This window comes from Pollachius pollachius (genome assembly GCF_949987615.1).
Source record: "Pollachius pollachius genome assembly, chromosome: 1".
In the NCBI taxonomy this organism is placed as follows: Eukaryota; Metazoa; Chordata; class Actinopteri; order Gadiformes; family Gadidae; genus Pollachius; species Pollachius pollachius.
The window spans coordinates 9,076,820-9,365,177 of NC_136934.1; the positions used below are offsets into that span (position 1 = coordinate 9,076,820).

The window sequence follows — 288,358 nt, forward strand, 5'->3', positions numbered from 1 at the left end:
TGAGAAAATGTCCCCTCCTTGCTTCCTAATCATTTTCCCATCAGACTTTATTGTGAGTCATTGTGTTCCTCTACTCTAGAATGGTTCAGAATCTCTCTAAATATATATTCACTAGGAAATCCCTCTCTTCATTATTGTGAGTGCTCTCCCATCGGTGAGGACAGGATTAGCCAACTACAGTCACACACTGGTCAAAGTAAGACGGATTCCCCCGCTAGATCCGGTCCCCCGTCCTCACCTGGACGACCTTGTACCCACTCCTGGTGCACGCAGCTGGAGCCCACGTTGTCAGCACTCATTTATAAGCGGATGATTCATTCCAATAACGCCTCACCCCTGGGGTGTGGCTTAGCGGGGCGAGCCCTGGGTCAGAGCTGCTGTTAGCACAAGCAGAGCTGCGTAGCGATGCATTTTGACAGGTGTTTCAGACAAGCCTAATGAGGACGAGGGGCTAGCTAAGTCTTATTCGTGTCAAAGCATTGATTGGCCTGAAACAAAGATATGGGATTAGTGGCCAGCGCTAATTACTAATATTGGGTTGGCTGACAGTGTGTTTATTATTATTATTATTATAATTAAAGTCTTTAATCCATCTGGGTTTCAGAGAGAGAGGGAGCGTGAGAGAGAGAGAGAGAGAGAGAGAGAGAGAGAGAGAGAGAGAGAGAGAGAGACTCTACATCCTCAGTATAGTGAGGTAGTTGAGAGCACACCGCAGGCAGAGCCAGTCTGTAGCACATCCGTCTTCTAAGCAGGATTAATCGCGATGAAGTGGGAGTGAGTGGTAAGGACGATGCCGGTGGAAGCACAGCACTGCAGAGGGGAAGTCTGAAATAAATTGATATTTATGCGATTTTTCCTATTTGTGTGTTGGCCTGGTCTGAACGTCCTGCATTGTTGCTATCTGGAGTTATTCAAGATGATTTGGACAAATAGGCTGAGTCGTAATTGTTTTTATTTCACATCGATCCTACGTCCTCTAAGCCTTTGGCGCTTTCAGAGTCTTATTTTAGGACTCATAATATCTAAAGTCTTAGCAGGCGAGGAGAAGTTTTCGTCCGACTCCGTTGTTCTGTAAAGGGCCAAATAAGGGAAGGGCTTACTTGGTTTATAAATAATATTTACACATGAAAGGGGCTCAAATAAACATATTTCATGAATATATTTTCAAGAATTAAAATCCAGTGTACAGGAGAGTGTATTAAAACCTCTTTCCTGCAGCAGTTTTCATTATAAGCGAATAAGCGAAGCCACTTTCAGATAGTGACACATTATTCCACGTTATCTATCAATACTTGGAAGCAAACCTGTCCCTTCATTTTGTTTTCACAAGTTAAAACAAGTGACAGCCCAAAGAACACTCTTCTTTTCAACTTTTTGCTCTCAATTTGTAATTTGCACTCTATCTTTACCTATGTTTTGCATTTTAATTTCAGCTTCAGTTACTTACTTGTCAATCGATTTCAACAAAAATGAAAAACAGAGAGCAAACAAAATCAGTTTGTTTTGGACATGAGCCTTTGAGTAACTATGGTTCCTTCCTATAGTATCATGATATTGAAGCATGATTCTGTAATGTATACTGAACATCCTCGCTGTTCTACTGACAACAATGCACAGCTCTGAGCTCTTCTAGTAAATCCATCCTGGGGTATTTGTTTTGCGTTTAACACTGCTCTTTTTCATCTCACCGTCAACACGTTCTCATCAATGTCTCTATACACAATGATGTCGCTTTTCATTAGCTTTGATATCTGTTTATAGAGATTAGCTGGCATGTAGTCTGTACCTGATACACCGGCCGAAAATACTGATGACTGTGTTTTTTGCGGAAGAGAAAGTCTTGGCCCGGATATTTGTTATCCATTATCCAGCTACACCGGAACCCCGGAAATAGTGCCAGTTGTCCCAAGGGGTGAAGACGATAGCCGGTCATCAGACGATAGCCGATGGTTTCTGATATTGCTTCTACATTGGTTAACAATGGACTAGTGATGGCATACCATTAGAAAAACACATTAAAATTACATTCAAATACAAAAAAAAGACAAATGAAGGTTATAATGGATTGTTTCCATTTATGTCATATGTTTTTTACTGTTCATTGGCCTTACTCTTGGCAGCTGGTAGTGGCCCACTGTCTGCATTTATGTTTAAAACCATGTGTTGTTGTGAACTATCTATAGATGATTCAGCTCCCAGGCCTGGCAACCTTCCCAAAAACACGAAAAGTGACTTCTTATGATGCCTTGATGCTCATCTATTACACCAACTACATCCAGAGGAAACCATATGAAGACATATGCAATCTAATCTAGCCATCCATCATAAGAACCATTTCAAGACTAATGCCACTGTATCACAGCAATGCCTTCAAAAGTGGTGCAAGACTCTGCAGGGAATTCATATTCCAAGTGAAATACCTGAAATCCTCCAGCATGGTACTGTATTCATAAAACAGGCTATATGCAGGAATTAATTTTTCTCCTCGCCATAAATATGCCTTAAGCATTCAACCGAGCACTGGTTGGTCTCAAAGCCTTAAATGTGCTTCCGCATTGCCGGAGGCAGTGAATGCTCAGATGCCTCGCAAAGACGCTTGCACATGCACTCCAGCATGCACGCACATGTGCACACATCCATCGCTGTGGCGCACAGATGGCATCTCCCCTTTGCATGCGTACAGTGACACATATAATATCGTTGAAACAATTTGTCTGCTGAATTAAGGCTGCAGTGCGCTGTCCTCAGGAAAGCCCTCTTTTCACGACCGACAGATAAAATATTCCGAAGTCATAAAAGGAGCTTTAGTTATGTGTTATTCTCAGGGTCCCCCCCCCCCGCCCCCCACCCCGACTGAAGCCAGATCCAATTATCTGATAATTCCAGATGCACGAATAAGACGTGTCGTAACAAAATTCGATTATTCTGTGAAAATAGAATTACAACAAAAAAATAAAAATAATATCAGACAGGACGACTTAATCTTAAAGGGGCGCCGGGCGGTGTGATTCTTTGTTGATGGCGTGGATATCAGATGGTGGGAGAAGACCCCCTGGATCTCTCTGCAGATTGTGGGTGTGTTTGTGCAGCAAAGCCACACGGGGATGGAGATGCCGGGGATATTTGTCCTGGCTTAAGATATTCCAATGTGACCCCATCCTGTGGTCCTGTTTGTTGAAGGCAGTAGTAATATGTGCTCAGGCTGATTCGGAGCCTTTGGCAGCCTATAGCGCGACTTTGCAATGGATAAGCAGACAGCAGGACATCATATCTCAGAAGGCCATCCCCCTTCCTCCCCCCCCAACCCCACCCCTTAGCTCAACCAATCACCTCAGCCACACACAGCGCCCAGGGGTTAATAACTGGGACCCATGCTAACTCAGAGAACCCCCCCAGTACGGGAGGATGACTCATCGCTGAGCATGAAGTGAACCCATCCCTGACCCCGCCCTCCCCCTCCCCGTCCCCCACGCCGGAACGGGAGCGTGGATCTCAGCTGGTCAGAAGGGGAGATGAGTGAGCCATTACGGTCGTGTACAGATGCGCAGGATGGAAGCAGGCGGGAGAAGAAGAGGGGAGAGGCCGGGGGAGGGAGCATGATACGGACTCCGTCTGGTGAGGAAATGCCAGATGTAGTGCGCTGGCTTCCTGAGTGGTTGCTATGGTGCTAAATGAGGCATCCCAGAGGTGTAGCTAGCACTCTGTCGTTGCGACCAGGGTGGGAGGGAGGGAGGGAGGTGGCTGGATGCGGCCATGGCTGGATGCTCCGGGGGCGTCCGACGCTTGGATCTCAAGGACGAGCGGGTGGGAAGATGAATGGCAGACGTGTGCAGCCAGGGGTGTGGTAGAGCTGAAAGGGGGCTGCTCTCAAGGTCGGGGGACACGCAGGGGTGTGTGCATCTGGGAGGGGGAGGGAGGGGGCGTCGGCCTGGGTAGTGCCTCCTCCTCTGCGCTGCGTTGCCGGGTTTTGTCACCGACATAGTTGGCGTGCCTTCACACACATTATTCTGATTAAGATGAATATTCAGTATGAGGTTGTGTTCAGAAGAAAGGGTTCATTTGCTAATTGGGTTGACGTGGGCAGGTCGTAGGCTGAATATTCATTGGAAGTAGGGTCAGGTGAGGTGGGTATAATGTAGAATGAATACACAACGGGCTCACAAATGAACAAGTGCTTCATTTGTGCCCACATGTTTTTTTATACCCAAACAATATTCGAACAGCTGCGGTCTTCTTTCAAGTAAGATATCCTGAATAAGCTCGTACATGACAGTTGGAACCTTTGAAAGAAGGTTATTCTGAAGGGAATCACACACTTTATTCCTCTTATTCATACGAGGACAGTTATGCTGAATTGGGTGGGATGTGGGCTGGCTAGATTTCACCTCAACTGGGATGGGGAGGATATAGGACAAAACAGAAATACCTCTTTTACTCCTTGAACATCAAAAGAGAATGAAAAAAAGAATAATAACTAATAATTGTTTCCTGAATCTCTCCCTCTCTCTCATTTATATATATATATAAATGATATATATATATATATATAATATTCAATGTATTCATAACGTGAACATATTTTAAATAGCAATAACAAAAGTTATTTTCCTGCAAGTAGCCTATGGTTAAATGACAAGCAAAGTGCTCTTGCCAGCCACTCTAACGTTATTAAATGGAAATTCTGTCTAAGTACTGCTCGCTTCCCTCCTTTCTTTACTTACATCATCATCCCTTATAGGTCCATTTCCATCCATTACCACTTTCCATACTACCTCCTCCTCCTTCTCTTCACTCTCCACTTCAGTATGATAAGGAGACACAGGCAGAGAGCGGATAATTACGGTGTCGTGGAAGAATTCATCCTAATAATAATATCAAATTATTTTTTAAATGATATAACCTTGTATCCCTTGCAACTAGAAAATAAATGTGGCTCTCACATAGATAGTTTCCTTTCTTTCTAAAATGGAAAGGTGTCTAGTTAGCATACACATTGACACTGTTGCCAATAAATCTGTTACTGGCGCAATGCCAATCTCCTGACTTCTTTATTGTGTAGATTCCTTTAGTCGTGTTGCATCCTTGCTGACTTGTCCACTTTCCCCTATTTTGTATGGCAAATTAATGTGGACTCTCCTGCCTTGGCTGCCTTCAGCCATTATTCTTTACTCTCCATGGCAACTCCCCTCACCTTTGTTTCTTTTGTGGTTCCTACCCACCATGTGAAGGTTTCACTTTTAGGATCATGGACACCCATTGACTCATTGAAGTTCCTCCGATAATTCTCCCAGTGTGTCGTTACATGATCGTGCTCAATTTAAATCCGGTACATTGCTCTCCAGGAGGGTCCTACAAGAAATAATTTTTCATCAAAGAGTAAGTCAAAAACAGGCGAGATAGAGAAGAGGGGAGAGATAGAGATGGAGATGGAGGTACAGAACGGAAGCAAGGTTGCCATGGTGATCTTGTAAACTCCAAAATGTCATTTCCCATGTAGATTCAGAAATGTGAGGGCTTGTGTGAAGTCAGGATGGTGTCGCGGGCGCTAGGAGAGAACGAAACTTAAAAACTCCAAAGTACTCCCGCAAGAGGATCATTTATCATTTCATTTCGTCCGCCTCTCTTCCCGCTGAAATGGGAGAAAATCCACTCCACATCAGCCCATGCACTAGTTACACAAACCCTGCCGTTGTGGAGGAGGGTGTGAGCGGCCGTGGAGATGGTCTTAACGCCTGATGGATTAAGCAAACGGTGCAGACGGCGTCTGAACTCATGCTTGTCTTAACGCGCCCTGTCACCACGGCTCAATTCCTTCGCTCCCTCCTCCTCCTCCTCCTTCTCTCCCTCCTCCTCCTCTTCCTCCTTCTCTACCACCACCACCGACACCAGCAGCACCAAGCTGCAGCACAGTCGGGCTTAGAGGAGCGACACCTCGGGCCATAGCTCGAGGTGGAGCAGAACGGGGGAAGAACACGCCAGCTGAGAGGCCGAGCACTCGAGCGACAACCGACAAGCAGTGCAATCTGCTGCCCTGTTAGATGTGGGCTGAGAAGAAAGCGCGCCAGTCAATGCAGCCCTGGGAGCCACAGCCAGAGATGAAGGCCGCAGCAGGCTTATGGAGTCAGGCTCTGCGCAGACTGACTTCCAACCCTTCGCATTGGGGGAATATATATATATATTGCCCCTATATATTCCCCCTATATATGTATGTTTATATAGATCCCCCTATGCGAAAGGTTAAAAGTATGGATCCCGGCAGAGGATTTCACTTTATTTCATTAAATTCTCTTCTCGTTAGTTTCATACCTCTTATACCCCAGCAAGATACCTAACCCCTCCCCTCTCATTAATTACGTGCCCAAAATAAGGATTAACTCTATGAGTCGCTTTTGTCTAAACTCTGCCTAATGACTCCGATGGTGATTTCAAGTTCAGAAAGGTCCTCTCTGGAAGTTGGAAGTGTATTGCCTGGCTGTTGCTAATTAGCACAACCCAAAGGCACAACTGCATTCATTAGAGTAACATGAGTCGGTTCAGTGCTAGCATGGAACTAACGCAGCGAAGGTTCTTTGTTCGCAGCGCAAGGGCTTTGTTCTTCGCTCGCTGCGTCTGAGTGTCTTGTTCATCATGTCTAAGTTCAACCTTGACCTTTTCATTTCGTAAATGGCACTCTATATTTAATACGCTCTACAATCTATTATTCATCGTCCTGAAATACTCACCTACCTGGTAGGGTCAGCAACGCTACAGTGAAACAAAACAACTCTACGCAGATAGTTTATTATTAATGTGTCCAATGTGTCTAAATCACACATTCTCTTTCTGCTGAATATAGTCACATAGATGAGTACAACTGCTGCAGCAAAAGGGCAAAAGTGCCTCCACATCATATAAATAATATATCCTAATTTAACTAATTTATCAGACATTTTCATCCAGAATGACAGCAAAATTCTCATGTTATTGCGCTTGGGTATCTTGCTCTAGGGGACCCACAGATGAGCACTGATGGGCACTGAACCCAGCGTCTTTCGGCTGGGGTTTGAACCACATCAGCCGCCTTCAACAAGACATATTCGGCCCCTCCTTACCCTTGCCGTCCCCTCTGTATTTCCCGCAGGGCCGAACCCATCCTGACCAGGATGAAAGAGGACCACAGCCGCATCATCCTTCCCGCCATCGACAACATCAAGTACAACACATTTGAGGTGCAGCAGTACGCCAACGCCGCCCACGGCTACAACTGGGGCCTGTGGTGCATGTACATCATCCCCCCCCAGGATTGGCTGGATAAGGGCGATGAGACGGCCCCTATCAGGTGAGGACCAATGGCGTTCATAATGGATGAGGATGTTTGATGAAATATGGATAGGTCGCATCCCTTATTCATGTGTGCATGAGAGAGGGCGACGTTGTGTCCGCTGTTACCACCGCCACAACTCAAACAGAAGAGTGCAAGCCCCCCCCCCCCCGAGCCAGTGTTTTTAGTATGAATGTATAATGTGAGATGTGGTGCATTGCTTTAGACCATCTGTCCTGCAGGTAGGGACGCGTCACACCTGTGTCCCGCTGTCACTGAATCAGTGTAGGAGAAACAGTCAGGAGGTTGTAGAGTATGTGGCTGAGGCATTAACTATTATTGTATAGATAAAGAGAGAGAGAGCGATAGCATGAGAGAGAGAGAAAGAGAGAAAGAGGGAGAGAGAGAGAAAGAGAAAGAGAAAGCGAGCGAGAGAGAGTGAGGGAAAGAGAGAGCGAGCCTCTAGATCTTAAGTATAGTGAGGTAGGAGAGAGCACACCGCAGGCAGAGCCAGTCTGTATCTCATCTGTCTTCTAAGCAGGATTAATCGCGGTGAGGAGAGAGAGAGAGAGAGAGAGAGCAATCGAGAAAGACCGATGGAGGGAGAAAGGGATGGAAAAGGAGAGAGATAAAGGGATATAGTGATGGAGAGAGAAATTCGGGGAGAGAGAGGGAGAGAGTGAGCGAGCAAGAAAGAGAGAGATGGAGGGAGAGAGAGAGTTTTGGAGAGAGAGAGATCGAGGGACATATGGATGGAGAGAGAGAGAGAAGGAGGGAGCGAGAGATAGGGGGATAAAGGGATAGAGAGTTTTGGAGGAAGAGAGATTGAGGGACATAGGATGGAGGGATTGTGTGAGATAGGGGAAGGGGCGTGAGCTGCAGCGCTGGCTCTGGTTTCTCTATTGACATTCTGCTGTAACGGACGGGGCCCCTCCAGGGCCAGCTGAAGTGTGTCGGATTTGTGGACCCCTAACGGAAATCGTTCTGCCGCTTGTTTCCTCGACAACAGAGGCTCTGAGGTCATTTTAAACCTTGACGCCCAGGACTTCTCTGGCGGTTTGGACACTCCCAACACACAAAAAAAGTTGTAAATATGATTTATAAAAACATTGGTACGTATGATTTGGAGAGGCAGTATAAGAGAATGAATTGAATGTTGAGGCTTGGGTGAGCCAAGTTTTAAAAAACTGTAGGGTACTTGGCAATTATACACAGTCTTCTGAAGTTTTACTTGTAGACTCGGCAGGAACCATGATGCATTCAGCTGTGTTCAGTTGGAGGATTGGATGCCTTCATGGAAAGCAGCAGTCCATGTGGTTTAGTGGATGTAAGGTTCTCAACATATCACTTAAGGCACTGGTGCAATGGAGGAATCGTTTTTTTAAGCACTTTAAAGAAACATTAAGCAAATAAAAATGTTAATAAGGCTCTATGTTTAGTAAGTACTGATGTTTTTGCGCAAGTTTGTTGAAAAACTGATGGCAATTATTTACTTAAAGTTTTTTTTTTCAATTCACACACTATCAACAATTGAATCTAAAAATGTTGTCTCGAATTTAGAACATTAAACGGGACGGGTATTGTGTTTTTTCTTTCACGGCCATATTCCTGTGTTTTCGCCTCTCTTACCTGTTTTAATAAGCTATTTAGCTGACCAACCAGAAGATAAGCAAGTTGTCAATTAACCATGTTCATATTGGAAACATGTTTCCACAGGAATAATTCTCCATTATAATGACTGACATTGCACACACCATGTTTGAAGGGCATTTTGTGTTGCCGTGATGAATGCTCGATGTGAATCCATTTGAATGAGTTGTAGCACCTGAGAGCTTCTCCAAGATTTAAGAGTGCAGAGGATTCTATATATATATCTGTCATTTAATCAGAGTGATAATCACAGGTACTGGTGCCAAGCCGTCTCCCTTCATGTTGTTGTAATGCCAGAGTACAAAATGCAACTACCTTGTAATGGCTGTAAACCTCCACAGTTTTACCTCACAGTTCTGTTGAAATGAGCAGATCGATGGACTGTGTCACAACTGCTGGCGGGGCAGCAGGCACAAAAGGAATATGACCCAAATGTAGATGAGAACTTGCGGCGATGTAACAAAAATGCCTTTTAAATAGAGCCTCAGCTTCACAAACTGGCATAGAATAGCATCAACACAAGGGAAGGACAAAGGGTTGTGACAATAATAAAAAACAAACAAGGGGACTAATGGGGAAATGAGGTGCAGGGGGGAAGATTGACTGGGAAGCTCAGGTGAGGGGAATGAAGTGATTGCCGATGGGAGTGGCAGGATCTGTGAGGTTTGTGAGGGATTCAGTTAGTGGCCTAAAAGCTGAGATATCCAGCGGGGAACCTTAGGTGGATGACCAGGGCACTGGACAGGGACAGAGCAGGAGATCTCAGGTGGTTGGCCTGGATCTGGGACCGGGAAAGACAACCAGACAGCTCTGGAGGCAGCTCTGGAGGATCTCCTGGGGAGCAGAGAGGTGGACGGGACAGGTCTGGTCACCGGCGAGGTAGGCAGAGCCGTTGAGGATTCCCACGACCTATGGTGGAGCCATTCAGCAGCCTGACAATGTAGGCGGAACCTCTCAGGAATCTGTTGACATAGGCGGAACCGCTAAGGAGTCTGACAACGTAGGCGGAGCCATTTAGGAGGCCAGCGAAGTAGGCTGCACAGCTCAGAGGGCGGGCAACCTAGATAGACCCTCTCAGGAGGCCGGCGACAAAGGGTCTGGCAACGTAGAGGGACAGCTGTGGAGGGCGTCAGTAAGTGGGGACCGCTCTGAAGGGGGGCCAACATAAGGGGCACTCCTTCAGAGGCTGGCGATGAGCCTTGTTGACAGGGAGGACTACTCGACTGGTGACTGGCGGCTTGAGATTTGGTCTACGGAGATGGCCTTGGTCTGGCCTTGGATCGTTGGAGGATCGTCGGGTTTCTGGGAGCTGGGGGCAGAGGGTCGGCGGGGACGACAGACAGGGTTTCTGGGAGTTATGGCAGAGCGTCGGCAGGGGCGTCGAAGATTCAATAGTCTCTGTGTCAAGGAGACATAAGGTTGTGGGGGCTACATTTCAGCATCAAAGAACATTATGTTGCCTTTTGTGCAGTCATGGCTGCACATGGTGAAGCACATGGTGTTTTATGTATGCTGTTCCATTGTTAATGCATGTTGGTGTGTAACACATCGAGGACCTGTCAGGGCCCTGCAAGATAAAAGAGTGTGTCCTCAGCCCTCTCAAGGGCTCGGCACGAACATGAGGCCTTTCATTGACTTGTACATAATTGACATTGGCACTATGTGGGCCCTATAGCCAGAGTGAGGACCTCAATGGCAGCTTTACCCACGGAGGTACCGAACTACTGCGTAGAAATATTTAAAATGAAAGACATTATCTCCTCTGTGAATTAGCATAATGAGTGGGATGGCGTTGACGGCTCACTGTTTGCATAATAAACAGTTGGCCCGAGATCTATCCTTTTAAAAAATATTAAAACAGTACAGCGCAAACACCCCCCCCCACCACCCCCCAACCCATCCACCCCTCCGGTTTATACATTCTGCTGATGATCCATCCCCCGAATGAGTGACACGAACGCACCGCTGTGGGGAATATTAAACACGACGTCACCACTTCTTCGCAGGCACACGGCAGATGGAGAGGAATGTGTACGCTTCATTTGCTATGTAAACACTGTGACCAATGTTAAAGGCGTTTTACCTGAGGTGATCCTCCAGAACTGCCTAATTTGATACTGATCAAATAAACGGTGTTTCTGCCTTCAGTCTAACCGGCAGTATCAACCATCTTGCTGCGGAAGCCTAATTGGTTTCAGTGTCTGAACTGGGTTACTTCTTTTTTTTCTTTAAAGGGTAATGAACTGCATTCATTGTGGGCGTATAAAGACGAGCAGCTGGGGAATATTTTTTCGTATCTCTTTTTATTTCTCTTCTTCTCTTTTGCTTCCTCTCTCTCTCTCTCTCTCACACTAACTCTTCCTTGGTCTGCCTCTCTCTTTCAGAACACCAGCAATGATCGGGTGCTCCTTTGTGGTTGATCGGGAGTACTTTGGCGAGATCGGTCTGCTGGACCCTGGTATGGAGGTGTACGGGGGAGAAAACATTGAGCTGGGCATGCGGGTGAGTTTCCTAAGCCTCCATTACCCCATTCAATGTCATAAAAATGCATTACCACAGGGACATTGTTCTGCCAAAAGAAACATATGATGAAAAAAAGGAAAAGGAAACTCACACACAAAGAAAGACAAAGACGCTGCCATATTGGGGGGTTTAACTAGAAGACTTTCCCTATGGTGGCGGTGAAAAGGGTGGTAATGCTATGAAGGGATGGTTTGATAAAACACCCGAACACACACACACAAAAGTCGTAATTACATATCCGATTTTTTGGTTGAGGCTGATCATTTGATGAGCAATCCCGGTGGGAAAGATTTGCAGAATCTCACTTCAGACTTTGAGAAGCGCTCCTGATTTTCTCCTGTGCCCCTGCCTGAAGGCAGCGGATTAGGATACCAGACACCAGGGGCGTCAACACGAACCATGATTAAAATTTGCAGTAGAAGTTTAAAATGTCTTAGATGAGGGGCAAGAGTAGAGAAAGAAAGCTTAACGCCAATCTTCAGCCAACCCAGCGGCTCTAAAGCCCCTATACGGAGAATGTAAATCTCTTTCTGCAGCCGCTTTGAGTTGAATTTAACGCTCTGAGTGAGCGACGGGCTGGGCTAGTGTTTAAATTCAGAAAATGTTTCTCTCCAGCCGAGTGGAACCGGCGCTCGCCTGTATCTGAAATCGGTGGCGGGCTTATTGGAATGAGAAATGCATGACAGATCATGCTCTTTCATTTAACGTCTTCCTCACATCCATTTCAAATCTCGAGATGGCCTCCACCACGGCACCCAAGAAAGGCCGACCGCTCGGGTGGTGGCCAAATATACCTCGCACAAGAGATTTCCGACGGGCTTCATGGGTAACCAAGTGCCATTTATGGGCTGCTGATGATCATCTCCAACCCTCTCACATTCCCCCCCACACACACACACACATCCCCTACTCCCAGAATCCCCGGTTCCTCCGGTTATAACACCGCCATCCCTGAGCCGAGCTGTTATCTCCAGAAAAGCTACCGAATTAGCATGAAGCCATGAGTCACCACACCGGGCTACGTGTGGCAGAAAGGAACGGCTCCGTTCAACCGGCTCTCCCGGGTTATTCTTGTTATCCTTATGCAGTGAGCCCGCTAACATGTGAGCTAACAAATCATACGGCTCGGCCATAGGTGGATGGCAGAGCAGATTGCCTTTCTGAGACTCCCAGCTCTGCGGCTAAATGAATGCAGAGGGCGCCGCATTGAGCTGTAATGAGGCGTAACGGTTGCCGCGACGCACGCTCCTCTCGGCTCCGTCACGCTAGCATCTCACGTCGCGAGGCTTGTTTTTGTTTTTCGCAGCTGTATGGATTATTTACATTTTTATTCAGGAAAGCTGTGTAACATCCTTGTTTCCAGTCCCGTGTTGTTGTGTATTTTAACGCGACGTCCCGTTGCGAACGGCAATTACTCTGCCCGCCGTCGGGCGCACGCGCGTGTGGAAATTAAACATATGCCATAGAATAAAAGAAGACAGAGCAGAGTCCATTCAATCTATTCAGTGCGGGCGCCGCGACTCCCCTGGTGAGCCCGCAGTCGACAGCGGCTCTTAGCTTCTCATTCTGTACAGCTGCTAATGGAATTGAGATAGTCTTGAGGCTGGCGGAGGGCCTGCTGGGCCTCAGCTCATTGTAGCAGCGCCGGCTGAGCACTTGCCAGGCGGGATATGCTTGATTGACAGGAACATGTTTAACAATTAGCCCAGGTTGCGGCGTGCTAGCCACAGCCTGCCCACGACCATTTCAGTGTGTGGCGCTGATGAAAGCCACCGCTCGCTGGGAAAAGGTTACACTGCATCTATAATTTATTTGGAGTTGCCTTCGCAGTCGCATAAGCTGCGTGAAGGAAGAAAGAAAGGGAAAAAAGGAAGAAAAGCTTCCTGGCTGTATTCAAAGCCTTGGCCTCCTTTAGAGGAGGAAGGGAGGCGAGGAAATTCGCAGGTGTGGTTGTCTGCCTCCCTTTGTGTGAGTGTGTGGTTGTGTGTGTGTGTGTGTGTGTGTGTGTGTGTGTGTGTGTGTGTGTGTGTGTGTGTGTGTGATTTTAAATGACGTGTGGGTGGGGAAGAGCGATAACAGATGCAAGAGGAGGGTAAACCCCATTAGAGATGTCATCTGAGATAAATTTCTACTTCCTCAGGAATGTACTGCTATAACGCTTCTGGGTATTGTGTTTTTCCCCCGTCACTGTGGGGGGAATTGAGACTGATATTTACTATCTCTAACCATTCTGCACTTGAAGACCACCAGTTGAAAAATAAAACAGAATGAAAAATAAAAAAAGATGATGTATTGATTAATTTATTATCAGCACTCTGTCAAGTGTTTGACTATTTTCAAGGTTCTCAAAGCGCTTTGCATAGTGAGGGGTGGGTATCAGACCTCATCTACTACCAGTCTACATTCAAACGTGTTCAAAATACTACAGTAAAGTCTATTCTATCCTGCAAACAATGCCAGACAATGCTATCAGCGTTATCTATCCACAGTGATAGCGTGAATCCTTTGTGGCCTTCACACATTTTGAACAACCTTTATTCACAACCTTCAAGGAAATTCCACTTGCAGCTGAGTTTGTCAAAAAAGAGTGAAGGAGGGAAAGTGAAGATAAATTCTACCCGGAGTGTCAATACAGGTTGGATTCATAACACACCCAATCCTCCGCTGATCTGGCTTCTCAAGGGATAAGGTGGAGTGTGCGGGGAGGGATTGCCTTTCATTTGCAGTGTACTCCTGGCATTGGGGTGTTGTATCGGTGGAGTGCTGCACTTAAATCTCAGCCTGCATAAAATCAATGGAGCTCCAGCTCTCTCTTATGTGCCACAGTTAATAACAATTACAGGAACCACAGCTGTTTCTTCGTACCGCCGTCCCCTTTAAGCCAATTTCCTTGAGCCCTTGTAGACACTTGGCTGACACCAGAGTGCCGAAGTGAGGACATGTGAGTTCTCACCTGATGCGACCTGGAAACTGTTAGGTCCAAGTTGGGTTATGAGTTTTGGCATTTTGCAGACACTTTTATCCTAGGAAACCTACAGTGAATTTTAGATGGAAGTCATTATGGGGCAGGTAGGGGTTAGGATCTCTTGCTCAAGGATGCTTATAGTTAGGTGGTGGACATTGGGGTTCAAACCCGGTACCTTTATGCTGGTTCTAATGAATTCTTCACTCGTCAGACAGACTAGTGCAGAGCTTTAAGAGCTGTTAACTTGTTATAGAGACACAAAGAATTTGCGTTCATGCTTTGTGTTTTTTGTGTTTTTGTTTGTTTTATCATTTCCTAATCATTTCTCTTAAAGCCTTATCTCTATAGCCACCGGATCCATTGCTCCATCTGGCTCTCCTTTCTCCTTTGTGAGGGAAAAGCTTCTCATTAGAGTCCAACCACAGCAGAAGCTACCAGAGAGGAGGCAGCTAATTACACTTTACCCGGTCCCAACAGTAATAGATTCATTAGTCAAGGTTGTTGTTGTTTTTTTTTATAAATGTATATCCTTTTAATTAAGCTTGACATGGCTTAGTTTACAGTGTGTTAGTTCACTTTAGTTTGATTAATGTTTGGTATTATACTTTTTAGTTTTACTTAAGACTAGGTATTTTTCTCTACGATGTAGGCTCATTATTCAATCTTGACCTTAAGCAACCTTAATTCAGCTTCATATTAGCCTTGTGTTGTATTCCCATTTCATTATATTAAATGTCATTGTTTATTTTTTATAATGTATCAGTTTCATTGCTGGCCACTTATAGGTAGAAATATAAACTATTTACATTTATGAAAACCTACACACCTCATTATCCTTTCAGGCAAACTCAGAAACTTTTAGTGGGAGCTTGTGAAGTTGCTTATGTGTTGCTATTCTAGAACTATGAATTCTACAAGGGATTAGTTGTTAGACTGTGGGTATCTCTTCAGTAAACACAGAATTTCTGATAAAACATTCGACATGGGCAGATACAGAGCAAAAATCCCATGAGTTTTTCTTGAGGAATAGTACATCTCTTCTGGTATAGGTCCAATATAGCATATCGAGCTACTGCAATATGAAATATGAACCTTTCAACATTTGGATAAAACTGAATTTGAAGATTTTGGCTTTTGCCCAAAAGCTACATCCAATAAAACAAGTTAATTGTTGCATGATTAAGACCAAAGAGATAGGCTGGAGTTTTTTTACAGGACATGTTGACAGAAGACCAAAAATAAATAAAAATAAAGATCTTATGCCTAAAAGCTACATCCATTAATAAAACAGGTTAATTGAAATAATTCTCAGTTGTACGATTAGCACCAAAGAGCTAGGCTGGACCCAGCCGCTCCGAGGCCCAGAGCGGTCACCTTGTGAAGGGCAGCAGAGTCATTATTAAAGCGCCGGCCATCTGCGGTCAGCAGCCATGCTGGCACCAGAGAGAACTGCACTCTGCCGTGTCCGTTTACCAGCTCCTGATGGAAGGCCGCCATATGTCAGCCCTCGGCCGTTTTAATGGAGCCAATTCTTAAAGTTGGTACAACACTCAAACAATCTGCTTGAGTTCACAAATCTGTCCGTGATATAGATTAGCAATGCCGCAATGAGATGGATTAACACAGTCATTTTTATCCGAAGTGGGTTGTTGATTTTGGATGCATGACATTAAGGAGTGGGTAGGGGTGGGGTATAGGGCTAGGGGATTATAGCCGCACATGGAGGTTTGATTTCAGAGCCTTTAGGCTGAGTGGGAGACCTTTACCACTCGACTGTCTTGCCCCCAGATGTGTGCTGTGTATCAGAGATAGTGTTGATGCCAAAGCGCACGGTTTGTGATTCCCTGGGTTTCTGTTCCTTGCGCGAGGCTCAGGATGAGGACAACCACCAGGATTTTATGCATGCCCGCTGGGTTAAGTTAACAATGGAGGTCTGTCTATTGATCACTCATTTGTCTTTTCCATGGCCTGCATTATTTAGCAACTGGATCAATCCACTGGGGCTTAATGGACTCAGAGTTACTTACTCTGTTCTTCATTACTGTACGTTTCCACCCGCAACTGTCAACGATAATAGAGATGAGTCCAAAATAGATAGCGACAGTGTGAAGAACGTGAATGTTAACTGTAAACAACAGAGTATCGGATGTTGTTTTTCAATTGCGAATCTAATCAGCAATTACATGTTTTTTGGCAGCACGTAGCTTGTCAATGTGTCCACGACAAACAAGTTTGCCTAGTTTTATAATTGGTAATCAAACAGCACGAGCGTGTCTTCCAATTTGGTGACTAATAACCGTTTTTAAAGATCTGCATTTAGCTGTGACAGCGCACGTCAGTAACCCATCCTTACCACTCTAATAGCTGCAGTGATTTGAGAGAATCTTCTGCATCGTCCAATCCTTCTTGTGTTCGGTTTCATAGCCCAATTATGTGAGGTAAATGACGGATGATACTTTCCTAAAGTCAACCGAGCGTCTTCGTCCCTGTGCAGTGCCATCCAGCAGAGAGAGAGAGAGAGAGAGAGAGAGAGAAACTACTCACCTACTTCAACTGATAAGCGGAGAATTAAGATATGGTAGACTTTATGGAAAGCAGGGGAGATCTGACAAGGCCAACGTTTGAACAGCAGCGAGCCGAATGAGGGAGAACGTTGAGAGAGGAGTGTGAGGAAGGGGAGGCTAGTGTGAGCAGAATGAGGTTTTGACAGACGGACAGATTAGGAGGAGGACTCTGCATATACATCTTCCATCATCTTCCCCTCGTGCGCTCTGTGGGCAAAAAAGGAGACAGGAAAAGACGGAGCATGTGATGTGTGTGTGTGTGTTTGTACGCGTTTGTGTGCATGTGGGCATGATGAAGGATGGAGCCTTCATCCGTCGATGCTTTGATGCTTTCTTATTATATATTCCAGGAGACTAGAGAGAGCCTCAGAGTATCACACTCTGCTAATACAAAAGTTAATTCCAAAATGAGAACGCCACCGTCTCATTAGCATATTTAAGCATAACTCAAAAAAAATATGTGTGAGATTTGACAGAAACATAATTTTTTATGCTTAAAATAATTTGTGCAAGAATGATCGTTTGCGAAGTATGATTTTGAATTTTTTGACTGCTTTTGAAAAAGAAAAACTATCAGCACAACAGATTGTTCAAATTTAGTGGCTTACTTTCAGAACCCACAATGTCACCAGGCTCTTGAAGAAACTAAGTGGTTGGTTGTCTTTGCCACAATAGACAAATAGGACAATATAAAATGTCAAAGTCTGGGCTGTTTAATTACCATAATTAACTACATAATTCTTTGCACTTTCCTGTGATGTAGAGAGGGTAACCCTGCTAAGTGTACAGAGACTGGTCGTCAGAGAGACGAGTCGTGAGCATCTTCTGATAAGATGCTCACCTCCCTCTGATAGAAAATGGAGACAGCTGCAGTGAATAAGTTAACATTTCAAAGCAGAGGTTCTGGATTGATCCCTGGGGATCACTTTGCACGAGACATACCACAGGGCTTGAGTGAGCATATAGTATGAATAAAGGTTTTATGGTTTTGATCATAGTCACTTATTACTTACTATTACTATTGATCATTTTGTATTTAGTTCGTTCGACTTGCAGTGAAATATTTTCTTTAGATATAAGTCATCACGTAGAATGGTAGAATAGAATATAGCTTCATTTGCCCCAAGGTGGAATTTGTAGATCATTTCTGGCTCTGCTCTGCAGTGACATGCCGTGCATCAGGCTCAGGCAAATTGTTTGTTTATTTGTGTGTGCATAGGAGTCAAACATCCCAGACTATCCTGCCCCCTATTATATTACAGAGCCCTCGGATAAAAAAAAATAAATGCAGTAAAGCCGTTGTTGATTTATGTTGACATGGAAGGTATTCATTTTTTGTGGTTTTAAAATGTAAAATTATACTGTGAAGCGCACTCCAAAGGAACCAGGGAAGCACTCACAGCGCCTTACACTTCAGAAAAAATGCATGCGGATCAGTCCAGAGACGAGGCAGATAAATTCCTAAGAAATTGGGGCTGTACACTCACACCGGTACATCATCCACCAGCAGATAGGAACAGTATTTTGTAATCATGATATTTCCTTGGATATGGCAGCGAGACCACCTAGCCTGAGTTAGTGTGGAGAACAGTGAGTCACTCTAAAAGTGATTTACCAACTGTCTAATAAAAGCAGAAGGCGGGGGAGGGTCAATTACCATTACCGGCTTTGTCATAACCAAATATCTTCGGTGGGCATCAAAATGTCGAGGTGACACGCGCCGTCGAAGGATTGCAAGCCCCTTATACCGGCCGTGGCCCCCGTCACCTTCTGCGGGCAGCCAGTTTGCCCTCAGTAAGATGTTGGACTTGTGATTCCATTGGCTATCCCTCTCATCTCAGTTTACAGCCCACTGAACCAAGTTTACACTCTGTTTCCAGCTCTTTCATTGGTCTCCCTAATCGTCTTTCATTGGTCTCCCTAATCAATGCTATCTTTCTGCTCGCTGTGTGTGTTTGTGTGTGTGTGTGTGTGTGTGTGTGTGTGTGTGTGTGTGTGTGTGTAATGATTTGTTCATGAAACACCACAGTCCCACGGTCACCATGCCTTTCTTAGACAAGGCAGGATCACATCACCATGGCAACATCACATCACACTGGCAACCGTGACAGCCCTTGGGGGAGGGGCAAACAGTAAAGGTGTGTGACAGAGCACATGCCAAAAACTGTCAAAGGCATGACGACTCACTCGTATGGAGGCACGGTTTAGGAACTAACTGAACGGCCGCTGGACCTAATTGTGGAATTCTGCGTCGACAATCCCTTTTAGTCAAGTGTTCATTTTAATCATTTTTAAAGGGCAAATAAGATGCTTGACCAAACATGACCTTAGCCAAAACGAGGGGACTTGAATGGATTGCTAAGCATTCTCTATCATGTTTTGTATCACAAGTTTTTCCGAGTGCACCGCCATAACCAGATCTACACGATTTTTTTCTGCATGTGTGAAATGCTCGGCATTAGCACAGCCTTTGTTTCCCGTAGCCCCACGGCAAATATCAAGTGTGTGTGCGTGTGTGTGTGTCTGTGCATATGTGTGTGCGTCTGGGTTTGTCGGTGGCCAAACATGTTGACCTTTTAGAAGGAACAAGGTCAACATGATGAACAGGATGTGAGGGCAACTATCACAATGGCCATAACATCGATGTGCTAAAAGTAGACAGCAGACCAATGTTCTGTAAGCCTGTCTTGTCCTTACGGGGACCACATCACACTGAGGTCTGACAACACCTCTGACCCTCCATCGGTGGGCGGTGTCAGGGTCACAGATGGTACTGAAGTGTCCGGAAGGCTGCTGGCATGATCCCCCACGCAGGCGGTCAGCCTGGAAGGTGAAGGTTCTCTTCCTTAACCTCTACTCAGCATGGAAAGCTTAATCTCTTTTTTTGTGTGATTGCCTGTGTGTGTGTGTGTGTGTTTGTGTTCGTATGTGTCTTTGACCATGTGTGCCTGTGTGTGTGTGTGTGTGTGTGTGTGTGTGTGTGTGTGTGTGTGTGTGTGTGTGTGTGTGTTTGTGTTCGTATGTGTCTTTGACCATGTGTGCCTGTGTGTGTGTGTGTGCCTTTGTGCATGCGTGTGTGTGTGTGTGTGTGTGTGCCCGTGTGCCTGTGTGCGTGTGTGTGTTGGTGTATACCAGGTATTAAAGAGATATAACTTCCCCTTCTTGGTTAAAATCCCAATATCCATAGTCTATGGTTCTAACGAGGGTTCTTGCCAGCTCCTTATGATGCCCTTTGAACCTTGAATCCCTTTAAATCGTTGAAAGCGTCAATAGCAATAAATTACAATATTATATAATATATTATCAACTCTCTGCCTGAGTCATCCATAATGCATGACTGAGTGGCCAGATGAACTCAACCTGAACCGAATCAATCTGCTCAAAACGCTCCAGCCATTGCCTTGATATATTCAGAAGTCCGGTTGCTATATCTCTGCTACAGGATCATTTTCCTGCAGCCGTCAGTCAGATCAAGCGGGGCTTCCTCCTCCCCGCCGGATGAATGAGAATATAAAGAACGCTGTTGTGACCTCCACCCGCCCTCGTCGTCTCACTCTGGCGCCCAGACTGCTTGCGTCCGTCCTCACGCTCACACGTCTTATCGACAGCCCGGACCGTTGGGGGAACAGAGAAGGCTCACTAAGAGACAGTCATGTCTGCTTCAGCGCCGAGTGTGCAGAGTGGCACCCAGGACATGGGAGTGTTAATTGTGTCATTTTCGTTCCAAGATTGTCCTTTTTTGTGTTGGGTGGTTTCCATAAAACAGGGCTTGTATAGTGAGCATCCATATAAGATGGTGGAGAGGTGATACCGTGAATAGTTGTTGTTATCGTGAGATCCGCTTCTCTTTGCAAACATGTCATTTGCAAACGTGTCTTGACTGCAGGAAACAAAGAACGGAACGCTGTGTTGTGTTTCGGTTGAACGGGTTTGACTGCACACTTAATGTGTGCAGCGCACGTCTTTGCTGTAGAGGGAAATGCAATGAGGCACCGTGATTTCCCATAAATTACAGGTTGAAGAAAAAATAACAGCTATCTTCAAATTTTTTAATCCATCTTTCATCTCATCAGCAGAATGCCATCCCCGGTGAACCAAGCTCAGATCAGAAAAAACCCACGAGGTTGTGTCTCGCGTTGACAGTGGCAGCACTCAAGCATCAACCAGCACAGGAACACCCAAATAATTATCGATGATGAGATGATAATTGTATGATGAAGACGACTTCAGCTCAGGCTCATGTTAGGCTTGATGCGGAAGACGCAAGAGAAACCCATCCACCCAAGTATCCCATGTTCAGAAGCACTCCCATTCACAGCTCTTTCTCTGCCTGTATATTGATTATATTGTGTAATGGTGCTTATGAAATCATGTTTACCACTGCTGATGGCCTTTTATGCTTTTAATGGCTGATGTGCCCTGCAGCCCTGCAGTGCTTTCGGTCCAAATGGACCGGCACCAATTAACTAACACTATGTACAGTGGCGATTAAATTAAATTAGCGATTCCATTACCACTACATCAAAGTAAACGCTCTCCATTAAGTCATTGATGTTAATGAGGGGGCCGGCATTTTTTATTTTGTATTATTCAATGTAAATGTCAGACAGACTTTAATTATGTAGACTCTAGTGGGCAGCGTGTTGAAACAGAGTTCACCGAGGCCAGCTGAGTGCTATATGGTCTCCAGGCTTACTCCATAATATTTATTTTAATCTGTCATCTGTAAATACACAGAGTACTAAAGTCTTGTAATCTTGTACTACTTCAACATTATTACATTAGGTAAAAGATGTATCAAATGCGATATCATTCAACAACACCAAGGCTCATAAAAAGTAGGTGATAATCTTTTGGGAATTGGTGCTATGGGTCTATCAAGGTTCTATCAAGAACCTTGCTAAGGTTCTATCAAGAGGTAAGATTGTGCATCAAAGCCCCACAGATGCAGGCGGGGGAGTAGTGGTTCAATCCGAAGATATCCTTGAACACGACGCGCATGAATGTACCGGCAGCCTGCTGCTTCCAGCCACCTGTGTGCCTGCTGCTTCACTAGGAATGGGTCTCTCTCTCTCTCTCTCTCTCTCTCTCTCTCTCTCTCTCTCTCTCTCTCTGTCTCTGTCTCTGTCTCTCTTTCTCAATATCTGTCACGAGCTATCCCTCGCTCTCTCTCCATATCTCGCCTGTTCTCTCCGTCTTTTCCTATTTTTCTCTAGCTCTCGATCCATATCTATTTCTCTCCATCTCTCTCTCGCGCCTATGTATCGCTCTATCTCTCTCCCTCTCTTTCTCCTTTTCTTTCTCCATATCTTTCGTCCGCCCTCTCTCCAACTATCCATATCTCTTGCTCGTTCTCACCAGCTGTGTGTCTCTCTCTCTGTCTGTCTCTCTCTCTCTGTCGGGTCGTCTGTGTGTCTCTCTGACTCTCTTTTTATCCATATCTCTCTATCCATATATTCACTCTATGTCTCTCTCTCTCTCTCTCTTTCTCCATGTGCTGTGCTGCTGGACAGTTAGTTGTATCTAATATCCCTCCTAAATCCCCTCCTCCCAGTGAATCGCTGAGGGCCTGAGCAGTCTGTTGCATCTGTGGAAAGCTTGTTTGATGTAAACCCATGCAAGATGTTTTGTAAAATATCCATGAACCTATATACCGGAAAGCACTCGACCACATATATTGACACTCAATATTTTGAACGATACTGATACATATACATGTCCTATCATATAAATAGAAATAGCATAGTGGTTTATAGATAGTGTCACCGACTTTGCAGCGGTTCGCTGTGTGATCACGGTTTAATATGCGAGGTGCTTGAGCTCACATATCATTTTAATTAACCTCTGTATTCAAAGAGTGTGAACAGATCCACTTGCTGCTTATTCAAATTCAAAGTGTTTGTTGTAGGTTGTAATTTCTCTGGTTGTTGCACGGGTCGCCTGCGGTTAACTACCTTTCCAGAAAACAGATGATTTCTATTCATTTTAGCGCAAATGAGATCTGATTATTACATGTTTTCTCCCGATTTTCCTGAAGAATCCACATCATTAGAAATTTTACAGATGGAACACAAAATTTTGATTTGAATGAGCCAAATTACCTTGGGATAGGATTCTTATCAATCCATCCCCTACGTGTATAAATAGCGCCGGTGATAGAGTTGATTATAAAGGGGAGATTTTTCTGAGTTGAGCCTTGACAACTGCCATAGTAATTGCATTGCATTGTGGGAGATCAAGGCAAGAGCTCGATCCCAATCGCAGGTGGAATTTTTTGTTGAAAGAAAATGACTACAAGAGGAGGAAGGAAGAAAGGAAATCATATCAATCAGTTTATAATTGCTATGCTGATTTATTATTCAAAGTCTTCGGATCATGTATTGGCCACAACATGTGCAGACATATTTTATTAAATTGGTGGACAAGTGCTCACAGGGAATAGCATTTAAAATAAAAAGTATCACGACCAATTGACCTGAAACATTTCAAACCCTGATCTTCATCTAATTAAAACATGTCAAAATACTCTCCACTAATGTTATCTAGCAGACACAACTTTGGCCCACTAATGATTGCCTGGTACCAAGTGTTAAACATTAAAAAGCAACATAAAATACTGGGTTATAAAGCTATCTATTGCTATCTGCTAGCTACCCGATCGTAGGATATGGTGTACTGAAAATAATAATGTCCTTTAATTAGTTATTAATGCCGGTTGGAAGGCTCCTGAATTACAAATATCAACACATTTAATGAACAAAGTGTGTCCTCCAAATACCTGTGTGGTTGTGTGTGTGTGTGTGTGTTTACTTGTGTGTAAGCGTGTGTATATGTGTTATACATAATGCACGAAAGCACACAACACAGCTCAGGCTATTGATTTTGAACACCTGGCTAACAAACCCAGAGCAGCACACTGTTAAATTGAGCTCAGCACCATGGCCCACTACAATTAGCAAGCGCTTAGGCTTTAACATTAGGCTTGTACCTGCCAGTACAACACACACACACACACACACACACACACACACACACACACACACACACACACACACACACACACACACACACACACACACACATACGCACACACACACACACAAAGACGGACACACACACGCACACACACACACACAGACACACACACACACACACAGACACACACACACACACACACACACACGCACACACAAACACACACCTCTCTTATGGTTCTAATGGATCTTCTTCGGCTGCTGGTTCACAATGGATCAGCAGTACTGAGGGGGGTCTGGTCGGGCCTATCGATTTGGGCGATCAAGGTTAGGTGAGCACGGGAGAGCGGCTCCACACACACTTTAATTAGTCTCAAAACATGCACACACCCACCCACCCACCCACACACACACACACACACATACACACAAATCTTTACACACGCACATACCTAAGATGTACGTCCTTGATTCCAGATACACACAACAGACACAAACGCCTTTAATATAGAGAGATTTTAGGTGACACGGGAATTATGAAAATGGAAAGGACTTGGTAAATATTTGATGTTGTCTCATTTCCATAAGCACTGTGTGCTTGGCCATATGGTTCCAGGCTCCCTGATTGGATCGCGTGGCTCCATGCGGATTGCCTGTATGGGGCCTGTCAGTTTCCCTGTTGATTTGGTTCTGATTTGATGATGGTGATGCCATCTTGATTAGCTACAGTGTGTTGGGTAAATGGTGTGTACCCACACCAGATTGCTGATGATGTTGATGAACTAAATTCATAAGGCACTTCGTTGTACTTCTACCAGTGGTTAGGCTGTGAGTTAATTAATGCAATACATCATCAACCAGCCTTAATTCAAACATGCAGGTTATAAATGCCTGCATGAATATTGATTACATTTTAAATTACTTTATTGAAAATATATCCCAAGGATATAGAGCATATTGTCCAATCATCTGGTTATTACAAGGCCTAGTTTATCACCTGCATCAAGTTAACTTCTTACAGTGAGCTCCCATCCCCCTACCCACTGAGGTCCTCAAAGTCAACGGTTGCGATCCCTCCCTCGCTAGCAGGTAGAAAGCTGATAACTCAAAGAGCAGAGCAGAGCAGCAGCAGTGTCTTCCCCTTCCCCTACTGACTGTATTATCCCTGACTTAATTATGTATCTGGGGTTTTCACTCTTTATTCCTCCTTTATGCGCTCACTGTGGCGCCAGCTGAGGCTAGAGTCCTCTTCCAACACGGCGCGCGGGATCTGTTTCCAGGTTCAGGGACGTGTTAATAAGCCGGAACGTCTGTTGTAAACGATGCGATGATTGTCATTAAGAGACAGGGGGGCTCGGCGGCTGTAGTTCTGGAGGACTTTGGGCGCCGCCATATGCCACCCTATTATGAGACTGCTGTTCTCACCTCACACTCACATAAGGCTCAACTTCCTGCATCAACGACGTATGCCTCCATTTTCTGCTTGCGGTATTATTTTTCCGATGACCTCGATGTATTTCACGCAGACCTTTTCGTTTTTTTCCCCCTCCTTGCGTTCTGAGAACCACTGTACTACACACCATATGGCCCCCTGTCACTTCCTCTTCCTCCCTTCTTTCCCTTTCTCCTCCCCCTCGCAGTTATGCTTCCTCAGCATGTTTTCTCTTCTGTCGCTTTGCGGGCGACTGGTACGTCTATAGAGATGGTTAGGTGTTGTTCCAGGAGGGTGTAGGAGCTGCCTATTACACTTTGCTTTCACATGGCTGGTGTATGGTCATTGATCACATGCGATTTTTGTAGAGCAACATTGTATGGTAACTAATTCATTCATTTTGTTACCGTACCATAGTTAGTTACCATGTAATGATAATTGTTGTCTTTATATGGCAACCTATCAACTATCACAACTATCATTGTATGTAAGATAAGATAAGATAAGATATACTTTATTCATCTCAGCAGAGAAATTTAGGTAACGCCATGTATCATACTATTGTTGGTCAGGCGTTACGATGATTTTGTGAATTTTATATAGCTTGCATATTTTTTATATACTTGGTCGTTATGATGCAGGTATTGGTGTTCAGCAGTCCGGGTTTTGTGGTCGTTTTTCGCTCTTCAGTCGCGTTTATGGTGGCTGCCTCGTGGAGTCCATTACTTTTTCTACCTTTTCCCCTCTGTTCAGCAGAAAATAATGATGCATAGCATCTAATTGGTGAGACAGAAATGAACACGTACCCATGCAGAGATAAAACAGGGGGGCAGATCCTAAACAGTAAAATCTTGACAAGGCCAAATTTCTCCTGACAGTAAAGAAGCATGCCAGAAGTTTCTTTTCATTGACTGTCTCGGCGTTGCCCTGTAGACTCGACTCTCTCGCTGGAAGAATATTATCTATCCTTTGTTTCCAAAGTCACTATTAGTTTGACGATCCGAATCTTCACTATCGCTAGACAAAAAGTATTGAAGGACGCTAGACATTGAGGCTGATTATCCATGGCAATACTGCACATTAAGTGTACAGATACATTTTACTGTACAAAAACTGAAGTGACTACGTTTACCAAACTGAAAAATGGAATGTAGTTTAAAAACATGAATGATTGCATCTGCCATGAAAATGTCATCAAAAATATGTGGACCCTCTTGTTTTTTTGACAAAGCAGCAATCAAGAAACAACCAGAAAACAGCTGATTACATGAAATCCGTATTCACACTGCAACATTTTGCAGTGAATATGACCTCCTATTAAATAAAGCACCTCACCCAGCACTGCACAAATCAATGTTTAGCTAAAAATCTCAGGCATGCATAACCGAAACATATGGTTAAACTCCTGCAAAGGAGCTCTCTTTAATCACCCCATCTCATGGCACTGTTACATCTTGTTTGTTTAGGTGTGGCAGTGTGGCGGCAGCATGGAGGTGCTGCCTTGCTCAAGAGTGGCCCACATCGAACGCACCAAGAAGCCATACAACAACGACATTGATTACTATGCCAAGCGCAACGCCCTGCGCGCTGCCGAGGTCTGGATGGATGAGTACAAATCCCATGTGTACATGGCCTGGAACATTCCCATGAACGTGAGTTATATTTCTTTTTTTTTATTTTAAGCTGCATTCATTGTTGTCTCACCACTAGGGAGCAGACATTTATAGTTTTCCCCAAGCAACCTTAAGTAGCTGCTTCTCCTCAAACAAAACAAACTCCCACAGTGAATAACGGGGAACTCACTGGTTGTGCTCTTGAAAAGTTCAACACTTCTTCTTCTTCTTCTTCTTCTTCTTCTTCTTCTTCTTCTTCTTCTTCTTCTTCTTCTTCTTCTTCTTCTTCTTCCTCTTAATTTTCTTTATCTTCTTCTTATTAATATCATATATATACTGCAAAATAGGTTTCTAAAAACTTGGTTGAGCTCTTGTCAATAAACAGTCGAGAGGATACTGACTCGTAGAGCTTGTACACTGTAGTGGTTTGAAAACCAGAGCTTGTAAAAGTGTTTCTAAGACCATGGACTCTTGTTCTCCCAGCTCCCTTGGTTTTGTAGTACTTCACCCCCCTTCGAACTTGCTCATTCAGACGATCACTGCAGTCCTCCAGAGACAATAGTAGATCGAAATTCAGAATTCACATTTCAACCCCCTTAATCTACCGTCTCACTGCTGGGGGGCAGAGTGTGCAAGGCAGGCTTCATTCCCTTAGAGGTGGGGTCTCGCCCCCAACAGCCAGGGGAGTTACGGCGGCAGTCGATGTGAGACGCCCTACAGTTCATCATATTCAACTCTAACACCAGTCAAGTGCTCCTAATTGCATTCAAGTTCTTACGAGATGGAAAGGCTAAAGAATAAGATGCTACATTTCCTAATGAATGCCGGCTAACTTATTGCCTTGTAAACTATGCTAAATGGCGTGATTGGACACGCGTCTGATTGCAGTAGCACACAGGACGCAATGAGACTGTGTGCTAGGCGAACAAAGGCATCAAAACAGGATGCTTTAACCGTAGCAAAGCTAATAGCGTTGATGGCCTTGGGTGAGGCATGGTGGCCATTAAACCGCAAACAATAGGTCCATGTGGCAAAAATCATCTGAGAATACCTTAACTGTCTTAGTGTGCCGATCCATTTGTGAAAAATTTGCTAATCGGGTCACATCCTCTATCCGATGTAATTACCCACACAGTGCCACAGCGCACTGCCATTACCCAGGTCGTCCCATAGAGAGGACTGATGTGGTATACATGACGAACACCCGGCACTGCAGCTGTACAAAATCGAATGTACCTCCCTCACACACACACACACACACACACACACACACACACACACACACACACACACACAAAGAAACACACAGAAACACACACTCGAGGATGCAGGCACACACACACGAATACACACAGACATACACACGTGCACATACACACGCACACATACACACACACACACACACTCGAGGATGCAGGCACACACACACGAATACACACAGACATACACACGTGCACATACACACGCACACATACACACACACACGCACACACACACACACGCACACACACACACACACACACACACACACACACACACACACAAACACACAGATATACAGATACAGATAAACATGCACAAACACACAGCCACACAGAGACACACATGCAGGCTCACACCGACACACACTCACACACACACAAACACCCCAGCACTTACATACACACTTATCTTATTGGCCAAGGGTTCCTCTGAGAAAACAATTACTTGAGCCTTATGGGGGTTGGGGGCCTTTATGAGCCTCTGATACCGCAAATGTTAAACCCTGCAATCCCACCCCTTCTGTGTGAAGCAGCTCACGGAAGCGCAGGCTAGCGTTTACACCTTGCCAGATGTTGCAAAGGGAGCCAGCAGCTGGTTGCAAGAGACCAACAGAGCAAAGAACGTAATAGAAATAATCTGCTTTCAAATCAGCCCTGATTCTGTGTGTGTGTGTGTGTGTGTGTGTGTGTGTGTGTGTGTGTGTGTGTGTGTGTGTGTGTGTGTGTGTGTGTGTGTGTGTGTGTGTGTGTGCGTGTGTGTGTGTGTGTGTGTGTGTCTATGTGTTTCGTTAGTTCTTTAGCCTTGATGTTTAAATAATTAGGTTGCTGAGTGTACAATGTGTCCAATACTGCAGGTATAATCTGTTTTTTACAGATACTTTCCTCAGGTATAGGTGTAGACCAACGCACAAGCACTTGAAAAAATGAAAATTAGTAATTAATATCATGAATGTGAAGATGTACAATAGCCCTAGAACGTTTGCATTAGGTTTTATTCTGTTATATCTCGCAGGCTTGTATCATGCATTCATTTATTCAACCCTTCAGGCTCCTTCATTTTCCTAATCCAACAGCTCGGCAAAAACAGGTCACCGCGGTTACTTAAGTAAAGTCCCCGGTGGCCATTTTAGGAGTTTTTTCCCTCCCCGCTGTGCCTCCAGAACCCTGGGGTAGACTTCGGGGATGTGTCTGAGCGGGTGGACCTGAGGAAGCGGCTGCATTGTCGCAGCTTCCGTTGGTACCTGGAGCACGTCTACCCCGAGATGCGCATCTACAACAACACCATCACCTATGGCGAGGTGAGGGAATTATTCTGTCCTTCTTTCTTAGTTTCCCCTCTTACTTTCGTTTTGTTTTTTATGTTTGTTCATCCATTTATTCATTTCTTTTTGAGTATACTTTTTCTGTTATTTACTATCGCCCTTTATTTATTTTTCCTTCACTTGTCTTCACTTATTTTCTTTCTTTCTTTCTATTCCTTTTTTCGTCTTTCTTTCTGTGGTGACGGTATTCAAAAAATGCTCCAAGTTATGCAAATTCATGATTGCTTGCTGGCTGATTATGTTTTAAAGAAGCTATGCGTTGCGGGAGAAGGTAAACAGGGATAATTTGATTTCACGGATGATATAAAAAGGATGTCCTTATCGAGAAGAGCTTATTAATTCATGAGCACCATATTATCCAATTATTCTGCCACCATCTTTGCTCTCCTACAAGCAGGGAACCCTTCAATGTAATTCCAGAGGAAACGACAGTTTAGAATACACTTTATGAAAAGTTATTTTGACAGAAATTAGTTTCTGGACAATTTCAATATGCTGTGTCGAAATGTGGATAGTGGAGATGGTCTCTGTGGCAGCATTAGCCTTAGCATTTAGCAATAGCAATGAAAGGCTTTCCCATTGCCATTGCAATTGGGCCAAAGCACCACCCCACAAACACATTTGATGCGGTTTCCTTTGGTGATGAGTCTGAAACACTTAATCGCTTCATCGCGTGAATACGCCATTGTTAGGGCTCGTTTGTGCTTGCGTTGCGTCGGGGGAGAAGGGCGCGGGGGGGGGGGGGGGGGGGGGGGGGGCGGCTATGGGCACAGATTATGACAGGTTGGGGGAATTCAGCAAACACACAGCAGGGGCACATTTGGAGGTGCGCAGAAATGCACTGTCTCGCCCCAGATAACCCCCCCCCCCCCCCAACCCACTCCCCAGGGTATTGATTTACACAACAAAGAGGCTAGGAAGGGAATCGATACATTCTCCAAATGCATTGTGGGTATATATAAAAATTAACCTTTAGATTCATCAACACTGTAAGATTTCAAACCCTGCCCCCCCCACCTTCACTTGAAACACGGATACACATTCATCCAACAGTTCCTCCTCTCATTTCACACACAAAAAACACACAGACACACACACACACACATCTTCCACACAAACTCATGCATACTGAAAAACAACACCAACACACACACACACACACACACACACACAAATAATCCACATTTATCCCACACATCAGGTACACACATAAAAATACAAGACACAACAAACACACACACACACACACACACACACACACAAACGGGCACACACACATGCACACAAATGCCACACACCCACACACAAATATCCAACACAACAAAAACACAAAAACAACACCCACACACACACAAAATAATCCACATTTATCCCACACATCATACACACACACACACACACACACACACACACACACACACACACACACGCACACGCACACGCACGCACACATGCACACAAATGCAACACACCCACACACACATATCCCACACAAACATATGCATGCACAAAAACATCACACACACACAAAGTAATCCACATTTATCCCACACATCACACACACAGAAATACAACACACAACCCACAAACACACACGGCCGTGCATGAAAGCCACGTCCCTTCCTCCGGCAAAGGCTTCTCTAACGGATTCCCCGGGAGTGGGCGACACCTCCGTCTCCACTCTGCGCTGCAGGAATCACACGTTGCCATGGTCGCCGCCGCCGCCGCCGCCAACGCTGCCGCCGACGCGTGGCCAATCTGTCACCGCCTCTCTGAGCGGCCAATCGGAAACGTGTCTGCGCCAACCGCGACACGGCAGATTTGTCACAACCTGGAAGTGTGGAAGTCACACACACACACATCCCCACACACACACAAACACACAACTTCACATGTATCCGTGCACACACACACACAAACACGCTACCTCCCATGCATCTGCATGCACACACACACAAACACACGCACACACACACGCACACACACACACACACAAACACACGCACACAGGCCCATCATCTCCACCCTGGGCCGTCCCAGGCAATGAGGAGGTGAAGAGAGAGAGAGAGAGAGGGAGAGACAGGCAGGCGCTGCTCTGCCTGCTGATCTCAGTTTCTTTAGCGATTACGGGTTTAAGATGTGAGAGGTGCGATATGAGACAGTGGCGCGTGGCTTGTGAGACGCATCTCCCCGTGCGGCGACGGAGGCAGACAGCAGACATGAAGGGACTGAACGTTACTTTTTGCGTGTGTGTGTGTATTTGTGTTTGGGTGTGTGTGTGTGTGTTGGTTCAGCATAAGGGCACAGGCATAAGAAAACTGAGCAGCCCTGAGTAAACAAACACGGACAATTGATTTGCTTTCAGCTTCAATTCTGGGTTAGCCGATGTGACCAAAGGAAGAGTCAGCAGTGAGCTCAGCTACGGGAAATACCCTTTGTTCAAGTTGAGCATCTGCAAGGGGAAGAATGGGTTAGTAGTGGCTGGTCAGTCCAACGGTACCGGGTTCAACATCCGACCTGCCAGAAGCCTAACCTCTACCTGCGCGCAAATGAACTGTATTTGAATTCACGGTGCCCCACTTTTGATACAATTAAATTAAATAGTAAGAGTGGCCCTATTAGATGTCATGCACATCATTACGCTAAATTGCACAAATTTGCCACACTTTTGCACTATTACTCAAGACAAACCTTAAGCAGTGTTTCAACTGGTCGCTGATCACCTCAGAAGTCATGCTGTTCTGTTACCATCCTCTTACTGTTCAATGATTTAACCTGGGAAACGATAAACGATAGAGCGACTATTTCGACATGTTGTCCAAATGCACAGTGGGATTCGAACCCAAAAGCTTTTTGTCTCTGGGAGTCAAAGCACCTTGAGCCTTGACTATCCTTCCCCTCTATGGCTGGTGGCTGGTCCGGTGGTACAATCGGTGACCCGATACTGTACTCAGAAGTGCCGGGGCCGCTGACCTGGCTGTATGGATAAAGTATAAATGCTCATGGGTTTGTTGCAGGTGCGGAACAGCAAGGCCAGTGGGTACTGCCTGGACCAGGGCTCCGAGGACGACGACCGCGCCATCCTCTACCCCTGCCATGGCATGTCCTCCCAGGTGAGGCCCTCCTCTACACCTGATGATGTGCTACTCCCACAGAACAACGAGCAGCACTCGCTCAATTCACTCCACAGCCAGGCTTCCCCAACACTGCAAACAGGTCTCAGTGCAACACAAGTATAGAAAGTAAAGTCATGTAGTTAGAATATGGTAAAGATTGTGTGGTACACTTATCCACATATCCTAAGAGTGCAAAATGCTTTATTCATCGTATTAATTGGCTTTCTTACCGTCCTTAACCCTTTCTTTCTGCTTGTTGTTATTTTTACCTCAATTTTTGATTGGAGTCGAGGCTGTCAAAGTACAGCTTCGACTCTCTGGATGCACAAAGCCGCCATTGTGATCGGAGAGGGATCGATTATGTGTATTGATCAGGACTCAGCCTATTCCCTTACCTCTGGCAAAAAAGTCCTTCAGACTCCTAATCCTCAACACACAGAAGACCATCTGGGTACCTCTTCACCCTGATAGCTCCCAGCTTGAGCAACTGACAGTTATTTAGCCTGGGGTTAACAGCTGGCGGTGGGAATACTCAGTGTTAGTGTTAATAACGCTGTAATTATCTGGCACTCTCTCCAGCGAGTCCTTCTCTCTCCCTGAGTCCTTGAGATACTTAAAGTGTACTTTCACTGCTATATTTTCCTTTACATTGTTATGTATTCAAAATGATAGTTATTACCGGGACTAAGTAGTCTTGATCTATACAGTATTTAATGGTAAATATTGCACTAAACTAAGCGCCAGGATGAAAAAGATAGCATCGTTATAGAATTTATTTTGACTAGTGGTGGGCTGAATGTGAGAGCTGGTGGTCTCCCTCTATTTCTTTCCTGCAGTTTGGGGCAGCGACCTTACACACCGTAGCCATTAGCTTCCTGTTCCCCTTTGTGTCCCCTTGACCTTCCCAAGATGTTGGGGGGGTCTCAAATCTGACGTTAAGTTGGCAAACGATGAAGCGCTTGAGTTGTTATTCGTGTTAGATACTACAGACACGAGAAGTGTAGGAGTGCTGAAACCAAAGACTTCCCCATGGGTGGTGGGTGTCTGGAATGGGTTTCAAGACTGTGCGCACTCATCAGAAAATCTAGCAAAAACTGGACATTTAGCATTGTCCTAAAAAATAGAAAAACAACCAAAATCCAGGTGATGACCTTGACGTTGCTTTGACAGAGGCCATTGGTTTCTGTTGTGGATGATGGCCTCCTTCTTTGTGGCACTCATTTACTTTATGCAGGGAAAGCAAAACTAAATGCCAAATACACAAATGATGCAAATGTAACTTATGAAGAATTCTCTGTCTCCACCTTCTCAGTTCTCAGTTCCCCCCCTTCTGTTCTCTGCATCTCTTCTCACTCCTTTTATCTCTCCTTTTATCTATCCTTTTCTTCTCTCTCTCTCTCTCTCCCTCTCTCTGATCTGCCTTCCCCATTTTCTCTTATCTCTCTTTCCCATCTCCCTCTTTGTACCCTTACCCCTTATATTTCCTTCTCCACTCTCTCTCTGTATCCCCCTACGCCTGCCCGCCCTCTTCACACTTCACTCTCACCCCTCTCCCCCCTTCCCTTCCCCATCACCCCCTCTCTGAGTGACAGGTTCATTAGAAGTGGCATGGTAGAATATGAAGGGTTCCTGCTGCAGCTCTCTGGGGCTGTCTCTCTCTCTTTCTCTCTCCCTCTCTCGCTCGCTCGCTTTCTCTCTCTCTCTCTCTCTCTATCTCGCTCGCTCGCTCTCTTTTTCTCTCTCTCTCTCTCTCTCTCTCTCTCTCTCTCTCTCTCTATCTCTCTCTCTCTCTCTCTCTCTCTCTCTCTCTCTCTCGATGTAAAGCCATGCCAGCTCTTTTAATCACGCTGCCCTGGGGAAGTCAACAAATGTAAAGGGGGTCTTTGCGTTACGGCAGTGACTGCATAAGGGGAGAACGGGACGAATGTCATTTCCCTTTGTAGTCTATAACTACTGCTTTCTTCTTCTTCTTCTTCTTCTTCTTCTTCTTCTTCTTCTTCTTCTTCTTCTTCTTCTTCTTCTTCTTCTTCTTCTGTGATGAAAAATGCATACGTCCTCCTTAACAGAGCAAATAAAATAAAGAATTCTGGGAAGTTGGTGACTTCGTTTCCTCCCCTCCCCTTCCCTCGTGGAAATATTTAGCACATGCAATGTCACACAGACTCACACATGCACATGCAAGTGCATGCACACACACACACACACACACACACGCACACACACACACACACACGCACACACACACACACACACACACACAAACAGAATCAAAGAAACGTTTTAATTACCCACAGAAGCGACCACACATACACATGCTGGGTCTGGCTAGGTATTCTATCGAGGAGTTGAAGGGACTCCAAGATCAGTGATAAAGTGTTGCTTGACCTCACCTACCTCAGCTCCTTGATGGAGCCTCTTAAGTCCCCTTTATAAGGGACTTAGTAGTAGTACTTACATCACCATCCACCCCTCCCTCCCCAGGGAGAGGGCCTTCAGAGCCGCACAGCCAGCCAGGCTAACGCTAGACCTTTCAAATCACAAAGGCTAATCTCAGATATAGGCGCCGTCAGTCCGCGGAGGAGGGAGGGGCTAGAGACCACTCTTTGGGATTATGCACAGAAACACACACACACACATGCAAGCACACACGCTCACATACACAAGCATACACATGCACACACACACGCAAGCACGCAGGCGAGCACACACACACAGACGCACACAAGCGCATATACACACACACACACACGGCTGTAATGAAAAGCTCACACATACACATACACACACACACACATGCATGTTCTTACAATGACAGACGCACAAACACACACACAGATACACACACACATACACACATACATACCTACAGCTTTGAATTATAAATCGTAATTAGCTTCTCCTGCTAAACAAGTTCAACTGTGTTTACGGCAGCTAAGAAAATTAGATCTCGTAGTATAACATCCAGTGTCCCTGCATGAGAACAGCTTAATTTTTCATTACTATTTGCACTAGAATTGTTGTGGATGGTAGTGTGGTGAGCTCTAAAACCCTCCAAAATGTAGCCGTCAACAGGTTTTAGAGAGGATTATATTAGGCTTTGTATTTCTCTGTGCCCACTCGTAGTTTATGCTGCGTTTATAAACCCTTCAGAGCACTCAGACCTGGCAAGACCAAAGACTCACAGCTTATGTCGCCATGTGGATGAGAATGGAAATAAACCTAAAATATCAGAAATAGAAGCTGTAATAATCACAATAGTAATCTTTAAAGAAGCTCAGTGAGAATGAAATACATAGGCATTATGTGGCCATAAAGTTAGTATAATAGAAGGAAAATGAGTCACTTATTGTTTGATACAGCATTCCTCAGCATTTTTACTACTATTTTCCTTTATTGCCGATGCCAATTATAATGCAAAAATGAAGGCAATTCCCAGAAGCATTGGGAAGATTAAAGAGCTACTGTTTAAGCTTTTTTTCAGAGTGGACACTCCAAAGTCCCTTGAGACTTTAACTGTGATAAATTGCCGCATGATAAAGTTCATGTGAATATGATAGCAAATCCCCTTCTGTGCGCCTACCACTTAGCACGAATCTCCCTTAAACAAACACTGCTTCACGCACAGTAAAGGCAATGATTCGAATTTCAGGAAATTATAGACAAAAAAATGTCATATCGACGACAACAACAACAACAGCAACAACACCACCCCAACATCCATCCCCAAATGACCATGTATTCATTGTTCAGGGTAATTTACATTCATCAAAAACATACTCATATTTTACAGAACCAATCGCAAGAGCTTTGTTTACAGGAAATCATATCTTCTAAGTAGCAAGACCTCTGCTATTAAACAGCCTCTAAAGTGTTTCCACTCCTCTCAGGAATCTAATCAGCGTCCCCCGCAAACAAAATATTACGAGCAACCTGAGCCTGAGGCCGAGCAGAAATAATAATGGGCACGTGTAACTCAACAAATGCTAGCGGCGTCTATTCATTTAGCAGGGGCTCAATGCAGCGTCCTAGCTTATCAGCACAATGGGTTTAGCGGCATTCTATTACATTGATCTTTCCCCGCCCCGATGTAATATAGGTAACCTGGCCCGGTCGTACAGTGTGTGAGGGAAACAGTGTGTGTGTGTGTGTTTGTGGCTGTGTCTTCGTGTGCGCGTGTGTGTGTGTGTGTGTGTGTGTGTGTGTGTGTGTGTGTGTGTGTGTGTGTGTGTATGAATTAGCATAAATATCGGTGTGTGTGTGTGTGTCTGGTGTTTCCATAAGCTTATTCTCTCTCGGAGCAGAGCTGAATCAATGACCCTGTGACCCCAGCTCACACCTCAATGCCCCGGCCCTCTCTCTCCCCTACTCTCCCCCTCTCTCCCCCTCTCCCCCCTCCATTGCTGGCATCTCATTTCTCAGAGAGGATCAAGACCATGAATAATAGATGTTATCCCCACTGTAGCCTTACGTAATAGATACGCGCACACTGTCCCCAAGGGCCTCTGCGTGCTCAGATTAAACGTCCGGGGATCAAATTTTAGGGGGCTGGTTGAAAAACACTCATATTAATAAACTGAATCAGCGAGTTTTGTGCGCAAAGCCCAAACTACTACCACCGTGCTCCCAAGGGACTGTGATATCATTAAAGGTTTGAAGTGAAAATACTTGTCTTCTTCCAGTGAGCTTTCCATTGTTTTGGTCATTGAATTACGGCTGGATAACGCAATTTACCCCAGAGCTGCTCCACAGGTCTTGGAGAGCTGTACACTGCGAGGCACTCTCTACAAAGTACACAATCCCATTTCCCCGGGTGTGTGTGTGTGTTGGGGGGGGGGGGGGGGGGGGGGGGGGGATAGGGGGTGAGTGGGGGAGATCTTCAATTGTTAATAGCGTTCTCCCCGGGCAGACCCACATTGTTGTTTCTCTTCCTCCTGTCACAGCTGGCCCGCTACTCCACCGAAGGACTTCTTCAGCTAGGACCTCTGGGGTCAACCAGCTTCCTGCCCGACACAAAATGCCTGGTGGACGACGGTAGAGGTCGAACGCCGGCTCTGAAGAAGTGCGACGCTGTGTCTAGGGTTTCTCAAAGGTTGTGGGACTTCACGCAGGTAAGAGAAACACAAAGAACACGACGGTATTGTACTCCCTGCTCCCACAGAAACCTGTCTCGACTTGCCAGTGAATCCACACAGTCTTCAAGGGCCCCTATTTGGCATCCAAGTACGATGTCGATGAGCCATTACAATCCGTTTTTAAAATCTTCACACGTAGATGAATCAAACTTCCACCCTACCCAGTGGGCAGTACCAACTCTTGGCTGAGCTATCTATTATACATCTGGGTGGACACTTCCCCGTTTATTTCTCGATTTAGAAATGGCTTCTAAAGGCTAATCACATCCCACCTGGTAATATCAGGAACCTTATATAGCTCCCAACTAATGATCCAGGTGTTCATACAAGTTTGATTTGGTCGTTAATCATTTCGTGGTTCATGGTTACAGAACGGACCAATCATCAGCAGGGATACTGGCCGGTGCCTGGAGGTGGAGATGTCCAAGGAGGCCAACTTTGGCCTGCGTCTGGTGGTGCAGCGCTGCTCGGGACAGAAGTGGATGATACGCAACTGGATCAAGCACCCAAGGCACTAAAGCCATAGAAACACGGAGAAGCGCACAGACACACCCGGGCCATACAAGGACAATGGTACAATCACAGAGCTGTTCACCTGGGGGTGTGCGACTTATGGAGCTTCTGTGGGAGTGTGCACTTCACACACACACACACACACACACACACACACACACATTCACACAAACGATCCCTTGCTCACACGCACACGCACACGCAAACACACACACGCACACACACACACACACACACACCATGGACGGCCGTGTCCACCGAGCTCCCCTAAGGCGGGAACCTTTATAGAGCCAGGACTTAAAAGTTGAGTATGATGAAGTGATGTGCTCTGCCGGACTAAGACCTAACAGAGAGAGCTCTTGTGATGTCGTTTTTCCCTTCAAAAATGGGCCCTTCTTCAGCCGAGCCTACAGACCTACAGAATAACTAGACGCAGACAGGACCTGAGAGGAACCGCAGTGTCCCCAGAACGGGTTCAACATCACAATCTTCTGTTGGAACGCATTTTTCCAAATCCTTGATAAATGTTTGTTTTCAAATCAAAAGATTGCCATCACTATAAATAGCCATTTAACAAATTCAGATTTGGATAATTGCTTTTGGAAACATTCCCGGCCAACCTTGGTTGAGAGAGACGGAAAAGGGGAAGAAAGGCGTAGATATGTCGATACTTGGGACGTGGACCATGATGCATTTCTCAGAGGGCCGCCCCCCCCCCCCCCTTCCCCATTCCCCCTGTCGCCCCCCCCACCCACCCACCGTATTTCAACTTCCTCTGACCAGGGAATGTCAGAAAAAAGCATGTACAAAATAAATTGACCGTATTGCTTCATGTATAAATCAATGTATAAAAAAAAGGTTTAATAAAAGTAATATATTGTAAAAAAAATAAATAAGTAATAATAAAAGAGAAGAGAAGAAAATGCTATTGGTATCTGTCTGATAACAATTAAGGTAATAAAATCATTTTTATGATAATGTTGTCTACCTTTTAGAATTTTGAAAAGTAAATAATCTACCACTCGAAAAATGCATTTGAATTGTATTATTACCATTGTGGTCAATGTTATGTTGTGTGATCATATGTCAAAGCTAGGCCATTCTGTCACCATAAGAACCGCAGTCAAGCTGCTTCTTATGGTTCTGTCTCTGCCCACCCTCTCCCAGCCTCCCACGGATCCTTTGCTCCGATTGGGCCAAACCACCCACGGAAGAGGGTGCTTTGAGAAACAAAGAAACGCTGTGGTTCATCCATTATGTTCACCACGTTATCTTTTTTCTCATGTTTAAAAAAAGACTAATAGGTCAGGGCATATGGAAGGGGAATTAGACGTTGTTATATTTTACCACGTCTCAATTATAGCAAAAAAGAAACCAAAAAATCTATAAATATATTCCTTTGATATGACAATGTCTTCGATACTCTCAGTGGAGGCCCCTCCCCAGGTATGATCAGCTCCCTGTCCTTAGAACCACCGTGTCAGTGTGGAGGCGATGGGAGGTGGGAGGACCCACGATGGCCCAGCCAGGTCCTCTGCCCCTCCCCTCCACCCACGTGCTGTGGTTGGGGTTTTAAATGTGGTTTCCTGCGCCGGGTAAAGATTGTCCACGTCACGCTTCTCCGGCTCTAATCATCCCAAGTAAACGATGCATCAGCCTGCGTGTCCTCTACGGGAGCGGCTCAGGGTAATATCTCATTCTGCTGCCAGACAAGGTTTATACACACACACGCACGCACGCACGCACGCACACACACACACACACACACACACACACACACACACACACACACACACACACACACACACACACACACACACACACACACACACACACACACACACTAACACAAATACGGCCAGAACTGGCTAGCACATTAGCCCTAACTAGCACATTATTATTCTTTCAATATCAGTATTCCCAGACTCTCGCATGCACGGAATGAGGAAGCTCTTGCTCGATTGGTTAGGATGGACGTGCCTTGGGCTGACACATTTTGTGTAGATAGAGTTGATGCTATATTGGTCACGCTACCATCTATCTTTAAAGATTACGCTATTTAGATATATGTAGATGATGCTTGCATGTATCTACAATGATGATGGAAATAAAGGATAGGGCAGAACATGCCCAATGGTTTACTATGATGTGTTTAAGGCTTTGGCAAACCATCCAAAAACAAGCTAGAATAGGCTGCTCGAATAGAGAATCCTTCTATATTGTATGAAAGTCTTATTTATGTTTGGCCATGCCTGCTAGCTGTATATAGTAGATAGTTGACCCATGTGTGGAGAGGTTGCATCACAGCCTATCAGATAGACACAACACTAATTACCAACTGTCACAAATGCAATGCTCATGAGTGAGCTAGTTCCTTTGCCATTTTAAAATATATGAATAGATTTGAAAAAAATAAATATATATATATTAAAACAGGGAAATTTCCAGGTACAGTTCCAGACGTTGAAAGGGCAACATGAAATTGAGGTAACCCTACGCTAGCAGGAAGGTAAATATATTATGCTAGCATGTAGCTACAGCAATGTTGCTCCCTCCAAACGGGGGGGGGGGGGGGGATGGTGGTGGTGGAAAGGTCGGTCACCATCACAGGCTTCAGTGTAGGGCTGGTAACATTCCCCAGAAATTAAATTCGAATATTGGTCTTAAAAAATGGTCCGAATATCGAATATATTCGAATATTATTATTAATTAATTAATTGCTTTTTTCCCCGCGGAGAATAGGACTTGTTATTGTAACAGTACCCCATTATATCCAACAGAGGGCGTGCACACCGCTAAATGTCAAGAAAAACGACCAGTGGTAGTCAAACGCTGATTTATTTTCTGTCTTCAGACAAAATCCAAGCGTCATGTTCAACATGTTACATTTAGTGCAACTTCAGTGCAATTAGTGCAAAACTGTACACTCTTACTTAGCCATCTTTTAGAGTTGAACCACTGAACAGGAGGTTGAATTGGCCCACAGCTCACAGTTACAGAAATGAATATTAGCCTGTAGAACATAAACGAACATTAAGTAGGCCAGCAGCCAATTGTAAACAGTCAATGAAAGTATTTGACATACTGTTCATTTATGCAAATTGCAAAACAAACAATTGCAAAAACAGAACACCTTTCACAGTTATTAGGCTGGCGTGTAATAGGCTATGCCGACATAGTTGCCTACTAAATGAAATAATATTTTAGCCAATGTCATTTTTCACAAGTTAAATAAAATCAACCACAACTGAAAGAAACAAGCAGGCCACAAATTAACTCAAAACACGACTGGTGGACTAGGCGTACAGATTGTTCGCCAAAAAATACCAGACGGTCTACTTGTTCAGCGGCGAGTGCTGAGCGTTTTTTATTGACAATGTTGCCGGCTGAGGAAAAGACGCGCTCTGATCGTACAGATGTGCCGGGTACCGTGAGGTATTTTTTCGCAACCTGTGCGATGTGCGGGTACCTCGCACTGCCTGTAGTTTTCCACCACAGGAGAGGGTCTGCGTCGGGAGGCAGCTGTGGCTCTCTTTCGTAGATGACTAGCTCCCCATGCAGATCGTATTCAGCAGCTCTTGTCTGCTGCGGGTAGACTTGGGAAAATAGATCACCCATTGCAGAAAGGGAACTTTTGCAGGGGGCTTCTGGTGGGGCGGGCAATTCTGACCCTTCTCCTGACTTCTCTGCCGCTGCTATAGCTGTAATCTCGGCAAGCACTTTAGCATGGACTTCATGTTGCCTTCCATGATCTAAATGACCCAGGCAGTGGAAGCGAGGGTCAAGATAACTGGCTGTGTTCAGAAACATGAAGACGTCACCGTCTTCTGGGTAGCGCTTATTTAGATCAGCCGTTATCTTTGCCTTCATTTCTTTCAGAGCTGCAGTGTCGCCGTCTGTCTCCTGTCTCAGATGAGACAGAAGAACTTGCTTCATTGGGAGAACAGCTGACGCTGTCGGGTATTTATCGGTGGATAAAGCCACTGTAGAGACTTTGAATGGTCTGAGAATGTCCTTTACCTGCAGTAGGACAAATGAATAAAAAAAGAAAATCCATGAAGAGCTGTGCCTATTGCCTTTGCCATAAACTTCAACTTGGCACATATTTAGTAATTACATATAAATTAAATAAATGAATTAATATAGCTCACCTTTTCCAGCTGAATCCATTCACTCGTGGACAGCTCAAGGTTGGACAGCTTTTTGTCAAAGATGACAGCAGCCACTGGTGCTTGTTGCTCCAGAGCCCGACAAATCATGTCGTATGTACTGTTCCATCTTGTCGCGCAGTCGTTGATCAGTTTGTCCCTTTTCAGCATTTGCAACTGCTTCTGCTTTTCTTCCAGGAGGTAACTGGCGGTGGTTGAATGGTTGAAGTAGGCAGCAGTACGTTTCAATCTGGCAACACTGTTCTCTATAGATCTCACCCCTAGCCCCTTTCGGACAGCTAGGTTAATAGTATGTGCGAAACACGGCACGTTCATGGTCTTCATGTGCCTCTCAACTGCGTTCACATAGTTAGCTGCATTATCCGTTGTCAAGGCAACGACCGACTCCAGCTGCACGCCAAACTCCTGCAAACCATCCATAATAGACTTCGATACGTTCTCCGCTGTATGACTTTCTCTGAGCTCTCTCGTTTTAAGCACATAGTCCTTCATCTCCCAATTCTCTGTGATAACATGGGCAGTCACGGTGACAAATGCATCATTGGCAAGGGAAGTCCATCCGTCTGTGGTCAACGCTACGGCTTTGTCCTTGATTGTAATTTTCACTGTATTGGCGGTGGCATCATACAGTTTAACAATCCTATTATTAACAGTTCCACGGGAAGGGACTTGATAGCGTGGATTTATTTCGTGGATAAATTTCTGAAAACCTACTCCGTCAACTATACTGATTGGCCGCATGTCTTTGCAAATGAACTCCGTTAACTTTTTAGTGATGGCCTCTTGTTTTGCAGCGGGAAGAGAAGTGGTCGGGCTGTAAAACGCTGTTAGCTTGGGTTGTTTGGGAAGCGGGCCGTCTGCTTCGTCTTCACCAACTTTGTTCCATTCGGTCGGGTGAACAACTATTAAATGCATCCTCAAATTTGTGGTAGTCGAGTGATATGCCAGTTCCGCATCGCATAACTTGCAAACAGCCTTGGATTTGTCGACAACTTAACCTCCAACTGACCAGAATCCAAAAAAGCGCCAAACAGTACTTCTTAAATTATCTGGCTTAACAATCACTTTGTCCGTGGTGTAGTTCTTGACTTCACCGGATTCCATTTCCCCGGTTTGTTTTTCGGGCTCGCTGGTTTGTGTTTCTTACATTTTCATACATTTATCGGTGTCTACAGTGAGGTGGGGAGGTGGAGGTGGTGGAGCGCAGTCCATGCTACCTTGTTGTGACACGTGACTGCAGCTACACGCAGGCCAGTAAGCGACGCACCATGGGACACAACGGAGGAGAATCAATGCGCGCGCTGCCCTGAGCAATAAAATATATATTTTGTAAATTATTCGAATATTCATTTTCACGTTCGAATATACATATTTTTCCCATATTCGAGGAATATCCGAAATTCGAATATTAATTTACCAGCCCTACTTCAGTGTCACTCATGAGCAGATAACATGCTGACGATGACTGATGGCGGCGGCGACGGCGTTGGTGGTGGGGAGGGATTGTAGTGGTGGGGACAAGCGGAGGGGGGTCCTGGGTGGCCAAGGACAACACACTCTCTGATGGGCAGGAGGACCCTGAGTCCCCCTCATTTTCATGCCATCGATAGTCCTCCTCACACCTCGTCCATGGCCAGGAGCCAGCGGAGACTTTAATATTCACACTACCGCAGGGACTTCAGCGACATCATGGCAAACCCAGAGGGGAGGGAGATACCAGGGCCATCAGCACTTCTAATGAAACCAAATTTATTGAATGCAAAATTGTATGTCCACGAGAGTATCGTTGTAAAAGCAAATGCAAATTCCACCAACCGTCATATCAGTGTTTTCCTTTGCAAGTGTATCTTTGTATGTGTATACGTCTCTTTGCTATTTAGCTATTTCAGCCATTCAGCAGACATCTTTATCCAAAGTGACACAGTGAATTCAGATAAAGGTCATGATGGTAGAGGTTTTGGCATTTTTCTCAAGGCTTTGATCCCTTGTATCTGCAGGTTAAGCATCGGGGGGGGGGGGCAAAGCCAGTGCACCTGTAGGTTGGGAGGGGAGCACGCCAGTCACGACACACGTCTACACTATCCTGAGAGAGAGAGAGAGAGAGAGAGAGAGCATCGTTAATGAGTGGGAGTGTGATGAGGGCAAAGCACCACAGGCCATCACTCGGTGTCATGCACACAGCTCAGTAACGGGCAGTAAATGACACGTGTGTGTGCATACGATGACAACATTACCAGCTGTGACAGATTGTTTGAGTTTTCCCTGTAGAAACCCGAGCCTGTTTAAGTTTTACTGACCTAGAGTTTGCCGTAAAAACCTCGTGATGTACAGTCTTCTTGACAGGATAACAACAGAGCTTTATTGGATGTGTGAGTGGGTCTTTTCTTTATGTGTCAACATCAATGCTCTTTAGAAAACCTCCCACACACTGCCATACACAGGTGTACACACATACAAACACACACACACACACACACACACACACACACACACACACGTAGACACACGTGCAGGCACGCACGCGCACATGCATGCAGCCGCACACACGCACACGCACGCACGCACACACGAACGAACACACACACACACACACACACACACACACAAATGGATGGTCTGAAGACTGAAAGTTGCACTAATGTGTGGCTGACGAAGGTCTGAGGGTCGTGGGGACCTTTAACACGTTATCACACGCTGTTCCCCTTCATGTTGTTCAAACGGAGCCCACATTAGAGACACCTCTATAAAGGCCCCAGACTCCTCTTCTTCGTCCTTGCTCCAGGCCTGATACTCCCGATGCTTTCATGGAGCCCCCAGACCCTGGGGGCCACAGTGTCCATGTGCATGCCTCTCACGAGGGTTTTACTGACATGGACAGCCTGTGCATTGTCGTCAGCATCACCGCCATATATGGATCTTTATATGTCTATAAGATTGATTTCTATAGACACCCGGCCACCTGGCATCTGAATAACAAGGGAGCGTTTGGAGTGTAGCATTTTGAAGGCGTCAAGGGGATAAATGTTTTGATGGGTTTATTTGTTTTACTGAGGGATACATCATTTATTGATGTTTATAGATATACGTGTTGAATGTCACCATAACAGAACCCAACCAAGCTCACTTGCCTTCATGAAAAATGCATAGGCCAAGAATATAATAATAATAATAATAATAATAATAATAAGCTGTGCTGAACTGTCTTCAGGGAGATGTTGTTTGATGCAGTGATACGGTAGGCGCCACAGCGGGTTCGGGGGGGGGAACGGACCGGCGTCACAAAGCCTTACAGCTATATCCGTCAAACGGACAGACAACTTTCCTTAACACTTTGAAAACACACACTTCTCTGCTCCCCCCCCCCACCGGGAGGGCCAGACACACACCAATTAGACGTTGAGTATTGACAGCTTATGGCAAGATCAAAAAATAAAAATGCCGAATCTGCTTTATCTCTTTGTCTCCGCGCCGATGCGCCTGTCTTTAGAAGCGCCGTATAGTTTCCCTAATCAACCATAATGGCTTCCTTCCATCGATACCGCAGAGGGACAAGATTTCAGACACGAGAGAGAGAGAGAGAGAGAGAGGCTGAATGGGCAGCAGAATGAGAGAGCGAATGCAGGCGTCTACGTGCCTGAGAAGCCGGTGGATCTTCTAATGAGATCTCCAGAGATGAGCCGCCACGCTGTAGCTCCAAGACACAATTAGGGCCCCAGCATCGCTCTTACCTCCAAGACGGTTCTGTGCAGCAGGAGACTTGGAGGTGAGCTGTGTGGTGAAGTATGAATTTTGAGCATGGATGGATAAAATAATAGTCTATAGCTGGTGTGTCAAGCTGCAAACGATAGTCATATTAAATATAATTCATACTAAGCCTTGACAATCTTGTTTGTCACATAAGTCTGAAATCCATTAAATAATCGATTGGCTGTCATGTTAGTTGTGTAATATATTCACTTGCCTACTCAACAAGAACCTTATTCATGTCTGAGTTTTAAGTGAGCAATTCCCCTGAAAATGCATAATGTGCAACAGGAGCCTTTCTTATTAGTTTGTGACTACTGATTAACCACGTACTCAAATGATGTAGCTAAGTATTCCATTTCCCCAAAACTGTTTCCTTCAACTGAAGAACAGTTTGTTCCAAGGACCTTCACGGCTTTGACGGCTCTGTGGAACAGAATGCGTCTGTCTGAACGACGGGAAACTTCGGAACCCATGGCAACTGTGACAGATCCTGATGTAAGAGACATATTTCTATCGGAAAGTTGGGGCCAATAACACCAAAAAACCTTCAACAAAGAGCTTTTCATTCCTTATAGACTTCAAGAGAAATCACCCTGATGCACACGGAACATGAGAAACGGTACAACAACAACCACAACAACAACAACAAAAACATATTGATCGCAATCACCGTCTCTCCATTCATCTGCCTCAGACTTCTGAACCAGAACAATCCTCTGGCTTTTTGTACTGTCGTCACTTTGAAGTCTAAATAGCTGTCCGTCTAAAAGATAAAAAATAAATAACAATAACAAGGCCCCCCCCCTCCCCCCTTTCCCTCCCCCCCCCCCCTCCCCCCCCCCCCCCCCCCCCCAGCCTCAAGTCCTTTTAGCCAATCAATTGCAATCAGAAGTACTCAGTGTGAAAAGTAAAAGAAAAAAATAAAAAACAAGGCTGGGGGAGGCAAGCAATCACTTAAGGGTGACCGTCGGGGGGGCAGCCGTGCCCACCGACAAAGGTCATGTGTTTGGCGTTGCTGAGGCGGCGGCCAGCTAATTGAATTGTCACAGGAAGCTGCCTTCCCCACCCGGCGCCGTGCGAATCAACCGCCTGGCCGACGGGTGTCCTCGGAGGCTGCGATAAGAACTGGGCTGATCGCAGCCCGTCCCTGCCATGATGGATGCGGATACAGGTATATACATACCTGAATACATACACTGTGATGGGGGGGGGGGGGCACTTCACTGGCTGCTGAGCGGAGTGATGCCAGAGAGAATCAGCGAGGTCGGAACACAGTGATAATAGAAGGAGCTTTGTGTAGTCGGTGTGAATGGAGACCTTTACATTGTAAACTTTTTACGAGCCTGGTAACCTTGGTTAAGGAAAAAAAGAAAAGTCTGAGAAAGAAAATGTGTGTGTGTGTTTGTGTGTGTGTGTGAGAGAGAGAATCCATTGATTTGTGCATTGTGTGTGTGTGTGTGTGTATGCGTTTTTGTGTGAGAAACTAAAAGGAGAGTCTTCGGGTTTGTGTGCGTGTGAGTTTGTGTTTGTTACCCGTCAACTTGATGCCCTCCTATTTGGCACCAAGATGATCCAGGCACAACTTCACCCCTCTCCTACTCCACCCAACATAACCCCTCTCCTACTCCACCCAACATCACCTCTCTCCTACTCCACCCAACATAACCCCTCTCCTACTCCAAACAACATCACCCCGCTCCTACTCCACCCAACATCACCTCTCTCCTACTCTACACAACGTCCCCTCTCTCCTACTCTACAGAATGTCATCACACTCCTACTCTACACAACATCACCTATCTCCAACTCTACACAACGGCATTACTCTCCTACTCTACACAACATCACCTATCTCCTACTCTACACAACGGCATTACTCTCCTACTCTACACAACATCACCTATCTCCAACTCTATACAACGGCATTACTCTCCTGCTCTACACAACATCACCTATCTCCAACTCTACACAACGGCATTACTCTCCTACTCTACACAACATCACCTATCTCCAACTCTACACAACGGCATTACTCTCCTACTCTACACAACGGCATTACTCTCCTGCTCTACACAACATCACCTATCTCCAACTCTACACAACGGCATTACTCTCCTACTCTACACAACATCACCTATCTCCAACTCTACACAACGGCATTACTCTCCTACTCTACACAACATCACCTATCTCCAACTCTACACAGCGGCATTACTCTCCTGCTCTACACAACATCACCTATCTCCAACTCTACACAACGGCATTACTCTCCTGCTCTACACAACATCACCTATCTCCAACTCTACACAACGGCATTACTCTCCTGCTCTACACAACATCACCTATCTCCAACTCTACACAACGGCATTACTCTCCTACTCTACACAGCATCACCTATCTCCAACTCTACCCAACGGCATTAATCTCCTGCTCTACACAACGGCATTAATCTCCTGCTCTACACAACATCACCTATCTCCAACTCTACACAACGGCATTACTCTCCTACTCTACACAACATCACCTATCTCCAACTCTACACAACGGCATTACTCTCCTACTCTACACAACATCACCTATCTCCAACTCTACACAACGGCATTACTCTCCTACTCTACACAACATCACCTATCTCCAACTCTACACAACGGCATTACTCTCCTACTCTACACAACATCACCTATCTCCAACTCTACACAACGGCATTACTCTCCTGCTCTACACAACATCACCTATCTCCAACTCTACACAACGGCATTACTCTCCTACTCTACACAACATCACCTATCTCCAACTCTACACAACGGCATTACTCTCCTACTCTACACAACATCACCTATCTCCTACTCTACACAACGGCATTACTCTCCTACTCTCCAACTCTTTTTCGGTCAGTGCCCGTTGATAAGTTTCTTGGAAATCGAAAATGAACTGAGAGGTTCCAGACTATTACGCATTTGCGAATGCGTCTGGCGATGTCAGATGTTAGTAGTAGTAGTCGAAGTCAATAAAGTTATACTCGTTATAGTATTAAAACGACAGAATGGTGTGGGATAAGCAATTTTACCAAATATGAAAGGCATCAACCAAAAAATGTAGATTTGTATGATATACCAAACAAAACACTTATACAAAAGAAAAGTTATATTGCTCTCAAGTAGGAATACCTGCGTGTGCATCAGTGAATGAACAAAACAATGACATAACTGGGAACTGGAAGCAAGTTTCATTTGGAGTAGGGTCCTTCATCGTACCGTTGCAGGGATAAATGCTTTTAAGGACCAGAATGTTTTTGGTACGCCATTTTACAATATTATCTTTGACAGAATATTGATTTGACCTATGGGTTGTTTTCATTTGCAAGTATTGGATCCGCCAGACGTTGTTGCACTTACTTCTCTCTCTCTCTCTCTCTCTCTCTCTCTCTCTCTCTCTCTCTCTCTCTCTCTCTCTCTCTCTCTCTCTCTCTCTCTCTCTCTCTCTCTCTCTCTCTCTCTCTCTCTCTGCCCGCTCATCCCAGAATACAAATGAGCTGGGCTTTATCTATCAAAATAATCAGCACGACCTATTCAAATAGAGAGCCCCAGATGCCCTTGGTGTAGTCAACAGAGGCCACACTGGCAACACACGCAACTTATCCTTACCACTGTTGAAGAGGACACCACAGTTGATATCGTCTTGTGTGCCGTTGTGTGCTCAAGGTCTTTTAATGGCGTACCATTCAACTCTTCTCTGTTAGATAATACTCGTTGAATCAACATCCCGGTATTTTGAGTTGATAATAACTGGGTACATTTTTCCCTGCATTTTTCAATGGATGAATGCCTTTCTAGAGGAGGTTGGCTATTTAAGTTCAAGTCTTCTGAGAGTTACCTCGTTAGGGCAATAAGGCACACCTGAGGTTCACTATCCATTGGGTCTTGCTATTATTTTAACTTTAGGAAGCTTTTTGAGCTGAAGCTGAAGAAAAAACATTTTTAGTATTCTCTTTACAAAAGCTCAGTTATTCGTTTTTTATTTTCTCTTTTTTCAGTCTGTATATTATTTCTAGCATAAATAGAATTCCCCTAACCACTTTTTTCAAACTTATTTACCCAACGTCGTTTTATCTTTGGATTTATTTGCACCATTGTAGATGCACAGGTAACCCAGTGGGTCAACTGAGTGTAATGTTTTGAGGTTCTGTTTTGTGTTCGTCAGCGTTTATTTTTGCTAGGGCCTAGTGAGCAACAATGTTCCTTTGAGGCATGTGTTGGTTCTCAACGTTTGATGGAATGTCCAGGATTTAATATTTAGAGTTGTTTTTTTATCGCTATTGACTCCCAATACAGTATTTCTTTCACAGACCATTATACTTTATAATACAAAAAAATAATATTTAATGATCAACCTCACCACAACAGGTTTTAGCTATTCCATTATTACTATAATTGGATAGCCCTCTTCCTCTCTGAGGTTATATTATTAACGCAACCCCTTGGGGAATGATTGGCCCAAAAGACAAAATGCTGGGAGGGGGGCTCATATTGTGCAAATAAATATATTAGAATTCATTCACATGACCACCGGCAGGTTGCAATACTTCAATTTCTCACACAATGATCACTCATCTGGCATGTCATCCCATCTATGTAATCATGTTTATGTTAGTTTGTGTTTTCTTTGTTCCATTGTGTGTGTGTGTGTGTGTGTGTGTGTGTGTGTGTGTGTGTGTGTGTGTGTGTGTGTGTGTGTGTGTGTGTGTGTGTGTGTGTGCGTGCGTGCATGTGGGCGTGCATGCTTGCGTGCGTGTGTGTGTCTGTGTGAAAGATGGGTCGCTACAGCGACTGCTGTAGCGACCACACTGTCCAATATACACAGATTTATGACTGGTTTGTTTCATGATACCAGGCTGATGTGGAATCTCGCTAACAATGGTTGGCGCTGGGTGCCCTCACCCTCAATATGTTTTTATGTGTGTATGTGCTTGTTTTTTTATGACTTTACGTCATAAACTACCTTTGTAACTTAACTTCATGACTTAAAACATTTAAATCCATGTAAAAAATGTGTGTTCTCTTTAAGCTTGGAGTTTAATCTGTGTGACATGTTGAAAAGCACCCAATCATTCCAGTAAAATTAAAACCGCAAAAAAACGAATGTGTATTCCCCTCTTTCAATGTTATGTTTTAGTCATGGAACCTGTGAAATTGCTTTTACTTGTTACTGTCACTTCACAGCTACATCAATTTAAATATATGTCATGAATAATAAATCAAACATCTGGGAGTAATTACAAAAGTCAGGGCAGAATGGAGGCAATCCCATAGACCTTCTGTTATCCCTACCATGGATGGATGACCTCCTATTGTGGGGCTGGTTAGTCTAGAGGTATTTTACTCCTTACCAATAGGTTCTGGGATAATCCCCCAAGTCTGCAGCATACCTGTAGTCATCTTGAGCAGGATGCCTAAGCCCTCTACCTGTTCCTTGATTGTATTTATTTGATTTCAGCTTTAGATTAAAGGGTCTGTAGGTGGCTTATTGTACAAATTGTACCACCTGGCCTCAGGATAACGCCTCGTCTGAGAGAAGGGCATTTCTGTTTCACAGCATCCCCAGGACATTTTTTATTTCCCTTGTGGATCACAATGGATCCCCACTGGTGATCCATTGTGAACAAGTGTGTATGACATGGGTACAACAGCGGACCTTGAAAGAGAACCAGTGTCATATGTTGTTAGTGAGCTGAGAGGGGTGGCTGTCTGCTTGGTGTCTGAACGAGACTGAAAACATCCAGTCTCGTTTGAGCAGGAACCCAGTGGAGGAAGCAGTGACAGCAGGCCAGGGTTTACTCAGTCCTGCTGGTCCTCAGACTAAGAGTCCATTCATTCCGACGTAGTTGTTGAAAACCCACTCATATCTTTGTGGTCCATTTAAGTTTGATGGGTGTATCCTGCTGCTTGAGTTGCATTTATACCCAGCCTGAGTTTTATACCCGCAGTGAAGCCTCATTCTCTGGTAAACCCATGGAAGATGAGAACGGTTAAAGGCAGGACTTGCTATTGACCTGTCCTGTATAGTCCTGCTTGGCTCATGGCAGCAGAAACCGAAAATGGTTCGCTGTTTCAGTAGTTCAGACTGCAGATAGTTCTTCGCTTGATTGGGGGGATGATGAATGAATCCCTGTGACCCGGGTGGCTGTAACAGATAGATTGTGGGCGTGTATTCTACTGGCATCTCACTATACAGTATGTTCCTGCACCGTGCGCCTCTTGCTTTTCATCATATTTCTTCTCTTTATTGGACAATAAAATAAGAGTGTGTGACCTTGCCTTGCCTTGTGTGTTTGTGTGTACGTGTGTGTGTAAACTTAACAACCCCACCCCAATAACAATAATGGTTGGGTCATAACGATAATGTAACTGGGAGATATGAAAAAAAGTTCCTTTGGATAAATGTTATTCTTATTTTTATTTTACACACAATAAAAGACCAGAGCAAGAAATAAAGACGAATATTCTCAAAAGTGAAATTCACCCCAATAATGTGCCAGGGTTTATTACAAAAGTACACATATATCTTGATGTGATTGCATTTCTTTGGGCTTAACACACTTACGTATTATTCTGTATCTGGTTTGCACAATGGCGTCACAGTTGTACTGGGTGGCCTCACTTTACTGATTTCACTCAATTACAGAAATACACAGCATGAATTATGAGAGCAATGCCGAATGGCCAACAGGCAGCTAGTTCTGGACTGCAGTGGACTGCAGCTCGGAAGATGTCAGAACCACATCAAAAACAAGAAAACAGAGCTCGCTTTTACATCATCCCACACAACATTACCGCATTCTCCTCTCCCCAAACCATTACACAACAGAACATCATGGTCTTTTGAAACAGACAAATTGGTGTAAGTGTAGCTATAATGGGCCTATGACTGAATCTCCCCTGAATGTGCCCCTTCAGCTGGCAGAAAGCGGGGGTATGCTGGCCTGTGTCAGGCGTAAAGACAAGCCAGGTAAGATCCTAGCAATGCCTCCCTGTCCCACTGATAATTCACTGAACTAACTGCTGAACAGCTTAGCGGCCCAGTTAAGCAAACCCATCTCTGGATTATGATTTGCTCGTAAAGATTCACTCTCTTTTACGCCGCCTTTACTGATCAATCCTAACTGAAGCACACCTAAGTGTACCCTAGCACAGGTAGAGCCTCCCCGCAATTCCGATAATTCACAGGCGGTCCAGGTGTGGAAACGTGCGTGGCTTGGACCACTCAGTTTAAGACCTCTCCATGCTGCTGGTATTGACAGCTCCCAGATTGTTTTCTGGGCCTGATTGATGAGAAGGTGACCCAAGCACATTTCACCCACCCTTCCCCTTCTCGTCTTATCTCTCTCTCTCTCTCTCTCTCCCTCTCTCCATGGTAGTGTGTCCTTCCTCACGTGTTGTGCTCAATCATTGATCGGGGCAGCTCCTGAGACACCATATTTCAGTAGGGGCACATAACTTAGGTAGCAGGGCTGAAGGGGAGTTTGAAGAGTCCTCTTCCTGAGGCAGCAGTTCTGTGACTGGCCCCCTGTGCCCCTGTGTCACGTTGGCAACCCACCAAATAAAATCGTACTATCAGCGAGCCAGCAAAATTAATTAATCAAAAGATGTTCCCATTTTTTTGCTTTGTGTATTGAATTCAATGTTTTGAAAACGAGTTGTAGGATATGACAGCCCGTAATGAATTATCCCCTGTCAAAATGGGTTGTATGGAGACACAATTTTAATTTGGGAATCCTTAAAAAGCTCATTAATCTTCCTAAAATTCAAGTCGCTGTAGGCCTTGTTGTTTTTAATCTTCTGTATCTCAGTATAAGGTGTGTGTGTGTGTGTGTGTGTGTGTGTGTGTGTGTGTGTGTGTGTGTGTGTGTGTGTGTGCGTGTGTGCGTGTGTGCGTGTGTGCGTGTGTGTGTGTGTGTGTGCGTGCGTGCGTGCGTGCGTGCGTGTGTGTGTTTGTGTTGTATCTCACAAGCATAAACAGGCCACAAACTCCCAGGTGCCTTGAGAAAATATGTTAATGCATTGGCCTAATTAGCTTCCCGTATCTCTATGCCACGTAGATGGACATGGCGATACACATGTATGAAAAGCACAGCATAAATGACTGAATGTTGTAGTTGTAGAGTTCCCACCACCCATTTCACCATCACAACCACAGATACTCGAAGCTGAATGCCTTTTAACATTGACATATAGAGTCTAGTGCATACTATAGGGAAAATGGAATGTATGTGTGTAGGTTTTTCCAACATGCACTACATTCCAACACTACAGCCCTTGTTAAGCTGACTCTTTGAGTGAATGGTACAGCTGATAAGTTGAAGTAACTAATAAATATTGACCTTCACAGGGTCTTGGAGAGGGCGGTGAGTTGACAATGCAATGCATGTCTGAAAGCAGAGGACAAAAATACGCTCAAAGAGAGAAGTGAAAAACACAAAGTACTCGTACGGAACCAGGTAAACTGATGAAGAACAGAACCCCGGAAACCAGTCAACATAGCATATGAATTCCATCACTGGTCATTGTGACATCACATCAAAGAGCCTGATGCCAAAAAAAACCATTCCATTGGTAAGAGGGTCAACAAGTGATGTTACTATAGTGACCAATATGCACGCTACAAACTTACATGCCTAGCATCCTTTTTCATTCTTGAATGGATGTAAAAATGTTAAAAATGTATATTGCATTGTTTTTCAATTGTACATTCCACAATGTATAATACTTTAAGATATCAGGTTATTTTCAGCCATTAGAAATACTCATTCTCAATGCTCACAATATTAACGTTACTGCAAGGTTGAAAAAGCTGTTAATTAGACTGCTCAAAAATGCTAAAGAAAAGGTCACATTATTGTGGATTATTATTATTAATATAATTATAGAAGTGGCCATAGAAATAAGTTAATGTCAGACAGATTATCGTCTTAATGAGTGTTTCTTTATCTGTGTTGTACAAGATATTTTTTGACCTGCTATGCCGTTGCAAATGTCGTTTGTAATGCTCTCTGCTCATATCTTTTTAACACTGTTTGCTACGTCGCTGCTTTGTTCTCATTTTGTTATTAAAGGTCATATCTTTGCAATTCTTCGGTTCACATTCTCTTTGATATTGCTGTTTGCCACATCCTTGTCATTTCCTTATGTTTTAGAAACTTGTCCATTATGTGACTTCTAGTTTTGGGTTGTTGCTAACTAGTCGTTTTTTTGTTTGTATAATTAGCAGCACCAAGCTTACGGAGTCCATTTCTGCTCCCTGACGAGATGAGTTTGGACGTTAGGGCTTAAAAGTGTTTGATCCTTTGGCCTCTGAGTGACGAAGCGCGACATTGCAGCACCCAGTGGGACAGAGCTTCAGCCAGTACTCTGATGTGGTCCCAGCGTTTGTCATCCTTCAGACCACAGTGAGGCGAGCTACGTCCACAATGCACTGTCCGTGACCATTTCACCAGGCTGTCCTTCTTGTTCCCTTTCTTTCTGTCTTCTTTTATGTGTCGGACGACCCTGAAGTGCTTAGTTGCAGCTTTTAAATAAACGATTGTAGCGATTCTGATGTTTAAAAAACGATTTGATGAATTCTGCTGTTTAAAAAACTATTTATCAATGGGGTTAACTCATCCAACAAGATTTAACTTCTGTTAAATAATTCTAAATAAAACATCTCTCCATGTATTGTTCATCTACGAATTAGAGTTGGAGTCAGTGGATTTAGCACAAATCATAATAGTTATTCCTTGAAATCATATTTTCCACAACAGTAGGCCTAAACCATATCCTATATACCAGGCTGCACATCCATTTGGTTAAGTTATTTTGTTGCTTATCCCAAACCTCTTCCTAGCATTTGTTTTTCGGAGTTTTTAGCAGCAATACATTCTCAGAAGACAAAATGTTTTCTTTGACCCTCTTGCGATTCCCTTTCTCCACTGACCATCCATCTTGTGATGAATGCTTTAGGCATTCCAATAGGATTCCTTCCTGACTGGAAATGTGTTCTGCTGCGCTCCACCTCGATATAGAGTAGGTTATACTGCACACTGCGCACACAACAACCCAAGTGGTGGAAAATAATAAATGTAATTCTTATAAAAGCATCTCATCTTCACAAAAATTTAGGAGCTTGGTTTGTTCAAGGAACAATACAGTCTAGAACACTTTTATTCTGCTGATGTTTCAGAAAGTTTCTACTCAGAGACGTCGATGCAGTACACACAGTGGATTTGAATGTATGTTTGTGTTTGTCTTCAACATGTTATTGACTCAAGCCAAAGGTATCCGTTATTAGTTCCATCCCAATAGGAACAACCACTCAGGGTTTCTGTTGCAGAATCACTGCAAATCAACTTCTATTCCTACTGAGGGAAATCAATAATTTGGGTTAGAACACACACACACACCAAACACACACACACACACACACACACACACACACACACACACACACACACACTGTTTTTATTTGAGCTGATTTGGTTGGTTGAGAGTGAGACATTGTGTTTGATATCATCTTTTACATTATATCGTCAGTTCGCTGCTGTTTGGTCTGTCCCTGAGCACTCTCTTCCTCATTTAATCTAGAGGATATTGATGAGTGTCACAGCGTTTCATTAGCACCTCCATTGTGTCATGTCTTTTCGAGTGTGTACACTCTGCTACACAGGAACATAGTGTCTTGAGACTACTAAAAGCTTCTGTTTCTACACAAAATACGCTACCAAATGTTAAACCATATCGCCTTCGCAGGATCTTATGACGACATACTTTGCTTCATGCATTTAAAAAGGGATCTTTTCGTTTCGGAAACAGATTTTTGTTAACCCTGATTTGTTTTAATAAATTACAGTACATATGTATTTTCTATCTATTTTTGTGTTTCATGATATGGAGATTTTTTACACTTGTCCTGCCTCAAGCAGGGTGAATTATTTGATATATGCAAAAATAAAGGCGCTCTTGAAGTACAATGTATACTTACAATTCATAACATATGTTTCATTGAGACACATTTTTTCATTTGTTCTGCATCACCGCATATATTAACATTTTACACAAGGAAGAGGTTGGTTAATAAGGCCCTTTGTGGATTTGTTTGGAAGTTACAGTCCAAACAGTGGGGGCTACTCAGGCCCCATAGTCTTGTAATTGTCATAATAATCGCCATGAATAATAATGAAGAGCCATGCAGAATTGAATTCAGACAGCTTCCTGTTACTGCTGCAAACACTGGTTGTTTTGACCAGTAATACAAATAATTGATGGCCTGGTTTGGTCTTTTCCTCTGGGGTAGGTAGGGTTATGGTTTTAATAGATCTGTGTGATATCAAGTAGTAATTGAGTTCTGTTTTGCAGCACCTGTTCAATCCGGTCTGGGACCACAGATGAAACCGACTAACTAAGCCCTCCACACAGACACTGAAGCTTAACTAATATTTTATTTGTTGGAGTAATGAGTCAGAGCTCAAGAGAATGCTTGTTTATAACATCATCCTGGCATCGTACAAAGCGTGCAAAAACCCACGAGATGGACTCCTGAGCACAATGTCATTAACATCAAACAAACAAATCCCTACCAACCCACCAACCAACCAACCAAATCATTGTCCAAATAAGAGGACCAGAATTCACATTGCAGAGTCACTGTCTTGGAACCAGTTGTTATAGAAAACACACACACACACACACACACACACACACACACACACACACACACACACACACACACACACACACACACACACACACACACACTGAACTTGTCAAAACAACAATATCCTGCTGTTCAACCTGATGACAGACCACCATACCTGCTGAACCCTAACAGTGTTCAGAACCGCCAACAGAGGAACAACAGGGAAGGGAGGAGAATGAGATGGTGCTTGGAGAGTCTGCCAGCTCCTGTGTGTCCCACCGGCTACAGGAGCGCTGATGGACTTGATAGATTAGCAAACGCGCTGGGGAACGTGTCAGAGCCGAGCCAAGCTTTCGAGAAGGGACCATATATAAATGTGTCTTACTCCTACTCCAGCAGATGCAGTGCGCACATGGAGCCTGTGCATATATATATATATATATATATATATATATATATATATATATATATATATATATATATATATATATATATATATATATATATATATATATATATACAGTGTTGTGCCTGAACGCGTTCACTGAACGAAAGTTCATGAACTCGTTCATATTTTGGGCGAACGTGAACTGAACGTACTGTATTACTGCCTGATGAGCGTTACTGTGAACTCGTTCATTCTGGTGTCAGTGAACGGCACGCTCACTCGGTTTAACTTCGTTCAATGGGGGGGTTATTTCTCTATCAACATGGCGGATGCGCGCGCAGATCGCCGTGTTGTTTGACCGGTTGCCATGGTAATCTCCGTGCGGTTCATTTGCAGTTGCGGTGTTGCCAGCTTACTGTTACATTAAACTGTAATCAGAAAAGGTGGTTATATGCTATAGACCCTATAGTATCTGTCATATAAAGGCTGGGACGAATTTCAAATTATAAATATGTACACTTTATTTTGAAAGTATAGACCAGCACGATTCCCATTGAAACGAATGGCGCGGTGATTATTCTTCAAAACGAGAGCTGTTAAATTGTGGAAAATGAATTAAACTGTAATCAGACAAAGCGGTTATATGCTATAGACCCTAGAGTATCTGTGGTATAAAGGCTGAGACGAATTTCGAATTATATATATGTACAATCCATAACGTTAGCTCTCTGGCTCATAGCTCAGCGGAGTAGAATATCTCATAGAATCATTGCTTGTTGGCCGGAAACGGAAAGGGGGGCTGTTCACGTTTGGTTGTAGTCTTTTCGCTCGGTTCTCCGTCTCATCAGTAGGGCTAGAACCGAGCGAAAAGACTACAATCAAACGTGAACACCCCCCCTTTCCGTTTCCGCCAACGAGCAATGAGTCTTCCAACAGAAATCAATGGGATTTACAAAATGCGCTAAATGTGGAATAAAACACGATAGAAACTGTAATTCGCTACGATACTTGATTCGACCACTCTATATCATCCTAGACAAACCACAAAGGGTGCTCAATGTTCAAAATACCGGAATAAACGAATAGCTCACAGCAACATTTGAAAAAAAGAACTATGAACTAGTTCATTTTTTGGAACCGTGAACTTAGTTCAAAATTTTGAATTATGAACGTTTAACTGAACTAGTTCATTTTAAAATTTGTGAACTGAACTTTGAACTAGTTCACGAAGAAAGTGAACTTTCCCAACACTGTATATATATATATATATATATATATATATATATATATATATATATATATATATATATATATATTATAGAGAGAGACAGAGAGAGAGAGAGAAAGACAAGAAATGATTTGCCAATAATATGCACAGGTTTAACATTTTAATTTAATGTGTATGTATCCTAGCTGCACGATTCCAGTGCTGACCGATCTTATTTCAACAAGCTGTATAAACCATGAGTGAAAACTCTTGAAGTGTTATGTTTTCGAAGCCTTCTGGTTCCTTCTTAAAAGGTAGATTCAAGGGGCTAGGCCGACGTTTTACACCTACAGCCTAAGACAAAAGTTTGAATCTAACTTTCCCACCCGGAAGTACGACGACATGCTAGCCATGATGATGAGTCAATCCTTCCATCCATCATCCAACCACCAGCCACCTGACGCGTTCTGCAGCGAGTCAACACCACCCACGCTCCCCCCAAATAAAACGGGACGGGTGAAAATAGCCGACGGGTGATGGAGATTGAACCCACGGAACATGAGTGCTAATCAATACGGCTGCCAGCGCAGCCGTGCCTGACACACACGACACCCACCAAGCGTCCTCAGGCTCCAGTCAGCCGCCATCAAGCCTCACCCCCCCCCACGTAATTTATGGCGAAGGTGCCACTCTTAGAATTATACTTCATGGTTGAGAGACTCCCCAAAGGAAAGCGGTGTCATTTTGTCCTCAGTAAGGGAAGAAGGAAGAAGGAAGAAGAAACGACCAGCTCTCCTCCGTGCTGTTTTCTCCTCTTACTGTGATGCATTAATCCAGGGCATACCATAAAATTGGACTGGAGTGATGAATCTAAAGTGGTGTGAAGGGCAAGGGTGGGCTGAAATATAGGCAGAGTGGTGGTGTTTTTTGTGTTTTTTTTACCGACCAAGGGCAGACGTGTCAGAAGTGCAGGTTATTGTTTAAAACCCCTCAAAAGGTACTCGTGCGCAAAACACATATCAACAACTAGTCTGCTCCCTGATGTGATAAAATGTGTTTTGATGGATACAAGTGAAATGGGGACAATTATAACTGTGTATAAATGTGTTTTAGATGAACTACAATGGAACATGGAAAAGCCCCATTACTGTTGGAATGTTCCATCAGAAGGTCAATCAGTGCTCTGTAATGACCACTATAATAGTATAGAACAGAAAACATGTTTTCCCTATACAGATACGGTAAAGCTCTAACTTTTTAGACTGTCTATTCAACCTTAGACGGAGGGCATTGCCATGACTTGGACCAAAGAGACAGAATGAATTATAAGGCCAGAAAGAATTTCTTCAGGCAACTAAAACATATGAACACAACGACCCAATAATCAATATAAATATGTGGCAGGTCCATAACATAACATAAAAAAGATAAATGGTGTTCCGCTATTGTTCTGGTACAGTACAGCATAAATGTTTTCTATGCAGGGAGAAGAATTTATATCTCCAAAGTTGAGCTTTCCAATTTTTTTTCTAAGTAGAGCAGATACTCACTGAGGAGTTGCTGCCGCAAACCAACTGCAGAAGAAGAGAGTGGTTTCATTTGAGGAAAGGGTGTTCTTTCTTTTAGGAAAAAAGTTTGAGTTTGTGTGTACATGTGTGCTTAAATGTGGGTACTTGTGGTTGCATGCATGCTTGTTTGTGTGCGTGTGCGTGTGTGTGTGTGTGTGTGTGTGTGTGTGTGTGTGCGTGCGTGCGTGCGTGCGTGCGTGCGTGCGTGCTATGTGTGTGTGTGCATGTGCATGTGTTTGTGTGTGTTTTTTCTTGGTTTTAATTATATATGTGTCTTTGCATGTGATTGTGTTTCTTCATTTGTGTTTCTGTGTGTTTCCCTTTGTATCTGTGTGTGTATGTGTGTGTCTGCATATTTTATGTTGTATGCATCCGTGTTTCAGTGTGTGTGAGTCTCTGTGTCTGTGTGCTTGTTTGTGTGTGTGTGTGTGTGTGTGTGTGTGTGTGTGTGTGTGTGTGTGTGTGTGTGTGTGTGTGTGTGTGTGTCTTTGTGTGTGTGTGTGTGTTTGTGTCTAGCCGGTCGCTTGCGTCCACATCATCTGCACACTGAGTGCGTTCCCCTTTATTTATTCCTTCATTTCCACGTGGCCAGCCACTGTCACTTTGATGAATGGAAGCTGGAACTGGCCAATTGTTTCTACTCCATGGACAAGTCCTGCACGATTTGAACTTAAACGTCTCCCCTCCTGTCAAACGGGGATCCGCAATTCCCCTGCTTCCCCCACACCGACCCACCCCACTTCACACACAGACAACACCCATCACGAGCACCACCACCTCACACACACACACACACACACACACACACACACACACACACACACACAAACACACAAACACACACACACACACACATACACACAAACACACACACACACATACACACACACACACACACACACACTCACAAACACACACTCTCACACACACACAAACACACATACAAACAGACGCATGCATAAACACACACACACTCATACTGACACACACACACAAACACTTTCACACAAACACTTTCACACACACAAACAAAAGCATACATAAAAACAAAACCTCTCATACACACAAACACACACGCTCATGCAAACACACACACACACACAAACACACACACACACACACACACACACACACACAAATACAGATGCCAACCTAACCCGGGCATCTCTGGAGGTTATCCCGTGTAGAATCCACCAGAGGAGACGCAGGGTGCAGCCTGCCTCAGCCACAGCTCCACGGCTCCCAATGCATCATGCCAGATGGTAATTATGAAGTCGGCTCCAGAGAGCGACCATAACAATGGTGGATGGGTGAGCTATGTGTGGTCTGCTTCTAGCTGGAGGCCATGGCCACGCTGTTCACAGATTTCTTCCTTGATAGCTGCAGGATTTCAAGGAAAACGGATACTTTTGAAGCCCACTCATCCTGCTTGGATTCGTGGTTGAATTAAACAAGAGTTGTTCCACCCATCGGATCTTCTGAAAAATTGTCCGTCTTTGAACAGAAACTCATTATCTTTGCACAATCTCACTTTACTCTGTAATGTTGTCGCTGCCTGGCAGACCAGTTCTGCAGATCAGACACCCTGCAGAACTGAAAATTTATAAAAACAAGTTGTAATCTTTGTTCTACTGTCTTGAGTAACCTTCCCGAATGCCACAGAGTCTAAAACTGCCTGAGGAAACTTTTTTGCCACTTTAAATCACTTTGCTGAGTCCAATTCATCCACATCTCTTGTCTGCTAATGCCTCCACAGCCTTGGAAATAACCGGATATTCTGTTTCTTATTTTTTGATATAAGATTCATTCTCTTATCATAACCCTGAACAGTTAGACAATGATGAATGTGTAGATCTTCAAAAGATGATGTGTGTTCTTTGAAATGTACCACATTTCCAAGAATGACTGCAAATAATTCCGTTTGGTTCCATTTAATAAGAGGTAAACAAATTATCATCTATAATGGCTCTCTATTGGGAGTGTAAAGAGGCTATGTCATTGCCTGTGAGACTGGACTTATTAACGATTGAATGTTGACTAAAGCGGTGCAGCATTTACCTGTTTGATGGGCCTTGTTGCAAAGTGATTCCCAGATTGTACTGAGAGCTCTTCCATCAGGCTTTCTGTATTGCTTGAAGGCTCCTGAGCCGTACAGCCTTGTGTTTGTATATGACGCCATCCGACAATCTGAAAAGATCCTCAGATTTGTGTCTTATGCTAAGCCACACAATTCAACATCATTTGATCGCTCTCTTTTTTCTCCCCAAAGCAAAAAGAAAGAAAAGGAGGTTGTGGATGCGAAAACTCCATCACCGTACCATAGTGCTTCGGCTTCAAGGTAGGCCTATAACTCAACCCCCAGCATGATGGAGGCTTAGAGTCAAGTGAGCTTAATGTTGTCGTTTTTATTTTTTGAATTCTGTCGGGGGTTGGGGGGGTGTGGTTGAAAGGTGTTGAGGGATGGAAGCCCCAACTGCACTTTGCAGATACGCAGGTCCTGTGCTTTCATGCCCGGACCCATCAAAATGGCCCTGCCGGCCGGCTATCTCCGGGGAGCTCACACCGCAGTGCAGGGGGGGATTAAAAAGCTTTTTATGAAGCGTTTTCATGACCTAAAGTGTTTTGAAATTGCAGTAGGTTTGCCTTCTCCTTCTCCACTACAAGGCTGGACTTGAGGGTTGGTGGAGCTGAGCAGACACGGGATGGGGGGGGGGGATAATGCCTCCTGATTGGATAACTAATGGGACTGTAAAATGTGGAGGGAGGTTTTACCATTGTCTTCTGAGGCAACTGTATCCCGATGAGAGTTTATTTATTCATTCAACCATTTGGAAATAGGATTTTGTGAAAGGTGGTTGGTGAGGCGTGACTTTACATCTCTCTGGTGTATGTTCGGTTAATAGAATAAATGTCATAGCTAGTTCCGCTTTGCTAGTTTTTGCTTGTACACCACTTTGCACATGTTGCAATAAATAAAGTTTGATCAAATCAATCAATGCATGTTTAGGCTTAAAAGGGAATTTCATTCATGTATGAAATGTCGGAGTGCAGCGTAGTGAAATCACATCAATTCATCAAATCAAGATAATTACAAACAAAGCTACACAAAAGATGAAATCCCAGTATGCTGCATGTGTATTGACTAGAAGCAGGATTAAATGTTGGCTGGATGTAGCGGGACTGTGTGCTTCTCAATACTTTTATCCTTTGAGAGGGGAGAAGCGCCTTCCTTTAAAGGGCATATAAGGTTATGTGGTGTCGTATAATGTGGGCTTGTGAAGCCCTTTGAGACACTAAGTGTGATTAAGGGCTTTACAAATAAAATGGACTTGACTCATATATTCTATCTAAACATCATAAAACACATAGTAGGTGTCCTTATTAGGCCATTAAGGGGATCATTACAAATAAATCCACATTCACTTTATTCATTACATAGTACTGAATCAATATGGCGGCAAAAGGGCAAAATGTTTCTATTATATTAGCGCAAATACTCCTATGCAATCATGGGGCAGAAAAGAAAGAAGAAAGAGTCTGGACACAAGCAGAGGAGGAAGCCATTTTAAGAGTAGTGGGAAAGCTCTAAATCAGTGACACTTAGAATCCCTTTGGCCCGGGTGTGATGAATTGCCTTGCTGGAGGAGGCCATTTGTTACAGCCTTATCTGTGTGGCCGGTGTTAAGGAGACTGAATTATCCACCATCAAATAGAATTTGAAATGAGTGGAAATCAAACTGAAATCGGGCCAGATTAAAGGCAGACACAGGGACCCAGAGTACCTTTCTTGGAATGTAGACTTTTCAATTAGACACATCTTGGATTGTTGATTCTCCAATCACACGATAGATTGATCTTATCATCATTATCATTACCTAAAGTGTCTGATTTATAGCAGCGTCACCTTGAAAGAAAACAGGAAAATAAGGGGTTTTGATTTGCTATGGAACAGAAACATGCAATGTTTTGCAGTATGTTGGACTCATTCCACGATTATAATGTACAATTATATATAATAGTTGTATTATATTTATATTAAGCCAAAATATAAACTAAATCAATATGTTTGCACACATAATTAAAAATGCTAAAACTGTAGGCTATTTCGAAATCAGTTAATATTCTAATTTAACATAATCGTACAGTATATAATTGATATAGGCCTCTCCATTATAAGTTTACCTACAGTTCTGAAATTGATGGTTTCTAAGACTGTTTAAATAAAGGTACAAGTCTGCCATCCAGTGGTTCTTTCGTTGAGCGCAGAGTCGGAACCAAAGTCACCAAGGAAATTGCAGCACTTGTTTCCACCCGAGCCATGATGGCAACCGCGCCGACTTTCATGACGATCAAACCGTATTCACCCGGTTTCTTGTGTGTAAGTGTTCTTTTGATTTCACAAGCTTTAATGAAAATATTAAATTATATATATAAGATTTATCAAGAATTAAGAGCCCAGTGTGTCACGCTATTTGTGTTATATAAATCAGTGTATACGTTTGCGATTTGCAATTGATAACATACATAGTCAGATAGCTAACGACATCCTTTGGCACTGGCATCACTATGATGCTGGTGATGCAAAGTAAAATCGTTAAAACATCAGCATAAAACATTTGTCCAAACAAGCTGGCTGGTCAGGTTAAACCTTGAGATTGATGAAATTCCTAATTGTACCCAAAATATCTGTATCGCTCTTCTCTCTAGTCAATGGACTGACCCTTGCCAAATGAGATGCTGCTGAAAGATCTCCCACGGGAGGCGCTGCTGCGGCCACTGACCAGGAATGAGGTGGTTGGAATGCTGCTAAGGTTGACCATCTTTGGCGCTGCCACATACTACAGTATCAAATGGGTCATGGAAGCCATGGACCCAACTCAGAAGCAGAAAAACCTGGCCAAGAAAAAGGTTAGCTTTTTTTTTTTTCAAATGACAAATGTCATTGTTCGTCTTGGTGGTATTGTTACTCTTTACTGCTCTAAATAGTGTTGTATTCGATTTGCTAGGCAGAGCTGCTGATGAAGAGGATTGGTGTGGAGGGAGTCAAACTCACAGAGTATGAGATGAACATCGCGTCACTCCTAGTGGACCCACGAACAATAAAGGTTTGAAAACCACACTTTCATTTTGCACAGGCTATAATACTACTGTAATACTATGTTAAATAAGATGACCGTCTTCCAGCTCATCTTTTTGCCAACTCTATTAGACGGCAATTGTTGTTCACACAGTATGATTATCACACATCCTGTTGATGTGGTGTGATAGAGGTCATCACAGTATCTTCTGGACTGGAGACAATGTTTGTGAGAGCTAAAGGCACACGCTTCCTGAATTGTTTGAGATCAGCGGAGGTTAAAGGTGTTTACTTCCTGTCTGCAGGTGACCTGGAGGGACGTAGCAGGGCTGGACGAGGTCATCTACGAGCTGCAGGACACGGTCATCCTCCCGTTCCAGAAGAGACACCTCCTGGCTGGATCCAAGCTCTTCCAGCCACCTAAAGGTAACACAGCTGTACTGAATAAGAATCATCATAGGTTAGTTGTAGATTCTTACTCTTTTCCAGTCTGTTTTGCTGAAGCCGTTTAAAACTAGTGTTTTACATGTGTGACCTAAATATCGCTTGGACTTTGAGTCATGGCTTTGTTAAGATCACCCACTTATTCTTTATTTTATTAAATTAAATCAAAAAAACGAACTAACAAATATCAGTATATTAAAGGTTAATACCCACTAGGCGACAAACTCGCTGACTCAGTCGGGGAGTGGGGGGTTGGTCGGGACTGAAGTCAGCTCTGTTTATCATGGAGTGTGGGAGGTCTCATGAGCTATTTGGTCGCCCCCGTAGAGTTGGGACGGCAAGGTTTTTTTCCGACCGATTTGATACCGACTCTAATAGGAGGAAGCAAACAACCCGTTCCTGTAAACCGATGACTCAGATGTGTGAGTCATCGGTATCATCGCTAACCTATAATCATTCTTATTAAAACACTAGTCATCAGACCTAACCATAACCCTAACCCTTTAATTTGAAATGGCTTAAACTGCTGCTTATCTACCAGAGTAACAACTCCTACAACCTGCAAAAACACTTGATTCTCTAGGAATTACTGTGTCTTTCGTCAGAAAGGTTTCAGTATATCCATATTCCATTTGTACTGTTCATTTTATTTCTCTGTCTTTTGAATAATAAAGCTGACGTTTTTAGAGTGGAGCATGCCTACAAAAACACTGCTACACTGATCGAGAAGAATATAATTAATCCTAGAAGAATGGAACATGAACTTAAATACAAACAAATACTTTGTTTCTTCATTTGAATCCAAATCAATTAATCCTGGCCGGGCCATCCTCATTCGTGTCTACTTGAGTTTACATGTTCCCTGCTAGATTTGGCAAGGGTTTAAGAGAAGGCACAGATAATCTGATGGTAGTGTTCTTGTGTGGACCCCCCCCATGTTCCCAATCACCAAGTGTGGACCACTGACCCGACGGCAAGGCAAGACTGATCGTCAAGACCAGCCTTGTGTGTTCAGTGTAGTGCTGAAGGCGGGCCTAACTTTAAAGTCGCCTAGTAGGTAGGAGACTTAATTCAAATAATATGTTTTCATATCTGTTCCATAACTCTTTGAATTTCTCTTCTAGGCGTGCTTTTGTTTGGCCCCCCGGGGTGCGGAAAGACTCTGATCGCCAAGGCAACAGCCAAAGCTTCCGGTTGTCAGTTCATCAACCTGCAGCCGTCCACGCTGACGGACAAGTGGTACGGCGAATCACAGAAGCTGACGGCTGCCGTCTTCTCATTGGCGGTGAAAATCCAGCCCTGCATCATCTTCATCGATGAGATCGGTCAGTGTGACTTCATTTTGTTGCTAACAGTTGACGTATAGCATGTTGGCGTATTTTGGTCCCATGGCAACGGCTAGCTTAAACTCTAGTGAGCTAAACCGAGTGAGCCATTTTCAGTTTCTCCTGTTATTCAAACAAGAAGAGGAAATTAAATTATATTTGTTGAACCTCAGAACATTTCAAGTCCTAATATTCCTGATACATTATGCATCCTTGTCCACAACAGATCAGTAAATCTCCATATTTTCAGTGAGCAATGTTCTTTGCTGATTTATTGTATTCATAATACAAGACCAAATACATACCTAATGTCAATATCACTGGGAACGTTCAGAGTAAATGTTTACCCAGTTAGTGGAATTTATATTCATTCATGTAAATTAGTGATCTCTCGCCAAACTTCACTTGCATTCAAAATCAAAGTGTCTCTCCAGAAAATGAACAGGACTTGAACTCAGGGTTGGATATGTCTAGCTACACTTTGTAGGCTTTTATTTAGCTTCTAAAGACGATCACTTGCTTATCTTCGCTTCAGACTCCTTCCTGAGGAATCGCTCAAGCCTGGACCACGAGGCCACAGCCATGATGAAGGCCCAGTTCATGAGCCTTTGGGACGGCCTGGACACTGCTGCCACCAGCCAGGTGAGAGGCTGAATGACCTCATCCAGAACTATAGCCACCAGCCAGGTGAGAGGCTGAATGACCTCATCCAGAACTATAGCCACTAGCCAGGTGAGAGGCTGAATAACCTTATCCAGAACTATAGCCACCAGCCAGGTGAGAGGCTGAATGACCTCATCCAGAACTATAGCCACAAGCCAGGTGAGAGGCTGAATAACCTTTTCCAGAACTATAGCCACTAGCCAGGAGAGGCTGAATAAACTTATCCAGAACTATAGCCATTAGCCAGGTGAGAGGCTGAATAACCTCATCCAGAACTATAGCCACTAGCCAGGTGAGAGGCTGAATAACCTTATCCAGAACTATAGCCACCAGCCAGGTGAGAGGCTGAATAGCCTTATCCAGAACTATAGCCACCAGCCAGGTGAGAGGCTGAATGACCTAATCCATAAATATAGCCACTAGACAGATGAAAGGCTGAAGGGCCCCATCCAGAACTTTAGCCACTTGCCAGATAATGCAGTGAATACCCACATCCATTACTATAGCCGGTACTAGAGAGTATTAATGACCTTTTTCAGAAATATGAACACTAGGCAGGTTAAAGGCTGAACAACCTCATAGATTAATTTGTCTGTGCGATGGAGGATGTTTGGTGTATCATTTTTTCTTTAGCATTGTGGTCTTTATCTATGGTAGGCGATCCGTGTTGTATGATTGTTTCGTTAACTCTGTTCTTGCTCTATGCTAGGTGATGGTGATGGGGGCGACCAACAGGCCCCAAGATGTGGACCCAGCGATCCTGCGTCGCATGCCCACCACCTTTCACGTTGGCTTGCCTGTAAGGTTCAACACACAGTATCACTACTAACACTGCTTGTGCTGCTGCTGCTGATGTGGGATTGGCCTTTAGTAAACTAACCTGACCAGCCATGATGGCTTCTCCTCAGGGGTTCTGTGCTTTCCGTTATGAGAGATGTGCTACTGTCTGACAATTCCCTTCAAAACAAAATGCACTGCTCTTCGAAAGCGCCTAATTTAAAGAAAAAATCGATTGAATTCATATTTGGGCTGGAATACATAGTCCAGACCGTAATCATGTATTTAGCATAATGATGAACATTTATGGTACTTACTTAATTCCCTATTTTGATCAATGTTTGTTAATCAGTCAACCTTTCTCCAATAATATATGGATGTGGGTCATTGCTTTTATCCGTCTGACTTTCCACAGAAAACAAGAGAGAGACAAGAGATCCTCAAGCTCATCTTGGCGGGAGAGAACGTAAGCGCTTGATAGAGTTTTACACTTTTTTGTACTTTTCATAGAAGCCAACGTCAACCTTTTTGTCACTGCATAGTTGTCCTCTTCATCGCTGTTTCTCATCTTTTAAATGGAAGTGATGACTTAAGTATGCATATCGGCATATAGTGTAATCTCTGCATTTCTCCTTGAAGTAGTTGATCTGGTATTCTTTTGGATCGTTTGTAAGCATGTTGAAATGAGCATTTTTTCTTTAACCCTATTTTAGAAACAACGTCAAATAACCGTTTTTTATCATTGTGTTACAAATGTGGTATGGCATCAACGCAATCTATTCAAAAGCTTCCAATTTGCATTATGGCCCATCGCAATATTTACTTTTACTCCCGTTATGTCTGGATAACGTGCTTTAAATGTTGTGTATGATTATTGAATCAATCTATTCAATAATGGATCATTTATGATTTATTAATGACTGCGTGTTTGCTTTCCTTGTTTGGTAAATATGTCTGCTAAAGTGAATCACCTGGTCAAAGTGAGTGATTCGCTCCCCGTCTCTCTGTCGCTGTCCAGCTGAGCAACGCCATCAACCTGAAGGAGGTCGCTGAGAAGACAGACGGCTTCTCGGGCAGCGACCTGCGGGAGCTGTGTCGCGACGCGGCCATGTACCGTGTCAGGGACTACGTCCGCAAGGAGCAGATGAGGCAGATCGCCCAGCAGATGCAGGACCAGGAGGAGGAGAGGTAGATCACAGACGTACACAGCCGCCGTGTTCTAGTGCAGAGGGTCTTTCATTTGATAGAGGCAGGTCGGGGTGGGGTTGGGGTCGGATGGTGTTGGGGTTAGATTTATGGTTGGCATGCTGTACGGGTTTGATTTAAGGACGGGTTGGTGTTGGGGTTGGGTGGAGTTTTTATTTTTTTTATGGTCGGCGTGCTGTATGGGTTAGTTTTATGGTCGGGTTGGGGCCAGGTTAGGGATGGGGTGGTGTTGGGGTTGGGTGGTGTTGGGGTTTGTTTTATGGTTGGCGTGCTGTAAAGGTACGTTCACACCAAAAGACACATTTGTCGCCCGTTCGCGTTGTCGCCCGACAAATCATAAACTGTCGCTGTGCAAGTTTTGTCTGGCAAATTTGCTGCGGTTCACCCCAGACTGCACTGCAGGGAACGGTTGGCCGGTTGAACGCTGATTGGCTGTTATGTTACACATGTCCCTCAGTGGCCTCGCTGTTGAACGCTGATTGGCTGTCATCACGCGAATGTCGCGGCAAAGTTGAAATATTTAAACTCGAGCGAATTTGTCGCGAATTCTTGTGAACGCACTCGCCTGTGCAGGGCAAAAGTGTGGCGCGACAACTTGTCGCCGGTTTTCTCTAGCGAATAATTCGTCCGATTCGCGTCTCTACGTTCACTTTGTATGGGATCGTTTCGCCCCTTCGCGTTTGGTGTGAACGCACCTTAAGGGTTAGTTTTAGGGTCGGGCTGGTGTTAGGGTTATTGTTGAGGTCGGGATGTGGTTGTGTAAGGGTTGGGGTCGGGTCAGGGTAGGGTTAGTGTCGGATTAGTTTTTGGTTAGTTTTAAGATATTTTGGGCATGATCATTTAGCATTCTAGTTTTAGTGTTTTCACTAACATTGTAGTGACACAGAAAAAAAATGTATTAAATGATTTTTAGACCATATTAAATATGATTAATGATACGAAAATATGACTTAATATTAGCAAAATTAAGTAAGGGATGTATTTTATTTGGCACAAACCTGATCTCCCAAAAGGCCATATGGTTAAATGTAATAAAGCTCAAGTGTTTCTTTTAACACAGGGTGTGACAGACTGTGATATTATCATGACTTTATATCGATGTTCCCTGTCTGTCTGGAACAGATGGGTGTGGGATTTGCCAAGTTTTAAAAAAATACACATTTTGGAAAAATGTACATGAGGTAATCAGGGTTGTCATTCAAGTTCGACAGTTTGTCATTTTGTTTGTGTATCATGCTTCACAATAGTGCTTTCTGGTTATTTACATATCCTTTTTGTGTTAATGATAACTAAGGAGGAAGTAAGGGCTGTGTCAGCTGTCATCCCTTGTTGCTCGGCAACCGCAAACGCATGTGCAAAGAACTGTTTCAAGGAGAAATCAAGGAAAAGTCGCTATTTTACCGATGACCTAAAGAACGTCCTTACGGAGTGTAGCCTTTCAGAGTGTAACCTTTGTGCGGGTGGTGTCCTGCAGGCCTTTGGACGAGGACCACCTTCGTCCCATCACCCAGCTGGACCTCCTCTTCGGCCTGGACAAGATGAGGGATTCCAAGCAGGCTACAACTCTCATGGGGTCCGGCATTGCAGACGTGCCTCTGGACTAAAACGGGCATGTGTGGGTGTGTTTATGACTCAGTGTGCGGTGTGGGTGGGGGATCTCGCCTCATTTATCTACCGTAAATGTTCTGTTGGCCAAGTGTCTTCCTTTAGTATTGTTTATTTAAGCATGGCTCTCCATTGCAAGGGCTGCCAGGGGTCCCTTTTAAGCGTAGGCGTTGTGTTCCTCTGTGCTCTTGAGCACTGTGCTCCGTTCTTGGTGGACCTTGATGATGGACGATGTGATAAAAGGCGCCCGAGGAACAGAAGGTACTAGCGAGATAGTATTCTGAACTGGCCATCCCTAGCACTCACACTACCCAGAATGCACTTGGGGGGGGGGGGGGGGGATCTCCTAAACATCCCTGACTCGCTTTATCTATGTTGGATAGAATCCCTGCAGATAAGGACGTTCAAGTTGCAAAGGCTGTTGTGTTTTGTTCGTCCCCCAGCTAGAATTTGTAAGCGATCCAAACCTCTCTCTGTTCCCTTCAGTGTATACAGCACACCACAGCTAGTGTCACTTTAAATCTTTATTTTTTTTGTTCTGTTCTTCCAGAATGGGCAACCTTGTGTCCCACTGAATCGAGCAGCATATTGTTACTCCATGTAAGGAAATGGGGTATTGTAATATCTGCCAGGCATTCGCCCTGGGAACCAAACGGTTCTTGGAGGGCTTAATACTGCGCTTTAATTCGTGGTGCTGCCCGGATTGATCCAGAAATTAGAGTGCAGCAAGCAGACGTTACTGCTTTTCTTTGGTTAATCTTGTCCCAGTTTACATCGACTGATGCAATATCAGCATGTTGCCCTGACGACACTGTTCCTTTGACGTCCTCCTGGGTGCTGCTCGGTTTCAACCTGTTAGATGGAACACCTCCGCACTGGACTTCAAACAGCCAATGTCTAGCCAGCCAGGACACTGTACTGAGAACACAAAGTTCTATACCCTTCGCAGAGAACACATACTAGTTAAATAAATGCATTCGGTTTGGGCATCAGCTAAGGCACTTTGGTTTGAAACAAACAAACACCCCTATGGAATCAGCCTGTACAGGGACTTTCCTTAAGCGTGTTTTGGATTCATTTTAGTGTATGCCCTACATTATGGGCACCATGATGAATGTCGTTGAGATGTCACTAGCTGTATCATATCATACTTTAACATAAGAACATTTCACTTGTTGTATTTGCGCCGTCACGTGTTCACAGCTGTGAGACGATGAGGCTTGGTTTGTGTAGCTGTTTGTGTTGTTGTTTGCATGACTGTGTTTGTGGGGAAAAAGCTTTTTATTGTATCTATGAGGCCAAAACCTGGGACTCCTGGGTGAATGTTGTATATTATTATTTTATGTTTTTACAAACACGCACACGTTAACAACAAGCGTCTACTGAAATATGTTTAAAATGATTTACACTTTGATAGTGATTCAGATTGTTTTATACACATAGAATTAACAATTTTGATCTGCATACTATTTTATCTCTGCCATGATGGTTACCATGTGTACTTAATTTCTACCTGCTTGCTATGGACACACACACACACACACACACACACACACACACACACACACACACACACACACCAGCTAAATGTAAATTAATACTTCCATCACAAACTGTAAAACGGAAATTTCAAGAGAACAAAACATTCCTTGCATATCTATTCCATCATTCTAAAGTCGCTATGGAGTCTATACATGTATATACAGATGAATATGAAATATTTGCAGTATGTTTGAGTAGCCATGCAGTTGCACCTTGTCTATGGATCTATGACCTCTCTGATGGAGCAAACTTTTTCCCTCCAATATCTGAAGGGTCTGTTGTACAGCATCTGCTCTCCCTCGTAGACAGGCCACAGGGGGGTGCTGTGTCCCCGTGCTCTAGACGATCACACGGTTTTAGCTCAGAAGTTCTTAGATTTTATGCAGTTTTGGGGTCTGCAAGGGAATTAAATGAACATTATAAGGATCATTGTTAGGTCAAAATCCTGAGTAAATATATTTATTAGGGCTGCATTTCAAACAACTATTATCAACTTCAACTGGGGATTTTTATTTTCGGCATTCGGTTAATTGATTCATAATTGTCATTTAAAGATCAATAATGTCGAAGTCCATCATAAGTTATTCGGAAATGATGCTTAAGATGAGGAGCAAGTGTTTTGTCAATGATTGATTGACTATCTAAATTCTAATTAACTGATTACTTTTACTAATTGTTGCAGCAGTAATAAATATAGCCACCAGCTGTCCTTCAGATCTGCTCACCAGCATCTTGTCAGACCTCATGGTCTTGGTTTCATACACCCCTGCCTCAACATTGACCTTTGTTATGGTTATCAGTGTGTGGCCTTCACCACACGGTAATGACATTGAGTTAAATCGAAGGTTGTGTCACACATCTGTGACCAAAGCGAAAGACTTCCGCAAGTCTTCAGTGGTCTTCTCTTCTGTTATGTATAATATGACAAACATGTATTGCAGAATATAATAAAGGCTTTCTTGCTCTGTATATTTAAATGTCTACATTTTACTCTCTCACTTGAAATGTTTTAAAAATATTTAGGGGGTCAATTAACATTCCTTCTAGCCAATTATGCCTAATCTGGCACCTCTCCCAGATGGTGTATGAATTTATGAAGGCGTGTGTGTTTCTTGTTGTATTCTTCTTATCAGGAACTAATGTATTAAGGTTTTATTCTCTCAAACCGGCAATGCTTTTCTCTGTTTTGGGAAATGAACCAAAAAAAATTTGCTGAAGGAAAGACTGAAGGAACCATTTGCACACAAACTCTCAGCTTTTGACGCGCCAGCAATCGGCTGATGAAAAAAAGACTGCTTGTTCCTTGTTTTCAATCCCGGCATGGCCGCCGCCCAAGGTCAATGACTATATAACTCAGCAGGCTATAATCGGGGCCGATTTAGTTATTACAGAGTAGCCGGCATCTATCTCTTCACCTCCCTCACCGTGTTCCCTAATTTCAGTAAGTTGTCATCTTTCTAGACGTTCTTGCTGCTGTTTGGCTTCGGTAGTTAGCTTTGTGACCCCTTTTCTGCTGCAACATGGAAAATGGTTATTTTTTTGATCTCACTGAGATTTTGCCATGACCCTGGGTGGAGTGAGTTGCTGCATCGAATGCGACTTTTAGAAATCGAGGCTAGAAACATGTCATCATGGAGAGGGAGACACACACACACACACACACACACACACACACACACCCCTGCATGTACTCCTTCCCGTTGACGCCAGTGTGAGCAATACATGGCAGTATTGTAGTTCCACAGCCAGATGTTTGAGTGGTATTTACAGTGGCTCAGGCAGTGATAAAGCGCGGGGCTTGAGAGGTTTCCTGCCAGGTGCTGCAGGGCGTTGTGTGTAATCTTTGTCCCCCAGCCGGGTTATTGATTGTTATTCATGAAGCTTCTCTTTTCAATTCAAGAGCACCTCGTCCCGGTCAATAACCGTGAATTAAGCAACATCGGCCGCCGGTACAGTGCTCGCAGATAGCGGTTGTGGGCGTGGGTAGTGGGCTGGAGGTGCGTCAAAGGACCCTTGCAGAGAGATATGCTCAGGCTCCTATTGAAGCCCTCTTTTGTCCAAGAGTTCACAGTCGATAAAACACCTTTCAGCTGCGGTGTGATGGTTTCAACCTTTCATTTGCTATCTAGGTAGGATACCTGCTAATCTATAACAGATTTGATCTTAGTTCCTCTTTTTCTTGTGGAGGTTTTTTTCGTACTTGGTTGTTAAACGGCCGTTAATGGTGACCGCCTTCACCGCAGGACACCCTGTTTTTTAATTTGGTTTTAAGAGCTGCTATATGGACTAATTACAAAAGTGCCTGTTGCATAATCAGCTGCTTAGAAGGAAAACATTGTTTGCTGTTTTATGTAGCTCTCTTTTTAGGTTTGCAGTTGGATCTTTTTATTTTGTTTTTGACAAAAACAAAAAGCTATAAAGGTCATTGTGAATAAATCTTCCTGTGTAGTCCTTGTCTTCCTGGCCCGAAGGATTTTCAAGAAGCTTGATGATTAAAAAGAATACGCATTTATACCCTGAATATATAACCATTTATATAATTGTATCATAAATTGTCTATTCCTATTTTGTTATAGAAATTACATCAAGTATTGATTCAATATGGTCCTTGGCTATATCAAGTTATATCTCGTCTCTGTGAAATCTACATTGGAATTTGCCACGAGCTATCTTGTGAAGTGGAGCTATTGTGGAACTAGTTGAACTTCTCTCTTGTTGTGTGCTTAAACAAGGGAACACAGTGCCATCCCAGGCAGCCATGACCTCTATCCACCTCCACAGAAGCTCCATATGAAAGACAGAGAGGAAAAGAGAGCGAAAGGCTGAGAGAGTGAAATTGCTTGGGTCATACTCATCAAACAAAGAGAGGATTTTTGTTGTAATAGGACATGTACCACATATTTTCTAGTATGATTGCTCACCTGATCTTATGCCAGTTGTATGTGTCTGTTGATGGTGTAATATCACACTAATATCTTAATAATCAGAATTTGATTTCCGTGCTGACATCAGTCTGTGTGTGCATGTGCGTTTGAATATGTACCTATGCATATCATTTAAAGTGTGACATTCCATCCAAAAGAACGAGGAGTAAAGTCAGAGACAGATGTGTGTATTCTGTTTGTGTGGAAGGAGCCTGTTAGTTATTTCTTCTGACTATCGATGGGGGCAGGGCAGTCCAGGGGTTAGGTTGTCTGTCTCAAAAGGTACCAGGCCCCATCCCCAATCTCTGCAGCCAACATTAAGCCGTTCTCGGACCAGCAGCCTAGACACATATTTGAACTCGTGTCTAGGCTGTACGTCACGTTGGATAAAGGTGCCTGCTAATTGGCTAAATAGGATTAGTAATTAATACTACAATTTAAAACGCTACCTTTGAAACCTGATGGTGTTCCGGAGCTGATTGAGCTGGCTGTCGTTGACCTTCATCACATCTCATTCACAAGACTCCTCTCCCTCTGTATCTCCTCAGTGAGACCAGCAGGGGAAGCCCTTCAGATTTAATGTTTATAATGTGAATGAAGTCCAAGTAAAGAGAGAGGCCATTAGACTTCTGTAGCGGAGCCCTGTGTCTTTTTTTTTTAACCATTGAGTGGTACTTATCCACTCTAAGGGTTCAGAGGGCTGTTGTCTGCTAGCTGACATCAATACACATGCTCCCATTTTTGTATTTACTTTAATTATATAGATCTTTATCACTGTATATCTTTTATATAAATATACACACACACACACACATTTTATCTGAGATGGGAGATTTGCAGCTTATTCAAATCCAAGTGGACAGAGGAAAGCAGTAAAGCAAATCATAGATGGATAATGATGCATGATTTAATTAATCAGGCCCGAAGCACGACCGGCAGGGGAAGATGATGGGGCTGATGTGTGGGGAGATAAGGGGAAAATTAATTTACATGGATGTCGCTCAGCTTTACTTAACTCACGTCGTGCCCGCGTGCTGGCTCGGGAAACAAGCGGGACCAAAACTGGTACGGTTTTGGCAGCCCACGGACCCGGTTCCGCCCTGACCGCCCGCGACCCTGCCGTGAACTCCCTGTGACCTGAGGATGTCAAATGGAGAGCGCAGTATTACGTCTAGAAGACCCTTCAGGGAATACAGATTTCATGTTAGCTGTAGTAGTAAGGTGAGAACTATTGAATTATTAAAACAATACCAAATCTACTGAAACCACCCACATTTTTTGCCGGCTGCTGCGTTCTTACTGGAGAAGAATGTACTTGTGAGCACTTTGACAGGGGAGTGCTGGGCTGCAAGTTTCTGAGTAGTGGGTGGGTGGGTGGTATATGTGGCACATTAATCAATGGTGAAAATCAATTCTGATTCAGAGTGCCAACAGAGGAACAATGTTACAGGAGCCAGGAACCTTCCCAAGCTTCTCAAAATGGACTTGGCAAAAAGGAACCAAATCCAAATGATCACTTTATTACTCATTGCTCTTTTTTTCTACTAAACTAGCAATTGATGATGACAAACATGTGCAAAGTATAATTTGCATAGTAACACATCCCAGATTTAGAATCACACTCATCCAGTCTTTAATTAAGCGTCCAAGGTCAGAAACGAATTCCCGAGATGGATTAATACAAATTTTAATCTTATTCGATCTGATCATTTTTAAAAAGAAGGTCACAAACAATACTGCCAAGTAAACACATTTCAGATTCAAGGAGAGAATAATTGCATGTGAGGATTTTGTAATACATCAAATTAATTATTTTCTACCAAGAACTCACCAAGATCACTTGGTTCAATGTGTCAGTGCTGGAGGCCTACGTACACCAACTCTGATGGTTGAATCAACAGACGATCCAAGTGTTGCGTGTTCCTCTCTCAGTCTTTGAGCGATGGGAGCTAGTTGTTATCAGGGTTATGCTTCCTTCTGATGAGTCTAATGCATGGAAGCATCTCCGCTGTGTGGGCTCACTGAGTGGAGCTGCGTTCCCTCTGGGAATGTTACAGGTCATGCATATAAAAGTTGCTTCCCAGGACCTTTCCTCTCGGACATAGAAAGCTACTGACAGATGTGCTCCTTCACCTGTGTTTGCATAAGATGTGTGATTGATGATAATATAAAAAAATAAAATGGGGAAATGAAGAAAGATTTGGAGCGGGTATTTGTTGGGCAATGAATATTCAGAGATATGCTTGAAAGGGATCTCCAAACATGGCCCTGAAATGAAGTTGTTTATGACATGGGGCTTCATCGAATAATCATCCCCTGTCATTTGCAAATGTTTGGGATTATGCGATAAAGGGAAATTCTGGGAATTTTTGTCAGTGTCAAAAGGAGGTTGTGAGGCCTGGAATGGATCCCTGAATACACAAATAAACCTGTCTCATAGGAAGAATACAATGTTTATGCTATCTGTGGGGTTTAGAATTGTGTTTTGTAATCCACAGGAAGGTGGCCCCAAAGACTGTTTATGATGTTTAAGCAGAGGCTTTTGTCTGGCTAGTGTCATAACAGTTTAAAACAAATTAGCCTGCAAATTAAAATAGACTTCAAGCACGGAAAGAACATCCTGTAATGCGTAATTGATATTCCTCAAACCAGCTGGGATTTGATTTGTGAACCTAAACCCCGGAGCCATTTATGTGGACGCTAAATTCAATCAGGGCTCTAAATGAACGTGCTAATAAAATGAAGGAGTGGGCCTGCGGTTATTGACAGCACAGTATTCACAGGCGAACACCCCCGCTCCAGTGTGTCAGAGAGGACTCATATATCCCCTGCAGCCCGCTCGTATTTTTTGATAATTGCACAGTATGTTGTCCATTATCCCTGATGCACAGTTTTTTGGAACAATGGCTGTTCGACAAAAAGAGTTGCAGGTGAACACACCCCTATTGCTGGCATTATAGTAGTGTGTGTGTGTTTGACGTATTCCTCCCTGTCGAGGTCATGTATGTAGTGCACGCATCGCAACTGTCTTGTTTTACCTCGTTGTACATCCACACAGTTTTTGTACCATGATTGTACAATCAACTCCATCAAGTTTTGACAAACGACTGGATTCGCGCACGTTTGTCCTAATCCTGGAAATAACAACTCAACAGTTTAAGATGACTTAGTGAATATCGTGTACCCAGGTGTATCATGGGTTGTCGACAAAGACATCCTCCTAATCAGCGAGGCAGACATTAGGATGATTTCCTCTTCTTATTCTTATTATACTGTATCACAGGTTACAGAACAAGGAGCTGCTGGTAGGGCTGGATATCTGTGCACAGGTGCATGCTTTGCCTTACACAAGCAAAATTTGCCTTTGAAGTAACTTAATCCTATTTCCCCAAATTTCCTTTTTCCTCAAGCACTATTTGCATTAAGCGTTGGGGTTAGCTGACGCCACACTTTGTCAAAAATGCTGAGTTATGAACACCAGAGCCTGTGCTTGAGGAGATTGAGGCAGAGGAGCAGAGATTTTGTATTTCTACACGGGTAATGAGCAGATCACAGCCCAGAGAGTTTCCAATTACAATTTCCTGTCTGCTTTTCAGCTGTGGTGAAATGAACTTAACCTCCTGATTTCGGGGATTATGATAGCAAGGCGGCCACGGCATTCAGAGTATTCAATGAATGGGAATACTTATGAATGGTCGTGTTCAGCTGGAGAAATGACCGGTTTCCCATCCGATTTAATTTCCTGTTATGTTTCCAATTAATCCATTTCCCTCTCTTGACGCATCTCTGCTTTAGTTTTCTGTCAACCATATGCAATGAGTTTTGATGTCATTGAGTATCTTTGGAACAATATTGATTGTCTTATTCCAACACTTATTCCAGCAGTTGTTTGGCTGAAATTCCTGCATAGATGATTGTGCACTTTTCCCTCTCTTTTTGTGTTTGTTCATTGTGAGATGTGTGACCAAAATGTTCCCTGTAATATTTAATGATATTGTTACCATGTCCCTGTCAGGGTACCACTGGTGATCAGGGACCTGGAGCATTGATTTAGCCCGAGAGAGAGCATTATCCGCTACTTCAGATCCTGAGAAGAAGGTCAGCATACTCTAACACAATTCGGAGGGATGAGGAAGCCACCGAAAAATGGTGTGATAGATATGCAAGTCGTGGATACGGTTTTACATGACTACATCCACTTGATTTTAGGTACGGTAACCAATGTTTAGCGTTCCATCACCATTTACAATTAATGACAAAGTAGAAGGAAGAACATCACCGCTTTCACTCAAAGCACTGAAACTGAAAGCTCAGCACAAGACGTGTGCTGATGTGATTCGTTGCGGCGCTGCTGAGATCCAACATGTCTGCACTGATTTCCTGTTCCTGTTGGAGCGTGGGTGGACACTGGGGAGCTCTTTAAAGCTTGACATTATTTCCACCTCTCTGTGTGTGACTCAACTAAGTGTCCTTGAGAGCTTCAGTGCAGCTTGACAGTTCTGCTGTATAACAGATAGCTTCTCCGGTCCCCCTGCCCTCGGTGCCTAGGCCTGTTTGCATCCATCTCTGTCTTTCCCCGCTCTCGTGCTCTCACTAAGGTTTGTTAAGAAGTTGTCCTTCACTGCAACTGGTGCTAACCGGACAGAGGCTGCATCATTAGGGCCACCTGATTATCTATTTATTCTTTCCTTATTCTGCGTCTCTCAGGATGCAGATGTGCTGCAGACACACAGATGAGCGGATGGTTGGACTGCTGATGAACAGATGGTCAGATGGATTGATGGACGGTTGCATGGATGGATGATGATTGATACCGGTAGATGGATTGATAGATGGATGGATGTTTGGGCGGATGGTTACTTGGATGGATAATCAGGCTGAGGGATGGATGGATTCGATGGATGGATTGCAGCAATGGCGCAAACAAAACAGATTAGATGTGTGTTATTTTATCTATTTTTTTTTGCACTGAGTCACTTAAAAAATTGCAGACAGAGAGCTTTGTGTTCAAGTAAACTAAAGTGATGGTGGTGAACGATGAGTATATTGTGCACAAAGCAAGACTTCCATTAAGATTGAATCAGCAATCAGTACTTAAAAAACAGGTTGCCCCCTTTGAAAGCATAGAGAGAAAACAAAAAAGCATGTTCATTCAGTCTCTACAATAACACAGTGAGTTACTGTAGCAGTGGAAATAACGGGCTGTCAGCTTGCCCCTGAGGTTAAAGATGTGATAATGACAGGACTGGCCATTCAAAGAGCAGTTACAATTGAACGGCGACAATAGATGAAGCAACATGCGTCATAACAGGTTGTTGTGCAATTCAGGTAAAACACACTCAATCGGTAAAATTAAGGGGTTAGGCTTGTGTTGGTGCTCAATACATTTCAGTCCGTCTTTGTTCTGGAAGTTTGAGGGTCTTTAGAAATGCATTCAGGCAGGTTTCAGCCCCCTTCCCTTCACAGTACATGCCGGTAATCACCATTTGGCTCATGTGTTCTCATGTGTGCCTGTGTTCTCTTGTTATGGTGTCAGTATATGTATATGTTGTATTTTATTTATATTTTATGTATAACTTATCATTATACATTATATTCTTTGATCATGTGTTTTCATGAGTGCATAGTGTGTGTGTGTGTGTGCATTCATGGAAATATGTGCAAATGCTTGCTTCTTTATACATGAGTGTGTTTGTGTGTTTACATTAGTGTGTGTGTGTGTGTGTGTGTGCACGTGTGTGTGTATGTGTGTGTGGAGGGGGGGGGGGGGGTCTGCATGTGAATGGGTATATATGTGTGTGTGTGTTTGTTTATTTGTATGTTCTGCATGTGTGTGTGTGACTGAGAGTCAGTTTCATTTGCGGCAGCAGATTCAGATATGAGCCCCTTGGAATAAAAGTGTATTCAACATGAGGGTGTCCTGGTAGGGCTCCCAATTATTCTGTCAAGTAGAACAGAGTCAAAATGCAAATCGTCCTCTCCTTTTCCTCGTTGCTCTGGGTCTCTAATTGTCTCGCTGGCCTAATGGAGATGGACTGCGGGGGGGTGGTCCTTTGTGTTTCTTTCGGCTTTGATGTTGTACCATTTAAAAGCACTGTCACCACCAATAAGGGGAATCAGGGGTTAATACTGCCGAGGTTAGTTATCACCGGTGAACTACATGTGTCAACCTGTGTCATTTGGGTTGTCAGTATTTTCATACTGTATGTGTGTATATATGATTTACATATTTGTATGATAATTCTCACACACAAAACACAATGTTGGTTTTCCATGAATAACAATCTTTGGGGGTGTTATGTTGGGTATAAAATATTAAGTTGTGAGCAGCTACGTGGAGCAGTCATGAGGATGGACAGAGGATCCATGGATGTTTGGATGGCTGGCATGAAAAATCGACTGCTATACAAAATTATGTCTTGATAATGAATAAAACGCTATTTTCCCTATTTATATGATGTCTGGTATAATATATATGATTATGTCAGAACATCCCAGTTCTGGTACCCAGCAATAACCTACTTCGGTATTTGACACATAAAAATATAGTCTAAACATCTACATTTCAACAATGTTCCACAAATCTTTTATTTATTTAGAGCAATCTGATTTGCTCATTCTTTTTATTTTTTGGAGGAATCAGATTGGCTGTGTTTTTTGAGTGATCAGATTATTGAAGGGTTCTGCAGTTATTGAAGAGTTCTGCAGACGTATGTACATATAGGATATAGGTATTAGACGTCAAAGTGTATTACACCCAAGAGGGGGAATGCAGGAATGATTGCATGAGGTTTACTTTTGATTTGATGATTTGGAGTTTATAACGATAAACCCTGTCAGTCTAATCCATAAATTCAACAATTTCTTCAAACTAGTTTGTGACACAGTATATTTTGAAAGGATAAAATCCAACTTCTTTGTCAAAAACGGATGTGTGTGTGTGTGTGTGTGTGTGCGTGTGTGCGTGCGTGCGTGTGTGTACATGTGGAAGTTTGCTTGCAACTGGAATAGATAGATTATAATGGACACAATATGTTTGTAAGAAGAGCACACTTATAATCGGTAGTCCTTTTTCGTATCACCCTTGCTGTCTGTCTGTATGTGATGAAGCACAAAATAAAGTTTCTAAAAAACTAGGATTAGGCTACTATAGGAAACAGAAAACAAGATTTTACACTGACAGAAGGCGTACATCTCAAGGTCATTCTACATTCAACATTCAACTTCAACAGGAGCTAAAAACATTAAAGACGTGTTATTTTGTGAGACTTATCCATTTCATGAACTCATATCTGTCATATGTAGGCCTAGCTAAGGCATAGCATATGCGAAAGCACAGACTCAGAGAGTCCTAGCAATATTGGGTGTCTCTACGACCAATACATTGTCCTTCGAATTAAACCAAGAGGCATCATTGAAGGACAAACACGGGTGTCATTCGTAACATTAACTATGGGTCTGGTACTTTTAAGTCCCAGGGCACGGGTAGTATACTCAATAAGTTAAGATAACACATTGACCATGTGCCCTGTTACAAAAAACCAGCAGACCCATTATTAGTGTTATGAGCAACACCTGTGTTGGTCCTATGATGACAGCAGGCCTGGGTAGGACTACATCTTGTAATATCAAGCCACGACTTGACACACCTTAACACTTCATTTTATCCAAGCAATATCTGTATCCACTATTTAGTTAGGTAGCCTATTTATATCTTATGTATATTTTTGTGTATATTTGGTCTATATTTTTGTTTTACCGTGCTTTACTTGTATAGTGGCTTCTACTCATACTACAAAATATAGAGAGTATGTTTACCCAGCCATTTCACACCGATATATTAGCACATGTTTTAAATTATGTTTCCCTGCTCCAGAGAGGGTAATCAGCCCCAAAATCGGAAATCCCCCTGATCCCTGTGCTCCACAGCTGAATTATTCTCAAGGGTATTTGCAGACTATTGCAGTGGGCGTGGGGGAGGGACACAAATCGCAAGCAGCCGTATGCCTCGGGGATGTTTGCTCAGATAGTCCACAGGGTGGGAGGACGGCGGTTAAAGACGTCTTTTAATCGGCTCCTCCAGCCCGTGCACTATCTCACTTCAGCCTTGCGGTGTCGTAATTTATGTGTGAATTGAATGCATTTATTTATAGGGGAGTAACTTTGCGTGTGAGGTTCAGTGTTGTATTTATGCGTGTATTTTGTTTGTGTACTGTTTGTGACTATTTCTAGAGGGTTTACTTTCTTTGCGGGTGAGATTTATTATATATTATTATGGACTTATTATGAAAATGTTTTCGCACGCATTAATGCACATTCACGCCTCATCTTTAACACTGTAGCTTGGTTTTAATTGAGCACTTCCCCATATGTCCTCCTTCCTCAATTAGTGAGTGAGTGAGTGAGTGAGTGAGTGTGTGTGTGTTTGTGCGCCCGTGTCTGCCTGCCTGCGTGCGTGTCAGTTGCAAAATGACATTTGCAGACATTGTGATGGATATGTGGTAACTAAAAAGTACAATCATTCAAATTGATGTAAAAAATAAAAGCCAGGCCTACAAAGCTAGTTATCCAGGAGGATTTGTGTTAGATTGCCTGCAAAGAAACCTAATCCATGACCAACTTGAGCTCCAATTCTCCCTCACACTCTCCTTACACAGCCACCGATGGGAATGCCGTCAGGATTGGAATTTGACTTCTTGCGGTGAACAAAGGATCGTATCTTGGGCTCCAATCAAACCCCTTGCCTTGCATGCACTTGAGAGCAGGGTTGTTTTCACTTTCAGGAAGCTTGGAGGGAAAATTCATGTGAAACTCACACTCAGAATCATTTGAGGGATATTATGGGCATGCCATCATCAACGGACACATTGATCCTCAATGGATTGGGCAGAAAGAAGAGAGTGTTAAAAATATGTTTGATACATTAGCCCTGCTGGTTGGTTTGGCTTTGAGTTTCCAACTGTGTGCTTTAATCAGTGTTCCCTGCAGAGGTCGGGATTGCAGAGGCACTCCTTCTCGAGTGTGTACCGATGGCAAACCAACATCACTGAGATTGTTGCCCAATGACCTCTATGCAAATGGCTATCATCACAGTGGAAAGTGTTGGCAATTCATCAATGGAATCGAAATAAAGAAGACCTCGCTAGATTTATTCTCAAAAAGTATTTAAAGTTGACATATATAATGTTGAGGATACTTAGAGGACCAAACTACTTGGGAACTCTTCTGCTCCCTTAGCCACCCTCTCTCTCTCTCTCTCTCTCTCTCTCTCTCTCTTCCCCCCCCTCTCTCTCCCACTCTCCCTCTCTGTCTGTCTGTCTCTTTCTCTCTCTCTGCCCCTCTCTGTCCCTCTCTCTCTCTCTCCCACCCTCTCTCTGTCCCTCTCTCTCCCTCCCTCTCTTTCGCTCTCGCGTTTGCGTTTAACACTGTCTGTACTTGGCACAAATTGATATCCATATATGCCCACAGCCGCACAAGCTTGTGCTATATTCTAATTAGAGAAAAGCCTTCTGTACAGATGTCAGTCATTGTTCTTTGCATTCAACACTGCGGTGCTGTTTGTTCATCATGAACCATAACTCACTCCCCAGAACACTGACCTTTGGCCACATACGCAGGTAAAATAAATAAAGGGTTACAGTCAATACTTCCTTACTCAGTGAAATGACCCGGAAATATCTACTGTATGTGGCAGCCACCATAAGAGCTGTTCGGATTCTCTAAATGTTTAGGAAAGGTGCTTCAATGCTCCCTTTCTTATCTCCTTTAGCATAGGGTACACTGAACATCCTTTACGAAAGGAAAGGAGATAAAGCCGTCCTACAATTCCTACCTGCAGGAACATTAAAAGTGACGCACCATATGGCCGATCACAGAAAGAAATGATCAACACGACCAACCAATTATTTTCATAAAATCCTAATAGTTGGAACCTATGTCCATGAATATGAGTGTACTGAAGTGTGAGCGTAATCAATTATTCTCAAAATGGCAACAATTTAATTGCCCTTTTGTGACTAAGAGCCTTCAATAACTTCTTATTTGTATATATATATAAATATATATATATATTTTATTTTTATTTTTTTTTTCATTTCCAACCTTGGTAATGAGGTCGTATCTTTCACCGGGTTGTCCATGAAACAACATGGTAAGAATGCAAGGGGCAAAGCATCCAAGATAAGTGTCAAGACGTCCATCTCCGTGAAGTTGTAGTTTCCCCACGGCAGACCCACGTCCATATCATCCACCGTTGCATACCGATGTGGGACGGGTGTTGAAGCATCCGCTATAAGCACTATGATACTTGCAGTGAGCAGCTGTCCTCAGTTTGTATATGTGCACTGTATCTGTCACAATAAACTATCAAATAAACCATAAGAAGATGTAGCCTCAGGTAAGAATCTCTGAGCAACGTGCTTGTCTTTTCCAAAGTCCTTATGGATCCTTCTTAACGTCTCTCCTTGACCTCATGGTGATTTACATTGAAGGTCAAGGAAAATAATAAATAAAGGCTCAATTATGGTTCCACGTTGACAAAACGCAATGACCATGCAGTCGCTTCAACGCATCCGTTAACCTGTTTTGGTTCTGCGTCGGGTTTACGTTAGCCGACCAATCACAGCCCTTGTTGCTGCATCTCCTCGACACAAGGTTACAATTTGTAGGAGGCGCACGACAGGCCATTGTGATGGACGCAAGGAGGGTCCACGAGGACGTAATGGGTCCACAAACCCCCTTGCGTTATGTCGACATGCAACTGTGGCAAAGCCTTAAGGCGTAACTCTTTTTACTAACTATAGTAAAGGCGTACCTATTCCACGACAGTCCATTACAGTCTACTACTACTGGTCGGGTTCCGTGACCCACAGTCTTTCAACGTTTCAACGGCACGGGGTCTCACACAACAGCACATTGTGTGCGGCCTTGTGGAGGGCTGTCCACGTCACCGGCAGACCGTGTGAATCTTTGCGGTACTGTACTTTGAAGGTGTTAAAAGGGAGGGTGTTAAACATATCACTCAGTCAGAGGTGTTATTTCATCATGTGACTGTCATCCTTTTAGTGTTCGAGCAATGGTTCTCCATCTCTAAGAGCTCACACCCCGCATTCAGTCGGGAGAAAGAAAAACATACATAGCTCCCCTCCACTTAAAAGCCACGACCTTTCTATTGCCGTCTCATTGGCGCCGTAACGGCGCTGAGATTAAATTCACAGGTTGATTCATGAGTTTGGTATTTATCCTACTCTCGAGGAAGAGGGGACCCGTGTAAAGAGGGTCAACCATGGTGCCTTCTAGACGTTGTTTGTTGTTCAGTGGAACAATGAATGCACTTATTTTGTTAGAAAAATATATGTTGTACGCACTTAATGTATGTGGCACTTAATGTATGTTGAACTTATTGTACTTACTTATTGTATGTTGTACGTCCTTGGACTTAAAAACGGTACCTACTCATTTTGTAGCGCCTTATCCAAGCTATCTGTCGTATATGGGGAATTGGTTAACCTAGCAATTGTAAGTGCTTGGCACTTGTTTCTATGAACATCTTTACTGTACCAACAGTGATATATATTGTTGTTTCTCCTTCTTCTGACCATTGCAAGTCGCTTTGGATAAAAGAGTCCTTAATGTAAATGTAAAGAAGACAGAAATTTGTTAATATTCAAAGTCATTTTCTACAAATGTAATGCAGTGTTGAATTGTTTCTGTTTTCCGGGTATGAAAGGGCTATTAGTTTATTTGAAACAAATATAACCTTAAAGACAGCCTGTGGTTCCTTCCCCAGTTACATATGTATTTATGTCGCTTTTTTTTATTTCCTTGATATCACAGCTCCCACACGGTTGCGCCTCGTGGGTAGTGTTGGAATTTGTTTTTAGCTAGCGAGAGTAAGTCGTCACAATGGCCATTTGGCAGTTAGAAAACCAAGGGTAATGTGGTTTAAAATAAATACTATAAAAAGAACAGTTCACTTTGCAAGTGAAGTTGTTTACCAAATCTCTTAATATGCTATGATTCTTTTAACCTTTTATTACATGTTTGTGCAATCATTTTTTAGGCTACACTAATATGGTAGATCTTTAAGCGCACGGATACCAACATCGTTCATGCTACGACCCATATTTGGAGGAACTTGTGGCCCACGGCCCAATTGTGGGTTTAAGACGATTAAAAAATTCTCTATGTTTATTGTTCATTAAAACAGTATTCCTCCTTTATTCGTGTATCCCCCTGTCTTCATCACATAATGATCAAATAAAACATATATATATTTGTAACTATACATATATATATATTCCTATAAATTATATTTGTATTTGATCAACAATAATACTATATGTCATTTATATTATTTTAATATCCACATTGGTATCCCACCACTGTGACTTGAGGGCCCCCCAGACAGCACTCCATCAGTACAGGAAATCTCTCAGTACAGGAAATCTCACCCGCCACCCTCTCCCTTCTCCCCGCTATGCTAACATGCTTGTAAAAATAGAGCCACTTTAGCCCAGGAATAAATTTGAATTACTTGTCCTCAGAAGACCTCCCACCCCCCACTCCCCCCACACTACACGCTCTGACTGCGTCAGGCAGCTCGGTAACCTTGACCAAATAGCAGAGCGAGACGGCTCCGAGCTTCCCACAGATTGTATCAGCGGTAATGATTGTGCAGCTCTCCGATCCCCCCTGCTCCTCCAGCTCAGGAAACACAGGGGAATGGAAATCGTACCACCGCGTGTTGATTGGGAAGGGGGAAGGATTCGGTGGAAAAAAACTGGAGGTGCTGCGGCTGAGTATTTTGGTGGTGGAAGAGGGGAAGCACTTTGGTTGATTTGTTTTTTAACTCCACTACATTTCTATCAGAAGCCAGTCAATTGGTAAATGGGAAATATATCAGCAGTCGATGGATGTCGATTTGCTTGTGCTCTTTTAGCTTCCCCTGAACTGCGGTTGTGTATTTATTATGTTCCTTTCAGGCCATATGTTGACAGAAGTACATTTGAATGACGTCAAAGGACATTCGAGGAAGAAGTTCAGGAGTTTGGTGTGTCGGTGTGCGGTCGTGTGTTATTGCGCGTGCAAGAGGTTATGGGTGTGTGTCTGCATACTAATGTGTATATATGTGTGTGTGTGTGTTTGTGTGTGTGCGTGGTAATGTGTACCACGCACACATCACCACGCACAACATGTGGTTATGTGTGCGTGGTAATGTATGTGTGTGTGTGGCTATACATGTGCAATGGTTGTGTAGGTGTGTGTGTGCGTGGTAACGTATGTGGGCTTGCAACTGTTATTGATTTTCTATGTGGACCACAGGGCATGTTGCCGAGTTATCCGTCACTCCACGCAGATGCCAGTTGACACTCTGAATCACAGAGGCAGTCAAATGCGTCTCAGGAACTTATTTTCTATCGTGGCCCCTGAGTATATATGTATCGTGATTTTTGAGCAATTTCATCAAACAATTCATGCCCTGGTTCTTTGTCCCCCAAACGTGTATTTAAGTCCATCTAGTTAGACGCCTTGGGGCGAGAGTGTTCTTTGACGGCGCTCTCAATTGAGATTCCTAATGATTTGTTGAGTGAATATGAATTGGCCCGGAAGAGTCTTTGTGTGTGGCTCTCTGTTATATATGGGATTGTGTTGCAGTGAATCAGAGGCTCCACTATATATATATATATGACTTTTTTCTGTACAGGAGGCAGCGTACTATTACAGGCGAGGAGTCAAGGGAGTACACCGTGTCTTGCTTCAGCAAGCAGGGAAATATCACCGGGACGTCACGGGGGCCATTGCAGGTTGTTGTTTCATCTGTGTGTGTCTGAAGGTCATGTCTCCTGCATGACTAGACTTCAGCCACTGCGAAGAGCGCACAAGGCACAGAAAGGTCAGAGAATCTTAAGTAATTTCCTTTAGACACCATTGGCACAGGGTGTCATCGAAGTCACTAAGTGCTGCAAAGAAAACTTGCAGTACAGAGAAAAATCGATGTGTATGAATCAAGGGAACATTTTTGACAGTTGAGATTGATATTTAATTAATTTGGGGGGAAAGGTCGTTCAATGTGTTTTCTTTCTTTTTGCCGCATCCATTATATTTATCAAGCAATTGGACAGCTGACATTTTCTCTGTCCTGTATTAAAATAACATACTAAGTGAATTGGAAGTATATTTGAATCACATTATAGTGTGATTGTCTGAAATTGAAAACACATCTGATTAGCTTATGACAATGTATGCAAAAAAAAGGGCATAAGTGAATTAAAACCTCAGCGATGTCAGAAATAAACTCTTAACAGCAAATGCAATAAAAGCATACCCTATGAGGCTCAATTCAAGTAAAAGCATCCCATAAATCTTTTAGGTGGCTTTCAACCAGACAAGAGTCCACCTTTTGCGGTGGAAGATTCAGGGAGAGTTTTAGCTGCGGGTAGCCTTGCGAATCCTTGCTCCGGCTAATGGACCAGTGGCGATGTGCAGTGACAAGCCGCAGGTTCAAGCTGACTCCCTCTGTAACAGGTTCAGACAGCCCAAGTACACCCAGGTGTACCTCTGGGTCGCCAAACTCAGACCTACCAGATCCTGTCTCCACGTCTTCCCTGATCTGGAACGTTGTCGGGGCAATCCTTCTAACAACCTGGACGAGACGAGCCATTTGAAGTTCCTCCGCTTCTGCCGCCCGCGATTTTCCACGGCCTTCACAACTTTAAGCCCTGCAGGCGGGGGAAAAAGTAGCTGGTGTTCCACACGGCGGCATGATCAAAGGGCTCACCCTGAACACGGCCGACGTGTAATGTGCTCTACTTCCTGTAAATGAGCGTTGTAATCCTGCAGGGAATGGCCAGCGTTTTATTAATAGGACAAAGATATATACCGGAGATAACCCGGGCGGGAGGATGAAAGGGTTTGGGAGGTGTGTGCCATGTCCGCTCATATGCGTGTGTACACCTGTAAAGAAAATAACACATTAATGCTGCCCCCCCCCCAACCCTCCTCCTCCTCTGCATACGTCTCATTAGAAAGCCTTTCTATAGCAGAGCATCCGATTAACAATGTCAGGGTGAGGGGTTAAATTCAACCCGGGCACATCCATGCAAAGAATGTAAGCACACTCACATTATGTGACACACTATGGCTGTAAACGCCCACCCAATGGCATATGTGCATTTTTTTCAACTCTAATATTCTTTGAAACCAGACTCTGTGGTCGAATGAATCATACTCTGATCCATAGCCATTGAATGGCTGTGAGAATAGGACATTGGAACAGTGTTGAATACAGTGTCTTATGTGGTGTCTGTGACTTGAAGAGAAGAGTGATTCATGCCAGCATTTTATTTAGCTATTTGGCATACAGGCAAGTCCATTTTCTCAAATCCATTACAGTGCTTGGGTCATTGCCTAGATGGATGCGTGGATCACACACAATGATGTGAAACTACTTAAAAGATGGTAAAAAGTAGACCGATTAAGTCGAGGCACTTCATGTCCCTAATGGATTGGAATAGCATTGAATAGTATGTCAGGTCAAATTTGTATATTTAAAAATGATATCTATATGCATGAGTGGCTAAAAGTGGTTGTAAAATGAAAGATTTGTAGTCATTATTCATGAACGAATTGTGTGAAGTGTTATAGCATGAAACATTATAATACAACATAGCATCACATAACCTTTCAATCTACATGTTATTCATGCGCTCGAGGAAATAACAGCATTACCCTAATCTAAAACCTTCCTTTTCTAAATCATGTTATTTTTAACCACTGCGTCCAAGTTTTAAGCCAGAACCATTTTAGCATCATTAACTTCTCCACTCAGAGGTTAGGGTTCGCCAGAATGGCTGAAAGGCAGCGAAGCTTGAGGTGACCACACATGCTCATAGTTATTTTGCGTAGGAGTGCTTTTTTGGTGGTTTGGGTTTTCAATGCACATTTGGCAGCTCACACTTTCAAAAACAAATATGTGTGAAGATACAGCCCAGTGAGTCAACATCTGAAATGTTTTGGAGGCAAACACAAGATGTTACAGATAAAACCAATACAATCGAGCAAAAAGATATATGGGGCTTTCCTTGAACTGTATTTGGGTACGGTGGTGTTGAGAGGAGGGGCATCATGTACTTTTCTTCTGATCGCAGTGATGTTGAACAGCATGCATTTACCTTTCCATAGAAAGAGTCTAATTACAGTAAGGTGCCTTCAGGAGAAATTAACTATTTTTGCTGTCCCTTTGACAGTTTGGAGATAACCTCCTCTGCATGTTAACTGGCCCCTGGCTCTACCCCTTAGGATGTGGCACAGACTAATGGTAGACCCACTCAGGAATGTCACTGGCTAGAAGCTGTCTGGGGGAGGAGGTGCTATTTTTGGTTGTGACACATTAATTGGATTAGTTTCAAATTAACATACTTTCCGAGGTATGTATGTATTTAGCTGATCTTTTTTTGGAAACTAGGAAATGGGGCTCGATTGGTAATGCATTTCAATATATAAAAAATACATTGGCGCGATAATTGCTCATGTATGCATGTGGCATTATATTTGCTTTAATCGTTGATGTTTTATTGCAACTTCTCGAGAACGAAAAGTGTGGACAAAACGTCCATAATTTAAATAATATGTATTTGTCCTTTTGACAACCCTGAGACTATACATATATATATATATATATATATTTATAAAAAGGATAATATCATAATCATTGCACTGTCTTTGGTATTGCAGGATAGAGTAAGCGCATTACAAATATCAAAATCGAAATACTATTTGTTGTTGTGTTCTACTTATACTATCCCATTCATTGCACAATCTTCTGTACCTTGGAGGGAGAGGATCCAGGGAGCACATCATCAAACGTATCTGATCTGAGTTTCATTACCGGGGAACTATCGCATATAATAGATGAGCAACATAACCTAGTGTTTTTTTTCTGCACTATTCTGCGCCCCGAATGATTATTTGACTCCTTTCTGGAGATCCGAAGTGGCCTCCTGCCGGCCTTCATGTGCCTGTGAGCCAGGAGTGAAGCCTGGTGACCCAGCGGCCGGAAGATTAGATCTCCTGGAGGAGATGTTAAAGAGTCTGTCAGCCCGCTGTTTTAGATTTCCCAGCCACGTCAACTGCAGTTTTTATTTTTCCAATTCCGTCGATTTTTACTTTCTGCCTCGAAATAAATGGTGTTTTTGTTGCCGGCCTATTTTTTTCCACCCAAGTTAATATAAAGTGGGTTATTAAACACATTTAGATAGAGCCTCCATATGCCACTCCAATCAATGTCTTTTTTTCGGTTGCTCTTTCCGTAGATTGCGTGCCTTTTTCTAGCTCAAAGTAAATGTTATTTGGTTTCATTTATATTTTGTTTGGGGTGGCCTAAATCAATGTGAAGTGGGTTATGAAACACTTAGGTAACCTTTTCCTTATGTCACTCCTTAACAGCTAGGGAATCAAATCCCTTCCTTGACATTTCAGATGTTCATCTGCTTCTATTGGTGGCCGTGTTTGAGTCGTGCTCAACAGGGTCTTCTGTCCCCGCTGATTCTGCCAAGTCCGTTCCCTTGACTGTGGTTTCCAAATTTGCCTCAAGTGGTGTTGTCCTCGCATTTGAGTCTTAATCACAACCTTGTTTTCTTCATGCTCCTCTCTGTACAGCGCTATGGTGCCAACTTTGTTTTTTAAATCAATAAGCTTGAAACAGAATGTAAAGTGTCAATATTAAATATAACCGCAAGCGGTGATTAACGGGGTCCGAGCAAAATTAAAAGTCAAGAACACACTAATGGAAGATAGATAAATATAACATATAATTGTCAAATTTAAGGAAAGACGTTCCACTTATAAACCTGAACTGCAGCCTCATTCCCATGGTCAAAATGTCCATTGATAAGCACACAACATCCAGAAAACTCAAAGCACACATTTCTCAAATGAATTAAGGGCTTTCTTCAAAGCATATACCTGAAAAATCTTTGAAATTCTGGGGAAATTATACAGTTGTAGTCAAGAACACTAACGGAAGAAATATAAATATGACGTAGTTAATTATGAAGGAAAAATGGTTAATGAAGAAGTTCCCCTTAATGTGAACTTCTTGTGAACTGTGTCTTGGCAGTCTGATTCTTGGAAACGAATGAGCCGGAATGTTGATGGCCTGATGAATTTCAGGTGCTGTTCAATGTTGTGTTTCTTAACCCATTTGTGCCGGCTGCTGTGCGGCGCAACATTGTATCTAGTAGATACAATGTTGCACCGCGCAGCAGGCGCCGGTTACCATTAAAGGTAAACACGCACAGATGCGTGATCCGGTCTGAATGGGTTAACTGAGTGGCGATGACAGAATGTCATGTTCAGCTTGTTCATAATGCTCTAATCAGGATTCGGACCCTCAACCTAAGGCCCACCAGTACAAGTCATTATCCTGTTGAGCCACTGACGTTCCTGGACTGAATGAAGCCTCATTCACATGTTGAAAATGTCGATTGATAAGCACACAACATCAAGAAAACTCCAAGCACATATTTCACAAGAGAATTAAGGGCTTTCTTAAAAGAGTGCAGATCTGAACATTTACACTGTTAATGGTATCCACCTAATGATAGCCGTATGGTAGTTATACAATAACAAAATGGTCATATAGGCAAAATGGGTTGAGACTGTGGACGTTTGGCTTTTCTATTAAATTGTGGGGAAAGAAAACATTTTTAAAGCAGAAGACAAGGGTGAAAAAGATGCATCTTTTTTAAATAGCGCCACCTTTGGGTGCAGTACCACAATTTGGGTTTATGGGTAGTGGGGGGTATTGGTATCCACCTAATAATAGTTGTATGTTTTTTATACAGTAACAAAATGGTCATATAAGAAAAATGGGCTAACTACTCAAACTTTATTGAACAATATTTCTCAAATGGAACTAATTAAAACAAATTCTGTTTGATGATTTTTGTGAGGCTTGGTCTAAAGATTTTATGTGGCGATTTTGGTTAATTTTTGATTATTTTTGTAACCTGTAAATCTTTTTATCATGTTTAGCTTTAATATGAAATTGTGGGAAAAGTAAACATTTTTAGGGCATAAGACCCTGGGTTTTATCGATGCATCTGATTGTAGAGATTAATATTCTGAAAGAATTTTGAGTCCAGGTAAATCTGGTGAGGAGAATTTAGCCTAATCCGTAATTTTTTACAATAGCGCCACCTTTGGGTGCAGTACCACAAATTTGGGTTTATGGGTAGTGGGGGTTATTGGTAACCATACCTGAAAATCTCAAGAGTTTTCGACTTACGGTATAGGCTGCAGTATGACTTTTACAGAATTTGAGGGGGAAAAAAAACGTTACAGAAACAATAGGGGCCAAGCAGCTTCGCTGCTCGGACCCCTAATAATAACGATTCATATCAACTACCGTAATTGGGCAGTAGAAGGATTCCTGCAGGGCCTTCTCAGTCTGGTTGACATTCAGACAGCTGCCGCTACTTAAGTTTTGAATAAAAGATATGCCTCGGAGCCGGCAGGGACTAATACCTATATTTTGGGCCACCCTGGTGCTGCAAGTTCGTAATTTTCCTTAACGGTCACCAGTACTTTCACTACCACTTTCACCACCAGTTTCCCCAGTATTTCACCCCCAGGTTCCCCAGTTTCACCAGACGTTAGCTGCAAAATGGAGAACTTGATGACAGAGGTGAAGCAGGTCAAAAGCATTTTGCTAGTCCATTAAATAAACGCCATTCTGCTTTTATCCAATATATTCAGTGTGTCTTTTATTAATGTTGACAGCCCTATCCTATCTCCTCTGTTTCAACGGTATCTTCTGTGATACACTGTTTATTGTAAGAACGACAGCGAGGAGGGTCACCTAAGGGGCTGCATTTACTAGGACAAGTATACCAATGACAGTCGACCGGTAAATCAACTGAGACTCACTCCATTGAGGGAATTATATTTGAATGAGTAAACCCGTGGATGAGCTACGAGGCAGATAGGCGGTGACAGGAAGGACGGGCACATCTTAGCCAAGTGTTGTTTTATTTATGACGTGATCCAGGTTGCTTCTGAAGGCCGATGACAGATTAGTCATAAAATGCAATCACACATTAGATTAGACCTGCCACAATATAACCAACACAGTATTGCGTGCATGAAAACATTGTTATTTACATGACATATCTCCAATATAAGCGTCCAAAAATTGAGGTAGAAAAAAAGCACATCTTACTGTTGATATTTACAGTTAAGGAGGACCGATGAAGGTCACAGAAGGGCTCCGATCAGCGCGGTCATTTGACCGTATCCGTGGACCGAACTCTACAGAAGTGACAACCGTTGTTGAGTTGAACGTGTTTGAGTGGTTTCAGCTTTCTTTTGCCATCTTGAGCAGAAGGGTCAGTGACCAGCTAACACTGACACTAGATAAATCACACGATAGCACAGAAACAAATAAAAAAACAAGGTTCTGGGTACAATGTATCTAATATTCCTCCACATCTGATTCTTACAGTTGTGAATGATTGATGGGCTGAGAGACGGAGCGGAGCCCCGACGGTGCAAAACTATGTCAAACTTATTTTCCATATTTCATATCTCATGATTAATGCGTACAACAGCATGTTAGAGAAATGTTTCTCATGCAGACATCACCAAAAGGCCCTTCTGAACATGACTAACGTTAACATTCTCCAAATGTACTACAAGGACTATGCATGACTTGGCCTACATTGTTGTTGCTCCTGATTGTCCTATGGCCTATGATCTAATTATCAACTGATTTGAGTCATGTTTCATAAGGCTTGTGTTCAGTGAGAAGATTAAATGGATGTAATAATTAGAATTTGTTGCTCAAAAATCTCAATCCCGGGGTCTCCACCTTCCCGTTTTTGGTTGTTTCCATCGGCACTATTTACGTTTAGTTGAACATGATTTAGCTTAATGGACAATTTACAACCTCTCCCTGTTTTGGGAGGCATAGTATCTTTGACGATCGATTCCACAGAGGATGCTCTTCTCTCTGCAAAGATGAACTGTTCGTCTCTTCTTTTTGTTAAGGCCATGACCAGAACTGTGGCATATGCAGAAAACCAGTGTCACCTTCAATAGCCCATCAAATACGCTCAGTGGGTCTCCTCCTTCGAAGTCGACTGAGTCATACAGACTGCAATGATCTCACCCTCCTCCCTTCCTACTCGGAGTGGCTGGAGTTCCACTGACAGCAACTCCCATTCTGTCACTCTCTGTCTCATCTACAACCGGTGCACAGGTCATCCTTAAAGGCCCAATTATAAAAAAGCACAGAGTCGCCATAACCAGTCCCCTCCCCCCTAGCATTGACCTGAAACGTTAGCATCCGGGGCTAAAAAAAGACAGCTTCGGCGGCTAGGATTATAGCATCCACAGGCGGCGTACGCACTCACGTACAGAGCGTTCCTCAAGCCCTGAGCGCCTCGTGCACCCCCACGGCGGACAGCCGGCGGTTGATGTTGCGGTAGCGACAGCGCAGCAGGTCGCGGTAGGTGGAGCGCAGGTCGCGGTTGAAGAAGGCGTAGATGAAGGGGTTCATCAGGGAGTTGGCGTAGCCCAGCCACAGCAGCGTGCGCTCCAGCCAAATGGGCACGCAGCTGCACTCAACGCCACAGATGAACGGCCGGGCTGTGGACAGGATGAAGAAGGGCAGCCAGCACACGGCGAACACCCCCACGATCACCCCCAGCGTGGTCGCCGCCTTCTGCTCCCGCTTGAAGATGGAGATGTTGCGGCGCTCGCGGCTCAGGAAGCGGGACAGCGTGACGCACTCCTCGGCCACGCCCCCCTGCGGCTTCAGGCCGTGCATGCGCAGCGCCTCGCTGGCCACCGTCTCCAGGCACTCACGCCGCGCAAAGTCCGTGAAGCGGTGCTTGGCGCCGCTCTTGCGGGCCGCCTTGAAGATCTTGTAGTACATGACCAGCATGACCAGCATGGGGATGTAGAAGGCCACGGCCGTGGAGTAGATGGTGTAGCCAAAGTCCTGGCTGATGAGGCACACGCCCGCCGTGTGCACGTTCTTGGCCCAGCCGCAAAAGGGCGGCAGGGTGATGGAGGCGGACACCAGCCACACGCCCGCGATCATCTTGGCCGTGAGCTGGCCGTTCTGCCGCGCAGGGTAGGTGAGCGGCCGGGTGATGCCCAGGTACCTGTCGGCAGAGAGAGAGAGAGAGAGGGGTCAGACTCGTAGAGAGGGGGTGCTTCGGCCGCTAGGCATGAGTGGGTCAGTTATCTCCGAATAGCGGGGAAGAGGCCTCTACTCCTGACACACTTTTAATGCCAGCAGATTTTCGGCCTCAAAATCATTTTGAAGGGTTTTTCTTTTTCTGTCAAATGTTTCTGAACACTGCATTGGATTGAACAAGGTAAGGGCACACCACCGTTCAATCCAAGCACTGTTGCATAAGATGCCTATTCAACTATTACAAAGGGTTCAACGTTTAAACTGCGTTGTTTTAATTTCCAATCCATGACTTGGTTCCCTGTTAGCATCTGCGTATTCACTGTCATGGAAGTAACGACCCTAAACCCAACAGCACTGTTAAACGTGAATTGGTTTATCATTAAAGCGTGGTTTATCTTATCTAAGCTTGCAACAAGCCACAAAACTCCACAAGCAAGCGGTTTTTAATTGCGTTTTGTAATCCCCCATAATTGTCAGAGTATGTTAACCCATCAGGCAAAAAAGATTGTGTTATTTATGCAGTGTCTTTAGGAGCACTCGCTATTTACTGTAAAATATGCTGTTGTTGTGGCTCCTACTGAAACTTTAGCATTAGTATTACCTCATGCAAGACTGTGTGTTGCTCATTCCCCTGTGCTGTCAAAATATTGACTGCTGTGCTATTCTAAGGCTTGTTCTATATAATTGTAACATGATCAAATTTAACCGTTGTTGATATAAACGATTTTATTATATTTCTCTTCATGGTGTCTGTTTATATGAAAATCAAATCTTGTTAAAAACATATTGGCTTATCTCTCATTATTTTGTTCATTTTTATGCATTTAAATAACCAACATTGCCAACCAGACCATTGATAAGAGAGTTATGTAACATGAGAGTTGTTGAATGACCAATGTTGCATTAATGAGATGGTTATGAATGAGTTCTGCTTTGAACCATATAAGGTCAGGATAAATTGTAGGGTAAGGTTTTTAGCAATTCAAAACACCAAACACAGTGCCTTTTTCTATCCCTCCTTAAGAAACCCATTGGGTAAGCCCTGTTTTTCTGCTGTGTTATATAAATATTTGCATGTGTCCCATCCCCAAATACCTATCCTCTGTAGCCTAAGAATTTAGAAGGGCTCACTAAACATGTAATTTGGCTTCATGGATGGGTGGGTGGGCAGAATGTGTCCTGAAAGGTAATGTCAGCTGGGGGCGTGTGTGATCCCTGGATGGGTGTGTGGACTGTGGTGGAATGCACCTAAATACATGCATCATAAATACACAGCAATGCAAAACTGTTCCTCAAATGCATTATTCAAAAAAAGAGGGGGTGGGATGGAGAGCGAAAGGTTTGAACGAGTTGAGGGGTGCAGCTCCCGCCTGTGACTCATTTTTGGCCTTTTATGAGAGAGTACAAAAGCACTTTTATGTAAAAATCCCACTAATCTTTGTATTTTATACTGCTGTCAGGTGACCGAGAGAATATGGGGAACCCTCCATCAACCATTTTTAGGAGAAATCATTCTATTAAAAAAATGAGTGTTTTATTGATTCTAGACTTCCTTATTATGTAATAATCACAATGTCCTAATAGTGCACACAGCAACATAGTAACAAGAAAAAAAATTTGAATAACAATTCCTCTCATACTGAGATAGTGCCAGCCCAAAACTGCACATGCAGAGTTTGTTTGAATGCAAGAGAACCAAAGAAAATAGATAATCCAGGTCAACGGTAAACAGAGCAAAATGTGACAAATACGAACAAATTCAGAGTATATCCTTATATCCCACAGTTCTATACTGAAGCTAGGGTCCATACCCTCTCCCCTGACCTCTGATTACCTCCTAAAACCCCACACTTCACACATTGTGTCTTTAAGTTCCTGATCACCTGGCTTGTTTCACCCAAAACGCACCGTTTGTTTGAATACATACAAGAGTGGATGTCTTATAAGGAGGCAGAGACACACAGAGAGGAGAGACACAGACGTCCCGGTGGCTCTCATGGAAGCTTGGGCTGGTGTAATGGGAAATTCTATTTTCACATTCTGTTTCTCTGAGTGTGTTATGAGTTGGTATGTGCATTGTTTTCCCAACCCCCTTGGGAAAGTCGAGAAGCCAGGGTTCCAACTGATTACTAGCTACGTCCCCCCCCCCCATAGCGAAATCCTGAGGAGGTTCATCGATAGTTTACTATCTGGTTAACCAATACTATAATTTTAGTGGGGGGCAGAGCTGTTCTCAGTATCCTGACAACACTGTATAAGAAGTCCTTGCTTTTGTCAATGCTTGGTCAGTCATCTCCATCTGAGGCCTCGGATTATGTATTGTTGTATGTTGTTTTATGTTTAATTACTTGATTAAATTATCCTAATTGTTATCAATTCGGATCACTCTTTATTCTCAACAGTATCGACAGAAGCGATTGACGTGGTCCAAAATTCCCACCACACTGGTCATACATGAAGTCCAGATGGTTCCTGGTGGCCCTGAGAGGCATGGCGGCGGCACACACTCTCCTGCTTATGTGCTTTCCCCCCCCGCGCACACGCCTGCTTAACACGCCGCCGCTCACACATCCCCGCTCACACCTCCCGGCTCACACGCTCAGACGACTCCGAGAGAGAAATCTGTTGTTTCTCTCGCCCAGAGCGCGGCCCGCCACGGCTGGCTTCCAGACGTGTCACTCCTTGCGGCGTGTCCGGCAGGGACTGTTGCATCATGTGACCGCCGAGGGGAAGTGACATCACGCTGCATCAATTTGGAGCACGGGTGGTTCGGCACGACTGTTCGGAATTTTGAAATATTCAAGAACACGGGGGGGGGGGATTTATTTATTTATTTAGTTGGTGTGTGTTCCTCACGTTAGAGAATTTGATTATGAATATTTCAATGAATCCCAGGGAGGATGCAAACACAAAGAGCAAATCTAAGCCACTTCACGGTTCTGTGTGTGCCGATAGAAGCATAAACATGCAAATGCATAATATTTATGGTAACACTTCACACAAGGGTACACCAAGTGACCATTTATTAACATTAGCTAATTCAATACTAATCATTATTGTATAACATTAGCATAGGAGTTAGGGTTAATCCTTATTATATTAAATAATGTATAAATGAATACCTTAGTTAACATGAACACCATTACCTTAGTTAAAACTAACACCGTTAGTAAACATGAACACCATTAGTAAATGCGTACTGCATTAGCTAATGTTAATGTTCAATTAATGTACCCTCATTTTAAAGTGTTAAAACATTTTCATCAGCCCATTGTCTGTATCACACCTTCAAGCAACCTATAAAGTTCTCAATTCATCTTCTACTAGCATTCAGCCTTCTAGAGTCACCAGAATAGTTGCGTAACTCGTGGATAAATCACAGTTTTTGACAATGGTAGCACGACGACGATGACGATTTCACATCTCGGCGTGAGTCATCTCATTCAGTAGCACAGTGCTGTTATTCCCACCTCCAACAAAACGCCAGCAACACAATACCAACCCAACAAAGCAATCCCCCTGGGAGCCAGGGGGATTCGTTTAATATACATGCAATGTGTGTGGGTTTTTATATGTAAACACATACTGCTATTTCTATATTCTCTGGAGGATTTTGAAGCACATCCTCAGCTGTACTTGGCCTCGGGGCCGGGGAGGGGTGCTTAGCCCTCAGACAAAACATTGTGAGCTAATGGAGTCTAAAGTCTAAAGTCTATTACTTCCACCAGGCTACCAGCAAGGGCACGGGAAAGGGAGCTATTTTTGCAAATGCCAAGGCGGTCTGACGCTGGGTCTTCTCTAGGAACCCCACTCAGATCCTTTTATGTCTCACAGAGAAGATAGTCGGATATACTGTGAAATATTTACCAGAATGCCTCCGGGGGGGAGGGGCACAGATGGAGTTCTGGTTCCCCCTAAAAGGCCTGAGAAGATGGATGTGGACGGTCTCACAAGACATAGCTGGTCGAATTTGTTGTAACTTCCTATCCTGCTAGAACCCTTGTGGTGTTCGGGGTGAGGAGGGGGAGAGAAGGAAATTGCCTTCCTTTGGATACAGCTCAGAAGCAGTTGTATTTGTACTTCAGGGAGATGAAAGAATGTAAAGAATATATAAACATATCAAGTTTCACAGCTTCTTAAATCTAATAGGATCCAATAGAATTATTGCCTATCATAGAGGGGTCAGCCTTGATCTAGCGTTGTGTGTGTGACTATCTGCACGACGTGTGTGCCTTTGTCACGGGGGTTTGTGTGTGTGTGTGTGTGTGTGTGTGTGTGTATGTGTGTGTGTGTGTGTGTGTGTGTGTGTGTGTGTGTGTGTGTGTGTGTGTGTGTGTGTGTGTGTGTGTGTGTGTGTGTAAAACCTAGATAATAGTGCTCTAACATCTAACATCTCTCCAAAACTAGATAAAGAACAAATTAAACCCATCTTTATGTGTCATACGCCATGACCCCCATCAAAGGACCACTCCTGCTCGGTGAACGCAGCCTAAATCCCCCCTCACCCGAGGAACCCCCATCTCCGACATCATGGCCGGTGGAATGATCAGGAGAGAAACCGAGAGGTTAAAAATCGCCCAGAATAGACTCGTCTTCTATGACCATTAGCGAGAAATAGAGAAACATTTCAACTGACTCACCGCTTTTCTGACTCACACTTCCAAAGCTAAGATTTGTCCTTTTCTTAACATTTAACCCCACCCGCCATCCCCCACCCTCTACCCAGTTCCCCCGTGTTCCTGGCTGAATGTAAAGTACATCGATCAATGTGGAACTCTACCGCAGTTCTCTGCCGAGCCCATATATGGTTTGACTGAAATGATTGCCAGTGTGAGTGTCAAACGTGAGTCACTTTATTTAGTTTTGTTTTGTTTGGTTGAAATGGATTGCTGTTTGTTGTTTCGGTTTTGCTTTCGTTTTTAGAGTGACACACTCAAACGAGACCATTTCGTTATCTCCACACCATTGTGACGAATGCGCAGTACACTTTATGGTAAAACAATACAAGGATGCCTGGGGAACTGCCAACAGAAGGTGTCTTATGAGATAAACTATCCCCACACTTCTAATGTTTTCTTTTCATTATCCAGAATGAAAAGAAGGAAGAAAGACATCCTAAATGAAATCGACCAATCAATGTCTACTGCTACGCTGACATTGACTCAGGCAGATTGTAGATTGCAAACCGGATATAATTATTACTTTATTTTAACTCTTTGTCATCATCAGAGATGGAATTTACAACTGAGTGTTACGTAGCTTCTTCAAACGGGGAGAACAAATGAGACAAGAAGCTATTCTCTTTTGATTTTAAAGCCACATCGATTGCTACATAAAATTGCAATCATAGAAAATGATTGTATTTAATAAAATTTGTGCCATTCCTGTAAACAAAACAACATCGTCAAATCAACATATCATCATTTGTGTTTCGTAATGTCATCCTGCCATTACATCTGACTGTTAGTTTGGTTGTCCAGTGCAATCCAGAAGGTGCTGTCCATCTGCAGACTACCGCCTGGTTCCATGGGAACGCAGCATAAATCTAAACGCCTCCAAACCATTGCAGAGAGTAATTCAAAGGAAGTTGTTGTTGGCCTCAAGGTCAAAAGGAGCAAGTAGCTTTAAACAATGATGTTGATTTTAATAGCATAGGTTTTGTGCTTGTGCGTATTTATGTGTGTGACGAATGAGTCGTGTCAGTCGCTTTGGGCATAAGCATCAGCTAAATAAATGCAATGTAATTGGTTGTGCGTGCGTGTATATGTATGTGAATGTGTGTGTGTGTGCGTGCGCGCGCGTGTGTGTGTGTGTGTGTGTGTGTGTGTGTGTGTGTGTGTGTGTGTGTGTGTGTGTGTGTGTGTGTGTGTGTGAAAGCTCACATGAAGTATGCAGTGTATTGACAGGACGAACCCGAAGGGGTCCCTGCCGGCTCTGCCCCTGACATAGGTCCTTAAGGGAACATATCTTTATGGAATCGGCTTCACGGTTTCTTATAATTGTTGTAAAGCACTCTGCCCAGACTGCGGTACGACCCAGGCATCACAGCTCCCCATATGCGCCAGGCTGTTTACACCACACTGCCTATCACCATCATTCGCGATGGAAGCCATTATAGATAGCAGTGAATACCAGCGAATGACCCCCCAAACAACCCCATATATATCGCTGCAGCACAGGCCGTGGTACTTGGCAAGAGGGGAAAAATTCCTAGGCTGTACATTGGATATAAATCAGTGATTATTTTTTCCCCTTTTTTTTAATGTTTTTTTGAAATGTTATGCTTTTTTTTAAAGAATGAGATAGAGAAGAAGGTATGGGAGATAGAGGGGAGGACATGCAGCAAATGACCACGGGCAGGATTCAAACCCGGGTCGCTGCGTTCAGGACTGCGCCTATATGGTCCGCACTGTAACGCGGGTCGCTGCGTTCAGGACTGCGCCTATATGGTCCGCACTGTAACGCGGGTCGCTGCGTTCAGGACTGCGCCTATGGTTTGCACTGTAACGCGGGTCGCTGCATTCAGGACTGCGCCTATATGGTCCGCACTGTAACCCAGGGAGCCACCAGGGTGCCCCTGAGGCGGACATTTTGCTCGAGTGCACATTGGCAGGTTGAGAAGCTCCCTGATCTGTATGTCATTATATAGACTTACCCATGATTAGAGAGGCTGTACAGATAGAGAAGGAGGACTCGGAGCTGAAGTGTGGACAAATGCGTGATAGATTAGGTGCCACTATGACGGTAAAGATCGTTGAGATCCACTCCTTTTCCTCAACATATTCGCTTTACCTACCTCAATTTCTACCTGTAGGCATCCTTGAGCAAGATGCCTGTTAGCCCTTCCTTCTCATTAATGACATTGAGCATCTAAAAATATCTACACCTGTAAGCCGCTTTAGATAATAGTGTCTTACTGACTTAATTTACAATAGTAGTCAATGTAAACCAATAATGATCTGATTCTTTATTTTATCTAAAAACATAAATCTAATCCTGAAGGTGAGGTGTCCGTTAAAACCATAAAATAAGTTATTTACTTAATACTTACTTAATGTTGGGACTGCCTTGTATAGATACAACTAAATAGGGAGTTTATCTATCCATAGCAATTTCCTTGTCTTTGTGTCTGAATTTGCTGTGGTGGCTTGCTTACCCAATGGGAAAACAAACATGTTTCTTGTCATTATCTGGCTAATGCTAAATATATGCAAATTCAACCTTTCTAATCAACATCAAATTAAGAGAGAATAATAAATTCCTAATGTCCTTGTCTGAAGATTATTTCTATAAAAAGCATGGCTTTGACCAGTGATGTATTTTGGTTTGTCATGAGAGGGAATCTTCTTTAACTGCTAACCAATGATTCAACACACCCATTCGTTGTAAAATGTAGCTATGGAACAAGAGATTTCTGACTTTGTGGGCTGTGGCCATGAGCAGTTCCTTACATCATGACTAATTACATCGATACTCTTTGAAACAAAGTTAAAAGATACAACTTCAATGCAGGAATATGCATTCTACCCACCTCCTAGGTGGCTTTTACTGGGCTCCCCCAGACAAGGACACAGGGGGGGGGGGGATGTTAAAAGCTGGTTTATTGTAAGGTTTGCAGACCATGATGAATGACACCGGTGCTCCACGTTTCCATGCAGGAGATCTCCTCGAGTGTGTTTGGTGGTAACCGGTGTAACCTATGTATATTGATTTCTCAATGCACAACAGGTGTGCAACTTCAGCCAGCCCCAGAGTCCAATCAGCGCCACTCAGGACTTATTGGTGAGGCTCCTTAAACCAGCCACCATCCATGCACAATCCACAGTCAGACTTCACTGCTCACCAGTGTATGTCACTGATGTCAACCACAAGGACACCACTTCAATGGAAAGCAACACAATAACAGGTCAGTATTAACTACAATTGTGTTTATAGTGTTTCAATGTAAACAGAATAATTATGTTATATCTAAATGACTTTCAGTAAATAGATACATTCTTTTCACTAAGGAGCAAGTAGGGGGTACTTCGTCTTGTTCCTGGATGCTGACAGGTGGTCTGCAGACATTAGGGAATTGACTCAGCATCGCTGGGAGTCTAAACACCCTTGCCATTGTCGCTACACAATCCTGCCCCTCTGATCAAAATAAATTGTAGAAACAAAGACCTGGAGCCCCAAACACAATATAAATCGTCTGTGACAACAGCCCACAGCTGTTTGAAAGCTTTGTTCTATTTCTCCGATGTTTGGGCTCCTCAACATTTTTCACATCCGCTCAAGCAGGGATGCCTCTGGCCCCCCCCCCACTCTCCTGGGTAGGGCCTCAGTTTAATGGTCGATGCTAGCGGTAGCAGCTTTCATCCTCCTAACTATTACTATTCCTACCCAATTGGCAGGAGATTGTATCCATAGCAGGAACAGGTTGTAAATATGCATCTTGCTCATGGTAGGCCACAGATATTGTAGCTGGAACCCAGGATTTTTCCCGTTAGAGGCAAGCAGCGTCGATTTTATTTGTAGAGCCCTTAATCGAGGATACAGTCTGACAGGGCTTATCAGTCCATACATTTTAACACCCTCCATACCTCGCGCCATAAAGGGCAGAAAAAAATGATCAAGGAAGGATCCTTCAGAAGTAGTCATTTTAGTTGTTGCAGAGGACAGTGTAGAAAACTTTCAGGATTTAGTTTAGCTCTTTGGGCAAGCAGGAACTCTCCGCAGGAAGAGGTTTATTCCATCAATGTGAAGGAACACGCTGTGAATTCCATTTCCTCCCTTTGCTGTTGATTGAGGTGTAAATCCTAGAAGGTATTACTGCAGTTAGCTATACACCGCTGAAGATGCATTTGGAGGGCTGAGTGAGTGCACACACACACTCACAAGCGCACATACACACACTCCTGTGAGCGCGAGGGTGTGCGGGCATGTGTATGTGGGCACATGATAGCCGAGACGATATTAGATGAACTAATATTTATTTTATAGGCCGTTCCCACAGGAACCGGGGGCATCATTTCGAGTCTCTCATAGTAGATGTTTGAACACACACACACACACACACACACACACACACACACACACACACAAACTGATTCACATGAATACAACCTATATTTTCTTGGTTTAATTAATATTACCATATGGAAGAACTAGGAATGAGCTGTGTTTATCTAGTTGAAATATAAATATTAACGGTATTTATCTGAAATCAAAAATGTTTATTTACATAAATTATTGACGCCTTATGATCATGAAACGTGAAACTATGTTGTGGTTGATTACCCTATCGAAAAAAGTAATCTTTACTCACACAGAAATCTATATAAATTATTACATATGGACCACAACAGGGAAATATGAATTATGTATGCGCTGCATTTTTTCTTTTAGTGTGTGCTGAGGATGCACAAGGTCATGTGCCTGCACATGTTCGTATGTGTCCACGCGTGTGTGTATGTGTGTTTGTGTGTATGCGTGTGTGCATGAATGTGTGCCTGGCTGCACGCTGCCGGGAGTGTGCAGGCATGAATGTGTGTGGGCGACGTGTGTGTGGGCGACGTGTATGTCTGTGTGCGTGTATGTGAGTGTGCACGGTCATGTGAGCGCCTGTGGCTTCGCGGGCTTATTTCATGGCCAATCTATTATTTGACTCAGCGGGCTGCCTGCATGCAGCTCATTAGAGGTGAATAATGATCTTGACCCGTCATTCCAAACAGACCATGCATTGCTAGCAGCACCTGCATTCAAAACTGAACGCTGTTGGCACTTTGGTTCCCTGAGCTGCTAACATTCCAGTAATGAGCGGGGATTGTCGACATGCTCGTCGCGTGCGGAAGGCATGCAGCGATTGCAATCCACCATAAAGAGTACTCACTATTCCAGAAGGGACTCTCCGTCACGCCTCTCGCAAACAGATAGCCAACATTCAGGTTACTGTTAACCTCTTATGACCCTGCTGGGTATTAGAAGGTTCATTCAGAAGCTTCTCATCAGAGGAGTAAGACTACAGCTGTTAGAGGGTTCATTCAGAAGCTCCTCATCGGAGAAATAAGACTACAGCTATAAGCATGGAGACTTAAGAAGACAAAGAAATGTCAGATCCGGGGGGCAGGGGAGAAATAGTTGAACCAGGCTGTATTCTAGATAGGACTGTAAAGCCTTGGTTTAAGGGCTGCTTTGGAGCATGATTTGGAGAATCCTTTTGGGGAAACATGAAGGTTGGTTTCAGGGGCCCTCAGATTAGTGATTTAGGGGCCGGCATCTTGAAGTCCAATAATGAACTGCAGTTTGGAACAATGTTCATCAACACATCATTATTCTCATCATTATGTCTTTTTTGAAATACTTTATGAAATGCCCAATGGCACATTGTCAGTTTCTATTTTCAAGCAAGCCCGTCTGTTATCTATCCCCCAGGAAACACACCTCAACTGTCACAGGGAAGTGTGTGTGCAAGGCCTGCTTCCTTGGCGTTGTATCAAAATCAATATATTCTCATGCCAAGGCATACAGTTTTGTACTCTATAGGAATACACATCACAAGATACACTATGTGCTATATTTACAAATATAAACGTTTGAGATACACCCAACAGAATGACATTGTCATTTGAATTCTCTTAACATGCGCTTCAGAATTTATATTCAGAAACATCAATGAACTCTGCATGCTGATAAATCTTTAAATCCAGCCCTAGCGACAAGAAGAGGTTTACCGGCAAAACTAATACCTCAAATTGGTCAGAAGACCTTGCTCCGGGGTAAGGCGCGTACCATATTGTCCTTTGCTGAATGTCCTCCCCTCTATCTCCCATACCTTCCTATCACTCTCTCTGTTTAAAAAAAAAATGCATAAAAATGCACACAAAAAAAACCTTGCTCAACCCAAGGTCAAACTCGACATCTTCGCCTACCTCTAACGACGCGGTTATGAAACAGTGAAGTCTCTGCGGAGGGCTTCTGAGTCACGGCGTCATAAGGTGACAGCGCCGCCTGCCAGCGGCGGTGCTGCTCGATGCGCCTCCTTTGTAGGCGTCCACACGGAGACATCTCTCATCTCGCTGGGAGGGATGGAACGACAACGTTCATTCATTACAAACCTCTGGAGGTTTGAACTGTGACTGGGAGCGTGTACAGTGTGGGCTGCACCCTCCCTGCTTCTGAGGGTGTTTCTCCTGCACTGAGCACGGGGAGTACAGTACAGTCTTTTTCAAAGGAGAAGACGCCTTTTGTTGAGTTAAACAACCAGCGCAGCTCCCTCTCTCCCTCTCTCCCCGAAATATTTCCCATTGGGATCCCCCGCTGCGACCATGACTATTATTTAACTCAACTGGATGAGCAGTAATGGATTTTTCACTGGGAAACACTGCGTTCCTCTTTGAGGATTATCAAGAGTGGCAGTGTACTGAATGAGAAGATACTCTGTCTTACGAGTGAACTATGAATTTCCGCACCCCTCCAGGGTTTGTGAAATCCCTCATAGCTATTACACGCCGAGCAACACGTTAACAAAAGGACAAACCCTTGGTCTGTTCTGGCTGTGTGTATTTTTTTTTTTTCTTCTTCGATCTGAGCAGAAAGCGCGGGGAGGAGGGGGAGAAGGCTGCTACTCTCTGTGTGTTACAAGGAGGAGGAGAACCCAGATCAGGGCTCTGAGGTGGCTGGCGAGAGAGAGAGAGAAAGAGAGAGGGAGATAGGTAGAGAGAGTCAGAGAGAGAGGGAGATAGATAGAGAGAGGGTCAGTGAGAAAGAGAGAGGAAGAGAGAGGAAATAGAGAAATATATAGCAAAGACGTTTAGAGAATGGGACATAATGAATGTAAGAGAAAGCAGAGAGGGAGAGTGTGTGAGAGGGAGTGGGTTTGTAGATAGAGAAGAGTGAGTGAAAGAAGAGAGTGGAAATGGAGAGCAAAACATAGTGATGGAGAAACAAAAAATGGTAGAAAAGAGAAAGTGAAAGACAGTCAGTTTGTGAGAGGGAAGCTACAAAAGAGGGAGAGATTTGGAGATATGTAGAAAGAGGCAGAATGATGGGAAGAAGTGAGGTAGAGAGAGGCCATGATAGAGTGGTTGAGAAGAGAGAGAGAATAGAGAAGAGAGAGACCACAAATGAGAGATTTCATGAGAGCCATAGAGGGAGAGAGTGGTGATAAGAGAGAGATCATGAGTGAGAGAGGGAGTAGTGAAGGAAGAGAGACCCCGAAGTAGAGAGGTAGAGATAGAGTATTGAAGAGAGAGAGACCACAATTGAGAGAGGCAGAGAGGGAGAGTAGTGAAGAGAGAGAGACCCCGAGTGAGAGAGGTACAGCGAGAGCGTAGAGAGAGAGTACCCAAAGTGTCACATCGCATTACCTGAGGAAGCCTCAGCTAGGTCGTGTGTGCTGTCTCCAGGGATCCACACATCAGCCATGTTGCCGACTGGGATGGCTCCACTGGCGCACACACATGCACGCTGCCGTCACCAGCAGGGGCCTCTCTAGCCACGACCCCATGTCGTGGCTGGACCATCCCCTTCACTTCACCACCCCCCCCCCACAAACCCCTCCCTTGCCCAGTGTCCTTTGGCGATCTAGTCCTTTCTTTCTTTTTTTTGCATTTTTTTATGCTTTATTATAGATTGAGATAGAAAGCAAGGTATTGGAGATAGAGGGGAGGACATGAAGCAAAGGACCACGGGCAGGATTCAAACCCGGGTCGCTGCATCAGGACTGAGCCTATATGGTACGCGCTCTACCCGGTGAGTCACTGGGGCACCCAAACGCCATCCTCCCTTTTGAAAGTGTGACATGAGCCGGATGTTTCCTGCACATTTGTTGGAGGTCGGTCTCTTTCAGAAAAGAGACAGAGCGCGTTACCACTCACGCTTGATCCTCGTACCCTATTTCAATCCCAGACAGCGGCGGGAGTTTAGAAAAGCCTGCCTTTCCCCCCCCCCCCCACCCCCCTCCACTGTAGACAATCAATCACTTATTCATGGCTCTTGAAAAATTGAACATGCACTGTGGTTGGCCCCAGTCACCGCCTAGGATAGAGTTACTTTTAAGGATAGGGGTTAGAGGTCAGGCAAGTAAGAGAAACCCACTCCAGACACAAGCCCCTTCCAGAGCCTGGGAACACAACGAGGAATGTACAATCTCCATGTGGTGCCCAATACATCACAAAAGCACTTTATAATGCCCTTTTTGTCTGCCTTTTCTTCGTTTCCCTGTTTTCTTTGGCTGAGCGAGACTGCTCTCCACCGCATTAGTTTCATTTTGCAACTGAGCGTGGAAACGGCGGCTGAGGCCGTTGAAGGTGACAAATGGTTAGCCGTCCGTGAGTGTGTCTGGCCTTGCAGCAGGGAGGCGTCTGCGGAGACCAAATCACGTACATCGTGAATGCGAGTCGCCCCAAGTGGGAAGTGATGAATTTGCCCTAGCTCAAAAGGACAGCTGCTCTTCTCAAAACATATTGTGAACCACATCTGTGGAAATGTCAGTCACTTTCAAAACTGTTTGAAAGACTATTACATTTATTTGTTGTTTGATTTGCTGTACAAACTTGATATGAAAAACAAAGGTGTTCAAGGCAGAAGGCCAAAGCCACTATTATTATGTGTTCAATATGGCAATATTTTTGGTTTTCTGAATAAATAGTAGGTATTGAATTTTTGAAACACCTTGAATGTAATTGTGGGTTTGACATTCTGCTTTGAAAAACTTTTGTTTGAACAGAGGAACATAAAAATGCTCATTGGCAAACTATGAAAGAAGGGACGTGTTTTGCTCAAACGTTCCCATGAATAATTAACGCATAAAGAGCAACATAGAACCATGTGAAGTCCAGACACTGTAAATAAGCTATCAGATGAACCAATCAAAGATTACACAACAACATATGGCCCGCCGATTTATAAATAAGCGCTTGCACGTGATAGTACTGAGAGTGGTTTACAACTGATTAGACAGCACTCTAGAAAGGCTTGCTGCCCCGCTCAATCACACCACACTATGCGATCCCAACACCACTAAGTGTGTTTCGAGCCACTGTGAAGTCTCTGTTGTCACCCCCACCCCCTGCCATCTCCCTCCCGCTCCCATTATGCCCCTCTCTATATCTCTCCCATTTTTATCTCCCACTCTCTTGCTTACTCCTTCCCTCCCTAGCATTTCTTCCACCCTTTCTCTCTCTCCCTCCCTCTCCCCTCTGTCCCATTCATCTTTTCTCCCTCCCTCACCCTCCATCCCACAGGTATCTTTTATAGAGTAAGTTGATGCAGTCCATCACTATTATAGACTCATCAAAACCCGAAAGTGATGCCACTAAAAGAAGCTGTGAAATATGGGCACACAAACCCCAAAAATACCCAAGAATATTTCAATGCATATTATATAAGACACGCTTAGGTGTCAGGATCATAAAGTGGCAAGGATGTACGCCAAAGGATACTGGGTTCGATTCCCAGTGTCAACAGTCTAGCTGCAGAGCAAGATTCCTAACAAGTGCCCAATAAAAAACATCTGCTGAATAATTGGTAGTGCTCATAACAATAGTTTACAGAATTTATACCCAATAAACTGTCGCCCAACAAGGTCAAATCTGCATCTTCTGATTGTAGCGAGATGAGTTATCATGTCATGACACTTCTCTTCAACTAAACTTGGACATGGTTCATAAATCTGCTGTATCCTGTCCTCCAGAGTGACCCTTGCCTCTGTGCTATTGTCCCCCCCCTGTTGAAACAATGCCCTAAACCCCATGCTTAGTGTCTGTACGTTAAACAAAGGCCCCGGCTGCACCTGCCTCCACCACTGCCGCTGCCAGCCACATCACACTGGACGCACTGACCTAATAGGCCCGTAGCGCCTCCACCAATTTCATTAAAACAAGAAATATCTAGCCATAAAGTAGAGCACCTGTCATTTGGTGATTCCATGAACCAGTCTTTAAAGACCATTTGATCAATGCGCGCCTGTAGAGTCCGTCGTTAGCCACAGCAATAACGAGAGCTGGCATTCCCGCTTGTACTCTGTGCCCTGTTTTTGCTTGATGTAATACTTTGAAAATACTCGCTTGAAATCCTTTTGGGCATTATGTTTTCAAAAACACGGTTCAAATGAAGTTTGTCTGTAGGAAAATCTGGCACGATTCTTTTTATTTTTCGTACATAGTGACTGCATTCAAATGAGTTCCTTATCAGTTATGGGCTATTGGAGTTGTGTTTCATTTCCAATTTCCAGCTCTCCTATCTGATGTTTGAGGTATTGTTTGGGTTGTATTCTTTGAAAAAACAGTACTGCCTCAAAGCAACGTTTGATGCAATCCTCCTGTAGTTCAGTGTCATTCAAACACAACCCGAGATCGCTTGCTGATCATCCAACTTCATCTAGAAACACGAGACAGAGTCAGCGCTGAATGTTACAGTGCTCATACAAGCTTTGTTCTGTCATGCCCAACCTAAATGGGCTGCTTAGCTCTGGCTTAGAGAACGGTTTCCCGTTTGCCAACATGGTTGGCTGCGCTCACAGCTAGAGGGCAATAAACCATTTCTGTCCATAAACTACTGGTCACATTAGCAACTACAGCAGCGCTATCCATGTATAAACGACATCATACTGCATGTGGTCTGATTATTCCTGATGATGTACATTGCTATACCAAAAGTGAATGTGTTTGTTTCTTTCTTTTGCATATTGTTTGTTCATAGTGTCATTCTAATATCATTGACTGCAAGACTATAATGTGACTGCATAAATAAATAGACAGAATTGGCCCTCTTGTAATTCTGAAAGGTTGGAAGGCTTGCTTTAGTTAACTGAGTTACTAAAAGCTTGTTTACAAACTTGTTTTTTGTGTTTCCGTTGCTCATTAATGAACCTGCATGTGACTAATTGTTCAATCTTTTTACCCAATTGAATAATCATTAAAAGATTAACTTCATCTTTAAATGAACGATAATAATCCTAAAGGGAAGTGATGGTTTTGGGGAAGGCGGAGGACGTCACATAAATTGGAAGCATCCATCTACACCGATTACCGAAAAAAACAAATCTCACTAATGCCTTATAGCCTACATGGATCTGATGGAAAAGGCCGGTGAATCTACGAAAGAAAAGCGACGTGCATACAAATCCTAATATTACGACTCAAATCAGACCTTTTAACGACCTTTATCTGTCTTCGATCCATATCTGTCTTAATTATATTAAAGGGAATGGACCACATGGTATTTAAGCACTTTTAGATCCCGGGCTTTTGGGATTAACACAGTTAACGTCGCAACAAATCCTTGCCATCTTGATGCTTGTCTATCCCTTGTCTACGCTATCTACCCCCTGGAACCTGTCTACGGTGACTATGCCCAGAAACCTGTCTATCCTAGACGTGACATGTGACGGCTTATCCTGTTAGACCTGATAGTCCCAAAGAGTGTGTGTGTGTGTGTGTGTGTGTGTGTGTGTGTGTGTGTGTGTGTGTGTGTGGTCGGGGGGGGGGGGGAGTTATCCTTATCGCAGATACAATTGATCAATCAAAATGACATGATCCCCCACTGAGCTGCCACCACACCCTCCGGGAGATGGATCCAATAAGACACCGATCTGAAGCCCTTCTCCCGTCGACCCCATTTGCACATTAATGGACAATGGTTCAATAAGTTCCTGTCCAAGACGTGAATGCTATCTTATCAGTGACCACTACCCCGGCTCCCACCCCGACAGAGGTTAACTGATCTGGTACGCTTTCCTTTGCTTGCCCGCAGGGTCAACAGACCTGCATTTTCCTATTATCTCCAAGGCTCTGGTGACTTATTTCGTCCATAAATATGGCACTGGCATTGGTAGGGAGTTCACTGCAGGGCGATCCCGGACAACGTATCCACAAATCAACCCATTCCCATTCTTCGCTCTAACATCCGACCTAAACCCCTCACTTTGACCGCCGACCTCACTCCTAGTACTATTGCAAGTCCCTATTGGTCACAGCTCTACTCTAGGCTCAGATGTGCATGTATGTATATCTTGGTTTGCAGCCCATTTGTTGTAGCAAAAATGCATTAAATGCCCACAGGGTCAATATCCATGTCCCTGTTTCTCGTCATGGAGGAATAAGCTGCCACTGGGCGAGATTGCGTTTGTTCCAACTGGTCATGGAATGAGTGCCCTAGGGGAAGTCGGACATAATCTGATCATCAATTCCTCACTGAGCTGTTATTTTCACACTGGAATGGAATGACGAGAAGCTGCAACTGAAGCCTGGATTTGGGCAAAATCCAAAGGTATAATCAGTCTCCCAGACAGTGATCCTCTGTCCTATCGCTGCATTCAAATTTGTATGTTGCAATTATTTCGCTGATTTTGATTCTACTGCTTTCCGCAGATAGATTGACTGTTGATGGAGGAGTCTACTCAGTAGACTCACCAAATTACACCCAATAGGAAAGGCTAAATAATAGGCTAAATAATTAGCGTTTGCTCTGGTATCAATAATCAAACCATGTTTAATTGTCTATATCAATACACCCTGTTAGATTTAGCTTCATAAAATTGTTTGAGTTTGACTATAGGCAAAAGTCTATACATCAGAATAGGCTGGATGACTATGGCCTATAGGCTGATGTGTGGAATAGATGTAGGAACAGGCCCATGAGCTTTGCATATAAGTACCATGCTTCAAATTGAAATAAGATTGTATGAATGAAATCCGTATGCATAATGTAATGTAGATTGTACATTGGATTGTAAATAAAATAATGTAAAAATTGAAATGCAATGCGCACTTTATTGATAACTTCCTAAGTGGAACCGCAGTCTTAGTTCCTGATAACCAATTTAGAAGTAATGTAAATTAATTACACGCTGCTTGTTGGTTTTAAACGCAGTTGACAATTGATTTAACCGCACCAAAAGGTCTCAAGATTGGCCCTCTTGGGACCCCTCTTGGGGGATTCGCCTAAACGGCTGTTGGCTCCTGCAGCCCTTATTTCTTGAAGAGTCTGATCGTGCGTAAATTGATAATTTTCTATTTTGGCACAGGGCCCTACAATTCAATCAATAGTTATTTTAAACAAACCCGAACCACCAAAATCACAGCAATGCTAAAAAGCTTACACATTGATGTATTGCAAGTGCTATTCGATAGTTGATCAATAAAAACACAGGGCGTACAAACATGCGTAATTCTGGCGCACAGTGCCTTGACCATTCCGCCAAACGTTGCAACTTACCTATCGACACTGATGACACAGAGGGTCATGATGGAGGCAGTGCAGCACATTACATCCATCCCAATAAATATATTGCAGAACACTTCTCCAAAAAGCCATTTGCCTCCTGTTAGGTCTGTCACTATTACGAACGGCATTACAACTATGGCCACGGATAGGTCCGCGACTGCTAAGGACACTAGAAGGTAGTTTGAAGGTTGTCTTAGTTTCTTTACAACGCACACTGCTATTACCACCAACGTGTTTCCCATCACTGTGATCGCCGTGATGATCGCCAACATCACACCGATAACCATCTTCTCCGGCCGGCCGAAATCCAGCAACTGCTCGCCGCAAGACTCGTTCCACATGGCCGTGGGACTAATAGTACCAGGGACGTTGTACCAACGCTGCACGGTGCCATTGATAACTTCGGAGATATCCTCTTTATTGTGAAAAGTGAGTTCGATGCCCGACGTATTGAACATCACGCCGATAGTATCCTGATGGTGATGCGCAGTGCTCCTCGCCGGTTTATTCCCTTTACGCGCATCGTTTGATCACCGAGGGTCGGATTTGGGGTCCGTTGTGTTGGTCCTGTTCCTGGCTGGCTTTTCCTTTGCATTGACGGTCTGTGTCACAGCGTAAACGCTCACCATCACAGCGTTCCGCTCGAGGACTTTAAAGAGATTTATTTTTAGCCCCTGAGATCGTCGACGTCCCACACGGCGGCTCGATCCACGGACCAGAAAGTGTGGTCACAACATTTTAAATCCAATGTTGAAAAGAAGCATGTATTGTTGTCGATCATGCTGATTTCGATATTCCAAATTGGGTTATGGCACAGGTACGCGCAGCGCTCTGTAGTCCGATAAGCGCCTTACGCACTACCGCACAGCATAGGAACCAGGAACCGTCCGCGGAATAACTTTCAGGATACGTGTGTGAGTGTGTGTTGGGGGAGTAACGGGGCGGTGGCCATGTGTTCATGGCATGGGAGAAGAGATATCCAATTAGAGATAAACAATGTCCAATTAAGTGTGATACATGATTGGTTAAAAGTTAAATTCGAGATTTGATTCGAATACATCCACGAATCCCAACCAGTTCATGTTACGACTGGCCAAGGAGATGATCATAAGACCAAATAACCAGCGGCCCTAGCATTCTCTTTTTTCATTAACTGAAAGGGGATATGAGTTTTATGTTCATTGTGATGACACAATCGAAAGGATATGTCAGCTGTTTATAAATAGTTTCAACTTTCAAAAGCTAGAAAACCACTGAACTGATGACCCATTTACTTGCTGTTTGTTATTTGGCAAAGAACCGCAGCGGTCTCACTCCCCACCACACAATACGTTCACCCATTCAGTATTTTGCTCGGATGCCGCTCGATGAATGTGGCGCACATCCATCATTGAGTGGCATCCTGGAGCAATTACATCTATTCAAAAGGGGGGGGGGGAAATACATTCAGTTTATATTTAGAGCAAAGGGAAATAGTGAGCGCATATAGGGTGCAGTGTCCTTGGACATTTATGATTAGATGGTTGGGTCGTAGTCCTCCTCCTCCTTTACTTCTTCATCATCATCATCATCATCATCTTCATCATCCTCATCATTATCATCTTCACCACCACCACCATCATCATCACCGACGTCTTACTCATCAAGGCAGGAACAGCTGGAGCATGCTTCCCCTCTAGCGTTGGAAAGGCCATCTCTGTTTGTGAAGCCCTCCCTCAGTGCGTTCAAATCACTAAACTCTCCATCCCAGTCTCCTTGGCCTTTCCCCCGCCGCAAGCGTTACCTGGGATGCAGTCTGTCGCCGTATCCACCCGACTGACAACTGGCTAATGATGACTGTCACATCAGATGGGGCCGCCAGCTGCCAGCCAGCCTGACAGTGATATTGTTCCTCTCCCCCACCACACACACACACACACACTGTGAGAAGTACAGCAGATATATTAGAGAGCCATCGCACCATGCAGTCAGGGTGGAGAGAGCTACGTCACCCACCCCTGGTCTCCTGGAGGTCTGATGCAACGGCTCAGGGCTCCTGCCAAACCAAGCAAGGGTCAGTACAACTCTGCTCTCGGAACCGGTGAGAGAGAGAGAAATCTCCAGAGACCTGGTTTGATTCCCCACTTGGTAATCCATGTTTTTCTTTGTGTTTTGGTGGCATTCATACCGATAACTATAAATATGGGTTCTTGTCTCCAAGGAAATTGATAGGTCCTATCTGTGTCATTCATGGCTGTGTGTCTAGTTTAACATATTTCCTTGTTCTTGGGAAGCCCGAGAGCCACCTGCAGTAAGGAGACATCGGGTGGTTTTCTATAACATGTCCTGTGAAAGCACGCTAAATCAATTTGTTATCCCAAAAGACTAGATGGTCAATACGAGTTTGGAGCCAATTGAAGTACCATTATGATAAATCTGTGGGATTGCTGCTCTCCTTTCCATAACAGGAGTTGTGTGATTGTTCTTCAGAAGCCATTGTACTTCAGTCATTTTTGTCAATTTGTAATTCTGATTTCTCAAAGATGTATCGATGTACACATTGTCTGTTGTAATTACCCAGGTGGTTAATGGAGTATTTGAAAAAGACCACACTAGTATAGAATCCTGTCATTGATCTTGGATGTGAGGAAAAGCAGTAAACTAAAAAAAGAATATGTTAGTACATTTTGTCATTTTACAGTCGCTTTTATCCTAAATGTATTACAGTTTAGGCTTATGAATAATTTCTTATACTTGCAGCTTCATTCAAATACTTTACCCAAAGACTTAACCCTTGACTCAAATGACTGTTGGAGTATTTTTTCTCCAGGAGAGTCTTCACATAGGCAGTAAACCATGGAAAAGCTCTTGTGATTCTACTTAATACCCCTTAAATCTGGGGCTTGTAAGTCCTTGTCACATGATCTTAAACGTATTACAAGGCAACTAAATGCGTGTTGATATGTTATTCAGCTACAAAAGATGCAGTTATGAGTCATATTTTAAAAACCATACACTGGAAGATCTAAATGCACCAACAATTTTTTTACGATCAATGACGATAGCATCATTGTTGGAAGGTCTTCAAACACATGAATCTAGTATTTATTGGATGAGAAGGTATACCTAATATGTGGTCTCAGATATAAAAGAAGACTTTAAAATGAAGATCATTCCGTTATAGAAGACATATCATTTGACTTTCAACTGTCAAAGTAGAGTAAATAGTAGTAGTTCATCATCTTTATTATGGGCGCAGCTGTTTAAACAGTAGGCGCCATGTCTAGAGTCCAGTTCAAATACTGTCCATTAAACACAAACATACATTTTGTTGACCTAATGACCTATCCACTCAGGTCACATCACCTACATAATACACTTAAGGGTGTGCTGGAGATCATAGGAAACACACATACAGGGGTTGGACTTGCCAATAAGTGGATAAAGAAAATACTGTTAACTCGTAGACATATTTGTACTCTAAGAGTAGGCGAATCATGGTGGTATTGTTTAGATGTAAAACGAAAGCTCTTTAAATACTATTATTTGCACAGATATTGCAATGAGAATCGATAGATTTATCAAACCAGTTTATAGTCAAGTCATTTGTATTTTTAAGAGGAGAGACTTGTTATTGGTACTTATTCTCTGTCTTGCAGAGGAGCCTTATGAAGAAAGAAAAAAAGGTGCAATGTGGCAAAAAACATTTTGTAGTTCATTGATTGTTCATTGCAACCATGGTTACATCAGCACTGAATGGCAGGGTTTTCATTTGTTCCTCCTTGCTCATTAGTAATATTGATAACTATCAGCAAAACTGGACTGTAGGGTTTCATTTGAAACATAATTTGATGTCTCTACCCTTTTGTGTGGAAACGATTAAATCTCCCGCAATTTGTTGGCTAGATACTTTGATTACATTATTTCTCCTTTGTTCTCGAGAAACTGTGCAGGCTGGAAAATGCAGCCGTCTATGATATGACTCGAAGATCATTACTAGAAAATGTGTCTGAAACAGAGAAAAGAGGCTGAGAAAGAGTGGACAAAACGGACACTGAGGAGAAGATAGAAAAAGGGCTATTTTCTGGAACACTGACTCAATTACTCTTGTCACAACCAGGTGTAGGGGGAGAATCGCCCACCTAATGCTTTTGGGAGTATGTCTGTGATTACCTCGAGGCCTGGAGCCGGTCTAAGGCTAATTGCTAATGTGTCTAACCAGTGACCTGAAAACCAAAGTTTAGCTTGCCCTTAGATCACAAAAGAACTCTGGAGAACTTTCATTACTATTTTACACTCTGCATGCTTCATGAAATCGGTTTATAGTAAAGTGCAGTAATTGGCATAGCGTAATGTATCTAGAAATAGATACTCAGTGTTGTGGAGCAGAGTTGATGTAGATAACTGAAATCATTTCAGATGCAGGGCTATTTTAAAACAAGGCATTGAAAGGACAGAACGATGTCTTACGAAGAGTATAACTGTACGTCATCTGGGACTTTTGACCGGACGGCAAAAGAGTTGGCGCTCTGTACGCCCCTTATGCAAGGGCCTTTCTATGTTGGAAAAACAACTGCTGCAAGGCAAATGGGTCTTGGATTGGTGTGCCTGTTTATCCTGGACCTGGACGATAGTTGGGTTCCACAGCAGCCTGCGGGCGGAACAAAGTGGCAAATCCTGTCTGTGATTAAAGACCACTATAGCTGAACACACTTTACACTTTACAATTCAAGGCGCTGAATGGCCCCTGCGTGTATGAGTGTCCAAAAAACATTATCTGTTGCTCTGTTATCCATTCTGTCCTCATGGATGTATACAATGCAGCCAGATGGTTTAATTTCAAAGTGTGATTCATCATTGTTTTTTTCTACCCCCACGGTGGGTTTATACAGAGGCAATTTTTTAATGCTAAATTAAATGTACAATGGGATGCAGAGCCGCGGCCAAAAAAAGATCATGTCAGAGAGCAGGAGACACACAAGCAAGCGTGAAGAATTAAAAGCTATGCAAAATGTAGTTCATGTCAAGTTCTAAAAGGCTGCACCAAACGTGCTCAAACTATGTCTCCATCCAATGGTGCCTTTTGAGTTACAGTGAAACTCTGTAATTAAATAAGAGCATCCTAATACATCTCAACATACTTATGCAGATCTAAACTGTCAACTTTAGAGTGAAGAGACAAGATGCCTAAGCAACAGTATTTGGTTGTGGGTCTACCACATGCAGAGGGTATGAACCATGATACATTTTGACAAAGACACATTATTCAAAATGAGCAACAGCACAGCTGAACCCTCCATATTATTCCCTAGATCTCAAACATATACCTAACTGTAAAGTATCGATAGACAAAACAAAAAACAATAATCGTGTGCATAATAAATAAACACAGCATAACTCTGGAAGTGACCATTTAGAGTGTATGCTTATGCCAACCTTTACCCCCTTAAGTCCTTGCATCCGCTTGAGGAACTTACTTGATGCAATAAAGAGATGTATTGTGATGGATTGTTCCATTGTGAGAGAGTGAAACACCTGGCGGAGATAAGCCCAGGTCGTGATAAGGTCTGGATTGCCCTGCGCGCCACTTCATTAGCAGTCAGTTGCATGAGGAATGACTGGACACTGGCAGTACAGAGATATCCTGCGACACCGGGGCCTCTATTAGTGTGTTCTCTTTTATTTTTCTACAGATCTGTGGGACAAAGGATACAGTAATTCTCTGGTTAATTTTTTCTCTTAAATTTTGTATTACAATGCAAACTTTAATGTGTCACACCATGTATGTCCATGGGTTACATGTTGTGACGTCGTGAGAGGCAGGGTCATTGAGGATTGCGATGTTCCCTCCTTCGATTCAAGATGGTTCCATTGAAGAAACTATAATCCCAGGAGCAGCCTGATAGGAAGGGTCTGATTAGGATCCAGAAGCCAAGGCTTCGCTTGGGTAGAAGAGAGATGGAAAGATAATATTGGTTTGAAGAAAGTTATCAGACTTTTGATGATGGCGACTTTGGTGGTATGAAATAGACCCAAAAACGTGGGTTTTGGCCATTTCTGGACACCCACATTATAGGACACTAATCACAATAATCATATCATCATTGTGTTTGACAAAGTAATGTGTGATTTGTACATCTGTCCATCTATTGCTCTATAGCCAGCTATCTATCAAATTATCTTTTTATCTTCCTCTCTCTCCATTGATTTATCCATCTCTCTATCCATCTACCTATCCTTCTATCCGTCTATCTGTCTGTCTGTCTGTCTGTCTGTCTGTCTGTCTGTCTGTCTGTCTGTCTATACTGTATCTCTCAACTCAATGTTGTTAAAATCACATGTATTTGCATGGTAAAGCAAATAATCATGAGATAAACAAAATGACAATTATAAAAATAGAATACCATAAACATCCAAAGAATATAGACCTACAAACATCTCAATATGTATTATGTATGTTTTCTTTCTCTCCCCCTCTCCCTCCCTCTCTCAACAGTATATAATATATGATATATTGTTTAATATAATATGCATACAGTACAACTGGTCCACTATAGATGTATTAAAAGCTGAACAGTAGATACTTGCGTTGGATGACCTATCTTCAGGCCCGCCGCTCCCTATACGCAGAGTACGCAGAGTGCGTAGGGCACCAAGTACCTGGGGGGGGGGGGGGGGGGGGGGCACCAAAAATTATGGTTTGTAAAAAAAATACAAAAAATAAAAATAATTTTTACATTATTGAATTAAAAATATATATAAATTAGTTATGAAGAGGCCCAGCGTTGTTTTTTCTTAATTGCATAACCTATCACTCAATTTCGGCAATTATATGTTTTTACCTAATATATAAAAAGAGGCTCCCCCCCCCCCAGGAGGGGGGCAGCACGTCTTGTCACAAAAAGTGACAAGACGTGCTGCTGTCATTGTGCAATCTTGTTATTTCCTCAACATATATATTATGGCAGATGTTCGTATCTGCTGAGGGTTTTAAAGTAATTGAAGGTAATACTTGAGCCACTAGGGGGCGATATTGTAGTAAAGGCGACTCTTCGAGATGCTATGACCACATTAGATTGACAGGTGATCAAACCAATAGGCCTGCCTTACTTACCAATTTAGAAAAAAAAATCCTTCATTCAGTTATTAGCTGAGAAGCAAGGGAAATGTAACAGCGTGTTTCTTAACAGTATTATCGCCACCATCGAGAGAGGGCAGAATATTAACTTTTAATTCGATTTATAGTTTACATCTTTAATAATTTTCCTCCAAGCCGAAAGACGCATAGGTGAGTTAAGTCATAAGTTGACAATTTCGAGTGAGCTGCTAAGGCTGATGCAATTCGTCACCATGCCTCGTGTTAAATTCGTTGTTTAACCGGGAAGCTACAACTCAATCAAACAAAGAACCGTTATCTTTCTAATTTTAATTACTTTAGAGCCATGAAAAACGGACTCAATATCTAGAGAAGCTCACCGACTTATCCGTACGGGTCTAATGACCACGTTGGCGCACCCTTAGCATGTCTGGTGTACGGTTAGCTTGTTAGCTTTTAGTTGGGTAACACGTGTCTGTCATAAAATACAAAAAAATAGCCTTCTGTTTCGAACTAGTTTTTTTTCTGTCACACAGAAAGCGAACATAATCCACATCAAATTGACTAAAGAATGGACCCTACCAAGCCGCCTACGCCCGGCTACCCGAGGGAGAAGGGGATGCCCTTGCCGCCGCTGGGACGCGGGCTCAGGCCCGAAGAGCAGGCCGCAGGTCGTGGTGGAGATCTACCGTTCGCCACAGGGGGTATCAGTAAAGGGCGAGGTGTCATTACTCCTGGTGGTTCATCGCCTTTGCAGTTTGGCCGAGGAGCAGCAATGCTCGCCAGTGTACCCTTGGTTGGATTTGCAAGAGGAATGCCCACGACTCAAGACCGAGTAGGGATCGGCCTGGCGAGAGGCATGCGGTTCCCTGTAGCTGAACCTAAAGTAGGAATCGCAGCAGAACCGCCCAGTTTGCCAGGCTTGCATCCAAAACCTGGGCATGGACAACCGTCTGAACCCGTGGTGCTTGATAAAACGGAAAAGAAGCCTGAGAATGTGGCCCAAGGAGAAGTGACAGCCAGAACAGTTAGTACCGAGGTTGTTAATAAGGAAAATGTACCAGGATGCATGCCTTTCACTGATTAACATTCCATCCTTGTGTCTTCACAGTTTGACCTGACCAGTCATGGCTCCTCTCTGGTGTCCATGTTTCGGGGGATTGGCCTGGAACCCTCCAAAGCATTTATGGAACGAGGACAACTACCAGGGGGTCTGTATTTATACTGTACTGTTATAGTCGTTCAAATTTTGAATACATTTAGTATTCATCTAGCCGGGTCCTACCAGACTCTCGTACTTCATTTCATTTATACAGAGTAGTGTTGACTCGTTCGCGAACGAATCGTTAAGACGAACGAACTGAACTGGTTCCTCTCTCTCGTTCGTCTCGTTCGCCTCGTTCGTCTCGTTCGCCTCGTTCGTTCTCAGACTCGACTCCTCCCGAGTGGGTAACGGCTGCGGCCTGCTGCAATACAATCGTCTGCAGCGGGAGGCGGGGCTTGACCGTCCAGCAGGTCAAGCCCCGCCCATGACACACGCGTCACACGCCAAGCTCTGCGAAGAAGTTCAGGGACAGTCGGGATTTCGGAAACTCAGTAGAAACAGCGCCTGGGGAGGATTTTCCCCTACTACTACCCTATAAAAACTGTCTTTGCAATGTCTTTTGCAGCGACATATTGTGTTTTTGCTATTAATAGATAGGTTTGTCATTGTTTGTCATTAACGGAAACCCGAGAACAGCAAAATGCAGAGAAGTGAGTGATTATTTTATAGGCTACATCAATTATATAGGCTATAAAAATTAGACTGTACAACAATCAAAGAAAGCATTATATAATTTTTCTATAATTGTACTATCTTCCAATGATGTAGGTCTGCATCAGTCTAAAAAACATACCTTGAAAAACTTTTTTTCACCCCTTCTCACCTATACAGCATCATGACCTGTATTGATGTGTCACTGCCTTTGTTACTGTATGTGCCCGTTTATGTGGAGTGTATTTTGGGACTTGTCCAGGTAATCAAGGGCAGTGGTTCTCAGTTGACTGGTTAAGTAAAAAAGTGCAACCCTTTTCATGGAATATCATAATGATAGATGATTGGAAAAAGCCAGTGATAGCAAATAATGCAAATCATTACCAAAAGAAATGTTTCAGTAGGTCAGGCAAAAAAAATAAAATATACATCTATATATATATATATGTATACACACATATAATATTGGTGCAGCATTCATGCAGACCAAGTTATTTCAATGCCTTTTTTCTTGATCCATAAAGATGTTATGAAGTGGATGATCCTGGTGGTTGTTCTGAATGGCCTCTCATCTTCAGTGTACATCTCTCAACCACCAAGTAGTTTTCCCAGTTTTTTTGCCTTGCATCCTTGTGTCTGATGCCACCTCACCAGCAGAATGAGAAAAGAAAACGACAATCTTGCCACCACAGACTGAAAAATCATCTGCAGCATCTAACTACAGGTAAAATGACTCAAGGACTCAAGAAAATTATTTTCATTTATTGGCCTGTTAAACATATCAACATATAACTGACCAATATAAGCAGTAGAAAACAAATAAATGAAGCATGAATGATGAGAGAGGGTCATGTCCTGTCATCTCTGTCCCTCCTGAAAGGAAAGCATAACATGTTACTCGATTTGCCGTAGCATATTCTTGAGCATGGTTGCACAGCACAGGCATCCTTGAGCATAGCTGCAGCAGGTTTGGCGACAGGCTCTGCCTTGGTTATTCGTTCCTTTAATGATCTGCTTTGCAGACCCATCCATCGGGAAACATGTCTTCCAGCCAACTGTCCTTGAATTTGCACCTACCCATTGTCGCAGACTAGCTAGCAAGCACGCAGATAATCGTTTATATATGCAGCTAGCAAGAAAGAAGCCTCTCTACATGTCCTTCCTGAAAAGTCCCACGAGAAAAATAAAAAAATATAGTCCTGCCCCGACAAATTTAAGACCTTGAGCAACAGTATTTAAGACCAGCATATGACATTTGTAACAAATTTAAGACTTTTTAAGGATGCGCGGACACCCTGTGCAATTAGTGCAAAACATCCCACTAGAGACATTTCACTGCATGTCAGACGTTTCAAATGAAAACATAGTGATTGTTCACGAGTCGAGTCGAGAGATGTGAATAAAGTTTTTCATTTAATGCATTTATTGTAGCAACGTAAATTCACTCACCGACATCATTTCTCCTTGATGAAATCTACCTATTTAATACTTGCAAAAACACAATATCCTCCATCCTGAGTTTCCGAAATCCCGACTGTCCCTGAACTTCTACGCAGAGCTTGGCATGTGACGCGTGTGTCATGGGCGGGGCAAGCGTGTGTCATGGGCGGGGCTTGACCTGCTGGACGGTCAAGCCCCGCCTCCCATTGCATTGCAGCAGGCCGCAGCCGTTAGTACTTGCTCCTCCCAGACCCACTAGTCGCTGACTCGCTGACAGTTCGTTCACTCACTGTGTGAGTGGTGAGGAGGGACCGACTGAGAGACGTCACGACTCACGAGAGCCAGCCAATCGTATGCTGTTCTAGGACTGAGTCTAGGACGCTCTCGTTGAATTTTAGTCAATGAGAGACAAATCAACAGGTTTAATGGGGAAAAAACAAATGGGCTTAGTGAGCGAGCTATCTATTATTCACATTGGCCATCTGTTGCATGGACGTATTTAAAGGATGCATTGTACATATTTATAATTCGAAATTCGTCCCAGCCTTTATACCACATTTTTCACAACCTACCAGCTCTCGTTGTGAAGACTACTCACCGCGCAATTCGTTTCAATGGAAATCGCGACAGTATACTTTCAACATAAAGTGTACACATTTATCATTTGAAATTCGTCCCAGCCTTTATACCAGAAACTCTAGAGTCTATAGTGTAGCGACCCTGGGACATTTAAAGAGTTTGTGTGTTATGTGTTGCATTGTATTTCGTTGTCCGTTATGCCAGTTCAGTGTTTCCCGCTGGATTTTTTCAGCAGCGGTGGTGTGGTCCCCGAAATCTCTAGGGGCATGCCCCCCCGGCCCAAATGTTTTTGTACCCTTTACATTGGAATGCATGAATCTGGTGCACTTTGAGAGGAGAATATGCACTTAAATCCTATTCAAACAGTCCTTTGTATTACTGTAGATGGGATTATTGGTGTTGTAACTTTGCCTTTTGTGTCTTCATTTACAGATTTTTATATTTTTGTATAGTAATATTTAAACAAAAAATGCTACAACGCAAATATAATTTGCACAATTTATTTACAGATTTTTGCCTAATGCTTAAACACTAATCATGGTTGCTATCCCAAAAAGAGCGACAACACGCACACACACACATAGGCCTACACACACACACACAATACTAGAGGAAAAACGGCACGGAGGTTGCGGTTTATAGATACAATTAAATGATTGGGCTCAGAGGGTTTTTAACACTGGTGGTCATGTAGCGACACATTTTAGCAACTTACTTTCTCTCTCTCTCTCTGTCTGTCTCTCTCTCTGTCAGGCTCACTCTTTCCTTCTTTCTTCGATCTTCCGCTTCACTCGCTACTGCTAGAATCAATGTAACTTTGCAAGTAGCCTACTGCCAACAACTGCCACTCGCTGTGTATTTTTCTTCTTTGATGTTGGTTACGTGACGATGTACCGCGTGCTGCGCAATTGACGTTACGCGCTGTACATTTTCTAAAAGGAGCTACGTTAAAAAAAAAAAAAAAAAAATTAGGAGAAGGATTTTTATTGCAGCGGCGGAGAAAATTCAGCAGCGGCGGCGCGCCGCTGCTGTGAACGTGGGGGAAACACTGCAGTTGTTTTCTGTGCATGCATTGGATGTTCTTCTTGTCAATCAGTGTGGGGGGCGAATCATCAGGTCAGCTGGGGAAGGGCCTTGGGAGAACAGGAGGGTGGGGGCTTGCACGTTGAAGGGACCGGGTTGGGGGGTTGCCCGGGTAACCGGTTGTTGTTAGTGTGGCTTTTTGCCGTTGGTTACGGGTTTTCAGTGACCTGGTTTGTCACCGGCGAGGTCATTACAATAGCGTATAACTGCGTTGTCTGATGACAGTTTAATGCATTTTTCACAATTAACCAGCTCTCGTTTTGAAGGCAGTGTTAATTTTGGCAGCTAGATTTAGTCTTTGGCTGCACAGGGTTCTGTTTATGGGAGCCTAAAGCACCCGGGACACCCACCATCACTACTAAATCAAGTCTATTATTTTGCTGATATGTCAAACATCCAATAATCAACTACACCCCCCATCCCGCTGCGTTTTGTTAAAGTTGTAATGTTGACGTATGAGAATGAGAACGAGGGAGGCGCTGAGTCTGAGCCGTTCATTCCATGATTCTACCGGAAACTCGACTGAACCGGAAACGCGACTGAACGAACTAACGAACGAGGGGCTGAGTCTGACTGACTCAGAGAACCGTGTATGATTCGATTCACTGTTACCGGAAACCCGACTGAACCGGAAACTCGACTGAACGAACTAACGAACGAGGGGCTGAGTCTGACTGACTCAGAGAACCGTGTATGATTCGATTCACCGTTACCGGAAACTCGACTGAACGATTCGCGAACGACTCCCCTTGGCGAACTGAATCACGCGAACTGGTTCGCGGAAACGAATCAATAAATCCATCTCTAATACAGAGAGTCTGGACCTACTCAATTGACAAACGTTAACTCACTTGAAGGCGGGTGTCTGTTGAAGTTTAAAACTATTGGATCTGCCCAGTGCCACTCTGGATCTGCCATAACCAATTGCTAACGTTTGGCCGGGAGTCACATTGCGCGCAGGCTGTAAACAAACCAAACACCGTGCGTGAAGATGTCCTTCAACGAGAGCTGACTTTAACGTCATTGATCTCAGCCACTCCCTCTGTTCGCTGATTGGACGCAGAAAATTTAGACTGAGAAAACTCACTAACATACTGCAGACACAGACCTAGTACTGAAGGGAAATTCAAATTGAGCGGAAGTACTTAGGGGGGCGGAGCCAGGCTAGTATTCACTTACCCTACCTAAAAAATGACCAATTGGTAATTCTAAAGTTGGAGTTCTGAAAGGTGGCTAATACTATTAGGACTTGGAAGCATGGGTTCAAATTAGGGCTGTGCGATATAGGAAAAAATGAATATCCCAATATATTTTCTCCATTTCACGATATACGATATATATCTCGATTTTGAAATCTCCTTTAAAGGACCCCATGAAATCCAACTTTTACCCTTTGCTGTTTTCACTACAATCCCTGCAGACTATATACCATTCTTGGTTAACTTCCCAGGTGGTTTCCATCAAAACATTTTATATTGTCATGTTAGTGATTAATCACAATTGAGTTGAAATAAGACATTTTTTTTATTCAAACAAACTGCAAAAACAATCTTTAAAATGTGTGAGAGAGAGAGCTATTAATAGGCTTATTAACGTTAAGGCTGAATCATCTAAAAATATTTTACACAAATAACTAATTTAGGCAGCATTTTCTTTATATGTAGGCCATTGCAATGAATTAAACTAAAATATTATAAACTTATTTTGATACAATGTGTTCGATATTTTTGAGCCCATTAAATTAATTTATTTAGGAATTGTAGGTGTGCTGCCCTCTACCCCCAGCGCCTTGCCGGGGTCGACAGACAGATAACTCCCCTACCCAACAAACCACACAGACACGTCCCAGTAAACTCTTTATGGTTGCTTGAAGTAGGGTAAAACAACGATGTTTTCCGAGGCTAACTTATAGCTAGAGAAGTAGCATGAGACGAGGGAGCACCTTGTATTCCGATTGTGTGTGTAACTGTTACGAAGCGTGCAGCTGGTAACCATGACCACATCAGATCAGACGTTACAAGACGTTACAAGCATTGGCGTGTTTTGCTCCACGTCCTCTCGATATCTAAAAAACTGCCAGATCACTGATCCCTTATTAGTTATTTTAGGAAGTAGCAGTTCGACTGCTTCCATGTTTCATTTGTAGATTTGAATTGGCTTAGGATTCACTGTATGCTACACTGAGCCGGCTGGCGCTGCAAACCGTAAGAAACTTGAAAATTAGTTCCTTCCCTTCCGCACCTAGATGTCGTGTGGGATTGGCTGGTGAGTGTGTGACGCGAGTGTTTTTTTTTTTACCCCTCACTCACCTTACTGCATGAGGGAGAGGGAGAAAGCCACCAGAGAATGTTTTAAACACGAAACCAAGGCAAATCTCAGCTGCCGCTTGAAAAAACCCAGATGACCGTAAAATACTCGATACTTACGAAATAATAATTTCATGTATCTCAGACAGCTATTTCAGAGATCTCGAGTATATTCGATGTATCGCACAGCCCTAGTTCAAATAGTACAATGTTTGCTGTCATGACGTAGACTTCGGTCATTCCAGACACTTGGTAAAGTAAATTCAATTCAATTTTATTTGTATAGCCCTTAATCACCATTACAGTCTCAAAGGGCTTAAAGGGTAATTCCGGTGTAAAATGGATTTGGGATATGTTTTGTATGATAACGAGTTGAAACGTTCGTTTTGGAGCACAAAAAACATATATAGACGCTTTCTTCAGTTGGCTGTTTATAGCCGATTCAATCAAAACACTATAAACTTAGAACGATGGGGGCACTGGTTAAGGTAAAAACTAAATCGCTATTTTAAACCACTTAAAAGGCTAAAAGTAGCCCGACACGTCTTTGGTAGTATAATAAGGGTCTTAACATATGAAACGAGGCACTGAGAACTTTGTAAGTGTACAGATTGTTTATTAAAAAAAAAAATTTATACACACAATACCATCAGTAGATCACCCGTCAACGCCATTTTGTTTTTAAGACTCGATAGGTAGATTGACGACCAGAGATTGTGACATCCGTCAGCAACACGCAAGCTCTGTGTTCGCCAATCTACTTATAGTCTTAAAAACAAAATGGCGTCGACGGGTGATCTACTGACGGTATTGTGTGTATAAAATGTCATTTTTAATAAACAATCTGTACACTTACAAAGTTCTCAATGCCTTGTTTTATATGTTAAGACCCTTATTATACTACCAAAGTAGTGTCGGGCTACTTTTAGCCTTTTAAGTGGTTTAAAATAGCGATTAAGTTTTTACCATAACAAATGCCCCCATCGTTCCAAGTTTATAGCGTTTTGATAGAATCGGCTAAAAACAACCAACTGAAGAAAGCGTCTATATACAGTTTTTGTGCTCCAAAACGAGCGTTTCAACTCATTATCATACAAAACATATCCAAAATCCATTTTACACCGGAATTACCCTTTAACAGGTCAAATATTTATGACATCCCCCTTTACCCAAGCCCCCACAAGGGCCAGAAAAAACTCCCTTGAAATTAGCAAGGAAGAAATCTTGAGATGAAACACATAGTGGGGGATCCCTTCTTCCAGGGATGGTCAGGAGTGCAATGGGTGGCATAATTGACATACAGGTAAATACATGCACATCATGTTAAAATGGTGATGTGGTGCTGGCCGGTTGACCATGAGGAGAGTCCAGGCATCCAGTCCAGTCACCGCCCTGGACTGTAAAAGCCCCATAAGATATTATTGCTGTGATGTCTGGAATACCGTCTACGTTATATAAGTTCAACTAGGATTGAACCGAGAAATGTTGAACCTTAGACTGAGTGACAGAATATAGGCATGAAGATAAACCATGAAATAATCTCTGCAAGTAAATCGGTCGAACACTACAACTATTCTCATCGCTGCTGGATACACATGCCCCCCTCAAAACGACAACTGTCTTTTTCCTGCACCACCCCCCTGGTTCATGGATATACTGCGCAAGATGAAGGCTGCTGGCCGTGCCATTGAGAGGCGTGTCAAATCGTCTGGCCTGGTGGTAAACAAGCTGGCCTACAAACATCACCAGAAGGCCTACGCAGCGGCCCTTAAAGAAGCCTGGCCCATCTGTTACTCCAACATCATCCATAACAGTCCAGGAAATTCCAAACAGCTTTTCTTCACCATAAACAATCTCCACAATCCCAAAAACCGAACCCACAGCAGAACACTGCAACAGGTTTCTTGTATTTTTCAAAGTTAAGATCAATTCCATCTGGTCTGAGCTCTCAGGCTCCCCAGCTCCATCTCTGTCATCTGCCTACCCACAACCAGCCCTTTTCAGCACTTTCGCTACAGTCACACAGATCGAAGTTGATGGTCTCATCAAAAAGATTAAGCCTTCCACCTCCCCCCCCCACCTCCCTACAACACTCATCAAATGTAACCTGTCTGCCGTAAGCCCTCTCATCACACAAATAACAAACCACTCGTTAAACTATGGCCTTGTCCCACCCTTACTCAAAACTGCTAGGGTTATCAAACTTCTTCTGGAAAAACCGAACCTCGAACCAGAATGCCTCTCCAACTACTATCTGCCATTCCTGTCCAAGGTGCTGGAAAAAGCTGTTGCTGCACAGCTACAGGAACAACTACGATGTCATTCATTGTTTGAAATATTCAGAATCAACCATGCAAGGCAGCCAGCTCATCAGGAGCACTTAGGGTTAAGTGTCTTGCTCAGGGACACATCACCACTGGGGAACTGGGATCGATCTAGCAACCTTTCGGTTACAAGACAATCGCTCTACCTCCTGAGCTAAGCCGACCCTTCTCTTTCGCCTCCACACTGACATTCGTCTCCGTCACTCCACACTGGACTGGTTCACCTTGTACCTCGCTGGCAGGACGGAGTACTTCAGCCTGGGATCTGCCAGGTTCTAAACAGCCCCCATCACTTTTGGTGCCCCAAAGGATCTGTCCTAGGACCCCTGCTCTTCATTTTATAGATGCTGCCACTGGGTCGTGTCATCAGCCAACACTGCATCTCTTTTCACTGCTATGCTGATGACACTCAGTTGTACCTGCGAAACGACCCTCATCATCTCTAGCCCTCTCCAACTGCTTGGAGGAACTTAGGGCGTGGATGAGTCACAACTTTCTCCAGCTGAACAGCTCTAAAACTGAAGCCATGCAAATTGGCACCCCTCATCAGGTCCAGTCATCACCCCTAACCACCATCTCCTTCTCCGGTCAAGACATCCCCCTCTCAACCACAGTTGCCAACCTCGGTGTGAAGCTGGACCCACAACTGACCTTTGCAAACCACATCAAACATCTGTACAAAACCTGCTTTTTCCATATCAAGAACATTTCTAAACTCCTCCCCTTCCTCACTTTCTCTCGCTCATCGGTATACCCAATAGACACCTTCAGAAACTTCAATTCATTCAGAACTGCGCTGCCCGAACTCTGACGAAAACCCGCAAATACGACCACACCACCCCCATCCTCAGAACCTCCACTTGTTCCCCATTACCACACGAATTCAACACAAGATCGCCCTCATCACCCACCTTTGCATCTACAGCAACGCCCCGCAATACCTCAAAGACCCCCTTACACCTCACTTTTTAACCCATAACCTCCGGTCCCAAAGGACAAACCTCCTCCATCAGCCCCGCACAAGGCTTCACACCATGGGAGACTGAGCCTTCTGCTCCGCTGCCCCTCACATCTGGAACTCCCTGCCTAAACATCTGCGAAAACCCCAGTCTGTGGACACTTTTAAAAAAGGGCTAGCAACTTTTTGTTAAAGCAGGCGTTCTTAAATTGTCCTTGGATTTTTCCAAATTCAATCTGCACTTCAACCCCCTCTTTTAGCCGTTTTTTATTAATTTATTTTATCACTGGATTTAAATCAGCACTTGGAGATATTTTTTTGAAAAATGCTTTACCAATCAAATGTATTAATATTCATTTTTTGTCATTATAAAACCGTATTTCTCGTAGGACGGATGGCGGCTGGAGACGCAACTGCAGAAATGAGGTTTCCACCAGGCAGCCCAGGGACGGGTGAGAAACCGCAGGACAACACGGGCTCAGTCAGCAGGTAGGACTCCTGGCTGTTGATGGTATAAATATACACACAGGGCCCATAATTTATACCTGCCACCAGTCAAATTCGTTCTGATTTGACCTTTTGCCAGGCGAAAAGGTTGCATATTTAGCATATGTTGCATATTTGAGCAATTGGTTAGTTAGTTTATTTATTTATTTTCATTTTGGTAGATACAAATATCTATTTTTAAAGTTAAATTACGACCCAACACACGTCCACACAGAAGAAAATAGTAGCACAGCCTTAGAGGCATAAGACTACACATTCTTCTGTTTGTGGTGGTGGTGGTGGTGGTAGTAGTGAAGTAATGATTAATAAGTTATTTTTATAGGTTTTAATTAATTTACTTTACTACATTTGAGCTTTGTTAGAAAAGGTGGGGGTGTTAATACCAAGTCTACAGGGCCGATCATACTGCAAACTGTGATAAGCACACAACGCCACCAAAGCTATTGCTCCTACTTTACTGCTTTGTAGTGCTTGAGCACACACTGAGCTTCCTATTTACACACCATGTTTTACTGCCGGCTTTTTGTGTCGCACAAAAGTTGCTCGCATTTGTTTTATAGACTGCAAGTTATTTTTGAAAATGTGCCAAATGACCAGAGGTCTTTGGGGATAGGGGGAGGCGGAGGGAGAGCGGGTTGTCTGGCAAACGGAAGGGTGCAGGTTAGGTCCCTGGCTCATAGTGGTGAGTTGTCCCTGAGCTAGACATTTAACCCTAACTGCTCCCGATGAGCTGGCCGTTCCCTTGCATGATAGACAGCCCAATCAGTGCATGACTGGGTGATTGTGAGGCACAAAGCCATCTGTGTTTCCAGCGGCCACTGGTGAAAAAGTGATTATATGGGAATATCCGTGAAACTCGAATGTCATGACCTATTTCAGCTCCCTCGGCCGTGGCCTGCCAACCAGTACGAGGATGATGGGCATTGGTCGGGCTGCGATGCCTCACCTGGGCATGGGCAGAGGATCCTATGTTGCTCCCTCTCTCCTTCAGGCCCCCCTGAGTCCTGCTGCCTCCACCACATTCAGTCTGCCGACACCCCCTACCAGCCCGGCCGCAGGTAGGGAACAGAAATGATTCATCGTCATATGACACAACCGAAGCCTTTGTAAGTCAATAGTTATTTGTCACACAGCCCTCTAAGAATTGGTGGAGGTGTTGGGTGTTTTGATATATACCCAAAGTATGCATACAATTTGGGTCAATTATTCAATACACATTGTTATACATCCCTTCATGCTGATAATGCATGTAGGACCCTTTTATTATTCATTACGTACATTTATAAAATAAAATGTATCCATTTGGTTCTTTATATACATTTACATCCCTTAGTTGGTACATTTATGCCATCTTTCTTTAATGTGTATTGATCACAAAAAATGATATTGTGTCATTCATGATCAAAGGGTTGGTTACCATTTGTTATCATTAGGTATTTTATGTAGGTTTTTCAGCCTAATACAAAATTCAGTGTTTTTTTTAACCCATAGAAACTATGCAGGCTCCATCTCCTCTACAATCTCCAGGTCACCCTATCGGAACTCCAACCGAAGTGCCTCTCACCATGGACAAAACAAGGTACTTGGAACTTAACTTTCAAGGGTGTTATATATGGATAGAAATATAAACACTCTATTGCCTTTTGTTTGGTTTACAAAAGTGTTTCTGGTGCTTGATGCCAATGCTTGTTTTTGTTTGTTTTCTCTGAATGTTCTTTGTGTTGGAATAGGTGCCATATAAATAAAATTGCCACGCCTTATCTTTGATTAATTGCTGTTAACTTCACTTCCTCCATGTTACTCTTCTCCCCAGCAAAGAGCCACTGAACAAGCTGGGTACCAAAGGACGACCCATGACTATAGGATCAAACCACGTGCCCATCAGCCTCAAGAACGAGGCAGTGTACCAATACCATGTTACATTTACGTAAGTATATGATATAGCTGATGGAAGTATAAGGAATACATTTCAGTGTTTCCCCTAAATAAAAAAATCCAGCGACCATACTGAGGTGTGTTTGAGGTGCACTGTGTTGTGCTGTTGTGCTGCTGTGTGTGTGTGTGCATGGTGATGTTTGTGTGTGCACGGTGCTGTTGTGTGTGTGTGTGTGTGTGTGTGCATGGTGATGTGTGTGTGTGCACGGTGCTGTTGTGTGTGTGAACGGTGCTGATGTGTGTGTGCACGATGCAGATGTGCATGTACACAGTGCTGTTGTGCATTTGCACGGTTCTGAGGTGCACGTTGGTGATGTGTGCGGGAGCAGAATGGTTTTAGTGTGATAACTGATTCCAGTATGGCTTTGGTGCACTTCGACAGAGACAATCTAAAACAAGGATTTAGCAATATAACACGACAGAAAATGGCATGCGAGTGCCAGGGCTCTCAACTCACTTTATCACCATCCATCAGGAACGGTCCCCAAATACAATCACAGGAGGCTAAAAAGTCAAAATTCTACTTTTTGTATAAAACTCACTCTGAAGGAAAAGGTTGTTGCCTTCTCTTTTTTTGTTAATTGCTGGTCTGTATTTCTGTCTTATTTTTTAGGCCAAGCATTGAGTCAATGTCGATGCGGTTTGCTATGATGAATGCTCACCGCCCGACCGTTGGAGAAGTTTTGGCTTTTGATGGCTCAATCCTCTTCCTACCAATCAAGTTGAAGGATGTGAGTGACTACAAATGAAAGATGCCATCAATGGCAGCAGTCCATCATGAGCTACCTTTGATGTCTTAAATGTTCTTGCTGTGACTGAAAAGGCAGAGAAAACAAAATTGTTTGTGATCTAATCGTCCAAAACATCATTCATGGACCTAATGGGGAATGTGACTTGATAAATGATTCAAAGCGACTCGTTGAATAACATGAGTCACTTCTTGAGGCTGGACTTCTCTCATCGGTACGCAGGTGGTGCTCCTAAAGAGTGAACGGCGGACCGACAACCAGGAAATACAGCTCAAGATCCAGATGACCAAGATCCTGCCCCCCAACTCGGATCTCTGCATTACCTTCTACAACGTGGTGCTGAGGAGGTACCAGAGCAGAGGCTGTTGGGAACAAATATTGAAGCGGTCAAATATATCTGCAGGAGATGGAGATGCAATATGGTTCCTTTCATGCCCCAAACCTTTGATTAGCATTTCTGACATGATTTTTTAAGAGGAAAAAACGAGTTAGAACTTGTCTGTTATGTCATGAATGTAAGTTCAGGCGGAAAGAGCGTCAGTAGCTGAAGAGATAGAGCAGGTCGTCTGGCAACCGTGTAGCGGCAGGCAAAAAGTTTTTGATTCAAGAGGTATCCGGTCATCTTTGAGGAAAGAGGATGTTAAATGTGTGAATGGATGGTGATCAATGTGCGACTGAATCTGTTGGTTTGTGTGAATGGTTGCCATGTAAAGCGTTCAATACTTTGGGTGGTCACGGAGGGGATAAAAAAGTCATATAAATGCTGTCCGTTTCTCATGGTTAAGGATGATGAAAAGCTTGGGTTATAGCCAAGTAGTGATGTCATGCAGACTGCATATTGTTATAGCGGGCAGCTCCCAGGCAAGGTGATGACATTTTTAAATATTTTTGAATCATGTTAGATATCTACTCATAATTCCTAAAAATAGAAAATTGCTTGGCAGTTTCTCCTTATCCGGGATGGAAGATGGGACCTAACCACAGAAAGTTCACTGTTGTTAATTTGACAAGCTTGGCTTTGTGTGTGAATGATTGAGTGTTCTGAGGTTTCAGAAAGCTTGTATGTCGTCCTCTTGTAGTGTATAAACTCATCAATTGATTCCCATCTCCAGGGATCACTCTTTTGTTAAAAAATAATTCTAGGAGCCCGGAAGGTCCGCTAAGGGTCTATCGAAGATACATTTGTTATAAGTATTGTTTTAAACTGCCACAAAGTGCACTCCCTCTGTAGCATAATTATTAAACAGCGTTTCCAGCCAGCCAGGTAGCGGCAGGGTGTTTTATTAATAATTTTCCTCTCAATTAAATAAGCCAAGCACTTAAGGAGGAAATTATTGTATGCGTGTCATATGCCTCCCATCCTGACGAAGACACTTAAAAACATTCACGTCTTCTTTCCTGACCACTTCTGTCTCCAACCAAAGGATCATGAAAATGGTTGGGCTGAAGCTTGTTGGACACAATCATTTCGACCCACAAAGTGCCATCATTCTGGGAAAACATCGGTGAGTTGCCAGATCTGGCATTGCTCTCTAAATGCCCAGGAGACAGCCCAGAACCATTGTTTAGTGTGTGTGTGTGTGTGTGTGTGTGTGTGTGTGTGTGTGTGTGTGTGTGTGTGTGTGTGTGTGTGTGTGTGTGTGTGTGTGTGTGTGTGTGTGTGTGTGTGTGTGTGCGCAGACTGCAGGTGTGGCCTGGGTACACAACCAGCATCAAGAGAACGGACGGCGGTCTGTTTCTGTCGGTGGACGTGGCCCACAAAGTGCTGAGGAACGATTCCGTGCTTACTGCCATGTGAGTTCACTCTTCAAAACATCCTATTAACGGGTAACCAAACATGGAGTAACAATGAATCACAGCACATGTAGTTATATAGAGAAACCTTAAATGTATTAACACTAAATAACTCCACATGTAGTAACAGTGAAGTATCAGCACGTGTAGATCAGAATCCAAAGTCAATGCAACACTTGTCTTGTCGTCTAGAAATACAGATGTCGTGTTATCTTTCCTTGTGTTAAGTATGCAACAGATCTGGAATGACCAAATTCTCATTGGTCAGACAATCCTTGTTATCTTCATAAGGAGAAAAGCACTTGTTAATCCATTATTTTCGGTGGCTGGAGGGACTGATGCAGACAAGGTTTTTTATCTTTGAGGGATAGGCTTTATTATGTAAGACATAACATTGATTATGATTACAAATCATATTGAATTATATTTGACCTAACAAATGTTTGTTTGAGTAATCGTATGGTTTATACCAACGGTCCCCAACCCAGGGGCCAGTACTGGGTCGCGAAGACTAGTTGACGTTAGGGCTGTGCGATATATCGAACATCTTTTTTTCCCCCTGCTTTAAGCAACCATAAAGAGTTAACTGGGACGTGTCTGCGTGGTTTGTTGGGGAGAGGAGTTATCTGTCAATCGACCCCTGCAAGGCGCTGGGGACAGAGGGCAGCACACCTACAAATAAATTAATTCAATGGGCTCAAAAATATTGAACACATTGTATCAAAATGAGTTTATAATATTTTAGTTTAATTCATTGCAATGGCCATTCAAATGCAGTGTTGGGAACGTTACTTTAAAAAAGTGATTAGTAATAGTTACTCACTACTTGTTCCAAAAAGTAACTGAGTAAGTAACTGAATTACTCTATAATAAAAGTAACTAGTTACCAGGGAAAGTAACTATTTGCGTTACTGTAAAAAAAAAAAAATTGCTTTATGTCAAAGAATTTGGATTTTTCTGAGCAGTTTTCACTTGGCCTTAATGTGTTAAATGGTTGAACTGCCCATTCAAGGCCCCGATATGCTTCCAACTGACGCCCCGTCCACACTAACCCGGGTAAATCTACAAACGCATAAATACTTATCCGTTTAGCCCTTCCGTCCACACTAAAATGGAGAATTCCGACACTGAAAACAATGCTTTTCGAAAATGATCGCTGAGGTGGATAAATGTGAAAACGTTTGGTTTGCGTTGTAGTGTGGACAGGGTAGACGGAGGCTTTCAGAAACGATGACGTTCGGTTGCCATGACACTGCCATGACACTGCCACAAGCTTGAAGTTAACTGAGGTGCCCCGAGTTGAAATTCCCTACTTAATTGACTTCAAAGTAAAACGTGTCATGACCGCTGTTTGTCCTTCAGGAACATAATTTATCAACAGAGCATGGAGTACTTCCAGGATGAGTGTGCCAAGGAGCTGGTCGGTAGCATCGTCATTACGCGCTACAACAACCGCACGTACCGCATCGATGACATTGAGTTTAAAAAGGCTCCTAAAGACACCTTCATACTCGCTAACGGCACCATCACCACCTTCGTAGACTACTACAGGTACCACCAACCGCCTTTTCATAGCTGATATTAGGGCTGTGCAATTATTCTAATTTTGATCGTAAGTTAGATTTTTGGGTCAAAACATCTTTTTAAGGTCTATTTATTTTAGTCATACATTTGGATACATAATGGATACACATATATACACATGTACATTGTTTTATTTTTTTCATTATTTGAACTTTTCTATTTGAAAATTTTGTGAAATTTCAAAGTTCTTAGTTACCAAGTGTTTTTTTGGAGAGAAATGCTGAATATAGCGTGACTATGAATAATAAGCGTGACTATGATCTTTTCCATAATCGAGCAAGCCTAGCTCGTATCGTTTTAAAATGCCTCTTGAACCAGAGGCTCAAGAGGCAAGTGGGCCTCTTGTTTTGCTTGAATACCAGGCTATTATTGTAAGAAGAATACCTGGCCCGAAAAGTAAAACCACAGTTGTTTAATACTTAACTGCACATGTACTATGTGTGACATGGCCGAGCAGCAAAAACTATGGGATCACAATCAAGGAGCTGGACCAGCCCCTGCTGGTCCATCGACCCAAGGAGAGGTCCAACCCAGGAGGGAAGGTGAACTGAACCCATTACCATCACATTCACAGAAAACACATCCTAGTCCTCCCAACAGTCGAACACGGTTTTGTTTGTTTGTTTGAGGCTCAATTCTTATGGCAGTGTGCCCTCTTGTGGCTAGAATCTACTGTTTTACATTTCTCTTTCCGTTTGAAGGATATGACAAATGCTGTCACTGATGACGTAATGACAAGCCTCACACTTATAATTATTATGAATGAGTTTTCAAATCAAACATAATATCCCTATAAGAGTTATTGAACTCAAACTCTGTGGGAAATGTTAAGGGCTGTGTAAAATGAGTTCTGTCATTTTATGTGAAATATGTTTAGGATACATTTTCCACATTCGATTTATTTAGCTTACTTTGTGTGAGTAGCAGGCAAGAAGAACAGAAGTATTCTGTGTCCCGTCACGTGTGTGGTTGTTGGCTGGTTAGGCAGCCTTACCTGGCTTGAGTCAAGCTGCTAAGACCCTTGGGCTTGGTGAGGTTGCACACCTGTGGTGCATTGAGAAATGGTAAATGGACTGCATTTATACAGCGCTTTTACGACCTATGGCCACTCAAAGCACCTTACAATGTCTGAATTAAACCCACTCATTCACACCTTGACACATGGCTCTACCATGCAAGGCAACAGACAGCTCGTCAGGAGCAACTTTGGTTAAGGTACTGTTCAGAAAGACCTTAACACCTGGCTAAGACTAATCTTCCAGTTGCCAGACCGCCCACTCTACCTCCTGAGTAACTGCCGCCCCTGTAATCAAGGCACACAGATATAAACCAGCCATCAGCCACACAATCCCCACTGTGAAACCAAGAACCGCAGCGCAATATTTATAATCCTCAGGCACCAAATGTCACGGTAATTCTACTAAATGTATCTCTCGAAATGAAGTCTTACTGTTGATGTTCTTCAGCAAATCACAGGCGAGGTTCTCCTGGTACCCGAGCTCTGCTTCATGACGGGGATCCCTAACAGGATGAGGAAGGATTTCCATGCCATGAAGGTAAAAACCACAGTGGCCTGCTGTGCACTACCCTATTGTGGCTCCATAGGGTAGGGTTCACTGTTTTGGCCATGATACTATTCCGTATACCTCTGCATCCACAATTGAATGTGCCATATTGATTTCATGTGTAGAATCAATGATTGTTAAAAATAGCAATTCTCAGAAATAATAAATAAGATGTGATACTGGACGTGTATGCACAATGTTTAATGCATTTAAAGTAGTACATATAAATTACAACTATTTAAGCATGCTTTGATGGCGTGGAGTAACTTCCACTATTGCGCTGCATGAGCAAGTTTCTCAACATCTGGATGGAGAGAATAACTTGTCCCTTCAGTAAAACGTTGGGTCAGATGACTATCTAGTAGTAGTTTGTATTGGGAGGGCGCTGCTGCCTTGGGCTGGTTAAGAATGACAGGCTGTCTCTTGCAGGACTTGACGATGCACATCAACGTCAGCAGTGAGCAGCACACCACCTCAATCATCCAGCTCCTATACAAAATAAAGAACACCCCTGAGACGATTAAAGAACTGGAAAGTTGGGGACTGGACATCAACAGCGAGATTATCACTGTAAGCCCAGCTGATCCATCTTTCTAATGCCCCTTTTCCAAAGACAGTACCAGCTCAACTCGCCACGACTTAGCGTGGCACGACTTGGTTTTGTTCCAGGCACGTCGTGTTTCCATCCAGAAAGTACCTCTTCATGGGCGAAACTGCGTCACATACGCCGCCACGTGACACATAAACATACAGGGCTACGCACAGAATTGCTCCACCTCTGTCTAGGGATGTGAATAACTCAAATTTTTCATGGTCGAATAATCGGTGGGTGGCATGAACGAATAATCGATTATTCGATGTGCCGACATTCACAAACGCAGCCATGGATCGTCGGCAAGAAATCAAGATCAATTAGTATCTTAAACGCAAAAAAAAAACTACCTGCTAAGTAGTTCCAGTCAAATTGTCTGTTCAGCCTTTGAAGGCTGAACAGAGCTGGTAAATTGTGAAAAATGCATTAAACTGTAATCCGAAAACGCGGTTATATGCTATAGACCCTATAGTATTTGTTGTCTGGGATGAATTTCAAATTACTAATATGTACACTTTATGTTGAAAGTATAGATCGTGACGATTCCCATTGAAACGAATGGCGCGGTTCAAGTCCAGGATACACATGGATTTGATTTGTTTCAATGTGCAAAATGTGCATTGTGGTATTTTTGTTATTGTTTTTAAAACTGATTGTTCTTTTACACGGTTTATTACACCGTTTGTACCTCTTTTGAGGGCAGCGTAGGCGTGCTTACAGAGAAGAAAATAGTTCAAAAAGAAATTAGCTGGTGCTTCGTGCCACGGTCACATCCCAAGTATTTTGGCCATAGGTCATAGTGTCTAAGCATTTACAATATAGTACTTGGTCTCTCAAGTCCTGAATAGTCACTTGGCCACCTCAATCAGACTCCTACTGTGTATCACTGTCAGAATTGGCTGTTTTTCTTTGAGGAACTAGTGTACGTTATTGGACTGCTGGACTGCATCTACTATTGATATCTACTATTAAGTCATTTTGCAGACTTTTTCATCCAAATGTAATTTGAGTCAGGAGCAATTGGGGTCAGTCAAATTGACCAGGGATGGCTACAGGAAGACTGTGGACATTTGGGTCCAAACTCAAACACTCTAAGCACCCGACTATCCTGTTCCTTGTCTACCTTCCCAGACTGAAGGCCGAACTCTTCCACCTGAGACAATCTGCATGCAGTCGGCATCCTTTGTCCCTGGTGCTGATATGTCCTGGTCCAAGGAGGTCACCAGAGAGGCTTCCATCAGCTGTGTGAGTCAGGGGGTGTATCTACCGCCGCTACACCTGAACATTGTGTCTGAACTCGATAATGAAAGATTGACTAACGGGTCACTTGAAACCAGTGAGATTTATGCTGCTAGTTGAGTTTTATTGTCTCGTTTCCTATTTCCTCTGCCGGTTGCAGCCATTTGACCCTAGATTGTAAGTCCTCTCTACCAGCCCGGAGCTATAGATGAGCGGGGCATTAAACAAACTGCAGGCCTGAGCTTAATCGTGGTTGCTTATTATTATTATTATTGAAGGGATACATGTTGCCTGTCTTTGCCCGTCAGGTCCATCTACGTGTCTGGGCCATCTTCTACACCCGGCGCTGTGCGGAGCAAGCAGAGGAGCTGCTGTCCACCTTTCAGAAGGTGGGCGGCGCCATGGGAATGCGTATCGAGCGACCAATCATGGTAGAGCTGCGCGACGACCGCACAGAGAACTACGTGAAGAGTATCCACTCTCAGCTCACTAGCGAGGTTTGCCCCAAAAAACGAATTGCCTTTAGGTTGAAAATACTCGACAACCTATTACTAATGCAGAAGTAAAAATATGTAACCAAGCTCTATATTTAAAATATATTTTGGTCTTCTAAATTGTGTCATGGAGAGATTGAACCTATTCACTATTGCCCCCCCTTTTCCCGTCTTGGGGCAGCTCAACATGCAGATAGTTGTCTGCATCATCCCAACCAACCGGGATGACCTCTACAGTGCCATCAAGAAGCTGTGCTGTGTCAAGAACCCCATCCCCTCGCAGGTCGGTGACAAGTGATGGTTCACGTCTTTTGACATTCTTCATAGTATGTGGTGAAGAGGAACTGACAGGAACCGATGTTCCTGTCAGTTGTAGTCTGCCAAATAGTAATTCAGCAGACTATTTCATCCAAAGTGACTTCACACTTCAACTTCCTTTTTTGTGATTTTGATGCATCATTTAGATGTTGTTGAAAGGCAGAAGGTAGGGGCTAGACATATTGCTCAAAAATGCCTACGGGCGCACTGCCGACGTTAAACCCAGCCAGTATTCTTTGACTGGCCGTCGGACACTCAAGCCACTACAGCAGCCTTTCTCAAACCATGGGGCTGTGACCCAATAACTTTATGAACCATTCCTCCCCTAGACTGTATGCACTCATATTGAAATGTGTCCCTTCATAGGTGATCAATTCTAAGACAATTTCGCAGCCTCAGAAGCTGAGAAGTATTGCCCAAAAGATCCTCCTTCAGATGAACTGCAAGGTGGGAGGAGAGCTGTGGACGGTCAACGTCCCTCTGGTGAGCTAATATTTAATATAATTTATACAGAAATCTACACAAATATTACAATTAGTTGGGAAAACTATATCATTATTTTTGGCCAGTTGGCTATGGTTTTGACACACAAGAAATTTTACGCTTCAACAATAATTATCAATAATATTATGCCAATATCATTGTGGAATAAATTAACTGAGCTTTTTAAGATGAAGAGGTGGCTCGCCTGTTTATAGATTATAGATTATACACTGCAAGGAGGCCTTCATCTTGGTTACTTTCTGCCATGCATAAGGATGTTGTTTGTTCACCAGAAACATCTCATGGTGATCGGAGTTGATGTCCATCATGACCCCAGCAAGCGGAACAGATCTGCCATGGGTTTTGTAGCAAGCTTGAATAGGTACTCCAAACCCATTAACCATGTTTGTTATTTATTTTTTAGAATGCTGTATAATTGTGTATAATTATTCTTTTGTTGGTAATACATTTTGTTGAATGACGCCATGGAATACAAGTGGCCTCTCACGCGCTCTCTCCATTTTTTTTTTTTAAGAAATGTTCCTTGATCAATGTCTATATAAAAAGACAAGCATCTATGTTTTTACCAATTTTTTCACATGACTGCAATTGGCAGAAAAACAATGCTCCACTAACACTTGTGGGATTCCCCTCCAGCCTGCTCACACAGTGGTACTCCAGAGTAACCTTCCAGTCCGCCCATGAGGAGATCATCAACGGCTTCCAGGTGTGCCTCCTGGCTGCTCTGCAGAAGTACTACGAGGTAAACTAACATACAGTTTCATCCGTTCAACTACTGAACATGACATGCCGGACATTTAGCAGGTCTGTCTCTGTCAGTGCTTGAAGTGGAAAAAAATAAGTGCCAGTAATCCCTTATTCACATATAAGCGATGTGTGCAAATCAGTAAACCATTGTAAAATTAAGAGTAAAAAAAAGTAAATGGGTAATGCTGAGCTTCACAAACTTATTTAATCAAAGGGACAACCATTTCAATTATTGGAGTACACTTGCTTTAGTGTGTAATGAAATGAAGTCTTTAGGCTGGGATGTCCTTAAATCCTAGGAATTGATGTAAACTAAACCAGTCCAGATCTAAAAGGTAAATAAATATAATATGTCAAATATTATATAGATATCATGGATATATACTGTAAGTAGCAATTGTTAGCTAACATGCCTGCCATAAGAATTTGAGTAATAGTTATAATGACAGGGCTGTGCATCTGTAAATGGTTGGAAACAAATAAAATGACAACTGAATGAAAAGCGCAAGGCATTATTAAAAATGCAGAAATTTTAAATTAATTGAACTGAAGAATCTGAAAGGTCAAATGTATTGCTGTGTGTGTGTTAAAGAGAATAGCGAGCCGTGCGTGATTAAAAGTAGCTCAATAGAGTGGGGAAATACCGCCCAATCTGGGAACACTGCCTGAACGTCTTCCAAAAGTAGCCCAATCTGGCGAGAAAAACCACCCAATCTGGCAACACTGCTGAACGTCCTTATGCTCCAGCGTCAATGTAAATCAATGAGACCAACTGAAAACGAAGCCGGTATGAAACTAAAACTGTGATTCTGAATAAACTTTAAATGATATTGAAATTCCGTTTGGATATTATTGAAGATACAAGTGTGTAGATTTGTTTAATGGTTTGAAATTTGACCGAGTTACGATGTCTTAAGTAATTTAAATGTCAGAATGGGCAGACGGCTTCAATGGGACCAACTCTAGAATATGACGGTTTGAAACTAAAACTGTGATTCTGAAGAAAGTTTAAATGATATTGAAATTCTTGAACGAAGATAAACTGTTGAAAATTGATTTAGTTACGTCTTAAATAGTTGAAGTACCAGAGGATGGCTCCGCCGTCCTCCCATTGAATCCCATGTTAAAAAAAGATAGTATTTTAAAAGTAGAATATCCTAAAAAGAATAAAATATTTAAAAAATCTGAAAAGAAGCACGTGATTCCAAGCTATTCTGAATATTTTCAAATTTGAATGGAGTCTCTAGGTGAAAAATTGAGGAAGGAGATAGGTCCCAAAGTTTGTAGAGAATAAGAAAGAAAGAAAGAAAGAATAAAACTTATGAAGAACAGTAGTTGAGCGCTGCATGCAGCACTCACCTAATACAACTAATGAAGAACAATAGTTAAGCGCTGTATGCAGCACTCACCTAATTATTGGATTACACTTGCTTTAGTGAACAAATCTGCATCACCATGCTTTGTGCCAATTACACAAGGATTTAGTGTGTGATGCAATGAAGTCCTCAGGCCAGAAATGTAGAACTCTGGTGGAAGCGATGATAACAAGGTGACTTCACATCTATGACAGGAGGCAAACTGGCACTCCATGTTCCCTGTGAACACACACAACAGAGACAGACACAGATAGAAGACAAAGTTAGACAAAAAAGAAAATTAGAGTAGTTAGCTATGCAGCTTGCAATCAATTAGTCAAAATATAAAATGCTTTGTTAGATTAATCTCATTGGCTATTCTAAAGACACAGAGGAAGTAAAAAATTAGGTTGTATTGTCTGTTTGATAGTAGCATAAATTCAGCAAGCACAAACTTAATAAATAAGATGTTAACATACTTACAGAAATGGCACCATAGGCTCTGTGGTTAATCCTCAGGTTCTGTTTCATCCACATCTTACCTTGCCTTTGCAGGGAGAGGCTGAAAGGGATCAGAGGTAGACAATAAGTTATCTGTGAATTTGGTAATGAATTCAGTGAGGTAATCTATAAATGGTAAATGAATAAACCATAACTTGTCAACAATTGTACTTTAGTGTAACACGTCAGCAGAGTTGACAAATACTCACAGCCAAAGACATAAGAAAACAAAAAATGTAGCTTTAACAGAAACATTGAATGTCAATCTTGATTTGAAAAAAAGAGAAAAGATTGTGCACAGACTAAATATTATAAGACAATTAACCTACTTGAAAAAGGGTCCAGCAGGTCTTGGGGTCAGCTTTGCTTGAATGGTGAGGAGCTCCACGTGCTGTTTCATCTGCAGATCTTCTTCCCTTGGCAAGCCATGACTTTACGTAACGTTGTGGATTGAACTGCTGTAAAGGTGGCCCATTGCATTTCAGAAACACCAGGTTGGACAGTCTGATAATAGTGAGTGAGTTTCTTTTGGCAGTAAGGTCATTCATGCAACTGAAAGCTTGCTCACATTCACTGGTAGACACAGCAGTGGTATGCACAGCTTTAAGTAGTGGCTGGGGTCTGGGATGCTCTATTGTCCTTGTAATCCCGAAATCCCTGGATACTTCCTCTTCTCTCTACTTTTAGGTAGTCACACAAACGAAGCACCTCTGCATCACCATGCTGTATGTCCAGTTTTCCCTCAGGCCAAGTTTCTGGTTGAAGAACTTTCATGTCTGTCACCAGTTGGTTGCTACCTCTATGTTCTGGTGTGCATGAGAGTAATGATGTTTTTGGCGGCCTGTTTTAATTTTAGTTTTAGTCTACTCTTTGTGTCAAGCTGTCACTTTAGTTTTTATTAGTTTTAGTCACGTTCATACTCTTTTCAGTCTAGTCAAGTTTCAGTCGACTAAAAGTGAGCATTTTAGTCAGAATTATCCATGACTATTTAAGTCTAGTTTTAGTCAAATTAAATTGTATTAGTAAATTTTTTGGTAATGCAATTCTATTCAACTCAGTCAATATAGCATAAGTAGCCTACCTAGTAGTATTGAAAAACCAACATTTTATTTTTGCCAAACCTATTTCACAATTCAAACAAGGACACCTATTATTATATTATTGTTACCTTATAGACTCAAGAATACATCCATTCCAGACACGGAAGACACTGATATGAATTTACAACGTATTTATTTTACAAATCAAACATGTTCCATCCACATTAGAACGGCGAATCCAGACACTGAAAGCGCTGCCATTAGAAATGATCGCTGAGGTGGATAAATGTGAAAACGCTGGGTTCGCGTTGTAGTGTGGTCAGGGTAGGCCTCTTTAATAGGTCCATGGGGTAGACTGAGGCTTTCAGATACGATGGCGTTCGGTTGCCATGACGCTGCCACAAGCTTGCGCTCGAGACTGAGACGCTCATCTAAACAAAAAAGGCAGGTGAAATGGAAATGATGATTTCTCTGTGCAATGTACTATGTATCTTCAGTTAGAAGTTGCAACTCAATCGTTACTCCAACGCCGAAGGCGAGCGCTGTACTTCCTGTGCTTAAGCAATGGGAAAAAAACGCAAAGACGCCAGTTCAAACCGTACTTCGAGCGGCATTTCTAAATAAAACGTCTCGCCTTTTTACTTTTGGTTAGAGACATATTTTTGCGTGAGTGAAATTGATTAATCAGCTGATTGCGCACCTGTAATCTAAAGAGAGAGGCGGTGCGGGGGTTGCGTAACCATGACAACAACTGTTTATCAAAATAATTTCAGTGTGGAACGTGGATGCAAAACATTCCGTAAACTATATGAAAATGATAGTGTGGACAGAGATCGTTTGCATTGCGAATGTACGTTTTTATATTTACCCGGATTAGTGTGGACAGGGCCTTAAGTTTTCATTAACGCTACCACCACATCTGCGTCTTCTGAATCTAATGCCGTGACGAGCGGGGATTCAGGAAGTAACGTAACCTGATACAGCCCCAGAAATAAATAAAATAAACCATTTTTTTTTTTTTACTAGTTTTGGTCAACGAAAATGAAGAGACATTTTAGCAGTTTTATTTTGTAAAGCACATTTAGTCTTGTTTTTATTCGTCAACAATATTGCATTATTTATTTAATTATAGTTATTGTCACATGACCAGCATTTACGTTGCGTCTTGTCTCGTTTGCCTCACGTGATAAAGGTTCGTTGACGACAATATTTTGTCATAATTTTCGTTGACAAAGTTGTTGGAGTCATTCTGCATTTCATATTTTCGGCCATGCTTCGGAAGAACTGTCCTGCATTGATCTTCACGAGTTTGGTTCTCATGCAGGGCTACATTCTTGAAAGACATCTGTCTGAGCTTGAATCACAGTGTTTATGTATGGACCAGGTGTTGAAATCATGGACTCAAAGACTCTAATCTGTCTGGTCAACAGCTTGTCTGCTTCAGGCAGCGTCATGTCTCTCTTCTGGAGCGTCCTTGACATATCACTGAGTTCTGTTAGGGCATCATACATTACTCCAAGAATAAAAACAAAGGGCATAGAGGTGAGAACATCATTAAGTCCCTTGTATTTTGCTCTCTCTGTTGAATCCCTTTTTTCACATCATTTGCGGCAGTAGAAAAGTGCACCTGAAGCACTCAGTAGCTCTCCCAAACAGCTTTGACAGTTCTCTAACTTGAGGCCATCCAGCAGACTGACAATACACGTCCTATGACAAGAAGACGCTGACCGACACTCTGTGCACGCTGGACCAACTCTTTTTGGTTTTTGGGTGAAGCTTGGTATAAAGTGTACAGCTTATCAATGAAAATCTTGAAATGATTTAGTCCACTGACCTCCTTCATAACATCTACAACAACTAAAGGTAATGTTGACGAGTCATTTGAGTTTAGAAGATCGGACGTGTCCTCTTCTGAATCCGTTTGTGTCCTTTTACTCTTGTGGAGCCAGTTTAACATTTTGGAAAGGTTATTCTCACAGTCATTACATTGACTAGCCGCCAACAAACGCAGACTGGCGTGAATTAAACAATGGAACCCGGTGATCGCCACAGTGCACCCTGGGAACGCAGTAGTGCCCCCTGGGTAAAGGAAGTTTTTTTTAATAAAGGAAGGCATGTGTGAAACCGTACCTCGAGCAACATCACAACCGTACACCACACACGAACTATTGATCTTTTTTTTCGTCAATTAAAAATGCTTGTGTCTGTTCAACCTGTCCCCGGCCCTAAACGGCCCAGCCCTGACCCGACATCATCCTCTGCGGATGTAACCGCTCCACCACCTGTCTCCCCTCTCCCCGGTAAAATGCCTAATCCTTACCCAACATGGGTGGAGACGGCCTCGTCGGAGCCAGTCTTACACATACAAAAAGTCAAAAATATATGCAATTCGCAAAGAACGGCTTGTCCAATTGCCATGGCTCGTGTACGATGAGACGGTGAACGTTATGCTCTGCATTTATTGCAAAGAGTGCATTAAAAGCATGGCTGGGAAAAGGGCTTTTGCTGTCGGAGAATCGACGTTTCGAATTGAAACGTTCAAAAAAACGCTGTCTCCAACAAACACGCCCTGTTCTGTGACAGGTACACTTCAAATGTATTATTGCAGCGGTCAAAGGCATGGGGGAAAAATATTGGGTGCACCGAAATGACGAGTTAGTGCACCTAACATTTTGCACCATTGCAAAATGTGAAAAGTTATTCTTGAGCCCTGCCCTCTGATTCATACGTCTGTTTCCTTAAGGTGAACCACAATCTACCTGAGAAGATCGTGGTGTACCGGGACGGGGTGTCGGAAAGCCAGTTCAATGTGGTGGCCGCCCACGAGGTCCCGCAGCTGCTCAAGGCTTTCGAAACGTTCCCGAGCTATGAGCCAAAACTTGTATTCATAGTGGTGCAGAAGAGAATCAACACCACCCTCTACCTCAAGGCCGGGGACCGCCTCACGACCCCTCCACCTGGGACTGTTCTCGACCACACCCTTACACAAAGAGACTGGTCAGTTCACATCTTTGGTAGACTGGCCATAACGGCCTTACAAGAGCCAATAGCCACACTGAATAAGAATAAGAGCTTTATTCTCCACTAAGGGGAGATTGGCTTGTGGCTCTATTAAGTTTTTTAAATAAAAAAACATGACATCTAGCCTTTCATTATTCTGCCTTACAATGTTAACCATGATACCAAATGTGTCACTTCAGGGTGGACTTTTTCCTGATGGCACATTCCATCCGCCAAGGATGTGGCTTCCCTACGCACTACGTCTCCGTGTACAACACCGCCAGCCTCACCCCTGACCACTTGCAACGGTAGAATAACAAATTGACAAATAGGTGCCGAGAAGACCTGGAGCTGGTCATAATTTTGCTCACGGGCAGACCAAATCACCTTGTCTTAACACGGTATCTTATGTGATTCTAGGCTCACTTTCAAGATGTGCCACATTTACTGGAACTGGCCTGGAACCACCCGAGTACCAGCACCCTGCAAATATGCTCACAAACTGGCATATCTTGCGGGCATGTATCTACATGCCGAACCAGGAATCCAATTATCTGACCGTTTATATTTTCTTTAACAACTATTGGACCGCAACTGTTGCTAGGTTGAGTGGGGTCAATGGGTTCGGGGTGTTGTTTGGTTGTGTGTTGTTCAATGTTTACGTGTGTGTTTGTTGTCGCCACCATCACTGACTTTATGTTTGTACATTGGGTGTGCTGTTTTCTTGTGTTTTTTTGTTATTAAAAGTAGCTTACAGTCGTGTGGTGTAGGGGACGCAGTGCTTCAGTTGATTTAAAACCTGACTACGTGTGCTTCTTGGTCAACGTTACAATACTATAATAAACAGGGTTACAAACCAAATGAAACCTTTAATTTCTGAAGTTCGGCTTCATTTTTTCCTTAATATTGAGTCTTGTGTAATTGACACATACGTATGAACACGTGTTAGGCTTTTCTTAAAAGAAACTGCATTCATATTTAGCATAAAAGTATCCCTGGACCTCTGCAGGTATCTATCTAACCTCGTAGAAACAGCTGACTGTCTTCGTAACCGGAAGCAGCACCACTTACACAGGAAACGGGGAGGACTATTATTGTTGCCAGAGAGCTGCGATAATGGCGGTGTCTCGTCGCTCCTCGCAGCAACAGCAAAGTACCATTCAGTCCCCGCCACGAAATAGCTCTCTTATAGCCGGCCCGCCGGGCTCTCCGCCGATGGCGTTGTTGACTTCGAACACCGTACCCCCTGAAGGCGAACGGGAATGCAGCGGAGGAATGGAGATAAGTCTGGCCTCTCCGGATCTACCAGCCGCGGTCCTGGCGAGCAGTGCCAGCTCCACCACAACAACATCGGGTGGCGGTAGCAGCGTCTCGAGTCCGGGCTCCGGCTGTACGAGTCCCACGGACGGGAGCAGTGGCATCGGTGGAGCTTTCAGGGAATTGTTCGAGGCCTGTCGGAATGGAGACGTCTCTCGGGTGAAGAGGCTCGTCGACTCGGTGAATGTAAACGCTAAGGACATGGCCGGGCGAAAATCGACCCCCCTTCATTTCGCTGCGGGTAAGCTGACGCCGTGTCGATTTATTTTTGTCGCTGATTGTGCGATATACGCGACCGTGCTAGCCATCGCCGTGTCATCTCCCTTCTGTATTGCACCCTCTTGCATCGCATGTCGATGCAGTGTTCGCAACCTTTACCCGTGGTGTACCGTGGGTTTTAAGGGTATTGTGCGGACTGGGTCTGCGTAGGCCTTGGTTTTAACAACATGCCCCCACCCATCCCTAAACAAAAGCTCCATTGGCTAGAAAATGGCAACTGTATCGTGTTGCCATGTTTCCACGCTGTTCCCGTTGAATGAACGGCATTCAGCAGGAAAACACACATATCGTCAGTGCTGTACGAAGCGAGACTATTTCCTTCGCTGATTGCACCGTATTACTTGTTGGTTATTTCCAGGTGGTTGTCTCTGTACATTGCACTATAATTCATTGTAGCGTAAGGGTTTATTTACTGTTCTCTAAATACCGTGACACGTTTTAAAAACGTACCGTGAACCGTATGCCGATGACCATAATGTGTATTTATGTACTGGTGTCTGATTGTGGACTCCACTTTACGACGTTATGTCGTCTTAATTTAGTCAACTTTTGCCCCCCAATTATTTTAGTCTGTCATTCGGAGGGGTGGTCTGTGTTCAGCTTTAGGACCCTCAACTCAAACAGGAGACGGCCCGCTTCCAGAATTCACTGTCGTTCCGGCTGACATAAAGTATTGTGTCAATAAACGTTTGAAAAGTAGTGAGAATAACCCACAACTGAAATAATGACGCAATTAAATGTATTCTCAGCGTCTTTGTTGTTTAAACACAGAGGAGCACGTGTGAATAAAATCGATATCCTCTCCCGCGTCCCTAGGTTTTGGCAGAAAAGATGTGGTTGAGCATCTGTTACAGACAGGGGCCAATGTCCATGCCCGGGACGATGGAGGACTCATTCCCTTGCATAATGCCTGCTCGTTTGGCCACGCCGAGGTGGTCAGTCTCCTGTTATGCCAAGGTGCTGACCCCAACGCTCGGGATAACTGGAACTACACCCCTTTACACGAAGCTGCAATCAAGGGCAAGATAGACGTTTGCATTGGTGAGTCCTAAAGTTTAAGAATTGCCCCAAATGAATGCAACTCCTTGTGCTTCTGTCTTTGTTCAAAATTACTATTTGACTGGCTGCCGGTGTAGTATGTGTTGTAGGACGGTGAAGCAAAAGGATGCTCTTGGTTAATTTCTTAATTATAGTTGCTTTTGTCAGTGAAACCAGATTGATAATTAGGGATTTTTACATTTCAATAATTATACCACTTGGCCTTTTATATATATATATATATATATATATATATATATATATGGTGTAGTGGCTTAATTACTCCCTTTTTTAGAATGAAAACATCATGTTTCTTCTCACGTTTTTGTTGTTGCTTAGTCTTACTGCAGCACGGAGCTGATCCTAATATCCGCAACACAGATGGTAAATCTGCCTTGGATTTGGCTGACCCCTCAGCCAAAGCTGTACTAACCGGTCAGTATCTCAACTCAAATCTTCTCCACTGTCACACTTCCAGATTTATTGTATTTTATGTAAGGTCCTATTTTGTCGTCAACGCATCAGGTATCCATACAAATTAAGGTTTCAGGACTGGTGTTAATGTTTTTGTTTGGCTATTAGCAAGCAAGGTTAATAAGTTAGGTGCTATTATAAATCGTTGCGTATGTTGGCATCAAGGTTGTATGCAATATTTCCCTGGCTATACAATCGTGAACTAGATACATAATAAGCAAACGTTATGTCATGGGCAAACATTAAAATCAGCATCAAAATCACCATTCCTGTTAAATATACTATGTTATTATTCTGATCTAGGTGAATACAAGAAGGATGAGCTCCTGGAGGCAGCCAGGTAGGAACATACAATAAGTTTTCACATCACATTGTCTGTTATTATTCACATGCTGAGCCCCACAGAGCCATGCTGACCCATTGCTCTGGTTGTGCCCGCAGGAGTGGGAATGAGGAGAAGCTCATGGCTCTGCTTACTCCATTAAACGTCAACTGCCACGCCAGTGACGGTCGCAAGGTAAGACTTTGCCTGCCCGACACCCCGACACATCACAGGACGGGTCAGGAAATGCCTATCTGCAATATATATATATATATATATATATATATATATATATATATATATATGCAAGCAATGTGTGTTTGATTAAAAAAAAGCACCCTTTGAGTGTGGATGGATCAACAACAGTACTGAAATGTGTGAAGTAATGTCGTTACTAAAAAGGATTTTTAGCAGGGGATCCCTTACATTACTTAATTCATATTTTTATTTTAATAGGCTATTGAGTCTCAACCCATTTTATACAGCCTGTGGTATTCACGTAACACCTCTCTTAAACTATTTGCTCTGACGTAGAATTCGTTTTATCTTTATCATCTCCACAGTGTAGGCTCGGGTTGTCACTTTGTGTTTTTCCCTTCTGTTCATAACCTCTTGAATACGGTGTTATGTGCACATATTTGTTGGGTATTGATAACTTGAAGCCCAAAGGGGTCAGTGTCATATGGTTGGCCTAACTTTCCCTTTCGGGATAATTTGCTTTTGTTAGAAAGGGTACAGAAAAGTACACTGCTTAGTTGATTTTTCTTAGTGCTGTTGCCACCGTTTTAAAAAGAGCCAGGTGTGTGGTTCTTCATCTAGTCCGACCCGTGTAGTTTTAGCAGGTCTCCCCCTGCAGTGATTTTCTCTTATGCGTAAATTTTCACTTTTTCACGCTGAAGACTTGAGACTATCTTCGAGTGGGGAATCGGAAAAGTTGTTTGGGTTAGTTTTGGCTCTGTGAATTTACCTTTCGATGGCTCACGTGACTTGATGGAATAAACAAACCCAGACAAGTTGTTTTACATTTGGCGGGTGTCCTCTGATTCCCAAAGTGCTGGTGATGTGCTGATTTGAATAATTTAGGACTAGCTTAAGGATTCATATTACTTCCTTCCATTCAACCGACATTATTTATCCCGGCATTAGTGTAGATAGAATTAATTATTGGAACATGGTCTTATCAAAACATTTTACTTGGCAGGAAGAACCCGGAGACGGGTTATTTATGTTACTATAATAAATAATTGTATGTTTGTATCGTATATTTAGAAAAAAATCCATATTTGAAAAAAATGAAAGTTCTGAACTGAATCCCCTTTGTGGCTATTATAAATCCCACCAGCCCGTACCCTTCATTCAATATTCAGAAAAGATTTCTCCTTTTTTGTGTTTAGTTCAAGAGTTAAGTTTCTACATTAACTAAGTCAAACAGTTGGGCTCAGCCTCCCATCCCCCTCGCTGCAGCTCAGGTTCCAATGCAGGTCTGGGTGGAAGTTGACCCAGACCGCCATGAAAGACATGCCCCGGGGGTGGTCCTGGACCCAGAGTGAACCACTGAGAGCCATGAACACCCCTGCTTTGTTTTTATTTTTTTTTGAGAGCCCAATAATAATTTTTGTAACCCTAAAGCTGTTGTACTCTACTCTGCCCTGCTCTCAATGAAGACCTAGGACTATAAACCTAGACCTGTAGACCTAGGCTTGTGTTTCAGGGAGAACTGCTGTGACCAAGATGCTATCATTTTGTAATTTTTTGTTTCGTTTTGTTTTCCGTGTGACTCTGGCAACATTTGTCGATCAGTCAACATCCCAAAAAATGCTGGTAAGTTGACCTTGATAACAGCCACTTGATTGATGCACTGTTGTGATTTTTATTTATTTTTATTTTTTAGTCTGTTAATCCATTATGATTTGACCAATGAGCTGGCTGTCACACGTTAATTGCACACCACGGACCTTGGTGTATGGGTCACCTTCATCTTTCCCGCCCTAATGCTCGTGTGTGTGTGTGTGTGTGTGTGTGTGTGTGTGTGTGTGTGTGTGTGTGTGTGTGTGTGTGTGTGTGTGTGTGTGTGTGTGTGTGTGTGTGAGAGGAAAGAAAGGATGGGCTGTGTGGGAGAGGGGAAGAGTCTGCGTGGGTGGTAGTTGCGTTGAGCGGACACCCTCCAACCGTGTTCGGCTTGGAGAGGATCGCCACATTTCTCCATCGCTTGCTCTCTCGATGCCTCTCTTCACTCTCCTGCACCCATTCCAAATGAAATCTCCTACTCACTCACACTCGGTCTTTAGCTACTTGCTCGCCAAGCCACGGTGTCTATTCTTTTTAATCATTTAATTTTATTTATGTACTCTATGATCACTCATGCATGCTCAAAGGCCTGCACCCTGCATTGTGTCAATATGTTTAATAAATGTTTATGTGGAATTGTGTGCACCCCCTCCTCCCCATGTTGTAACTGTACTAGTATTTGTAGTGCATATACTGTACCAATGCCTTTGGTGCTGTGCTGCCCTCAGTAATTTGACTCCCTTTGATCATTCACATTATCTTAACAACGGATGACGCCACCTTGATTTGGTTGCCTGCTCTTTGCCCAACAGACGTTATCAGTGTGTTGAGGTTGTCTTTTTCAGCGGGCATTTTGGTTTTGATCTTCAGCCATGTGCATGGGAATTTAGAGTTAAATAGCCCCCCCCCCGTTCTGCCCCATCACCTCAACCCTTTCATAGTGGAGTAGACCTGCACTTGATTTGGAGGATTAATTTGTTTGAAGAATCTGCTTTGCGGCTTCGCTTTAACTAACATCTATTTTTTTTGTCTGCTAAAAAACGCTCTATAACAGCCTCACTTACCTCTTCCCTCTATGCATTCTAAAGCTTTTTTTCGCAAAGTTTTTGTCTATTTTTTAAATCTCCAATGCTGACTAGCCGGATCACCTCATTTGGATTGGTTTGTTTTTTAAAAGCCCCAGTGCCCCAAGGAAAGTTTGGCTTCCATAAGGTTCTCCCTCGGTGGGTCAGTGCTAGTCGAGGTTGATGCCCCGCAGGCTCCCGCTGACAGCCAGCTCGCTGCCCAGAGTGGCTCAGCGTTTGGGGGGGCAGGGCCTCCCCGCAGGAAAGCCTCCATCCATCCACCATCGTCGTCGTCGTCGTCGTTGCCATCCATCCGCAACTTACAGAGTGAAGGCTTGCGCAGCACATTGCTTCCAGCCCTAATCAGCCTCCCCACCTCCCTTGCCCCCCCCCCCCCCCCCCCCCTGCCCTTCATGCCTCCGCATCCCTTACACCCCACCTCAGACCAAAGGCAGCACCTACCAAACTCCTGCACCCCACGTGCCGCTGGCGCCCTAACCAGACGAGGTGCCTGTCTCCCTCTGTCTCCCACAGTCAACGCCGCTGCACCTGGCCGCCGGGTACAACCGCGTCCGCATCGTCCAGCTCCTCCTGCAGCACGGCGCCGACGTCCACGCAAAGGACAAAGGGTGAGGCGCCTCTCTGGGTCGCTGGCGGCCGTGTTTAAACCACGTATAGGTGTTCAGATAAAGTAGGGCTTTTTTTACTTGCATTGAGATAAAATACGATCACTTTCTTTTGTTGGTCACCATTGGACCACTTTATTTGTATATTGTCCGACCGTCCGGAAATTCATCTGCCATAAGCCAAATATCACACTGGTGTGAAAGGGTGTAGACCTTTTTGACCTTATGTGAGGCTAGGGAAGTTTTACAATCTATGCTGACCTATCCCGTCCTCTTCATCCTCCCCATACAGAGGTCTGGTTCCACTTCACAATGCCTGCTCCTACGGTCACTTTGAGGTCACAGAGCTCCTGCTTAAAGTAAGGCCCATGTGCACGCTATCTTATAAACACTATTTCAGTCTCATTGGATAATGGGAATGTTCCCATCTGCCATGAATGTACATAAATCACTCATTTTATAAACAGTCAAACATATGCCATTTAGTGGCCATGGGTTCATATATCCTGAGCTTTGGTTTGCCTCAGTGGAGAATCGAACACCTTAGCCTAGCAGTGTTAATGGCGTTCTCTACCAGTTGAGCAACTCGGGACCACTGACCATGAAAACCACATGGCCCGACCTATCTCTTCACATGTATGTTCTGTCTCCCGTCACTCCTCCCGCAGCACGGGGCTTGTGTCAATGCCATGGACCTGTGGCAGTTCACGCCGCTGCACGAGGCCGCCTCCAAGAACCGCGTGGAGGTGTGCTCGCTCCTGCTGAGCCATGGCGCGGACCCCACCCTGCTCAACTGCCACAGCAAGAGCGCCGTGGACATGGCCCCCACCCCAGAACTGAAGGAGAGACTCACCTGTGAGGATGTGCACACACACACACACAAACACACACACACTGTTAATGTCTATCCTGCAGTAGGGGTGTTAATCTTTCGGTATCTCACAATCTAGATTAAAAATGGATTATGTTTCGGGACGTTGTGTACTAATTTCAGGATCAAGTCCACTGTGTGCTAAGAAAGGAGGTGTGGCAAATTATTGCATGAAAGCAGAGAGAAGTTAACCAAGATTTTTGATTAGAAAAAGTAATTGCAATGAATCGCAAAAATCTAAACACATTGCATAAATTAAGACAGAAGGGGAAATAAATAAAGTAAAGAATAACATTATTTTGGGGAAATAATTCAGAAATGATAGAAGATTGATATGTGATTCTTATACCCCTAACCCTGCTGACATTTTGTACAAAACGCATATAAATGACTCAGAAAATGAATCCTATATCGGTTTTTCATGGCAGTATGTTTGAGGCCCACTTACCGGTGTACATCTCTCTTTGTCTTTTCCATGACTTGTAGATGAGTTCAAAGGTCACTCGCTGCTCCAGGCAGCGCGGGAGGCCGACATGGCCAAGGTGAAGAAGACCCTGGCCCTGGAGATCATCAGCTTCAAGCACCCCCAGACAAACGAGACGGCCCTGGTAGGCAGCACCCTTTGTCCCAACGCACTGTTCGAATTAGAAAGCACCAACCAGGCCAACAAGAAAGCCCTTGGAGGAAGCACCCTTTATTCCAACGCACCCTTTATCCCATCACACTGTTGGAAATGGAAAGCTCCCCCAGACCAATGGCCCTGGTAGGAAGCATCCAACGCACTGTTGGTATTAGAAAGCACCCCCTGACCAACGAGACAGCCCTGGTAGACAGCAGCCTTTATCCCATCACACTGTTGGAACTTGAACGCAAAGTTTGTGTCACAGCACGCTTTCTGGATTTTTTGATTTGCTGTATTGACATGATTTAGATCGAGACGTCATTGGCCACACTGCGCAGCCAATGCGCCTCAGTGTTAAAAAAAACGAAGGTTTAATTAACGTGTTCGGAGGAGTAGATTATCACAAAGAGACTCCTGGCAAATCCTAATCCTGTCTTTTGACCCCAGTGTTAACGTCTTGCTCCTGTGTTTCACAGCACTGTGCGGTGGCCTCCCCTCACCCCAAGCGCAGACAGGTGACAGAGCTGTTGCTGCGCAAGGGGGCCAACATCAACGAGAAGAACAAAGAGTAAGAACAGCCAATCATGAGACAGCTGCTACCTGCCAGGATAATAGTGTGCCGGTGGGCTGGATTCTCCTCCAAGGGAAACCGCTCCCCGAGGACGGTTGGGTGGTGGTTGACTTGTCTTGGGGGAAACCACAATTCAAACCTGATAAAGGGCTCCTTTTGATGCAAGATCGAACAGTTGCTGTAACTATGTTGCTAGCGAGCTTAGATGCTTTTGGCTAGATTAGACACGGTTGTAGTCAAGTCACCACGGTTGTTTTTGCATACAAGCCCTTTGTGGCAATAGTACATTTAATTAGTTAAATTAACACACATGGCGTTATAATGAAACTGCATAAAATGTAAGACATAGCATTTCAGCAAAATAAAAAAATTATAGAATTGGGACTATTGACAACTGATTTGACTGATAAGCCGTAATATAAACTTTTATTTTTTTAAGCATTTTTATTTTTATGACTGCCTCTTCTCAAAGCCTTTATCGGTGGGTTCTGATCACTCCCTTCCTTGTGTTGCAGCTTCATGACGCCGCTTCACGTTGCCGCTGAGAGGGCTCACAACGACATCCTGGAGGTCCTGCAGAAGCACGGCGCCAAGGTAGCGGCCCCTACCCTGTTCGCCACGCGTTGACCCCGGCTAGCCCCTCGCTACAGACGCACAGCAACGGATGGATGAGAACATCGACCATTGTAGCACTCAGGGCATTAAGCGTTGATGTGTGCCAATTTGAAATCAACCTTCATCTTGTTCTGCACATACTCTGATAGAAAATAGGACAACTAAGGCACACTAGAACAACTTAGAATTGAGCCCAGCATGGTCTTCCCTTACTCAAGCTAAAATTATTAACCTGTTTGGTGAAGTACATCACCAACGATGGGCAATACAAACCTAATTGTAACTCGTCACCTTGATCCTCATTCCCGAACCAGTTCTGCGTTGCTAAATGCATTGCCTCTCTATTGACCCTCTCTCCGTGCGCCACCAGGTCAACGCGGTGGACACGCTGGGGCAGACCTCCCTCCACCGGGCGGCTCTGGCGGGCCACATCCAGACCTGCCGGCTGCTGCTGAGCTACGGCGCCGACCCCTCCATTGTGTCTCTGCAAGGTTTCACAGCTGCACAGATGGGCAACGAGGCGGTGCAGCAGATCCTCAACGGTAAGCAATGGTCTGGTTGGGATCCCCTCCCAGCGCAGAAAGGCCCTGGGCTTGTTTCCCCGTATGCTCGATTCCCTTGGTGCTCCACAGTCCTGTAGCTAATCTAGATTTAGCAGAAAGACCTGCAATTCACTGAGTTGAGTATGTGTGTTTGCTAAATGGAGAAAGTAGTAAATGGTATAAACTTGCCGATCTCTAACGGTGTGTTAACGCTGCTCAAGACGTTTGGTTAATGGATGGTAGCTGATGATTGCTATGTCCTTTTTCCTTCAGAGAACGTCCCCACCCGTAACTCCGACGTGGACTATCGGTTCCTGGAGGCGGCCAAAGCTGGTGACCTGGACACAGTGCAGGTATGTCCTCTGGCTGAGTGGCCGGGCACTCCTCCTCTACTGGCCTTCTTACACTGTAATATACTTTAGTCCATTACACACCACCCTCTGTGGCTTGATTGCCAGGAAGTTTAAGGATTTTGGTGGGATGGTGTTGAGGTGGATGCAGGTAATATACAGAAACTGAAAAATAAAACCCTTTTGTAAATTGATATTTCATTAGAAGCTCTTCACTGGAGAGCTCTTCAGCTCTCCAGTGAAGAGCTTCTCATGAAATATCAATCGCATTTTTAGAAATATTTAAATGAGCTCATCCAGACCACACTCCGGAATACATCCGAATCATAGGGTGTGTATTAATCATAGTGTGTGTGTGTCTCTGTGCACGGCAGCAACTGTGCACGCCGCAGAACGTCAACTGCCGAGACCTGGAGGGGCGCCACTCCACGCCGCTCCACTTTGCCGCCGGCTACAACCGCGTGGCGGTGGTGGAGTACCTGCTGCACCATGGCGCCGATGTCCACGCCAAAGACAAGGGGTGAGCGCCAGAGAGTTGATTCCTTCTTATTATTGTGTTATAATACAACAAAATAGATAGCATTTGGTAAAATGGGCTGCGTTTATTTAGCGCTTTGTTTTTGTAACCAGTGGCCACCCAAAGCGCTTTACGATGTCGCCTGACATTCTTGCACACATTCACACACCGACTGCGGCGTTAGCCATGCGAGGCGACACACCAGGAGGAGGTTTAACCACCAAGGCTGTCAAAGCTCTGACAAGCATCTGACAGTCAATCAGACATTTAATTAATTTCCGGGATGTCCCATGTACCCCAACAACCGTCTGACAAATTTTGCCGCAAGGCTGTCAAACACACACCTCACACACAACGGTTTGTCATTTGGGATCCATTTCTGGGACGTGCTCCAAACATTAAGAGGGATAAGTATTTTTGTCCATGTAGATCCTCATCCTAACCATCCTAACCCCCCCCTCCCCCCAGCGGTCTGGTGCCCCTCCACAACGCGTGCTCCTATGGCCACTACGAGGTGGCCGAGCTCCTGGTCCGGCACGGAGCCTCGGTCAACGTGGCCGACCTCTGGAAGTTCACCCCTCTGCACGAGGCCGCCGCCAAGGGGAAGTACGAGATCTGCAAGCTGCTGCTCAAGGTGAGCGCCGGGTCACTGGTCCAGCCCCAAGCTCGGCAGGCAACCTCCTCTAGGTATCCTGGGGATACCCCCCCCTTACCTGCACCTCAATGGCTCCTGAATGTCCCCAGGTTCGAGTTTGTTACCGAGGTGCTTTGGATAAATCCCAAGCCGAGCGAGAGCTTCTGGATTCATTGAGGAGCTGATAATCTTCCTGTTCACACATTTCCTTAAGATGAAGAACGAGGCCCCCTAGCATGAAAATCTAAATGAAAACCCACTTCAGTCAACTGATTCTTCTATCATCAATCAGGGCCGTGTTCTTTGGCATAAGAACGACCGACCTCACACATTAAAAAAAACTTTACCCCCCCCACCAGCACGGAGCAGACCCCACCAAGAAGAACCGTGACGGCAACATGCCGCTGGACATGGTGAAGGACGGGGACACGGACATCCAGGACCTGCTGCGCGGCGACGCCGCCCTGCTGGACGCCGCCAAGAAGGGCTGCCTGGCCCGCGTGCAGAAGCTCTGCTCCCCAGAGAACATCAACTGCAGGGACACGCAGGGCCGCAACTCCACCCCGCTGCACCTCGCAGGTAGGTCAGGGGGCCCCCCGGCGGAGCCCAGCGGGCCGATGGGTCGGAGGTCATGGCTGCAGAGTTGTTGAATGTGTTGGTGAGAACGGTGCGTGTGCTGTTGTGCATTCAGTCGATAAAGTATTTGTTCATGCATTCAAATAGTGTGACTGAATGTGTTCAACACGTCCTGTGATGTTGCTTATTTAACGGCTACAGGGATCAAGGTTAATTGCTCAGCAGAAATGTAGAGAATTCGACGTTTTGTTTTTCTGTTTACTGGCATTGCAATCACAAACCTTGCATATTTGACCTTTAACTTTAAAAAGCGTGTATTTTTGCAAAATGCAGATGCAGTAGCATCAAGTTCAAAAGTGTATGCGTGTGTTCCCCAGCCGGCTACAACAACCTGGAGGTGGCCGAGTACCTGCTAGAGCACGGGGCTGACGTCAACGCCCAGGACAAGGGAGGCCTTATCCCCCTACACAACGCCGCCTCCTACGGGGTGAGTTCCCACTGCCCTATGTACCCCACTAGGCTAACCTAATACTACAATGAGACTTGTGTCAATGTAGCCCACACATTGTAGCATGATATCGACCGCCACAAACCTTTTTTGTGGCAGTTGACATTGTTTGCGTCGCCCACACGCACAAACCAACATGACGGCATGAAAACTGTCCAAAAGGGGTGCCAGATCATTATGACTAATACTATGACAATAACATAATAGCAATTATACTGTAGACAAACCACACCTAGTTATCAAATCACTTGTCGCGTTGCGCCCCCACCGTCTCTTTCCACCGCCGGTGTCTCTGATCTCCATCTTGTCCCCCTGGCAGCACGTGGACATCGCGGCGCTGCTCATCAAGTACAACACGTGCGTGAACGCCACGGACAAGTGGGCTTTCACGCCGCTCCACGAGGCGGCCCAGAAGGGGCGCACCCAGCTGTGCGCCCTGCTGCTGGCGCACGGCGCCGACCCCACCATGAAGAACCAGGAGGGGCAGACGGCTCTGGACCTGGCCACGGTAAGCACCCCACTGCCCACCCCCTAGAGGACTCCGGAGAGACCCTGATCCAGCCCAAACATGTCCTAGCAGTGCTAGGGCCAAACGTGATCATCGGTTGGTTCTACTGATCCTACAGAGCGAGAAGAAGCCGCTAAATGGAAGACCTGCTTTATGAGTATTTATAGTGCAAAAAAAGACACATGAAGATGGACCACTGTTGGAAGTATTTACATTTACATTAAGGGAATGTAGCAGACGCTTTTATCCAAAGGGCCTTACAATAAGTACATTTGTCAGAAGAAAGAGAAACAACAATATTTCGCTGTCGGTACAGTAAAGATGTTCATAGAAACAAGTGCCAGGCACTTACAAATGCTAGTTTAACCCATTCTCTGTATACAACAAAGATTGCAAGGATAAGACGCTACACATACAATTTTTCTTTTTAAGTGCCAGCTATTGAAGCAAGAACTAAGTATTAAGTACTTGAAGTACGGGTTACAACCCTGTTCCTGGAGTTGGATATTGTCTCGCCTAGCATTGTAATGCTAGCTGCACTGCTCCCCTTTCAGACCCACGTAAGCCGCCCTCCCGGATCCTGACTCCCCTCGTCTGTCTGTCTGTCCGTGTCTCTGTCCCGTAGGCGGACGACATCCGGGCCCTCCTGACGGACGCCATGCCCCCGGACGCCCTGCCCAGCTGCTTCAAGCCCCAGGCCACGGTGGTCAGCGCCTCGGTCATCTCCCCGGCCTCCACGCCCTCCTGCCTGTCGGCGGCCAGCAGCATGGACAACCTGTCGGGCCCGCTGGGCGACATGGCCGGGGCAGCAGGGGCCTCAGGGGGCAGCGGCGCCTCCGGGGTGGCTGACGGAGCCTCGGGCTCGGACCGCAAGGACGGAGAGAGTGAGTGGGGGGCTTTGGTTCATGGGGGCCATGGCGGCACTTACTACGAATGGATGGCCCTGTTGATGCTCATGGTGGGAAGTGTGTCGAGGAACGGGGAAAACCCACGAGGCAGCGCGCGGCTTGTTCTGAAGAGGTTTTGAGGTCACTTGATTCGGATATGTTGGTAAAAATTGTAAGGATAAAAATGTTCGATTTTATTTTTTTTTCCTAAAAAAATCAACAACACTGCACATAAGGTCAAATTTGACATACCGGTGTCTTGAAAAGGTCATGCTCCAGCCAGGCTTGCAGTGATCTTTGAAGACGTTTATGGATTCTGTGGTGGTTTGGTTGTGGTGTGTTGTGCTGTGATAACTTGGTCCTTTGGTCTGTGTTGCAGTGGCGATGCTGGACATGAACATCAGCCAGTTCCTGAAGACCCTGGGCCTGGAGCACCTCAGGGACATCTTTGAGAGGGAACAGGTCAGCCCAGCTCACCCAGTCTCCACTACATTCATTAACCTCTAGGAAAGGATGACCATCCCATCCGTTTTTAATGGTTGTTTCATAGAACCATGATTCACATTAAAGCCGTACTGACTGGCTGTGTTGTATTTGAGTCAAATACTGATATTTAATTTTACAAATAAATTCAGTTATTTTTGACCCATTTCCTGGCTGTAGAACTGCTGTGACTAAATCTACCAGTTTATATGGCTTCAAGTCTGTAAAAGATTTAAATTTGTCTTCTTGGGATTATGAACGATTTACTAAACTATGAATTCCTCTGTTTCTCTCTGTCCCTGTTTCTCTCTGTCCATGTTTCTCTCTGTCTCTGTCTGTGTGTGTCTCTGTCTGTGTGTGTCTCTCTGTCTGTTTGTTTCTCTCTGTCTCTGTGTGTCTCTCTGTCTCTGTCTGTGAGTTTCTCTCTGCCTCTGTCTGTGTGTTTCTCTCTGTCTGTGTGTGTGTCTCTGTGTGTGTTTCTCTCTGTCTGTGTGTGTGTCTCTGTGTGTGTGTGTGTCTCTCTGTCTGTGTGTGTGCCTCTCTGTCTCTCCTCAGATCACGCTGGACGTGCTGGCAGACATGGGCCACGAGGAGCTGAAGGAGATCGGGATCAACGCCTACGGCCATCGCCACAAGCTCATCAAGGGCATCGAGCGGCTGCTGGGCGGCCAGCAAGGTGAGGGGCAGGCTGTTCATCTCTCCGTGCTCGTCCTGAATCAGGCTCCACATCACAGTCTCACACACGTCCATGTGCACGGCCCACTAAGGGGAGTATCGATGTGTCTGGATGCCTTCCTCCAGTGGTTAAATGGTTTCTTCAGAGTCACTGTGCAGATCAATACATCTTTTAGTTATATAACTTTTTTATTTATTGTCTTGTAACCCTAAGGTCACGTGTCTTCTTTCAGCCTATCGCGTTCCCCATTGTGACTTAACAGTGTTTTTCCCTTCTGGGGTCTAGGGGCCAACCCCTACCTGACATTCCACTGTGCCAACCAGGGCACGGTCCTGATCGACCTGGCCTCCGATGACAAGGAGTGCCAGTCCGTGGAGGAGGAGGTGGGTGGAGCGCTCACACATTCAGTGGACAACACATGGACTACCTTCTGGCACTTCTCTAGTCCAGTTGTATGTAAATTGGACACGGTTCGGGATGGTGGCAGTAACTCTGTACTCTGGTTTCTGGATAAATACTTTTATGACATGGGTAACTCTCTTAAAAGAAGGCTAAACTACACCTTCTAATAAGTCTTGTCAAATGATTTGTCTATGCCAGTGACTGATCAAACCGACCCTCTTACACTATTATGTCTAGCGCCCCTTGGTGGTCAAAGTCTGCCAATGTACACTATCTGGTTCTTTTTTTCCTTCCTCCCCGAGATCAACTCTATGGCTGCTGCTAAGTGTGTCTGTGTGTGTTTGTGTTTCAGATGCAAAGCACTATCCGAGAGCACAGAGACGGGGGCAACGCAGGGGGCGTTTTCAGCCGATACAACATCATCAAGGTCCTTACTTCTACAATCACCATTTAGTTCCACTTCCTGTTCCCCTTAGATTACATCTAGGCTCTTCTGATTGGTCCATGAGCTAGGACACTGGTTCAATACGCATCCTGTTGTTTACGAGTTGAGTGGGTCATAAAATATAGGCTGAGCCAGCTTTTACTTTAAATGTATTATTTCATTTTATTCCAAACCCAACGACAAATGTCAGCAGCAAGGCCCACCCATGGCGCAGTGTTTGTCCTGACCAGTGTCTCTCGCCCCCCCACAGATCCAGAAAGTGGTGAACAAGAAGCTGCGGGAGCGCTACACCCACCGGCAGAAGGAGATCGCCGACGAGAACCACAACCACCACAATGAGCGCATGCTCTTCCACGGTAACCAAGGCTAGTTTCCTTCCCTCGGACGCTCGCTCGCTTCCTTCCGTTGATTCCTAGGCTCCTTCTCATGCACCCCCCCCCCCGAGTTCCGTCTCTTGAAACCCTAGGCCCCTGCTCCACATTTCCGACCTCTCCTCAGGTCTGAATGAAAGCCACACCACAGTCGCAGGCAAAATATATACCGGCGGCGGCGCGACTAACAGCGTGCCCTCTCCCCGCCAGGCTCCCCCTTCATCAACGCCATCATCCACAAGGGCTTCGACGAGCGGCACGCCTACATCGGGGGCATGTTCGGCGCCGGGATCTATTTCGCCGAGAACTCGTCAAAGAGCAACCAGTATGTGTACGGCATCGGCGGAGGCACGGGCTGCCCCACGCACAAAGACCGCTCCTGCTATCTCTGCCACAGGTCAGTGCCTGCTGTCGACCGCTGAAGCATGGACGTGGTTGTTCCTGCACAGGGCTCTCTGTGTGCGCACGTCCTTCGAGTCGGACTCTGCATAAAATCGAATATAGGTTACTATTAGCCTAATGTACTACGATATAGGAAATTATTCTTAACGATAGTTCATCTATGAAGTTAGACGATGGCCATTCTCTGTGGAGACCTAGAGCTCAGGTGTCTTTGTAGGTTTTTCAGTTATAAATCACTAATGCCCGTAAAGCACACAAATTCTGCTGTAAGTGCTCTGCACTAAAGCGATCTAAAGGGTAGCAAAAGACAGACTCGGCGATCCAAGTCAACATGGGTCTAGGGTTAGGGTTAAACGACCTACACATGGCTGTGTACTACCTGCCCGGGCATCGCCCCGCTTCAACGCCATCCTTTCAGGCTTCAGCTAGACAGACCGCTAGAATTGAATTGGGAATAGTCCTATTCATTCCCCACACCCCTTTAGTACCCAGTGTTTAACCTTTATTCCTCCCAACGCTCTTGACCTCCCCTCCTATGTGCGCCTTCCCCCTCTGCCCCAACAGACAGATGCTGTTCTGCCGGGTGACCCTGGGGAAGTCCTTCCTCCAATTCAGCGCCATGAAGATGGCCCATGCCCCCCCCGGTCACCACTCTGTGATTGGCCGGCCCAGCGTCAACGGCCTGGCCTACGCCGAGTACGTCATCTACCGCGGAGAGCAGGTACGGTGACACACAGCGTCTCTTGACAGTGAACGGTGGTCACTTAAGACCCCACTCTTCCCTGACCCACGCCACTTTGTTATTTGTACACAATGTTGTGTAAATATGTTCAATGTCTTTTGACTTTTCTCGCAACATATTTTATTTTGATATGCTCCATGTCCAGAATATAACCAGCCATGATTTTTGCTCAACCTCTCTCGCGTTGTTGAACCATTTAGTAATTAGGCAGCTTGCGATCAATCGACAGCCCTTTTATTCCAATCGCGTTGTTTAGCCGCTCCCAAAATGTTGTTTTGACCAACCCAGGTAAGCGCATCTGAAATGCCCGGGGCCAGACAGCTTTCTCCAATGGTGCTTCTGATATCAATTTTCTGTTCAGTTGCTGCGGCGCTTTCCACAGACTTGGAACCTGGATCGTACTGTAGATTTTTTTTAAATTGCTTCGACCCCCCCCGGTTGCAATGCATTGGCTTAGTGTGGAAAGACGTTTTATGTTCAGTTGACTCTCATTCATACACCAGTCTCATTCTTACAACCGTGGATTTAGCACTTCATATTTAATCAGAAGTGGAAGCTAAGGCTGTGTTCAAATCAGTCAAAAGAGCCCTCCTAGCTGGAGTGCTAACTACCCGGTTCATCTACCCGGGAGAGTGGGTGAATTGAACAAACGTATCATGGCTGATTTACAGCTGGACATCAACCATGTCAACAAGGCGTCCTGTACAAGCTCCTCAAAGGCCTCAACAGTGCTGATTCTGTGTTTCTTTCAGGCCTTCCCGGAGTACCTCATCACCTACCAGATCCTTAAGCCAGAGAGCACACCACAGGCTGCAGCAGCAGCCGAGCAGAAGTCCTAGTCACACACATACACACACACACGCGCGCACACAGGCGCCCACACAGGCGCCCTACACACACACGCGCTTCCCAAATGTGCTACACAAACACACACCCACGTGCTACACAAGGACGCTATACCCTGTCGGTTTGCGCAAGAGTTTTTTTCAACCTTGTTTTTTATTTTATTATGAAAATGCTGAATAAGCACCCTTCCTTCTATTTGCAACACATACTTCAATTCAACTGTGTCCCAGTACAGAACATGTTATATCCCAGTACGCTACAAGGTAAATAGTACAATGTATATCCCAATACAGTACACGGTATACATTACATGGTATATCTCAGTACAGTACAAGGTGTATATAGTAGATGGTATATCTCAGTAAAATACATGGTCTGTATTACATGATGACCCATGGGATAATAATAATTTCCTACTCCTGGTGATGACACGTCAGATTCCAAGCTGACGGTTTTTTTTGTTAGCGTTGGCATGTGCTACAGATGCATGTATGGCCCAATAGCCTGCATGGGTTCCTCTACTGCCCCTCCCCCTACCCGTCACTCTCCACCAATCACAAATCACCCACTACATCAACAAGGACGCTTGCCAAGACCATGAAGTGTTTGTCTTTATTCTCCTTTTCTTTTAATGACAATCCACTCCACAATTATCTCCTTGCCTTGTTACTATGAACACACACACATACAGTGGGGCAAAAAAGTATTTAGTCAGCCACCAATTGTGCAAGTTCTCCCACTTAAAAAGATGAGAGGCCTGTCATTTTCATCATAGGTATACCTCAGCTATGAGAGACAAAATGAAAAAAAAAAAATCTAGAAAATCACATTGTCTGATTTTTAAAGAATTTATTTGCAAATTATGGTGGAAAATTAAGTATTTGGTCAATAACAAAAGGTCATCTCAATACTTTGTTACATGCCCTTTGTTGGCAATGACAGGTCAAATGTTTTCTGTAAGTCTTTACAAGGTTTTCACACACTGCTGCTGGTATTTTGGCCCGTTCCTCCATGCAGATCTCCTCTAGAGCAGTGATGTTTTTGGGCCACACGGACTTTCAACTCCCTCCAAAGATTTTCTATGGGGTTGAGATCTGGAGACTGGCTAGGCTACTCCAGGACCTTGAGATGCTTCTTACGAAGCCACTCCTTCATTGCCCGGGCGGTGTGTTTGGGGTCATTGTCATGCTGAAAGACCCAGCCACGTTTTATCTTCAGTGCGCTTGCTGATGGAGGGAGGTTTTCACTCAAAATCTCACGATACATGGCCCCATTCATTCTTTCCGTCACACGGATCAGACGTCCTGGTCCCTTGGCAGAAAAACAACCCCAAAGCATGATGTTTCCACCCCCATGCTTCACTGTAGGTATGGTGTTCTTTGGATGCAACTCAGCATTCTTTCTCCTCCAAACACGACGAGTTGAGTTTTTACCAAAAAGTTCTATTTTGGTTTCATCTGACCATATGACATTCTCCCAATCCTGTTCTGGATCATCCAAATGCTCTCTAGTAAACTTCAAACGGGCCCGGACATGCACTGGCTTAAGCAGGGGGACACGTCTGGCACTGCAGGATTTGAGTCCCTGGCGGCGTAGTGTGTTAGTGATGGTAGCCTTTGTTACTTTGGTCCCAGCTCTCTGGAGGTCATTCACTAGGTCCCCCCGTGTGGTTCTGGGATTTTTGTTCACAGTTCTTGTGATCATTTTGACCCCACAGGGTGAGATCTTGCGTGGAGCCCCAGATCGAGGGAGATCATCAGTGGTCTTGTATGTATTCCATTTCCTAATAATTGCTCCCACAGTTGATTTCTTCACACCAAGCTGCTTACCTATTGCAGATTCAGACTTCCCAGCCTGGTGCAGGTCTACAATTTTTTTGCTGGTGTCCTTTGACAGCTCTTTGGTCTTGGCCATAGTGGAGTTTGGAGTGTGACTGTTTGAGGTTGTGGACAGGTGTCTTTTATACTGATAAGGAGTTCAAACAGTTGCCATTAATACAGTTAACAAGTGGAGGACAGAGGAGCCTCTTAAAGAAGAAGTTACAGGTCTGTGACAGCCAGAAATCTTGCTGGTTTGTAGGTGACCAAATACTTATTTTCCACCATAATTTGCAAATAAATTCTTAAAAAATCAGACAATGTGATTTTCTGGATTTTTTTTTTTCATTTTGTCTCTCATAGCTGAGGTTTACCTATGATGAAAATTACAGGCCTCTCTCGTCTTTTTAAGTGGGAGAACTTGCACAATTGGTGGCTGACTAAATACTTTTTTGCCCCACTGTATACACACACAGCATTGTGTGTCGAGATGGACACACAAACACGCACTACTGCCCCTGGATCAGATGGACAGACTTCTTGGCTCCTCCTGTACAAAGCATCCTCTTGTGACTGTGTTTTTAACGCTAACAAGTAACACAAGGCAACACGCACCAGCACAGACGACCACATAGTTCTGCTGTACATACGGCTTCTCACACGACTCACACGTTATTATGCAGCCAGTCTGATGGTCATTGTTTTCTCTTCAAGGTAATTCATTCAGGGGTGTACATTGTTGCAGTTGGAACATTAAAGGCTTATAGTTGTGCGAGCCCCTTGTGTGATCAAGAGAGGGGGTGTGTATTCCTGTAGGAGACCGGAAGGCCGTGAAGGAGTGTGAACGTTTAGAGTGCATTGTGAGGGATCATCACCATTAAATAAGCATATAAAACCTGAACAAAAGGCAACTCGACAAACGCTTAGTATGCATCGTATTGCACGCCATGCATTGTAAATGTGTATTTATACCAATGCAACGAGCTATCGGCAGAGAAGCTGTAGGAACGGCGTGGAGTTTTTATTATTGCGTGTGTATGTGAGGGTATCATATCATGTCGAGTATAGACTGCAGTGCACCCCTGCTTTGTTTTTTTAACAATGTCTTTTTGTTGTACCTACTATACATAAGCAAGCGCCCACTGGGTGCTGCTCACTGTGGTCAGTATGGCTCATGAGAGCTCCCCCCCCCCCCCCCGCCTTCATCAGCCCACCTGGGTCTCACTCCCACATGTATGGATTTGCACTTAGAAAACCTATTTAAGTTATTTTGAAATGAATTCTCAAGATGTTACCTTAATTCTCAAGGGTGGGGCCTTGTTTAGTTTTCTTTTATTTTGATGTACAGGTTGTGTAAATGGATGTGTATAACTGTCGATGTTTAACAGAAAACTTGTTGCGAACTGTAAATTACATTTTCTTTCATGCCTTTATCTCCCCTTTTTTCTTTTTTGAATAAACGTCCCAGTAACAGCTTGTTATTTTTATTTCCGTGTGAACGTTGATTATTTAATTTATTTTGTGTTTAGTTTCATGAGTTCATGAAAGTAGTCTTGCATTGGATCTGTAAACCACTAGCTATCATCATGATGACACATACATATACTTGAATGCTTCCGTTAGTACTTAATTTGTCCAAAATAACCAGAAATTAAAAAAGTGAAAACTTGCAACACACCAGATGTTAATCGAAAATGACGCGTTCAGTAGACACGCCCACTGTGCGTCTCAACCAATGGGGTCACGTATTTAAAACGTCATTCCTCATAGCTACTTTACTTTGGAAGATCGCTATGCTGTAGTTCTGTCCAAAAAAATGACAATACAAATCATTTCCATTAGCGGCTAATAATCCGTGCCAGATTGATCCCCTGCGGATTTGTCTGTTTTTGTCAGCCATCGCCAACATGCTCACTTATAAACAAGCAGTTAAGGGGACTTTTACTCTAGCTTTCCTAATAAATCACACGGCAGGCTCCTCGTTTACTATCACAGTCGATGTGGAGAAACCGCTTGGAGAATTTAAACACTTTTGGACCAGTACTGGTTTTTGGTAGGTAAATCCTTGTTGAGATCCACAATGTTAAATCACATGACTAAATGGCAAAGAAAGCGACGCGGTATTACTTGATTAGCCATCCTGTCTTGGTTCATATCTTAAGTGTTTACAAATGATTATACTGAAACACCTTAAGCTTTACACTTCAATGGCTCTACTGCAGCCCCCCTCTCCCCCACACCGAAGCCCACCAGTTTGTCCTCAGCAGAGACCAGGAACTGAACCTGGCCTATGTGGGCTCGGTTCCCCATGGAGGGATCCAGCAGGTCCGCATCCACTGGATGCTGGAGCTAGTAACGATACAGTAAGATGAGGATGATATTGGACCTTAATGATCAGTGACATAATAGCATGTAGTTATGGACATATTTCTGATTTCCTGTGTAGATATGGTGAAGGAGGAACACAGTACAACTTCACAAAGCTGGATCAGCTGATAGAGCTCTTGTGGATCAACGGACTGAGACCAGGTACAGGTCGAACCGTGTACAATCATAAAAATACTATTTTTCCCTGTGCTTGTCCTTTCCTTCAAATGTTGAACAGTCCTCATTTTGTTGTCCTGCATGGCCTCCTGTACCTGTTGTTACACTGCAAGGTTTTGAACTGATGGGCAGCGCCTCCAACTTCTTCAGTGACCTGGAGGACAAGCAGCAGGTGGAAGAGTGGAGGAAGATGGTGTACCTTGTTGCCAAGCGATACATTGGTGAGTAATAGCATGGTCGAGAGAGAGCTGACAGGTCTGTTTAGACCGCAGGGTAACTGTTGAGGTCTATGTCCAGATGAAAACAGCCATGATTTTTGTTCTGTAATTCGGGTAGTTCGGGTAGTAATTCATTGAGTAGTAAAAGTAATGAAATAACATATATCCTAAAAGGATTGAGACAGTGTGTTAAGACTCTTAATTTTAATTGTTGACATTGTCTGTGTCCAGACGTTAATCAGCTTAATCAGAATGATTTTTGTCCGACTCTCCCGGTCTCTCTGTAGGATTGCTCCGAACTGGACATTTGGCAAACCGTTGACATCCATTGTATCCCAAATCCGTGTTCCGACCTAATCCTTAAGGATATGTTATTCACTACTTTCACTACTTAAAGAGACACTGCCACCTAAATCCTGTGTTTAACCATCTTGCAGACAAATATGGTTTAGGGGTCGTCTCCCAGTGGAACTTTGAAACATGGAATGAACCCAACAACCATGATTTTGACAACGTCACGATGTCCATCCAAGGTACCGTGCTGTTGGATAGAATTACTTTCTGTGTGCACGAAGTGGACTGGAGTTTGCTATGTGCCACCAAATATCAAAAAACAAATGTGTGTAGGTACATGCAGATTTTTGCTATGGCAGTATTTCTCGCTTTATAATTTGCGTCGCTCTTTGGCAGTAACACTGGCGTTACAACTGGATCTGCCTTCTGGCACTAATAACCTGTGACCTGACCTCTCGACCCTGCTCCTCCTCTAGGGTTCCTGAACTACTACGACGCCTGCTCCGAGGGCCTGCGGGCCGCCAGCCCGGCGCTGGGGTTGGGGGGCCCGGGGGACTCGTGCCACACCCCCCCGCACTCGCCCTACTGCTGGGCCATGCTGCAGCACTGCTACAACGGGACCAACTTCTTCACCGGCCAGACCGGTGTCCGTCTGGACTACGTCGCCCTGCACAAGAAGGTGAGGAGGGGACTTATCCAGCCGGGGAACGGCTGTGCAAACTAGTGCTGTTTCAACAAGCAAGGGCTGAAGGACACGGGTTTGAGTTCCAGCGTGGGTTCTCCTGGTGTTTGCGTGGAGTTGAGTCCCCTTAAGGGATGATAACAGCGAACGGTGTCTCTGCCAACTTGTGAATAGACAGGGGTCCCACACAGACAACAATAGTTGGATGAATGGATGGATAAATTAAAGTCCCCGTTGGAGAAAACAACAATGACAAGAGCATTATTTGACTTGCGGTTAATATCAGTGTTTATGATCCAATGAGGACCTGGTTGTTCTGTACAGGGACATTTTAATCACATTCATCTATCTACATGGTCCAAAAGCCCACGTTGTCGTGCTTCGAACTAAAAAAAATAAAGTGTTTTTCTCCTGCGGCTCCAGGGAGGGGGGTTCTCCCTACCCATCCTGCAGCAGGAGGTTCAGACCATGCAGGAGATCCTGGATCGCTTCCCCCTGTTCCGGAGCCTCGCCGTCTACAACGACGAGGCGGACCCCATGGTGGGCTGGTCCAGGCCCCTGCCGTGGAGGGCCGACGTCACCTACGCCGCCATGGTGGTCAAGGTAGCGCCACGTCTGTTCAGTGGAGATGGTTCAGAGGGCTATTGTAATGTCTGGTCAGTCCGGGAATGCACAGTGGAGATGTAAACAGCACCGTCTTCATGGATGCTCCCGCAGATAAATGTACGAAAAACTGAAAAAAAAATCTTCTTTTGTCCATGAACACACAACAGATTATCATTTAAATTATATCTATTTTTAAGTCCTTTTCCTGAAAAACTTTGGGAAAAATGGAACAGAGAGCCGTGAAACATAATAAATTAATGCCTAATCGGAATATTTTAGATTGAACATTGAGACACTACCAGACAAATATTATTTCCTTTGCTGTTTTTGTTCATCATTTTGTATTCTGTTTTTCTTTTAACTTTTTACTTGTTTCAATAATTCTGTTGAGCTGTTCTGTATAATACTTTGTAGTAAAGAAAAGGAAACGCCGTCCTTTTCCACACTAGAATCGTGTTGTGACCAGTTGTTTCAAGTCATCCCACTGGGAGAACCAGATGCACTCCAAAATATCAGAGGCCTCTTTTCACTTCCACTCTCTGTCCCCTCCCCCCTTCTGTCCCCTCCCCCCTTCTGTCCCCCTTCTGTCCCCTCCCCCCTTCTGTCCCCTCCCCCCTTCTGTCCCCTCCCCCTGCCAGGTGATCGCTCAGCACCAGGCCCTGGTGTCGCGCGGGGCGGCCGGCGGCAGCATCAACTACACCCTGCTGAGCAACGACAACGCCTTCCTCAGCTACCACCCGTACCCCTTCACCCAGCGCACCCTGACCGCCCGCTTCCAGGTCAACAACACCCAGCCGCCCCACGTCCAGCTGGTCCGGAAGCCCGTCCTGACCGTCATGGGCCTGCTGGCTCTGCTAGGTGAGGGGGAGCAGGTCACATAGATATATATAGATATATATAGATATATATAGATATATATATACTGACTGGATTTTGCGTGGAGTTTGCACACATTTATCAACAGTATATGGGATTTTTATATTCTTTTTTATCTCACCCCCATTGCTCTTGATGTAGTGCTGTATTAAATGTAATATAAACCAGTTTTGCCGAAGCAAACAGTGTCGATGTTCACTGTCTCAATACTCACATTCATTTATTTTTAACTGTTCATCTATTTAAATCCTTTTTATTTATATATTATTGAATGTACAATGTTTATATGTATACAGTGTATATGTATTGGCTATGTATGACTACAGCAAAGGCTGTCATGCGTGCCCATTGTTCACTGGACAGCTTTTTTCAGTGTTTCAACATAATGATGTAATAAGTTTGTCAAATGTCTTTGTTTGTGTCGTGAAATTTGTCCAATGAGCGAATCCTCGTCTTATGGAAGTGGTGTGTGCTTGACTCCTCAGGCGACGTCGAGGTCCAAGCTCAGGTGTTGGACTCGGGGAGGGAGCCGAACGGCAGCATGCTGGGGGTCCTGGCCAGCTCCCAGAGGCCCCAGATCCCAGGGACCTCTGACAGCTGGCAGGCTGCTGTGCTGATCTACAACAGCAACGACAGCAGCTCCGCCGCCAGCACTCAGCGTGCAACCCTGACTCTAAAGGGACTGTCAGCACAAAAAGGTTCATTTGACGAAACCTATTTATTTATTTATATTTATTTTATCTGATGGCTCTACTATGGTGCTGACGTGTATTTTACTTTTGTGCGACATGCAGTATTATCCTTGGTGTATTATGTTCAAAAGTATTATCATTCTTTGGCAGAGCTCAAATTGACAGAGAAATTGGTGGAAAAATGGCTACATTCCCTTGTTTTGTTTTCCCCAATTGGACTTGTCCTAGTAGCCTCTTCCCCATGACAACATTGTCAAATTCCCATTCCTAGACCTGGTCTACGTCACATATTCCCTGGACAACAACGTCACCAACCCCCAGCAGTTGTGGCAGGCCATGGGCAGCCCCGACTTCCCCACCGCCCAGCAGTTCCAGCAGCTCAGGGCGGCAGAGGTCAAGCTTACATCCATACTAACGACAGACGCACAGCCAGCCAGCCAGTCGGTCCAGTGTGTTCAGGAGTCTGCCTAGTGATCATTTATATGCATGTGTGTGTGCATGTGTCTGCAGCTACTGTCAACTCACACACCAAATGTTGTTTTGTGTGTGTGACCCTTGGCTAACTTAGGACCCCCGTGTTGAGGGGCCCTGGCCTGTGCCTGCAGGGGACACTCTGACCCTGGATCTGAAGCTGTCTCTGCCCTCCGTCCTCCTGGTCCACGTGTGTGCCAAGCCCAGGGCAGTGCCCGATCAGGTCAGCCCTCCCATCACACACCACGCATGGCCCTCAATTTGACCCCCGAGATTATCAATATTAAAATTCCATGCTTGATGCTCGAATGGTCGTGATTTACTTTGACAGTGTTTTGGGTTGTGTAGAGTACAAGCACTTTGTGTGTATTCTGGGTGTCACTGGCTAAACTGTTGCGAAAAGTAGATGTAGCAATATTTCGACACAATTGCAAGTAGATGTGTTGTGTCTCTGTTTGCTCATTTTTCTTTTCAGGTCAATGGATTGCGCTTCATCAAGATCACCAAAGGCCAAGTCCTGATTGTCTGGTCCGACCATTGCGTGGATTCTAAGTAGGTTTCTCCTGACCCTGGAACACTTTATTACGTTCACCACAGCATTCAAACAGACTCAGGCATTTTTGTGACTATTCGACTATATTTGAGTCAGAACAACACCGTTTTCAGTGCAAATATGAAATGAGCTTTCTCTGTTTGTTGTAGCACCAAAAATAACAATGAAATTTAATATGATGCAATACACTTCCTTAACATCGGTTAACTTCCTCCAGGGAGGAACTTCCTCCTCCAGGGAGGAAGAAGTTAAGGAAGTGTATTGCATCATATTCAATTTCCGGCTCTTGCCGGACGGGGGAAGCCAAACGCTCTCTGCTGCTGATTGCATCCCCACAGGTGCCTCCTGACATTTGAAGTGGAATTCTCCAGGGATGGCGAGGACTTCCATCGCATCAACGACCGGCACTCTATTTTTACATCCTACGTCTACTCTCCAGGTATGATCCCTCGGTATATCCCACATCTACTCTGTAGGAAAAAACCCTCGGTAAACTGAATAACCTGCTGAGGATGATTACCGACTACCGGACTCATACTGATCAACTACAGATAGTCATGGAATTGTCTATTATCGAGTCATTGGTAACACTTTCCAATGAGTGTTCATTAATAAACATTAGTTTATGAAGGAAATGTCAGTATCTAAACATTAAGGAACAACTTATTAAAAGGGTAGTAATCCTTGTTGTGTTTAGGTTAACCGAGATAATGGGGTTCATTTTAACTAGGACACGGGGTGCCTTGTGTCTCCACAGTTGACCAGGAGGTGAGGGGGGTCTACAGGGTCCGGGCCCTGGACTACTGGGGAAGACCGGGGTCCTACTCACTGGCCGAACCGTACTCACAGGACCACTAGAGTGTGTGTGTGTGTGTGTGTGTGTGTGTGTGTGTGTGTGTGTGTGTGTGTGTGTTGAACCTTTTTATTTTTTCTACAATGTAAGCACCTTTTTGCATCCTGATTTTAGACTTCGGGAATTTGGAAGATGTTCTTTCTGAAATAACGACTGCATGTTCTTGCACAATAAAAGAAAAGGACTTCCACCGAAGACTCGTTTTTTCTGTAAAATTTATTGTCACCAATACAAACTGATTAAACAATGAAGATATTCCTCAATAATGTAGTGATACTGTAAAGGATTCTTTCTGATTTGTAGTTATTGTATTTGGCATTACACTAATAAACATTGAGAATGTGTTTTTTTTTACTGAGGGGAGATAGTATTGTACTGCATAAGTGTATACATTCTGATATCATCACGGTCGGTGTTAAAGAAATACTGGTCACTCCTACAATCCACGTTTTTTCTTGAGAAGACCACGGCCCTCACCAGGTAGGGCAGTCCAGCACAACGTAGGAGTTCACCAGAAAACCTCAGGCTTCGATTAGTCTAGCAAGCTCCTGTTGAGAAGACACAAGAGGAGAACGGTTTATATCATATAACATAAGTTAATTTATAAGTTCAATTCAATTTTTTGCATCTTTAATTCTTATTGATATCCAGAATGTTTTCTTGGTTGTTTCTTAATTGATCCCGACATCACCATCAGGTGTGACGTTGATGAGCCATTAAATTCAACATTCTGGTGACCAAACAAGCAGCCATGTAACAGTGCACCTAAATACACTTGTTAAGGTTCCCCCCAGATGTATGCTTTACAGTTCAATCTCCCAGGCTACCCAGTGATCGTCCCAACTGGTTGGCTGATCTAGACATCATACATCTGGGTGGACACTCCCAACTCACTTAAGGGTCGTTTTAAGATTGCTTGTAATTACCAATTGACTTGAACTTGTCAAACTTGCCCTTTAATAAAAACTAAATCAATTATTTTCAGTTCTGTGTGTGGAAGTCTTGTGTGTGTTCTTCTAATGCAGTAGCATCCAGCTGCAGTGGTGTGGCAGAGGGGCCTGTGGTGTGGCAGAGGGGCCTTAGTGTGGCAGAGGGGCCTGTGGTGTGGCAGAGGGGCCTTAGTGTGGCAGAGGGGCCTGTGGTGGGGCAGAGGGGCCTGTGGTGTGGCAGAGGGGCCTTAGTGTGGCAGAGGGGCCTTAGTGTGGCAGAGGGGCCTGTGGTGTGGCAGAGGGGCTTGTGGTGTGGCAGAGGGGCCTTAGTGTGGCAGAGGGGCCTGTGGTGTGGCAGAGGGGCCTGTGGTGTGGCAGAGGGGCCTTAGTGTGGCAGAGGGGCCTTAGTGTGGCAGAGGGGCCTGTGGTGTGGCAGAGGGGCCTTAGTGTGGCAGAGGGGCCTGTGGTGTGGCAGAGGGGCTTGTGGTGTGGCAGAGGGGCCTTAGTGTGGCAGAGGGGCCTGTGGTGGGGCCGGTGATGTCAACGTACCGGACTGCAGGACGGGCGAGAACTGTCCCACCATGCAGAGCTCCTCCTGCTTCTGCCTCACGATCCTCTGGATGGGCGGGGGCATGCCGCGGGGGTTACGGGAGAAGATCAGGGAGTAGCCGTCATCACAGCTCCCGTCCTCCTTCAGCGTGCGGCAGGCGTAGGTGATGGCGTAGTTGTCGTAGTCCGTGTCGATCACCCAGTAGTTGTCACCTAGAGAGGAATATCAATTAGTCTGTGTGTGTGTGTATGGTTGTGTGTGAGATGTGTCTACAAGTCATTGAAAATAAAAAAATACAACTAAGTGGGCCTAAAACATACTGGCATGGAAAACAGATGTAGGATTCTTTTGTACAAATTGTCTGCAGAACAGGAGTTTGAGAAAAATAATAGGATCACATTTCTATCTTCTATCATTTCGGAATTATTTCCCCAAAATTGTTTTCTTTGGTTTATTTATTTCCCTGTTTGTCTTAATTTATCCTTTGTATATTTTAGATTTTTGCGATTCATTGAAATTACTATTTCAAATCTATACTCTTGGTTAACTTCACTCTGCTTTCAGGCCATCATTTACCACATCTCCTTTCTAAGCATACAACGGACATCATTGTGAAATTGGTACCAAATGTACTGAACCATAATCCATTTTTAATCTAAATTGTGAGATACCGAAAGATTAACACCCCTACTGCAGGAAAGACATTAAAGAGTGTGTGTGTGTGTGTGTGTGTGTGTGTGTGTGTGTGTGTGTGTGTGTGTGTGTGTGTGTGCGTGTGTGCGTGTGTGCGTGTGTGCGTGTGTGTGTGTGTGTGTGTGTGCGTGTGTGCGTGTGTGTGTGTGTGTGCATGTTTGGTCACACACATATCTACAGCTTAAAAATCAGCAACCCCACCGTGACCTCAAGTGCGGTGCCACCAACCAGGGTTGTTGCTAGGCGACACCGTCAGCATGAGTGGTGATTGGACTGTGGCTCACCTCCACTGGACAGGTAGCTGGCCAGGCCCTGGTAGTTCATGAACATCTTGCCGGGGGTGGTGGGGTCGGGAACGGAGTACTGGGCCGCCATGTCGGCACACACCACCCAGAACCTTAAGCAGTTTCAGGCAGAAGACCGTCAGTCTAACATATATTGTCTGTCTGACATAAACTGTCTGACCCGTGGTGTAAGAAACTCGGGCAGGATGTACTTTAAGACGAATTGCACAAGGAGATAAACTGTTGAACCCATGTCCTCTTTTCACTATTCTCCAATGTTTAAAAAGAAGTCCAACTGACTCATCAAATGATCTATAGCCAAACCAACTTCTAAATGCCACTGTATTGCACTTTAACTTCATTAAATTATATGCAAGTTATCATTCTAGAAACTTTGAAAACTCACCCAAACAGGGTGACCCTGCCCCTGGAGGAGGCGACCATGGACCCATCGTCCCCGATGGTGTACTCGGCTGAGATGTTGTCCTGGAGGAACAGACCTTCCGGATCCTTCTTCTGCAAAGCGTACCACTTCCCTGCGTACTGCCGCACAGAAACACCAGCAGTTACAAGACGGCACAGCGAGTACAATGTATATTTCTCCTCGTACAACAAGGCAACTCAACTGTTTAATTCTTATTTGGTCACTAAAGATAAAAGTTAACTTTGTTAATCTCAGACGGTACATTTAGTGGTCAGTCACCGCAAAATAACCACATTGTAAATCGAAGTTTAAGAACATTTAAAAAAAATAAAAATAGTTAAAGAACTACTTAAACATTAAGGAAAATTGATCAATATATTATATGGGTACTATAAATAAGACGTGAACATATTATGTATATGTTTCAATGACTATACCAGAGGTATAAACATGATATAACTAATAATGGAGTAATTGTGATCTAGGTCTATCTGTGTTCCGTTGACTCACTCTCTTGGGGTCGAAGTCGTCTTTCACGGTGAAACTCTCCACCACACAGGAGGCCAGGCTCTGCTCCACGCAGGCCAGCACCACCATCAACAGAGCCAACATTTGGAAGTCCATTCTGGTTGAAGGAAAGCACAAATATAATTATAATAAATATATTTATTGAAAATCAACACTTACAATAATACAAATTTAGATAAAGGTCTGGCAAAGGAATGATTTGGAAATGTAGTCCCAGTATTGTTTGTGTTGCTTTAAATTGCTTTCCCATTTAGGATTTCATACACATGTTAGTCTTTACAAAAGTAAGGATAAAAACGAGGCTGCTGCAAGCCACCAATCTCCAGACATAAAGTCCAAGCCAACTTACATGGAGCTGTAGAAAGGTAGTAGATCTCCAAACGTTGTTCGCTGTCAAAATGTCTCTGTAGAGAATGCCTCTGTAAACACCAAGAGGGAGCCTTTATAGCCTAGACAACAGACAAGCCCACCTGTTTGTTTTCACATCTTGCAACTAAATGCAGAGTTTAAGTCTATCACTGATCCAATTAAAGCAAATCCTCACTGTAATCTGTGGGAGCCTTTGCATACAGCAGTATAGGCTTTATGTAATGACTGCAGGGCTGTACATAATAATAATAGCTGTGTTCAGGTTAATGGGTTGACCTGCACATACACTCACCCTTGTTTACATGACACAACAGCAGGTGTATTTAGGTGCATGTTACATGGCTGCTTTAAGCTTTTTTAAGCCAGTTACATTTGGTCAAATACTTTCCAGACAGACTTAAGGTTTGTTTCTTCAAATTATTTATGTTACAAAATAATGTTACATTATTATATTGCATAGCCTGTATAGAAGGCATAAATATATGGGGTAAATTATGTATGTGTGATGAAACTTGGTATTGGATCACTGTATCTTTCAACCTTTCATATTCCTAATGAATGTGTTTTTTAATTAAATTTTTTAAGTTATGTATTATTTTAACTCTATACTTTTAGGCCAGTGAAATGACGCTCTCTACTTCCATAGTCTGAAAGATGAGGGAACTATCTGGCTTGTATGTTGTAGGCCAGTTTAACAGAAAGAGAATTGTTATTTGGCCTGGAGCAGAAATATTCCTCTGACAATCTAATGTTATATGCAGGGTGCGATTTGTGAAAAAACCAGAGGGGGGGATAATTTTGAGAAACATTTTAAAATGTTTCAAAATGAAGACGGACCCTGTGTATTTTGGTTGTTAATTATTACGATGTAATGGTGAAAATACTTTGGGTGGGGGGATAATTTTTATCCCCACCGAGGATAAAAATAATTCAGCAGAGGGTAGGACGTGTAAACCAGAGGGGGGGATAATCCCCACCATCCCCACCGGCAAATCGCACCCTGGTTATATGCTTTGTATTTTCTTTCAATTTATTTCACATATTCTTTCAACAGATCCATAATAGTTATTACTTTCTTGCTATTTACCATTTAGTATTTATCTGGAGTGACCTAACCCTCTCTAAAGTTCAAGTACAAGGTGTATAAGTCACATTCAAAGTCAGACATGTTTCAACTAGTAGTGAAATGCTAACTTTTCCTCCTCCTTTGACAGTTTTATTTTTTAAATTAACAAGTGAAATAAGAGTTCTAGTTTTCCACTTAGAGCTAGTGATAGTAGTCTGTTATAGTCTGTTGTGGGCATGTAAGCATGCTTGGGCAGGGGAGCACAGAGTAAGGCATGGCAGGAAAAACCTACTGAGCCTCTCTGTACTGGCCCTACAAATACGGTACAAATACCCCCTCCCCCTGTTGTCCAGGTGAGAGAGGGCGGTCTACAGGGTTTCAGTTTATAATCCCAGACAACTGAAGCAAGTTACGTGAAAGGTAGCTAAACACAGAGATTTAAACCCCGCTATCAGGTCGGGATTACACTTTTATTATGTATGGAATACAATAGGAACTATGTGTATGGCTATATACATAGTGAGACGTGTGTAAATTAAGCCTGTCATATATACATTGCAATTGAAAATTGCAATTAATTTGTAAAGGGGATTTAAGTATAGATGACATTTAGACTTAAATCTATTAAAAGTGTGTTGTGGATACATTATATTCAAACAAACTTTTTGTTGATCCGACCACGTTAACCATATGCAGTTCTATGACACATAATACTAAATTTTGTGTGAGCAAAGTGAGGAAAGCCGACTAAATATAGACCTAGCCTATATTTGGGTTGCCTTTCTCTCTCAGACATCTTAACCAGCCATGTTGTGGAGAACAGACTTCTTAAGTACAGGGTCATATCAAGTATTACACTTAAGAAAGCTTTCTTAAAGATAGCAGGTGACTTCCGGCTGCCTAAATAATTGGCGTAATAAATTAAAAGTCGCACCATGTAACATTTTAACGAGCTCGTAGCTTAAAATAACCTGGACATATCTAGTCAATGCTGATCGATGGTGGTCTCATAGTGTTGGAGCCGGTTAAAGTTGGACAGTGGTTATTGAGTTTTTAATTCCGAAGGTCTACCGCCTTCAAACTGGGAGGGGCTAAATTGTACCCCTGTGACTTGTGCTGAAAGTGTTGACTTGTGCTGAAAGTTTGCAGAATGTATAAATAATATAATAAGCCTAATATTTCTTATTGGAGTAACCACTCCCAAATAACACAGAAATGACACATTCAGAATCATTGAGTTTGCAAATATATGTAATATAACATTCTCCTATCAAAAATAAATGTAATATGTCAATGCTTTTGCTTGCTTTGCATAGTAAATTAAAATAAAACACTGGGTAAAGAAAAAGTTCCATTCATACAAGAGGGTAATATTCTGGTTTTGTGTTCATAACCAAACTTTAATATCAATATTTCAATATATACGAATAACCCAAGTTAACAAATGCATTTGTAATGTAACAGCGCATTTTATACAAGTATGGTATTTAGGAGGGTAGCCACAAAGTCAGAAGAGGTACAGTGAGAGTCTACAAACTGGGGCGTGGAGACGGTGTGACCTGGTGTTCCAAAGCAAGCGAGCACGAGCGAGGGAAAGGGGGATTGCACAAGGTTGTGAGGATCTGTACACATAGACTACATTCAGATCCAGAGCATTTACTTCAGGATGGTTTCTTCAGAGGCTGAAAGCAAAAGAAGAGACATTCATTTAATAGCCACTTTTCAAGTATCAAAGTGACTTGTTCATGAAACAAAAATGGCAGACAAGCGAAATCGGAGAAGCTACATCAACCAAAAATAGAAGAGCTACATGACCACGTTTCTAAAATAAAAGATTTCTCTAAATAATTGAAGGTTAGTGGAATCGTTAGATTGGCATAAGACACACACGGATATATGTATTATGCCATGTACACTACAAAACATTCAGGGCAACACACTAGCTTTGCTTGAAACCATCACATTAATATCAATTTGAACTATACAGCAGCTCATACACTCATAAACTATCGTAAATCCAATGTCACGGGTGTAGAGAGAAAGCAAGAGACTACCTTCGGCAATCGCCTTGGCGATGCGCTCCTTCTCCTCCCTGACTTTTTTCTCCTCCTCCTCAACCCTCCTCTCCTCCGCAGCAATGGGCTTCAGTTCACCTGAGAAGGAGAAAGGACAAGATGTACAATAAGCAAAACCCTTGTTTCCCTTTTCAGTACCGACCTCAAGTACTGTACCAAACATAACAGGATCATTGAACTGTATCAGGCATAGCCAGAAATAAACTTTTATTCGATTCTAAACAAAAACACTATTTGCATTGGACGTTTGAGAAAACAAATCCATTCATCCAATTAGATGGTTAGATTCTTATACGTTTTAATGCAATTGTTTTGGACATTTGTCACTTGCATCTGGAGTTACTCACCATATCTCCTTTTTCCATAGATGATCCCAGCAATTAATGCTGAATACCTGGCGGTCTACCGACACATATGACATGTTAATTAACCACACTTTTGTTCATGATTGATTTATGTTTGAAGCTGTGTGAAATATCTTTATTCAACGCACGCATTTAAATCTCTTATAACACAGTTCAATACTGTAATGTATTTGTTGTATCTTTGTTTTTGTGCTGCATGTTTCATGCTCGTCCACTGTTAGCTTTCTGGTTCACATTAATAGCATAATAACATTAGCATTAGCTCGGTATATAGCTATCGCTCATCAAAGACGATCTCGGTGCAATTAGACAGCAGGTTAGAGTGTCATCCAACCGATTAAGGTTGATCGGTAAGTAATAAAAGTCAAACCTTGATCAGTGGAGAAACAGCGACGGGAGGAGCCATAGCTTCAGTTTGCAAATACCGGTTTGTGGACTACAGAGGTCACTTTACCGGCGCTAGGGATTGTGGGAGATAGTGACGTAAATATGTAACGGTAATATAAATATTATATATACAATTCATTTATTTAACACAATTCTGAACTTGGAAGGAAATATATATTTGACGTGTTTTTTTTAAATATTTCTTTCCGTAATTTCGATTCTGCACGACCTGTAGTCTTCCAGGAGAGGGCAGTACATTTCCAGTAGCAAGAGGATAAATTGTCTGTATTTATTCATATAGGCCTAATTGTTTTTTATCGTACACTGTCAATATGTATTAAAAAGTATTTATAACAAGAAATGAATTACCATGCACGAATATACTTCTTTATAGGCCTACATAAACTAATCACTAAATACTTGTGACTGCGCAAAGTTAGTTTGTTGTGAATTCACCGTTTTTTGTATGAAATCCTGTGCATTATATGTCAATTAAGAAACTAGTAGTTCTATTGAATCACAAAAACACCCGTGTAGTTAAGAAACCAACAAAATAATAAGTAATAACACAGCAATTTATTGTATACACAGCATTATGAGGTCAAGCCCAACATATCACCTTTTAATGTTCCGTTGTAAATTATGGATGTGATACAAGAGAGGCCACATACAAAGTTTCTCTAATTCAACTAAAAAACAGCAGATATTTGTATCAGAACTAGCAAGCACAATATTTGGAAAAATATACCTCGTTTTTTGGTGAGATTTACTTTTCTTTATTCAGATGAAAAATCAAGCCCATAACATTGCAACGTAAAGGAGGACGTTGGGCTAAATAAATAACATATACCTATTGTGCGAAATTCAGAACAAAATATATGAAATTATGCAAAAGAAAATCAAGTATCAACCTCTCCAACCCTTGTTCCACGACAACAAAGGTTTACCATTCTCACTGTCCTTTTGGCGAACCTAACCTTTCCTCGGTTCTTCATGTTAGCTGTGTACTCGTTGGTCTTGAGCTTAGCGTAGTAGTCTGAGAATTTGTTGAAAAGGATAGATATGGGCAGGCCGTTGAGGATAATCCCAAAGGAGATGCAGACAAACGCAAAGAGACGCCCCAGGATGGTCTCTGGGTAGATATCTCCATAGCCCACCGTGGAGATACTGACCTGAGAAAGAGAGGGGAGTGTTTAGATTAAGTTTTTGTCACTTGTTGCTATGAGTTCCTCAGAAGATGCCTGCATACAAAGTGAGTGATTTACATTGATTTCAGATACAGGTCATTACGGAGCAGGTTTTTGGTTAGGCATCTCGCTGAAGGAGGACGACAGATACGAGGGGGCCACCTTGGGTTTTAAACCCAGAACCCTACAGCTAGGAGTCAACTTATTGTCCACTAGGCCATCCTAAACACAACAGGACCAACCACTACATCACCTTCCTTCCTCTCTATTCTGCCTCGAGAGACCTGGAGCTCCTCTCTGTCTCTAATCCCTCCTGTAAGTCTTTACCTTATGGATACTCCTGGCTTACCCAATTTTTTACGAATTCACCCAAGTGCCCTGTGTTCGCTTAGATTTGTTTGATGTGATGTGAGCTGATGAACTGGATTGGATTCAGGGGCATCTTTAATCATCATCAATGACCTATCTAATGAATGTAACTTAATCTACTGTCATTTGGTTTCAAACAGAGACGACAACAGAGAACTGAATGAAGAGTATCTTTGTCTTGTGTCCTTACCGCCGCCCACCACCACGCTGCAGGGATGCTGGTGAAGTTGGTCTGGGGCATGTCGTGTTCCACGGTGTACACCATGGCGGAGAAGCTGAAGATGCCCATGGCGATGAAGAGGAAGAGGCAGCCCACCTGCTGGTAGCACTGGCGCAGGGTGAAGCCGAACGCCCGCAGGCCCGTGGAGTGGCGGGCCAGCTTCAGGATGCGGAAGATGCGCATCAGCCTCATGATGCGCAGCACTTGGCCCAGCTTGCCCACCTGCCGCACCGCCTGCATGTCGGCCTCGTGCTTCATGTAGTTCTCCTCATTGTCAAAGAACTCCAGCACCACCTGCAGGTACTGCGGCAGGATGGCGATAAGGTCCACCGTGTTGAGCACACTCCTGCAGAAGGACTCCAGGTCCGGCGTGGACACCAGGCGCAGCAGGTACTCCATGGTGAAGAAGGCGATGCATATGGACTCCACGTACTCGCAGTAGGTCCTCCCGCTGAGCGTCCCCGTGGGGGTCCTGTACTGCATGTCCTCTACGGTGTTCAGGGTCATGGCCACCAGGGAGATCAGCACAAACATGCTGGAGGCCACGGCCATGAGCTTGGCCAGCACCGAGGAGAAGGGCTTCTCCATCAGGTTCCAGATGACCCGGCGAAAGTGGCCCAGGAACATGTCCTGGAAGAGCTCCTCGTTCTCCTCGATCTCCACCTCGGCCTCCAGCTCCCGTTGGATCTTCAGCTGCTCGTTAAGGTCGTCCTGCCGCTCCTCGAAGGATATGCGGCAGCAGCGGTGGGTGTTCTTGATCCGCACCCCCCAGTAGTTGATCTCCTCCAGGAAGTTGCGGGGGCACAGCTCATCCTTGATCCACAGCACACCCGTCCGGTAAAAGTTGAAGATGCTGAAGAACACGTCCGGGTCCCGGTCAAAGAAGTACTCGTCGTTGGTGACGGTGTAGTCGTCGCACAGGTCCAACTTCATGTTGTGGTCGGTGTAGGTGGCCAGTCTTCCTATCCGGGTCTTGGGGTACTTGGCGGCCATCCTGTAGGCTATCTGGTACGGCTTACCGCCCACGTTGATGTTGATCATGTAGTTTCTCTTTGGGGCATGTCTCGAGGAGCTGAAAAACAGGTTCTCGTCCTTGTCCACCTCGTCCTCCTCGTAGTCTGCGTACTCTGCGTAGATGTCGTAGATGTCCCGGCTCAGGTCCTGCATGGACCTCCATGACTTCACGCAGCTCTCCTTGACCAGCGGCCCAACGCTGTCCGTCGACGGCCGTCGATTGTCGTAATCCCCTGAGACTTTATAGTTGGGGAAAAGGCTCTGTCTCCTGTTCCAAAGGTTGACCATCCTGGCCGTGCTACCCATGTCTGATGCCCGCCCGCTGTCCTCCCCCTTTCCAGGGTTACACAGCAGACAGTGCAGCACGGAACCCCGTCTGCATTACCATTGGCTAATACCTTCCCTCCCTTATGCGTGGATGGAGGGCAGGAGCTGGATGCATCATGGCCCTGTTAATGTTGCTGACTGGGAGGATCGGCCTGCTTACAGGATGTCTAAGTACCATTATCCTCCGCCCGGTTCCCTCGAGCATGTGACGCACAGCCGTGTGGCACAACTCAAGGTATACGCCGACACAACTTCAATAATGTCCCATTTTAAAGTTGTGTTTTATATGAACTGGTCGTTAATTGAATGCTCAATAGTAGTTGTGTTAAATTGAGTTATTATTAGAGCAGCACTCAACAACTGTCAATGGTCCTCTAATGTGTTGGATGTGTGTAATATAAAGTCTCTGGCACTGTGCTGTTAGTCATTAATCTATTTTTTAATCCCTGTAGATTATTTAAAGGAAGTCATCTTGGAGTGGTATTATGGAGAAATACCACTGCATATCTTATAATGCCATGGATTTTTAACTTAAGTACAAACACAACATTAATGGACATCCAGCATATGGACATTTTGCAGCATATTTCAAAATGAATTTTGGGCTTGGCAAACATGAACAACATGAAGGAAACGCAATGGGTAGCCCCATAAAACAGAATGAAGGCATTATGTGTAAACCTGTTTTCTATTGTGGAGGTAGTGATGAAGGAAGCAAGAATGGAGTCATCCAGTAATCAAGAGCACTAACATTTAGGGGTAAAGTTACAGTCCCATTCTTGATTCTGGAAGACATTAATGTGACCAGAAACCTATTCATACCCATATTCATTTTTAGAATGTGAACCATTGGTTAATGCATTGCATAATGTTGTGTGAGGCTGGAATCCTCTTAGGATAGGACAGATTATTGATATGCTGATTAAAGATAATCCAGTATCAGATCGGGGCGGGGACAGAGTGTGTGTGTGTGTGACTAACCTTCACTCACCCTCTCTGGTGCCACACACAGCCCACAGACCATAGCCAACACTACCTGCTTATGACTCACCTCCACCCAGGGCTTCTGCCAGCCTCAACAGAAATATACCTTTTAAAGAGAGCTGCAGTCTGTTCAGTATAATGTATGATAGAAATGGGGATTCCTAATTATGTTTAATCTATCCTCATTTTATATCTATACAAATATAGCATTTGGAGGATACTCTGAGCATGGGTGGCCCCAGTCCTCTTCATGGCAGTGATAATGCCATTCCCCCAAAATCATGTTTTTAATAGGGGTAATTTCCACATTCAATTAAAAATATATTTTTTTTATTATTTCTTTCTTTAAATGTACAACAAAACGGCTTAATTTGTAATGGTTCAGACAGCTATTTTAATACACTTCTTTAATTTCAAGAAATATTTGCAACAGTTAACACCGTTTTTTATTTCTCTAATCTCGTCAATTTACAGTGTACGTATACACTATCTCCAATTTCTATGTTTTCCCATTTTCTTGATTTAACTCCTCCAATTGTTTGCAAGATTTGCAGAGCCAATTCTCCAGAAAGCAGCTTAGTAGATCAAGAATGTAGATTATAATCATGTGGAAACAGTGGGAGCCACAAGGCATAGAGGACATCTGGCTATAATCCTTGTTGATGCACATACATATCTCATACTATATATAAACGGCAAAACCCAAACACAGATTTAAACTGAAGCAAATCTCTTTCAAGATGTTTTGAATTTTAGAAGTCAACGAATTTGTATATTTAAATGCAATATTTAGATGTTATAAATTCAATGGTGTCTACTTTTCAAAAACTAATTTCAATGGCATTTCAAAGAAAAAAACTTAAGGCAGTGATTTGCCTACATTCAAGATGCAATATTTGGAGTACATGTGGTCTGTGAGTAGTGGATTTAGATTTTCAGCAGAAAGACACAACGTTTATTCTTTACCCGAAGGAAGATGGGAAACAAGATGAAGCTGAAACTAAACCGAAGAGAGTTGGAACAGATGACCGAATTTAAATTCTTTGGGATGTGGTTTTGACTCAAAGAAGGAAAACGATACAGATGAGATTTGGGCTGGGACCAAGTGGGGAGTGGGGAGCAGATAGACGTGCAATTTATATTTGCCTCATGAGATCACACAATTTGTCAATTGGACAATTTGGGTAGGTGGCAGTTGGACAAGCAGCAAACACCAGACTTAAGAACAACTAGAGGACATTGAAGCTTAGGCCTTCAGGATTGGCTGTGGTTCACATTAAACAGTCCGAGTGCCAGCCATGCAGGTAAGATGAGGGTAAATGCCATTAGAAATGTCAAGGAAACAACTTTCATTTGGTTAATATAGAAGTGCATAATGTCCATCCAAACAATAGGAGCCTTAGAGCCAAGTTGGGAGATAGAGAATGATAGATTGTTTTGGATGGGTGTGGGAGAAGGAGGCGTTTGAAATAGGGTGGTCATGGACTGATATAGCACAACCATTGTATATCCTGCTTAACCACCATGGCTTCTACCATTGTGTGGAGTAGTCATAGAACTACTTGATGCTGCTAAAGATATGGAGGGGAAAATAGATAATGCCATGAATTGTATATATTATGGATCCCTTAATGTGTTTACATACGGGTCAAAAGAGAAATAAAGTGGAAAGGTCATCATGTTGTACCAGAAATTAAGTAATCTTATCAGTATGGGAAGATGATTGCCATAAGCCTAGCATTACAGTGGGTAGAGGAAGTTAGATCACTTCATACTTTGATTTGTTCAGATTTATGTGCAGTATGGAAGAGTTTACTGTCTTATCAGGTCAATCAAGCAAGGTAGGTTGTATGACATTTTAAATGGGAAAAAGGTTCAACCAAAGTAGACCAGACTTCAGTTAAGCAGAAACCAAAAGTCTTATAAAGAGAAATAGTAAAAACAAATGGCAGAGTGATTAGGATAAGAAAATGAAGGGATGGGCAATTTAATAAATCAAATAGCATTTTTTTTATTTGAAAGAAGCATCCGAAGGGGACGATGTGCACCACGAGCTGAAAAAAACAATTGAACATCTATTTGTTTAATAAAATAACTGAGAAGTGAAGTACAAAATAGTAGCAAAATATTTACTAAACCACCATGAGTGCTTTAACTTTCAACAACATGAGTTTGTTAAAATAACAACATTGATCCATGGAATTGAAGTTATGGTTAGTTTGGTTTATTATTTTTGGTTTATTCTCACCGTCTGTCCAGACGGTGGCGATAATGCACCGAAATGTCGTTTCAGCTGCCAAAAAAACACTAGAAGAAGAAGAAGAATGGCTTCCCCTCCTGGATGTGAACATTACGTCCGCAGCTGCTTGTTAAAAGTGAGAATATTTCAGAATTCTGCATAACATTTTCCGTAAAACAGCTTGCTACATATCACATGGCCTAATGTATGGCTACATTTAGCCCCATTTGTGACCCAAAACGTTGGCGTATAATAATAATACGCAGTCCTTTGGGTCGCAAGGTGTTTCCATTGAAAATCTTGTAAACTTATAAGTTACGTGTGTATGAAACGTGTTTCTACCATCTTTTCTGGGTAGCAGTGGGCTTTTAACATATGCCAAGGGTCTGCATGGATGCCCTTTCGTTGCCCGTCATGGTAGCTGGTTAGTTCGAATCGAAACAAATTATTCAATCCATAAAATATCTGTGAGACTTTCAATGTTTTGGTAACTTGACTTGAACCATGGTTCTTCATACTCTGTACAGGTGTGGCTTATGCAGGAGGTGATACCACGACAACAGACTAGACTTCCGTGTTTGACAACAGCCTTTACCAAAACATTGACAGAAGCCGACATGTTGTGGATTTGATAGTTGAACCTTGTATCACCTCGGATCAGACCTCCACCCGGCAGGTGTAGGGACTTCAAAGACATCCATTTAGACGCATATCACCAATTAAAGACCAACGTGCGGGTTTGTTGCTCTTTACACCGAAGACATCAAGGATTGGTATTATTATTTTTAAACAAAAAGCAAACCACTGTAGTTATATTGTCTGTATTGTGCCATAATATTATAAGGGATAACACCGACGTTGTCACCCTTACACAATGCAGCACGGGGTTGTCAATCAGCTGTCTGTCAAGGTTTAATTCGGCGCAAAGCTGTCAATTAGCATGCTTCCAGCTGCTCTGATTAAATCCCCCTGTGATGCATATGCGTGAAAGTGTATTCTTTCACGTTGCTTAGTAAAATTGGTCTAGCTGTAATTCTATGCCGCACATCATGGACAGTTTGCACGTTGAATTCCTCCTTATTTCCCACACTTTAATGAATAGAGGGTGCCAACCTGCCATTTGCGTTTCAAGGTGGCTAACTAATTGTGACTCTCAAGTGTACTTCACTAAAAGTCAGTTTATTTGGATTTTGAAAGTAGATTGCGTCTTGATTTGTACAACATCTTTCAAGTCTAACTGACATCAATTATCCTTTTTACTAACCATTTGCCATTGCCTGAAAGACTAGCCATTACATAAAAATGTCACGGCCTCTATTCTCCCTCCCACAATGTGTATGTGATGTTGATGCCCCTTTGCTTTTCTTTCATGTCTTCTCCTAGGCGCCATGCTGTGGCAAACTGTATGTCTGCAGACTCTGCCACGATGCCAAGGAGAACCACCAGATGGATCGCTTTAAAGTCACAGAGGTGCAATGCTCAGACTGCCTGACAGTGCAACAGGTAGGGCTCGTGACCCCGGGATTCATGTTATGTTTAACAACGCCAAATCTATGGCTCCCTGTCATTGATGAAATACTCAATCGTCATCAAAACTGAATGTGCCGACCAATGGTTGATCATGTGTGAATCTCTTTCTAGGCCCAACAGACCTGCCAACAGTGTGATGCCGAGTTTGGCGAGTATTACTGTGACATATGCCATCTGTTTGACAAAGATAAAAAACAGTATCACTGTCAGCCATGCGGCATATGCCGGTAAGCAGCAGCATGCAGTCATGTTTTTAGCATTTAAATAAATAGGACTAAATATATTTCATTGTTATACCAGAAAATAAATCACCTTTCCAAATCAAGGCACTCGTATGCATTCAGGGGAAAGACACTTAAGAAGAGGGAAAGTGGGTTGAAAGACATAACATGTAGAAATTGCAAATAAATTCAAAGAAATAACATGTGGCATAGGACTAGGTGGTCTGAATGGAACCCCGCTACAAGGCGCCTACCTTAGCAGCCTGGAGCTTCCTCATCCCTGTCTTGTTTTGAACCCTGCAGGATAGGACCCAGAGAGAAGTATTTCCATTGTGACAAGTGTAATCTTTGTCTCGTCAGTAGCATGAGAGGAAACCATAAGGTCAGTTCAAGCCTTCATCTTTATAATGCCAAGAATAATCATCAGTAATCCTTGATTATTTTGTTTCATCAACTCCTAATGTTATTTTTTTACTGTTCTTTTATCGTTTATTAGTGTGTTGAGAATGTTTCTCGGCAGAACTGCCCAGTGTGCATGGAGGTAGGTTTATATTCTACCTATGATCTGTGTATTCACACCTCAAAGAGGAGATTTGGTTTTTGGTTTGGTTTGAATGAACCATAACCCTTGAATTAAATATCTTTGTACTTAATTTCTTAGGATATCCACACTTCACGAATCGGAGCTCAAGTTCTTCCATGCGGTCACCTTCTACACAAGTACACGCTGTTTGGTTGTCAATATTTCATTGAGATGATTACGTGTTGTGCTTCAAATGTTCAACTTAATTTAGTGAGAGATATAAAAAATGTAAACAATTGAAACATGGTAGAAATGGGAAAGAGAATACGTCCCCATATGGTGCCTCTTGTATGGCATACCTGAAATAACAGTTGGTTACAAAAGACTAACTTCAGATCATCAACCCTTATTAAATATGTGTACGATGTTTTCTTTTTAGGACATGCTTCGATGACATGATCAGAACCGGGTAAGTCTTTTGAAGGATTCATAATTAACTAGATAAATATGCATTATTATTGGTGAATAACTATTCATTGATCAAATACGACTATATCACGAGAACGGCATAAAGGGGTTTAAACAACATCTTATTGATCTCTCATGTAATTTTTTCCATTTGTTATACTTTGTGTCAGTGTGTACCACTGGGATAATAATGATCTAATCAAAGCTGTCATATCTTTGGCCAGTGTGTACCGCTGTCCTCTTTGCATGCACTCGGCCTGGGACATGGACACCCACTGGGAGCACATCGACAAAGAGATCGCCCTGTCCCCAATGCCCACCGAGTACCAGGACGCCACCGTCAAGGTCAGTACACATCTTTTGTGTCAGTTGAGACTTGGCTCGAAGGGGCTGTGGTGCAGTCGACGAAGGCTCATCATGGTTTTAGCTTGGGTTGTTACACCATCGGTACAATCCAAAGCAGGATTGGGATGCATTCAATTTGAAGGCCTTGAGCGAAGGGAAAATGCAAGTGGAATATTTGACATTCTCTATATTTGACACAGTGTCAGCTTCAGATTGCCCTCCTTAAAACCCCCAAGGTGTATTCGGATGTCACGTTATCATGCCACGTCCCCCTGGTCCTGGGGCTCCCGTGAGGCTGGGCCTCCCGTTGACATCACCTCTGCCCGCCTGCTTGCAGATCATCTGCAACGACTGCCAGGCTCACTGCACGGTGGCCTTCCACGTGCTGGGGATGAAGTGCACCGGCTGTGGCTCCTACAACACGGCCCAGGACGGCGGCCTCATCCAGCCGCCAGCACCACCTCAAGAACAGCAGGAGGAGGGGGCGGAGGAGGCAGGTCCCGATGGGGAGGAGCAGCAGCAGGAGGAGGTAGAAGGAGGCGAACCCCTTGAGTTTGAACCAGACAGTGACAGCGATGAGTGGATGGACGCCGAGGCCGAAGAGGAAGCCGAAGAGGAGGCCGAAGAGGAAGTGCCAGCCCAGTAACCTGCACCCCCAGCACCATTAACCCCCGACAGTTACCCCCTCCCCAGACACACAAACTTTTACCCAACACATGAAACTCAAATCACCTTCAACGCCTCCTCCAGATTAAACTTCTGCCCCATTATGAATTCCCCTCTCCCTCACTGTTGCGCTTCTATGCTACGTCTTAGAATACCACTTTCAACACTCTGGTATTGTTGCACTCTGTTCTCTGCATGATCAAGTGTTCAATGGGGGATTTCTCTGACTGTAAATTGGACGTTTTTGACCATTATGAGGAACGATCTGAGAAGTCATGGCTGAATAACACACACTTGCAGTTTGTTTCAGGGTCCTCTTTCAAATGATGAAAAGTGAAATCCTTGTGATCGCCTTAATCAGTTTGCACTTGTGTTGTGCTGGAGGCTAAACTATTTTATTTATGTTCCTTACACTTTCAGCATTGAGACATTAAACAGTGAATGGAGAATGGGATTTCTGTGTTCTCCTGTTGTTGCAAAATTCAGTTTACTTAGTTGACATGTTTTGCAATTATACACGGTCAGTGCCGCTGTAGTGGCAGTGTCTTATCGACTTCTATGCTTCAACCAACAGACCTTGATTTTTTTTTAATCGTTTGTCAAATTATTCAGAGGATTGATGGTTTAACATGACAAAAATAAACTTGTGATTAATAAGAAAATCCAGGCAGTGTTGACTATGATTTCTTTATTATTGAAGCACAACTAATTGAACTACAATATATTTTTTGGATTGCTCATAAACATGCATTCACATATACAATTCAAATAAAAAGAACAGAGGAAGGACGCAATAGCACCAAAAACCATAGGATCAAACTCATTCCTTTATCGTTATTCAAGTCAGTTTTTGATCAATTTTACCACGGTAAAACTGTTAAATCGAATCTGTTTCTTCTCACAAGATTTCAGTTCGATAACATGAAATCTAAAACAAGTTTCAGCCAATAATATGTGTACACTAGCTAAAATTGCCTTCCTAATTTCAATATAAAACTAAAAGTGAACGGGAGAATCCAATAGTAAAAATACGATTTACATCCGTTTCCCACTGACGGTTAGACGTCACCTCTAAGTGGCCCTGCTTCTGCTGCTTCTGCTGCTGCTTCTGTTTTGCATGGTGGATAGTGGATAGTGAAACAGATGGGAATGCCCGCGGCTGCCTCCACACATGAGACTGGCATTGGCTGTGGGGGGGTGTGGAAGTGTGGCAAAGACGTTGACATGGTAATGTGTGGGAAGGGTGTAGAAGTGTCCGGGGGGAATACGGTAACATGTAGCGGATCCTCTCCGGCGCCAACGTCTCCAGCGACGGACCCTGTCCCTGTACACGCTTGTCTATTTGAGGCTGCGACTTCGGGCACTGCATATGCCATGTCCGCATTAATGGGATCTGTATTTGGCATGCTCTGAGTGACAGCTTCCCCAAAAGGGTCATGTGTAGGATAACTATCCGGTGGTGGCGTCATCAGGTCGGGGGTCCCGGTAGAGGTCGGTAGGCTTGCGATCTCAGGCAGAGCCGAGGGAGTGGCTGGCAGGTGTGAGCTGAGAGTAGTGCCAGTCGGAGATTCAGGCGGCGGGGATTCGCTCCACAGAGGGTCTATGTTTTCCTGGCCGTTGGGGGTCACTGGCTCTTCCAGCCCTGGCTGGGGCATGTGCGGCCCTGGCTGGGGCTGCTCTGGCTCTGCCTGCTCCGGGTGGCAATGCCACGGCTCGGGCTGCTCCAGCTTTGCCTGCTCTGCGTGGTGCTGCTCTGTCTGGGGAGGCTGATCGTGCTGGGGCTGCTCCGGCTCTACCAGCTCCGGCTGGGGCTGCTCCGGATGGCACTGCCCCGGCTGGGGCTGCTCTTGCTTGGGCGGCTCCGGGTGGGGTTGTTCCGGCTGGCACATCCCTGTCTGGGACAGCTTTGGCTCTGCCAGCTCCGGGTGGGGCTGTTCTGGCGTGGGCAGCTCTAGCCCTACCGGCTCTGGCGTGGACAGCTCTGGCAGAGGCAGCTCTAGCCCTACCAGCTCTGGCGTGGACAACTCTAGCCCTACCGGCTCTGGCGTGGACAACTCTAGCCCTACCGGCTCTGGCGTGGACAGCTCTGCCTGGGGCAGCTCTAGCCCTACCGGCTCTGGCGTGGGCAGCTCTGGCAGGGGCAGCTCTAGCCCTACCGGCTCTGGCTGGGGCATCTCTGGCAGGGGCTGCTCTGTCCCCTCAGGCTCTGGCTGGGGCATCTCTAGCTGGGGCTCCTCTTGCTCCTCCTGCTCTTGCTCCTCCTGCTCTGGCTCGGTCTGCTCCAGAGAGCTCTCTCCTTCCTCGTCTGACACGGAGTCACTAGACTCTGATTCAGACCCTTCTTTCACCTAGGTTTGCAGTGGAGACAACGGTTTACAATACTGAACACAAGACAAAGCTTTGATTGCTTCATACATTTGAGAAATATATCAAATTAAATCTATACTTACAGGTTTGGAAACCACTACACTAATGTAGAAAATGAAGAAAACACAAAACAAGGTCCTTTGAAACGACATGGTAGTCTGTTGTTGGCTGAAAGAATTAAACAGTGCTTATGTTATAACGCCAGATGAACCATCCTGCTTGAACATGTTCTCTATTCAACTTGCTGGTCTGGTCTGGCCCAAAGTGCTGTTCTTCTACTGCTAGTATCACTTTATGTTTCATGGTACCTTCAGAAACCATCAGACATGTGTCCTTTAGTTAACTGTATTAATAAATTATTACCTGCATAATACAAAAGCAAAAAAAGGGTATGGGGAATACAACTAGGGATCCATTTAATTACATTTAACATTGCTGATAATCAGTTAATCAGTAAAAGATGCCATCAATTATGCCTTAACATACCAGAGCCAAAAGCGATGTAATTTTGCATAAAGTGAAGAGAAATTAACAAAATGTAAGCACTTAAACATGTATTTATAAATCCAATTATTTCCACACCAAGTAACACAATGGAAGCATTGATCCGTCTTGTCCCATGTACTCACAAAAGCAAAATAAGATTGAACCTTCCATAACTTGAATATAAATTGAGCATTGGACTTACCTTTATATCTTTTACTGCTTATCCTGCTGGCATAAAGCCCCTCTAATAGCACAAAAACACTTCAGCTTAGTTTCCCCAGTTTGCTTTGCACTAACAGTCTTGTACTAACAATCTGAATGGCTCCCTCTCTTTATATACTGCCACGCTATGTGCAAGAACGCATCATTCATTGCTGGCTAATTGCTATACAAATATTTCCTATCTAGACCTGCTGCTTCCTTTTTTATGATTTACTAAAATAAAACCCAGGCATGCTCAAATTAGAGATGAGAGGATGACACAATTATGGTTGGTTGAAGGAAACAATAAACATATTTTGTGGTTTGTCAAATCATTAAACTTGATTTATTCCATGCATATGAGACGACACTCTTGCTGTTCACCCGTTACTGAAAGCAAATAGACTTGACACAGCAATGACAGACAATTGACTTTGTCTACAGATTTGTGAAACCAACTGTAGGGACACAATTGACAACAGTAATTAAGAAAGTGCCGAAGCATAACTCACACTCCCTCCAGAGTGCTCGCCTCCCTGTAGGGTAGCCCGTCGGTGAGGCGATGTCTCCAAGAAGCTGTGGTCAGGTCTGAACATCTGATGATGGAAGTGCATGTGGGACCAGCATACCAGTTGGGAAACTGTACCTCCCTTTGTCCTGTGCCTGAGCTGCTTGTTCCAGGAGATATAAAGATTGGCATGTACCGCAGTCTAGATGTGAACGTCCCAGTTTGATGATGGGGTGTGGACCGAGCCAGCTGATAGAGGGGAGGCAGACCCGTGGTTGGCATTATGCTTTGTGGGGCATTTGGCTCCATTGTTACCTACACAACGCTATTGCACACTATTTAGAGATAAGTGTAGCGAGATTGTAGACACATTAAGTTCTGGAACTCCCATCAGCGTGAAAGAAAGCTTGAAATAAATGACCTTAATTACCTTCATATAGATCTAACAAATATCTCCATGTGGGGTCTCGAGGTGTTCGGGAACATTTATTATTGACCATGATGTATAAAGTTGTTAAACTGGGGAAATTCTCAGTGAAATAGATGTGCTTCTTCTGGATAAGAATACTTTTCCATAGTGACGGTTCTCCAGCAGCTGTGCGCCCAAGCATGAGCGAGGGCCGTCCCTCACACTTGGGTGAATGAGTCTGTTTCATCTAAAGCCTTTAGATCGTCTCCACTCATTGTTCTGAAACGCCCAAGGTGAAGTGCTGCAAAAATGGGGCATTTCTTTTGAATACAATTATGCACTTAGACAATGTATTGTAGTGTGATTACCAGGGTACATCTTTGAAATAGATTTTAAAAAAGGCAGCCGTCAAATATATCAAGGCGATAAAGTGGACCAAAGCTTGCATAGTACACTTTCATTTTACTGCAGACTTGACTCAAACACATAGCGCCCCCTGGAGGCAGTCTATTGCTATCCAGAATCCCTGTGGCATTGACCAAGTGTGATATAATCCCACTTTCTAAAATGATGCACTATTTTAAATGGCAGTTTGAAAAATCGGATCAGTTTTAGTAAATATTTCATGGTCTAATCATCCATTGTAAAAAATCCCAAATGAGGGCATTAGGAGCACAATAAACACTTGATTAAAATGTAGTTTATTTCACAGAAACAGAAAAACTCCACATTTTATCAGCATTGGTCCAGAGGAGAGCCCATTTCCTGCAGAGAAGGAGGAGGTTACCAAGGTCATTCGTATAACCAAACTGTTGAAGTAGAGTCTGCCCACCTCTGCCACAGTGGTGTCCGGTGGTGGCGGTTGAGTCCTCGGGACCCGCTCCGCTTCCTTCTCACGGACAGTCAGACCAGTTTCCTTCATCACATGACTAGTTTGGCTGGGGAGCACAATCAATTAAAATAAAGTCGTCAGGGCCCAAGACTTCTGTAGCATGTAACATCTCAGCATGAACGGGCATCTAGTAGTAGTTAAGTATCCCAAGATGAACAGGTAGCATTTCATCGTGTTACACCAATGATGTAAACGGCTTGAGTAGTACTATTTAAACAAGTAAGTTCAGCTACTCTAGTGTCTTGAGCGTTTCTTTGTGATCAAACCTTCTATCAATAGAACACAAACGGAGACCTTGCATTGCTGGACCGCCTCCTCTTGATGACGATCCCCAGGAAGGCCGTGAGCACCAGCAGGCCAACGACGAGACCGGCCACCCCGTAGACAACGGGGCCCGAGAGGCTCTTCAGCACGTGGTCCTCACAGGCCGGCCCGCTGTAGCCAAATGCACAAGCACAGCCTGTATGGCCACTGGGGTCCACGCAGTCTCCGTTCCCGCTGCACACTGTGTCTCTGCAGGTACTGGCCTCCAGGTTACTGAGCTGGTCGTTATCAGCGGCGGCTATGGTCGGGGCCTCTGGTCGCGGTGCGGGAGGGGGGTACTCGGGAGGCTTGGTGGCAGGCGAGGCCTTGTCCCTCCAGCCGGCCTTCAGATGGACACCTGAGACAGGAGGGAGGGAGCTCGTCAGATCTGGGTTCAATCTACGTTTGAGGAGGCTAATCTTAAGCCAAAGGGTACTTGCAGGGGAGTTCCCTTTTTGATTATACAATTCATTAAAGGGATACTGTAAATTGGTGTTTGCCTGTATTAACCAGAATCAGCAAGTGGTTAAATTCCAAATTTATCATTGTTTATCCATCAGGGGAGTTTGCATTAGCTGCTTCAATCGACTTCTAGAAGTGAGGGGGAACACACTTTATTACTTCCCAAAGATCTCCAAAATGTTCAGAATAGTCATTTAGAACGATTGCCAGTACCACCATAGTTCCCCAAAATTTGGCAGCATGATTATAAGGCTACCGCTGACTGGTATCCCTCGACATAGACTACCCAGCTAGAAGCAGCGCACAGTATAATTGCACCAGTGTCAAAGGCCGCTTCATAATCACAGCCTCAAATTATCTGCGAGTTTGTAGACAATCATTTACTGGCGAGTGCCAGCAAAAGCTGCTCAACGATGCCTACAAGACATGGGACAGGGTTCAAACCCAGAACCTTCTGGGTGGGAGTCTACACCTTACTTTAACTACCCTTCCCCTTAAGCAAAGGCATCTCAAACCATGCCCCCCCAATAAGCTACATCCCAGTAGGTAGGGCCGCCCTCACAGTTCTCGTCCGAGTGGTCGGGGCAGTCAGCGTGGCCGTTGCAGAACTTGTCACTGGGTCGGCAGAGCAGCCCGTCTAGACAGAGCCGGCTGCCGGTGGGGCAGCCCTGGGCCAGGGCACAGTGGGTGGTGTTCAGCGCCACGTGGTCGTGGGCACACCTGCACGTCCGGGACCACGGCACAGCCAAGCACAAGTGCTGGCAGTTTCCGTTATTCACAGCACATCGGTTGGTACCTGCCAGAGGAAGGAAACGGATACATGAAATCTTATTTTGAGTTTATTTCATATTGCTTAATATGTCTACATTAAGGTTGGTGCACGTATGAAGTATCCGGGGAAAAAACTTAATGACATGGAAATCCTGTTGCACTCCTTTTCAGAAGCCATATTTTTCACATACCAGTCTGGCCTGACTTGCTGTACGCCTTTAAGCCAACCACAGCTGTGCTGACTTCAAACCACATCTGCTTTTCTTGCTGCCCATCTCGGTACCACAGTTTGGTCTTGTCTAGAGAAAAGCAACACAATATGTTTTCCAAGCCAACAGTGCCCCCATTGGGTTGAATAAATGTCAGTGTGAGGGTAAATCTGATATTCCAACTCCTTGGGAATAAAAATGTAGTTAACGCTATGACAAAGTGCATTTTTATACAACTTGTTTCATTAGTTTATAGTTCAAGTGGTTGTCATTTGTAGAAATAACTATATATATATATATATATAATAATTTTTTTCTGATGTTGAACAGCAGTGAAGCAAGATATAAAACAGTACCATTACCATTATTATTAGTCATCCAGAGGAGCACGTCATCACTGAAGGCGATGGCAGCAAGCCCGCTGCCAACCTTAAACTCTTTGTAACCGGAACCGTCCACCCTGATGGAGCAGATGGTACTAGAACCTGGAATCCAACACAATCAATTAACAGCTTTACAAACGAGACACTCATACTTTACGCCCTTTGTAATAATGGACATTGAATGCAAAACCAAATCTTACTCGTCTCTGCCCAGAAGATTTCCCCGCCATTGTTAGCGAAGAGCAGCGACGTGGGCCGCACGCCGTCCTGCCACAGAGCCCCTCGACGGCTGCCGTCCATGTTGGCACACTCGACCGCGGCCAGGGGCCCGGCGTCGCCCTGTCGGACCCGGTTGACGAAACACACTTTGCCACTGGGCGGGTGCACAGCGAGGCTCTCCAGACTGCCGATGGCCTCCTTGACGAGCACGGCGGTGTGGGTGCCGTCGAAGGAGGTGACCTGCAGGCGGGGCTGCTTGGCGCTGCTCCAGTACACGTTGAGGGTCAGCCAGTCCAGCGCCATGGCGGTGATTGTGCCGCCCAACAGCTTGAGGAGCTGCCCGCGGGGGGACAGGTGGCCGTCCTGCAGCTTGAAGAGCCCCAGGGAGGTGGTGCCCGTGTCCGTCAGGAACAGCACTTGGTCCCGCAGGCTGTAGTCCAGCATGGTGGCCTCGTTGACGTTGTACAGGGGCAGGGCCTGGTGCTCGGGCCACTGCTTCAGCTCCACGGCCACGTGTCGAGCCTGCAGGTAGATCTGACCGTGCACCACACTTTATTAGGATACCCAGCGTGACCGCCAACAACCTTTTTTAGTCGCCGTCTTAATTGCTATGGACGCAGTCCGCCCAACTGTACAATCGTAGACAATTTGCTGCAGAAGCATTAAAAATTCTTTTTAAAAGATAAGTTATATTTGTGGTAAATTATTGATTTCTATCGCAAGAAGCAGGTTAATGTTCAGCGAGATATTTGCTATCAAATTATTTGGTCCTGCATCATCCCATCAGGGGTTTTGTTTTGCTGTAATGAGTCGCTCAGTGTACATTATCCCTTAAACTACCATTGCCAACATAGGGTTGCCAACTGTGTTTTTGGACCCAGAACTCTTTGCACAAAAGACATTTTATCGTAGGCACATACGATGAAGAGCCAATAACTTGGACGTGGTTGAGGGAAATACAGCAAACATTCGACTAACCTGTGTGACTGTAGAGGGGGACAGCATCAGCAGGAATGCAGAGTTCTTCATCTTGGAGCAGGTGAAACCATCTTCAGCCAACAGCAGCCCAGAAGGACACTTGCACACGGCCTTGAAGCCTGGGGCCAGAACACAGAGGTGGGAGCAGTGAGTCTTCTCACAGGGATTCTCCGCACCCATCTGGAGCAGCGAATGAATGATCTGCAAAACAGTTTCAAAATCAGATTGTCATCTTTGTAGATTAAATCATAAATGGTAACCAGCAAAGCATTTGTAATTTTAATGGGTCACTTAAAGGGGACATCTCATACCACCAGGTGTGAGTGTGATTAGCCATTACAAGCAGGTTTGAAAATGTGCAGCATTGTGACATCACAGGTTGGCGTGTCCATCTATCCGTCACACATCTAGATGGACACGCCCACCTGTGATGTCACAATGCTGCACATTTTCAAACCTGCTTGTAATGGCTAATCACACTCACACCTGGTGGTATGAGATGTCCCCTTTAAGATGGTCATTTGAGTGTCCTCCTTTCTGGCTCTCTTTTTTTAATTTGATTATGTTGAATAAGTACAAGAAGCTATGCTGATAAAATGTATATTTCCACAACAATATACAACAGAGGGAAATCAGAAGGCTAAATTTCCCCATACCTTAACATCAAAAGGTTGTTTGGGTCGTTTGAGGAGAATCTGATAGTTCCTGCCGGTTCCCTTCTGCGCCACCTGCAACACACGCCTCTTTGCGTCGGACCAGTAAAGCAGATCATCGAACACCGCCAGAGAGAAGGGGTTGGTGGTCTCCTTCATCTGTAAGATCTGTGCAGCACAGAGAGATGCAAACACAACGGTCCCATAGTAAACCAGTCAGGGGGGGGTTTCAAATATGTGATTTGTTTATGCTTTGGAATCCTGAAACCAATCGCTGTCCACCTGGATGTCCTCTCCCTCCAGATTGGCTGATCCTATCGCCTTTAGACGCTCATCTGTCCAGTAGACACGGTTGCACATTGTGTCCACAGCAATGCCCCCAGGCCAGCCCAGGCTGGTGTTGACCAACTCCCTCCGCGCAGAACCATCCATCCCAGCTCGCTCAATCTTTGCTACATTTCCAATCTCTGTCCAGAACATTAGCCTGGGACAGGAAAGAGAACAACTGTCAATATGTTTGGAGATGCAGGCGCTGCATGACTAGACCAGCTCAGTCTTGGGCCCCTTCTTGCTACCATCTGCTAAAGTTTAGCAATTCTTAATGTTCTGCAATAAACACTGCGTTTTGGTTGACTGAAAGCACAGTCCCGTTTTATAGATGCTAAATTTGCAGTGTCTAAAATAAATTGCCTACAGTAAGACAACATATTTTCTACATTCTGCATTAAGGATAAGGATGGATGAAACCCAAACATACCATGGATAATAACAGTCCATTGTTTGAGTGTCATCACCCATTAAAGAGGTCTGGACTGATTTTTATAGGAAGCAGGTCTGAAGGGATTTAGGATTTAGCTGGCAGGGAAGACTGCATTTCACAATGGTTCACTGTTGCTGACAAACAAGACTGCACAAAACAAACCCCTTTTGTGGCATTAGTGTCAGAGATCGAGGCTGGTCCATGTCTTCATCAAGGATAACACTGTAGTCTGGTGCCTTGGCAGTGGCAGTGTTTAATCTGACGGCAACAATCTCACTTTTGACCCCATCAATCCAGTACAGGTTCCTCCCAAGCCAGTCCACAGCAACAGAATCTGCCCGCACGCCTGTGGATGGGCGGGGCAGGGCAGGTCAGATGTGACCGTTGTATGGACAGAATTATTCACCATCAAGGAGTAGTTATATTGCAAGGTTAATTCAATAACATTGGTGGATGCAGATTGAATTGGCATCACTATGCATTAAAAAGAGACTGCAGTGTAAAGGCCTATCAATATAACTATTTTTAGTTAGCAGAATTAGTTACGCATTGTGGCGTTGGCACATGGTGTGGCCGCACTTTAAATGTGTTCGCCCTCTAGTCCAGGGGGTTTCTTGTTCAAAACCCTCCGGCTGTGTTGTGTGTGTGACCTCTGATTAGGGTGCCCTTCGTCTTTTGATCCAGCGAGGACCACCGGATGCTTTCAGAGTCCAGGCTGGCCCAAAACACCTTCTGCTCCCTCCAGTCGTAGTCCAGGGACAGGATGGCCTTCTTTGCTGTGGACGGCAGAACGTCTAGACTACCACTACGCAGGCCGAACAGGATCAGGTCCGTCTGGACTGATGACAGCATAAGAGGCTCTCCTGCAGGGGGTGAGGGCAACACAACTTTCTCAGCCTTATTCTGGTAAATCAATACCCACCTGTAGTAGCAATTAGATTTAAGCCAGTTCTGGTCCGTTAATGTGGATTACATAACTTGAGACAATGCATGTGCAAGAGTTTTCCTATGACAGTGCTGCATTTCTCACTGAACGTAATCTCTTCCAGTGTTTACCAATTCGCAAAATCATCATAGTAAACAGTTTGACTATTTCAATGGTATGCAGCAGTGCTGCCACATCTGGCTGGGTAAGGAAAGCGCGTCCCTTACCTGTGATCTTGCAGTGGCGGCCGTCCGCCTGCAGGACATAGCCTGGGGGACACTGGCACTGGAAGGAGCCTGGCGTGTTGACGCAGAGGTGACTGCACATGCGCAAAAGACTGTCTGCACACTCGTTAACAGCCGCACACTCGTCCATGTCAACACAGGTGTCTCCGTCCTCGGCAAGCTTGAAACCCGGGGTGCAGTGACATCTCTACACAAGAGTGATTATTAATCGTTTTATTTCAAGCAATGAACTCTAAAGACCACCACGTGAACCGATGAAAGGGCAAGAGTTATGGTTTGAGAATTTCAGGAGTCCTCTTCTCTGATCAGTCAGAGGAACTAAGGACATAAAAATAAATGCAATTCTTTATTCTTGGAGTAATTAAGATGTGATATTCCAAATGTATCATGTTCCCATTTTTTCTTTTCCTCTTTGGTCATATGCCCCATGTTAAACACTTCCATTACAAAACTGCCCTACTGACTTGCAGGGCATCATTCCTTACCGCTCCCTGTGGAGTGCTATGGCACATGTGCGAACAGCGGGCCAAGTCTTGTTGGGTACACCTCGTCAGACAGGCCCCTCCCTCGTCTGAGCCGTCCGCACAGTTGGTTATTCCATTGCACACCTGTTCCAGCGCCAAGCACTCCTGGCTGCCACACTGGAACCGGTTGGGAGGGCAGGTGGCAGCATCACCTAGGCACACGGCTACAGTCAGTGGGCCCCTGTTTCACACACTTAGGTAAAAAGCAGTCTCATCCAAAATATTTTGGATGAGACGGTGTGTGTCATATGTAGAGTGTTCTCACAGAGGTAATTCAATAGCCTGGGTAGCCCCGCCCATTCTTCCGGCGAATTGAGTTCACCCTGCACAAGGGTCTGGATAAGAGCAATACATTTCTTTCTCCCGCAAATGCTTCAGATACGCATTTGCGGGAGCCAATCACCAAGCTGGCTTTTCCCCTTGGCGCGCTATTGGCTGGTTTAACACAATGACGACAGGGTAGTGACGGCAAGCAGCCAATCACGTACAGAGTCAGTTGAACTAGGCCCGTTGACCACGCCTCTTGTGCTGAAGAAAATGACGGCAGTTTCCCCAGACCAAGCCAATCGTAAATTGGCTTGGTCTGGTAATAGCCAGGCTAGTAATTCAAGGGAAATGCTTAGAATCTCCTCTGCCATGTGAATTATGGCCAAAGGCATAACATTTTACACTGCAAAAGCCTGGAGCAATCCAAAATACAGGCAAGTAGTTTTCATATAAAAAGACAAAAAATGTATCACACGTTTGTTTTTTAAATTCAGGTGTAAAATATTAGGAAATCTCTGGTATGCTGGTTAGGGCAACTCTATGCCTAGGCAGATGGGGATAAAAGGCATTATGCCTTTTATCCCCATCTGCCCATTTATGACATCTTAACCTGACTTGCTTCACTGACAAGTGGCTTTGGATGAAAAATAATATATACGTATTGCCATTAGCCCATTATGGTGCAAGTCGTTTCACCCCTCACATTCCATCTCATCACTGCCATCGTCACAGTCCTTCCTGCCGTCGCAGTGCCAGGACTTGGGGATGCATCTGGTCCTGGAGCTACAGGTCCACTGGAACTCCCCACATTTCAATGGAGACACAGGACAATCCTAGAAAGAGAAGTCTTCCCGTTAACCTGGACACACTGTTCGGATTCTTTGGATCATCCAACTGGTCTTCTGATAATCTTTACATTTATACGACTACAATGTGTAATGATTTTAGAAATGCATATTTCAGTACAACATATTTAAGAAGTTCTCCGTCATCAATAAAGTGCAGTTTTGTTTTACCAACCAAACAAATTTAAATGATTCCATTCCTGAGCCATATCTGCCATTTTAGTGAAGGGCACTTGAATGCAAGTGGTAAGAAGTTTCACAACCACCCCCGGCACCAGTTTCAGCACTGACCCATTGTACAGGCCCACCCATACCTTCTCATCTGTGCCGTCTTTGCAGTCCTTGTCTCCATCGCAGACCCACTCTGGGATGAGGCACTCTTTACTCAGGGGACAGAGGTGCTTGGTGGCGCAGACTGACGGCCTGGTGCAGCTCTTCTCGTCCGAGTGGTCCCAGCAGTCAGGGTGTCCATCGCACCTCATGCTCTCCGCCACACACTGGCTGCTGGCACACCTGAACTCACTGATACTGCACTCCTGCTTATCCTCTTGAGGGAGGAAAGATACAAAGCACTTTGAGAGTTTGCCAGTTTCAAGAGGGCAACGGTAGAAGTTTAGATAACGTGTGTGATTGCTACATGAATGCAGTTTAGGGAACCAGGAGAATTCTAGTAAGGGGATACCCTGCCTCTCTCCCTCTCTCCCTCCCTGAGGTCATGATATTTTACCACAGTTTGCTTCATCGCCACCATCCAGGCAGTCGCGTTCGCCGTCACACAGGAAGCTCTTGGGTAGACAGCGGCTCTGATCGTCACACTGGTGAACACAGCCTTCTGAGCGCTTGGCGCACTCCAGCTCATCTGAGCGGTCCTGGCACTGCGACACACCGTCGCACACCTGCTCCTTCTCGATGCACTTTTTACCATGGACACACTGGAACTGAGCTGGTGTAGTGGGACATGAGGACATGAATGGTTAGTTACTTTGATTACATTGGGAGAAATACAACATTGCATTTTGTCATTAATGAGCCAATACCGAAAATAGTTTATTCCAACTCATCTTTACACAGCTTATCCCTTCACACGATCATCACAGGAGGCAATACAGTTTATTTAGAGGGCATACTACACCCCTACAGCCATTAGCTGGTTTGAGTCAATTAAAAGTCACCAATTATCTTTAGGATATATTTGGTATATTTTCTTCCCCGAAAGAAAACGGGAATGAAACAATGCAAAACAAGGCTGCTAGATGGCAGTGTCTGGCCAAATTCCACAACAAATTAAAACATGGTAATTACTTGTTTGGCAAGTAGTAGAACATTCTTCCTCGTCTGAACCGTCTTTGCAGTCTAGTTCTCCATCGCAGATGTGGCTGTAGAGGACACAGTCTGTGCCATCACGGCATGGTTTGGCGCCCAGCAAACACTTGATGGGGGCAGGCAGGCTAGGAGAATGTACCGGGTTTTCAGGGGCCGAAGACAAGGGGGGTAAGGGGGCTCCGTTTTTCTTCTGTTCCGCTTCCATGTCCACTGATAAATGACAAGGACAGACATGAAAACACATGCATCAAAGAAACTACAAGACTACTGCCAAACATATTGAAGTTAAACATAAGTATAGGGGCAAGTATCGCATAATCAGGCACGTTTTCGATTGAACATTTAAGTGCCCGAATAAAATGCCAACTGCAACTCCTCACCTTCTGAAACAAAGTTGATTTTGTGACTTTGTTATATAAATGGCACACTGAAGTTTTAGTTACTAAGCTAACTCCTAGAGGTGTCCATATCCTAATCATGGGACATAGCGTTCGTTTGAGGAAAACAATAAATGTACATTTAGTCAAATGTAGGCCCTACCACAGTTATCTTCATCACTGCCGTCCACACAGTCCCTTTCCCCGTCGCACAAGAACGTCTTGGGCAGACACCGGCTCTTGTCTTTACACTGGTGGGCGCAGCCCTTCCCTGCCTCTGAACACTGCTGTTCATCCGAATGGTCCTGACACTGGGGCTGGCCGTCACACACCTGCCCAAGGTCGATGCACTTCTTCCCGTGGGCGCACTGAAACTGGTCTGCTTGAGCAAAACAGTCAACCGCAATTTAACAAGTTATATTGCAAGTTTGTAGTCATAAGGTAGTTGATAAGCTATGGGTGCAGGAATCTGACCTAAAGTTCAAGCAACACTTGCTAAACGAATGATCGTTATAACCATTACATAAAAGCGTTATTATATCACGCACCAGAATTATCAGAAAGCTAAAGAGACTATTCGATGAACAAAATAATGAAGTCCACCTTTTCCGCATCCGACATCACAGTTCTTCTCATCCGAACTGTCCCCGCAGTCGGCCTCTCCGTCACACACGTGGCTGAAGCGAATGCATTCGGAGCCGTCATCACACAGTTTAGAGCCAAGGCCGCACTTCAGAGGCGCGCTGCCAGGTAACGCCACTAATGGTCATGAAGAGAGAGATAAAAGTCGAAAAACAAAAGTAGTGTATTTAGTAATGTATTTAAACCTGCCCGGGTTTCTAAAACAAACGCCTGTTTCATTTTTAGACTGAATAAACAGTTGGCTCACCTCTCAAGACCAACACAAAATGCCATAGCAGTATACAAAAACGCAGACATACTGCCATGGTCATGAACAGAACTGAACAAAAAAGTACTTGACGCTCTATGTCTTATTTGTCTGTTTTGACGCATTTTATAATGATGTCAGGTGAACTCAATAATAACTAATTGGAAGGGGGCAATGGGGACGATTGATAGGTGGTTGGAATGTATCGTAAATTACAGGTTATTTAATAATATGCAATGCAATTGTATTAGCATAAGTGTTGAATGGAAGGTTACTATTTTTTTATTGTTTTATTTTAAAACATAAACGCTTGAATCCTTTTCCAATACCAAAACAAATCATGCTGTCAAATGAACAATGAAGTTGTCGTGAGCCCATCGGACCAATCGTTTGCACGGCCCCTTTTCACTGTTTCGAAATGTGTCCAATCAGAGTTGGTGAGGCGGGAGTAAAAACGCGTATGCAGCAAGCACGCGTGTTTGAGTATTTTGTTCCGGTCTATCTAACTGGCCTAACTAGCTCCAGTAGCATTGAGAAAAGCCAACAATCCCCTTGTTAAAATTAGTGGATGCTATATAAGGACTTAAGATAGTTTTATGCCACTTAAGTGGGGTGTTAAGCGGTGTCCATCGCTTTCATTAAAAACTGGAGCGTGGTGAAGTCAATTTAAGGGTAACTATTGCGACGATTTGGGTTGTTTTATCGACTTTGATACGTGTTGTTTTGTGTGAAGGAGCGACCTAGCTCCCCTAGCTAACTTCAGTTAGCAATAGTTCGCTGCAAGATGCTAACTCGTTTTCTAATCGCATCGGTGACGCGCGTTTGTTTCAGTAAAAGTTCCAAACAACATCTTTATATATACCATTAAAATCCACCAGTTTGAAAAATATGCACACGTTTCGTTTATTCGATTTGCATAAGTGTGTCGGCTAATATTAGTTCGCAAAGTAGCGGGGCTTGATTGTTTTCCACAGATCACAACAAAAGGATTTCTGATAACTAGCTCGGTGATGCTAATGTTAGCTGGCCTAGTTAGACAGGATTGCCTGTACACATCGGCTACAAACACCTACAACATGCATGCCTGTTTTTTAAAGCTTGATTTGGCTCGGGGGATCTCATTTGGACACCGTGTGTGCGTTAGCAGCCTGGCCCACGCTAGTGAATTGATTGTTGTGATGGGACTGAGGAGCAAGGCCCCCTCAGAGAGCAGCCGGCCTGGAGGCTGTGCAGGCAGGCTAGTGGGTGTTAGCTATGTGGACATTTTAGGAGACTCGTTTTTTATATTCAATCCGTCAGAGTCCTTCTGGTTCTTTCGGTGTTTTAGCGTGAAGTGAGCATGAATGACCCTCCGTAGTGTGTGTCACTCTAGGATCTGCAACGCGTTCTGTCACACCCTGTTTTGCTGACAAGTTTGCAGGTTTAGCTGGCTAACGACATGTTGAACGTTATTTATGACAAGCTCTCCTCGTTTTTACAACCTGCCCATGCACCTCAACAAATGTTTTATTTTTCCCTTTCGAGGAGTATTTCCAATTGATAGATTAATTTCATTTCTGTCAACTGTGTAAGTGTTGCATAACGTTGAAATGCTTTGGAAATCAGTTCGAGGCGCTAATTTTGGGGGCATTGGTATTGGTCAAGTATTGTTTACTTTATACAGTGCTAATTGATGTGTGTTGTTTATGCACCACTTTCTGTCTAGGTGTCTAGATCTTCTGCCCGCATCCTGTTTGCCCTGGCCATAGCCCCATCTCTCCTGGGTCAGTAGAGGGGCCACACCAGAGCAAGGGCCCAAACTGTGCCTCCAGGTCCCCTCTGCGTGTGACTGGTTGTAAGGCTGTCTGGAGACCCTCGGTTCGCCCAACCAGGATGTCCTCCATCCTGCCATTCACCCCTCCTGTGGTCAAGAGGCTGCTGGGCTGGAAGAAGTCCGCCAGTGGCCCTGGGGGAGCAGGCGGGGGTGAGCAGAACGGACAGGAGGAGAAGTGGTGTGAGAAGGCAGTGAAAAGCCTGGTGAAGAAATTGAAGAAGACAGGCCAGCTGGACGAGCTGGAGAAAGCCATCACCACACAGAACTGCAACACCAAGTGTGTCACCATCCCCAGGTATGACCTTTTGACCTGTGACTTGTCATATTGAATTACTAGTAGTGACAAAGCACTTCCATTGTGCAAGTTATCCACATGCATTGTGTATCTGCAAGAACACAACACATCTAGAATTAGGGCTAATATGTATGTTTTAATCCCTGGTGTGCTGCACTGATTGGTGCAGCACAGATTAGTTCAGGGTTGTGTTCCAATGTGGAATTTTGCATTGGCTAATTTAAATAACACCTGAAATAAAAGGAATGCTGTATATTGAACGCTGTAGTCGGTTGTAGCCCTCTGCCAGGGGAGACAAGAGAAGGGAGGAAAGAGGATGTTGTCTTTATCAGCCAGCCAGCCTTGGTGGCCCAGACTTCTGTTCCCTGGGAACGGCATGTCACCTGATGCACTTCCCTGATGCTCTGCTGAGTACCGCGTCACAGGGTTGTCTCCAGAGAGCTTGTCCTTATCGCCTGAGAACTACACTAAACTCCTGTGTTTGTATTTTTAGATACACCGGCTAGCTTGCAGTGAGGGAAATCATGGCTGGTCTTCTCTTTTATCTAACTGTATGGCTTGGTTGTGAGTGTATATTGCACAGGCGAGAGGGATGACTGGATAGAGAGAGTTGTTGCCCTAAGCTGGATGTTGGCATGTTTTGGCCTTGGCTGATGTCTTCACCAGTTATTTCATTAATATACTCTATACATCCTATTGGGTAATGATGGTGTTTTGTTCTGTGACAAATGGACTAGTGGCCATGCACATTGGTCCTAGTCGTTAAAAGTCACCCATAACACGGGGACTACTCCGAAGCGTAGTTGACATCCCACTAAGCCCCAGTGCGAGATGCAGCACAACCCACAGTCCTGTCCATCTCCTGTCCTTCAGAAGCAACTACTCTTTCTTCTCCATTCCATGTTTTATAATTTATTGAACATGTTCAATGTTTTTGAGAATGTCTGAAACCTGAAATGTCTTCCTCTCCGCCCTCCTCTCTGTCCCATTGTGTCTTCAGTGTTTGTTTGAATGTCACCAGAAAAGGTCCACTGTCTCAGATATAAACTGCTGTTGAGAGGAAAAACGTTTATTTTTGGTGTTCAGTACAATACCACAATTGTTTACGAGTGTTGTTTCTTTGTTTCACCAACAGTGTCATTGTGTTTGAGTGGATTCCATTGTTTTTTTTTTCTTTACTTGCGTTTGTCAAAAGGCTTCTCTTATTGTTGTTTGTCTTTTTCTTTCATTACACTCTAATAAAAGAGGCCTTTTTAGTTGTTTACATTTCCCATACTGATATTTCTGAAATATCCATGTCCCATGTTTATCATCTTTTGTTTTTGTTTTGTTGTTTTTTTCTCTGTGCACAGCAATTGCTCTGAAATATGGGGACTGAGTCCACCAAATACGATAGAACAGTGGGATACCACAGGCCTATACAGCTACCCTGACCAAACCAGGTGACTATCCTTACCTCTCGTATGGTTTTGCATACAGCTTTGATGTGGGGAAACTTGTCTTTATGGTATACAGGGGCGGGTTGCGTGGCAGACATTGAGAACATCTCTGCTTCTCGTTCTCGTCACTACCTCCAACGCGATCCATCTCCCTCCCTTCCTCCCTCCCCCATCTGCCCATCATACCCATCCTCTCCACCTTTTTGTCCTGCCTCCCTACCCTTCCCTTTTCCCTCTTCTCCCTCCCGTGTGTCTTCCCGCTTTTCTCACCACCATTTCCTGGTTGCTGTCCAATCAGATCCCTGGATGGGCGCCTGCAGGTCTCTCACAGGAAGGGGCTTCCCCATGTAATCTACTGCCGCCTGTGGCGCTGGCCTGACCTGCACAGCCACCATGAGCTGCGGGCCATTGAGGCTTGTGAGTACGCCTTCCACCTCAAGAAGGATGAGGTGTGCATCAACCCCTACCACTACCAACGGGTGGAGACCCCAGGTGAGAGTCTCAACTAAACCTGCCTAGGAGCCATCCTTGCACATAAAGCTGGACGGTTCAGCACTAACTTCAGGGGAGACTAGATGGCCATCGTAACGTGGCATCCAAGCTTGATTTGTCTGCTCCAGGTGTTGACGGTGAAATCAGTATCATGACAATATTTGAAACTGTCAATGTCATTACATGTTTGTAATGCGATCCCCATGATAATTATCTTGTGCGTTGATTAGTTGATGATACCTCATTATCATCGTTGTGCATTGCATCTTGACTGAGCATCGCGGTGCTTTTCCCCTAACCCCCCAGTCCTGCCCCCGGTGCTGGTGCCCAGACACTCTGAGATCCTGACGGAGTTGCCGCCGCTGGATGACTACACCCATTCAATACCCGAGAACACAAACTTCCCCGCAGGGATCGAACCCCCAAACAACTACATACCAGGTAAGACTGGGTCAGACCGCTGACTGGACAGATGGACTTCACCACCCGGCCACTTCTAGCTCTCATATCCAGCCTAAGCCTCTCGAATGATGCAAAACAATTCCTCTTTACATAATGGGATCCCATCTGCTTCAATGTTCTGTAATGCAAATAAGGGCATCACTTTCGCTCTTTACGCGTATGCAAATAAAGCTTTAATTTGTCTTTGCTGCTTGTCAGACAAAGCGATACAATTGCTTTGCTGGATGTTTGTCCTTGTTTATGACCTTTTTTAGAGACCACATAATGGGTCCAAAGGAAGCGCTAGTTATTCTTAAACAATAATGTTAATCTGCTTCTCATCACATTCGCCTGCATTAATTAAATTTGTTGTTTAGACGTGCTGCCCAAAGAAATGTGATCAAAGCTTTAATCTTTTGCTATGACAGTATTGTTTTTGGAGCAGAGTCGGGCATAACACTATCCATAGAAAATGATAGACTTCACTCCGGCCTTCCGGCTCTGATCACGCATCACTCACATGATCGTTGCTGGGCAAAGTCACACTTCCTGATTTTTGAAGTTGCATAATGAAGATGCACCTCTCCAATGGCGATGACGTCCTATTTTCCTCCCACTCCTTTCCACAGAGACCCCTCCGCCTGGCTACATCAGTGAGGATGGAGAGGCCAGTGATCAGCAGATGAATCAAAGTATGGACACAGGTACCCTAGACTAGTGCCGCCTGCCTATCGCTCATCTGTCCCCCAAGGGCCAACATCGCTGCCCCCGCTGTGTCCAACCTGTGCACCTCCACACCATGCTCGCTTTTGATGACATCCACGGCTCTCAATCTTAGTATTATAATAATTTTAAAAATAATGAATTGCCATTCTTTTACATTTTGAAAATTATATATTTTTATTGTGGACTTTCTTAAAGGGCCGCTGTTGCATGCCAGTGTTTGACTCGGGTCTTATGTGTTCAGGTTCTCCTGCAGAGCTGTCCCCTAGCACACTGTCTCCAGTCAACCACAGCATGGGTAAGCCTGGCCCCGGAAGCCCTCACACATCAGCAACCGAAGTCAAACTAAATGAATGAAAAGTATTGAAGTATTGACTCTATCTCCACTAGGACTGAGCCCGACTATTACGTTTTTCGGATATTCGTGTGTTGGGTAGGTATTCAAATCACAATTTAGGATTTGAATGCAGGAAAAAACACATTTGTTAGGCCGGTGCATAATTGGAGATGCAGGGGGAAGGATTTGCTAATTTAGACCAGACATCTTAGGGTTAAAACACCAAAACAAATATAAGGGCACGAGAGGGCATCCCTCGTTCAGAAAGATTAAATGGTTTGTTTATTTAATAATCGTGAATAGAGAAGTGAAAGTGTTTCATGATTTGATGGTGATCCGTCACCAACACTACACGTGCTTGGTGATAATGAAAAGTAGGCTTACTCTCATCCAATTGAAGTAGTGTGTCTCATGAAACTTTCTGGAAAACCTAACAATCTTTCAAAGCCTGAACATTATGTATTCAGGCCAGCTCTACTCATGTATTCAGGCATTGGCTCAACTGGTGGAACATGTCATTTGCTATTACCAGTTTGGTGGCCACCTGTACCACCCAGGCTAAGAATGTATGCACTCATGGTATTGTGGTGCTGTGCATAAGGGCCACCAAATGGCATCTATTAAGATGGATGAAATATTCGGCAGATGGGTGGAGGCTGTCTGCTACCTAGGGCTGCTCGATTACGGAAAAAATCTTAATCACGATTATTTTGGTCAATATTAAAAACACGATTGTTCAAACGATTATTTTTGAGTTTGAAAACATGATGTATTTATTCAGAATGTCTCTCCCAAAAAACACTTTGTTACTGAGATCTTTGAAATTTTGCCTTTTGAAAAAGTACACAAAATGGTCAAATAAAATAATGTGCAGATATGTATCCAGCTCGATTATATTAGTTCTGTGATCATTTTACGCTTAAATCGAAATCGCAATCAAAATTTGATTAATCGCTCAGCCCTTCCGCTACCACAGCCCTACCATAGCAAAATAAGTGCATTTAATTTGGATCAGTTCCAAGGTAGAGTTTGGGTTAGCCCTCATTACCTAACCCTCAATTACAGTCTTGTATGGGATGCATTAAGATGGTATTGTGGCCTTGTTATTGCCATTTAATGATGGTGGTGTAAAACCATTCCTGAGATCCAAATAAATGTGCCTTGCCTTGAGTTCAAACGTTACTATTTAACAATTTCCACTTTTTTTATACTATCCAACGATAAGTGGTTTCAGAAGCATGTAATTCGTGAGCAAATGACGTGCATCTAGCTCAAGGATGGCATCAAGTAGGCTCTAGGGATTAGGTAACAAACAAAGTACCTTTTGTCTGGGAGTTGATCTTCCCATAGCATTGTCATTTAGCATGAGTTTTCATGCTGATTGACTTACACTTACTTATAAGGCTAAGAACAATCTGAGTAAAACATGGTCTGTTACAAAGTAAATGAGCCAGCTCTGATCCAATCTCTATCCCCCTACACAGACCTGCAGCCGGTGACCTACAGTGAGCCGGCGTTCTGGTGCTCGATAGCCTACTACGAGCTGAACCAGCGCGTTGGCGAGACCTTCCACGCCTCCCAGCCCTCCCTGACGGTGGACGGCTTCACGGACCCCTCAAACTCTGAGCGCTTCTGCCTGGGCCTGCTGTCCAACGTCAACAGGAACGCCACTGTGGAAATGACCCGCAGGCACATAGGTATGGATGCCGGGAACGGTGCATTCTGGGAAGTTTTTTTTTTTTTTTTTTTTTTCCCCCAAATTGAACGGGATGGCGTCACAAACTAAAACCACAAACTAACTAGCAAAACTCAATCATTTCTTCTGTTTGGTTTCTTGCTCACAGGAAGAGGAGTAAGACTGTACTACATCGGTGGTGAGGTATTTGCGGAGTGCCTGAGCGACAGCGCCATCTTTGTCCAGAGTCCAAACTGCAATCAGCGGTATGGATGGCACCCGGCCACCGTGTGCAAAATACCTCCTGGTAGGTTCTGGTGGTTTCATTATGAAATATAAGCACTCTAGTATTCAACAGCACCCTGCAGCTGCAGTGAACGGCTTAAAGTTTCAGTGTGTAAAATGTAGTAGCAACTAGCGGTGATTGCCATGAATTGAATTGAATTCATTCATTCATAAGATATTTTGCATGCTACTCTTCAGCGGCTGTATTAGGCACGTCCGAGAGAGGGTCAAGCTTTTCAGACACTTGGTATAACGCCACGGTGTGTTGCACATTTCATATACAGCATCACTCATTATAACACTCTTACACAATGACGGTACTAAGAAACTCACAAATAGGTCGTAGTTACAGAGATAACGCAACCACCGCAGTTTGTCTGGAGCAATTTGTTTGGTATCAAAAACAGTTTTAATATGATTATACACTAATTAAAACCGACTTCTGAATGTTGTATACTACTTCTGCCAAAGGCATTCCGCTAGATGCCTTTTAATACTACACACTGCACCTTTTTAAAGATGTTTGTTAATACGTAGGGGTGTAACGATCCATCGATGTAGACGATACATTGATTGATTGGCAAGTGATTCAACTGCATTGATGCAACGCCCAAACATCGATGCATATCGCTGTATTATACGCTTTTATTTTGTCAATCTCCTAGCGTGGGTGTTGATGAAACTGTTTCAGCGCAAGTGCGCCAAGCCGTGACAGCAAGCGTATGTGTGAGCGTGAGGATGTCTAGTTTCTAGTTTGTCTACTAGCAGAACGGCTAACAGAGTTGCCAGATTGGGCAGATTTCAAGTTTTTCAGCCTAACGTGGTTAAAAGTAACCCAATTTTGCGGGAAAATCTGACGGCTAATCCTAACAGCCAAGAAGATTCTGAGGGATTTTTGTTTTTAGAAGAACACTATCCACACAGATAGGTTGGGAATGGTCTTTGTTTAAAATGAAAGATCATTAAAGGCTCTTTAAGTTAAGCCCTAAAAAAACTTTTGCACTTAACCCATTTGTACCGGCTGCTGTGCTGCTCAACATTGTATCTAGTACATTGTATCTAGTAGATTGTATCTACTAGATATCTACTAGATATCTAGTAGATACAATGTTGCTCCCCGCAGCTGTACAAATGGGTTAATGGTAAACACGCATTGATGCGCAATCCGTTCTTCAAGGTAAACACGCACAGATGCGTGATCCGGTCTGAATGGGTTAAATGCAATGTGGCACTTAAAAATGGATTGTTTCGTCTTGAATATCCGGAAGAGCAAAGAAAAATATTTTTTTGTTTTGTGTGAGTTGATTTGAATGTAAGAGGTTGTGTTAAATGGGCATATGATATCGTCTCGTATCGATCGCATGCCCCTGAATCAAATCGAGTCGTATCCTGGCAGACTTTTGATTTTGGCAAATATCGTATTGTTGCCCAATGAATCGATTTACTATCGTATTGTGATGAAACCTGAGATTTACACCCCTATTAATACGGCAATATATATTCATTCATTCATCTTGATGATGACCATTACACATGCCAGATGTGTTTTTTAAGTTCATGTTTCGTGCGCACTTCCTTAGAAGAACTTCCTGTTGCCACATCGGGCCACATGAGTGCTGTCAGAGCACGTGTGTGTGTGTGTGTGTGTGTGTGTGTGTGTGTTGCATAAACTCTTCTCCAGGGCCCCAAATTGTGCAACAGGACGGTCACAACAGCACAACAACTTTCTGGTGCATGTCCTCCCAGAGACTTCCTCCGTCCCGTCTGACTCGCAGCTCTCCTTCTCCCCCTCCCCGTCGTGTTCAGGCTGCAACCTGAAGATCTTTAACAACCAAGAGTTTGCGGCTCTGCTGGCCCAGTCGGTCAACCAGGGCTTCGAGGCGGTCTACCAGCTCACCAGGATGTGCACCATACGCATGAGCTTCGTCAAAGGCTGGGGAGCAGAGTACAGGTGAGCCCTGATAAAGGCTGTTCATTTTTTTTGTCATTTAGCTGAAACTTTTTTCCAGAGCTACCTTTTTTTTTATTGGTACATATCATGACTTGGCGGGAAGGGGTTGGACATCTTGGTCAAGGATGCTTACAGGTCTACTGGGTATAAGGGTACCCTTGCCTTTCCCTCACACACCATCTGTAAAACGGTGGCAATTTTTAGTTAATCCTTAAATAGGTTTCCATCATCAAATTCATGTGTAACCCTATATCAGTTAGTATTGTCGTTTTTGTTTGCTTAAAAGGTGCTTGCCTATGACCTGTAAATCATAAGAAATAGGCCATGTTTTGTACTGACAAAACATGGCTGACAAGCTTTTCAGACACGCAAGCGTTTCAAAAAGATTAAAGGGAAACTGTGTTTTTGTGTTTTAGGCGACAGACGGTTACAAGCACTCCTTGCTGGATCGAGCTGCACTTGAACGGACCCCTGCAGTGGTTAGACAAGGTTCTGACCCAGATGGGCTCACCCTCTGTGCGCTGCTCCAGTATGTCCTAAGCAGCTCCAGAACCACCCAAAATGTCAGCCAATAACAAAGATCATGAAATTCTAAACTTGCGAATTCCTATCATGGGGGAAGAAACTAAACTTAAAAAATCCCACAGAATGAATTTATGTTTAAATTGTCATAGTATTTGTGGCCCAGTTCCACCTCCCTTTTTAAACTTGACACACACACAAACACTTAAACACACTTGCGCTCACACACATGAATCACACATACAGACTTCAGCATCGAATTTGGCACTTTGTTACCCATGGAAGTCATGCACCTTGTTAAATTGCTTTTCCCCAAATCCTTAATTTTAGATCTATTTGTGGTACAAATGAGATGTATATTGGTTTTAGTCCAGGAAGCGGGGGGGCAAATACCAAAAATATCTGTGAATAGTTTCTCAGTATTGGAGAACGCTTGTACGAGGAACACAAGCATGAAAACGTACATGAATTATGGTCCGGCCCGCCCCCAGCCATGGTTCTGGACCTAAGTCTACTTTTCTCTGGGAATCGTGGCCCCATCTTAAGTTAAGGGATGGGGGAGGAAGGGTGGGGTGGGGGGGTGTTGGCTTGGCGAAGAAAAAACGATGACCTTTTAGGTGGTGGTTTTCCCCTGAGGGGGAAACTACCATACTGTGTTTATGAAATTAGATTGCTGATTTGACTTCACTCTCCTCATTATTCTTTTTAACTCGTGTTGTGTCGTTGTATGACACGCCTCTTTAATGGACGAATAGGAATGTTGGCCCACAAAGAAAATGAAAACCCCCAAACAAACTCAGTCTGGCTGTAGTTTAAATATTTGTCATTATATGGCACCCTAACAAGTCCCTTACTTTATTGTAAATGCGCCCCCTACCCCCCCTTCCCTTACAGAATCCCAATCTGACATGAAGCTATTGAGTTGCGGTCCAGGTTTTGCCGGGTGCACTGGGCAGGGACCAGAGAATATCAGCCGTCAGGCAAAGCTTTTTTAAAGTTTATTTCTTATTTCTTTCTTTATTTGACATGACACTGGGAGTCCTGGGGCTCTGTTAGGTGAAGCATTAAATAAATTAAAGGTCTCTCACCGGGAGAAATTGAAGGTATCGGTTAATTTCATCCTGTATTGTTTTAGAATATATCCCCTTTCTTTTGCTACTTTTTTGTATTCTCATGTATTTTTATATATAAATATACTTAAGATTTTCTGTCATTCACTCTTTTTCTTAAAGTAATATTTTCAAGACCACAGCTGTTTTTAAAAGTCACATTAGAGAGCTTGGATCATTCCTTCCCCCCCCCCCCCCCCCCCCCCCCCCCGAGCTCTTCCGTTGGGATCCGTTTCCAACAGAAGCCTGTTGTCCTGGTGTGAGAACGACACACGATGATGTAGCCTGTCTATCCTTTATTTCTTTTTTCTTATTTTTACCTATTACTGTATCCAAAGAAGTCTGGTGCATTTAAAGTACATGAAGCAACCGAAAAGGCGTTCCTGCAACCGTTAAACGTTTTCCGGAGGCATGTTGTAAAAAAAAAAAGAAAAAAAAACTTCGTTCTAGCCGTTCATCTCCTTCACATTTGTCAAAAAACCTTTTTGTGACCTTTAAGTGCATATCTTGGCAGCTAAAGGTTAACCAGTTATAATTGAATTTCAAAATGTTTTATAAACATGGCAGTATTCCTTTTATTTTTCGTTCTTTTTTTTTAACATCGGAAAGGAAGATCGAATGAGCCTACACACTGGGATGTTCTGTGTTTAATGTGTGTATTGTATTCGTTCCTGTCTATAAAATATACTCTGTACAAAACCTAATGAGCTTGCAGTCTGCCATTCTTGACATTATGTGGCTGTTGCAAGCTTTTTTTTAACATTTTTCTCCCCACCCTCTCCTTTTTTTTTTTGATGTAAATGTGTTTACTTTACGGCACTAGTGATTGTACTTTAAGTGCACCTAGTGAGTTTGGATTTGGGGAGCTGAACCATGTGTTAAAGGGTCCAGTGTTACATTGTTATTATCTTTGGCCTATAACATATGAATGTGAAAAAAATACATTACAATTCTGACGTGGACCAGAAGTACATATACATAACAGTAGTACAATATGTGTGTATTTAACAGTAATATTTTTTTCTTCCTTTTTTTTTTTTTGCAAAGCACAGTACAGTAGTTGTTGCAGTTGTTTTACCAGTAGAGGGCGATATTGATAGAGCAGTTTCTTTTTCTGACCATAAGCTTCTCAGGCGTGTGGCATATTATGCAGACTTCATCAAACACTAATAAAGATTTTTATTCTCATGATGTGTGCTTTTTCAAATAAAGGTTGTGTGATATTGGCTACTAAATTGTCACGTGTGTAATCTGGGTCTCTCCCCCCCCCCCGACTGGATATTCCCATCAACTGGAGTATCGAGTTTAATTATTGAATTTTATTTTTTAAATTAAAGTTTACTTATTGAATAGCGGATTTGCAACAACTTTAGATAAACCGTTTACGAGGACTAATATGGGTGGGTGAGGCCATTAACCCTCACTGTTACGAGTCCAACATTGACCGGATCAATGCTTAAAACACAACTAGCTCTTCCATTAGGTTTTTTCATGAGTAAATAATACAAATAAATTAAGGCTAACTAATGGCTGTACTTTGTTTTTGTACCTTTTCCGATCGCGTACCATGTGTTCCTTACGGCCACCGTATGCTACGTCAAACTTGTATACGTTGTAAGAATCCAGGTCCAACTGCAGCAACAACATGGCCTTTACTTTATACTCTCTCATCCAAGCAGCAATCTTGTGTGTGAATGCGGTCGCCGTGTTACACGAAGAGAGGTTTCTTAGTAAAAGTAAGTGCTTTGTGTTTTATTGGGAAACGCTTCTGTGTGCGTTATGTGATTTTAACCGGTCTTCATTTAGCCTGCAGCTAATCCATGGTTAGCCAAAATGATCCAAGAGTTATGATCACATTTGACAAACTAGTGCCTTCTAATCAGTTTATTCAATTAAATTAATAGTATATTTCCTCTTGTAGTTGGCTGGGGGGTGGACCAAAGCGTCGGAGGGTTTGGGGATGAACCAGGTGTCAAGGTGCAGGTGATGACCCTCATTCGATCCGTAAGAACAGTGATGAGAGGTGGGTTTTAGTTACAAACACACACACCCCACCCATGACCCTAAGAACCACTGTATTAACGTGTCCTGGCGTTCTCCTGTCTCTTACAGTGCCGTTGATAGCAGTGAATTCGGTTTGCATTGTGCTACTGCTGCTGTTCGGGTGAGGATGACACCCTTGTTCTCCAGGATCACCTCTTTGTGGCATCAGGAACCCGTCTTCACATTATAAACAGACCCACTCGCCGTTGCCAGAACCCGCGATCAGCAGCATGTTCCGACAGCAAGCCACGACATGGAGCACCGCCCGATTCATGTCTTGGTTTTAATGCAGCGCAACGCTTATATTTGCCATTTTGGTGTTCAATTTCGCTTCTGTTGTAATGTCAATGCGGCCATGGACTACTGTCAAACAATACAGCATGACTTCAATTAGTTGTACTTATTTTAGCTGTTTGTTTGATCAATGCAATGTTTTTACAATTAAACTTTTTGAAATTCACATGCGCATTCTGGTTGTCGCTTACCGTACTCCGTACTTCCTGTGTGAATTAGGTTGCGATATGATGATCTGTGGTTTTGTATAGTATACAAGCGTCCCTAGGTGTAGGCATATCGGGGTCATAAGTCATCGAGATGGATAAATATAGTATTGCGTTGTGGTATATACGGTAGACTACGTCACCATGGCCCATTTGTGGCTGCTATCAGACATTGATTTTTAAACTCAATCCGTTCAGCACAGCATCACGATGGGAAATACGCAGAGTTTCGTGGTCGCCTCTTTCTCTTTGAGTGCAATTTATGTATTTTATGCTCATGTGTATTGCTCTCATAAAGCCCTGGAATCAACCGTTGTAAACTACGAGGACCGTCTGCCAGGACTCGGATACCTTTTCGCACGATATTTGCTCAAAGCTCTTTTAATGACCCGGGGGTCCATAATAAACAAGAAGCAAACCGACTTCTCATTCACGCTTATTAACTGCAGGTAAGCTAATAATATCCATGAACTACAACTCACTGAATCTTGCTGAACCGAAATGCAGAATATAATATGCAGTATTTCTTCCAAGGCTTGAAAACCAACTGTTGAGGAAGTTCTGTGCTGCAGCAGGTTATGGTTGGGACTACCCAGACAGCGAATACAGAGACGTCCCTCTGTGTTTTCCAGAGGTCCTCTGTCTCAGGCTGCTGTTGATGGTGCTGACCTCATCCCACTTCGCCTTGAACCCAGCAGGTGCAGAACCCGGTCGGAATGTGTTCTTCTTTAACTATAACTGCTAGTGGTTAGGTTGCGTTATAACTTTTTATTTATTTTTACTTAATCATTTTTGTTGATCTATGTTAGACGCCACCTGGAACATGTTGGCTTTCCTATTGAATGGGATTGTGTTGAAAGGGGTAAAGATAAGGACACTGTCTAATTATTTGGATGGGAACGATTGTCTAGTGATTGGACGGTATGAGTTCCAGACGAAAGAATCTTGGTTCTAACCCAAATGGATGCAGTCTACCTGTTTGCATCCCTGAGTAAGATGCCTAACCCCTACCTTTTTATTAGTGACAAATATAAAGATTGCTAAGTTGGTATGGATGAAAGCCTCTGCCAAATCCCTCAATAGTTTTCCCTTTTTTTCCTGGACCAGGCCTGGTGCGTGTGCGGCAGACCCTGAGAACTCTGCAGCCCATTGATGAGCTGAGCAAGGGCCGGTTCACACTGCACGCCCGGGTCCTGGAGTACCGGACGGTCAGCAGCGGAGCAGAGGTGGACGTCTTTATGTCGGCCACGTCCCGCTGCGGTCAGCTGGTGTGGGAGAGCACCCTGACGCTGCTCTCTAGGGAAAGGTTTTACAAGACGCTCCAGAGTCTGCCCACGGATCATAAAAAAGGTACGGATGGAGCTACAACAGGAAAACAATCAATTCAATTCAATCAATAACAATGGGGATTTAGTGTGAGTTTAGTATTGATTTTAGTTTTAAAGGGGTACCCTCATCTTTCTGTTTTGCCTTTGGACACGCACGCATGCACGCACGCACACACAGGGAAGTGTAGGAGACGCCAAATCACAGTAAAGCAGTCTTACTTCCATGTCATACTTCCATGTTTTTGTTCCCTTTTGCCAGATTTGCCTGATGTAGCCCCTTTGAAGAGAGTAGCAATGAGGGTCCCATGGAGTACTGGGCTTTGCTTCGCTTGGTCCTTCTCCGACTACTCCCCTAGTCCCCTACTGTCCCTCCCGGCGAGGCTTCTTGGCTGCAGGGACAGAAGCTCCCCCAGCTTGTGGATGCTGTCTGTCTGCCTGGCGGAGGTGGAGAAGCACAGAGGTACATTCATGAATGCTGTGTGCCATTGGAATGGTTCATGAAGAACATTCGATGCACATACTGACTTACTGACAAGTAAGTCAGTATGTGAAAATATGCACAGCCTAATCATGCCACTGAGTGGCATGATTAGGCTATGCATATTTTCTTTCTTTAGGTACCCTTCTTAAAATGCTATATACTATGGGTTATGACCTTCTTAATGCTGTGAGGAGCATATTTCATGATCTAATTCCCCTCCATTTTTTTTGACAGGGGTAGATGCTATAAGACCTCCCATCAACCTTACTGTTCGATTCCTGGAGCCTCTCTTGGTCCCAGGCCAGGTGATCATCACGTTCTGGGAAACAATGACCAAAGATGGGGGGAGAGGCCTCCGTTTTCAAATGAAGCAACATGCCAACTCTGTGACTTATGTGGATGGATTAATCTGTAGGACTTGAATCAAATTTGTTGGTATTCATCTTGCCTCAATTGAAGCACAGCAAAAAGTTTAATTTATGACTTTAAAGTCTATTTGACTTTTGCGATTTCCTAACACATTTCTCTAACAATAAGTGGTTGAACATGACATAATATAAAACAGCCGTTACTTTTTCTATTGTTGACATTATCTTGACCAATAAAAATCACTGATCCCCAACCTGACCCCATTTTGACTGAGCTGCAGCCTGCAGCTCAGTCCTCCTTTTATTTTTTTCATTTCGAAACACAGATTCAGCATTGCTTAAGTACCACTAAATGTTACATTCATTCGCGTCAACCTGTATTGAAGTATGGACATTCGCCGGTGTGAATAGGTTGCCACAATTGTTTTAATATAATATTTGTTTTATCAAAAAGTGTTTTGATTCAGTTCATGATGTAATTGGCCAACTCATTTCACACCAACTTATCTGATTAACATTGCCACAAATGGGTTTTCCAAGGTTGGCCTGTAGTGTTAAATGCAATCACCTCTATTCCCGAAATTTAGATGCCCCTTTTGATCACCACTTTAATGTTAAACCCGTTCTCTGTACGTTTTCCCATTAGCACTCTCTAGTGGCTTGAGTTGTAGCTACAGTTATAGCTGTTTTATTTTCAGAAGACAGTTACAATCATCAGTTAGGTTTGAAATGATTACAAACCGAGTGTCAGCTCAATCCAACTATGGGATCAGTATTTTGTTTTTATTATTATTTTTTCATTAATTTGGTCTGCCGAAATGAAGGCAAGAAAATCTACTTTTTGAACAAAACTAATGGTTGCAGTCCAAAGAGTTAAAAAGTGCAGTATTAATTTATAAAAAAAAAAAAGGTATAATTTTAAACAAGTCGGATGATAGGCCTACCAATATTTTGTGTTATACAACATAATTCATTATAGTACCTGTTTATGATTACAGAAGTGAGATTCGTAGCAATGATGTCACATGGAGAAGCCATCCATTTCCATGTGGCTACATAGTATTGAGTATTATATTTTGAGACTATATAAACTGTAAAATAAACATGAACCTCAATCAAGAAATGGCAAATGTATCATCCATATATGTTCATGCTAGGTCAACATGAAAAAGAAACACAAAATTAAATACAATTATTTTAAAAATGCTAATCATTAAACTCTAAAAGGGAAACAAACTTATCATTGCTTCAGTATTAAGTATTAATGAACTTCAAACCAATTCAATATAATATTTTTACATTCTTTCCCCTAAAAGATTGCAGGTTCGTGCTGTGCATCATTGTCACCATAGTAACAGTGGAACAATTTAGGCACTGGTCAATAATCAAACTCTTACCAATTGAATGCCAGTAATTACTTAATCAACACTCCCCCCACCAGCACACTGACACAAGTCTCTGCTGTGATTTCACAACTGGCTGCTGGTTTTCATGCATTGCGTTGCTGACTCACCACCCTCTCCAAGACCCAGTGGGGGTATACATATTTGTTAGTAACTTAACCTCCTCAGCTCCTCAGCTGGGGTCCGGCTTCTCCCTCAGAGCAGTCATCTCCCAGCTTCTGACTCAGGTATCTCAAGTTGCTCAAGTTGTCCCCCATGGGCACCAGCACTGTCCCACACAGCCTCCATCCATACAGTCATCAAACACTGAGCTATGGCAGGCGGCATTGAGTTAGAGCCAGGTGGCTGTGGTGGTTCACAGGAAGGTTCATGTCCAGATCAAAGCAGCTGGAGGAGCTCTGAAACAGGCTCCTGAAACCCCAGGTTGACTTGTGTCTACCGCAGTCTAAACAGGTGTCTACTGGTGTGGTGCTCTCCAGGTTGTTCCGCTCTCCTGTGTGGCGGTTCCCCATCTCCCTGGAGACCCAGCGCCTCTTCCGCTCCTCCTTCCCCTGGGTCAGGGTGAGGGTGGACAGGCAGCAGGCCAACTGTCTTCTGCAGCCCACAGCTCCTTACCCGGTCTCTGTGGTTGAATAAGATGTTCCATTACATATTAGTGACTTATAGTGTTTTTCAATCAGTCAATTTAAAACAATTCAAATGCATTGTAGCTAATTTATTAACATACTCTGTTATTTAATCAGTGGAGCAGTAGGCAATATTTCTGTTAAATACAGAAATAAAATACAGATATATTTAATATCTCAACTTTCAAGCAGCTATCTGTAAATCCAGCACAAACAAAACATATTCTACGAGTGCTTTATGACTGTGTAGTAGGCTGTTTCAACCCACTGGCCATAAAACAAGCAATCAGGGTTAGTGTTATAGCTACCAATCATGAGAATCTTTACAAAGTGAAGTTCCTGATTACCTTTCTCTGCCCAAGGCTGATCCCTCTGTCTTTTCTGGTCGGTTTGTGGAATTTCCTCTAAATCTTCCCTTACCCTTTTTTTTTTCCGCCTGAAGGACCCCGAGCAGGAGGTCTGCTTTGGGTTTAGTTATAAATCCAAACAAGGAATTACATTTGTTTCAATAGGAAAGAAACTGTGAAGAAGTACAAACGTCTCCTTCTCTATCACATCCATGCATTGTTAGCATGCACGGCTTTTCTAAATTTAACGAATGTCTGCAAGGGGAAGTTTGCACACTTTGCAAAGAAAGTAATATAAAAAGTACATTCAACATTATGATGTAATGTGTGATCCTGTTTTCAAGTAAAAAGGAGCATTTGGTCAAATGCATGGAGTATTTGTGTACAAAGGAAATATCGTAATGATATGTTTATATAGAGGAATTGAAGGTCAGGTCATTCAGGACAAACTGGGACTGGAGCTTTGCTCGGTCCTTCAGGAGAGGCTGAAAGAGGCCTTTCCTGGTGTGTGTCTTTCCAGGGACAGGCTGATGAAGTCCCCCCAGATCACCCTGCTGGCCTGCTCCCTGATCGCCTTGATTACCTGAAGACCTCTGTGAGCTTTCCTGACGACATCAATGAAGCAGAGGAGTGTGTTCACAGGGAATTCAAACAGCTCTTGGCTCCCCGTAAGGTCAGTCATCCTAGTGGAACAGCTTTTCAAACAGGCCATGACGTGGTGTCCTACACACAAAGAAGGGTTAAAGATAAGCCTACTATCTGCCCTGGCAGTGCCCTGGTACATAAAAGGAGAAGACCATAATTTTTGTTGTGAATGTTCAATGTCTGCTCACTGGTTGTCTTGACACATTCAGAACCGCTTTGTTGACGCCAGAACGCCCTGCTGGCCTCCTATGTTATCCACAGAGGTCCTTGAAGGCCCAAAGACCTTGGTGAGCTTTCCTCATGACATCAGGGGAGCAGAGGAGTGTCTCGACGGGGAAGACACAACGCTGCTCACCTCCCCTAAGGTCAGTCATCTTAGTAACTAGTGTAACAGCCTGTGTAACATCACACAGGCCACATGTCCGGTGTCCTTTACAGTCAGAAAGGTTTCTGTGATGGCCTACATACGAAGTTCTGCAGACTGTGGAGGTGAAAAAAAAGAGGTGGTCTTGGCTTCGCCGGCTCTTAACCTGCAAGTGCAGAGAAACACACCACTTACAGCTAACATGGGACACCGAAACAGTACATGAAACATACATGCCGAAGCTGACATTTAGGTATCTGGGACTTCTAAAGTGGACACATAACCTGATTTATTTACATGGATGCCTCCTAACAACAAGATCATGAACATTTAAACGGATCCTGAACAGCTAACAGGCACGTGTACTATGGACACCTACCCTGAATATCTAACCTAAACGCCTTAAATGGAAGTCTAATATGGACACTCTTGCATATGTTCTGGTCTTCCCCACAGCCTGAAACATATTGGACGTTGTCGATTAATGGCATACCACAATGACCGTTACTGGCCATTTTCAGGATGCAAGCGGAGCACCTCCCTTGCAATTTCCAGTTAGGGTTAGGGTTAGACACCTAAGGGTTTATTGGCTTACCAGTTCTTGCTCTAGACTGATATTATATTTCTACAATGTCTTCGGCTTTCAGCATGCCCCAGATGATCAGTGTACTGATGTTCTGGGGTATACAAGTGGAAGCACGTTTTTAAACATGTTCTGTACTTATTTTTCTTTGCCAGTATTTTTTGTTTCCTGTATTTTTAAGAAATACAGAAAGATGGTGATCTATAAACCGGGCATTGTGTTTCATAATATTTTAACGATTACGTTTGACTGAATGGACTCTTGGTCTGTGGACCAGCAGGACAGAGTAATAGCCAGCCCTGGCCTTGCTGTCACTGCTGGGTCTCTGTTCAGGGGGCTGTTGAAGGGTCCACCAAGGCACTGAGTTCTCGTCCTGCAGTGCCACGGGCTGTTTCCCGCTCATCAAATCCTACGTAGTAATCATTTCGCAATTTCCTTCAAGGGATGTGCAGCTCCCTAACCCTGGAGGTAGCTTCTCTCTCACATTGACTGTTCAATTAAATTCTCTTAATATTATAATATGCATGCGTTTTTAGCAGCCAGAACACAAAGCCAACCATTCATTCAAAAAGGTTTATTACAGAATCAGTACAGTGATAGAAGTGGTTGAACCTGGCAAGTCCGTACCTTAAGATGCTAGCAAAAATAATTACAAAATTGTCTCGAAATCTACAAATCCATTAGTCCCATTAAAAAAAATCCTCAAAATTAGAACCATATATATATATATATATATATATATTTATATATATATATATATATATACACACACACACACACACACACACACACACATCTCTATACATTTCTTTACACAAAAAAAAGGTATAAATCCAGTTTGTACACGTTATCTCTTTAGTAAGTTGTACAGCGTCTTGGAGAATACAGTTAAGCAAGAACTCTCAAATGATCAGCAGCAAGTTTTCCTACCACAACTTAAATAAGTCCTTTATAAAAACCAACCACCCTGTTCTTCATGAAAACATTGGTAAGAAGAAAATGCATTCATTTACCAAAGTATATACATAAACTGTTAACTTTAGTGGCAAAATCTGCTTTGATCTAAAGGCTGCTAAGAACAGTGAATATCAAGTAAAAACTTTGTTGAATGTAGAAAACAAACTTAATCAACAATAAGGCTCATTAAAACATTTCCTTAAAAATTCAGAAAAAGATTTCCTACAACACTGTACTCAATCGTAAAATTTAACTGTTGGTCATTATATTACACATCACGGTGAAAAACAAAGCCACCAATGAAAATTTCCATGACACTATATTTTTCAACCAATGGAACATAGTTACTTTGGTTCACCAATCGTCTCGTCGGTAAACAAAATTCCTTTATAAGCCCCGCCTTCAGCTCTTCCTCTGACCTGCCAATCGACTAGATATTTCTAATGCATGTTGGGGTTTCTCTGCTGGGCGAGAACTCACCTGCATTCCTCACATAGCAGACACTATTCCACACTATTAGAAGATTCCTTGTTGGTCTTTGGACAGAACCGGTCAAGTGTCTGAACATGATTGAGACATGAAACACAAGCCAAATAAAGTTATGTTTGGCTCAGGACTGTAGGCAGGAGGGCGGTTCATCGTATTGTCAAGGTAGCAATCAGGGCGTATAGTAAGATCGTAATCAGGTTCTAGTCAGGATGCAGACAGGATTATCGGAAGGTTGCAGGAATGTTGCTGTAAGGTTGTAGTATGATCGTTGGAAAGATTCCATAAGGTTTTAGTAAAGTCTTAATAAGGTTGTGGTAAAGTTGAGACAGGTGGCTATAATGGTTTTGGAAGGTTGTAGTAAGGCTGCAGTAACGGTGCTGAAAAGTTGTAGGTAGGTTGCAGTACCATTGCTGAAAGGTTGTAGTAAGGTTGCAGTAAGTGTGCTCTAAGAATGCACAAGGTTTCTGTAAATTTGAAGTTAGGTTGCTGTGAGATTGTAGTAAGGTTGTGGTGGCGTTGTAGATAGCTGGCTGTAATGGAGCTGTAAGGTTGTGTACTACTACTTCGTTTTTTAGTCAGGGGGCGGTCCGTTCAGGAAGCTGGCTATGGCTACATGCGCTGATCCAGTTTTTTCTCAGTCTTCCTCATTTGCCACCGACAAGACAGAAGTCCACCACTGTTCATTGACAAAACAAAGCTCCACTTTGATTGGTCATCGTCTGTTAGGGGCTGTCGTCACCCGTCATCGTTGAGCTCTGGGGCGAGGCTGCGGGGTCCACGGTCTGATCCGTGCACGGGGCCACGGTCTGACCCGTTAAGGGGGCCACGACATTATCCGCGCCCGGGGCCAAGCCCTGACCCGGGCCCACGGTTTGGCCTGTGCCTGGAGCTGCGGCGCCGTCCTTGGGCCCCTGATCTCGACACAGACTCTGGTGGAGCTCCTCCAGCTCAGCAGGCAGGGGGATGCCAAGCTCCTGGTTGAGGGCCATGGCCTTGAAGAAGTCCTCCAGCTTCTGGAACGGGGGTCTGGGCAAGGAAAAAAACAATGAATACATAAATACATAAGAAGAAAGACAGAGAAAAGAGAGGGAAAAAGAGAGAGAGAGAAAAAGAGAGAACGAGAAAGAGAAAAAGAGAGAACGCGAGAGGTTAAAACAACGGAAGCAAAGTCTACAACACCGGGAAACAATCATGTCATAGGAATCTGAAGGGTGAAACGGAGATGCTATCTCCTGTTGGTTCCAGGGGCAGCACCGAGCAGAGAGCTGCCAGGTCACACAGGGTGAACGCTGGGCGGCGATACACTCTGTGTCCCTTCAGTTAAAGCTGCCCAGAAGACAAACACCTACTACTTACATACAAACCACAAACTGTCAAGAAAGCTCAAAGAACTTATCATTTGGGTTAATTTGGTGTTGTTTAGGTACATTTTCAGCAGAAACCCTTGCCATTATTGATTAAAAAGCTTAGTTTTAAAACATTTAAAAAACATTCCACATCAACCTAATTAATAAATGTAATCAAGTCGTGTATAAGCTTTTTTCGTTTAAATCTACCTCTCAAATGTATCTCTGTGAATGGCATTGTTTTATTATTCTTTTAAACATTTGTGCCATACTGAAAGCGCTTTATAAATAGAGTTTGACTGATAGCCAGGTCCACCTACCGGTTGTCTGGTAGCAGGTTACAACAGGCCACCGCCAGAGGGAAGAAACCAGGCGGGCAGTCTTCAGGAAGGAATTTCTCCCAGAACTTCTCCACATTCAGACCAAAGTCATTAGTCCTGGGCAGGCATTCGGGGTCGGCGTAGACCTGTCCAATGATCTGGAGAAGAAGAAAAAAACAGGAGCAAACAAGACAAAAAGTAAATCCACCTGGACTGCAGTTTGGGCGTCTTGAGACATCAGACTAGAATGGAGCGTTAAGCGTGTTAGAATTTACGACCGGCCATTACCTCGCAAAGCACGATCCCGAAGGAGAAGATGTCCACCTTCTCGTCGTAGCGTTTCCCTAGAGATTCAGTCAAAGAAAAGGGAGAACGTGAAACAATTGTCATCACATTTATAGATTTTCATTAAGGGCATTTAGCAGACGCTTTAATCCAAAGCGACGTACAATAAGTCGATTTGTCCGGAGAAAGAGTAACAACACTATATCACCGTTGGTACAGTAAAGACATTCATAGAAATAAGTGCCAAGAACTTACAACTGCTAGGTTAACCCATTCACCGTATGCAACAAAGATAGCTAGGATAAGACGCTACATAATGCAAAAAGTACTATTTTTAAGTGCCAGGACGTACAAAATACAATAGTCATCACATTATTGAAATCCCAGACGGGATCCAGCATGGCGCCTCAGGGTCTGCAGAGTTTGCTCTGACGCTCACCGTTGAGCATCTCGGGGGCCATCCAGTAGGGGTTCCCCACCACCGTGTAGCGCTTCTTGCGGTCGATGCGCCTGAACACCCTCTTTTTTGAGGTGGGCTTTTCGACGGGCTTGACCTTCTCCTCCACAATGAGCCGGGACAGCCCAAAGTCGGCCACCACCACCGTGTTGTCCTTTCGGAGCAGGGAGTGGGAGGCATGCATGAATAAACGACAATTCAAAAAGGGAAACACTACGACAACAAGGAAATAAGTGTTTTTTTTTTAACTAAAATTGACATTCAGGTTTCAAGAAGGTTTATTTGTCACATGCAATCAAGTATGCCGATTAGTTTAAAAGTGGGAGCGCTGCAGAAGCAGTGCAATTTAAGACAAAAATACATTAAATAGACATGCACATTAACATGTGTTGATAGGAGTGCTGGTCAGAAGTAGTTTGTTTCTTACCAGTTTAACCAGGCAGTTGTGAGAGTTCAGGTCGCGGTGGATGATGCTCATGGAATGAAGGTAGGCCTAAGCACAACAACAAAGAACAACACGCATTATATACCGAATGCGCGGTGATCCTTTGGCATGTCTGTGATCGAGTGATTGAATACTTGGTTGCTTCATGGGGAGGGTTTGATGGGACATGAAACAACAGCAACAACACACATTGGGAGGACATCACCGCAATCATATCAACATAACCGTCTCTCCTGACATCACTAAAACATCCGTTACCAATATTATCTGGCATAATCTCTTTTATGTTCTGATTTGGCCTGTGAGAATTTGCGTAAATGTGCCTGCTACAATTGTAAACATTGGCAATATAGTGATTTTGTCTTTGTAGACAAAACAAAGACAAAGACATTTGTAAAGTACCCGTATGGTGATTCGCTGTTGGTGACACCACAAACTCCTTCCTGACAGAGTACATTGCTTCCAAAAGACGAAAGTGCTATCTTGCCATTGTTTACATTCATGGCAGGCGCGCGCACGCTAAACGATTCTCTCCGGCAGAAACTGTACAATAACTGAGATTGGTAACGGATGTTTCAGCAGAACCATGAGGGATGTTTACGGTGGTTTGATCACACAGCTTGGTATAGTCCTATAAGCAACTCCAAACATTTTTTTGAAGGGAGTCTAATAGGACAGGAAACCAACTCACCATGCCAGACGCGATGCTCTTGGCAAAGCTGACCCTCTGTTCCCATGGAAACAGGTCCTGTCATTTTAATGAGAGAGACAGAGCGAGAGAAAGAGGGGGGGGGAGGGAGAAAGAAAACAAAAGGCATAAAACACATGATCTGGGGGTTTGCCTTGCATCTGAAAAGTCACATTTGAAGGCGAATTAAAAGAGTTTTGCTTCAAAACACGACACAAGGTCCAAAGCCCCTTTGCTACTCAGGGACCATATGATTCGCTGGCCCGCTGCCAGTCTGTGAGGGGGAAGGGGGGGAAGGAGGAGGCGGGGGGAGGGGATCTTCCACCTGGGAACACTTTCTACGTGTACTCTGGTTTCCTGGCAAAGCCCACTCACATGCCAGCCAAACTATACAGGCTTTCATCAGCGGCCTACAAGGTTCAACTTAGGTCTCCTCTCCTCACACACACACACACACACACACACATTTGTATATACAAACACACACACACTCTCACACACATACATACACAGACAGAGAGCTCATTCTGGGCCAGCCTACATTTGTTCCACAGCCAGAGAAAGAGAGAGAGACACACACACACCTCTGGAAAGTCAATGCCAATCTGTTGGTCAAGTTACACACACACACTCACTCACACACACACACACACACACACACACACACACACACACACACACACACACACACACACGGCATCGTACCATGTCTCTGATGTAGTCTTTGAGGGTCCCTCCCCTGATGTACTCTGTGATCAGATTGAGCCTCTTCTCCTTGTAGAGGACGCCGATGAACTTCAACACATGGGGGTGCTCCAGGCTCCGCATGACCTTTACCTAGGGTCAACACAGGTCATAGGTCAAACTTTACAATTCAGCTGGTGGACACCAGGTCGTCCAGGTGGGAACTCGTTAAAGTGTCCATCACTATCATCGATCGTTTTAGTGCTGCGTGACTGGTGTGGTACATGTGGCGCCACCGCGCTGTGGTACAATGCAGCTCTAAATAGAAGGGGCTTCATTAGAGGGAGCGTGTGAAAGCCGCTCTGTTAACTCGGTCATGAGGTCCAAGCCTTGACATACAGCATACTGAGGAATACTGGGAAATCCTGTTCTAGACTGACATACATACATTGTGTAGGATTTTGAATTCAAATCCTATGTCAAAGTATCCTAATGATTACTTTGGAAGATAGTTAATTTGTTGTAAGATTTGACAACGATGATTCTTGTTGCTGTCGACGCTGCGATGGCACTGCAATTTTAGAAATGACTGACCTCCTTCAGGAACGTCTTCTGTGTCTCTTCATCACAGCGCAGTAACTCCTTCATCACCATCACCTCCCCCGTGGCCTTGTGGGTAACCTGCCAGATTCAGTTGACAAAATTAGTTTAAATGTTTTCTGGGGAAACGTTGTGTTTAATGCCCAGTTAAGAAAATAAACAGTACACACATTTAACTGCCATTGTGAATTGATGCATGTTGCATAACTTTGAAATATAAATCAAAAACTAAATCCGACTGACATCCAATTCAAACTTCAGACCACAATGCCACAGACATTACAGAAACAACAGAGTTATTAATATATACAGGCCTCTATGTTATAAAAATAAAATGGTGACAGTCAACACTACCTGTTAACAGAAGCCGTTTTCTAAAATGGCGGCCGTGGTCAGGCGGACCCTCACCTTAATGGCCTGGCCGAAGAAACCCTTCCCCAGGACCTCGCCGTGGATCAGGTCGCAGGGGCGGAAGATGCGATGAGAGCAGCTGCTGGAGGAACGTAGGGACTCCGAGCGCCCGATGTCCCGCGACAGGAAGGGTTGGTCCTTGGGGGAGACGGGCCCCGGGGACTTACAGATGCTGTTACTGCGCCTGGAGGAGAGAGCTGCCATCAGCAACAACAACAACAACAACACGTCTCCAGCCCAGCTCTGTGTAACCATGCGTCAAATGGAAAACTCCTGTTCTTTAACCGTCAGCTGATGCAGAGTCTCTTGCTCTTATTGATCAGACTTAGACCCATCATGTGTCTGAGATATTTTAGAGCTGCAAACATGCCACTTTTGGTCAAAAGGTCAGGAATGTACGTCATTTAAAATAAATTGAAGGTAACTAGCTCATATTGAGCTGTAAACCCTGGTATCCGATCATTCCATCCCGTTGTATTCCTCCTGCTATCAGTGCCCACACCCTTTCCGTCTGCCAACGTCAGCACCTTTTGCCCTCTTAACATCCCTGGAAGAACAGATCCCCCTTCTGTGGATTCCCTCCCTTGGATTGGCTTCCCTCTCTTGCCCTTTGGAGGGCCTATGAGATGAGAAGGCCTCATAACACGCGGGCCCTTGGAGAGAGCGTAACTGATCCAGTAATGAAAGCCGGCTGGACAGCCCCAGAGGAGAGCTGGCTCGCTGGATGGCCGCGCCGCACCTACCTCAGCGAGCGCCTCTTCAGGGTGCTGTTGTCCACCACGTCCGCCCGCTCCAGCACGGCGTCCGAGGGCGAGGAGAGACGCATGCGGCCGGTGGCGGGGACCCCCAGCTGGTCCAGGGGGGAGCCCAGCCTCAGCCGGTCCAGGCGCTGCCTCACCGGGTCGTACTCTAGGAGCAGCTGCAGCGTCTGGCTGGTGCGGTGGACCAGGGCGTCGACCTGAGCGCAGCCAATCAGAAGAGAGCACTTTTTTGAATAACGGAAACATGCATACATGCGTTTGTTTTTAAGGAAAGGCTCTTGTAGATGGACAGCAGAGCAATACATTGGTTGGAATAAAAGAGAGGTGCAATAACAGAGATGTATGGGTGTATGGTCAATTCTGCATCTTAATTGGAGAGTTTATTTCCCCTTGTCCTTTAGAGGGGTTTAGTTTAGGGGTGTGGGCATGTGCAGCTCTTTGGGCAGCACAGGCTGTTAATAAAACAGACTCTACTCGAAAACTGCAAAGTGTTGTAGTGTTGAATGAATGATTACAGTAAATAACTTTCTATGAATTCCACCTTCACTTGGCCTGAATGGTGATGTAAGGAACCTACTTGAATACAGTATGTTTGATCATCCTACCGGCATTCTCATCTGTCTCGAGTACAAAAATAGAACGGTATGCAACAACGAATCAAAGAGAGTTATATACCATGTTCGCAATCTGAGGAATGCAAGTTAAATTAAATTCACCTATGCGAGTAATGATAGTAATGTGCCAGGGGTGAACAGGTGAATGCGTGGGAACAGCGACATAAGGTTCAGACCACAGCACTGGAATGCATCTAATATTGAAGCAGTGCCAATTAACTGGAGCAGTTCCAGGTGACCGCCCTCTCCCATTGGACGAAAGCACAGGTGAAGGAATGCTCGGCATAACAAAGGTATGTGTTGGTCAACCCATTGAGCTGTTGTGGCAAAGAGGAAGTGAGAATTTAAATCAAAAACCACACACACACACACGTTATACTTGCGGTGGGTAGGCCATAAGCAATAGCTAGCGTAAAAGACCTCTCTTGCATTAACCCACCTCCTCTTCCATCAGTGTGGCCACGGGCAGACCGTTTATCTCCAGAATCCGGTCTCCCACATGAATGGCGTTCCTGAGCTCTGGGCTGATGAGCATTCCTCGAACCCTGGAGTCGGAGCAGAGGTGTAAGCAATGGATAAAAACCGGGGAAACCGACTGATTTATCGGATTCTGTAAAGAGTCTCTTAAAATAATTCCAATGATACGATGTGGTTATCATATCTTGAAAGAACTACTGTACTAACTCTACGCTTGGCAAACAAAGAATACAAACAACACCCTGAAAACTTGTTGTGTAATTTGCAGGCGTGCACACACACGCTTATTTAACAGACGTGCAATTATGCACGAGGACAGAGGGAGCTCTGTTCACATGCTCCATGTAGAGGGAATAGGAGAGCAGAACTTTGGCTTCCTGCTACTTTCAGTCTTTTTGCAGTTGTACCTTTTATGACATTTTTCTTTTTTTGACCTTTAATCCTAACAGTGGCCCGACTGGTAAACTTCTTCGGTCATTTACAGTTATTTTATTGTATCTGTTTGTCTTATTCCATCCAATTATGATTGATCCGTCTTTGACTGTTGGGTTATATTGCCATGTAATCAGCTTTTATTCATCCTGTTAAGCATTAGCCACACATTATCATGCGTGTGTGTGACAGAGAATGCTTGAAGAAGTGTGAGTGAGTGAGTGAGTGAGTGAGTGAGTGAGTGAGTGCGTGCGAGGGAGCGAGCGAGCGAGTGAGAGAGAGAGAGAGAATATGACATGTAGCATAGGACCTCAGGCCTGCTAGCATACTGGACGGTCATCACGACTCACCCTTTGACCTGAACGCTGGCCACAGCGCTGCTGGAGTCCCTCTGCACGGACGCCGAGAAGCCCCGCTTGCCGTTGGCGGCGGACGGCATGGAGATGAGTGTGACCGTGTGGGGCAGGGAGTCCAGCACAGAGTCCTGGGACGAGTGCTTCTCCAGCACGGGCTCCAGGACCACCTGCTTGTAGCAGTCCCCGCTGCACAACCAGAGTGGAGAGGAGGGGTCGTCATGGAAACACGGCACACAGCAGACGAGCGCAATAGGATACAGGACAGTCTGCTAGTGTCTGGGATGTCTCCTTTGTCCTCCTGAATGACACGCATCTAAAATCAATTTACTGATCATTTAGGATAACAGTGTTTGATCAATATACTAATAGTAGTATACAAGGATAGATAAGTTAATATATTTCCAAAGATAAATCAATCCACAGCATTTGTTTTCAAAGTTGGTTGGCTTTAGTTGAAGGACTTGAACATCGGATAAACGATTAACAAATAAGAAGTTGAGGATGGTTGAAACTTAAGAAAAAGAGTTAATAAAAAACAAAAATAGAAATTTAATGTTTTTGTATAACTATGTTAACAATAGATGCAGTGAATGCCTATTACATAACCATAGCTGGGCCAGAAACGCTGTAAAACCAGGCCGATATGGTCCCACATGTCCACAGCACAACAAGGTCTCCTGGTCCCAGGTACACCGGTCCCACTGTATCCCAGGGCTTCTCACCAGTATAGTTTGGAGCGCTCCACCAGCGCGTACGTGTCCCGGTCCTCGATCACCACCTTACAGCAGAGGCACACGAAGCACTCGGGGTGGTACTTGAACTCCCCGGCCACCTGAAAACAAAAACACAAGGGCCGCGTTTTCATTCTGCTAGACTCCGGGGACCTGGAGCGACAGTGCACTGCTGAGTGCTGGGTGATCATCTGCAGTGTTATCTTCACTGGCTGCGTGTCACAGCCCGTCCTCCCAGCAGGCTGCTGGGGGGGGGGGGGGGGGGGGGGCTGTGACACATCAGGTAACACCTGCTTTCACCTTCCAGTCTGTCTGACTGAGGCTGTTTGTCTGAAACCAGCCATGATGTCAGCGGAACTCTCTCTCTCTCTCTCTCTCTCTCTCTCTCTCTCTCTCTCTCTCTCTCTCTCTCTCTCTCTCTCTCTCTCTCTCTCTCTCTCTCTCTCTCTCTCTCTCTCTCTCTCTCTCTCTCTCTCTCTCTCTCTCTCTCTCTCTCTGTCTCTCTCTCACCACCCCCCTCGGTCACTTGTCTCACGCTAGTCTCACACATGCCCCACCCCTTTAAAAATCTATTCTTCAGGAAAATGAAGTAACACTGTCACTCTCTCTTTTCCCTTGCTCATGCGACATGACCGCATGTCTAGCACGATTTTACGGTTTGGTTTTTAGTTGTTAGGGTTTGGCTTTAGGGTTAGGGTTTTTGTTTTCCGTGACACAAACACAGAAAAACGAAAATGGTGTGTTCTCACGGACAATATGGCCGGTTTGGGACGAGAACAAAGCCCCACATTGGGTTTCTCTGGCCGCAGTGTGTGTGCAGGACGCTCTGTGGAAGTATTCAAACTTCACCCAAATCACCACCAATACTGCGCTGCCTGCATTTGGTCCACAATGCCACATGAATGACTAGATCCGCATCTGGCATCCATAAATATTTGGTATCTGTACAATTTGACAATTTGCGGTCAGTGTCAATTTATTTAAAGACAAACCAGTTTTGAAGCAAGACTTGCTGAGATTGTGAGGGTTTATGCGCATTCGTATGACTTGCTTAAGCAGGGCGTACAAGGACACGAAAGAAGGTAGGAAACTCTGGGTTTCATTAGACAAAAAGCCTGCACATTACAGTGACCCCGTTGAAAATTACCATATTCAACAGCAGTTGGACAGCTTACACAAACAAGTATATTGAGCATTAGGGGTCAACAAATCCTGAGATGCCGAGACTTAGCCCAATCTAAACCCTGAGCCCTAAAAACAGAAAGAGGAAGGCTGTAGGACGTCTCTCCTTGTACACACATGAGCATAAGTCATAAATTAAATGTGCAATTAATGACTTGTGGCTCCTTCCCCTTTCAGTCACAACCGTTGCTTAGTCAGAATGCTGGGAATGGATGTCTGTCATTGCAGTGGGAAAGGGTTGATGTGAACCTAAGTGCATGTGTGTATCTTCCTATCTGTAAGGAAACGAGTCGACACTGATCTCCGTCACAACAGCCACAGGCTCGGCCAGCTGTTGACAGTTATTGACTAATGTAAACTAGCATCACATAGAGAGAAGGGTTACCGAGAGGGAAAGCTCATCTGGGCTTGGTTCCTCGTATGTACCACAATAACACATATTACACACATATTTCCATACAGGCTATATGGAACTATGTTGACAAAATGGTTGCTGTGAAAGGTCTAATCAAATTAAATTAATATACGATAACAAACAACAATGTGATGGCTAGAGCCACAGATGCTAATCTGATAAACGTTGTTCATTGCTCATTCCGAACAAGACGATGTAGCTTCCAAAAGATTTCAGATCGTTTCTATTGGTGCATGCTCCCACATGACCCTGAGGGGTAGCCATGATTCTGTTTCTGGTTATGAGGTTACCAAGACAACCAACCGCCAAAAAGACTTAGCCAAGATGGCAGCAGAAAATTTGAAGGCCCAAGAATGTTCTTTGCTTTGTGGGGCAAAAACATTAAAAAGTCTCTGCAGAACAATAAAACAGTAAAGAATAAAATAATGCAGATTGCAATGAAAGCTGTTAAATAGTTTGGATGTTTGCTATGTCCCTTTAATAGTTGGTGATTATTCAAGAAATGAAAGTTTGAAAAAAGAAGAACGGAACACATTCTCTGGTCCCTTTTACTCTCAGACCAAAACCATTAGTTTGTGTTTTATGAGTCTGGTAAAGACTTGACAGGCAGGACAACTCAAAAGGCCAGTTTTTTTTTACCCCTACAAAGCTACATGTGGTCAATCTAACCTTTATTGTATTATTTGAATCCCTACCCTCACCCAAAGTTTCCCCATTTAACGTGTTAATCTACTGGTAATCTGTGACAATAATTTATTTTGAAAAGCCCCTTCTCTTCTGTTGGCCCTTTACTGCTTGTTATAACTTTCTGAATACAATGATACTATCTATCTATTTATCTATATATTGTGGCTGTACTCATGTATATCCCTTTTGGTGCTCTTGGCGTTGTATAGTGTATGTGAAACTCAATCAAAGAGGAGCAAATGATTCATGTTTTTCGAAGTTTAGATAGATTCTAGACAAAATCAAGGGTGGGGTCCATCAACTTGTCACTTGTCTTTGATAGCATCATGAAGCTTCCCTGATCTTAATCCAGTAATTACATTTTGACACGGGTGTTCTGATGTGGGTTTGTGTGGTTTTTGTTTGTTTGGCACACAGGGGCTCCCGCTCTCTTCATCTCGAGTATCGGAGGATTCGTGTTTTATTATGTTGGGCGGTTCTTGCGCCGTCATCATGGAACGGATGTCGAATACATAAAGTTGTCGTTGTACAACCACGGTGCTCACTATGATTTAGGTAGCGGCAGCACAGCACTGGGGGGGGGGTGGGGGGGAGTGTCATTATTCCCTTGGTTGGTGACGCCAACCACACCATTGTTCAGCCCCAGCGAGCGTCCCTACACTTCTCACCACATCAAGGCTTCAACGATGTGATGGACAGACTCCAAACCTAAACCACCTTCCACTCTGCCATCTACCCATTGGACCGCTCTGTGTGTTGCGGGGGGGGGGTGTACTCTGTGGTGTTTCTCTGAACAGGGGAGAAGTGAATGGGGGCCACAAGGGGGTAACCCATTACACAACAGGGTCGTTTTCAGTCGGGGCCCCTCTAACGCTGTGTTTCCAGCTCAGCTCACACAGTGTAAAAATACTTTCTCTCTATTCTACACGTTCTCCCTGTTAACAGCAGCTGGGTTTGTATTTTTTGCTGCCGGTAATCTCAAACACCTGGGAGCAAGTGGAATGAGGTGATTCATCCCAGCACTTAATTTACAACTCTTGGTTTCAATTGTTGATTTATTAATAAATTCTGCCGCACAAGCTGCAGTGAATGAAATTCCGCCGTACTGATAACAAAGGACATGTTGTCTTTGTTTTTTAGTTGAAAATCAAAACTACGGTGGATTTGGGAGAAGGAAGTCCATGGAAAAGACACAAATACAAATTGGCTCTGACAAGACTGGGTCTCAAAAAGAAAAATTTCTTTGATTTGTTCATATACATACATACATATAAAAGAATAATGAACCAAACTTAAAAGGGCTGATGTAATCTGAGCTATTCGTTCTTCTTTGGCAACCCCCCACAAATGCCAACAGAGAAAAGTTTGGGGGAAAAACCTCAACCTTCTCCCCCACGATGGAAGAGCCTCAGAATCCAAACAAGACAACCCACAGCTTTGGTTGGGGGGAGGGGGGTCCAGACAAATCCATGGCTGCCTTTTAACAGTTATATCACTGAATTGTCTCATAAAACACAGATAAATTAGATATGTTTTCTAGTTTTATGAGAGCGTCTACAAGTAGTGCTCATTTGCACAACGCTGTACTGCACATTGTAAAGTGGGAATAATATCGCCAGATGACAAAGAATTAGTGACTTTAGATGGACTACACTCCGAAATACAACCATAAATGCACACACCGGCGTAGCGACCCAGAGCTTTCGTACGGCTCCCCCCCCCCACCCCCCGCCTTCCACTCACCATCGCAGGACCAGTCATCAGCAGGGAGCAGCCGTGGCACTGGCCCCCAAACGTCTCCCAGTAGTGCTTGGCACAGTACAGCTTCCCGCCCTTCTCATAGTACCAGTTGGTCAGGTGGTCTGAGCAAACAGAACACCTGCAGGGGGAGGGAGGAAGGGAGGGAGGAAGAGGGATTTCCAGTTTATTGTCATGTGCACATTAAAAGAACAAGCAAGCTAAAGGCAAATAAATGCCTGAATCTCAGCCCTCCTCAACATTTCAAACCAAAGAAGTAACCAAGAAAAAAAGTGAATAGAATAGTTAAGTATCCCAAAAAAGTTTATTTAAGAGAGTAATATTCTGTATAAATGATAGGATAGTGACAAGTAGGCAGATGCCTGGATCTTAAATTTTTATTATCAAAAAAAGAAAATGAAAGTAAGAAAGAAAGAAAGAAAGAGGGCTAGAGAGCACATGGAAAGTTTTATTGAAGGACAACCCCTCACTCAATGGGGCCTTAAAAACACAAATACATAAGGTATATAAAACAAACGACACATAAGAAAAAATAAAAGAGGACACTTGATGAATTTAACGATTTCTGACTCAAATCCAGAGTACAATCCTGACTGCCAAACTACAAACCAGAACAAACTCTGACTGTGTCAGTATGCCTTCCAGCCTTAACTTCACCTACCAATCAGAGGGTCAAAAAGAGTTGAAGACAAGTCCTGCAAAACAGAACAAAACACAGCAGGAACGCCAAAAAGGGCAGGGAAAAGGGCAGTTGTCCAAAGTCAAACTTTGGACAACAATAAAACTATAACAATTTGAATTTGATGAACAGGTTGACATTTGACAGTTAAAGATTCCCATGGGCTGTGGATGGGTGGAGGGACAAGTGAAAGGGCAAATAGAGGGAGCCCAGAAGCCATACACCACAGACTGACAGCGACTGGAGGTGGAGGTCCGTTCAAGTGACAGGGTGTACTTTTTCCGTCCACGTCGATCAAGTTGGAGTTTAAACAACTTGGGTGGAAAGAGCTCATCCCATGAATTGTGTGGAGTCTTGTGTTACGAGCCTCGGAAAACGCAGGACAATAAAAGTGTCAGCTAGCAGACTGAGCCAGGAAACATACACAGGTTGATCCTGACTTGCTCTGCACAATACATCCTAAAATGTAGCCCCACCTTACTTGCATTCCTGCACCTTAATTCGAACCAGTTGTATGAAAGGGCTTAAAAAAAACAGAAGCACAAGGAAGACCGCAATCTATGAGCATTTAAAAATAGGATTTCAGAAGAAGGGATGGAAAAATGCCGGAAAAGGCTTCGGGTTGACACTACTGTGGCAGCAAATCCCTCCTGGATAAGTCAAGGAAGATCTCTGGGCATTCCCGCAGCTCTCTTACCAGAGTGGTTTCTCATGTGGGTCAAAATAACTCCTGACAAAACCCTTTGTGCTAACGCAGTGCCTTTTATCTCACTGAACACCGGGCTTACTGATCTAAAGATCTAGAAGAATTAGAAGAACTAATCTGAAGATCTTTGAGCGATACGGGGATGCAGCATGACTTTGAAGAAATATGTCATTCCAGGTTTAAAATACGAAGTCACGTTCACTATTTCGTATTACAATGACAGGCTGAGAAGACCAGCAGATTAATGGGAGAGGGTTGATGGGAGGTAGGAGTGACAGTGACGCCAGAGACAGAATGTTCACATAGTTAAGAGTGGAACGCTGAAGGTGAGCGCATCTGCGCCACTTGGAGCCAACGGGCATGTCTCACCTGCCGTGCGTTATGAAAATTCATGGAAACAGGTTCAGCCACCGGTACACGCAATCGCGCAATCAAAAGGATGAGCAAACCTATTTGCAGACTTATTGATTTTGCCGTCCACAACAAGGGGCATCTGTGGACTTTAGCCTTTCGACCAGCAGCAGAGCTTTATGATCAGTTAGTAACAGAAAAGTCAACTGAGGTCAACGAAAGAATATTGCGTCACACTTAATAATCCAGATGGATGAAGTTACCAGAAAAATAACACATGTTATTCCTCTCCTTGCCTCATCATTCCGAGATGACTTAATATTAGCTACAAAACCGCCATGCTGCAGGTTTTTCCAATCGAAAACCGAGACATAACTGCAGAATGCAGCGATGTTTCATGCTTATAACATGATTTGCAGCAGACATGAGTGCCTGTCAAAAGATAATTTACATTTCTTTGGTCAAGTTAACTCAATTCAATATTATAGTGTTTATAGTATAAAATACATTTTAATCTGTCAAGTGTAAATAGGCTGGGTGGAGTGATGCAGTGTAAAGGTATGGAGAGAGGGGAGAGGTAGATGCCAAACAAAGGGCATTGTTGTCTGTGGGCTACGCTAACGCTAGTTTAATCAGACACAGCATGACCAGCTTTAACACATTCAACATCATACAAATGTCCTGCAATGTTCACCAAATGTAGAACAACCAGAGAGGAAGGCGACTGCCTAGCATTTAAGACTTCATTTTAATGTGCCACACAAACGTGGCCTTATTAAAAAAAAAGTTAAGTCATTGTTGGGTTATTTTTACTTTATCTACCATTTACTGTTTACTTAGTTTAACTTGACCTTTGTTTCTATGGAGGGACCTTTGTTTCTGGTTTAATTCCCAGGGTTCCTTCCCTTGGATTTTGGGAGTTTCCATTGGCCTTTCGAAAGCTTAGGTGCTGTTGTAAAATGTAGTCCTTTGAGACTTTAATCAAGGGCAAATTGACTCCGAGGCAATTGACTTGACTTAATAGTTCAATAACACTGTTTTTAAAGACAAGCAGGCCAGGCACGGATAAAGGAAAATGCTTGCTTGATGCTCCACAGTGCAGTCAGAGGAGCATAATACAGGGGAAGTGGAGCGGGAAGTCTTCCACCGATAAAGATCACATTAGGGAGCTAAGCTGTCCTAGGAGCCGGCTGGACCAGAGCCATGTATCCTATTAGAATCATGTCTGATGGGGTGTTGGAGACATCACACAGCAACCGGGACGGAAAGACCCAGACCAAAACAGACAGTGTCACTAACTTGACTTTTGCCCCCTGTTGACTTGGGTTATTTTAGCTCTTGAATTTAGAATCTATTTGAGAAGAGCTACCTCTGTGAAATTTAGTAGGTGGTTTGTTGAAATGTGCCACCTATTCAATACCCACTGCCTTTATAAAACTAATTTAATAATTGTAGTAAGGTTTGATTCCTATAGCTACAAAGCAATCTCAGGATTCTGCTATGTGTATTTGTTTGTCATTTCCGGGTATGCCAGATTCTCAATAAAAAAAAAAATATATATATATTGTGCTTCATTGACACTTTGTGACATCTACTAAGGAAGGTTGATGCGGTCAGGCAGATACTGTCAAAGATACTCAACTCTTCAATAGCTTCCATGAAGCACCTACTAACAATAACACTGCAAAGGACTGTCACCTCGTCTCAACTGTAACATAAATATGCATAATGTGACAGAAGGCAGACCACATACATCCTCCTCCAGTCCACACAGTTCCCACTGGTTACTTTCACATGCGTGTGTCTCTGTCAAGGAGCAGGGGCCAGGATAGTGTAGTGGGGAGGGCTTTCGAAACCCTGTGAGTCTACCTTTGGTCAAGGGGCAAGAGGCCTAACCCCGACCTGCTCATTAAGGCCTTAGGATAGGAACAAACTTGGACTTGGAATGAATTGATTGGTAAAACACGAACCACACACACACACACACACACACACACACACACACACACACACACACACACACACACACACACACACACACACACACACACACACACACACACACACACACACACACACACACACACAGTGAAGCCCCTGCGCAGAGCCTAGCTCAGTCGACATGTCTTGCATTCCCTAGTGAAACACACAACAATTGTTAGACAACCAGTTCCCAGCAGTCCCTCCACATCAAAAACAAACTCAAACGCCTCAGAGATATCACAGACCAGATAGGGACGATTCTCTGGGACAAAAAAACAAAACAAACACACTTTAGGGTATGTGTTAGGACGGGGCCTATGCAGGTGGCCAGGCTAGAGACAATACAACGGACTCGCCAACATAAACACTAAAAAAAGTAAACATTCATCATTTCCTTTAATTCTGAGAGCGGAGAATTCCGAATCTTGTAGACTGCAAGCAGGTCCTTAATGTGAGCCTGGCTGGCAAGTTGGCAAGTTTAACATGACTTATTATTCATAACTCGGGGTGACTGACTGTTTCCTGTGTTAATTGTACGAGAACCCCTTGAAGACGAGGTGAAAGAGAAAGAAAACTCTTGCGACCGAAGCCATACATGTACCACATGTTTAGAATTATTCTGTCAGCCAGGGCTTGAGCCATTTGAGTCAAGCACTTTATCCTAAGGGTCTACAATTTCCTTGTATTAAATGGAAACATGCACTTAAAATACATTCTTTTAATAGTACTATGAGATGGGAACAACTTAAGAATAGACAATGTGTGTGTATCATTTCCTAAACGTGTATAACCCACCTTTGTCAAATGCATCAACGTAACACTGCCTAACACAGGAAACTAGCAAGCTAGTTATCATGCACCAGATAGGCAACATGGGAACGTAATAGTACCTGAAGCACCGAGTCAAACGTTATTTGCAGCAAGCCGGAACAATCAAGGTGTCTAGGGAGCGAGAGAAAGGGCCAACTTTGCCGCAAGCGTCTCAGAGGACTAAGCCTGGTCTCTGAGTCGTTGTCTAGGAATGCCGCGGCTGGGAGCGTGGCAGGAGCCTTTACTACTGTTGTTACCTACAGGCCCCCCTGAACCCCCTTCAGGGTTACTGGAACTGGGCTGATGTCATCGCTCTGGCCGTGTTTACACAGGAGGGCACCTTTACATGGCTGCCACTGAGCGCACAACAATAGACAATAGCCGCGACGCAGCGGGTGACATTCACAAAGAATGTTCCTTTAGTTAGCTTTGTGCTAATGGAGGGAGAGGGAGGGGGGGTGGAGGAGAACGTTTTGAGTTTCTTGTAGGGAAATAAAGTACTTTGACCCACACCCCCTGGCCTCCGGCAAAAAAATACAAGTGAACACTATTTAAAGTGCCAAGTGATCAGTGACGCTTGAAATTCGGGGTTTGTTTGAATAGGGTTTGTACTTTGTACAGCACCCGTAGCACAGGTAAGACTTCAACAAGCTCGGCTCTTCCCAGCACTTACTAACTGATTGAGATATTTTGAAGAAAGAAAACCCTGTAAAGAGAATTATAAACCTCATATAAACAAGGAGAAGCCTAGAGAATAGTTGCACATATTCCAGTTGGGAAGAATTGAGAATATATCAGGCTGGTGTAAGTTCTTCAACTAACAAAATGATATAAAAAATAGGGTACAATAAAAATCTTGTGTCTGTATTCAAGAAGATAAGGTGTCTGCTTGAGCAAGCCATTGACAATTCACGCTTCTTCTAGACCCTTCTTCTACGTTGCAGGTTATTGAATGAAGAAGCAGTAATTGAGTGGACGGGAGTGAAGTTGAGATTAGGGTCCTCAGAGGTGCTATACGATGGGTTAGCCACTGTGGTCACGCCATCTACACTTCCATTCATTGGGTATGACTATAGCATCTTGTTATAAACAAATGTATGACTACATTTCCGTTGTAACTATAAATGTCCAACTATGACAGGTGGAAGGCCCACAAATGAAAAGGGGTATCACTGTAACTTCATTCCACACTAACTATAAATGTCCAACTAGGACAAGTGGAAGGCCAACAAATAAAACGGGCTATTTATATACAAGGAAAGGTCTGAAACCTCTGGGAACGTAGGGTAACTTCCCCACGATACCAAACCTGAATACCAATCTGCAGATAAAGCAATTGAGTGCATTTGAATACAATTCGTTTCCTGAGTCAATCAAAACAAAAACATTCACGGAATGCCTGCGAGATGCATCTCTGTCGGGGCCCTATGGGCCATGTTGTAGAACGCTGAATGGAAAAGCTTTTGTTTTGCAAACAGTTTAGAAACTTACTGGAAGCAGGCGTTATGCCATGTGTCCTGGAGAATCTTCATGTGATGAGAGTCTTCAATCGGTCCTCCACAACATGCGCAGTGGTGTCCACGATCGGTGTCTGCCAGACATAAACAATGTAATGATGTAAAATAGCATTGCATTTTTGTGATTGCGTGATGGTACGTGGAGTGGTTATGTCCACAATATGGTTGGGCGACAATTGCAACCGTCTTTAGGCAATACGCATGGTTTTTCTTTTCATGTTTAGAAATAGCTCACTTATAGCTAATTTTTAAGTAAATACATCCCGATTTCAACATCGTGCAGGCTACCTCTTTAAACTAGCCAGGAACAACGCTCGCTTAGATCGAAGCAAATTTGTGAATATCCAGCTCACAAACAACATGTGAAAAGCATTAGCCTACCTTCCAGTTTCTCCATCTAATCTCGTTGACTGCTCTTTAAAGGTTCCAGCAATATCTCATTCTGAAGCAGTGGGGCTATGGATGCGTTGAGTGTTTCATCTTTCGGCCACACGTACACCAAGTAATCGCCAGGTCCAGTTATGATATATATGTATACATACATATATATATATATATATAAAAACGCGTCCCCAGATAGTTGTAATCACCGTGGACGGACGAAACTTTCTCACTGCTGGCAGGATAACTGACGTAATGCAGTCTGCATTCCTGTACGGAGAGCGGAAAGGACCCAACTGGATCACCTGGAAAACAAAGCGCACCGAACAAAAAAACACACACTCACACACGTAAGAGCACCCAATTTTGTCATTTTACAACAACAGCGCCATCTATCGTCGAAATGCGCATCAGGCAACATAGCTCCCTAAAACAGTGAATAATGTAGGCAACGTCTGATTTAGGCGATATCACATTCAATAAAGTATGTTGGGGGCCGTTTGTAACTTTTGCTGCTTAAAAACGTGCTTCACTTGTTCCAGATTTAGCTCGAGCTTTTCTTCAGTTGTAAAAAATGCACCGCAATTTTCATGCCACTTTAATGTCAAAAATTAGAATTATATGTTAAATCCACATCCCAAATCTGAATCGACATCTTATATTGAAATCGTAAAACTAAAGCTAAATCCATTATCTAAATCAAATCTTATATCTAAATCCTACATCGAAATGCAAAATCTTACAACTAAAATCGAAATCCAAAATATATACAACAAATATGCTAATCTCCCAGGGACAACGCTTCCCCCCCCCCCCCCACCCCCCACCCCTCTCTCTCTCTCTCTCTCTCTCTCTCTCTCTCTCTCTCTCTCTCTCTCTCTCTCTCTCTCTCTCTCTCTCAATGGTGTCATGTCCAATTGTATGGCATTCAGACGTCAGTGACTTTGAAAAGAGGACAAGCAAGGCTTCATGTTACTCTAATTGAAACACAATAGGCCAAACAGTTAATTATATTTATTATAAGTCTATTGAAAAAATAGCAATAGACCGAAAGGTTATACAGTATAGCATAAAATAGATTTCATAAGTGATCATGAAGCATGGAGCTGCCGTGTGACCCACCCACACGTCGTAGCTACATGCGCGTGTATAACGGTGAGACGCAGCTCGGGTTGCTGGGAATTGACCCTAGCTCTAACCCTGGATTAGCATAGATCTGTGAGAAGCATGTAACAAGGTATAAATAGTACAAATAGTTATGTATATAATAACTGTGCACATGCACAGCAAAAGCGATCCGTTTCTGATTCTATGATTTGATCTACACAAACAGTACTATCGTACTATATATCAAATGAGAGCTGAGACTCTCCTGATTCCAATAGTCCATCCATAATACTCTGTGACTAAAACAGGCAAAAAACAATCAAGAAGAGACTTCACCTTTTCTGTTTACAACCAAAAATGACCTTGCCTTCAATGTTTTTGTCATCAAAGTTGTGTTTGGTCACATAAAATCACCATTAACGTATAATCACGTTTCTGTGAACCATTTTGCAACTAAACATGGTGGTGACAACCAATGTATATAGTAGCTAAGAGGGGGTTTCAGAGGAAATAGGTTAATTGCGGAATTTCAGGCGGATATTAAATCTTCCACTTGTTCGCTTTGTTTTAGCTATAATCACTCTAACCAAGTTATTATCCACATTGGTTATTTCACTCGCTCAACAATCTCAAAGGGGCTATCTATGTTTTGGTACCAAGATTACATATAAGAGCCCCTTGCCGTTGTGGAGTAAAACTCATAAATAGGCCTAGTAATATGGTAAAGTGGTAAAGTACCCTGCTAAGTAGTCATGGTCAGATATAGCGGTACTAAAGCTAGAATATATTCAATTATGACAGATTTTTGATGGATTTTAACATTAAATGGATGGGTTTGCAGGTGTTGAACATTACCGTTTTTCGGAGGTAGACGGCTAACATAGACTCATCAGTGCTCTGAATACGAGCTCCGTGCAAGACCTGAACCAGGTCTCAGGTGACTGAGCTTCTGTTAATAGGTTGTGGAGTGTGTGTGTGTGGATGCTGTTGTGGATAAAAGCCCACACTTTAAACACTTTAACAAGATGCCAGAGGTTGAAAAGGAAATGAAAATTATAAACCTTTATTATCACTTGCATGAAAATACTTTATTATCACTTGCAAAGAGGTAATAAGTTAGTTTGCAAAGCACTCCTGATCTTGAATCAGGCTTCGGGTTAAATTCCCACTGGGTTTGACTTTCCTCAACATGCGCTGTCCAATCACAACACCCTATGCATCGGGCCTAGAACTTTTTTTTAGGCCTTAAGCCATTTTTTAGAAAGGCCAATTTAGTCAGCTAAGTAACCAGGGTTCATCTCTGGATTCGGCAAATGGTGTAAATGAGTGACACGTGAATGCCCCTCAGGATTTGGGCATTTGTAGACATGTCCTTCGAATTGGCCGGATAATGGCTTCTTTAACCTTGTGGTAACTACCTTAATACAGTGTTTAAGCTAACGTTAACATTTAGCTTTGTGACAATACCTAGTTAACCTTAACATATCAGTGAACTGAGAAATAGACTGAGATCATTGACTATCAGGAGGTGTAATAAAAGACACATGGAAATCCAAACAGAGCCCTTATGCCTCGTTTCCACCGAGCGGAGAGGCTCGGTTCGGCGAGGCTCAGTTAGCTTATATTGGCGTTTCCATTGCCAAAAGTTGGGCAGGGTCACAAAATAAGCGCTCTGAGCCACTCCTATTTTCAGTACTGCTCCGTTGGGGTACGTCTGAAATGGTGCCGAAAAGGTGGCGCTACACACTGCCGTCCGTTGATTGGTCGACAGAATCGTCCCTTCCGTGCGACAGGGGGATAAAAATAAATGAACACAGTACCTGCAAGATATTGTCATGGTGAAGGCTTTGTTAATTCAGGAAAATGTCCCAAGAAGAAAGATCAGAAACTGTTGGACATCCTCCATTGTTGCTCTCGGTTTAATGTGTCGCATTCTTCTTTTTCATTGAATTCATTAGCAAACCAGGCTGTGCCGCTGCTATGATGTCACGATGCTTACGTAGCTGCCACGGCTATCGCCATCCAGCCTAAACCAGCACTACCATATGGCTACTGCCTGTGGTGGAAATGCCAGCCAGATGTAACGTAACCGAGCTGTCCCGCTCTGAGCCACTCCGAGCCACTCGACCCTAGCCCCCCCAGTCGATGGACACGAGGCATAAGGGCCCTGTTCGGAAGTCCACTTGTCCCCAATGTGCAAGAAATGCAACCATAGTTAAGCACCACAATTTATGAAAGTGCCATTCACAGGCACCCCTATATAATCATACAGTATATGATTTTATGGTATTGTTAAGGGTGATGTGGATAATGATTTCCTGGATGTAGTGGACCTCAGTTGATACAGATGGGGTCGATACTAAATCCATTTATAACTCTATGATGGCAAGTCTAAATAAAGCCGGAATGGATGATGATTTAATGAAGACCCACCGCATAAGAATAGACTCTGATGGGGCTGCCATGCTCACTGGGCAAGCCAGTGGACTAACGCCAGACTCAAAAACGCCTTTCCAAACGTGCAGTCTGTACACTGCCTGGCTCACAGGTTAGAACTGGAACTCAAAGATTCTCTTCAAGAATTGACTGGTTGTCAACTAGGCAAGTTAAGTAGGAATGCTAAATTGCTTAAGGAAGCTGCGGCGGAGCTCACCATGCAATTATTGCAAATTCTTCAAAATGAACCATCAAATAGGATTCCATCTGCTATAATACAGAAAAGGTGCCGTCCTACCAAAAGCTAGGGCGTGGTGCAAATACATGCAAAATCAATGGAAAGACTGCAAATTTCCCCCCAAGGCAAGCAGGCGGCTGAAATGGCACAGGTTCACTCAAGTTCAAATACTTTAACTTTGGTGGCATTTCGCTTGATACTGTGTTGTGTTAGCCTATCGGCATTCCTTTTCAGATTGGAGAAAGAGTGACAGGGATGTCGCGCTGTAGTTGGTTATGAACCCATACACGACAGTGTGCTCCGACGTCTCTGGTACTTTAAAAACAGGTAAAGATTCTTAATGGTGCTTATATCTTCCATTGTTGATAAAAAATGAATTTGGCGGGAAGAAACATTGGGGTTCCCAAGAGTAAAGCACCTCATCCCAAAATATTTGCGGGTTAATACGTAAGTGTTTTGCGTTACGCCCACAAAAAATTTTGCGGTTCACACCAGTAGAATATTACCTTCGCTTTAAGTGTGAACGCACAGTAAGAGCTATGTGGAGGCAAAAATACAAAGGGATCCACAAGCATTTAACTACAGAAGAGTTTAACTACAGGATTCTGACTTTAAAGGCAGAATGAAAAGAGTTGGTTCTGAGGTTAAAGTCAGAATCATTGGTAGGCTACCACGGTCAGTTAGAGTCACCTTGCGAAATACAGGATGGGAACTACACGCTGAACTACCGAAGATACTGAAGAGGATTAGGGCCACATGTGCATTTTTTTTGTGCTGAGTTTAAAGTAAGAATTCTGACTTTAAACTCAGAACTAAAAGAAAATTCACATGTTCACATGTAATCCTCTTCTGTATCTAACTAACTCAGTTTTTGTGAGATTTGGCTGGCATGAAAGACATCCTGCGTGAACTTGAAACAGAGTCTGTCTCTCAAGCTGCAGAGAAGAGAAGGCTAAGTACGTTTTAACAGCCATGAAGGCATTAGGTGGAAAATCAAGGAAGACAGCCTTTTTAAAGATGTGGAGCTGACAGAAGGCAAAGGAAAATTAAACATGCCTGCCTTTTTTAAAAGATCCCAATCTAACAAAGCGCTTACTATAGTCAAACTTGGTCCAGAAGCTCAAGGCTCTTGATAAGCGCTTCTGGCCATGAGAGCAGGGGGCCTTGAATCTATTTGGCGAACAATAAGTACACAGCCTAAATTCTAGAGGTACAACACCAGGCCTGCTTTAATCAAGGTCTTTGCGTAGTCATCTGAGCTGTTGTGTAAAGTGTTATTTTATGTAACTTAGACATTGCCAACGTGTTTTTGTGGAGCAACCCGGAAGATTGTGTTCACTTTGCTTTCGCTGATGAATCCATTACAAAGGTTCATTTAATCTATACATTTGCAGAAAAAAACCAACACATTTATAGTTAGCAAAGTACATTTTAATGCCGAAAGCAGACCCGTGCTGGCCATTGGGAGCAACAAGAGCTTCCCCAGTGGCCCGTCCTTATTTTTGGCCCGCAAGCCACAGATAATAAGAAAAAGTTGCATGCAGTCACGCTACTTACCTCAGATGCAGCCAGGCCAGTTTTTCTAGTTGCGGAGACACAATTACATGGTTGGTGTCGGCGGGGCAGCAGGAACAAAGAGGGATCGGATCAAAATGCAGACTGGGACTAAGAAAATGTAACAAGAAACTCAAAATATCCATCTACAGGCCGAAAAAACACTTACATTTGGGAACCACAAGGAACAATGGACATGACAAAAACAAAGAACCGCCAAGGGAACAAAGGAGGTGAACTAGTATCAATGGGGAGAGGGTGATCGGGGAATACATTGCAGGTGGCAAGGTAGACAAGGACCCATGAGTGGAATGAGTTGATTACAGGCTGGATAAGTAAGCTGAGGGAAAAAGTCTATGGGCATCAGGTGGACAGGGGGAGAACAAACACTAAACAAAATAAGTTAAAGACATGACACGCAATCGTTCGATAATGAACAACTGTCAAGCATGGTGCTTGAAGATGGATGGTAAAAATGATGGGAAATTGGGAAGCGGCATCACTTTAAATTTTCTGCCCAATGCAAGGGATGCCAGGGCCGGATTAACCATTAGGGCAACTGGTCACTTGCCCAGGGGCACAGGACATATAAGGGGCCCTGGCCTGGAAACCATCAATTTATATGTTAGATCAGGTTATAAACTTATTTGCAACCTGTTTGATCAAAATATGTTAAATCACGTAAAAAAGCAATGTTTGTAGCTGCCTGCCGGCATTTGTCAAAAAAATATCAAATATAACATTATCTTGATTTTAAAATATATGTTAAGTTAAGAAAGCCAGATAATTAGGCTCACTGTTAAAAGAAGAGAAAAGATAATAAGAATTCATATAGTGTTAAAGAGGACATATTATGAAAACAACACTTTCCCTGGGATTCGGGGTGTTGTTTTGGGTCTCTGGTGCTCCCACACGCATACAAACTTTGAAAAAAGTCTGTACATGATTTTTTGAGTGACATATGCATTTCTGAAAGTACCCCGCCTACAGTTACCAAAAGAGCGAGTCAGTTTCGGTGCCCCTCCTACGTAGGAAGGGGGCAGAGTTGAATATGACCTCCCACTTCCCCACTCCCCTCCAATCAGAGCATAGCTAAGATTTTGTGGACCAGCGGACGAGCAGCTCCGGCGGGGGGAACTTGGCGGCAGCGCAGCTCTTGAGTACAATCCCTTTCTCTGCCGGACTGCCACCGAGCTCCCCCCTCCGAAGTTTCGGCGGCAGTCCGGAGGAGGAGACATGAGGAGAAATGGATTATACTCCCGGAGCTGAGCTGCCGGACTGCCGCCGAGCTACCCCCGCCGGACTTTTCAGCTCCTAGAGGAAACCCGCCGGAGCAGCCGGAAAGCTTCGGCTACAGTTCAGCTCCCAGAGTACACCGCCGGAGCTACCAACTACCGCCGAAGCTTTGGCGGCGGCCGGACAGCTTCGACGGCGGCCGGACTGCAGCCGAAGCTTAGGCGGCAGTCAGGCTGCTCCGGTGCCGGGAGCTCTGCGGCAGTCCGGCAGCTCAGCTCCCGGAGTACAATCCCTTTCTCCTCCATGTCGAAGTTCATTGACTTCAGAGAGTCAAGGCCAAAGTTCCTTTCCCCCAATTCTTCTCAACCATGGCCGAGATATCCCCCACTACGAGTCTTTACTTGTTGTGGAAGTACCAGAGACGTCAGACGCAGTCTTTATGATTCACAATATCATCCGAGGCGCACATAGCTTTTGGCCGTGATATTAGATATAATATTATATAAATACCCATATATAATAATAATAATAATAATAATAATAATAATAATAATAATATTATTATTATTATTATTATTATTATTATTATTATTATATTATATTATATAGATATATAGAGCTCCAGGAGACCGCAAACGGCAACAATCCCTTATCCTCCATGCTGTGGTTCAGTCTGACAGCTCATTGGTCAATGGGCAGCAGCTCATTTGCATTAAAGCTGCAGACACCAGAAACAGCGCATTCTGAAGGGACTGAAACAGAGGGGAATAGCGGTAGGCAAGATTTTTTTTTCCTAAAAGCTATTCCAGCAAACAGCTTCAAAAACATGTTTTCTGGGCGTTCTTTTCCCTCCACCGCCACGCGCCTGTAAATTAGGGAATGATCTTGCACCCCAAGGGGCGGTTTGGCGAAAGGAGGAGGCGTGTTCTAGCAAACATTCCCTGGGGCTATTTTGCAGTTTCAGAAAACAATTGCGCCACAAACCAGGGAATACCTTGTTTAAAGTCAGTGGCGCATTGTTCAGATGCTATTTTAAGGGCGCATGCATAATGTTGCTTGAGCACCTCGCGCATACACTTTGCTTCTCTCATCTACCTAGCCACACATTCTTGGTCAATTATTAGGGAAAGAACAGCTTATACAGTGGTAATAAGTTGTACTTTTAAATCAATGCATCTGCAAACACCGTACAGCAAACATATTTTCTTGACACAGACATCGTGTACAAGCTTTTGTACACACCATAACTTTTAGGATTAATGAGTATTTGATCGTGAGAAAAAAATGTTTTACCGCGAGTGAGTGTTGAAAAGAATGATTGGATGCGGGCGCGCGTGTGTGTATGTTTAAAATAATTAATGAAAGGGAGCGCACGTGTGTGCGTCCATCTGTTTAAACACACGCAAACTAAACACTAACGCATAATACAGTCCATGGCAATGTATATTAACGGGGGGACACATGCATATTAGGAACAGAAGTCGATAACGATAATGCATACAATACTGGTAAGAAACGATTTTGTTAATGTATTGTGTCTATCATTAAATAGAACCACAGTTGCCGCATATCATATGTGTGTTAAGTTTTCTTTGCCGAAATTTATTTGAGGACTGTGTTTCTGAAGTTGTGGAAGAAAACGCTATTCCATGTGTGAATTAGGCCATATTATTTGGCCATAAGCTGAGACATTTGAAGTTTGAAATTCATGTAGTCATACATCTGTCTCATCGGAGACTGCAAACGCGCTGTCAAAATATAAACTCGTCAGATTAAAATGCGCTCATGGCTCTTAAAGGGGATGGGAGATGGTACTCTCATTGGTTCATTGCACGTTACGCCCAAACCACACCTACGGTTAATTAGGCTACTTCAGACCAACCCTTTTTAGATTTGTGTCGGGCGAAAGAGTCATTTATGCGCCGGTAAAATAGCAACATCGCCATAGAACCGCCCACAAAGCTACTAGAAGGTTGGCGCTTCTCACTTGCGTTCCAGACCGTTAAAATAGGGCCCATAGTCCGGAATGCCAGTGTGTTGTGAGGCTCACCTTTAAAAGCAAATGTAGGCCATTAGACCTAATAATTAAATAGTTTTTGTATTCATGAATTCAGTCTCGAAATGAGGCCAGTTGTAAGGCCCATTTGTTAAAATACAATAATATGAATATATTGTAGTGCATCAACATCAAATGTTGATGTTGATGCACCCCCCCCCCCCAATAAGGAATCCCTCTAATAAGGAATCCCTCTCCCAGGAATCTAATCTAATCTAATCTCTAATAAGGAATCCTTATTAGAGGTTGACAGGTAAAGGTTTTCACACCTTGTTGAAACGTGCGTGTTAAGTGAAACCGGATCGTAGTATGACTGATGCCACAACTTGATACACATACGTGTATGTTACATCGGCTTTTTCCTCCATATCATTTGTATTATTTTATATTGGGTTTCAGATGGGATTTATGTTTTATTATGAATTGGATGGACGATTAGGGAATTTAAATCATTTGGGAGAAAATGATTTTTATTTATTTATAGTAATTCGAAAGGATACCAAACTTGACGGACACAGAGACAGAGAGAGAAACAGAGAGCCAGACAGCAGACAGAGCAAGAGCAAGAGAGAGAGAGAGAGAGAGAGAGAGAGAGAGAGAGAGGGAGAGGGAGGGGGGGAGAGAGAGGGAGAGGGAGAGGGAGGGGGGAGAGAGAGGGAGAAGGCGAGGAAAGGAGAAGAAAAACTATAATTAAAATGAAATATTACTTATTATATATATCGTAGGCCTCCTTTCTTGTGATGCTATACAATTATTATTTATGCTCAAACATTCCTACATCTGTTCATTGGCATACACCCAAGTGGGCAGTGGTGGGTCATTTTTGTTCCTTTTAGCTTTCCGTACTGTTCAATTTAAAAGGGCAAGCGAGCTACACGAGAGACATTATGTATTGCTTATTACGGCGCTGTTACATGTGGGAGTTATGGAAACAGTTGTCAGCGCGGAGCCACTGGAGACACAATAGCAGTAGGCCTATATAACATATCGTTATTTAATCACTAGTAATGGTTTGCTGGATTTGGTAGTTGAGATTCACCTTTCTATAGTCGTCGCCGCATCGTGTGCATCTTCTGAGGTTGTCCAAGATTTAAATAAATGAGGTGAAGCCGGGTCTTAAATCATTGGCTAATCGATTGAATCGACCGGCAGTAATTAATTGAAGTCTCCATCAGCTTCTGATATCCCCACTTTCACCTCGTCCCCGCCTAGGCGGATGGTGTGTATAGGTTTAGCGTATAAATTACAACACAAATGGGTCTCGGAGCTGAAAACACAATATCCAGAGGCAAGGTATCAGCTGCTTCTATCGAAGTGTATCTAGATCAAACAGACGCGCTTCCAGGCACCGACCCCCGGCGGCTGGACAACACCATGCCCGAGAAGGCTGAAGAAGAACGACCCACTTGGGCTCGGAACCTGGAGTTCATCCTGGCGTCGGTGGGCTACGCGGTGGGACTCGGCAACGTGTGGCGGTTCCCCTACCTTTGTTACAGGAGCGGTGGAGGTAAGGTCGCGGTAGCTTAAACAGGCCTAACAATACAACGAGATGCACAGTTCCTAGGATGAAATCAGGGGACATTTGCAAGTTTGGCGGTCCATGGCATATCAGCAAATTCACATTTTGTCAATTATCATGGTAGCGTGAATTTAGTGAAGGATTGGGCAGTACATGCTCAATGAATAACTTTTAAGCTTTGGTAAACCTGCCAAAAACATTGCCAAGTTAATTGATAATCGTATAAAGTTGATTGATGTTTTAGCCCATCAGATTGACATGAGAGAAACATGATACAAATTACCGACTGTGTATCAATTAATAATCATGAGAAAGCGAGAAGCCTTTGCCCTGTCCAAAATCTATTCATATTTACAGAAATCATCTCTTTTTCAATCGTGGGGACTATCAATACGCTATTTCGTATGGTCTTGTTTAGTTAAAAATACTTGTTTATTATCCCCAAACGTCGATGTCTGTCTGTATGCCTGCCTGTCTGTCTTTCAATCTTAATTCCGAGAATGAACAATTGTCAGTTCAGTTACCATGGCGACTCACGCTCAACAAAAATGTACAAATTGTTTCCCACTACCGACTTCCCACCTCCGACCATTGAAAAACGCAACATGACCCTTCACATGTTTGTGATGTGCTTTGCCTGTGTAGTAAATGCTCTAGTCACTTGATGGTATGGATAGCAGCATAGACTTGCAGACTCAACGATACCCGATACTGCATTTTAGGAGGTATCTGAAGCATTTTACGCTACTGGTGTTGGCATCGGAACAACTCTAAAATCAAACCGGTTCCCGTTCTTTGTTACTATGATCTATTATGCAATATAAACATCTTAGTTCTATTCTGAGGTTTGCTCATTATCCATTAATTGTTGCCTCATCTTAAGTGTAAATTGTGTTTTCTGTGGCTCAGTATCGGGTGCTTGTCCCCCAGCCTAAATATTAACGATGTCCTCTAGACAAGGTGCCACGATGTCTTTCCACCTTAAGTCCATCAATAACTGTGAGTCGGATGGGATGGAAGCATCAGCTTAATTACTAGTTTTGTTACATTTCCAGTTGCTTGCTTCACGGTAGGGACTCATTGCCTCAGGAACCATCCACCTTCTCATTGACGCGTGTTACCCTGTGGAATCTGGAGTGCCACTTGGGTCATTCCAGAATTGGAGGACAATTTAGGCATCTACACTTCTGAAAAATTGACCCTTTATTTTTTTTATAATTTTCTGTTATGTATTTAAGAAAAACAGGTAATAAACCATCAAATAATTTGATTCGTCCAGCTCAGGCATCAAAGGTACACTTTTTATGAGATGTTTTATTTGTTGTGTGCTATGCTTGTCGCAACCCTGTTACGAATACTCAGGAACCTGAAAAAGGTATCTTTTAAAATATTGTTTAATAAATCCTTTACCATTAAGAAAAGAAAGTCACATTCACATTGACTACTCATTTAATTTCAGATTTGACTTGACTTATATTAATTTAAGCAACTTTTGAAATCTATCTTGCCCAACTTTTCACACACGTTTATTTTTACTAATTTCAGTATTTATTTTCAAATATTTGCTCAAAGACATTATGCATATAATCATTCAAACTATTAAAAGGACAATAGGTTAAACCGTTGTGAGCTGAGAAAATAATTTAAGATTATTTTAATAAAAATGATATGGCAACAGGGTTGAAATTAGAGTTACAGGGTTGCGCAAAGTGGATGCATTACTTTTGATTGTAGATCATGACATAAATGTGACAAATAAATACTCAGGACCAAAGGAATGTTGTTTAATAATATTGTATATATCGTTTCGATGAAGGATCAACAGGATGAGTAGGAATGATAAAAAAATAAACATGTCAACAAGACCACAAACTGGATCTGATCAAATATTCAATGGACAAACATAAAAAATAGTCATATTACAGTAGGCCGACAACCTGGCATTAAAATTAATGAGCATATCAAAAATAGTCATGAACTGATCAATATTTTAAAAAGCTGATCTTATAATGTTCAGATTTAATTTTCGTGGTTGGCCAGAGTATCCCATTACTCTCTTGCGATGGCCATGTGGCGTGAAGTAACGTTCTCTGGGGGAGGAATGAGGGACAGCACATCCTCCAAGGATGTACATTTCACCTGGCAGTGGGTCTCATTCACCTCTTGGATGATCCCTGGGTAGATGATGTGGTCGTACACCAGGGCACACCATTTCCCCACAACCTCTGGACTGTGCCACTGCCCGTCTTCTGGTGTGCTGTAAATGGGGTCTTCTGTGGGATTAAAACTGAAGCACTTTGTTTTTTGGCAATCACACTCCAGATTCCCTGTTGCCGAACACATGCTGCTGACGTCACGATAGAGAATTTTCCCAGGTGAAAGAGTGACCACCTGGTGGAGCCTCATGGTGGGCGCTACAGCTTGAAGGTCAGCTGGCATTTATTTCACTGCATCCTCCACAGCTTGCTTCTGAATGTAAAACAATTTCACCTTCGATTGTCCCTCACTCAGAGCTTGGTACATGGACAATGCAGTGGGAATATCAACTCCTTGGCTGACATGCCTGTCGGCCCTCCTCTTCAATGTGCCACCCACACCATCTGGGGCACCTTTGCCATGGCTGGCTTCGAAATAGTTCCAGGTTCCTCTTGTAAACCCCTTCTTGAAAATTTCAGTACAAAAGAGGTAAAAATTACCACGCTGCTTGTACTGTGTGCAGGGGCCATCGCTAAAAAAATGGATGGTTGTCACATCCGGGAATCTCTCTCGGATTTCACTCAGGATGGGCTCCTGGTGTTGCCATATGGCAGGTGGTCCCTTCAGTCTGGATGCCGATACAGTGCAAAAGGAGGTAGGGGCAGATGCCCCCCCCCACATAGTAAATCCCAGTGTGCAAAGTGGCCGGTTGGTGTGATGCACCAAAATGGACAGCTTGTACTTCAGCGCTGTACTTGCAGCCGTAGTTCTCTGAGAAGTCAATATGGACTGCACATTCATTTGCAGGGAGGTTCAGCTTCAGGGCCCGTGAGAAAGCATATTGCTGCCTGATGTTAAAGAGATGGCGCCTGAACTTCTGGAGCAAAATGGCAAACGTTTCCACCAGCTCTTCTTGGGAGCATTCAAATTCTTTTTTCAAAGTGATCTTTGAGGCTGCTCCAGGATCATTTTTGTGCTCTTTGTCCACAGTGGCCCACTGAAGGTAGGAGACACGATCGGTGGCTCTGTAGTGGCTTGTGAGTGCATAGGTCTTATTGCTAGACTTGTAGTCAAGACCGCCTAAACCAAGACCAAGACACTACCAAGACCAGAGGGTATCAAGACCGAGACCAAGACGAGACCAAGGCCAAGACAGACTGAGTCAAGACCAAGACAAAGTCGAGACGAGACCAAGACGAGACCAAGACCGAGACCAAAAAAACCAACAACCTGTACTTAGCATGTAGTTACACTCTTAGCCAAAAATGTTTCAGTAAGTCTGCAAAGAACTGAAGCTTGCAAAAAAATATCCGTCCCCTAAATAATTTATACCGCTAGCTTACCTCTCCAGGTGTCTCCGCTCCAGGTGTCTGGTGAACGTTGATGTCGTCCCGGCTGTTTCGGTTAGAGAGACTTTGCAAAACTTGCATTTTGCAGAATGCTTCTTTGTTGCCCCTGGACTGCAAATTTCTTTGTGTTCGGTGAATGCAAATTTAATGATGGAAGAATTCGCTGACATTATTATTACTACTGTAGGACTGACTGAGACTGACAGCTACGACGTAAACCTAACGTTTCGCGCTGGCTACACTTGCGTCTTTTGATTGGATGAGCGCCAGTTTCTTAATCACAACAAAAATACATGTATGTCATTGATTGGTTGCATTTGAAAGGTTGCATTTGAAGGGCGTGAAAGGCGAAATAATTTAATGTTGCATTATCGAATATTATGTTTTGTATCATGGACATTATTTGTTGCAAATCTCCCGACCACTCTGTCGACCTGAGACCGCAAGACCAAGACAAGACCGAGGGATCCGAGACCAAGACAAGACCAAGACCAAAGACGGTCGAGACTGTGACAAGACCGAGACCACGTAAAAGTGGTCTCGAGACCGGTCTCGAGACCAAGACCGGTCTCGAGACATCCAACTCTACTTATTGCTGCATTCCTCACATTCCCCATACATACATTGCTTGCTTGTGGTGCCACACATCATGGCTTGTGTCAGGCTCTCCAAATTGGATGTGTCAATGATGTGCATCTGGTGAAGCTTTTTGGCAATAAAGCCTAGATTTTCATGTTGTTTGCATATGCATGTTTCACGATCTGCCAATGTTGGATGCACAACCCAGTAGGGGCGAAGTGTGCAGAACAGTGAGTATGATAGACAGGGGTTGGTCTGCTCAGCCAGGAACTTCAAATGGAGGTTCTTCAATGAATCCACCAGTAATCTTTTCTGCATTTTCTTCTTTCCTTTTGTCACCGTTTGCTTTTTTCCAGTTGTGATCCTGCTGACATCATCACGTGAAAGGAACAGTCTCACCGTTCTCAGTGTGGCAGCAATCCCCTTGTGCTTCTTCCTCTGGTACCTGCAGACATTTTCATTTGCCAGTTTTTTTGGTGGTGACTATTCCTGCAATGACTTGTCTGTCACTCTCTCTCTTTGAATGTGCGTACTTGGTATGTACTTCCTCAGCTACTGCTGTATGGAACAATAGGGTTCTCCTAAGGGATGTGCCCGAGATTTCCCGAAGCAACTTGTTGACTTTGGATCTTGGAGATGGATGGTCCTTTTTTGATCATTGGAGCCGCTTTCTGTATTTTTCTGCTCGTTTTTCGACTTTACTCAACTGATCCTGTGGTTTCTGCAACTCCCTGTTTAATTTTGCTTTGGCAGCCCTCCTTTTTCTTATCCCAAGATCATGTTGCCTAAAAGAGACATATAAACATAAATATATTGTCACTTAACCATTTCATCTGCAGCAAAATAGACATCGCCAGCCATTAACTGTAACCATATAAATACTTTCATTATTGATTTCACAGTAGCAACTTATTTGAGGGTAGTAACCCAGTAATTAATAGATACATATGTAGTAAGTACTAGCAATACATGGTGCATGCAGTGGTACTCGATAGTCATAGCAAACACCATACAGATAGCTACAATACTGTTTCATTATCGAAAATGGATATCTTTTGACTTGTAATAATTAAGGATTATACCTATCAAGTAAAAGTGATGCCTATTTCACTGTTCATTGTACAGATACAGTTCCTTTACCCTTCTTTACATATCCTTATGATCTGTGCTTACACTCACTTGCATTCCTCAATAACCTAAACTTATGTCCTGACCTTGAAGTCCCAGGTTGAGAGCTGACTGGATATTCTGGCCTGACTGGAGATTCTGGCCTGACTCGGATTTCTGGCCTGGCTGGAGGATCAGGGCTGACTGGAGGGGTGTTTAATCCTTCAAGTACCCTTTTCCAGGCATTACTCCTCTTATGAGCCTCTTTCCACCTTTTTCGCTGGGCGCGCTGTTCTCTCACACTGCAGTCTTTTTGCTTTTTCTTCTTCCCTGTTTCTACATCTTTCCTCCACTTCTTTCCCCCAAGCACTGCTGTCTCCTCTGTTCATCAGCATCACGCCTGGCACGGTAGCGCCTCTGCTTTTCAGCAGCGCTCAATGGTGTGCAAGAACTCTGTAGAAATCAATTTAAAATTTAAAAAATGTCCTACCTATTGAAAATGATCTGAACATGATTTAAACACAGTCAAGTTCATTTTGAGTTAATAATCCCATCCAGGTAGTTGTTGCAACCTTAACATGCTTAGGCTACCTGGTCGCAATATAAGAAAAAAAAAGGCAATTTATATTCTGGAAATATGGTAATACATTTAAAACATGTAGATCATGCTAAATTATATATACACATTTCTTTTTACTATAGACAATAGATTGTCCCTTCTGAGTGAACTGAAAGAGATGCAACCCTGTTACTCTATTTGATGGGAATCCTTACATCACTGTCATATATTACACTTAAATCTTGTTAAACCTTTTTTAATGTATAATAAATATATATATATATATATATATATATATATATATATATATATATATATATATGAAATGCATTGATAAGCGCAGTCTCCAAAATACATTTGCTTTTCTGATTCTAAGTCTATCCAATTCTTGTAACAAATAAAAAACACAATTCTAAACACAATACCATAGAATGCAAATGCAGGAGAGGGCTGTTTTAACAAGCACTTGTAACATCCGTTCTAGCCTCAGGTTTCAACACAATAATCGCAATGTTTCAAAAAAGTGAGGCTCGAGGTAGTTTCTACCTCAAACAAGGAAGCTTGCAAAGACTTGCAAAACAAACCAAAAAGAAAACAAGAACATACGTTTATATACATTTAATGTGACTCTTTCCTAGATGTAATACAGAGGCAATGTCCTCTTACTCATCATGATTCAGCAAATATTCAGACGATGTCTTCCCATGACACTTCCATTTAACCTTTCTCTGTTACAATGTTTTTTTTAAATGTGATCATTTTATGCTCATGTTTTAGTGGAAGATTTGGTGTTGGACTTTTATGGGGTTTTTAGTTAGTAGTCGTGCTGACAACTCAGGCTGGCTGTGGTAACTCAGGAGAGGGAGCAAGTTGTCTTGCTACTGGAAAGTTGATGGTTCAGTCCTCGTCAATTTGAAACCTGGTGGGAGTGTGGGAATTGGAGGCATTAAGCTTAAAAAGAACAAAATACAATATTCAGCAAACACTTGTCGAAAGCAACTTACAGTGAGTTGAAATACCTCTCATTGTGTAGCAGCTAAGGGCTTGCTCACAGAGGTTGCGTAATTGGTGTTTTTTAAACCAAGAACCTTAAAGTGGTTCGCCGAGATATCTAAGTCAGACGTATTGTTTAATTGCAAATTGTATATCCAGAAGGGGAGATGGCTGGGCTAGCATTTCCTTTCAATAAACTGCTACCATTGGCTTGCAGAAATACAGTTTGTCTAGCTTCTGTTTGTGTGAAATAATACACTTTTAATTACTCTCCAATTCAATCCAATTTTTTTAAATGAGGGCCATCACACATCTATCTGTGATAAACAACCCAGCTAGGAGCAGCTGATAATGTAATTGTGCATGCCACTCATAATATGTAGCCTAAAAGTCACCATACTGTAACTCTGCAAGTCAATGGAAGCGGATAAAGTGAAGCAAACGCTAACTGAGCCGACTCCCTTCTGCACGCACAATTTACCTCATCTTTAACCATGAACCTGTTGCATGCCTTAATACAATGCTTTTGCGATTTCTATTCAACTGTTTCAGGTGCCTTTCTCATTCCCTACTTTACCATGCTGCTCTTGTGTGGCATCCCTCTTCTGTTCATGGAGTTTTCTATTGGACAGTACACACGACTTGGCCCTGTGCATGCTCTGGCTAAAATATGCCCCCTGCTGAAAGGTGAGTCACTTCAAATGCAAAGCCTCCTTACACGTCACAATATGTACATTTAGTTTCTTAGTCAGGTCAGTTGATGTTCAAAACAATAAAATAACCAATGGGTTTTTGGATATTGATTAAAAAAAAGAAGGCTGTTTGTGGTATTCTATCTGTTCAAATATAGGGTTATCACTAGTCACTCCCTTCTCGCCACCTGATTAGAAACAATACCAAGCTGAAACAATAGGTAAAGGTGTTCTCACCTTTAACACGGTCGACAATATTTGCTTTGGTAAAAATTTAATCATACATGCAACCAGTGTCCAAAACACCTAGAACTACTAGTAGAGTGTTGTATTTGTATCTGCCAGAGAGGAATATCAATCAGGAATTAACATTGGACCATACATAAAACATTAGTTATTATATATTGTATCTAAATGCAGTATTGGCAGAAACACAATTCCATTTTTGATTGTCTGCCCCACCATTTCTATGCTGAATACAACAACAATAGCACTCTTTTGACAATAAATCCCATACAAACATACCATAAGACCATAATCTCCAGGCAGAGATTGTTGGTTATCGTTGTATTTAGCATCAACATTATATAAACAAAAATGGAATGTGTTAATGTTAATTACATTCAATGGAGACATGCTTTATCTGGCATACATCTTGGTGGACACTCCCAAAGGGCAAATTTTGAAGTAGCTTTTAATGTTATCATCAAATCATTCTAATCAACATAACCTGGTTCAAGATGTATTAGTTATATAGAAAGATATTGATATCTGTCATCGTTGTTCTGTCCTTGGGTATTGCCAAAAGCTACGTGACCATAAAGAAGGGAAAAGACAAGTTCTTCTGATAAGAAAGAATAATACGACCAAGGATATATAGACCTCTGAAGAATAAGTCCCGCCTCCGATGCTCCCGGTTACCTCGGTCAAATGTCTGGGAAATAAAATGGCGATTTTGAATGATCGTACACAACAAACTCTGTAGGTGGCGAAGAAGTGAAAGCTGCGTCACATTTTGAACTTCACACTTTTTCCATCTAGTTTCCACTGGGGTTTTGGATTGTCGGTGTCGTTAAAGTAGTAAACGATTATTAATGCTAACCGGGAGCTAGTTCCGATCTGCGCAGAATTCATACGTCATACTTGTTAGGGAGGAGGGAGAGTAGATGTCCTTGCTCGCAACCAGTCACAACCTAAAGTGATGGTAATTCACGAGAGATTTCAGTGGTCTATCAAACTTAAACGCTGGCAAAGTTCAGCCTCTTTTCTCCACGACTTAACTTTTTGGATTGAGCGTGATAAGCGTGTGTCGGCTGTTATTGGGATTTAGATCGATGTGATCGATTTTAGATATGAACGAGCAGCGTTGGTGACACCTCCGTTGGCGGGCTCTAGTGCCACTTAACTCCATTTTGGTGAAGACAAACTATGAAACATTGCCGTTGCTATGCAACCTTGACTTGGAGAGCCGTGACGTCCTAAGTCTGAGCAGATCCGCGTTAGCATAATGCTTCTTCATAATAGTTAACTACTTTATCGGTACCGAAAATCCAAAACGCCAATGGAAACTAGATGGAAAGAGTGTGTAGTTTAAAACTTGAAGCAGCTTTTACTTCTTCGCCACCTACAGAGTTTGTTATGATCATTCAAAAAAGCCATGTTATTTCCCATGGACATTTGACCGAGGGAACCGGGAGCCTAGGAGGCCGGATTTATTCTTCGTCTATTTCACAGGACTTTGATATGTTCTTTCTTCTTCTCAATGGTCGGAATAAATGAATGTTTTATGAACAATGTTTGTTTACTTATGTTTGGTTTTCATCAACTGAAAAATGCATCACTTTCAAAAGATCAGTTGATGGCTGAGAACCTGTTGGAAAGTTGTTGGTAAAATCATTACCTATTTCGCCTAGACATGTTTATATACGTTTGGATCAGAAATTGAGCATTGTGAACTCACAACTCTCTGTTGTCATTGTTAAATGGAAGCATAGTTAATCCAAAAGTCCCTATACAATGATACTCTTTTACCAACAACGCCATCACTGTAGGGCGTAAGTCATGCACACACCCCATGAGTATAGAACCAAATTACGCACAGTCATGCACAGTCAGCTGGTCAGATATTATGTACTTTCCCAACCTAACAAGAACACAGCCATCAACATGTACCCCCTTATCCCCATTCTAAATTGATGTGGCTTTCTATCTGGTGCTAACAAACCATTTTTCTCCATAGTTGTTTCTCCTTTGAGACAGAGATATTCTACCCGGTCAAAACGTATTGGTTCCGTCCCTTGATTAATCCAATCATTTGTGCCTGGTTAATTCTCTGTGCTAGCAAATGGACAAAAGCAGGTAGTTATTTCAGAATATCTTTTTAAAATGTATTGTAACCATGCATTATACATGTTGAAGGCTTATATATGTATCACATGATTATTACTTGTAACAAAATGCATTTTTTGCTTTTAATTCATGAAAAGTGTTGAATTTGGAAGGTTGTGGTCATATGGCCATCTGATGTTCTCATTTAAGCCTGTTTTTACAAATTGGAAAAGATGACAATGCAAATCAAATATATTGATACTAAAGGTAATATTATGTAGGTCCTCAATACGTTACCTGTGAATAATCATGAACCATAATACACTTCAGAGACTCTGATTACAGTGGATGACACTTTGGTTGTTTAGTTATGGTTATCTAGATGTAAAATCCCCTAAGGAATAGTGATTTTAAGGCAGCTAATTACTAGACCCGAACAAAGGTGTCTAATTCTCTAATGACATCCCATATAGCCCATCATATGTTGTCATAGCAGCCATGATCAAAACCTCAACCTCGAAACTTTGTTTTTACTTTGTCTCACAGTAGCCAAATGTGTAGTAATTCACAAACCATTTAAATTAGTCAAGAATTCTACCTAAGTTACCTTGTAGCTCTGTCTACGTTGTTTGAAAAAATATGTTTCAATGCAAGCTTATTTACCCTTCAGACACTAAGGCCAATTAGAATGCTTGACTACAGGCAGGAATCCACTGCTTTAGTTGCTAAGCTTCTACCCCTGTCTAAACTAAACCATCTGGCTTTTTACGTGGGTCCAAAAGAACAAACTGTTGGACGGAAAAAACAAAACAAAAACATTACGCCACCTACAGTGTCTGGCTGCTCCGCATATTGGATCGACTCAATGTGAACGACACAGTGATCACAAAGGGCAGTGAGCCTGTCGTGGCCTGTGGACAGTTGGTTCTGGCTAATCTTGGAGCTCAGGGATGGGTTTAGTTAGGGGCGCGATCATTATGCTATCGTAGAGCTTGTTTTCCACTTACCCCTTCCTCTCTAAATCCAGCAACGCAGGGGCCAATGGAGCGGGGCATTCCTGCCTTTCACTATTCAACATGAAAATATTTTGATAGCAGGGCCACATTTTCGGGATACTTAACAATCGGTGTGCTTTGTTTTCATCTAGGAATTGGGTCAAAAGCTGACTCAAGGTCAGGCCTAATGGATAAACGACGTTTGAAATGATTCCAAAATCACAATGGTTGTTTTTTTGGAATGTTGTAACAAATTTGATTTATTGATTGCCGTTGGGATGTCAATTCAATTTCGTTTGACCAAAGGATGCTTCCAAAATAAAATGCCTACCCTAACTTTAAGGGCAAGCAGGAAAACTTGAGCTTGAACTTGAAAGCGGCTATATAGCATAATGTACTTTGTAACCTTTTTTTCATTCTCAAACCTATAATATAATCTTTAACAGACTTGTGAAATAACTTCTTAAATTCCTTATCATTCATACTCAATTACTTTAGATAAATTATTGATGACTTCACATTCATCGTAATGACTCAGCATTTACTCAAAACGCCCACCCTAAATGACCTCACTATAGTTCCTGAGATGAAATATATTGCGTAACCTTTTTCCCCAGGCAGGTAAAACATGATGTGTCCATGAACAGTTCATTTGTGTCAAATGACCACATATTGTGCAATAGCCAATCACGTGCATGGAAACTTACCAGGCTTTCCCATCCCCCCTCCTCATTACAATGTACAGGTGTGGGTGTGGCCACCACCGTCATATCCTTCTTGATGTGTACATACTACAACGTCATCATTACCTGGGCATTGTTTTACTTCCTCAACTCCTTCTGGACAACCCTGCCCTGGCAGTCCTGCAGCAATAGCTGGAATGCTGTTGAAAACTGCTCAAGTGGTCTCACTGGCAACGCCTCCAACCTGCAGTCAGCCAGCCAGCAGTTCTTTGAGTGAGGAATGAGTCCTGTCATGTTTGTCCAACGTTTTCTTTGGCTGTTAAATGTCACTGAACTGATATTGGGTATGGGAGAAAGATTCCTCCCCCAAAGGATGGGCTTGTGGTCAGGGTGTTTGGAAAAAAGCCAAAAAGTTGAGAGTTCAAACCCCAAAGACCGCAGCCTACAGGCATCTATGAGTCAGACACCTAACTGCCATCTGCTAATTCATGGATAAAACAAAACACACAATTAAATCTGTTGGTTTGGATGTCTGCTAAATAGCTTGATTACAATTCCACTACACAAGATAAGAAGGATCAAACGTACGTTATTTTCTCGGTAGATTGGTCTTTAAAAACGCTATGAACAATTTCTGTATTTTCATACATGTTATGTCTCTCAGTCGGAAGCTTCTGGAGAAGACGGATGGCATCGAGGAGGCCGGAGGTGTCCGCTGGGAGCTGTTTGGCCTGCTCCTTGTGGCCTGGGCCATTGTCTATCTGTGCATCTTCAAGGGCGTCAAGTCTACCGGCAAGGTCAGAGCACCATCTCCATCAATCTAGAAACAGATACTCAATGTTTACTACATACGATTTCATGTGAATAACAATATGTTTGTATTGTCATTATTATTATCATAATTATTATTATTCATAATTTGTATTATTATTATGATATTCATATTATTACGAATAATAATGACCCTATTATTATATTTACTGTTACTGTTATTATTATGGTAATATTTCTTATTATTTTTTACACTTATTTGGACAGTGTTCTGCATATTTTCTTCCCACATTGCTCTTCAAAAGCTTTGAAAAAAGTATTTTGGCTAATACTAATAGAGAACAAGGCACACACGTGACAGCTGCTTCCCCTTTGTTTGTGCCGAGCAGGTGGTGTACTTCACAGCACTGTTCCCGTACTTTGTGCTGTTCGCCTTGTTAATAAACAACGTGCAACTCCCTGGATCAGTCAATGGCATTATCTACTTCCTGACCCCTGTCTGGGGAAAGCTGTTGGAAGTCCAGGTGAGGTGTTCAAACTCTTTTTTGAGCCTCTTTAGTATCATCTTTCTTTGAGTAGTTGTAGGTGGTGCCCTAGCATGTGATGCTGTAGTCCACAGCAATGACATCCTTGGGCCCCATGGCAGCATCACAAAATGGCTGACCTTCCACGTCCTTGCGGCAGGTGTGGGTGAATGCCGCGGCCCAGGTGTTTAACTCCATCGGTATTGGATTTGGCTCCATGATCTCGTTGGCTAGTTACAACAAGTTCAACAACAACATCCTCCGGTATGTTGAATATCAGGGCCGAGAGTAAGCATACCGATTTGGTATGTGGACTAGTTTCTGGGGACTTTTCCTTCCTGAAAAACAAGTATTGCTTTTCTAGTCAAACGTGTGTTGCCAAATTTATGTTTGAAAAACAAATGAGAGTTCAAATGTGTATTGTCACCATTTTTATTTTTGTGTTTATTACCATTTAAGATCCAAAAATAATCTATATTACATGTAAATAATATCCAACCGTGCTTCGTTTTCTTTCTTAATTCCTTCTTTTAGGGACACTCTAATCGTTGCGCTCACTAATTCGGCAACGAGTATACTAGCTGGATTTGTGATATTTTCCGCCATCGGCTACATGGCTCACGTCCATAACCTGCCGGTGGATGACATTGCTACAGATGGTGAGTGTGAAGAGAGAGTAAGCCAGTTGTTGTGAAAGTTGTGTACTCTTGCTTGGCCTCTTTCTCAGTAGCAGGCTCTTTGTTGCCATTCTATAGGCTCTGTCTCTCTCTGTTGGGATGGGTTTTACCAGCTAGTGTCCATAGCTAAAACTGTAGCTACAACTCAAGGCACTAGATGCTGCTAATGGGAAACTGACAAGTTTGAGTAACTGTTTTCATTAAAGATTAAGTACAACTACACTGGAGACGGAACAAGAGCTAGTAAAGCATCCATTCCAACTGAAAGAAAAACAAAACGTAACCAGATATTTGTTTGAAAATAGAAACCTATGTGAGGCTGACAGGACATTAGAACCCCCGGAAAAAAATAACAAATGGATTTGTTCCAAGAGGAACCAGAATACTTTATATTGCCCCAAAAGTGATAATTTTCACCAGTAAAAACAAGATCAACCATTTAAAAATGTGATGTGACTGTGTTTATCTGTTTCGAATCATCGATGGCATCAAGGCACCGACTGTTTAAACCCTTGACCAAAGAAAATGCTATTTAGCCCTGTGAAGATGTGTGAGCAGGACGCAAGGACGCACATGAAAGAACAAGAATGTATTATTAACAAGGTCTGGGTGTCAACTGCATGCTTCTTTTGTCCTGCTCAAGGCCTTATGATTAACTGCACCCACTAATTATTGATCAGCAGAAGAGCTTATTTTCCGCTTCGTCTCAGTATAACATTCCTGGCGTTCTCCTGGTTTTTTATTTCTTTATTCTGCGGGTTCAACACCTCCGCTCTGGTAACCGTTCTCTGGTGTGATCTCTCCTTTAGAGCCAGGGGTTGGGTTTAACTATGTCTAACAGAGTTCTAAGTGTCTCTGTCTCTGTGTCTGTGGCTCCCTTTAACTGTGACTGAAACTGTATCTGCATCTGGGTCTTAGCTGCTTTGTTTAGAGCCTGGGTTTGTAACTGTGTCTGTGCTGTGTATCCTGGCCCTAGCCTGGGGTTTGTTTGTTGAGGCCCCAACCTGTAGTTTTTAACACTGTTTTTCCTGTGTTTCTAGACTCTGGCCTGGGTTTTTTGAGTCCAGGCCCTGACCTGTGGTTTTTAACTGTGTCTGTCCTGTGTTTCTAGGCCCTGGCCTGGTGTTTGTGGTGTACCCAGAAGTCTTCTCCACCATGCCGGTCCCCCAGTTATGGGCTGCACTCTTCTTCCTGATGCTGCTTTGTCTCGGACTTGATAGCCAGGTTTGTGTGTGTAGCTCAGTGGATCTCAACCTTTTGGGGCCATTTCTCCCAAGTTGTGGTTAAAGTTGTTTGCACATGCAAATCATTAAAGTGTCACTTTGATTCAGCCCAAAATCAAACACTTTTTGAGAAAGATACTGTTTTGGGCTGAGGATTCTTGGAAGAAGGGGGGGGGGGGGGGGGGGGGGGGGGGTTCCTCATTGTTATCCTACAGTGTCCGAGACAAGGAAGCATAAGCATCTCTCAGATGCTTATGACACATCCAGACACACCGTGGCAGGATACTATAATCGTCCGAGATGCTTAACCCTCTCTAGGAGGGCACCGTCAACAACCGCTGTCCAGCTGCTGTCGAAGAGTATACTAACAGGCCCTTTGACGTCACTAAAGGAACCCGAACTGTTTCGGAGTAGATTTACAAACTGGTCAGCAGAGACTGGCAAAAACAAAGGATATTTATATGTGGAAGATAAATGACAGGGTTTCCCACAGCACTTTACAGCTGAGGCGGCCGCTAAGCAACACACGGCTGCCGCCTAACTATGTCGTCAAAAAAAACCGGAAAAAATGATGTTCTTGTTTCAGTTGTTATTGTGACAATGTTGTTTAGCACTCTACTTTTAAATATTTGTATAGTTAAAATTGCACAACATCTTTCATTGTTCTTGTTTCAGTTATTTTGACAATGTTGTTTGCAACCCCCCCGTTCTGTCGGCAAACCCCACCACCTTAACTAACATTTTAATGCGGCAAACCCTGAATGGTCAATCAAATGCATTTATATAGCGCTTTTCCAACCAGCGACCACTCAAAGCCCTTTGCAATTATTGCCTAACATTCACCCATTCATACAAACATTCCAGCATGGAAAAACACTAAGAGTCTTCTGTGCCACCAGTATTTAATAATATTAAGGCTTGGGACCAAGGCAGAATCACCCAGAGAGATTCAGATATAGACAAAACATCTATTTGGTTTGTTCAGGGACAGATTGGCCTGAAGAATCTGCCCAGTTTTCTTCAGGGCGTTGATTACATGATATGTGAATGGCAAATGAGCGAATGAGTGTCTGATACAAAGGTAGAGAATCTTCAGACGAGGATATTGATAAATTAGATGATGATACATGGCAATAATCCCAGAATAACAAACATGACGGTAGTCATGTTTGTTTCATAATGGGAGGAATCCAGTAGCGAACCGTGACTCTTATACCATGTGACCCTCGGGGAAAGGGGGCCCTCTGACCCCCTTTCCCCGTTGTGACAAAAGCAGACAACAAGTTTAGCTTACTGTGTCCTCTCTATAGTACTGCAAAAGGTACCTCGGATAATTCCAAATAAGTGAAAGAAAAAACAAATACGCTAGTCCAGCCATAGCAATGCAACGAGCAAACAGTACAGAGAGAGTGAGAGTTATCATCAAAACAACAAACAGATATCTCTTAAGCAAAATGCAAATCCTCCTGACACATAATCACATCATCACACAAGCTGTGTGTGCACTTCAGACTTGTATATACTTATTTATAGACAACGGCCTGGGGAAGCAGAACGCGTGACCGAAGACAAATAAAACACCAACAGTAAAGCTTTTGCTCCTTGCTCATCTATGGGTATCGCGATAGTTGATGGAGTTGAAATGCCTTTCGAAAGGTTTGGTTTTCTGAACCAATTTTAGCCCATGTGTGAGTCTCTCTGTTATTAATTCCAACTTTTTATTAAGAGTTAACCTAGAAACCGCTGTAGATAACAAGTCAGAAACAATGTCCTCCTCACCAGCGGTTACGTTACTCGCGGCGGCTGCCAACGTGAAGTAAACCAAGTCATGCCCATAAGCTTTTACCCAGTTTATTGGATTCGTGTCCCTCACAGCGGGCAGAACATGTCACATAGCTGGCAATAACGAAGCCCACCCATTAAGAGGGAAGATATGATTCGTAAATTTTACTGAAACTAGTCTCATTGAATTACTATTACTCAACCTCTGTGAAATATAGCGGGCTGCATAGCATTTTCCTCCCCAGTCAAAAGCATTGTGATGCTGACAAAGGGGCTTATATAAGACTTTATATATAGGGCATATATGTAGGGCTTATCTTTTTTTTTTTCGAATGAAAGTCAGCAACCTCCCACAACACCATAGCAGGTGACATCAAGGTTTGTAAAACAGGTCTAGCAAGTCATGCAAGAATTGTAAAGAAATTATCTCAACCTCTTAAAAAACACATTTTTACATTGATACAAAAAGAAGAAACAGTGGTTGTGGCGGAAAAGTACGTTTTGGAATATATTTCCTCAGACTATTTTTAGTATTTGCGCTGATGAATTGTTATCACTCATCTCCATATGATAACAATACATCTCCATGTCCCTGCCCCTGTCTTGCAGTTCTCCATGGCGGAGGTGGCCGTCACCTACATCGTGGATGAGTTTGGGGCCAAGGTGCTGCGCATCTTCAAGAGGAGGGAACTGCTGGTGCTGGCCGTCTGCTCAGCGTGCTTTCTCTTCGGCATCCCACACATTACCAGGGTGAGCTGAAGGACAGACCCCCTCGCCTCCTCTTTGCTTCATATTCTCCAGAGCTATGGGACCTATTCACCTAGAGGCCATCATGGTTCTATCTTCTTTCTAAACACATTCATCTGCATAGATAGATAAACATAGAGCCGCATTGACTACTTCAAACTGTTGCTGCGATACGCCAACGTCACTGCCATATTCAAGAGGCTGTAAGACTGGCCTGCAAACAGGTGAGCAGCGTTTTTCCTGGTTAATAAGCACTTTATCCACTTTATCTGTGGAGGACAAGTTCTGTGCTCCACCGATTTAGTCAGTGATTCAGTTTTTATATTAATTTTAAATCTTATTATATATATTTTATTTTAAATAAATTAAAATAAATACTATATTTTTTACTCGCTGATCCCAAATTAATGAAGTAGGAATAAGAATAGAAGTTGGTTGAGATTTGTAACTGTTCTAATGCTTTTTTAATCCACAAAAGATGCCCTTAACTTGTTGGTAAATGAGCCAAAGGCCAATGCGGCAGTATCTCATTATATATTTATTAAACTAGAACCGTAATCAGTGTTATGAGGGCACCTTTGTTTGTCTTGCCATGACGCATGTGTGAAAAGGAGCTATCGTGGGAGCTAGCTCACCTTAGCTTTGGATGGATCGTGTATCATTCGCATTCGGATGTGTTTTGTTTCACTAACGATGGAATAATAGGAACTTCCGTGTTTGTTGTTGTCTATGTTGTTTTTGGGGTTTGCCAACTGTTTGTGTGGATTTACAATTGCCCCTTGAAACAAATAAGGAGCTCTGCTATTCTCTCTCCCACGTGCTCTCTCACTGCGCCTCTCTCAGGGGGGCATCTATGTGTTCCAGCTCATGGATCACTACACTGCCGTGGTCTCCCTGATGTTCCTGGCCTTCTTTGAAGTGTTGGCAGTCTGCTGGATCTTTGGTACTTCACATTCGTTCATTCTCATCATTTTTCTCACTCTCTCTCACTCACACGCTCGCTCTCTTTCGCTCTCTCTTAAAGACGAACCCATTGCTTTGTTTTTTTGGTTAGGTTAATTTTCTTATATAAAGTTGGAGTTAATAACAGGAAGTCCCACATCCGAGCTAAAATTGTTTCAGAAAACCAAAGCTTTTGAAAGGCATTCAAACTCCACTAACTATCACGATACCTGTGGATGAGGGTATAAGCAAGGAGCAAAAGCTTTACTGTTGGTTTTTGATTTGTCTTCTGTCACGCATTGTGAAGCCCCAGGCCGTTGTCTGTATATATATATGTCTTTATATATGTCTATGTCTATTCTATTGAAGTGCACACACAGCTTGTGGGATGATGATGATGATGATTATTTGTCAGAAGGATTTGCATTACGCTAAAGAGATAGCTTATTTTAGTCTTGGTGATAACTCTCACGCTCTCTGTGCTGTTGTCTTGTTGAGAAGCCTCAAGACCTAGGGAAAAGAACAGTTTGTGAGTCTAGGGGGCCGTGGCCGGATTCTCCGGTGACGTCTACCAGATGGCAGCATCGTGAACTGTAGCCTATTGTGATTTTCTGCGCTTTCCTAAGGCATCATGTGTTGCCGGTGCTTTGCAGTAAGGGGAGGTGGCAGCCAATTACGCAACCCCCCCCCCCCCCCCCCCCCCCCCCGCTGCTTCCTGATATCAACAATAGCAATAGCCTCCCCTCAATGTACACCCTCTAAAAGTGCTTTGTTTTTTGCCGCTGACATGATCACATTGTTGTGTCATCATCCTAATGGAATTGAATCCTAGAGAGAGTTAGTCAGTGGCAAAACAAACCCTTTCAGAGGACAGACATTGACAGGCCGGCATTGCTCCATAGGAAATAGCTGAAGCTGACTCTCTAGAGTTATCCTTTGAAGACTTGCTTGTAGAACTGTTACTATAATTAGAAACGGCTCAACTCCTCATCTGTTTGTTTTTCTAGCTTTTTATGGGTGTGCAACTTTAGTTGTCATTTGTACTGCATTGTATAGCCCAGTGGCTCCCAACCTTAGATTTCTGGCGTACAACTAAATTGTTATCAAGACCTTCAATGGACCACCACATATGCCAATGGTACATATTTATAAATACACATGCAGTGGCTGAGCAAATAGTGCCCTCATCTAATCTGTACACAATTATTACTGCAAGAAAGGCCATGGCCAGATGGAAACAGTTGAAGGAAATCCCAGCAACGTTGCTAATGCCCTGAGTAGGTTTATTTAGCAAAGACAAATGAAGACAAAACATTGATGGAAAACATTACAATGGAAAACATATGATGAGATTTGCAAAGCGACAGTATTTTTTTAATAATAGCAAGCCATAATATTACATTTACTGAACAAAACCAATTATATATGTATACATTTTATATACATTTAAAGAATAAAATCCACCTGTAGTACCCTCATGTACCACCAGTGGTAAGCGTAACAAAGGTTGAAAAACTGGTATAGCCGTTCAGGATCTCTCTCTCGCTCTGTCTCTTTCTCTTTCTCCTCTTTTTTTTAGTTCTTGTTAATTTATTTATTAATTAACTGTATGTTTTTTTTTATATACACAAATGTTATTATTTCAAAGTATTTTGTTAATGAGTAGGTTTTTGTTCCAGGGGTGGGTCGAATCTCCAAAATGATAAGGAGAATGCTTGGGAAAGAACCAAACCTCTTTTTCCGTCTTAACTGGATGGTGGCCACCCCCCTCCTGGTGCTGGTGAGTCATTTATTAGCTCCTTTACGATTTCTATCAGTTCCGATTTCATAGATTAACAAGAGATTAGATCTTATCATCAATATTGATAGTATACTAATGAAAAGAACATAGGACGGCCTAGTCAGGTTTGGATGTCAGACACCTAGCCAAAAGGTTCTTGGCTCAAAGTTCAGGTGGTTTATTGTCCATGAATGGGGAAATGTTTTGCTGCCAGGATCACAATACAGAAACATAGCACACACAGCGCGACAATAAGAAAACCTTCACTATAAGCTGCCGTGAATAAAAGCAACGTCATGCCTCAATAATAAAAACGCAATCGCAGGTCATCCTGGTGTCCAGCATCGCGCAGTACAGCCCGGCACACTACGGAAAGTACGTGTTCCCTGTATGGGCGAACGTGGTGGGTTGGGGGATCTCCCTTCTCTCCATCGTGTGGATCCCCCTGGGAGCTCTGCAGGAGATCTGGAGGAACGAGGGCACCTTGCTTCAGGTAACCACCGCACCAACGCCCGCACTCTTCACTCTCTCCGCAACATCTGCTTCTACCACCACACAGAGATGTGGGACCGGCCTTGCCCCATTTTTCTTTGTAATCGCATGACTTGAAGTAATTTTAGAGTTTCTCGTCTGTTCAAAAACTTTGAATCCCCTCAATGTGGATGTCTCTCTGCATTGACCTGCGTTGTGTGCCAAAGGAGTGGGAACAAGCTAAACCCTGACGTTGAACCTGTAATATTGGTTATCATATATGTCAGAAGTCTACCCTTTGTGTGTGTGTGTGAATGTATATATGTGTGTGTGTGTGTGTGTGTGTGTGTGTGTGTGTGTGTGTGTGTGTGTGTGTGTGTGTGTGTGTGTGTGTGTGTGTAAGTTTGTATGTATGTATGTTGGTATGTTATGTTTGTATAATTGTTTCTGAAACCTCCATTTAACATTCCGCAGAGAATAAAACATGCAATGAAGCCAACCATAGACCTGGATGCTGAAGATGACCATCCAGAGGAGAAGAAATTAAAGTTCCCATTGATAACCATTAATAGCCATGATTGACTTGGCCACTGGTGAGCCAAGCTGTGCTGGGTTGGTATGCATCAAACATAGTTTTAATATGTTCTTCAACTGGCATCCATATGCAGAGAGCTCAATTTACATAATTTGTTTTTAGGTTAAGGGTAATTGGGGTAAGGGTATTTGGTTTTAGGTTTCTATGGGAGTAATGTTAACTTTTTGGTAGGATTCTTATTTTCATTAGCAAAATATATTGAATGCCATTTGTGTTTCAATATATATATATATATATATAAGCTATTTGTAACTTTTTAAACTTTTTCTCATGCTGTTTTGACTAACAAGTGGCCCTTTAACAGATTCATTAGGTCAAGGCTAAGCCTACTGAGTCGTCTTATATGATTCTTTTGTACTGGGCATTTCACCACAAGGTTGAGTTTTAGCCAATTAGGGAACCTTTAATCTTGTGCCATGACGTTGAATTGGCCTAACAGGCAGGTAATCCAGATTATTGCCCCCTCTGCTTTTTTATTCATTTGTTTTGCACCTTCCCATGATCCATGACCTAGATCTACTCCGTATCTTCCAGGGTTCTTGAAGAGATATTAGCACTGAATATTGTTTTAAATAGTCACATCTGTGTTTGCAAAGGTCAAACAATGTCTCTAAAATATGTTATACCAAAGAAATTAAGTTAAATGTATATTGGGTTCGGAATTATAGAATAACATTGGGATCACTGTACTACTGCCGCTAGATTATGTTATGGATAAACCATGAAATGATAAGCCTTATGGCCATTTACTATGTTGTACTATGGCACAACATGATAAATAAGTCTTTCTTTAGAGCAAATTATAATTATATGTTAAATATTATAAACTAAATCTTTGTGCAATTTATGATGCAAGCCTTTTCTTTTTACTGTTTTACATTTTTGAAAAACCTGTGTTCGCTGCTTAGGAGTTTATATTCACTTAAGTGCCTTAATTCTAGAATATTGATCTTTTCATACATACCTGAATGACAATATTTAGCAAATATTATTATTATAATCAAAATGGATTTTGGAGTTTTGAATGGGTCTAAATGAACATGTTTACTAATTTACTTTACAAAAGAGGTTTGTTTTTTTTACTATTTTACTATACATAAAATAAGCTGTTTTTAATTTCATGTCCTTGTTATATGAGCATAATAAGAGACAATTATGGAATTCACATGTTAAGATCCTGCAAGATGCTGTAACTATAATAAGGGGCAATAATAATTATATATTTGTGTATATATGTATATGTCTATGTATATGTATGTGTATGTATATATATATATATATATATACATGTATACATATGTATAGTACTGAATATCTTACTATTAAAGGTTTTTTAATAGTCAATTGTGTGTAATTTTTTTTAACGAGTCCTACCCATCCAAATAGTTATTTGTAATCGGGACATAGGAAGTTGGTTCTCTTCTATCGTGGACCTATTAAAGTCTAATAGGTCCATGATTAAAGTCTTCTATATCATATTGCACTGCCATGTGTCTATAGTAGCCCAGAAGGGACAAACGGCTCGAGCAACGACGTATTTTGCTTTTTAAGCAATCCTAATCGTTATCCCACTTGTAAGCTATGACCTAGGTGTACATACTTAGTAACAAATTACAATGCATAAATCGATCAATTAATTTCTTCACCTGACCCTTGGTTTATCGATGCTGTCATCGACAATGACATCATTTTGGAAGTACCTAATGGCACCTAAAAGGCATGCCATCTTATCATATGCCATTGGAAAGGTAGGGGTAGTCAGTTGGTTGCAATCTGCAACCTCACCGCTAGATGCCATTAAATCCTACACACTATCTTGAAATATGAACTGGTAATCATTTTGCCCCCCGGCCCCTCCTTCCACTTTTACCTCTACTGCTTGTTGATGTACTGACAAGGGTTTGGGGTTCAGAGCTCGGGCCTATGGTCGCTTTCCTAAATTAAGGGCCCAGGGGTCATGGGTTGAGGTTCAGTGAACATCTAAGAAAGCTCCAGGTTAGGAGAAGGTAAGGGTTAACCTGACCTAGCCTCCCGAGGGGAGAGCTCAGAACTCATCCAGTGTACAGTTAACACACTCAACTGCAGTGGTACGTTCCTTTCCTTAACCTATGTTTGTGGGTTGGATAGAGTCCTGTAAAGTACTCGTCTGGTCTCTGGGAAGTATGTTTTTTTCCGGGCTGATGTAATGGGAAAATATTATTTTCACATTCCGTTTCTCTACCTGCCTTTTGTATGGGCCTGTTTTCTTGACCCCCTGGGGAACGTCGAGAAGCGAAGGGTTTCCATCTGATAAGGCACGGCGTCGAACCCCTTTTCAGGCTGATTTTCCATGCAGGGGACCTCAGCTTGCGTCACTGTACCGTTATTACCCAAATATACGACCATAATTGTTATAAATTCGGATTACTCTTTATTCTCTAACAGTTTGGACAGTTGTGATTGACTTGGTCCGATGTTCTAACCACAATGGCTAAAAATCTGCTCATCTGGAAATCGATGCCCATTAAAAAAAAAATCCCGTTATGAGAGAGCCCGTAAAAAAGCTCTCCCGTTATGAGAGGACGTCACCTGCACCACACGGAGAGAGACAACGATTTCGTTTCCAAAAAAGCAAAGGACATGATTCCTATTTATACAATGGGAAAAGAAGGATTCAGAAAGCTAATGAGAACATCGGAACCACTTGCTCAGCAGGACAGATTCGGCCCAGGAAACATTCTTAAACTTTTGAACAGCGTCAGGCAAAAAGTAAAGTTGAAACCAGTTTTGTCATAACTTCAGACCTGCTGTCAAGTGGCATCATTCAAAAAAAGTACCTGCGTGCGGACAAGCTATTCAGCCGAAGATCATCCATGCGAGATGATTTGTGCAATTCAATCGTAGGCTATCTGTAAACGCGTTGAACATCGACGATGAGTGGCAGTTGCGCACCTCAATTATATTATTGAACAAGCAGGTAATCCAAGAAGTTCTTCCCTCTGGAGTTTATCATTTGTTCCCCCCTTCCCGTGATCCATGAGCTGGATCTGGTTGATCTGTGTCGTGATTTCCAGGGTTATTGCAGATACCACGCGCTGAATGTTTTGAATAAACCCATCTGGGTTTGAAAAAACAAATAACATGTTATATGTTATAGGCTACTTGCCTAAACCAGGCATAGGAGACAACTATACATGAATACAGAACAGACGCAATTTCCAGCAGAAACTAAATAATTTCTTAATTTTTCTTTTTTAATATCATGAGCTCTATGAGCACAATAAGACACTAAACTTACAATTGATACACTGAGTCCCTCCTAAGTCTGCAAGACACTGCAAGTTGCAGCACCACTATGACCACTAGATGGCAGTAACGACTTGTAAAAGTAATTTAGTTTCCCTTTTCATTAGGTTCTCAATTGTAGAAATGTATGTTTAGAGAGCACTGAATAAATGTCTATAAAAATAAGTCCGCGAATTTCGTCATGGGGCAAGGCCATGGTGCAAGGCCATTTGGCCTTTGGTGTTAAGAAGGCTCAAAGGCACAGGGGTGCAAACCAGCAAGGACCCA

The 288,358-nt window shown here is 43.6% G+C and overlaps 15 protein-coding genes across 23 annotated transcripts in view; 10 read left to right on the forward strand and 5 right to left on the reverse strand.

Moving 5' to 3' along the window:
- galnt9 (polypeptide N-acetylgalactosaminyltransferase 9) overlaps positions 1-38,371 on the forward strand; it is a gene marked incomplete at both ends in the record, with an annotated part of 67,962 nt that extends 29,591 nt beyond the window's left edge. Inside the window, 7 exons of the mRNA XM_079730787.1 lie at positions 7,121-7,318; positions 11,335-11,452; positions 26,875-27,060; positions 29,444-29,581; positions 32,623-32,718; positions 37,662-37,829; positions 38,225-38,371. Coding sequence (XP_079586913.1) covers positions 7,121-7,318; positions 11,335-11,452; positions 26,875-27,060; positions 29,444-29,581; positions 32,623-32,718; positions 37,662-37,829; positions 38,225-38,371 — 1,051 coding nt within the window. The remainder of the gene's footprint in view (positions 1-7,120; positions 7,319-11,334; positions 11,453-26,874; positions 27,061-29,443; positions 29,582-32,622; positions 32,719-37,661; positions 37,830-38,224) is intronic.
- A 27,062-nt stretch (positions 38,372-65,433) lies between these two features.
- Positions 65,434-74,686, forward strand: atad1a (ATPase family AAA domain containing 1a). The gene is made up of 10 exons (XM_079754335.1): positions 65,434-65,490; positions 65,820-66,020; positions 66,119-66,217; positions 66,495-66,615; positions 67,758-67,958; positions 68,494-68,600; positions 69,331-69,420; positions 69,814-69,864; positions 70,417-70,586; positions 72,079-74,686. Exons 2-10 carry the CDS (start codon positions 65,847-65,849, stop codon positions 72,206-72,208), a joined length of 1,143 nt encoding a protein of 380 aa, XP_079610461.1. The 5' UTR covers positions 65,434-65,490; positions 65,820-65,846; the 3' UTR covers positions 72,209-74,686.
- A 22,946-nt stretch (positions 74,687-97,632) lies between these two features.
- Positions 97,633-117,547, reverse strand: htr7c (5-hydroxytryptamine (serotonin) receptor 7c; the record flags this gene model as incomplete). Its single annotated transcript, XM_079730773.1, has 2 exons — positions 97,633-98,844; positions 117,081-117,547. The coding sequence occupies 2 exons, from the start codon at positions 117,545-117,547 to the stop codon at positions 98,103-98,105; spliced, it is 1,209 nt and encodes a 402-aa protein (XP_079586899.1). The 3' UTR covers positions 97,633-98,102.
- Positions 117,548-121,655: 4,108 nt separating this feature from the next.
- On the forward strand, positions 121,656-153,111 carry piwil2 (piwi-like RNA-mediated gene silencing 2; the record flags this gene model as incomplete). Its single annotated transcript, XM_079752666.1, is given in 25 exon segments — positions 121,656-121,701; positions 124,701-124,729; positions 124,733-125,191; positions 125,276-125,375; positions 135,000-135,099; positions 135,997-136,175; positions 136,609-136,696; positions 136,931-137,044; positions 137,666-137,783; positions 138,024-138,148; positions 139,226-139,306; positions 139,482-139,595; positions 140,958-141,146; positions 141,637-141,721; positions 142,646-142,735; positions 143,174-143,314; positions 144,468-144,581; positions 144,884-145,072; positions 145,251-145,352; positions 145,754-145,870; positions 146,164-146,252; positions 146,528-146,633; positions 152,278-152,531; positions 152,735-152,842; positions 152,955-153,111. Coding segments are annotated over 25 exon segments (3,294 nt in total).
- A 536-nt stretch (positions 153,112-153,647) lies between these two features.
- Positions 153,648-174,300, forward strand: LOC307080719 (poly [ADP-ribose] polymerase tankyrase-1-like). 4 transcript variants are annotated; one of them, XM_079743564.1, is made up of 28 exons: positions 153,648-154,092; positions 154,947-155,171; positions 155,508-155,603; positions 155,946-155,982; positions 156,084-156,159; positions 157,765-157,785; positions 159,351-159,445; positions 159,735-159,801; positions 160,111-160,297; positions 160,800-160,921; positions 161,412-161,503; positions 162,022-162,100; positions 162,492-162,663; positions 162,937-163,016; positions 163,388-163,533; positions 163,999-164,164; positions 164,524-164,743; positions 165,118-165,227; positions 165,568-165,756; positions 166,382-166,640; positions 167,023-167,105; positions 167,682-167,802; positions 168,088-168,185; positions 168,557-168,631; positions 168,900-169,014; positions 169,231-169,417; positions 169,987-170,143; positions 170,917-174,300. In XM_079743564.1, the coding sequence occupies exons 1-28, from the start codon at positions 153,651-153,653 to the stop codon at positions 171,001-171,003; spliced, it is 3,804 nt and encodes a 1,267-aa protein (XP_079599690.1). In that variant the 5' UTR covers positions 153,648-153,650; the 3' UTR covers positions 171,004-174,300. The 4 variants fall into 4 exon arrangements, with proteins under 4 accessions (XP_079599690.1, XP_079599691.1, XP_079599692.1 ...); XM_079743565.1 differs by having other exon boundaries at positions 168,900-169,005; XM_079743566.1 differs by lacking the exon at positions 157,765-157,785.
- A 317-nt stretch (positions 174,301-174,617) lies between these two features.
- Positions 174,618-180,968, forward strand: idua (alpha-L-iduronidase). Its single transcript, XM_079731274.1, has 14 exons — positions 174,618-174,880; positions 175,050-175,190; positions 175,274-175,356; positions 175,485-175,592; positions 176,027-176,122; positions 176,360-176,562; positions 176,989-177,168; positions 177,810-178,029; positions 178,533-178,745; positions 179,011-179,132; positions 179,308-179,433; positions 179,686-179,762; positions 180,102-180,202; positions 180,521-180,968. The coding sequence occupies exons 1-14, from the start codon at positions 174,735-174,737 to the stop codon at positions 180,619-180,621; spliced, it is 1,917 nt and encodes a 638-aa protein (XP_079587400.1). The 5' UTR covers positions 174,618-174,734; the 3' UTR covers positions 180,622-180,968.
- Positions 180,969-181,153: 185 nt separating this feature from the next.
- Positions 181,154-184,120, reverse strand: LOC307087195 (purpurin-like; the record flags this gene model as incomplete). Its single annotated transcript, XM_079752676.1, has 5 exons — positions 181,154-181,164; positions 182,095-182,307; positions 183,073-183,185; positions 183,479-183,615; positions 184,007-184,120. 5 exons carry the CDS (start codon positions 184,118-184,120, stop codon positions 181,154-181,156), a joined length of 588 nt encoding a protein of 195 aa, XP_079608802.1.
- A 2,707-nt stretch (positions 184,121-186,827) lies between these two features.
- On the reverse strand, positions 186,828-188,354 carry atp5meb (ATP synthase membrane subunit eb). The gene is made up of 4 exons (XM_079758243.1): positions 188,270-188,354; positions 187,882-187,936; positions 187,514-187,612; positions 186,828-187,141 (listed from the first exon to the last, which is right to left on the reverse strand). The coding sequence occupies exons 1-4, from the start codon at positions 188,303-188,305 to the stop codon at positions 187,116-187,118; spliced, it is 216 nt and encodes a 71-aa protein (XP_079614369.1). The 5' UTR covers positions 188,306-188,354; the 3' UTR covers positions 186,828-187,115.
- Positions 188,355-189,185: 831 nt separating this feature from the next.
- On the reverse strand, positions 189,186-191,382 carry kcnv2b (potassium channel, subfamily V, member 2b; the record flags this gene model as incomplete). The annotated part of the gene is made up of 2 exons (XM_079753428.1): positions 189,186-189,458; positions 190,033-191,382. The coding sequence occupies 2 exons, from the start codon at positions 191,380-191,382 to the stop codon at positions 189,186-189,188; spliced, it is 1,623 nt and encodes a 540-aa protein (XP_079609554.1).
- A 3,320-nt stretch (positions 191,383-194,702) lies between these two features.
- rchy1 (ring finger and CHY zinc finger domain containing 1) lies at positions 194,703-199,024 on the forward strand. 3 transcript variants are annotated; one of them, XM_079729669.1, is made up of 10 exons: positions 194,714-194,762; positions 195,154-195,363; positions 196,010-196,129; positions 196,268-196,383; positions 196,681-196,759; positions 196,874-196,918; positions 197,039-197,097; positions 197,340-197,369; positions 197,593-197,713; positions 198,051-199,024. In XM_079729669.1, the coding sequence occupies exons 3-10, from the start codon at positions 196,073-196,075 to the stop codon at positions 198,357-198,359; spliced, it is 816 nt and encodes a 271-aa protein (XP_079585795.1). In that variant the 5' UTR covers positions 194,714-194,762; positions 195,154-195,363; positions 196,010-196,072; the 3' UTR covers positions 198,360-199,024. The 3 variants fall into 3 exon arrangements, with proteins under 3 accessions (XP_079585797.1, XP_079585795.1, XP_079585796.1); XM_079729671.1 differs by lacking the exon at positions 195,154-195,363 and having other exon boundaries at positions 194,703-194,762; XM_079729670.1 differs by lacking the exon at positions 194,714-194,762 and having other exon boundaries at positions 195,040-195,357.
- Positions 199,025-213,905: 14,881 nt separating this feature from the next.
- Positions 213,906-225,645, forward strand: LOC307072694 (mothers against decapentaplegic homolog 2). Of its 2 annotated transcripts, none has more exons than XM_079732107.1 (11): positions 213,906-214,047; positions 215,081-215,483; positions 216,836-216,925; positions 217,221-217,414; positions 217,721-217,855; positions 218,485-218,559; positions 218,823-218,876; positions 220,400-220,612; positions 220,760-220,897; positions 222,682-222,826; positions 223,243-225,645. In XM_079732107.1, the coding sequence occupies exons 2-11, from the start codon at positions 215,248-215,250 to the stop codon at positions 223,364-223,366; spliced, it is 1,404 nt and encodes a 467-aa protein (XP_079588233.1). In that variant the 5' UTR covers positions 213,906-214,047; positions 215,081-215,247; the 3' UTR covers positions 223,367-225,645. The 2 variants fall into 2 exon arrangements, with proteins under 2 accessions (XP_079588233.1, XP_079588234.1); XM_079732108.1 differs by having other exon boundaries at positions 218,485-218,547.
- A 410-nt stretch (positions 225,646-226,055) lies between these two features.
- ier3ip1 (immediate early response 3 interacting protein 1) lies at positions 226,056-226,960 on the forward strand. The gene is made up of 3 exons (XM_079736003.1): positions 226,056-226,193; positions 226,379-226,480; positions 226,570-226,960. Exons 1-3 carry the CDS (start codon positions 226,103-226,105, stop codon positions 226,623-226,625), a joined length of 249 nt encoding a protein of 82 aa, XP_079592129.1. The 5' UTR covers positions 226,056-226,102; the 3' UTR covers positions 226,626-226,960.
- Positions 226,961-227,034: 74 nt separating this feature from the next.
- LOC307075388 (uncharacterized protein) lies at positions 227,035-230,269 on the forward strand. Of its 3 annotated transcripts, none has more exons than XM_079735977.1 (5): positions 227,035-227,449; positions 227,573-227,698; positions 228,108-228,350; positions 228,588-228,788; positions 229,044-230,269. In XM_079735977.1, the coding sequence occupies exons 2-5, from the start codon at positions 227,659-227,661 to the stop codon at positions 229,229-229,231; spliced, it is 672 nt and encodes a 223-aa protein (XP_079592103.1). In that variant the 5' UTR covers positions 227,035-227,449; positions 227,573-227,658; the 3' UTR covers positions 229,232-230,269. The 3 variants fall into 3 exon arrangements, with proteins under 3 accessions (XP_079592103.1, XP_079592102.1, XP_079592104.1); XM_079735976.1 differs by having other exon boundaries at positions 227,036-227,449; positions 227,535-227,698; XM_079735978.1 differs by lacking the exons at positions 227,035-227,449; positions 227,573-227,698 and adding an exon at positions 227,918-227,991.
- Positions 230,270-233,743: 3,474 nt separating this feature from the next.
- Positions 233,744-253,914, reverse strand: limk2 (LIM domain kinase 2). Its single transcript, XM_079745476.1, has 16 exons — positions 253,668-253,914; positions 253,261-253,360; positions 247,226-247,361; positions 243,190-243,299; positions 242,462-242,653; positions 241,642-241,747; positions 240,571-240,785; positions 239,825-240,011; positions 239,411-239,497; positions 238,838-238,969; positions 238,136-238,192; positions 237,427-237,492; positions 236,982-237,153; positions 236,546-236,601; positions 236,258-236,415; positions 233,744-235,617 (listed from the first exon to the last, which is right to left on the reverse strand). The coding sequence occupies exons 1-16, from the start codon at positions 253,681-253,683 to the stop codon at positions 235,314-235,316; spliced, it is 2,094 nt and encodes a 697-aa protein (XP_079601602.1). The 5' UTR covers positions 253,684-253,914; the 3' UTR covers positions 233,744-235,313.
- A 9,384-nt stretch (positions 253,915-263,298) lies between these two features.
- On the forward strand, positions 263,299-284,945 carry LOC307083335 (sodium- and chloride-dependent GABA transporter ine). The gene is made up of 13 exons (XM_079747185.1): positions 263,299-263,801; positions 271,149-271,283; positions 275,357-275,567; positions 275,959-276,091; positions 276,455-276,589; positions 276,750-276,853; positions 277,124-277,248; positions 278,378-278,490; positions 280,881-281,021; positions 281,862-281,961; positions 283,640-283,740; positions 284,066-284,233; positions 284,686-284,945. Exons 1-13 carry the CDS (start codon positions 263,549-263,551, stop codon positions 284,791-284,793), a joined length of 1,827 nt encoding a protein of 608 aa, XP_079603311.1. The 5' UTR covers positions 263,299-263,548; the 3' UTR covers positions 284,794-284,945.
- The last annotated feature ends 3,413 nt before the right edge of the window (positions 284,946-288,358 follow it).

Bases quoted from the DNA above. Each gene is read 5' to 3' on its own strand.
- atad1a (XM_079754335.1), top strand. From the start codon at position 65,847: ATGCTGCTGAAAGATCTCCCACGGGAGGCGCTGCTGCGGCCACTGACC. The intron at 66,616-67,757 runs GTAACACAGCTG...TTTCTCTTCTAG, and splicing joins GCTCTTCCAGCCACCTAAAG to GCGTGCTTTTGTTTGGCCCC. The intron at 69,865-70,416 runs GTAAGCGCTTGA...GTCGCTGTCCAG, and splicing joins TCATCTTGGCGGGAGAGAAC to CTGAGCAACGCCATCAACCT.
- LOC307080719 (XM_079743564.1), top strand. From the start codon at position 153,651: ATGGCGGTGTCTCGTCGCTCCTCGCAGCAACAGCAAAGTACCATTCAG. The intron at 154,093-154,946 runs GTAAGCTGACGC...CCGCGTCCCTAG, and splicing joins CCCCCTTCATTTCGCTGCGG to GTTTTGGCAGAAAAGATGTG. The intron at 161,504-162,021 runs GTAAGAACAGCC...CTTGTGTTGCAG, and splicing joins ATCAACGAGAAGAACAAAGA to CTTCATGACGCCGCTTCACG.
- idua (XM_079731274.1), top strand. From the start codon at position 174,735: ATGCTCACTTATAAACAAGCAGTTAAGGGGACTTTTACTCTAGCTTTC. The intron at 174,881-175,049 runs GTAGGTAAATCC...GCTCTACTGCAG, and splicing joins TGGACCAGTACTGGTTTTTG to CCCCCCTCTCCCCCACACCG. The intron at 176,563-176,988 runs GTGAGGAGGGGA...CTGCGGCTCCAG, and splicing joins ACGTCGCCCTGCACAAGAAG to GGAGGGGGGTTCTCCCTACC.
- atp5meb (XM_079758243.1), bottom strand. From the start codon at position 188,305: ATGGCTCCTCCCGTCGCTGTTTCTCCACTGATCAAG. The intron at 187,937-188,269 runs GTTTGACTTTTA...ATGTGTCGGTAG, and splicing joins CTGTTTCTCCACTGATCAAG to ACCGCCAGGTATTCAGCATT. The intron at 187,142-187,513 runs GTAGTCTCTTGC...TTTTGCTTTCAG, and splicing joins CGCCAAGGCGATTGCCGAAG to CCTCTGAAGAAACCATCCTG.
- rchy1 (XM_079729671.1), top strand. From the start codon at position 194,712: ATGGCTTCCCCTCCTGGATGTGAACATTACGTCCGCAGCTGCTTGTTA. The intron at 196,760-196,873 runs GTCAGTTCAAGC...ATCGTTTATTAG, and splicing joins GCATGAGAGGAAACCATAAG to TGTGTTGAGAATGTTTCTCG. The intron at 197,370-197,592 runs GTAAGTCTTTTG...ATCTTTGGCCAG, and splicing joins GATGACATGATCAGAACCGG to TGTGTACCGCTGTCCTCTTT.
- LOC307072694 (XM_079732107.1), top strand. From the start codon at position 215,248: ATGTCCTCCATCCTGCCATTCACCCCTCCTGTGGTCAAGAGGCTGCTG. The intron at 216,926-217,220 runs GTGACTATCCTT...CTGTCCAATCAG, and splicing joins AGCTACCCTGACCAAACCAG to ATCCCTGGATGGGCGCCTGC. The intron at 220,898-222,681 runs GTAGGTTCTGGT...CGTCGTGTTCAG, and splicing joins CGTGTGCAAAATACCTCCTG to GCTGCAACCTGAAGATCTTT.
- ier3ip1 (XM_079736003.1), top strand. From the start codon at position 226,103: ATGGCCTTTACTTTATACTCTCTCATCCAAGCAGCAATCTTGTGTGTG. The intron at 226,194-226,378 runs GTAAGTGCTTTG...TTCCTCTTGTAG, and splicing joins AGAGAGGTTTCTTAGTAAAA to TTGGCTGGGGGGTGGACCAA. The intron at 226,481-226,569 runs GTGGGTTTTAGT...TGTCTCTTACAG, and splicing joins CGTAAGAACAGTGATGAGAG to TGCCGTTGATAGCAGTGAAT.
- LOC307075388 (XM_079735976.1), top strand. From the start codon at position 227,211: ATGGGAAATACGCAGAGTTTCGTGGTCGCCTCTTTCTCTTTGAGTGCA. The intron at 227,699-228,107 runs GTGCAGAACCCG...TTCCTGGACCAG, and splicing joins CTTCGCCTTGAACCCAGCAG to GCCTGGTGCGTGTGCGGCAG. The intron at 228,789-229,043 runs GTACATTCATGA...TTTTTTTGACAG, and splicing joins GGAGGTGGAGAAGCACAGAG to GGGTAGATGCTATAAGACCT.
- limk2 (XM_079745476.1), bottom strand. The intron at 238,970-239,410 runs GTCAGTCATTTC...TGTTGACCCTAG, and splicing joins AGAAGACGTTCCTGAAGGAG to GTAAAGGTCATGCGGAGCCT. The intron at 236,416-236,545 runs GTAATGGCCGGT...CTTCTTCTCCAG, and splicing joins TCGGGATCGTGCTTTGCGAG to ATCATTGGACAGGTCTACGC.
- LOC307083335 (XM_079747185.1), top strand. From the start codon at position 263,549: ATGGGTCTCGGAGCTGAAAACACAATATCCAGAGGCAAGGTATCAGCT. The intron at 263,802-271,148 runs GTAAGGTCGCGG...CAACTGTTTCAG, and splicing joins TTGTTACAGGAGCGGTGGAG to GTGCCTTTCTCATTCCCTAC. The intron at 276,590-276,749 runs GTGAGGTGTTCA...TCCTTGCGGCAG, and splicing joins GAAAGCTGTTGGAAGTCCAG to GTGTGGGTGAATGCCGCGGC.